The 285866-nt window shown below is 37.1% G+C and overlaps 20 protein-coding genes and 3 long non-coding RNA genes across 25 annotated transcripts; 9 read left to right on the forward strand and 14 right to left on the reverse strand.

Moving 5' to 3' along the window:
- Window positions 1-1080: 1080 nt before the first annotated feature.
- nr4a1 (nuclear receptor subfamily 4, group A, member 1) lies at window positions 1081-7505 on the forward strand. The gene is made up of 7 exons (XM_014985638.2): window positions 1081-1163; window positions 2051-2831; window positions 3475-3604; window positions 4510-4673; window positions 4763-4965; window positions 5079-5257; window positions 6491-7505. Exons 2-7 carry the CDS (start codon window positions 2061-2063, stop codon window positions 6745-6747), a joined length of 1704 nt encoding a protein of 567 aa, XP_014841124.2. The 5' UTR covers window positions 1081-1163; window positions 2051-2060; the 3' UTR covers window positions 6748-7505.
- A 4134-nt stretch (window positions 7506-11639) lies between these two features.
- Window positions 11640-15659, reverse strand: gtsf1 (gametocyte specific factor 1). Its single transcript, XM_014985620.2, has 7 exons — window positions 15552-15659; window positions 15053-15166; window positions 14860-14966; window positions 13959-14085; window positions 13782-13865; window positions 12351-12408; window positions 11640-12264 (listed from the first exon to the last, which is right to left on the reverse strand). Exons 2-7 carry the CDS (start codon window positions 15132-15134, stop codon window positions 12183-12185), a joined length of 540 nt encoding a protein of 179 aa, XP_014841106.1. The 5' UTR covers window positions 15135-15166; window positions 15552-15659; the 3' UTR covers window positions 11640-12182.
- A 1031-nt stretch (window positions 15660-16690) lies between these two features.
- Window positions 16691-24833, forward strand: letmd1 (LETM1 domain containing 1). Its single transcript, XM_014985590.2, has 9 exons — window positions 16691-16842; window positions 17147-17301; window positions 19521-19636; window positions 20792-20874; window positions 21008-21194; window positions 22083-22184; window positions 22261-22413; window positions 22489-22585; window positions 23274-24833. Exons 1-9 carry the CDS (start codon window positions 16727-16729, stop codon window positions 23348-23350), a joined length of 1086 nt encoding a protein of 361 aa, XP_014841076.2. The 5' UTR covers window positions 16691-16726; the 3' UTR covers window positions 23351-24833.
- A 1-nt stretch (window position 24834) lies between these two features.
- On the reverse strand, window positions 24835-33621 carry cd63 (CD63 molecule). Its single transcript, XM_014985612.2, has 8 exons — window positions 33464-33621; window positions 32675-32770; window positions 28670-28858; window positions 27775-27849; window positions 27592-27690; window positions 27270-27413; window positions 26206-26289; window positions 24835-25264 (listed from the first exon to the last, which is right to left on the reverse strand). Exons 2-8 carry the CDS (start codon window positions 32738-32740, stop codon window positions 25199-25201), a joined length of 723 nt encoding a protein of 240 aa, XP_014841098.1. The 5' UTR covers window positions 32741-32770; window positions 33464-33621; the 3' UTR covers window positions 24835-25198.
- A 4829-nt stretch (window positions 33622-38450) lies between these two features.
- Window positions 38451-47695, forward strand: nemp1 (nuclear envelope integral membrane protein 1). Its single transcript, XM_014985552.2, has 9 exons — window positions 38451-38604; window positions 39679-39800; window positions 39985-40201; window positions 42601-42673; window positions 42759-42852; window positions 42952-43066; window positions 43428-43653; window positions 45190-45366; window positions 47088-47695. Exons 1-9 carry the CDS (start codon window positions 38496-38498, stop codon window positions 47257-47259), a joined length of 1305 nt encoding a protein of 434 aa, XP_014841038.2. The 5' UTR covers window positions 38451-38495; the 3' UTR covers window positions 47260-47695.
- A 4512-nt stretch (window positions 47696-52207) lies between these two features.
- Window positions 52208-53055, forward strand: LOC148158405 (uncharacterized). The gene is made up of 3 exons (XR_015763791.1): window positions 52208-52345; window positions 52399-52485; window positions 52921-53055. It is a non-coding gene; the product is annotated as an uncharacterized LOC148158405 (long non-coding RNA).
- Window positions 53056-53421: 366 nt separating this feature from the next.
- ormdl2 (ORMDL sphingolipid biosynthesis regulator 2) lies at window positions 53422-61617 on the reverse strand. The gene is made up of 4 exons (XM_014985561.2): window positions 61516-61617; window positions 60315-60488; window positions 58057-58208; window positions 53422-54166 (listed from the first exon to the last, which is right to left on the reverse strand). Exons 2-4 carry the CDS (start codon window positions 60486-60488, stop codon window positions 54031-54033), a joined length of 462 nt encoding a protein of 153 aa, XP_014841047.1. The 5' UTR covers window positions 61516-61617; the 3' UTR covers window positions 53422-54030.
- LOC148158406 (uncharacterized) lies at window positions 61541-63355 on the forward strand. The gene is made up of 2 exons (XR_015763792.1): window positions 61541-61684; window positions 62324-63355. It is a non-coding gene; the product is annotated as an uncharacterized LOC148158406 (long non-coding RNA).
- A 6466-nt stretch (window positions 63356-69821) lies between these two features.
- LOC148158407 (uncharacterized) lies at window positions 69822-72246 on the reverse strand. Its single transcript, XM_088007574.1, has 4 exons — window positions 72058-72246; window positions 71815-71916; window positions 71530-71700; window positions 69822-71436 (listed from the first exon to the last, which is right to left on the reverse strand). The coding sequence occupies exons 1-4, from the start codon at window positions 72202-72204 to the stop codon at window positions 71263-71265; spliced, it is 594 nt and encodes a 197-aa protein (XP_087863700.1). The 5' UTR covers window positions 72205-72246; the 3' UTR covers window positions 69822-71262.
- Window positions 72247-75265: 3019 nt separating this feature from the next.
- On the forward strand, window positions 75266-93307 carry pan2 (poly(A) specific ribonuclease subunit PAN2). 2 transcript variants are annotated; one of them, XM_014985490.2, is made up of 26 exons: window positions 75266-75370; window positions 77598-77903; window positions 77983-78152; window positions 78463-78583; window positions 78671-78748; window positions 79453-79723; window positions 80073-80418; window positions 82130-82226; window positions 83503-83622; window positions 83693-83812; window positions 83957-84085; window positions 84998-85197; window positions 85281-85429; window positions 86903-87009; window positions 87093-87191; window positions 87284-87372; window positions 88618-88762; window positions 88840-88977; window positions 89597-89656; window positions 89739-89829; window positions 89907-90064; window positions 90368-90511; window positions 91755-91934; window positions 92022-92115; window positions 92808-92999; window positions 93050-93307. In XM_014985490.2, exons 2-26 carry the CDS (start codon window positions 77616-77618, stop codon window positions 93106-93108), a joined length of 3645 nt encoding a protein of 1214 aa, XP_014840976.2. In that variant the 5' UTR covers window positions 75266-75370; window positions 77598-77615; the 3' UTR covers window positions 93109-93307. The 2 variants fall into 2 exon arrangements, with proteins under 2 accessions (XP_014840976.2, XP_014840967.1); XM_014985481.2 differs by having other exon boundaries at window positions 93069-93307.
- A 1198-nt stretch (window positions 93308-94505) lies between these two features.
- On the reverse strand, window positions 94506-117067 carry spats2 (spermatogenesis associated serine rich 2). The gene is made up of 13 exons (XM_014985503.2): window positions 116938-117067; window positions 113480-113718; window positions 112650-112729; window positions 110701-110809; window positions 110203-110252; window positions 108618-108843; window positions 104955-105137; window positions 103955-104090; window positions 101780-101838; window positions 99880-99989; window positions 99645-99747; window positions 98794-98945; window positions 94506-97250 (listed from the first exon to the last, which is right to left on the reverse strand). Exons 2-13 carry the CDS (start codon window positions 113511-113513, stop codon window positions 96999-97001), a joined length of 1494 nt encoding a protein of 497 aa, XP_014840989.2. The 5' UTR covers window positions 113514-113718; window positions 116938-117067; the 3' UTR covers window positions 94506-96998.
- Window positions 117068-118681: 1614 nt separating this feature from the next.
- On the forward strand, window positions 118682-122985 carry pym1 (PYM homolog 1, exon junction complex associated factor). The gene is made up of 3 exons (XM_014985540.2): window positions 118682-118960; window positions 120081-120174; window positions 121408-122985. Exons 1-3 carry the CDS (start codon window positions 118930-118932, stop codon window positions 121922-121924), a joined length of 642 nt encoding a protein of 213 aa, XP_014841026.2. The 5' UTR covers window positions 118682-118929; the 3' UTR covers window positions 121925-122985.
- Window positions 122986-127564: 4579 nt separating this feature from the next.
- On the forward strand, window positions 127565-134730 carry LOC106916901 (matrix metalloproteinase-19-like). Its single transcript, XM_014985513.2, has 9 exons — window positions 127565-127681; window positions 129689-129777; window positions 129862-129992; window positions 130071-130283; window positions 130927-131172; window positions 131855-131956; window positions 132648-132812; window positions 132897-133024; window positions 134112-134730. The coding sequence occupies exons 1-9, from the start codon at window positions 127565-127567 to the stop codon at window positions 134349-134351; spliced, it is 1431 nt and encodes a 476-aa protein (XP_014840999.2). The 3' UTR covers window positions 134352-134730.
- A 3605-nt stretch (window positions 134731-138335) lies between these two features.
- On the reverse strand, window positions 138336-144353 carry LOC106916915 (transmembrane protein 198-like). The gene is made up of 5 exons (XM_014985529.2): window positions 144050-144353; window positions 142097-142392; window positions 140342-140917; window positions 138696-138823; window positions 138336-138564 (listed from the first exon to the last, which is right to left on the reverse strand). Exons 2-5 carry the CDS (start codon window positions 142251-142253, stop codon window positions 138415-138417), a joined length of 1011 nt encoding a protein of 336 aa, XP_014841015.2. The 5' UTR covers window positions 142254-142392; window positions 144050-144353; the 3' UTR covers window positions 138336-138414.
- A 7075-nt stretch (window positions 144354-151428) lies between these two features.
- Window positions 151429-153935, reverse strand: LOC106916907 (thyrotropin-releasing hormone receptor-like). The gene is made up of 2 exons (XM_014985520.2): window positions 153133-153935; window positions 151429-151888 (listed from the first exon to the last, which is right to left on the reverse strand). Exons 1-2 carry the CDS (start codon window positions 153907-153909, stop codon window positions 151499-151501), a joined length of 1167 nt encoding a protein of 388 aa, XP_014841006.2. The 5' UTR covers window positions 153910-153935; the 3' UTR covers window positions 151429-151498.
- Window positions 153936-163707: 9772 nt separating this feature from the next.
- LOC106916844 (thrombin-like enzyme bothrombin) lies at window positions 163708-165305 on the reverse strand. The gene is made up of 6 exons (XM_088007521.1): window positions 165241-165305; window positions 164843-165026; window positions 164574-164762; window positions 164209-164258; window positions 163936-164081; window positions 163708-163854 (listed from the first exon to the last, which is right to left on the reverse strand). Exons 1-6 carry the CDS (start codon window positions 165275-165277, stop codon window positions 163708-163710), a joined length of 753 nt encoding a protein of 250 aa, XP_087863647.1. The 5' UTR covers window positions 165278-165305.
- A 5462-nt stretch (window positions 165306-170767) lies between these two features.
- On the reverse strand, window positions 170768-174779 carry ocstamp (osteoclast stimulatory transmembrane protein). Its single transcript, XM_014985418.2, has 3 exons — window positions 174634-174779; window positions 172805-173801; window positions 170768-172203 (listed from the first exon to the last, which is right to left on the reverse strand). The coding sequence occupies exons 1-3, from the start codon at window positions 174777-174779 to the stop codon at window positions 171859-171861; spliced, it is 1488 nt and encodes a 495-aa protein (XP_014840904.2). The 3' UTR covers window positions 170768-171858.
- A 1540-nt stretch (window positions 174780-176319) lies between these two features.
- On the reverse strand, window positions 176320-190077 carry slc13a3 (solute carrier family 13 member 3). Its single transcript, XM_014985402.2, has 13 exons — window positions 189545-190077; window positions 188625-188890; window positions 187662-187840; window positions 186954-187023; window positions 185074-185253; window positions 184872-184997; window positions 184678-184770; window positions 184489-184593; window positions 184274-184371; window positions 182055-182167; window positions 180810-180971; window positions 178283-178420; window positions 176320-178212 (listed from the first exon to the last, which is right to left on the reverse strand). Exons 1-13 carry the CDS (start codon window positions 189650-189652, stop codon window positions 178030-178032), a joined length of 1821 nt encoding a protein of 606 aa, XP_014840888.2. The 5' UTR covers window positions 189653-190077; the 3' UTR covers window positions 176320-178029.
- On the forward strand, window positions 188789-190294 carry LOC106916876 (uncharacterized). Its single transcript, XR_001418076.2, has 2 exons — window positions 188789-188918; window positions 190075-190294. It is a non-coding gene; the product is annotated as an uncharacterized LOC106916876 (long non-coding RNA).
- Window positions 190295-193696: 3402 nt separating this feature from the next.
- Window positions 193697-201312, reverse strand: LOC148158408 (uncharacterized). Of its 2 annotated transcripts, none has more exons than XM_088007165.1 (5): window positions 201179-201312; window positions 200981-201100; window positions 200681-200876; window positions 197455-197615; window positions 193697-194051 (listed from the first exon to the last, which is right to left on the reverse strand). In XM_088007165.1, the coding sequence occupies exons 1-5, from the start codon at window positions 201203-201205 to the stop codon at window positions 194001-194003; spliced, it is 555 nt and encodes a 184-aa protein (XP_087863291.1). In that variant the 5' UTR covers window positions 201206-201312; the 3' UTR covers window positions 193697-194000. The 2 variants fall into 2 exon arrangements, with proteins under 2 accessions (XP_087863291.1, XP_087863292.1); XM_088007166.1 differs by having other exon boundaries at window positions 201197-201270.
- Window positions 201313-212030: 10718 nt separating this feature from the next.
- tcf15 (transcription factor 15) lies at window positions 212031-214476 on the reverse strand. The gene is made up of 2 exons (XM_014985460.2): window positions 213801-214476; window positions 212031-212392 (listed from the first exon to the last, which is right to left on the reverse strand). Exons 1-2 carry the CDS (start codon window positions 214278-214280, stop codon window positions 212330-212332), a joined length of 543 nt encoding a protein of 180 aa, XP_014840946.1. The 5' UTR covers window positions 214281-214476; the 3' UTR covers window positions 212031-212329.
- A 10680-nt stretch (window positions 214477-225156) lies between these two features.
- Window positions 225157-229362, reverse strand: srxn1 (sulfiredoxin 1 homolog (S. cerevisiae)). Its single transcript, XM_014985384.2, has 2 exons — window positions 229030-229362; window positions 225157-227792 (listed from the first exon to the last, which is right to left on the reverse strand). Exons 1-2 carry the CDS (start codon window positions 229267-229269, stop codon window positions 227583-227585), a joined length of 450 nt encoding a protein of 149 aa, XP_014840870.2. The 5' UTR covers window positions 229270-229362; the 3' UTR covers window positions 225157-227582.
- A 15092-nt stretch (window positions 229363-244454) lies between these two features.
- Window positions 244455-250316, reverse strand: scrt2 (scratch family zinc finger 2). The gene is made up of 2 exons (XM_014985372.2): window positions 249574-250316; window positions 244455-245254 (listed from the first exon to the last, which is right to left on the reverse strand). Exons 1-2 carry the CDS (start codon window positions 249731-249733, stop codon window positions 244455-244457), a joined length of 960 nt encoding a protein of 319 aa, XP_014840858.1. The 5' UTR covers window positions 249734-250316.
- Window positions 250317-285866: the final 35550 nt, after the last annotated feature.

Raw genomic sequence — 285866 nt, forward strand, 5'->3', positions numbered from 1 at the left:
ATAAGTGCCAAAAGTGGAAACATTTTGTAACTAGAACATGGACTGCAATCTTACCAAGTAATTTTACTCTAGAGCAAATATCTACACTTGAATTAAGACAAAACTCAGCAAGATATACTAGCTTGTTTTAAGTCAATAATTCTTTAAAATTTATGAAAAAGTACAAGTTCCACCAGCAGATAATTTTACTTATAAAACAGGAAAAAAGCCATGTGAAAAAGGAAATAATCTGACAGTGGAGCTAGGACTTTTTCATCAATATTAAGAAATTATTTACTCAAAACAAGCTCTTATGTCTTACTGAAAAGATGCTAGTAAATTAGAAATTACTCCTCAAGACATCTTTCCCATGTTACAAGTGAAATAATGTGCCAGTACTTTTTCATCAATGCTAAATAATTATTTACTTCTATTACATCTTGCTGCAAAGTTACTAAATTAGTTTTGTCTTACTTCTAGTGTGCTAAGATATTTGCACAATAACTACACTTGGTAAAATTTCATGTTTTTGCAGTGTGTAATCTCATTTGGCGAACTATTCCATCGCAGCAACAAAAGAAAAAAAAAGTAAAAGCAGCGATACATTTCTAACCACAGAGAAATAGGAAATATTTTGGATTTAATCACATGCGCATCCTTTTTTCAAAGTATTTCTTCCTGAAAACCCTCTAAGAACAGCCTAAAAATACCGAGTATTTCCTGTTTCTGAAAGATGCAATCATTTCTCTCTCTTCTGTTTCCTATTCAGGAGTACCACAACATAAAACAATGAAAGAAAAAGTAAAGTTTAGCTCGGTGTGTTGCGGCTGCCAGGATCTACCTGCTGCGGGAAACGCTTTAATTCAGATTTAGTGGGCTGTATCTGTGTCTGGGTCTCACTCTGGAGGACAATGCTGCGGTTCTTCGCTGAATGCGCGTCAACGGAATCCCGTAGTGCGTCATCAGACAGTTATTCTGTGGAGCGGGCTCTCGTGATTGGCTGCGGGTTGGAAACCTCCCCGCCCACCGCGCACACTCGCGTGGAAACCTCTCAGTGGCGTCATGGAGACATTGAACTAAAGTATAAAGCGCAGCGCGGAGCGGGGCGCAGGGACTGCCGCTCAGCTGGGAAACGCTGGAGATGACACATGGTCGCTTGTAGACGGTTTTGAACCCTCAGACAGGTAAGAAAAGGCTTCAAATTTGTAATAATAATAATAATAATAATAATAATAAAAACATTGACACGTAGGGAATGAGTTTTTCTTTCTGTTTTGTTTCGGCGGGTTCTGTCGACTCAGGACGGAAAGCAGCGTGTTTTAGAGTTTTATTGAGATATATATTGCTTCGTTTGCGTTAATTATCCATAGAATAAAGTTTGTGTTGAACAAACTTGGCGTGTTCATGTGTTGGCTCAGTCTTTAAACGCAATCTCTCTGCACTTTGCAGCGGTTTCTAAATTTACTACGAAGTAATAAGTGACACTGTGAGCAGCTCTAAACTTTGTGATTTATTGATGCCAACAAACTCAGAGGGTCACAAAGCAGACAATGTGTTTAGTTTAATAAATTACCTGTATTAACACAAAAGAAGGAAGGTTATTGAATGAGTTTAAAGTTATATTTGGCATAAAATTCCCCTCTGATTATTGTATTAACTTGTGTGTAAACTCTGAGGACTTGGAAAAAAAAATTGCGCAAATTTGAAAAATGTTTCTTACTTTATCAAAAGAAGTTTCTCTTGTAAATGAGATCTTGGATCATTATTATTGATTAGGTTTTTCTGTTTTACATATCTGAAATGCTGCCAAACCTTAAACTGCTGCTGCGCAAGTTACTCAGTAAGTTGTTGCTAAGTAACCAAAGAGTGAGTTGATGCTAGCCACCTAGCTTAGCTGGCTGTGAGAGGGCTTTCCTCTGCCTACATTCCCCAGAATGCTGTGCGGAGGTATTATCTATTGATATTGGTCACCTGTCTATCTGACATATATTATTATTGATCTATTTCCCAGCCCTAAGTTTAAGGGCTGAATATTTTTTACTTCATTAACAGTTTTTGAAATGTTTTACAGTTTTTCAGCCATGACTTGCATACATCCCCAGCACGGATCTCAACTCTATGAGAACAGCATGAGCAGCTTGGAGTCTCAGGGTGCAGACATCACCTCTTGGCTGGACATGAGCAGCCCGCAGCACCTTTCCGCCTCTTCCCTGCCGAGTACCGCTCCGGTGCTGCATGCGCCTGCCGAGGACTACGAAGCTTATTCCTGCCAGTTCACTACAGCCCCAGCAGTCACGTCTCCCTCGCACCAGGAGGGACAGTACAACATGGAGGATCTACAAATCTACGGCTGCTACCCAGGGCCGCTTATGCTGAACTATCCAGGGGAGGCCATGTCCCCCAGTGGGTCGGATTATTACGGCAGCCCTGCCACAGCTTCGTCCCCTTCGACGCCCGGATTTCAGAGCCAGCCGGCCTCCAACTGGGATTCAGTTTTTGGGACATATTCGGCCAGTCCAGAATGTTGGATGGCCAAGGACATCTCAGGACCAAACGCATCCACTTTATTTCCATTCGGCTCCGTGCCCGTGGAGGACGTGCCTCATTTTGGGACGTCGCTTCTGCAAGACCAGGAACTTTATGCTTTGGCTCACCCTCTTCAATCTGGACTGACCTTCCCGACTGCGGTGAGGGAGCCGGGGTTCGGCCTTCATGGCACCGAGCAGCTGGACGCCAGTTTATCGCCCAAACTGAAGCGTGGAAATGAGGGCGACTGCGCTGTGTGTGGAGACCATGCTTCCTGTCAGCACTACGGCGTGCGCACCTGTGAGGGATGTAAAGGCTTTTTCAAGGTAAACGGCTGATAAATATAGAAACTGCTCTTATAAAGAAAAACATTTCTGTGCCACTGTGAAGTTGGTGACGTTCACACCAGGGTTGTGATAGTTCTGGGTTATTGTTGTGACCTTTTGTATGTTTATCTCAGTTTTTAGAGTGGCTTTGCAAGCTTTATGCTACTTTGAGTTTTTATGAATTAGTTTCAGGTTTTTCATACCTTGGTTAATTTTTAGTTGCAGGATTCAAAATTTCAAAATGTTCTGATTATGTGTGCATGAATCGGTAATGATTATTCAGCAGAAGAGATCATTTTCAAACAAAATTTATTCAACTGTTGTTGAGCAATTTTGTCGCCATTTTGCGGACTAGCATCAGTTCCGCCGAGTGGATTATGGAGCACCGTAATTTACCAACAACAGCTGATTTAAACTACTTGTGAGGAATGAAAAACAATTTCACAACAGCTCAAAAGGCTAAAAAATAGATTAATAAACACAAAAATTAAGGATATTTTATATATGTCTTCAGTATGTTTTAGTCAGTTCTATAGTTCATTTAGTTGTAGTTTTTCCTCATTACCATATCTATTTATTTCAGTTTTTGTTATTTTGTTGGTTTTAGTTAACTATAATAAGTCTTCTGTGTCTTGTTTTGCAGCGAACAGTGCAGAAAAACTCCAGATACGTTTGCAATGCCAACAAAGACTGTCCTGTGGACAAGAGGAGGCGCAATCGGTGCCAGTTCTGCCGCTTCCAGAAGTGCCTGGCTGTGGGGATGGTGAAGGAAGGTGAGTCAACCCGGGCATGACTGCAGATAAATTATTTACTATTTCTCTGAAGAGGAAACTGCTGCCAGATGTTGCATATAAAGATTTCCTCTTTGAATTATCGTGAAAGCGTCCGAGTTCTCCTAACTCTACCATGAGTTTCTTCCTGTTCTTTAAAAACATCGGTGCTCACTCTGAAGGCTTAACTTAATTATTCTGCTACTAATTACCAAGTTAAACCTGCAACTTCACTGACAAAACTAACTTACAAATAGTAAATAGTACCTTAATATTGATAAGAAAGGACTAGTTCCACTGGCACTTAATTTCTTGTTATAAGTGAAATATTCCTGATTCCTGACTTAAAACAAGCTGTTAAACTTCTACGGCTATATTTACACTAGAAATTAGACCAAAAGACTTGGTAAGATTTTGTGCTTTTGCAGTGTTAATAGTATTTTACTTACCAATCTGCAGTGGCTCCTTATTATGTCCAAATTAATTGGTTATAAGTTGAAACCCTGTTGCAGCCTGATTTAATTCTGACTCATTCTCTGCTGAAATAAATCACTCTTTGCTGCGTTAAAGCAAAAACTTCATGTAATTAAGACATTTGTTTAGTGCATTTGCATCATGCATTTAAATATTTAAATATATTTTGCTTATTTTAACTCCTCAAATTAGATTTCAGGGATATTTTGCCACTTTTGACAATACTATCACCACATGTCACATAAAAAAACCTTGCACAAATCTTAGGAAGTGTTCTTCAACCTTTATTTTAAAGCATGTTAACTTTTAGTGCATCTTCAAGTGCCATAATTTCAAGTAGTTACCCTAAAGCATAACAAAAACTTTATTTTGCATGCTGTCAGCTTTGTAACTGTAGAAACAAATTGAACTTGAATGTTTTTTCTTCCTTACAGTTGTGAGAACAGACAGCCTGAAAGGCCGCAGAGGTCGTCTACCTTCAAAGCCTAAAGTGGTTCAGGACATGCCTGCACCAGTATCCCCAGTAAGCATGATTGCTTCCCTCGTTCGGGCCCAAACGGAGTCAAACCCCAGCATCGGCGCTCTAGATTACTCTAAGGTGAATAAATACAGCCTTTCCACATTTTTGAGTTGCAGTTTGACTGAAGCCTGTGACCTAACATCTGTTTTTTTGTATTTCTCTTGTAGTATGTTGAGCAGAAATTCAGCACGGACCAGAAGGAAGACGTCAGTAACGTCAAGCACTTTTACGACCTCCTCACAGCGTCTTTCGAGGCCATCAGGAAATGGGCGAAGGACATCCCTGGTTTCTCCAGCTTCTGTCTTGAGGATCAGGAACTTCTGCTGGAATGTGCTTTCATTGAACTCTTCATTCTGCGTCTTGCTCATCGGTAACTACAACTTCCGATCATTCGTGTTTGGAACATTTAGACATTAAGTTTACTTTAAGACATTAAAAGAAAAACTCTAAGCTAAACTTTGGTGTTTTTTTATCGTTTTGAAGGTCAAACCCTGAAACGGGTGAACTCATCTTCTGCGACGGCACCGTACTTCACAAAACGCAGTGTGTTCGAAGCTTCGGGGAGTGGATCGACTCCATCCTGGAGTTTTCTCAAAGTCTTCACTGCATGAAGTTAGACGAGGAGTCCTTCACCTGCCTCACAGCCTTGGTCATAATCACTGGTAAGATTAACATCCAGATCTCCATTTCAGTTTAAATACCACTGCGCCTTGACAGCCGAGGCAAGAATACACACAGCAAATCTCCTTTAGGTTTTATTGTATTCATGCAACATAAGACTGGAAGAACAGGTGTGTAGGGAAGAGTAACACAAGCTCGTTTATGACAAAATGTCATATGTCACAGCCTGTCAGAGTGAAGGGTGACATGTAGACTCAATGAGCTGTGCAACACAGTGTCTTGCAAAAGTTCACACACTCACTGAACTTTTTGTGCACTTTATCAGGTTACAGTCACCAATTTTTGTGGGATTTTATGTTGTGAAGCGGAAGAAACATTGCGCAATATTTTCTACATTTTTACATCCATCAAATCATCAACGTTTACCAATCTCACCTCATAAATACAGTTTTGGAGTTTGTCGGAGAACATAAGAGGACAAATATTTTCACATATACCAAGACACACAGCAGACAAGTAAAGGAAGGTGTGGAGATGTTTAAAGTAGGGTTTGGTTATAAAACAGTATCTCTGAAACATTGTAGAATATGGCCAACTGCAAGCCTTCCAGTTCAAGGTTTCTATATACACCAACAGTTTGGCGAAGAATTGCATCAATCAGAGAAGCAGCCAACAGGCCGACGGTGGTTTTTAAAAATAAGCCATAGCAAGTCACATTAAACACGTGGAAGAAACTGTTCTGGTCTTACAAGTTAACTGTGTGGGATGGAAAATTTACGCAGCACTTCATCATGACCACGTCAGTCCATCCCACGGTGAAATGTGGTGGTTGTGGTTGACAATGAAATCTAGACATTATGAATAGATGGAGCTTAATATACGACAACTCTGAAAAAAACCTGTTAGAGGCTGCCAAAGACTTAAAGGTTTACCTTCAAACAGGACACTAGCCCTAAACATACTGGTTTGTTCGGGGAATGCACAATCAAAGGACCAAAAACTCGAGTCCGTCTACAAACTTAGGTCTTGGTTTGGTTGAAGTGAACTCTGACGAGGTTCGGATGCGGATGCCAAGCATCAGAACACAAATGTTGCACACTCTCCACCTAAACTCCTATTTAAATAAACTGAAGTTGGTGGCTGTAGCATGACAAAATGTGAAAAAGTTCAAGGGTTTTAGATATTCTGCTAAATATAAATTGTGCTGTTATGTTGTGTTTGTAAACGTGTGAAAGACAAATCTCAGCATGTTTATTCTCTGTTTCTAATTGCAGACCGTTATGGTCTGAAGGAGCCCAAACGTGTGGAGGATTTTCAGAACCAGCTCATCAGCTGCCTTAAAAACCACATGTCTGGCTGCGGCTCCGAGTCCTTGCCGCCCAATTACTTATCCCGACTTCTTGGGAAGCTGCCTGACCTCAGGACTTTGAGCACGCAAGGCCGTCAGCGTATCTTCTACCTGAAACTGTCAGACCTCGTTCCCCAACCTCCGATTGTGGAAAAGATCTTCATGGACACGCTATTGTTTTAAAATGTTTGGGGGAAAAAAAAGACATCTTCATCTTGTTCACACTCTTCAGGTGAAATGGCAAGAAACGAAGAGGTGTTACAGTTTGGTGCTACTTCTTAGTGCTTGTACACGCAGGACCTGGATCCAGTACAATATGGGTATGTTGGTTTTAGAAAGCTGTAGATTGAAGGTGGAAGTAGAAAGGTCCATTCAGACTGTTTACACCCATGAATGGAGTCTCTTCTGAATGAGACAACAGCAGCAAACATGTCCAGTCATCTATAATGTGAGCACAAACATTCTCTATGCAGCAGAAGGTCTGAAACTTGGAAATAGTTACTAAACTTCTGTTTAAACATTCAAATTATTTTACAAAACCTACTTGTGATCCAGACAGACTTCATAATTCTCAACATTTGAAAAAGAAGTCTCTTAAAGCTCGATTACACTTTATATTTAATGCCACCACAATGTTTTGGTGATGTTTTTTGTAGCTAAAATTTACAAAACTATTCATGTATCATGAATCAGCATTGAGCAGCTAATATACTGTGTATTTTTTTAAAAATACAGTCTTACACACTGATTTCCTTTGTGTTTTTGAATCTGTATTAAACACGCAGCTGTTTTGACATAAATAATGTCCCAGTGTACAGAGAGATTTTGTTGTGGGCTTGTTTTTTTTGTTTTTTTTTTACATGTAACTGTGAAACTTCATTGCTAAAATTGAAATAAATGCAAAATATAATATCTTACATTAAATGGTCATCTTCACCACATTTCATGAGGTTTGAAGACGTGATTGTGCTCACAGCTTGTAAACCTGGTCAAGTACAGACTCCTCTTTTAGCTCCCAGAGGGCGACCTCAGTGTACCCCCACCCAGTTATGTACTGGTCTCCTTTTAGAAAGCAATGGACCTCAATGTCTTGTCTCAAATAACCCAGACTGCTCCATCGTTACGTTACACAATTATTTTATAAGAAAACGTGTGGCACCACAAAAATGCACACCTCTCAGTGGTTGTAGTAGCAAGGTCCTTGAAGGAAACGATGACTCTTTAAAACAGTCAACCGGGAAGAATTAGATCATCGGTGATTAGCGGTAATGAGCCAGTTTGGAGCAAAGATGGAAAATAAAGCAGGACATGGAGTACAGCTTAAAAAAGGGAAAAGGCATTTTGCAAAATCAGCTTTTTTATTATTATTTTTTTTTTAATCTTTTTATAATGTTAGTCCATCATTGAAAACATACCTGGGTTTTTTTTATGCCTAACTGAGGAATCCTTGAACAGGTATTCACGTAAATACGTCTCACATTATTGATAACTCTATTTGAAGGTGTGTTATTTACCAGAAGTGTTAGTCAGTAAATAATGACAGCTTTCATGCAAAGTTAACACTTTTAATGAGCGTTTTAATAGAACTTTACTTTAAATGTGCCATTATTTACCAAATGACACTTAATAACAGTCAAACATTCATGAAGACTCAATGTTCATGACAGTTGTAACGGCAGTGCCATGTCAGTCTTATGCACCCCACTTCAAATAAAGTGTTACCAAACAGACAAGTGCGGATCGTGTGGAGTAAAAAATAAAGTTTCCATTATCGTTTTACAAAATACACAAATTTTGAAAAACTGCTGCATCCTACCCAAAATAACTAACCAGTTTTTCAGAACTGATGTATTTCCATTAAGCATATTTATTTTTGTGATCAATTTTATGATCAGTGGAAAAACGGCTACAGTCTAGCTGTTATGTTCTATGCTTCGCTTCATACCGAAGGTCTTGATCCTCAGCTACTGAAAAACGATTGCTTTCTGGAGGCATGAACCCTGTTAAGGTTTGAATTTGACCAAATTGTGAACTTTTGGCCGTATGTAATATGACAATTCACCTCTATAAAGCTGACCGGACAGTGGGTGCACAACAAACAACCCCCACTACTGAGCCAAACAAGATGGCTGTTAATGTTAATTCAATATTTGGAAGCATGACTGATTGGCTTAGCTCACTTCCTCCGCTGCCATTGCTAAAACTACAGGCAGAAAATCATCGTTCACAGCTCTTTCTTCTGTTTGCTGATTGGTCCAGTTGAAATTCTACTAGAGAAATCCACTTCAATGGGAGGAAGCCGTTTAGGCCAGGTGTCTGAAACCAGTTCTACCCATTCCGATCTACAGTGACAACAGCTGCATTTAATTTTGCAAAGTAAAGTTTGCTTAATGGAAACACGACAATTTTGGAAAAGGAAATTTACATTTTTGCAATACCGTGAGGTGGTTTATTGGCTCTATCAAAATGAGTGTATTTCAATGGAAACATTTTTCGCATCACACAATTGATGTGATGAACAACTGGATGTTACAACTGGCGAAAAAGACAACAGGAAGTGGTAGGCGGATGATGTTTTTAATGATTTATTGCAAGAACAAACTTATTCACGTGACTTTTAATTGTATTTCTTATTGAATGGAAATGCGGCAATTGCATTGCAAATTTATTCATTTATTTATTTTTACATTAGCCGAATACCAACAAAGTCTCACACGCATGTATGTATGATGTTCTGTAATGCACTAATCTCAAGGTTTTTCCAGGTTAAAGTCTCCCAAATCCAGTCTGGTGCAGTAATGTAATATAAAATTTGGATGCTTTCATAACCTTGTAGCCATGTAGAGCTTATGCAACAAGAGAAACTGGATAGTCAGCATCACTGTGATTACACAGCCTCCCTGTGATGGTACACTGATAAAGATAGCGCGGACAGCAGCTCCCTCGTGATCGAGCCAGCACCATGCCTCTGCTGTAACTCTGTAAAGCGAGAGCAATGTGAACGTGCCTCGTTAGGAACGCAGACAATAATAGAAGATCTTAAGCTTTGGGCAGACTCACAGGGCAGGAAGTTCCCAAGAACATTACTGTTCCTCGCACATTGTGCTGGACTCTCAGATTAAAAGAACTGAGTGAGTGTCAATTCACAAAGTGAGATCGTTGGACATATATGCCTTTCAAAAACATGCCTGGAAGGCTCTTATAAAGGCCAAGTGGCAGGTTTCATAGCCAAGTCGATCCAGCAGTGCGACTTGAGCATGGTTGACCGCGCCATTTGATCCGGAGGTAAGGCCGGTGGCTCAGTCAAATCACATGTCAAAATGACCCCAATTCCTTAACAGTAGACACGAATGTGTAAGCACACACTGTGACTGATTCAAATGTGTGTCATTGTCTGTTGTGCGCTGCACAGTGGTGCAGTTAGCAGTGTTGTTGCCTTGCAAAATCAAGGTTCTGGGTTTGGTTCACTCTCTGCATGGAGTCTCCTAATGCATGTTCTCTCCAGGTACTCCAGCTTCGCCCCACGGTCCAAAAACATGACTTAGAGCTAACAAAAATGTTTTGTTTTTTTTCCCCATATTTGTTACAACTGTCGCCTTGTTGTGACAGTAAAGATGGATAATGTGGAACAAACTTCCAGAAAACTGCAAAACAGCTGAAACACTGAGCTCATTTAAATCAAGGCTACAACCCGCTTGTTTAGAGTTGCTTTCAACACATAATCACAGGAACATTGATCAGTTGCATTTTTGTACTGAGTTCTCAAATTGGTGACTGTATGATGTTTTTACTTTAATTTTGAGTTATGATGTTCATGAGGGAACATCATAACATGATAAAGTAAAAAAAAGTCGACTTTACTTCATAATCCTCCCTTTAACTTTCTCTCATGACTGCAAGTGTTAATTTGGGATTTCTTGGTAACATCTGTCTTTTAGCAGGCTGTTAATCTGAGGCAGAATATAAAAGGCTTTTAGATTTCAGATTGCTTGGAGAATAAATATGGATTTCACTTTAGATTTCCAACCAAAGGGAGATGGCTTTTTAAATCAATATTGCTTCATTACTCCTCAGTGATTTCAGAGAACACTGCATCAGGATTGAGACAGGAAATACAGTACAAAAAGGGAAAAAAACACCTGAAATGAGTCCTATATACTGATCTCTTAGGCAGCGGCGTGCTCAGCACTTCTATTATTAAGTACAACTAAAACAGCCATAAAATGAAATCTATAATGCCACTTAAATATGACTGGAAGGAGCTGGCTGGCAGCCCACACACTTCTCTTCCTCAGGTCATTCATGGTCAGCTGTCCTCACTGAGGAAAGCGTTGCGGCTACAGGCGCCATCTAGTGGCCAATGTTTGGCTCTGCTTCCAAATTTGGATTTTCTGTAAAGTGAAATATTTTTGATAATCCTGCTATTTTTTTTATTTTGTAGATCAGGTTCCATATTCATGTTTATTTTACCCATCCTTTTATAATTCAAATCAAATGTTACTGTGATTAATACAGCCGTTCACTTTGTGTGACAAATGTTGGTTACCAATTTAAACCAAAATGTATCCTCATGAAAAACTACACAATGTACCCATTATATATAGGGAAAGGTCATGCTTTTAAACTTATAAACAAAAACACAGTTTTCAAACTACAGTCTCTCTGTGATTTCTAAAGTTTGTCATTTCAGGGCAATTTAATTGTTTTAAATAAATTTTTCCCCTTGATGTAACAGTACCATCTTTATGCTGAAGCAAGGCTAGAATTTATATTAAAAAAAGAAAACTGGTTTCTGCCTATAGTTACCTTAATTTTTAGTTTAAGCAACTGAAGCAGACTCAAGTGTCAGATCATGCTTACTATAGTCACTTGCATGCAAAACCACTTAACACCAAGAAAGATCAAACTTCACATTGGAAGTTATAGAAAGTCAACAATTGAGTGCATCATCTTTCATTTAATGGAGAAAAATGTTTCCTATAGTAAATATTGTGTTAATAGCATTAAAATTATGTTGAACTTTTAAATAGACATGACATGTATGTTTGCATCAATAAAGACACTTTAGCGCCGACTTCAAATGCTCAGAAATTTATTCAATTATCAGTGGAGAAAAAAGACTTAACTACTGAGCCTATGCTGCAATCCTAAAGTAAACCTCAGTCTACATCTCAAACTAGCCCCATCTTAACCCATAATGGGGGGTAAACTGCTGCTTAAATTACCATATTCAAGTAACAATCCTTAACTACTGTGCTCCAGATAAGATTATGGGAACTTCTATTAAAAGATTTTACATGTGGTGCAACTTTTTTAGTGCTACAAAAAAAGTTAGCACATTTAAAGATAACTAAACCACACAATTATTTAACAAAGGAAACTTTTACTCCAAAAATCTAACACAGCAAAGTCACAACATTAAAAACAATAAGACTTATGAAAAAAAGGATTGCTCAATTACAGGTTACATTTGTAAAAACATCCTCTACACTAAATGAGATCCACACAACTACAAGCCATGAGAGGTTTCAGATAGTTTATCAACATTCAAACTGATCTAAACATGCAAAAAAAAAAAAAAGAAAAAAAAACTCCATGCATAGGAACAGCGTAAGAGCTCACAACTCATAATTGGGCCATGGCAGCGTACTGGGAGCTCTAAAATTAGGGCCAAGATTGTTACTGGGTCTGGCAGCCAGTCTGCAGAAAGAATAAAAAAAAGAAAAGACAAGTCAATATGAAGGAATATATGCACAGAAAATGCTGAGGTAAAGACCACCACTTACATTTGGTTCAACTTGGAGCTTACACCCCACACAAATGGAGTTTGAACATTATCTGCCTCTGCAAGAGACAATTTGCTACCATTATACATCAGAGCAATAGTTTATCCAGAGAATTATAAAATGCATGGCAATATGGGAGAAGCTTCAACTAATCCAGTGTTTCCCCAACACTGGTCCTCAAGACACACCAACCTGCATGTTTTAGATGTTCCCCTGCTTCAGCACACATGATTTCAATTAATGGTTGATTAACAGGGTTTTGCTGAATTGCAATCATCTGAAAGGGGTGTGTTGAAGCAGGGGAACATCTAAAACATGCAGGTCAGTGTGCCTCGAGGACCAGGGTTGGGAACACTGATCTAATCAACCCTTTTCTCAAACTGTGGTCCACAGGCGCCCCTTAGAGGTATGCAAATAAACAGAAGTTTATTTACTGTGAAATGAGCTAAAAATGTGTTGCATACAATTAGCTTGCCAAAGTTTTGTATTTACAAAAAAAAAAGCAAGTTGCTTAAGAACAGGTCACTCAAAAGAAAAGCTTTGAGTGACCTCAGCTTCATTAAAAAAATATTGCTGCCATTTTTTTTTATTTAATTAAAAAATATTTAACTGGCAAATACACAATACATACAATTGATAGAAATAGGTGAGTACTTTAATGTGGAGAAGAGGATTTCTGTTTTTGCCAAAGCAACTCAAGTTCATCATGCTTCTAAGTTACAAATGGCCTCAAAAAGTTACTAATGCACACAATACATAAACCACTTTTTTATTTCTAAGTGCTTGGCATAATTGGAAAGCTTAGAATCAACCCTTTCAGAATCTGTAAATAACCCAAAATGGCCTGAGCAATAGTTCATGGTTTTGTTGTGGCCAGTCACATTAACAAAACAATACCCATCCATGATCATACATGCTTATAGCTACTGGGGCCGTGAGAGGTGCTGGTGCCCATCTCCAGCAGTCAACGGGGAGGGTACACCCTGAACAGACTGCCAGTCCATCACAGGGTAACAGACGAACAGGACAAACAATCATGCACACCCAAGGAGGATTTAGAGAAATAAATTAACCCGACAACCATGTTTTGGACTGTGGGAGGAACCCAGAGTACCCAGAGAGAATGCACGCAAGCACAGGGAGAACATGCAAAGTCCTTGCAGAAAGACCATCTTGCTTCAAGGCAACATTACCAACTGCACCACTGGGCAGCCCAAAACGGCACCACCTCCTCTTTAGGATGGATAAAGACAATAAGTGAGTTAAGAGTGTAATATTTTAATTCTAGGTTTTATATTAAGTTAGGTTGTGAGTTATTAAATGGGGTAAGTAGTCCTCAGTCTGAAAAAAGTGTGATAAACACTGATCTAAATACATTTCCTCCAGACACATTTAGTGTGATCTCTTCTAAACCTTTATATTTTACTATACCCTTATCCCAGTCCTCAGTCATGTTTGGGTTGACCCAAGTGTTGACTGGAACATCCCAGCCAACATGTCCATTTCTGCTTCCAGCTGTTAAACAAAAGACACATGTACATTACACCATATAAAAGAAAACAAACCGTAACAGCTCTGTTAGGTGGATATTAAATAAAATAATCTCACCATCTTCAGTGTCCACAGATATTCTGTCCTCGCAGGTCTCTGTGTGGTAAGCAAGCTCGTGCTTGGGAACCAGGTGGCGAGCATTAAATGGGCAGGTTTTCAGTTCACTGGCCAGTTTTGGATGATTCTGTGGCAAGAGATTTCTTTAATTTACTAATCAATTGCTGCAGGAGAGTCATTTGATTTACCCACTTCTATAATCCAAGAAGGAATTTCTTTAAGACACTGGATTAACACTATGTAATCCAACAGTGTGATATTTGTATGTTATGTACCTTGATGCTAGGAAAACTACAAAAAGCGATGTTTTGCATTTTTCCTGCAACTGTATTCACAGAGTCCCCAATAATACATTCTATGAAATGACAAACTATCCATCCATTTTCTTACATCCATCTCCAGCTAACGTTCCGGGTGAGGGGCGGGGTACACCCTGGACAGGTCACCAGTCTGTCGCAGGGCAACATAGAGACACAGGACAAACAAACCGGAGAGAACCCATGCATGCACAAAGAGAACATGCAAACTCCATGCAGAAAGACCCCGGCCAGGAATCAAACCCAGTCCATCACTGGTAAAGCTGTTGCTGCAAGGCAACAGCTCTACCAACTGCACAGTGCATGGCTGCCACTGTGCAGCCATGACAAACTAATCACTTTTTTTTTTTTAAAAAGGCCATAAATGGAATCAAGGAGCAACTTTTATGAGGGTACCAATAGATCAAGGAGGATCAAATGCAATCTGGTATAGTGGGTGTAAATTCACTGAATTCAATTCAAATATATTCATCTGGTAAATCTAAAATATACTAATATTTTATCTCTGGTAGAAAACTATTTTAAACCCACAAAACACCATGAGTGCAGATTTTTACCACCCCTTTACCAACTCAGGAACTCACCTTCCTGCACTTAATCAGGTGATATGGGAAGCGGCAGGAGCGGATTTTGTGGTTTTTGTCAAAAGGACACTGTAGAAGTTTGTCTGGATCACAGTTTGCCCTGCTATCTAAAGTGGAGTGAATGGAAAATGGATTCAGATGGAAAACTGGCAGATTTTGCAGGTTACAAATAGTACAAAATCTTAAACTTTACCATAATCTTCAACCTCTTCTTCCCTCTCCTCAGAGGGCACTTTGCATGGACTAGTACTGGTTCCGAATTTAATGGAGGCCATGTGGAAGACAAATTTCCTTTGGACGGGCCAACCTGGGAGGAAATAAAATGCATATGAGCATGAAATGTAAAGAGCCGACGTAGATTTCAACTAAAACATTCGGCCAATTGCGATGCAAGTTTCACGGAGATGCACAAGGCGACGAATACCAAATGTTTCACTTAATTTCTTTCACGCTAGCCAGTCACAAATTCATTTCTAATACGTAGACAGATTTAGCAACACTCATGACAAAAAAAAATAAAGAAAAAGAAAACGTTGGCTAGTACCCAAATATGCTAACTTTAAGCTAGCTTCAACACTAACGTCCCTAGCTTATTCTTTATTCTTATTTTACAAATAAGCGAAGTTAAACCACGTTTATGTCGTTTATATCAAGTTATATTTATCCAAATAAGTAAAAGGTTGTAACTTAACCACACAAATGGAACCCTTCAGACCGCTGAGGAAGATAATCTTCGACTTCTCAAACGAAAATCAACTGGCAGAGCGTGTCCTCCTCCGGCTTTATAGTGTCTGCTACTCACGTGACTATCAGCCTGGCACGTGCAGCAAATGTGAGTTTAAGTTAAAATTCACCCACTAACTCCAATTTTTAATTTCTGAAATATATACAAACGCCGGTACAACTTTAAACAACCAATTATGTTTAAAGACCGGTTAGTTTGCAATATTTCAAAAAATGCTGCGTTTCATTTAGCTCGGAAATCGGAACTTTAGACCGTTTTAACGTCAACAGTACGTTAAAACGTTTCAGCGTCAAAGGGACGTTAAAGCGGGCTAACATTTGGGAAATTTAAATGTTGTAACTCATCATCTAATCTTCAAAGAATAATTGTAGATGGTGATGCTGTGGGCAGAAAGAATCCTTGGTAGCAGTTAGTCTTCCAACGAATCTGGAGAGTCCTCTGACTGAAGACTTGCTGTATGACAATCTTATGACTAACATGACATGCTAGCAGCTTATTTTCTATGGAGCAGAGACTACATTCAACAGAAACATGTTGTTGCACAACTAATTCTCTCTTTTGCTATTGCCACACCTTTTTTTTTTTTTTATCTGTCTGGACATAAGGTTAGAAAGCCAGGCACAGGAACAATAATTAATGGGACCAATTAAATTGCTTAACCTTCATACTTTTATTTCAACAATGAATTGAAAATTAAGGTATTGTAGTTTCAGCCATATTTAAATAGGATCCTAGTTTTCATCTGCTAAATCAGGAGTCTGAAAACTGAAGCTGCAAGCGGCTATCTGGCTCACTTCATATAATAAACAATGAAATATTACCATATCATTTCTGATTCATTCTTTAGTTCTGTGTGCCTTTAAGAAAAACGCTGGCCCCACCATTCAACCCTGGTCTAGAACCGCCACTGTACCATTCATTATTTATTATTTTTATTTTGAGTAAGCTTTCATATGATCTAACAACTAAACATGTATTGTTAATAAAGCCCAAAATTCCACCTAACATTCAGTGAAAACGTAAAATAATGTGCGTTTCGTTTTCTGTGTATTACGGTAAATGACCAACTGTCAGCTTTCCCGTATATTAGCGTAGTCGCGGTAACTGCTCTGCCTGTCAAACATGGCGCTCTCCTGCTCGATTCTGTGCAGCCGGTTGTCTTTGACCCGACTAAGTGGTCTTACCACAAACAGGATAACACATGGCTTTTACCTTCAAGACGTATCCTGCCAGTCCAGGTCTGTCTTCCCAGGGTGAACCTTTCCCTTTTTTCACTTGATTTAACCGGAATGTATCATGGTTTGCTAAGCTAGCTACACACCTGCTAAATAATCAAACGTTAAGTACATTTAAATCTCAATGCAGACAGTTGATAACCTGCTGACTATTTAAAAATGTTTATCGGAGATGTTTACAGAAGGTGTCACTTGTACATGTTCCGTGTCATTATGTAGTGCTCTTGTGCTTCTAACTCTTCATTGTGATAAGATAGGACTTTTATGCATTTTATATAACATTTTGTGTTTTTTTTTTACGCCACAGGTTACCTTTGTGCAAACATTTTACTTCTTCTAAAGTCAGACGAGGTATTGGACGATATGTTTCCTCCAGAATCCAGTGGGCAAATGCCAAATATGAAGACTTTCTTAAAAGACGATTTCCTCGATTTTTCCTGCTTTATCACACCTTTAAGGAAGGTAAGAGCAAAATCTACTCATCTGCAACACTACTGATGGGTTTATGCTGTTTACTGTCAGTGTTTAGTTCTGAAGGTTATCAGCCTTGTGTATCTGTCTTTATAGCTACTGTGGCACATCCAGTTTTCTGAATAAATATAGGTAGAATAAACTGTAGCCCCTACATAAAATCTAGTGCAACCACTTCCCTTTACAAAGGTTTGTTCATTAATAACCAAATGGCATCACAAAAACTACCAACACACCAGACAGATCGTGATAAAGGTGTGTAAAAGCAGGGTTATATTATCAAACAATGTGCTTTGAACATCTGACATCAGTCCATCCATTCAAAAATACAAACTGTAGCACAATTACAAACCTACCAATGTATGGCTGTCCACCTAAACTGAAGACAGGAGAGGAACTTTTCAATATGTCCTAAGTCCAACACACCTGAATTAAATGGCTGAATTATCTCGTAATGGCCTAATTATGTGATTCAGGTGTTCAACATTTGCTGAAATAACATTCTCATAACAGTATTTATGCATTTTCCATTTAAGATGATTAAAAAAAATTGTCTGCAAATATGTTGTACCTGGAACTCCTCAAACGAGCTAGTTTTAACTTCACCTGGTACAAATTAAGTAAAAAAGTCACTTTAATCCAAATTAATTAGTACTAAGATAACAGTTACTTGCAGCCCTATTGTAAACAAAAACATATGCAGCTCTGGAAAAGGTTAAATGACCACTTAAAATGATCAGTTTCTCAAATATTACCTTTTGTAGGTATATGTTTGAGTAAAATTAATATTGTTTTTTATTCTATGAACTACTGAGAACTGAAATTCCAAGCAAAAATGTTTTATTTATTTGCAGGAAATGAGAAGGATGCAGTGCTGTCAGACCTCAAATAATGCAAAGAAAACAAGTTCATATTAATTTAGAGTTCAGAGATCAATAGTTGGTGGAGTAACCATGAAATGGGATCTTCATTTTTTCAGAGCTGTGTATGGAGTCTCATTCAAAGTTCATCCTGCAGGGGAAACTGTTCAGAAGAGACCAGAGTTTTACCAGAGCTTTACTTTTCCTCATGTTGGCCTACATACAGAAAACTGACGCAGCATATTACCCTGAACACACCATCCCCAATGTAAACCATTGTGGCAGCATCATTATGTGGGTTTGCGTTTCTCTCTGGTGCAGGGACTCTGCGCAGAGTAAATAGGAAGAAGGGCGATGCTAAATGAAAGCCTTTCCAGGAAGGAAACATATTAAAGTTTGCAAATGACTTGAAGCTAGTGTGGAAACTAATCTTCCAGGATGATGATGACCCAAAACTTGCAGCTAGAGCTTAAGTTTAGATGAGTGGGTCTGGATCCTCAGGACCCCTAGGTGTTTCACTGCTGCCACCAAACACGGAGAAGCAGCATTCAGCTTCTAGGCACCACAAATCTGGAACAAACTTCCAGAAAACTGCAAAGGAGCTGAAACACTGACTTCCTTTACATCAAAACTAAAACACCCACTTGTTCAGAGTTGCTTTAGAACCATAATCACTGGAGCACTGACCAACATATTTGATGGTGTCACTCAGCAAAATGTAATGTTTTTCACTTGTTTCACAATGGGTGACTGTAATGTGTTTATGATGTAAAGCACTTTGAACTGCCTTGTTGCTAAAATGTGCTACGCAAATAAACTCTGCTTGAAGGTATTGTTGTGAAAGGAAATCAGTCATTTGAATCGGGTATGTTGGAGCAAAGATGCATCTAAGATAGAAGGAAGAGTGAAGCAGGATTGAGAACCACTGGGGCAGATCAAAGCAATTTATGTGTTAAAATGGCTCAGTTAAAGTCCAGATGTAAATCCAATGGAGAATTTCTGAAAGATTTCTCAATTTTCATGTGAAAAACGTTTGTAACGTTGAATTACGGCTATTAGCTGATGCCCTCCAGCACCCTGAACAAGACTAAGATGGGTTCATTCCTCACCACAGCTGTCTTTCCTGACTCTGCTTTTAAAAGAAATAGTGATCTAGAAATAGTGTTTGGCTATTTGTGTTATCTAGTTACATTGGAAATCTGACCCCTAAACGAGAGTAAAGCCAAAATCTGTGCGTATAATGAAGGAAAATCGGCTAGCTACAGTGTGTAATATGATACACAGTGACGCTTTCCTCTTGCTCTCCTTGAATTCCTCTCTTTATGAATGTTTCCTTGAATCTTCTTCCAGGATTCAAGATGCTGTTCCAGGATGCCAGAGAAGTGAAGAGGATAAAAACCAAAATGCTGACGAAGGGAGTAAAATTCCACGATTTACACTACAGGGAGATGGAAAAACTCAGACAGGTCAGTGTCTTAAAGAAGTGATATTTTCTCCGGTACTTATTTAGATGTAGGGTTTCTTTCCTCACAACAATAGTAAAAAAAAATAAAATAAAAAATGTTAGTGTGAAGGCTGGATGAGGAGCTTGGAAGGGGGTCGAAATGTCAAATTACATTAAATAATAAAAAAAAGAATTTACTTTTTAATTTAGAAAGATCTCAGCAACAGTATTGATAACTGCAGAGAGACCAACAATGACCCTTTTTGCTACAGGACTTTGTAACCTTATAACCAGTTTGTTTTGTCTTACTATACTAAAAATAAGTGTTGCATACCAGGCTCATTTTCTGAGTACCAATGTCTCCCCCTGGTGGCAGCAGCCTTTCATTGCCTATGATGCACTGAGAAAATGCCTTGGATCAATACTGCATCTAGACATTGTGAATCTGATTTCAGTCAATCTAGGTCCAAAGAACAAATATTAATTACTTTCCTTAATGTAGCTGATGTGTATTTGTTTCAGAATGCTAAAACTGGTGCTTTCATAAACAAGAAAATATTGAAAACAGATGAAGAATGTATTTTTATGTCATTGTTCAATAAAAAGATTGTCCTCAACAAGAATTACAGAAAAACAATTGGATGTCCTATCAAGACTAAGCATAGAGTCTCTGTGAGATTCCCATCATATAATCTTAGAACTCAATCTTACAGATTATACATTTATGCTGTTTTACAAAAGCTACACAGAGTAGCTAAAATTTATAATCTCACTGCAAATACGCTCACCAAGTAGTTTTAATCGAGTTTCTAGTGCAAATATCTTAGTTTTGTAACGTTTAATCAAGATATCCGTTTGTTTTAAGTTAATTCTTTAATATTGATGAAAAAGTACAAGTTCCGTTGGAGGATTATTTCACTAATAAAAATACTTTTTCCCATGTTGTATATGAAATAATCTTTACTTTTCCATAAATATTAAGAAATGTTTGACTTAAAACAAGCTGAAAAGTTACTTGCAAGTTAGTTTTGTCTCCTTCCAAGTGTGCCAAGATATTTGCACTAGAAACTAGACCAAAAATACTTGTGATTTTGTGTTTTTGCTGAGCTTGAGTTTTTCTCATTTCATTGATTTCTCTGTGATGTTGTTGCATACTAATGTAATCTATGCTTCTCAGTTTCGCAGAGACCTAATAAAGGCCGTCCCACTTGTGATTATTACCATTCCTCCATTTGCAAACTACCTGATTTTTTTCCTAATGTGAGTTTCCTGTTTGCATGTTTTTTTTATTTATTGTATTTTATATTCGGCACAACATTTTAAAAAGATGAATGTTTGTGCCTGATTATTACCACTGTAGTCGGTAACACCAATGTCTCCGTGTGGCTTCAAGGTACTTTTTCCCTCGTCAGCTGCTGATTCCTCACTTCTGGACTCCCCGGCAGCAGCTGGAGTTTCGGAAAGTGTATCATTCCCACAGGACTCAGCACCACCAACCGGTTCTCAAAGAGCTGGAGGACGTAAGCCAACAGGTCAAAAACGGTCACCTGCAAGGTCTTCTGAAGAACCTCTGCACTAAGGTAAGGAAATGGATCAGAAATTAGGGCTGCAGCTAATGATTAGTTTAGTTCCTGATTATGCTGACGATTAATCGAATTTTAATAAGTTGGCACTTCCTGCTGATTTTACATTGAAGCCTTCTTTAAATAATAGAAATGAATTAAAACAAATTATTCAGTTACTTTTTAAATAAGAAAATAAAAATTTTATTGTCTAAAATGCAATAATATAATTCCTTTAGTGAACGCTTGATCATTTGTAGTAAAGGATGCATCTGCAACTAAAGTAATATTTCTAACATCAACATGTGAAAAGCTCAGGCCTTTCTGCTTGACTTAGCATCAATAAACTTTAAGGTTAATTTATTTTTATTATTATTCACCAATCAATAACAGGACAACAAAAGATGCTTAATAGGAGATTTAATGCTTTGGGGTTGTTTTTAATCAAGAAAATTTGAACAGGATTATGTTAAAACTATGAGATTTTTTTAATCTTAAATCCAAAATGTACATATATTTTTGGCTTGCTTACTGCTCTCAATTTGTTGTTCTTTCATCAAATGTCCTTTTTTGAGTTATTACACTGTAGTTAATGATTAATCATTTGCTAAATTAGTTGAGTATTATTAAAATAATCTAAAAAAAAATCACATCTGTTATCATAGGTGGCAATAAATGTGGTTGGTTTGAATATACAGAATATTAAATTATTTCAAGAAAAGATTTAAAGTTATTATTTGAGAAAATAGCATTTCGTTTCTGTTTTATTTCGCTGCGACTCTTTAAACCGATCCGCAGCCATGTTTCGACGTGCTAATGTCTGCGTTGGGCCCATCTTGCTTGAAAACGAGATCAAACTTGTTAAAGTGTGCTGTGATTTCAGGATTACTTTCTGTTTGCATCCAGGTGCAACGCGGCGGAAACCCGAATGTCTCTGAAATCCTGGCTGTCAGAAGTCTGTTCTCCAGAGCTCCTCTGGCCATGAACACAATGAGCAACGAACAGATGGTGAGCAAAACCTTCCTCTCATTCACCTTCTCTCTGCTGCATCTGTTTGAGCTCATCCGTGTTTGTGGCTGATCAGAGACACATCAGCCCCCTCCTCTTCCTCACGCCCCGTCTCCCGGGCTTCCTGATTGGTCGACGGCTGAACAGCCATGCCGTGGAGCTGCTCCAGCTGGACCGAGCCCTGAGCCGAATGGGCCCTCACCAGCTCAGTGACTGGGAACTCAAACAGGTTCGTCACTCGGTGAGTTTTATTTCCCCAAGCTGAAGCGGTTTCTCGGGCTGATCTAAGTCTTTCCTGTTGCAGGCTTGTTATGTGAGAGGGATGAACGCTGACAGTCTTGATACCAGTCAGTCTCGGGAGTGGTTGTCCCAGTGGCTTCAGGTGTCGTCTGCTTTAAAAGGTACGTGGATTTAAGAAGCTGGGTTTCGTACTTCACTGAACATACAGCTCTGGAAAAATTTACGCAACCATTTAAAATGATCATTTTACTCTTTACTTTTATGTGTTTGAGTAAAATGAGCATTAGTCTTTTATTCTATGAACTACTGACAACGTGTCCAAGCAAAGATTTAGTATTTATTTACAGAAAATGATAAATAGTCAAAATAACAAAAAAGATGCAGCGCTTTCAGACCTCAAATAAAATAAGTTCACATTCGTTTGAAAACAACAATCCTAATGTTTTAACTCAGGAAGAGTTCAGGAATCAATATTTGGAAAAACATAAAATACTTTCAGCTAAATAAGTTTCTCATTTTCTATTGGATTATATATTTGTAGATTGTAAACAAGATCATATCTGATTAAATGGGTTGACCGATGTAAAATGATGTGTACTTTTATTTTTTGCCTCATAAATCTTCTACCTTCTGCAGCCAGTAGGAGTAGACGCCATCGCTCTGATGCTCCTCTAACAGAAACTCAATAAAAACACAAGTCAGAAATTAATTTTGTTATTGAGGGACAACAAAGTCTTTTATAGACTACTACTTCACATCTTTTTTAAGATTATTTCCTCATTTTAAATTTAAAGGAATGTGTCTTTACCCTAACATTATACATTTGTGTCTTCTTTTTAAAATTTGCAGAGTCAGAGCTGTCACTTCTGCTGCACTGCATGGTGCTCATGTCTGCAAACTACCCCAGCGCTGCGAGCCGTCACTGACAGGAAGCCTGCTCCTGTGATTATAGTCACTTTTGTGTTGCAATGCACACAAGAGTGTCAGCATCTTCTTACTGCGAAGGAAAAAAAACAAAATGTAGAACATTTTCTGGCTAGATTGGGTTCAAAAGAAAAAAACAACGCCAGACACTGATGCTAATTTCCTCAATGACAATTTAATATGGAAACATGACGTCAAAGAGTGTTTATCAGAGACAACAGGTGTTTCTGTTTGCAGTTCTGAACCTTGGTGGGGAAGTTCAATTTCCTCTGGAGCGCTTATCTGCTGTGCCATGCAAAAGTATTCACACCCTTTCATTTTTCTACATTTCTTCACTATAAATCCACAGTTTCATGTGACAGACCAACATAAAATGGGACAGACTGTCTTTCTTTCTTAAAAATAAAATCTTTCAAGATCAAACGAAACTGGGACTTTAACTAGGTCGTTTTGTTGGGTCATTATCCGACTGGAAGGTGAGTCCAGACCCCAGTCTAATTCTGACCCAGCTGAGTAAAACGATCTCCACAGCATGTTGCTGCCACCATGTTTCATCCTGTCCTTGGTATGTTCGTAATATTTTGCATGTTAGGGCTCTTGCTTGAGCTGGATTTTATTTAGGGGAATCAGAGTGAAGCGGCTAAAAAGATGTATGCCACACTTTTCAGATTGTTAAAAGAACATTTTACGCCCACTTCATAATTATGAACAGCTTTTTGCTGGTATTTCATTCAGTACAAAAAAGGCTCAAGGGGTGTGAATACTTTTTCAAAGGATTGTTTAAAAACTCGGGGTAAAACGTTCATTGTTCCTGTTTTTCAGGTCATTACTGCTTTAACACATGCTTAGCTTCTGCTTTTGTCCGAGTTTGCACCTACACTCGGACAAAATGCATGTTGGGGAAACAAAGACAATTTTACTTGAGAAAAAGAAATAAAGTTAAATGAAAAAATCAGATGTAAATCAGTAGTAATAAATGTAAGGAGAGCTGTATTCAGAATTTGTAGACATGTTGTCATCAAACATGCTGTATTTTCTCTTGCCGTTACCTCATTTTATGCTTTATTTTTATTTTCCAACTTTCTGGTCACAATAAAGTTGTTCAAAAGACTAAAATTAGCTTTAAATTTTAGACAAAATACAGAAATTGGGGAATGAAGCCCAGGTGTAGACTGTCAAGTTGTGATTGCACTTTACTGTTTACTTTTTGTACCCATCATTTTGTTTATGTGGAGATTTAAATTCATGTATTTTAGCACAAAGTTTCATCCAACCTGTTCAAACACCGAGGACTGAAAGTACAAAGGAGTACAACATAACTGGAGCTGTAAAGTTCATCATTATACTTCCTGTGCCTTTTGTAAGTTTTGGCACTCAGCATCTGAAACATGAATCTTTCTGTAAATGTTATTTACTCAACTTCTGAGTTTTTGTGCCAATATTGCATTATACTTTTTTTTTTTTGCAATAAAAATCTCAATGCCACTTTTATTTCTTAATTGTCTTTATTGAAAATCCATGTAATTTCAGGAGACTTTATTACAAATGAAACCATAACATAAAAATTTAACTCAAATACTTTCCAAAGAGTCAGGCTTTAAAAACCTCCAGTCTTTCTCTTAACTCCAAGACAATCATCAGCTTTCCTCTGAATGCTTTTCTTTCTCTATGTATTTACAGTACAAAAGCAGGAATAATGATCCAACATGAAACTAAAAAACCCAATTTTGCTATAAAGGAGAAACTTAAAATCCTGTAAATAAAATGGGAACTTTAACTTGAATATTAACTTTTGAAATGAAGTTCCTAATAAGCAGGGCCCGACCGGCCAGCACTTGTTTGTATGCCAATCACATGACTTCATAGCCGCCGCGGATGCCTCTCATCAACAAGCAAGCAAACACGATGCCCAGAAGCTGAAAGAAAGAAATGAATGAATTAACATCAAGATGAAACCCCACATTATGCTACATTTAAAATATAACATTTAAATCATACGTAGTTATGTCTGAGGGTAAAATAAAAAGTATACTTCCAAATAAAAATACAAGAATACTTATTAGATTAAATTGGCCCTTTTGAAAATAATTTTCCCCTTCAAATTATCAAACTCATCAAAGCTAAGAACTAGGAAAGCACAATATTGGATTTTTGGTCAATATCCAATATGCCTATATACTAAAACTAATTTGGCCGATAACCGATACCGATATTTTTTTCCTATACCTACTCATTGAAACTATATTGATTTCTCTACTGTGGAATTAAAATACTACATTATCTTTGTCAATTTAGCCAAACGCAAAGAGGAGACTAGAAATGATGCAACACTTTCAACTTGCAGTATGTTTAATGTCAGATTTATTCATGACATCTGGTCTCTCTAAGACAATGACGATACTCAAAGAGTGCAAACCTGAAGTGCTATGCTGCAGGTATCGGTGCCACTGGTTTGTCCTATGAAACGACGCCTTTTCATAGGACAAGGTTATTTTGACCAATATTTGGCGGATATTAAATCTTACAGCTAATATCGGCCGATACCGAGACCATGCAGATAATATCATGCTTCCCTAGGAAGAACTCCCATCCTTTTCTATGTATGAGGACACAAACGGTAAGTTTGTTTCTGCTCTATGTTTTGTCTTCAATAAAATTCAGATAAAGATTTGGGATGTATGTTATCATGCATAAAGGGGAATAATCTTGTAATTTCTTTGTTTCTTAATTACCGCCTCAGTTAGGAGTACGTTTCTCTCTTTTACATCATGAACTTAAGGAAAAAAAAATATTGGTCAAAGAAATATCGATAGGTGAATCCTCTGATGATGTGCTTTGGTTTACAGCCGGTATGTACCTGGAGGACAGCAACAATGATAGCTGCAATTATCAACCACTGAGCGTATTTCTTTAGCATCTTCACCATGACGTCACGGCAACCCTAAAATACAAAACAAAAAGTGAGCAGACATTAATTTGCTAGCACGTGATCTGAAAGAGGGACTGAAATCTTTGGCTCCTGATCAAATTGCAAAAGTTCCTAACATAGTTTATCCATAGTGGACTGCTTTCTAACTCAGTTCAATTCACAGTTATTTGTAGGGAATGCTTGAAGCAGCATGTTCCCTTGCACAACTGGGGAAGGATTAACATTGTGGTGGCTTTCGTAATCAGGTTTGTATCACCTTGCTTCTGATTTATAGAGGGATTAACAGCAGACGTCGTGCTGCGTCAGTACCCACCGCACTGCGCATGTCGCCTCCAGAGAATTAGGCAATTATTTACAACACATAGCCGATTATTTTTCACTAGAAAATAATTTACATGTTAAAAAGGAATAAAGCACAAGATGGAGACAACTGATCTTTTGCTCTTCCAATTTTCTTTATCTGATTGATTGTATTGTTTCTAACGAATGTTGATTGTGTCTTGTTTCCACTAATGAGGAAAATAATAAAAAATAAAGTAAAAGAAAACTGTGCATAGGTTCCTTTCCATTTTATAATTATTTGCTAGCAACTGTAATGACAGTTTTGATACCTACCAAGATGGCTGTCAACAGCAAAGTTCCGGGAAGTGTGACGTCACACGAGAACTATGTATGCATAAAGGTTGGTTGTTTTAACAAACTGTAAAGGCACAGACAGCCATCAGGCGTCACATACGCCTCTCTAAATCCATGCATCACGACCAAGTCTTAAGTCTACATTTATTTGTCTCACAGAAACAATTTTATCTAAGTGGAATTATGCTTCTCCCTAATATTTACATTCCATCTACATGGAATGTAGTCTGTGTTTAGTTTCGGCTAACTTAATATCTCGAGCTTCTCAGACCTTATCCGGTCATGATGGCTGGAGACATTCTGTTACCTACTGTTCCTGAAACTCCAACAGCTAAAACACAATAAATATATTTTACCTGTTGGTACACTATGGTGCTATTTGTCATGGTTCCGTTTCCGCAGCCTAGTTTGACCTCTATGCAGCACGAGTCAGGCACCGTTTTTCCATCGTCACCGTAATTCTTCCAGTCGGTGGAGTTCTGATCGCCACAGCACTTCAACTGCAAATGAGCCAACACAAAACCTTGATAACAGAAGAGCCAGCTGCAGCCTGGGCCAACAGACGGCGCATAGAGTAACAATGTCACACGGTGAAGGACAAACAGGATGCAGAACTGTTATGCAAAGGTGAGGCTGAGCAATGTAAACAGTGACGAGGACAGGCGATGCTGAACTTACAGTCGTCTGGAGTTTATCCACAGTTTCTTTGAGTTCTTGTGAGCCCGACTTGTAGTTCGTGATCATTTCAGAGAGATTTTTCTCTATCATGGTTTTAACCTACACGGAAGACGCAAAAGAAAATTAAAACACCCCTCCTGTAGGGAGTTACACAACATAACAAAGAGTGAAGTGTACTCAAACCTTGTCTCTGTATACGTATCCAAGAACTACTGCAGCAATCTCAGCAATGACGACCAACGAGAGGAAGAAGGAAAACTGCAGAACAATTAAGAAAAGTGAGGGAGGTAAATATTTACTTCAAAAATATTGGTTTTGCTGTCCAGATATGTATTAGTTTATTTTTATTTTACACATTAATGGCTGATGGAGGAGAGATTGATTTGGTCCAAGGAATAATTAAAAATACATTTTCAATACAAACCTTCATTCTCCTCGCTTTACACAGCAAAACTTCAGTAATCGTGATAGAGCTGAACTTTGTCTAAGTTTGATCAAGTCCTTTCTTATCGCCTGTTCTTTGTTGTATTCTTGGCAAATCCCAGCAATTTAATTACCATTAATAAATACTCCCTATCTTCACTTCTGGAAAAATAAACACACTATTAAACCTTGTGAAAACTCTTTACAGAAGAGTTAAAGCTGTTACAGCTGCAATGGATGGTTTGATATAATTTTAAACCCCATGAATTTGTGGTACATAAATTTGTGATGGCAGACAAGCTTATACATTTTGAACTATAATAAACATTAGACATCAATGAAAGATGCATTGCAAACAGTCTTCCTGGTTATTACAGGATTAATCCCATGGGAAGTTATGCTTCAGAAGCACTGATGGATCAACAAGAACAACAACTAAACTAAAAAAATAAATAATGGTGGAAAATAATTATAATATAGTTTTAAAGAAGTAAAAAAATAGGAAAAAAATACACAAACCCAATATACTGGCTGTTGATGCCATTTGTGTCATTATTATAGCCATGTTTAATTGATTTTAAATAAATCTGCGTATACGCTGCTCTGCTATAGCTTTACTCATGACTGTAAAGGATGCTGTGGATCAGTGCATTACCGTGGCAACCATGCAGTGGTTCTCCTTCCAGGCTCCACAGCAGCCGAAGAATGCGATGAAGAAAGTCAGAAGGCCCACCACGATGAGCAGAATGGGGCCTGCAGAGGCGCTGGCGTCCAAGATCTGAAAGCTTTTGTGCACAGAAACCTGCACGACGATTCCCACGACAATCAGTGCAAGTCCACATAACTGTAAGAAGAACAGGAGACCAGTTTAGTTCTCATGTCAGCTACATTTTGTTGAAAGTTAAACTATCTGCTTGTTGTTTAAATATACACAGCAAATAAAGTAATTAATGAGTTTTTCACTGTGATAAAACTCAGGTCTAATCTTTAATGTACCCATCTAGAAATATTTTGATTATAGCTTTAAAAGAACTAAAGTTATTCCTGATTCTAAAGAAATTATGTGAGGTTTGATTACCTTGCACGTCTGTTTCATACACAGTTATTTTGGACAAACCTATTTCCATTTCTTACCCGTGAACAAATCGTTTTGTATTCATGTTATGAAACAATGCATATTAGTTTAATTTGCTTTAGTTAAATAATTTGATGTGTAAAGAAGGAAAAAGAGATAAAATCATAAAGCTTAGATCTGTGTGTATTTCTGATTGTTTAATTTTTGAATATGTACAAAAAAACAGTATGAACTATAATGTTAAAACTTAGGAAGTATAAACCTATCAAAATTTCCACTCCTTTCCACAAGCAATAAATGTATGAGTTATACATTTATTGCTTTTATAACCCATATGTTTAACAAGTAAACTCGTATTTTATAGTTAACCCATCACTACGGTATCTTTTTAATTTTAATTACAGCGGATGATCAACAAGCAAATCACCAAAGCGGTTACCGGAAAACATTAAAAAAATGCTTAAGACTAAGGAGCAAATTTATAAGTTATGGAGGGAATCTCAGTATACAAATTCAGAAAAAAACTTTTGAGCATCAGTCAAACTGTGAAATAATTAGAATATTGAACTTAGACAATGTCCAAACTGAAAACTGCTCAGATTAACAAGTAATTATTCTTGGATACAATATATAATGTGCGCTAGTGTTTTATAAATATCCCACCTTAGGGATTAGAAATTCTCTTTTATTATCTAAAGCTTTTACACTGCTGCTAGTTATGTTCCTGATTTTCATTTTGGCCGTTCAATTCCTATGAAATATGACAGATTCTCCTGATCAAACCAAAATGTCTAAGAAAACTGTGACAAAATAACCTTGAGTCATGTGTTTTCAAAGCAGGTGGGAACTGACCCAGGGTCAGAGGAAGTGGATTTTTTTAGAACCCCAAACAGTCGCGTACGAAAATGCCAAAACTATGGAAGTAAGATCTGCTAAATGTGAACAAAAACCCCCCAGAATTTTCTCAATCTAGATGACTGACCATTGCACCTAAACAACTAAACTGATGGGAAGTTACGACATACTTCAGTTCCTGAAAGTGGAAAATGATCATATGAGACTTTGTCAATCTTCTGGGTGGGGTAATGGTAGCAGTCCGGACCTTTTACAAACAGTGTGTGTGTGTGCGTGTGCGTGTGTGTGTGTGTGCATCTGTGGGACCAATCAGGGGTCAGAGTTAGGACTAAGGTGTGAATTGAGTTTTGGTTAGGGTTAGGTATGTGATGGATAGGGTTAGGAAAAGGGTAACGGTAAGGCTTAGGCTGTAGAAATGAATGGAAGTCAATGGAAAGTCCCCACAAAGATAGCAACACAAACATGTGTGTGTGCGTGTGTGTGTTTGTGTGTGTGTGTGTGTGCGTGTGTGTGTGTGTGTGTGTGTTTTTGTGTGTGCGTGTGTGTGTGTGTGTGTGTGTTTGTGTAATCTATTTGGCTATGATCAGCTCACACCAAGCAGCTCTTAAGCAAACAACGGGGAAGTACATTCAGTGAACTGTGAATGTGTTCATTAGAGAAGCACGGTTTAAAAAAAAAAAGAAAAAGGCTTCTCTAGAAAGACCTGGTAAGGTTCTGTTATCTCAGTTGAGTTAAAAATAATCCGCTTTTGCAAACTGATACATGGCTGTGAGGACGTTAAAACAGAAAAAAACACCCCCAAAACAGCAAAAGCTTCTTTTATTCTGTTAGAAGATTTTATAAAAATGTCAGAAAAACAAACTTTACATAATCCATAAAGATTTAAGCTTATTACTAGTTTTATACCTTTCAACATTACTGTAGATATTTATTTTAAAAATTTCCAGAAAAGTGATGCAAATTTTAAAATTGACTCCTTTGTCACAGAACATCAATGAGAACGTTTGGATGAAAAGTTTGAGGACAGAAAACTCGCAGAATGAAGCAGGGGGAATGTGTAAAAAAGATATTTCTAATTATTCTACATAACTTTTAAAAAAACATTTCTTGTGTTCTAATTCTCATCTTTGACTTTTATGGTTAAAGTCATGATGTATTCCAAGGTTACAAACTTGTTGTGTTTCTATTGTTTTTCTGTAAATATAAAGGGAAGAATATCCACATTATCATCAACTAATAACTTCTGATTTTCATTTTTACTTCTGCAAATATATTCTTTTAACACTTAGAGCCTGCTCAAACGTGACTGGTTGGATTTTGAATATCATATATTTGTTAATAATGCCGCTTTTGGCAATTACTGTGGTCTGCTTGTTAAACAAGACCAGCAATTTCTCACCTTGATATTTAACATATAAAGCAGTAAGAGATTTTTGCTGCCAAAAAAAAAAAAAAATCTTCACAATCGTAGAAAATTGTTGTTTTATAAACTTCATCAGCTGATTTAACAGAGGTTTGGTTCAATTTTAGCACAAACAGACCACTTTTAATCACTGCACCAATAGTTACATACATTGAGTCTTACATAAACTCTTCAGCTTGTGAACATCTCCAACCAGTTCACACCATCCATTGGTTTCCCTGTAACCCGTGCTAAGCACTGGCTTAAAATGAAAACCTTTTCTTGTTGACAACAGCAGTGTAAATATTTGAGCCCGGCTCAATTGGGTGGCTGATAGCTGATACTGGGGAACAAAACAGGAGTGAAGACAGCAGGTGAATTGAGCCAATAATGTTGAACATATCCTGGAATATATTATGTAATAAAAAACAGAGCTTAGGCCATAATAATTCAACTATATTTGCTATTTTCTGTCTAAAACCAAAATATATAAATCTGATGTACATGGCATAAAATGGTAAAATAAAGGCACTGATCCTGAAGATGAATGGTTAGTCAAACCTAAATTTAATGCTCACTGCACAAAAACTAACAGACACAAAATACATTAGTTACTAAGTGACATCCAGGGAATTTTCTATGACGTAGTAAGATGGAAAATCAGGCATAGCCAGAGTGTTTATTTACACCTGCATGAAACTTCTAACTCTTAAAGTCAAAAGGACTGCTAAAGTTAAATCCATAGCCACATTGCTTAGTCATTTTGACTTCCTCATGTGCAAGTTGAAGTTGCTGTGAGGTTGCAACCCAGAACAGGGTTTGCACAATACAGCGCTAAGTATAGAACAGGGTCCATAAATAAATAAAAACTGAATACATGCTGATTGGAAACAATCACACGACTCTAATAATCCGGACTGCAAACAGGCAATAAGCCGGAAAAGTTTAATCTCATCCAGGATTTCATAGATGTCAAAAGTAAACAAGTCCTGCATATGGATGCCGGAAGAAGAAAAAGTAGGTTGTGTGACCAATGTGAGTGTTCATCAGCTGATTTGACAGCGGTTTGGTTCAATTTTAAGTCACAGGCCTGTTCAAGAAGAGACACAAAACTGATACTGACACTCTTTCTCCTGCTTAACTTCTGGCTGCACAGGAAAAGGTTTTACTGAGGTTTGAAGTTAGGTTTAAATCTTTGATCATGTGAAACTGCGGTATTTTCATGCTGTGAAGCCTGTTAGTGAAGTTCTTAGTCGATTTCCACACCCAGCCTGCTAACGTTTTAACAATAATAGTGTCAGGAGAAGGGGAATTTGGTTGGAACTTACCAACGAAATGAAGTTGAAAAAGAAAAGTACATATTTGACAAATTTCATTCCACCTTCCACAGCCATGGCAGATGATGAGCAGGATCCTGGTTTTAACTGAAAGGAAGCCAAATTAGAGATAAAATAAGAGATATATTAAGGATTATATAGGATGTAATTAGAAAAGTGAAAGATCTGAGTCATTTTTAGGCGGAAGCGTTGGAGTACCGAAAAGTAAAACACCCCTTGGTTGAGCTACTGACACATCACGACGTCTCAAAAATCAGAGGAAAGAGTTTATAAAAAGTTCCTCTGGCTTATTTAAGCTTTTCTTTTTATATTAGTTGTCTCAGAAAGTACAGAGCAGCCGTAAAAATCCTGAACGGCGGGACCAGAAAAGTGTGCAATGTAAAGAAATTATGACAAAAACGCAAAACAACGTGATAAATTTTACTTTATTAAATTAAAATGCTTTAAAGTTTGCTTTTTAAAGTCGCTTGTAACAGTGTACCTCCGTAACGACCCGTTAATTACCACCGAGAACAAAACCAGCTTTGTCATCATCGGACCAAATTACAGCAAACAAATCACTCAGATTTAGTGTGAATTAATTAAGCTTACATAAACACGCGTAGTTATCCCTTTTACTTTAAGCTTTAATCAAAAAAAGTCACAAAACTCGTTTATTACTGCACACTTTGAAACCGTTAAACGGTCACTACAAAAAAAATCAAAACGAGAAGAAAAACCCAAAAGGAAGATGCCGAAGCAAAGGTATAATATAATATTTCGTGATATATTTTTACTTACCGTTGAGAGAAAATTGATTTGAGTCCTTTTAGGGGTAAAAAGTGGCAGTGTGTCGAAGCTTCGGACCAAGTTTTTGAGTTCGCACTCTCTGCTGCGTCCTCCGCTTTTCACTCACTCTCAACAAAAACACAACCTCTCCTACTTATGCTGCCTTCAGGGACCGTCCGTTAATTACAGTACTCTAACTCTGAACCTGGTTGTAGCGAGAAGGTTAATGGGTGGAGAAAGAAATTTGGTTAAGTTATAGATTGTTTTGAGAAAAAATACGACACATTTTTAATAATTGAAAGTATAAGTTAGAACGATGTATTTTTAGAGGGTGGTGTTTATGTGTTATGGTAGAACAGATGAGAAAAGTTAACATTTCTAAAGTGTCATTGTATTTAGTGATTTCTACGTTATGTAAATATTAACATTTTGCGTTATTATTGATTAATCTAATTTACAATAATAAAATAGTATAATTATGTCTCATAACTGATTTATTTATCTCATACAAGTTAGCTCTTACTATTTTATTGTGATGAGATAATATCTTAATATAGCTCATATTTAAGAGTTTAATGTTACTTTTCTTGTGTTTTAGCATTAGATACCAGACGTTTCTATGTAAATAATGCAAATATGTAAGCAGCTCAAATGTTTAGTTATTTTTGTCAGTGTTACTTTGAGTTTCATCAAAATAAAAAAAAGAATAGAAGTAGTATTCTGCTACACAATAGATAGCCCCTCTTGAAAAATCTCTGCCCTTAAGTTATAATTATTATAGAAATTGTTAATTGCAATAAAAGTCTGTTAATAGCATCTAAGCACAGTGTAGTTAACTGAAATCCGTTTTACGTAATATGCAACTAGTCTCCCACGTAACATGAGTACTGGTGGACCTCTGAATGTTGTGAATGTTTCAAATATCAACATACTTAAAATTATATTTAATACTCATTCCTCTATCTCCTACACATCTAAGAATGCTCTGATCACGTTGCATACTACGTGCAACAATAGCAAAATCATAAAACTTCTTAAACATTTTCTATTTGTCCTACTAAGTGCAGATAAGTCAGTTGAATCACTTATCCTCCTTGTGAAATAAACCAGATGAACTGAAATTATCGTTACTGCCCAGTCTTGCATCAATAAACTGCAACTTGAAGTTGCTTCTAAGGCTTTGAGAAACACCTTTGACAAACGTGACAAAAGTCAAATTTGAAAATGAATGTCAGAAAATAATTTTGATGGTGTGAACACTTCTTTTTAAATGTTTCTGTTCTTTAAAATAACTGTGGAAAGCTGTTTGCTGTCTGAATTACAACACTTTAACAGCTATGGGAGCTTATCACCAGCTGGCACCAAATGCACATTTACTTTGCAATAAAGTATTAAAAAAACAAACAGTTGAGTCAATGACATGCCTGAGCAGCTAATGCTGGATTATGAATAAAAGTGTTAGGGCCTACAATGAAAAACATAGATATTTTTAATTTATGATCATAAAATGTTTGCAGTAGATAAAAAGTTATAACAGTGACATACTTAGATGATGATAAATTCCACTTTTACTCAGAAGTATCTGTCGTCTACTGTGCAGTAAGCAGTATAAAGCTGCCATGAATAAAGAGTTAGTGTGAGAGTCGACTCTGTTTGCAGTCTCTGGAGCTCAGATGTTGGGTGGAGTTCAGGAGGACAACACTCCATCAAACAATCCTGCAAGCAATACCATTGGCGGGTGTTGATTCTGACATTGCTGCATGTCTCTGTAGCGCACAGAGAAGATATAGATGGAACTGCCGAGCTTTTCTGGGCTTGTCTGGGTATGTGGAAAGAAGGTTCAGCTAATCACATGTGCAGTAAGTGGAAAAACAGCTTCAGAACTGTTGCACAACTACAGCAATGATACCACAACTTAACTGCAGAATCATGTGGTTCCTCTACTATTTAAGCAAATCGCTAGTTTAATCAAGATGCTCTAAAATTACCATACTGCTCTCACAGTTTCTATTTTAATTGTTGTTAAATGTTTTAATGTAAAAACATAATCAGGCATAGGCTGGTGCAGGATTTGATCATTTCTGACTGAAACATTTATTGCTGTTAACTCGGAAACAGGCAATGTGGCAGATTGGGTATTCTGTGTATGCACAGTGACACAGCAAGTTTGGAAAACTTGTTGCATATTTTAAAACAGAAAAAAAAGGCTAAACGTTGCTTAACACAGTTGCTGTAAAATGTTATATTGCAGAAAATCTGACTTAAAAAGCCAAACAGAAAACTGTATTACTAAGAATAAAAAGTTTTTAGATTATTTAAGCAGGTTTTGTGCTGCGAAGTGAACCGTCATTGTTGTTTCTCCATCTGTCCACCAGAGGAAGCTAAGTGTTAGATAGATAGATAGATAGATAGATAGATAGATAGATAGATAGACAGACAGACAGACAGACAGACAGACAGACAGACAGACAGACAGACAGACAGACAGACAGACAGACAGATAGACAGATAGATAGATAGATAGATAGATAGATAGATAGATAGATAGATAGATAGATAGATAGATAGATAGATAGATAGATAGATAGATAGATAGATAGATAGATAGATAGATATGTGTAGGTTAAATTTAGACAGATAGCTTCATGATTAATTGAAGTAGGCTAAATTATTGGTACAAACTTTCCTTAAATATTTTTCTAAAACTGTAAATAAACTGAACCTGTTTGTTTTGCTAGATGTCATAAGGTAATTTCTACTTGGATTGTGGGTTACATAAATAACCTGAATTGTAAAGTGGTTTAACAGACTAAAAAAGGTTCTTAATTATCAAGAGAACCAAACCATTTTTAACATTTATGTCTTTAAAAAAAAGATAAAAACAAACTTTCTCTAATGAGAAGGCAGACTTTTGGCACAGGATAAATAAACATGTTACAAAGTTGATTACAAAGTCTGTATAGTGTAGATTAGAAGACCTTTCCCTGGATATTTGGACATAATGTGACTTTTCACACAGTAGGACTTTATCAGCAGATTATGGATTCCTGCAGTACAATCTGTTTACTTGACCAAAGTGAATTGAAGGAATAAATCTTGGGATAACAATGTAAAGTTTGGGGCTTTGGTTTGGTGTATTTTAAATTTTGAGTGGATTGTTGTTCTGTGGTTGATATTGTCTTTGATATTAATCAAAAATAAAACTCCTATTCTTTGTATTTTATCTCAGTTAAAGGTTAACGGTACAAATCAGGCTTCTGACATATCTCCTTTATAATTGCATTGCTTAAAAAAATGCAAGAAAAGAAATAAAAAACTCAAATGTGTACAGAGTAATGACATTTAGCTACTTCTGTGACTCAGATGCAACATTTAATGCTTTGGAAATTCCTCATTCAGCTTAATCATCAGTTTGACAACCCAGATTGACGTATTTGCAGCCTGTCCGTGCAGTCATGTGTGAATGTGGGTTGTCATGACGTCTTCTCCTCATCTCCAACAGAACCAGCTTATTATAAAAAGATGGGATTTTTTCATCACCCACTGTCCAATGTCACCAATTTAATCCAATAACAAGTCCTGGATTATGCTTAATTTATTTATAGTTAAGCGTACCTAATGTTACAAATTTACATTAGGTAAAAAATGGTCACCTCCGTCACATCAAACTTTAAACATGCCTAATATGTGTAAAGTGACATATTTTTTTTTACATATCAATCAATCAATCAATTATTTGTAACATTTCTCATACTTTGTGAACTCTGAATCAATTATAATATTGAGATTGTCGAGTTGCTCTAAAGGGTTTGTCGCCAGTCTTTGATGTTTGTTTGTGAGTTTCTGATATCTTTTCTGAATTCTGAATCTATTTCAGTAATTTGATTAAAAATGTGAAACATATTTTTACATAGATTTATTACACCATAGATTTCATACATTTATCTCTCTTAATCGTAATGGTCATGGAATCTTGTTACTGAAAACCCAAAATTCAGCTTCACAGAAAATCTTTAAAACTGTTCAGTATTTGGTCATGGCTTCTTTTGCATGGTTTGCTGAAGGAGATCAGCCTGTGGCACCGAGGACGAAACGGGAAGGTTACTTTGAAAGTGGCCTTCAGCTCATCTGCATTGGTGGATTTGCTTGTGCAACTTTTTCTACCACATAAACAGTCAACTTCTTAAGCAATGTCTTTTTTTCTCCTTTTTGAGGGTGTGTCAATGACTGTCTATTGGACTTCCCCATTAAATAGGCCAAAACACATAAGATTTCTGAATTAAGAATACTATTTTTGCTGGTTTTGAGAAGTTTTTCTTTTTTAGAAATTACATTTTGGGTTTCATTTCATTCATTTTACCTAATGGGTCGCGTTAGATAAAAATGGGGAAAAAATAATCCTGTATCTTGTAAAATATGCAACGTACTTAATTACAAGGCTCAGCTGCTTCCGTATTTCTATTACTGTTTCTGTGACAGCTCTTAAGTTCAAAGCAAGAAACTAATTACTTCCAGGTAATATTCAACAAATATTCATAAACCTTTTCCTTTTTGGACACATTGTTTTGTTTTTGTTCACTATATTTTATTTGTGTTTGAAATAAAATCAGTGAATCAATCAACCACTCACATGACTTAGAATTCTCCAGTAAGGAGATATAGTTCTGGCTTCTTATGTATTATGGCTTAACAAGGTATTTTCATTAAACAAATAAAAACTAAGATATTCAAAGAGAGAAAAAAAAGTTTGACTCATTCACCTTAATTTGATTTTGTTTACAACGGAATTTGAGACAATTCTACAGTTTAAACTTGACAATGAATGTTTAAATATCTGTTTTAGTGGTACATATTCTCCTAACAAACTCGCAAAGAAAGGAAAATGGCAGATTAGAAATACCCGAAACTGAAATATCAAACCCTGGCGATGACGTCATCTTGTCGTGTTTTGTGATTGGCTGTCGCGCCAGTAACTCATCGAACGGTTGCTAGGCGGAGGAGGCAGGAAGAGACGTTGGAGGAGGCGGGAGTTAGCAAAGTCATCATGGCGGGATGCATGAAAATTATAAATGGCTACATCTCAGCAAGTTCGAAGTTAATGGTTTTTACAGTGCTTTTTATGTGTCTACATCAAACGTCACACCAATATACAGGTAAAAAGCTGTGTTATAAAGCAGGTAGAATGACCTTTGTTGGTATTTAACATATATTTTACAAGCTACGGCTAGTAAACATTAGCTAGTGTTTGTCTCCATTTACATTTGAACTTTGAGCGAGTCAGTGTAACATTAATGGGTTTTTGAAAGACTAGCAATTGTTTTTAACAATTATTTAGCTTCATCAGACAGCAATAGGAGTTAATACAATTGTTATTTTCCTTCGTGTCTTGTTCCTTCGTGGAAGCTTGTGGCTACCATCCATTGTTCTGTTTGGAAATTTGCATCCTGTCATTTTTGTAGGCGTTAGCTTGACATCCCAGAACACACCTAGGTTGTTTTCATTCAGGCCCTCACTAATCCGAGTTTGTTTTGCTTGTAGAAAACGTAATGAATTATAGGATAGGTCATAATATATTGCTTCAGTGAAGCATAGTCAGTATTTGTACTGAGAAAAGCTGAGAAATTGTTTTACAAAGTTAGCTGAAAACACATTTTTAGGTATTTGTGGCAGTTTTATAGAGCTGAATGCTAGGTTTTTGCTTTATCATTTGAGTTATTGTCTCAAAATAAGTTAGTATTTATTTTTTATTTATATGTATATCATAATGTAAGCATTAAATTAAACAAAACATAAGGCTGCAGAGCATATAGCGAATATGTCATCATCAGTGTGTGCAATATTTATATTTCAAAGACTGTTTAAAGTTTAATAATTGTTGACTAAGTGTTAACTTGAATTATTCCTGATAATGTAATGTTAAGCAAGTTGTACAGAGTCTCATGGCAGCTCATCTTCATACTGGACCAAAATGACCTTGCCCAAAACTGCTAAAGGTCAACAAAGTGGCAAAAACACATATGAGAAAGGGTGAAAAGACAAAAACAGCCGTATTACAACCAATATCATTATTACAATATTTACCAATATTATCGCCATCACAAAACTTTCTACACAGACAGGCTACAGGAAAACATAAAAGGAGAAAAGTCTTATTTGCTCTAAATTTCAAGTTTTTTTTATTATTATTTTGTGATACACTCACACATGTATCTGCTTGTTCATTCTAGGTGGCACCCGTCCTATAGTTGATCTTCAAGATGGCGAGCAGTACCTTATGTTGGGGCCCAACCGGTTCTGCTACAAAAACACAGTTGTTCCAACCTGGAGGCAAACGTGGACAAGAATTTATGCAAGTTCCACAAATTACACTGACTTAAGTTAAAGACCTATTGTTCTATAAAAAGTTTTAAAAATCCAAAATTTAACATCCTGAAACTTGGAAGTTGCTCTGTTAGCTTAAAATTGACTGTAGGAAAATGCTCTGTGCATGATTGTGATTGTTAAACTGTACATTAAATGCCTCCTTCTCACAGGTGAAAGTGTGGAGTTCAAAGGTCTTTAAGGTGCAAACTGTGGAAGGTGAAGAAGAGCTGCAGGAGCTGGAGCGCTTCAATGTCTGGAGCTGGTTTCTATTTTTTCTACGTGAACAGCACAATGAAACTGTCATTAACATCAACCTGTTCTGCAAAAAGACATGCTTCAAGGTGGATCCTACAGCAGGAGCTCAGTACACTGTCAAACCAATCCGCAGTAAGTAGGAAACCAGTCTAGATCACGTTCTGACTGGTTAGTGACAGATGTAGCACCTTCACAATAAGGGGTAGAATTAAAAAGAAGTGCACATTACAAAATTATTGAAAATGAAACAGTTTGCTAAAGATTACAGGAAGAAATGTCATTTTTAATATACTGCTCAGATGTTTACCTTCTCCTTTAGAAAATAAACTTAGTTATGCAAAGGAAACAAATAATTGTGAACAGCTCACTGATTCAGCGTATAAAAACAATGCAGATTGAAAGAGGATCTAATCCAGTGGTTCTTAACCTTTTTTGAGGTACCGAACCCCCAAGTTTCATATGCGCATTCACCGAACCCGCCCCCCCCACTAATATAATGTAATTATATTAGTTGTAATGCCTCCCCCACGCCACTAGAGGCAGTACCAACCCCGAAAAGATGTGACTAAGGAGCAGATTTAGAAGTACACCGAAAGCTACAGAATTTGGTAAAAACTGAGCTTTACTGAAGTAATTAAAGACACAAGTTCAAATCCATGCTGAGAGTGGAGCTCCTTCCCACAGCACTGAGCAATGTAACGTGATCCTCTGCAGCAAGTGATGGCAAAACGGGGCGTCATCACGACTTTACACAGTGTGTCTTTACCTCCGCGGCAGAGGCTCCACCGAACCCCTGAGTCCGACTCATCGAACCCCTGGGGTTCGATCGAACCCAGGTTAAGAACCACTGATCTAATCGGTGTAATGGCGAAAAGATTCTTTTGACTCTCATTTTGAACTGATTTGATGGAAATAAATTCATAAGAAAAAGATGGAGCAAGCTTCAGATCTCCCACATCTACCGTGATAAAGATGAACACAAATGATCTTTACCTGGAGTTGACTAGGTTTTGGTTGTATCCCCGTCAAAGTTTCCTCAGCGTTCTTAAATAAAAAATAATGGAGTTTGATTCAAAAATAAGCAAAGAGAGTTCAATGATAAGCAATTGTGATCAACTTAAAACGTATGGCTGGTAAGTATTAATACTAGAGGATTAAAATTGTTAAGCTTCTTTGCTAGTTGTTTTCCTCTAGTTTCCCGAATCCAGACTTCCGCATGTACACAGTGGAAACCACACAGATAACAACCAGTCGCCATTCAGCTTCAGATATATCTAGGGTTTTATTCAGACAATTAAATGCACAGAAAAACAGATCAGCATCACACCCAAACCATCAAGAAGTCCAAACCATAAAACAGACATTAATTACCCGAGAAAAGTAGAAAATGAACAAAAAGCAAAGGTGCCTTTGGGAACTGCTCGTGCGGCTGCACAACGAAGCAATCTGGCTTGCTGCTGTGAAGTGGAGACTTTTATAAGAGGTGTATTCCTAATTTTAATATATGCATTGAAGGCGTGTCCTCTCTTCTAAACCTCTAAGCAGTTTCAAAGTACTTTGATAGGATGGGAGACTTATTCAAAATCAAAGATAAAGAGAAAGAAAGAGCAAAGGTCACTCTCAAAACAGGATGTTCTCATGCCAGTTACATCTGGAGTCTTCTCCTAGTTCCTCCCTTTCTATACATTTGAACAAAGACCCTAGTTGCCAAAAAGATATTTATTTTTCACCTAGACCTTGCTCGTTTTCCATAATATCCCAAATACTAGTTTTGTTTTCTCAAGATTTTAGTGTTTTTCTTACCTCAGAAAACACCAAAGAATTTGGCCTAGTACATAAACAGACAGAAGTTATCTCTCCCATGCAGTTTTTCCCCATTACTTTTGTTTTTGTGAGCTACCTAGCACAGTACATCTGTTTCCTCTGATAGAAGACATTTTATAGTGAAGGTCCTTTTTCAAAACCCTGTTAGTGATTTTATCCCAGTTAAGAAAATCAGTCGTTTTTTTAAATTGAATCATTATCCAAATCTACCTAAATTAAAATCTACTCAAAATATTCATGCTCTATCTAATATTTCACATGCACCAAGGTTAACTGTTGCTAAAATTAATACAATTAAACTTATGTCCCCAACTACATATAGTTAAGTTTAAAAACTAGCATATTTTAAATTTATTTTCCTAACACAAGCCTCGTAGTTCAAAAACTTGTTTTTTCTTTATTTTTCTTCTTTGGTTAAGAAAGAAGTGCAGGAGTGAGCCATTCAAAGCTCTTCCTTTGTAATCTTTTCAGAATAAAACACATTTTTTCACGTTATTATCGACATGTTACAGATTTGGGACTAAGGGACAAGAGTGTAAAGAAAATGGATGGATGGACGGACGGACTGACGTAGGAGTTACAGAGACAATAAATGTTATGTTAAGAGCACAAAAGAGCAAAGTCTCTTTGGAAAGGAAAAGTCAAAGTCTAAGCAGCTTGTTTCAAGCCTCACAGATAATTACCAGCTAACTTTCCTTTCCTTTCAGAGTTTGACATCTATCTGTTCTTGGTCTTCCTCTCCGGGGCGCTGCTGTTTGTTTTTGCAGAATCCTTGAGCAGGTATTTATCTGTCCGAAAACCAGTCCTGCATTTTTAACTGGATTTATTACAGTTCTTTTTTGTGTGTTTTGATTCTTTCCTGAAGGAGTCAGATCTTCTTCTACTCTGCTGGAATGAGCACAGGCATGATTGCCTCTCTGATCATCCTCTTTTTCATTCTGTCACGCTTTTTGCCAAAGGTAAGCTATTTAATCGCCTTTAAGTGTTTTTTTTTTTTTTCTTCATAATTAAAGTCTCACTGATCCAGTGGTTGATTGTCCCCCTGCTGTTTTCCACAGAAAAGCCCCTTTTACATGCTTATTGTGGGCGGGTGGTCTTTCTCTCTGTATGCCATCCAGCTGGTCTGCAGGAACCTCGGGGTAATTCTGCGAGAGCACTGGCATGCTGCATTAGGTACACACTCGCTAACAACACAGACTTCAGGCAGAAAATAACAGAGGAAGAGTTACAGAGCCTTGAAAAAATATTCATTAGTCCTTGAACTTTTTCACTTTTGATGAGTAAAGCTAAATATTGGGGGAATTCTGGTTGAAAACTAGTTTAAAACAGCAAACAAAAACAAGATTTACAATAATAGTAATAAAAATATACTGTACAAGATTATGACATACAGAGACTGTGTGGTTATTAGAATAGATATGTTGTACTCATTATTTCAGGGATGTGCAAATGAGTTGGGTGACTTTTTTCTTTTTTTTTAAGTATTGAATTTTATAAAACATAACACCGCATAAATCCTTTTTTTTTCTGTCAGGTTACGTAACAGTTGTAGGATTCATCAGTTTTGCTGTGTGCTACCGCTACGGCCCCCTGGTGGATGAGAAGAGCATCAACATCCTGTCGTGGACGCTGCAACTGTTTGGACTGCTTCTAATTTATCTGGGAATTCAGATCCAGCAAGTTGCCTTTGCTATCATCCTGGCGTCTTTGCTCTCCAAAAATCTGGAGTACCCAGTCATTCTGGCATTGACGGTGTGGAGGTATGCAATGCTCAAATGCTGTCAGAAGAGGGCGCAAGAGTACAGCAAGAGCTGAGAATCCTGTAGCAGCTTAATGTAGGGAAACTGAAACCAAAGTTGTATTTAAAAAGTGATAGTCGTCCAGCTTAGACAGGGAAAACAGGCAAAAGGGGGATCAGACTAACCTTGTCATACTGGATATCAAATGTTTGCAGTGTTTCTAAAAATTTTCAGCAATATTTAAGGGAGCATCTCTTTAATGATTGTTGCCCAAATGGAAGTTAAGCCTTTCTCATTTTTGTTCAATTAATTGATATATTGCTTATTGGGGCAGGCTTCGTTTTGAATAAAAAAAAAATACTTTTTTCATCAAAACTTTAGTTCTCATTGAAAAAAATGAACCCCATAGCATAATACTGCCACCTCCACCTTTTAGAATCATAGTTAAAAGTTTGTGCTTGGTTTCATCAGACCGTAACATGTTGTTTTAGTAAGGTCACGGTTTCCATATTTTATTTACATAAGCCTGACTTTCTTTCACTGCCACTGACTCATAAGTTTGTGCCATAAGATCAGTTTGATTGTTGTAACCTTTCTGCAAACTGTGGCTTCAGCTATAGGATGCAAATGGGTAAATGTTAGGAAAACCCTCACAGCTCATCTGAATTTCATCTGCAGATAATCAGCGTTTCCAGAGAATTTATTACAGTTTTGTTTATTCAGCCTTGAAATGCTAGGAAATTATCATTTTTCCAAGGCTGGATACGTATGGAAAGATGTTTCAGACTTCATCTTATTGCATTATTTGAAAGATAAAAATATGATTTTTTTTTTTGGATTTCTTTTTTGTTTCGTTTTTGATGACCTGTAATTTTAATTTGTCAGATTATAACTTTAGTTTTTGTCCACCTAATTATTTGTGTTCTTCTATTTAAAACACATTCATACAAAAATAAAATGTTTTTCTCAGTTTGTCTGTGGATTCTAAAAACAAAATTCTTGATTTGGCTTTTATTTCTATGCAAACTCCTTTTTTTATGATGTAAAATTAAAAAGTTACTAGTCACAAACTGTTATTCAGAGGCTCAATACCTAAACTTGGATGATCTGGCCCACATTTTATTGAAGATTAAACATTTTAACCATGTATGGTCTTACAGATCAAAAAAAAAAAAAGGGATAGATTTAGTGCATTTTCTCATGACATCATAATAATTTATATCCAAATATTACTTAAAATACAGCTATATTTAAGTCATATTTTCATATTACATAATTATGTAATAAAATGAAAATATATTAAAATATTTTATTTTCATTTTATGTAATATAAAATATATTTATTATTATTATATAAAATATTTACATTTACAAATATGACAAAAATTTAGAAGTTTAAAACAATCTTAGGTATTTAGCTTTGCCCCCTCTGTGATGTTGGTTTTTCAGTTAACTGTGAACAAACTTCATATTCTCAGGTTCTTTATTCTGCATTTTAATTGGATGATGCTGATGTATTTTTATTTCTTATTTCCATCACATCGTTTTGGTTTGCAGGAAAGTCAGAGGTTATATTTACTGGAAGCCCCAGCCGCGCCGCCTGCTCACCGAGGAGGAGTATCAGAAAGAAGCAGAAGAAGAAACCCGCCGCGCGCTGGAGGAGCTGCGAAAATACTGCAACAGCCCAGACTTCAGTCCCTGGAAGGCCGTGTCCAGGCTTCAGTCCCCAAAAAGGTTTGGATTTATAAGCTTATCTGTGCAAAACCTTTTTGAAGAAAGATTGTTGCATTTTACTTCAGGATAAAAGCGGTGAGGCCAGCAGTGATTAAAAATATTAGAACAGGTTACAAAAAAACCCAGATGAAAATATGCGTCTGCTGCTTTGTTTCTCACTGACTCACAGGTCGGACATTTTGGATACATTACAGACTGAACAATGAGCTCATCCCTTGAACTTCCTGAGTTTACACAGAGTTGATTTATTTACCTAATGAGGTCACTGTTGAGATAAAAGATGATTCAGTGTATTTGTAAAGCTTCATTATTCATAATCAGAGGTCAAAATAGGAACAATGAATATTAACTCTGCTTGGTCGGCCCCACATTACCTCACAGCTCCATTTCTGATTAAGTTTGTTAATTCCTGGCTTCTGCATATTTTCCTCTTAAATTGTTTCCAGTTTTCTAACACTGTAGACATGCAAGTATAGAACAATTATTTTATAATAGATATTTCTTTCTCCTGATCCACAAATCATGAAACTTCCCAATGCCAAAGCTGGATTTTGACTGATTAGTGAGAAAAAGGTCTGTTTGACATCATCTCTGATTTGCAGGAGGGTGCTTGTGTAAATATTAAAATTGTAGAAAATAATGTCCTACATGTTGCACTTTTTCTTTAAAACACATTTTTAGTTTGTAAATAGTTTTCTTGTAAATTTGTGAAGCAATTAATTCAACTTATTTCTAAAGCACGAATAAATGTCACCCCAAAATATAGTAGAGAAAAATAAAGCTCTCGAAAAAAACTAAGAGCCCACAGCACTGAACCCGACTGAAAACCTTCTGGTTTTTCCCTCCAAATCTTGATTTCTGAACTCTTCCTGAGTGAAAACGTGTTGTTGTTTCTATATTAATATGAACTTGTTTTCTTTGCATTTGAGGTCTGAAAACTCTGCATCTTTTTTGTTATTTTGGCAAATAAAAACAAAATTTTTGCTTGGAATTTCAGACATGTCAAGGTTTCCCCCAGAAAACCTTCTAGGCCTGGTGTTTGGAGCGCTCAAGCTGTCATTTATCCAGCAGCTCGTCGTGTTTTTGAGTTAAAAATGTCTAAAACTGACAGGAAATTTGAAAATATCACTTGATATTTATGCGTTATAGTCTTAAAAAAATGCAAATATTTTTTAAAAACTGAAATAAATAAGCAATGCTAAGTCTGGTGGGGGCACAAGTAAAGCCTGGTGGCCCGCCAGGCTTATGATACACTATGGGAAACCCTGTATGTTGTCAGTAGTTTATAGACTAAACGAGCAATGTTCCTTTTTCTCAAATATTTACCTATAAAAAGTAAAATCTGAGAAACTGATCATTTTAAGTGGTGTCTTAATTTTTTCCAGAGCTGTATAATCAAACCAAATATGATCCATTCATATAGAAATCCTAATTTCATCCTAGTTATAAAGCAATTCAGTCAAATTCAGGTAAAAATCACCAGTTGGGGATCATTTAGTCAGCAGTAACTCGTTATTCTGAGCAAGCATGTGGTGACGGTGGAGAGGAACAACTCTCTTTTAACAGGAAGAAACCTGGAGCAGAACCAGCATCAGTGTGAGCGGCATCATCTAGGAGAGAAATAGGGAAGCAGTGAGTCGGCTCGATCTAATGGGATGGACCACAGGGTTACACAGACTCGGTTTCGGCTGTTAAATTAACATCGTCTCCATCATCAACAGGTTTGCCGATTTTATCGAAGGATCCCCGCACTTGAAATCAAACGAGGTGTCCGTCCACGCGCAGGAATACGGTTTTGGAGGAAGCTTTTTTGAGGACGAGTTCTTCGACACCGATGATGATGATGAGGAGGACAGAGAAGAAGAACTGAAGCCTATGATAAAGGCTGAATGAGAGAGTAGAAGAAGAAGAAGAAGATTGAAACTGCACCCTGGCTGACGGGCAGGTTGGGGAACGCCTCGCCGGGGTTGTCCAGGTTTTCATGCTTGATGGAGGAAATCTCTGGACTGGACTCCAGCCGGAGCAATCACAGACAGAAAAGAAAAGTTGACCACTTCAGGCGCATGATCGCATTCTTCAGATGCTAAATGGGTAAATTTACATCGAGAGGTTTTGAGTTACATCAGGTTTTACTTTGACTAGACGTGTGTTTCAAGCCATTAGGCTGTGAATGGAGAGAATCCGCTTCACACTGAGACGCCTACTTTTGTAATTATTATTTTATTATTTCAGAAGAAAAACTGGTCATGTGTTTTCTTCATGTTGATTTTAATGGAAATATCTGTGGAACTGTTCTAAAATATTTTGAATAAAAAAATTATATATTTTTGTTTGGACACCTAGTGATGCTTTTGAAACTTAAATGTATATATTTTTTATGATTGATCCTGTCCTAAAATATGACAGCTTTACTATATTAGTGTCCCTTTTTGGTTATATTCCAGATACTGTGGTCAAGACATGGTTTATTTATTAAATGTGTTGTTCTAGATCCGTCTGAATTCACACATCTGTTCCCCAACACAATCTTACACAATCCAGTAATTATTACTATGGAATGCTTGAAATAAATATTTACTGTAAAAGCTTCAATTCAAAAATAATTTCCTGATCACAAAGGGAAAATAAATGTTGCTGTAATTCATATTAATTCAAGATTCTTCAAAAGAGTTGGTGATGGCTGTTGGCAAGAAAAACCTCCTGTAGCAGTCCATATCGCAGCGAATTTGAAGAAGCTTCTAACCAAAGACATTTTTTCAAATGAAACCTTTTCATTTTTTTTGTTGCAGCTTGTTCCATGTTGTATTAAATAATTAAATTATTTGTTATTTATTATTTCAATTAATTGGGGTTGTTCCATGTTGTATTAAATTAAATAAATTATTTTTTATTTATTATTTTAATTAATTGGGGTTGTTCCATGTTGTATTTAATTAATTTTTTTATTATTTTAATTAATTGGGGTTGTTCCATGTTGCATTAAAAGTGTCATTATTTACTGAATGACACGTCATGACAAGTCACCAAAACTTTTTAATTAATTTGAATAAACTCAATTTGACTACATTGTTTGGTAACTAATTTTTTTTTAATTATAATTTTTTTCTAAAATTCTAATTAAAAATTCTACACCCAAATACCCTATTATGAGAATGAAAATTTATCAAAAATCACATTTACATAATTATTGACAGACCTTATGCTTCATACTAAAGTATCATTCCAGGCTGTTTGTAGAAAACTCCACCATCCCTACAGTGAGGCATGGTGGTGGTGGCATCATGCTGTGGGGGGATGTGCAGCAGCAGAAACTGGCAGATTAGTCAGGATGGAGGGAAAGATGAATGTGGTGATGAACAGAGACATCCTACATGAAAACCTTGACCTCAGACTGGGGCGACCCAAAGATCTAATCATCATTAATCAGTTATTGAAATAATTAAGTTAGTAATCGGTTAATCATTAAGTGTAGTATAAATACAAAAGGAAATTTTCTGAGAGAACACAGTCAAAGGTGTAATTAAGCCTAAACTGTACAAAAAACCCCACTCATTTTGGATTAGAGATAAAAATAATCTCTTTAAATGTGTTCTACACCAGACTCCTCTATTCAGCCAACTTTAAAAAAATCTATTAATCATCTTTTGCTATAGAATTAATCGAATCAATAATCAACAGATTAGGCCTAAACTTTATTGATGTTACGCAGAAAGTGTTGAACTTTTCACACGTTAATGTATTTTTTTATCTGCAGGTCATTCTGTGCTATAAATAATCAAGTATTCACTAAAGGAATGCTGTGCTATTAAATTTTAGGCAATAAAATGTTTTTCTTATTTAAAAAAGAATCTAATTATTTAATTCTATGTTTTAAATGCATTTCTAATATATATTTTAAAAGTCTCAAGTGGTTGAATGAGAAATCCACACAAATGACATTTTTTATATCTGATTAAATGTCAGAATAATTGACAACTAAAATAATTAGTGCAATTCTAGAATACTTGTATAAATGCAATTTTTTGGTTTGCTATTTTTAATACATTTGCAAAACACTCAAAAACTATTTTCCACATTTTCATAATGAGCTATTTGTGTGTAAAATTTCGAGGAGAGAGATTAATTTAATATAATTTGGGATAAGACTGTAACATAGCAAAAGGTGGAAAAAGTGAAGCGTTGTGAATATTTTTCGGATGCGTCGTAAATCCGTTGAATTTCCTCTTTACAAAAACAGCTTCATGCTCAGAAGTTTACATACACTACTCACTGGTACAAAATGTTTATTTTTTAATAATTTAAACAGTTAATCCAGGGAAGAATGATTATACAACTTGAATATATTTTTAACTTATTTTGCTGCCCTAATTTAAATTTATTGAGAATTATTGCCTAATTATCTTAAATCAACTCTGGTTCAAATATATTCAACATCACATGTAAGTGAAAGTAACAATAAGCTTTTGGCAGAGTTTCGGCCTGATATTTCACCACTTGTCAAAATTGGCAGAGTGTTTTAAATTTGCAGCATATTTCTGACTTTAAAGGATATTTCACAATTTTTCAGCAGTGAAGGTTTTCTAAAATCTTCCTACTACCCTTCTTTCCAAAACTACTTTTTATGTGTATTTGGGATCACGGTCCTGTTTACATTATGAATTTTATCCAAGCTTCAACTGAATTTATTCTGGAAAGATTTATTGGATAGACCAGATAAAGTTTGCTCTGTTACATCCTTAAAAAGTCTTAAATTCATTTATTTAAAACTAAGGCCTTAAGATGTATTAAATCCATTAAAGACAATGTAAGTTGGCCTTAAATATGCTAATCTCAGGTCTTAAATTTTTGTTGTGACAGGACTATTTAAATGCCACATTTTCTACGAAGGTTTTTTTTTCTCTGACTTTTCTATAAAGCAAAAGTTTACCTGACATCTTCACTCAACGCGTTCTGTGACTCAAGGCGGCTAAAGCTACCGGCAACAAGCTGCTAATGTTAGCTAGCTGGAGAGCCATAAACCATGTGAAAACCACAAAGCTGCTGCAAGAGCAAAAAAAAAAAAAAAAAACCAGAAACTTCACAGTTTTGGTCCCCTGTATTTATTTTTTTACATCTCTTGTGATTTTAGGTCTTAAATTCATAATGTCTTAAAAAGTTTTAAATTTCAACATAAACCCTGAAATACCACAAAGGAAAATTAAATGATGATGTAACTCATTATGTAAGGTTATGTATATACTTATGGCTGTGTGGGCATGAAGGATCTCCTGTAGCAGTCACTCTTACAGCGGCCCCGAAGAAGCCTCTGACTGAAGACACTCTTTCCAAAGCAGTCTCACAATGAGGATGCCTGAGGCTGCCCATAATTTTCTCAGCAGGAAGGTGGTGGTTGCATCATGCTGAGGGTCTGTGTCTTGAATGTTCTGTTTAATCACAAACTACCTGAAACATTTTTGGCTCTAGTGGTTTCTATTGAACAGTCATTTTCTGCGCAGAAAGCGCCCAGTTATTCAGTTTCACCTCATTTCAGTGGCTACTTGACAATAAAACAAACATATTGTTAAAAAATGTGTTTTGCAATGGAGAAAGGAGCATATTATTGAATTTAAAGTCCAAAATTTAATGTTAGACTCTCCTTTAAAACCAAGGAAATCATCCCATTTAAACCAACTCTCTCAAGATTTTTCAAATATCTGGTGCAGCTTTATGTCTGTATGTTTTATTTCAATTAGAAAAAAAATCCACAAATTTAATCTTTAGCATCCAACTCTTGATTTTATTCTCATTGATCCATAAATATATGGTGCATAGTCATTACAGCCTGAATAAAATGAACACTTTCAAAATGCATCAAAGCCCCAAATAAATGAAATGTCTGTAAAGTCCATGTAAACCTCTGACTGGAAATGTATCTAATTGTTTCAGTTATTGATGCCTGGGTTAGGTTGAGTGTTGATTTCTAAGTATAACAGTAAAACTCATGTTTTTACCACACTTTTTAAAAAGTTGTGCTTGGTAATCTGCATATCGAGATCAAAGATAACACAGGAGAAATTTTTGACCTTTTTCATATCTGTTCATAACCTAAAACATATTTGTCTTTCCAAGTAAATTCAAAACTTTAAACAAACAACTCGCTGTGCACTGAAACTTTTTAAATCTGTTGCTCAGAAACTGTCAGTATGACTGATGTTAAATTCAAAGCAGAAGCTGAGCCAGGAATAAATTAAAAAAAAGGAAAACAGCTTTTCAGAGCAGATAACGTTATCTTTCATCAAGCACAATCTACGTTTGAAAAAGAAAACCCAACGTTTATCCTTTCTCTTTTACTCTCCCACTCTAGTTTCAGTGACATCTTGGGGACACTGTGACATTTAAAGGCAGCAGCAGCGAGAATCCCACTGCAGGTTTCTTTACGACCTGCGTGTGTCCACGCAGCGATCAACACCGTTGGAAATGCTTGCAAACAATTACTCATCCGGTTTAAAACAGCTGATACAGCGAGCAATATTTGCATGTATTTCCCAGGCTCAGCTCAACCCAGGCAACATTCACACTGCGCTGTGTTCCCTTTGAACTACTTCCCCGAAACATGCATTACAAACAGGGAAACCCTTTCTCCAATGCACACAGGACTCTATTGAATGCGGAAGGGGGGGAACCCCTTGGATATATGAGCATATGGAGAAAACTGTGTCGGCCTCCTCATGTAAAGCGTCTGGACTTCCCCACAGCTTGAAAATTGGGACCAATGGGATGCTTACAAAGTCTTAACTTAAGTATCTAAAATTAAGGCCTTGAAATGTCTTAAATTTATTGGAAAAACAGCAAGTTAGCCTTAAAACATTAATGACAGGTCTTAAATTTTGTTGTGGCAGAACTAATTAATGTTATATATTCTATGTTTTTTTCTTATGGGACTTTTGCACTGACATCTCCACTCACTGATGATGAAAGAAGATGTCACACATGGCATAAGGCCATGCGAGAAGACATACAGCCTTCTCGCATGGCCTTATGCCTTCTCATAAGGCATATGGCCTGCTCACATGTCCATATGCCATGTGAAAAACCATAAAACTACTGCCAAGTGCCACACATTGACCCCAGAAATTTTAGGTTTGGTTCCCCCTGGCCCCATCTTTTTTTTTTTTTTACATTGCTTGTGATAAAGGTCTTAAATTTTATTCGTAATGGTCCTAAAGAAATCTTAAATTTGAGATTTAATGTCATTTGAGACCATGAAGATGATTCTCTTAAATTTATCAATATAAAATTAAGGCCTTAAAATGTCTTAAATTCATTGAAAAACAATAAGTTGGCCTTAAAAACATCAATCAGAGGTCTTAAATTTTGCTTGTGGTAGGACTAATTACTGTAATATATTCTGTTTTTTCTTACAAGACTTTTGCTCTGAAATCTTCACTCACTGCGTTCTGTGACTCAAAGCTGTTAAGGCTAACAGTAACAAGATGCTAATGGAAGACGGCTCTATGACATGTGAAAAGCACAAAGCTACTGCCAAGTGCCACAAAATGATCCCAGAAATGTTAGTTTTAGTCCCCTTCATACATCTCTTGTGATATAGGTCTTAAATTTTATTCACATGGTCCTAAAAAATCTTAAATTTGAGTAGGTGAAACCTCCATAAACCCTGAAAATAATATATTTATCCCAAAAGAAGATTAAATGATTTAATGTCATCTAACAGCATGAAGAGGACTCTGTTAAATTTATTAATATAAAATAAAGACCTTAAAATGTCTTAAATTGATTGAAAAACAATAAGTTGGCCTTAAATATGTTAATCGCCGGTCTTAAATTTGTTGTGGCATTACTATTTAATCTCATTCCATGTAGTTTTCATTTTCCTTGCAGGATTTTACTGCTACACAAACTGAGATGTGCACAGACATCTTCACTGCATTACGATGATTTAAAGTGGTAACAACCATAAGTAGCTAATAACTAGCTGCTAATCAGCTAGCTAGCTTTTTTACATCCATTATGGGTAAGTAGAAATTTATTTATCTGCAGTTGACTGGACGACATTCGTTCTTGCCATTGGCTCACTTCTGTTGCCAAACGGTTCGATTTATTTATTTGCAGTTTTCTTTTGTACATTTCTGTTCTCCTACAGGTCTTAAAATCCATTCATAATAGTCTTAAAAAGTCTCAAATTTGAGTTTGTGAAACTTGTAGAAACCCTGGACCAAGTGGATTCTACAAAATCCTGTCCTGTGTTTAGAGCTGGCAGGTTTCTAAGATGATACCCACTTTACTTTTTTCTGTATATCACAGTAAAATATTTATTGAAGGCATGTAAATGCATGCTGGATTGAGTAGAAAAAACTGGTTTATAATTATGGCAAATAAACTCAGCTTTACACAGTTGCAGCCAGTGCAAAAAGAAAAAGAAAAATGGTGAACAAACATCACAAAATAAAACCAGCGCATTTTTAACCTTCAAAAACACGAGCAACGGATCTAGTTTTAGTATGAGAAACATTTTGATGAAACAGTGCATTCAGTTTCTCCAGGCGTTCAGGGTACTCCTCAGTTTTTATCTTCATCTCCTCAAACTGTTACTCAGAAAACAGTTCAGCAGGAGCAGAACAACTATAAGTCCAGTTTTTGTGGATAAAGTCCTGGTTTTAGGGTGCGTCAGTATTTGTTGATGCCAAATATCCGTACTCCGTGAAGCTGCGGCAGCTTTGGGATTAGGACGGTCATCAGGGAGCATGTGTTGATTAAAAAATGCGTTGCATCGTATTTCGTGTAGAAACTGGCAAGAATGTGCCTGCAAAGGGAAACACGGGTCAGAATTAACTCGAATGCAACGAAATATACAAAAATATTCATACCCCTTGAACTTTTCCACATTTTGTCACTGTACTAAAACTCATTCAGTTTATTTTAGTGAGTTTTTGTAGCGCATTGTTGTGAATTAGAAGGAAAATTATGGATCATAAGTAAATAAGTAGGTAAAATGTATTTATACAGCATCTATCACAGACAAAATGACAAAATGCTTAAAAAAGACAAACAATCAAGAATATAAAAACTGACATAAAAGGTTAATAAAAAGCCTGTTTGTATAACAATGTCTTTAGGTGCTTCTTTATAAAATGATGTTAGTAAAGGATGAAGTTTGTGGTTCGAACCTAAAGGAAACAGAGAGGTGAATACGTTTGCATGTCAGGAAGCTGGGATTAGAATAAAAATCTAAAAAATAAAAAAAAAATCCTGATCTCAATCAGTCTTATTTAAAATCAGCAGCTTAATTTAATTTCCAAAAAGAAGTCCAGTTATTCTTTCATGATAAATTTTGCTGGACGATAAATTGTCTCAGTTATTACGATAAATTACTATATTTTTGTTTTGAGATCAATTTGCAAGAAGACATTCTCAAAGACCAAGAGGCTTTTAATTTCTAAGAAACATTTGGAAGATAATTTAAATATCCAAAACAAACAAAACAACAGAAACAACAAATCAAATAAATTATGAAGTCTGTAAACGCAATTGACCTTAAAAAAAAAAGGATAGTTGAGTCCAAAACACCAGACTGGAGAGTTTTGTCATTCAGTTTTGATAGAAATAGAGAAAAGAAAAAAGCAATAAATCATTCAAATGAAAATTTAGCATTTGTTTTAATTAACTTTGTCACATTGATTTATTGCGACAGACATCTGTATCATCATTGCTTTAAGAAATAAAACCGTTATTGTCTCCCCTGATACTCAGAGACCTACACAGTTTTACATGCATGCTTTGAAGAGCCTGCTGAATGTTCTGCTGATGCTACAGCGACAGTCAAAGTCTTGATGACATCCTGTTTGCGCCCAGCGGCTGGCTGGCTGTGACGTAGAGTCGGCTGATTTGCATCGAGCAGGTAACTCAGCACACGTGTGGGGGAGAATGTCAAAGCCAGGTGTGAACACAAACCGACAGCTGCCCACATGTGATGGCTGACCCAAACTGGGAACATTACACCAACACCTGATGCGTTACAAGGTGCATTCCCCTGTGTGTCTGGTGACTTCATGAATCCACTTTAAATTACACTTTTTTTCTTGTACATTCGATGCAACCAAGTGTGTTTGATCGGTCATCTGCTGCCTGTTCCTCACAAAATGCACAGAATTTAAGGTTAAAAACAGCAGGTTGCTTTTTTAGAAAAACATAAAAGAGGAGGATATACAAATGAATTAATAAGAGGAAAAGAAGAAAAAGGAAAAGGAAATGCATTTTTATATTTTTGTCACGGATTACGGAAGCGTTTCACTGCCAGAGATTTGATATAAATTCAGGTGCCGTTTCTCATTCAAATGAGAAAACTTTCTCAATTAAACAACAAACTTTAATTGAGAAAGTTTTACGTCTCGTTAAACGCGATTAAAATACTTGTTATAACTACATTTATCTCAGTATGAGTAAAATATGTTCTCTTTTAAATAAGAGAACAGTAAAACAGTTACACCTCTCGCGGTTTTGCCGCAATAAGCCAGAGTTTCCCTCACTGTAAGCCTGGCGGGCCACCAGACTTAACTTTGTTTATTTATTAGTTGTTTTTTTTAATGATTGCCTTTTTTAAAGACTTTATAGTTTGTGTTTAGGTGTTATTCTTCCAGTCTTCCAAAAATGCATAACTATCAAATTATATTTTAAAATGTCCTGTCAACTTTAAACATTGTTTAACTCAAAAACACGGCGGGTGGCTGGATGACTGCCGTAGCGCCCTGAGCACCCGGCTTAGCAGGTTTTCTTGGGGAAACCCTGTAAGCAATTAACTAAACACATGATCAATTAAAATAAGCTCTATAATTCCCATTTTGATCATTAATATTTTTTTTACAGATAATCAATTTTACTTGTGGTTTTGGTTTGTGGTTTTTATTTCCATTTTTTGCTTGTTGTGTTTTATTTTGGAGATTTAAAATTCCTTCCAGTTCCAGTTTATTGGTCTTTGAGAGCTTCCATTATTATGCCATTATCAATATATTACTTGAAAATTGTTTCAAAACCACATTATTGTTTATTGCAAAAATTTCTGGGTCAATTCATCGCCCAGTAAAATTTGTTCCTGACAGGCCAAGTGGACTAACTTAAAGTCATAATCTGTAATCGTATTTCTATAGCTACATGAAGTGCATCACAATCCCAACTAACTGCACACTCAAACTAATTCCTCTACAGAAGCTGCAATCAATACTAAAGGCCGTTACTATAAGTTGTGCTTTCTTTTCATGAGCTCTCCTGGCTTTGTTATGATGTTGTGACGATGCTGTTGGTTCCCTTTAAAACTGATCCGAAAATGGCAGCATCCATTACTACTTCCGTAAACTGTGCGCCGCTGTGTGACGTTCTTCCCCTGTGCATGTGGGTCACTTTGGGGTTGTAAACCGTTCACACAGAAGTCTGACTGCGGTCGAGTTTAATTAGTATGAACCACTAAAATATACAGATTTCAGCAAATCAAGACCTGCTGTGTGACTGAAAACATGCAGCATACTGGCTGTGGAACGAGACTTGCTCACCCTGGTTTAGATTACCGATGCATGATAACTATCAGCCTATATCAATTATTGTAATGATCGTCAACTAATTTATTCATCGATTAATCATTAACCGGTGTATAGAGACTCAAAAAAGGTAATTTGCTGAAAGAACGACAAACTCCGAGCAGATAATAAAAAAAACTGTGAAAATAAAAATCTAATAAAAGTCTAATTATTAAATCGATGAATCCGAAACACAGATCATGTTGATGTTAGAAGTACTTCTTGAAAGACTTGAATCTGTAAAGTATTACGCAAAGGCTGTGGATTAATGAAACGATTAATCAGATTAATCGTGATTAATGAATTATTGAAATAATCGCCAACTGATTTAGTAATCAATTAAGCATTAACTGGAGTATTTGCTGAAAAAAACAATATACTTAAATGAATAAATGAGGCAAAAGTTTCTAAAAATATAAACATTTTGCATTTAAGATTTAAAAAAATGTGTCTGTAAATATGTTCTACCCAAAACTGGAATAGTTTTAAGTTCACTTGGTAAAAAAAAATCAGTAATTTCAAAAATTAATCAACAAATTAGCACTAAACTGTATTGAGGTAACATGTTGATGTTTGAGGAGTTTTTTTTAGCTGTTGCTACAAATTTTCAGATATTCTGTTATTGCATTTTAGGCAATAAAATGTTTATTTTCCCATTTAAAAAAGGAACTGAATATTAAAATATTTTATTTTAATATTGTACAAAAAGGGTTAGGTAGTTAAATGAAAACTCTGCCAAATCTGCCAATTTTGTACCTGATTAAACACCAGAATAATCGATTACTAAAGTTATTGCTGGCTGCAGCCCTAATTTTAATGTTGGTAAAATCCTCTCTCTGCTGTTTTTTTCTGTTACTCATCTACTGTCCAAGCTTCTTTAGGGCCCTGCTTTCCCCTTCTGGTTTTCCCCCAAAATTGTTCCCAGAATTTCAGAATTTTCCCAAGTTTAATTTAATCTCAACATCCCCATCAGTTAGCACACTGGCAGCCCTTTGTTGGGATACGTCCATTCAAGGAAACAATTAATAAAATAACCGACGGATTTGATTGGGTCGTCAAAATGAAAGTGAAATTGTGTCTGGCACAAAAAACAAATTTTTGCATTTTACCGGTAAGAGATACTCACAGAACAATTGGTGAGATGGTGAGAAACTTGCGTGAAGAAGTGAATTGGACGCCGTAGTCCATCTGTTCCCAGTGCGTGAGCAGACGTGCTTTGCCCTGGTCTGGAGTTTCGAAGGGAGTGCCCTTCACTGTGTGCAGGAACAGGTACATCGCCTGGAGAAAGGAGCACAGGAGCCGTCTGTCACCCATCACAAACACATTTATTTCGAAACAGAAGCTCAGTTTGACTCCAAAGGGGGAAGAAAACTGTATTCGTTTAATTAAACGTTGAAAAGCTGAGGAATTTCAATGTTATTAGCCTGAGAGTTTCTGTACATTTGGAGAGCCTAACTCAATCAGGAGCCAAAACTTTAAACATGCTGCAAATGCAATCGACTGTCCACCATCTCTACATGTGAATAACTCAATGCAATCTGCTGTTTCCTTTGAGAAAAACTTTAGCTGCACTTAATTTAAAGGGGTTTGCATAAGACTGACATGACATAACAGTCAGAAACATGAAGGAGTCTTTATGAATGTTTACAACTGTTGTCATGAAGTGTCACTCACTATTAATGCAGAGTTGCACTAAAAGTTGCATTAAAAGTCCATTATTTGGTCAATAATTACCATTTTAATGCAAAGTTTTATTAAAATTAGCATTAAAAGTCCATTAAAAGAGTCAACTCTGCATTAATAGTGTCATTATTTACCGAATGACACGTCATGACAAGTCACCAAAACTTTTTAATTAATTTGAATAATAGTCTCAATTTGACTACATTGTTTGGTAACTAGCACCAAACTGAAATATATGTAACTGATTTGAAATTATAGTGATTACAATATAAAGTATGATTTTTAAAAAAAAACTTTTTTTAAACTTTTTTTTTCATAACACCATAAATATGTTTCCTGAAAAAAATTCCCATTTGATATAAGATGTGATTTATATCACTAAGCTGCACACAGTAACTGCATTTAATTACTTTTTTAAAAACTTACTGATATTTATTTATTGATGCCTTCGGAGAAAAAAGTAAAAATAACTTTTCCAATAATGCTGTCAGTTTTTGTTTGTTATTAACACTGATTGAAATTTAGCGAGACGACAATGCCGGAATTTTTTATAATAAAAAAATGTGTATGATACATTTCCTACTGGAAATCTGTCTGATTAAACTGATTTTTAAATAAAATACCTCAAGACAACATTTTGCTGGACCATAAATTGTCCCAGAAATTATTGTAATAAACAATAATATTGTCTTGAGACCTTTTTCAACTAGTAAAATAATAATAATAATTAAAAAATTAATGCAAGTACACTCAAAGTACTTGCTGTGCTTAAACCAACATACTTTAATATTCATTAAATGTGCATAAACTGTCCTTGAGCATCTACAAGCAACTTCTAAAAGCCAGAAAATTTACAGAAAACTTTACAAAAGACTCAAATAAAACATTTCTCGTGTTAATTCTTTCATTTAAATTTAAAGTTATTACAGGGAAGTTGCTCCATAGACCGTTTTTGGGGAAAAAACATGAAGGGCCAAATTCCAAAAAAACTTTTCAGCAGTTGTTACTCGAATCATGTGACAATATTTATTTGTATTCGTGTTTGTAGCAGCGAGGGGGGTTGCTGGTTCACCGCCACGTGCTGGCATGTGGTCTGAATGAGTGTGAAATAACAGAAGCGAGAGGGAAACACCTGAAATAAAGGCTGGCTGGAAAAACAAAAGGCAACCGAGAAAATATAAACGTAAACAAATCCGTCAAGATCTACGGTAAATATAAGCTATGCCTAGAAAAATTATTCAGTTTCATTTTTTGTCATGCAACAAAATAGAAGCTAACTGGAAGAAACTGTTGCATAAATATCAACATCTGGACAAATAAAAAATAGAAAGAAAAAAAAACCAAACCTAGTAGCAAGAGTTCACTTGTATTTACACAAAATATGCCATCAAAACTTGCAGGTAAAACTGTAAAATTAGCTGATTCTTCAAAGTATTGACTGACACAAACTAAATACAAATGCACACCACACTTTTCAGATTTTATTTGTAAAGGATTTTGAAAACCCAGAAGCTTTCTTCTACAAACCCCCCAAAAAACACATTGAAGTTTGTGGTTGTAACACGACAAAATGTAAAAAGTTCAGCATAGCAATAGCATGTTGTGAAAGAAGCTGAAGTAAGGAAGGGAACAATGATTTTCACACAATAATCTATCAACAGATCAAATAATTTCTATCCTGTGTTCAGGTGTCAGACTGACCAGGTTGTGGATGACGTTGGTGAGCGTCCAGACGAGCGGCACCGAGAAGAAAGGAATGCTGAGCAGAACAATGTGCAGAACCACCGTCAGTAACAGATAGGTGAGCCATATTCCCCTGCTGTTCATCACCCGCGTGTTGGGGTTCACCTCACTGTGAGCTACGCCAACATTCATCTACAATGGAAACAAAATAAAATTTAAAAAACATGTCGTAGTGCTTTAGATTTGTCTCTCTGCAGTCAGTCTAGTCATCAAGCGAAGTGGAATTGGCCATAGGATATGTTTTTTATAACTTTTTCAAATTCTTTAAGGTATCAAGCTTAAAAAAAATAAAATTAATGTTCTGTTCTGTAACTAAGAGATTTCTTAGTTACCAAAAGAAATCTCTTAGTTACAGTACAGAACATTAATTTTATAATAAACAATTAGGATTTTGCAACAACCTAGCAAATATGCAGAAAACTTGTTCATTTCAGTTCAGATTGGGTTACTTTTATTTACATTTTTGTTTATTCTTACAAAAGCCATTTGCACGTTGCAAATCATTCAGTCCTATGCAATCTAATTGAGTCCATTTATTGTCTTCCCCTCATCAGAATAGGCCTGAAACGTTTAAATGTGATGAATCCATTATTTAAATATTTGTCATGTGTAATAAAACACAAATGTGACGGGTTTCTTTTTGACGTGAACTGATAAAATAAAATGTTATCAATGGAATCTGTGTTAAACATTCTGAAAAGCCAATAAATGTATGTAAAATATTAGTTTTAGGGTGTGTGTTTTTTTTACAGCGGGTACGACCCCGCCCGGTTAAATTGTTCTCGGTGCTAAAAACACGCGCCTCCAAATAACCAAAGCTAACATACTTAGCCGCAGTTTTCATCCGCTAACCACTAACCAGGCAGGTACAAACCACTGTAAATGAATCCGTACTTTCAATTATTATAATTTCTTAACTATTCAAACCGTAGCTGTACTTTTTAAACTTTGAACCGTTATGACATAAACGGATACAACATTCGTCAGCTAACATCCACAGGTTTTTCCAGCTGTTTCATCAAACTTATGTTAAGCGTAAACAGCTGCGGCCTACTTTATATTCACTCTGAGTAAGGTTACGCTATGAGTTATTCTAATAATCCGGGCTGCATTTGGAAGGTTAAAACGTTACTTTAGACCGAAGCTAAGCTAACTTTACCTTCCTGTGTTGTCGTAGGTCACCAGGAAACTTCTATTTTTTTTTTTTCTTCTTCTTCTTCTTCATTAACCCCGCCCTCGTCTGGTCGGGACTGGATCCTCTGGCTGCAGCGGTGAGAAGTGCTGCACTGTCCAGCCTGCACAGTTCCTGAAAGGCGTCCGATCAGCAGGTGAAGAATGTAGAAATACATCGTTACAACTGATGTAACTAATCCAGGACATATTTCCGAGTGGGAGCAAAAAATACTTTTACTTCATCGTAAATTCCCAAAGACACACAAGGCGTTTGTGCGTGGTGCTGCTTTCAGGGACCTCAAAATCTGAACACATTTTGTGTTCGTATTCTAACTCTAAATATATAAAATACATAATAATTGTATAAGTAAGCTAGTTTATTACGGTCTCCCATTGCATTTAACAGTAAAACATACTTCTAAGCTCTTTAAGGCGATTAAATCAAAATACAACAGTGCAATGTCACAAATAACCGTTTTCATTATATTGTGAAATTTATGTCCTTAAGATATTTGTCACATTAAAATTACATATACATTGGATTTTATTTGGATTTAATGCAGGGTCCCGAAGTCCAGTTCTCAAAAGAATAAAAAGAAGTAGAAATGTATTTTATTGTCCCTCAGCAGGAAAGTTCAATTGACAAGCAAGCCAGAGCATTTACACAAAAATAAAAATATAAAAAAATAGAAGAAGCCTGTCATAATAAGTAATAAATTTATTAATCTCAGAATAAATTAAAATGAGCTTGATAATTTCCATTTGATTAATTGTTTTTTTGTTTCTCTTTCTAGCAAATACGGGATGGAAACTACCCCTTTCTTTAAATTGCAGTTGTATTTACATAGACTTTAGTATCCATTTTATTTGTTCTTTTGGTTGTCCTGATTATTTATTTTTGGATATTTAAAATGTCTTCCAGTTCCAGTGTTAAATGTTTGTGAGAAATTGAAGTTTATAGATCTTTGAGACGGTGTACTTGCATTATTATGCCAATACTCTTAAAACAACATTATTATTGTTTATTGAAATAACTTCTGGAACTAAATTTGTTATCAGACCTAAATGGAAGTAATGATATTTTACTGCACAGTAATTTCAAGAAAAAGTGTGCAGTTATTAAAAATAACACATCACAATTCAAAGAAACGTACAACTATGATAATTTAAAATGATGCACAACATGTGCATGTTTATTTGTGCATAAAAAACAACAACATACTATTTACGAGAAGTGGAAAAAGCTCTACAAACAACCAGGATGTTATTTGAAATCAGAAAAACTGTACGAATGTAAACACTTGTTGAGTTGAGTAATCAAAGGACGGTTGCAAGAGATAGCAGACGTGAAAAAAAATTGTTTTGCATTTCCTAAAAAAAGTGCTGATGTGACAATAAAACAAAACCTTTTTCAGTCAGAATTTAAGCAGCAGTCCTACCCCTAACTGCAGCAAAGCTCCTTAATATAAAACTCTGTACAAATAATCAGAAAGAAATGAAAATGTGAAGACTGTAATTGTTGTATTTCTGCATCCTGAAAACTGTAGATCTGTTTTTCACTAACAGGAACACAATAAAGCATGAACTCAGCCTTCAGTAAACAATAAAGTTTCATGCAATGCCAGAATAATGCTGAGAAGACTATTTCACCTGGTGATATCATACAACAGCTGATTTCCCCTTCGATTTTATGAAAGCAGAAATAGAACAACATAGGAAACATAGAAAACAACAATGTGGGCTTCATTCCACAAAATGAAACAAAGACAACAAAGAAGGCAATAACAAAGGAACAGCGTTTCTTTCTCGGCAAAGGAAGAATCTACTTGAAACAAAGAAGAAAACATACAATTACTGACACAATGAGGAAATAATTTCTCGTAACATGTAAAACAAATGATGTAATGTAGGAACTAACTGCAATGATCAGTTGTTTACAGCGCTGCTGACTCCTGCATTTTTACAATTATTTAATTTGATGCAGCTTATTAATACAGAAACCATTGTCTGAATGCAATTTAAAAGAAAAACTCAGCCAGTTCATTTCCGATTTCCAATCCACTCCAACCTTATAATTTATTGACACACAGTTCAACGTAATCCTAAATATAAATGTAGTTTCTATCTCCAGTCATTGATTTTGCAGCTATTCCTCCTGCATATGGGGATTGTGGAAAGGAATGAATCCACTTAAAAAGGAAGGAAAAAAATACAAACTTTTACGAGCAGTAATGAAATTGTTTCCCAGTAGAGCATAATAATAAAACATATAAGTTAATAAGGAAGTGTCATGAGTGATCAAATAATGTAATGTGGGAACTAATTGTTGTGATCTCTTGCTTACATCTGCAGGAACTCCAGAAACACAGGCTTGCTGACTCTTGCATTTTTATATTTATTCAATTTAACAAAAGCTGTTATTGATATAACCCCTAACTCTGTGAGCTGCCATCTGCCGTTACAGACCGGGGTTTTATTAAATAAACTGATGCATCTTATTTTCCTTTCAAATAGCACTTTATGAACTTTAATGCATTGGATGAACACATTTTTTATTTTTTATAAAAGCTGCGCAGGAGCTTTGCAGTAAGAACGTCAATGTTCTCCCTGTTGTCTCTGAGTACCCCAGCTTCCTCCCACGGTCTCTCCAAATTACTCTGAGGTGTGTGTGTTTGTGTGTGTGTGGCTGTTTGTTTCTTTGCAGACATATACATACAATGCACAGATGTAAGTTTTGAATATCCATGTATAGAAATAGTATTTTCATGCAAGTTGGAAACCCCAGCAACTTGTAAATGTACATATACATTTTAATTCAACCTGATTGGATTTAGAAACTAAGACTACACTGCAAAAACACTGAATCTTCCAGTCAGAAAAAAACATGCTGACAACATTAAAAAGTTATTTTAAAACTGAATATGTCATATATAAGAATAATTTTTGTTTTTTCAGGGAGACACAGGATTTGTTCATTCAAATTTGGTTTCTTGAAATCAATGATCTTTGCAGTTCTTATGTCACATTTATTCACTGGAAAAACACAGAATCTTACCAAATGTTTTATCTTTTCTTTTAGTGCAGATATCTTGCTACAATTGAAATAAGACATAAATAATTTAGAAATAACTTTTCAGCAAGATATAGGAGCTTGTTTTAAGTCAGTAATTCCTTGATATTGATTAAATAAATACTGGTTCTGTTAGCAGATTATTTAATTTATAACAAGACATTTTTCCATGTTATACGTGAACTAATCTGTCAGTGGAACTAGCACTTTTTTAATCAATATTAAGGAATTATTGACTAAAAACAAGCAAGCTCCTAAATCTTGCTGAAAAGTTACTGGTCAGTTACATCTTATTTCAAGCGTACTATGATATCTGCACTAGAAAGTAGACCAAAAATACTTGGCAATATTTTGTGTTTTTGCAGTGTATTTGCAGATTTCTCATCTGGAGAAACGTCTGGATTACACTCAGGACGTTTCTCTATGTCTGTGAAACTTCATTGTGCAAAATAAGCTCTGGTTTGATCCATTTCAGTTCTTCACATTTCAAATATTCATCCATTCATTCTTGTTCTATTCAAACATGATCAGCAGTTTGCAGCATGAGGACTAGCATAACCTCTGTTGCACCTTTTGATGAAAACAGCCTTGATGACCGTATTTTATCTTTGACAGAACCCGACTTCCTTCTTTTCTCTCAGCACAAATAAAACTGTCCTCATCTGACCAGAAAACATGTTTCTGTGTGATGAGCTCATGCAAACCAAGCTTCTGTTTCTTTGAACCCAGCTGCAATTCTGTGCAGAATTAAAATAAGACTTCCTCCTGGCATGATGCAGTGTACTTTTTGGAGACAGACAGTGTTTAGTAACTGTAGTTTGCTGTTGTCATTACAGTAGGATAAACATTTGTCACATTCTGCAAAACAATGTCACATTTTTGGCCTTGGTCTGTCCTCACTGGGAACTCCCCAGCCTCCATATTTAAGAAACTTTATTGTAACTTAAAACTGCTAAAAGATACTTAGAAATGTATGTAAATCAGAAACTTTGCACCAAGGATCAATGTCAAAATAATTGATTTGGTGATAAAAGCAGTTGCTTTTGAGATTTGTGAGTGGCTTTTTTTCTGCATTAGAGTTCTTCCAGGCAGGAAAATCTTAAAAAGTTAACCTATTTCAGCAAATACATCCAGAAAGGGAAACATATCTCACATATGCATAGAGAAATATATTTCAACCACGTGTTTCTGTTTATTTCGAGGTTGTTTAGGCCTCCAAAGCTGTTTTACTGCAGCTTTTTTTTATTTCTGGACTAGACAAGTGATGCAAACCCAATAAAAAAACTAAATTAATTCAGAAATATTACTCAGAAATATACGTAGTCGTTACCATCCTCCTCCAGAATAGGAAGCACTAGTGGGTCTTTGCAAAAGAACCTGGCTGGTCACAAAGTGCAGATTAATAAAAAATTGAGTGGAAGGAACAAGTGTTGTAAAAGATAAATATACACAAAAAGGTGTCGACATCCTTAAAATGGCTTAAATTTATATTTAAAAATGTAAGTTGAGCTTAAGTACGTTTAACTTAAGTCTTAAATTTTGTTAATATCATGTATTCTATGTAGTTTTTTTTCTCCCCTGACTTTTCTGTCAGGAAAATGTTTGAGTTGCACCCAGACGCTAACTATCTGCTAATACACAAACCCTGGCTAGCTTAGTTTGTACAATTAAAATACAAATCAAAGTTATCAAGAAAACACCACCAGTTATAATTTATAAAAATGAAACTCTAGCACTGGTTGAAAGAGAAGCAGTTTTGTAACCATTTATGTCTTCCTATGCTTATTTCTGTCTGTTAATTAGTTTTTTCTTGTGTAAATGTTCTTTTGTTGATGTTTTTAATTCTTTTATTAGAACTATGTGTACTGTGTTCTCTCCTGTGAATTTTATAGTGAGGTGTTTTGTTTTTTGTCCTTGCTTGTCTTAGAACAAAGGATGACATTTAGCTATTGTGCTAATTTGTGCATATTTACACTGCCATGAGTTGTGGTAATATTGATAAATGTGAACTGTCCTAATCAGATCAATTAAATTGAAATACCTGCAATGTTGCTCAGTGGTCCAAAATCTTCTTGTTTGAATATTAACGTCCCAGACTCTGGAGAAACACACCGTCCATGTTGATGAGGTCAAGATTGAAGTTTCCACAGTGACCATGAAGTTCATGCTTCATTCTGCTGACAAGCTTTATGGAGACGCTGACTTCATTTATCAGCAGGACTTGGCACCTGCCCACTCCACCAAAGGTGCCAATACCTGTTTTTTATCAGCGCTTGAACGTGGTGACGTCAACCCAATGGAAACACTGGAGTATGGTCAAGAGGAAGAGGAGAGGCGGATGAGAAAAACGCTGCTATTAAAGCAATTTCGGCTTCATTAATTCCTCAAGTTGATCACTTCCACATTCATAAATGTTAACCTTTTCTCTTCACTGTCTTTCCATGAAGGTGACCTATTATGCTTCCTTGAACAGTTTTACAAAACATATTCATCAAATTTTTGCAAAATCATCCTTAGATGATGAGACTTCACTCTGCTCAGTTCTGCCTATTGTGAGCTCCTTTCAGAATCTGCTGTTTTATGGCGTCTTGTCACTTTAAATCCAAATAATACACTGCTGGCCACGTCCTCTCCCCACCCCCAACACTAGGTGAAAATGGCTGCAAACAGATGCTCAACTATACAACCGTACATCTTTGAAAAGCATAAGTGCAGCCTCCTGCACAACCAACAAGAATGCAGCAAGTGGTCTCTAGATGGTAAGTCAACAACAAAATGTTTGTCTTTTCCAGCAGCCATTGTACAGCACATACAGCAGTAAAACCAGTTGACCAAATGTGCTGCAGCTCCACTTGGGTTGCTTGCAGCTCCACTTGGGTTACTAGGTAACAGGCATCGCCTGCTGATTGGTGACGTTACACTGTGGAGGCTTTTGAAACGGCCCATTTTTATGACACAAAAAAAACATTACCTTATTGCCAAAAACGTCAGGGTGGGTGTTTTTTTTTAAGTGCTTGGACCATTATACAGTGCAAAAAGCGGTAAAATCAGTTGACCAAATGTGCTGCAGATCTTTGGGTTGCTAGGTAGCAAGGATGGGCTTCATTCAGGTTTCTAGGTAACCACACTGTGTTTGTCCTGGCTTAATAAGAAGGTTTTTGAAACGGCTCAATGTTTTTTGACAATAAACATTGGTTTATTGTCAAAAAACAGCTGGACGTGTGTTTTTTTTTTTTTTTAACGCGTTTGGGCTTTTTTAGAAACACTAGAAACCCAAATGGAAGCACAAAATACATTGGACATATGGCACAATGTGGATTTTGCACCATATGTCCCCTTTAAATCAGACAAACTTTCTCCATAAGCTTCTTGCAGCAGTTTACTGAACTTTTGGTCCAATCGTCTTCATCGATTTGCAAAACCTGCATTTCAGTTGGTTCAACTTGTACAGTTTATATGCAAAGTGTATTTTATGGCACGGATTTTATTGTTATTAAAAAAACAAACATTTATTTTCGAAGGCAGCATGAGTGAGGGAAGATATAACTTTAATTTGGTAACATCATATTCAAATTTCCAGTTTGTCACTGTTTAAATTGGCGTAGACAAAAATGACATTATAACTCCTGACTCTCTAATTATATCACCCGTCCACAAGATGCACATAAAATTAGTTTATTACAGACACCTGCACTTTATGCCTGTTAAATAAGCTTTTGTGACACTAATGTTTGCTCAGTCAGTGCAGGAATTAAATATTGAAATAAAACGTTGCTGCTTCCAGTACATCGGGCTTTTTCTTGTCAGTGACGATGACTGCCGGCGTTTCTCTGTGACGTCGTAAAAAGGATTTGTTTTCCTGCCCTGATTAGACTGGCAGACACACAAAATAATGTCCAAAGGACTCAGATCAGAACTAAAAGGACAATTTTAGACTTGTAATTTCTGATTCAAAGATAATCAGTTTAAAATGCCCCACTTTGTTTGGAAGGAGGCTGCTTGTTTCTGCCAAAAGTGATAAAACCAGTCGGATTTTCTTAGCAATGTCATTTCCACACTGGAACTCGTTGATTTGTGCAGCTATTTTCCATTAAATTAAATAAATCATGGTTCAGAAATAACTCTTTGTATTTACAGAGGTTACGTCTGTCTGATATTAAAATGTGTCTGATGATCTGAATCAGAGGAGCAATACTTTTTTACAGTTCTGCATTTGCATAAATGTCCCCAAGCAAACGACACCACATCCTGTTTTCACCTCCGTCCACCAGGTTTACTTCAGTTTGATACTTTGACCGCTCTAATTGACTAACCTGGTGGAGTTCAATTAAATTTGTTTGGGGTTTTTTGGTTTGGTTGAGGTTGAATCCATCCCAGAAGCCTAATTTTAACCTCCTTTAACTTTTCCAAATAAACAGGATGTGTGTTTATGTGTGTTTGACAGTGAAACCCAAACCGTCGTCTTCAGATAACAGGAAGTTGGAAGATGATGAAGAACAACCTCAGAGCTGCAAAGCCTCAAGTCAATGGAAAATACTGAAACACCAATGAAGTTCAACAAACAGAGATAAATAAACTTTATGGTCTGTCCCAAAGATTATAGGAAGGTTAACAGGTCTCCATGTTGGAAACACAAACATTCAGATAACAAAAAACAAAAACAATACAGTTAATAAGAAAACAAGACAATCCCATCAGTGCAACTTTCAGGAAATAAATTAAAAAGACACTACTTATGGAAATATGCAGCTTAGTAATATATAATATATATTCAGCTCTGGTAAAAACTAAGAGCCCACAGCACTGAACCCGACTGAAAACCTCCTGTTATTCCACCAAATACTGATCTCTGAGTTAAAACATCAGTTTTGTTGTTTCTAAATGAACATGAACTTGTTTTCTTTGCTTTATTTGAGGTGTGAAAGCTCTGCATCTTTTTCGTTATTTTGTCCATTTCTCATTTTTGGAAAATAAATACTAAATGTTTGCTTGTAACTTCGGAGACATATTGTCAGTAGTTCATAGAATAAAAGAACAATGTTAATTTTACTCAAACATAAATTTATAAAAAGTAAAATTAGAGAAACTGATCATTTTAAATTGTCTCTTAATTATTTTCCAGAGCTGTACACAAGTATACATAAACAAATAATACACTTATTTCTTTATTCATTATTTATTTCTTTATTTTGTATTCCACATCACTGCCATGAACTAACTCTGTTATGCAACATAACTCATTTTGATAAAATGAACAGATTTCTGCTGCCTGAATGGGTGGATTTATGACTTAAATATATTATTTTATTCCTCTATTTTTATCAATTTGTTCTTCGTTTTATTTTTATTTCATTCACTGTCATAAATATGAATAGTTTATGTAACAACGAAAATAAATCATGAATGAAAAGGAGCAGAGAGAAATATAAACTTATAAAAAAATTAGCTGCTTAGCTCAGAAAACTATTGCAGACATAAAATAAACAACAATGCCATATTGTTTCATTAACTTTTTCACATTTCTTTTAAATGAAGACAATTAGATTGTTTTATCTCAATGCCGTGTGGATTTAAAGAGATTATTCGGACCCTTCTGCAGTACCTCCTTGGCCCTCTTATGGATCGCGCCCCCCATGTTGAAGACCTCTGGGTTTGATCTGATTCATATGAAAAACAAGTGGACAAATGTGGATTCTGTACCGGAAAACTGTGTTAAGAAGCGTTTAATGGCAGCATATTCGAAACAAATCCAGGTTAAATTCAACCTTGTGCCATAACATCTTGTTTTTGATTATCACTGAAGTGAAAGTCAATAGTAAACAGAATATAGCATAAATAGGAGTTGTGAAATTTCTCCCTTCGTCTTGTTATTCTGGCTCAATCAAGTCATTTTCTTCCAGTGAGTCAAAGGAGAAAATACGAGTTTGTTGTCTGAAACAGCAAACGTAGGAGTTTTTTTTTTTTTTTTCAACATCCTAAGTTTCTGTGGGTTGGAATATGAGGGTGGCATGAATTAATGAGTCTCCCAGGGAAGATACTTCCTTGTTGAGGCGTTTTGTGGTTCTACAATGAGCTCACACTTCCTCTTCCCCTTTGAACGTGACACCTTCCTTTTCTCTGGCTTTGAACTACAAATGTTTTAATATTGCATAATGTCTCTCTGAGTCGGAGGAAGTATGCAGGAAGTTCTGGATCTCCAAAGAGTAGGAGGAATGTTTTAGGAAAGCACAGCTTCCTTCTTGTGCTGGCATGTTGTTTAGACTCATTCATTAAATATTTTTATTAAAAAAAAAGGGAGTTCCACAGTCCAGGTAAATTCAAACATTTCCTTTGTGAGTTAATATTTTTCTTCAGAAAGGATACATCATGCAAAAAAACCACAGAGATTTTTGTTTTTCATTATAAAATTTTTTATTCGTCATAAAAACGCACCAAATGGACACCAAAACAAGCCAAATTGGATTTTATAGATAACAAATAAATAAAATAAATATAATGTGAATAAATACATCAGACAACAATTCCATAGGAAATACAATCTTCCATGCAATCATGCAGGAACAGAAGTGAAAACACTGTTCTAGTCTGATTACCAGGGACAGAAAACCGCGTTGATCTGTGTGATCATACAATCAGCAGCTGCAAACACTGACATGCTCAGGCTTAGGAGCATCTGTGAGCGGATCCCTCTGAGTGCTGAGCCGGATCACCCGCAGCAAACACCCTGGCGGTCAGGATGGAGAAGGAGAACAGCCTCTCCAAGGTGTACTGGCACACAAGCGCCTCTTTCCAGCGCCCCTCAACAGGCTGATGCTCGGCTTTCTTCCCGTGGTGCTCCTTTTGGAAACACAAAGCAATCAGAATATAAATACGTGTTGTGTTGGGGGGTGTTTTTCCCACGCAGCATCACAGGTTGTAGATGAAGCTTACCTTCTCAAGCTTCCCTCCCAGCGACCTCACGCATTTCCCCATGTCTCTGTGCAGCTTCTTCAGCGCTGGATTCACGGTGCTGGTGAACTCAGAGCAGCTTTCAAATGCAGAAATCCTCTCCACTGCAGAGGCGTAGCTGGCCAGGACTCCGAGGATCTTCTCAACGCATGCCTGAAGAGGAACAGCGCAAAAATGCGTCCTATATTACAATCTAATGTAATAAAATTCCCATCACTGCTGTTTTTTTCCCCCTTTTAAATACTTAATTATTAATGTTTAAATTACCGTAGAGTGTTGCTTGAGGCTCGCAGGGTCGCACATGTCATTCGACTCAAGCCAGGCGATGGAGTTGGAGTAACGTGCAAAATCAGTTGAGCCGTTTCGTGCCTGCAGAAGAGACACGCAATTAATAAATAGTGCAACTATTAGGAATAAATGCAAAAATCAAAGGGAAAATGTTCAAAAACATTAAAGACAACGTTTTTCTTAACTTAAAGTTAAAGAACACTTATTTAAAGTAGTACTGACCTTTGTTGAAGCGATTCTGGCATATTGATTAAGATCCTGGGAGCTCATCCGGACTTCTGCGCAGGCGTCGTGATGCCGGGCAGGAGCTGCTGATGTTGAGATTAGAAACACGAAAAGACCAGCGAGCGAGGCGAGACAGGAAGACATGCTGAAGTTATCTCTCTAGTTGTTCCCCTTGTAGAAGGTGAATTGTTTGTTTTGGTGTCTGATGAATGTGTTTGAATTTCATGCCTTTTATCTGAGTGTGTGGCCACACACCTCTGGAGGTGTGGCCACAGCTGGATTTTCCTCACTTCAGGTGAGGTACGTAACTTGAACAAGGACGCTGAGCGGCTGTGTTAGTAATAAAACTGGTTCATTTACAAATAAAGATTAAATAAAAATCCCCCGACTTTTTAAAACTGAAGATGTGTCAGAGTCAATAAAACCACTGAATTACAACAGAAGAAGAAGATTACTTTTTAACAATTTCAAAAACAAGCAGCAAATATCAATGTCATTAAAATTAAAATACATGAAACAAAAACCTCAAACTTACCTTGTAATATATATCTATCTATCTATCTATCTATCTATCTATCTATCTATCTATCTATCTATCTATCTATCTATCTATCTATCTATCTATCTATCTATCTATCTATCTATCTATCTATCTATCTATCTATCTATCTATCTATCTATCTATCTATCTATCTATCTATCTATCTATCTATCTATCTATCTATCTATCTATCTATCTATCTATCTATCTATCGTCTGTCTGTAGTGCTACTTCAACATATTTTTACTCAAGTAAAACTAAAAAGTAACTAAAAGTATTTGGTAAAAACGTTTTTGAGTAACTGATAAAAACATCAATTAATCACTAAACGGGCCAAAATATAAAGAATTTTGGTATTTTAAAGATCAAAATGAAAATAATTCATGTAAATAACGTAACTACAAAATAACACGATCAGACAAAAGAAACATTTCTTTTCAACTAAAAATGAGTGAAACTTTAACAGAAACTGTAAGTCTGTGTTTGCTGAATCTTTGGTGAAGTTACTCACAGTGGGTCGAGTATCCAGAAACTTTACTCAAGTAAAAGTGAAAAAGTAAATTTTTCCAATAAAATTACTGAAGTAAATGTAACTATCTCACTAATGAGCTTCATCAGTAAGAGTAATTATCTCATCCTGTCTGGATGGAGGAAGTGAGAATAATCTTTAGTTACCTTTTTGGATCATAATCCCACAGACAAACTTTCCAGCTCTGCCCTCTTCTCTACCAGAGAAAACGTGCTGTTTTATTTCTGCTGAGAAAGTGGATGATGAGGAAAGGAATCAAAAGACATCACACTTCCTTCATTTTTCCCATGTGTGTGATGATAATGACTGGTGATGATGAGGTCTGACTAATTAAGTGGACAAGTTGAGCAACTGGCGATGACTAAAAGTGTTGTTCTGCATGGGGGAAGACCTCTTATGTCATCTGTTTGTTTGTTTGAAATCCTATAGCAGGTAAAGAGGTTTCAGTGGTTTCAAACTTCTTTCAGGTCAGATTACCAAAGAATTATATAATAAAGTTAAAAGCACTTGGAATATACTGTTTTCCTGGGAAAATTTTTAAATTCTTGTCCATTTTGTAAAGGGACGAAAATCTAGACCTTTAATTCACTCTGTAGTCTGTATTTAAACCACAAGCAACAAAAATATTTTTCAATAACAAAATATTTTTAGATCAAAATTATTTGATACAATTTTTTCATATCAAATATAATATTACTAATAAAAAGTAACTCCTTTCTGCAGAGGTTTTACTCTGATTTGCCTCATTTTAGATTTAATTATTTATAACACAATATTTACTCTTGTACTTTTTATTTGCTTGTGTAATAAAACTAAACCAATAAGCAAATAAACAGGTGTCTAAACTTAGCTATAGATAACATGTGTAGCAATCAGTGGAGCATTGTTTGATTAATAATAGTCCTGACCTCCAGGGAGGGTTAAAAGTAGAGCCGCTGGTAGAGCGTTGCCATGGAGACGGAAATGTGGGCTAATAATAATCAAAATAAATCTAATAATAAAACTGACATAATTCATCTGACTAATATTTCAGGATTTAATAACACAGAGCATGGAAGAGAAATATAAATATGTAAATTAGTATAACATCAGTTCATAATTTCCAACAAGTTGCTGTTTGAATCTTCCAGACAAAACATTTTTGGCATTGTGACGTCATTATTCACCCCTGTCCTGACATAGAACCGTAAATTACGTCATGAACCACCATCGATTTTGTGAGATTAAATTTCCTCATCATATTACTTTTCCACAAAGATGTTTTAAGGTCACTATATTACCAACACCTGTCTGGCACCTGGGGGTTTTATTCGCTTTGAGTAAACAAACCCTTCTGATATGACCATAATGATTGCTCAGAAATGACCTGTGTACGTCTTGTAAAAAAAAATTAAAAAAATACACAGATGTGTGTTTTCTTTTGTGGCAGTGATAATTTTAGCTCTTACACACAGCCTACTCAGAGCTAAAATTGTAAAGGGGAAAAAATTAAATTAAAAAAGTTACTTTTAATGAGCACTGTGATGATCAATCCAGAGTTAAAAGTATAAAGGAGATTAATCGGTCACCACTCTTCAGTCTTCAAACTCTATTAAATATTTTCAAACCAAACTAAAAGAGGAGTTTTTATACAATAGATATTAACTAAATGTTAATCAGAGTTTGAAGTCATTTATATTGTAATTTCTACTTGTCTTAGGGAGCTTTCGGTTAATTTTCTGGAATTAGTTTTCATCATTTTATTGATTGATGTATTTTTCTTTACACTTTTTAAAATTATGTTGTAAGGAAATAAAATAGAAATAAGTATTGATTTGATCATTTAATATTAACAAATGTATTAATTTTATTATTTATTTTAAAAATGTTTGTTTGTTTCTTTCTTTTTCCTCTCCAATTTTTTTCTTTCTCTCTATTATTATTATTATTATTATTATTATTATTATTATTATTATTATTATTATTATTATTATTATAATTATTATAATTATTATTATTATTATTATTATTATTATTGGTAGTAGTGTAGTATTTCCTCCTTTCCTCCCTAACGTCCCCTTCCAGTCCAGTAGGTGGCGGTAATCCCGTTAATATCTCCCTGCCGTTCTGGAACAGGATGCACCTGGAAGTTCTGCTGCTCTTGAACGCACCACGGTTTGCTCCGGAAACGTTTCCGTATTAGTGTTGTTGTTGTGAGCAGTTAGCATGGGCAGCTACATGTCAAAAAGTTTCAATAAAAGGTTCGTAAAGGCTTTATATTTGCATTTTATGGATTTTATTTTAAAGATTCTTCGTAAGCATATTAATAGTAAAGTTGTTTAGGTGTAAATAATCTTACTATGTGCAGCTGGGTTCAAGCCGATGCTAATTTTAGCCTAGCTAGCCATCCGCTAATTTTGCAGTTTTATTAATTAAACGACTTTTCCTCAGGCTTATTATTACTGATAACACTACAGTTGTGGCTTGTGAGACTTTTATTATTTTAACATAAATGCAAAGAAAAATTTCAGTGGTTTTCCAGAACGTTTGAAGCACATCACATAATGTCTACTGTCAAAAGCTATATTTTACGACACGGTATAATTGGGGCATGCCATAGCAGTCACTGCCTCCATGCATTGCATGGCAGGCACCTATTGTTCTACACCTAATAGAATGTCTCTTTATTTATTATTCTTCAGTCACCGTTAATGCGCCTCGTACCGCTGCGTGCCCACCCACAAATGTGGTATCAAAACGTGCAGCTCGATGCCGGCATTATTGTTATTATTTTTTTATTGGGGATCGGAGTTATGACAGCGACGTAAAAAGCGAAAAACGAGCGAAATTTCCAACTGCCGAAACGCAGAGTGTAACTGACACCAACTACCGCTCCCTCAGAGTGAGAAACGGAGTGGATTTTTGACCCCAAAGTAATTTTGAAATTGCTCTCATGGCTGCAAAAATTGTTCTATTGATATGAAAGTCGGTCATGACATTGATACGCATGCCTGCTCCCGTAAAATGTTTTCGAAATTTCTCTAGGGCTGACGGTTTTCTGTCAAGAACATGGTGGAACACTCAGTTATTACAGAGGAGGGCTGAGCTGGCAGTTAGAACTACTTGCTGTTTTGGGCATTACTGTTACACATTGGATTAGTGTGGCCATTTAAAATGAAGCTTACTGAAAGTTTCAAAATAAAAGCCTTGACATTTTTTACATCAGGTAATTGCTCTTTTGGCCTTTCTGTGACTGGTTTAAACAAACCACTGTTACACATTGAATTAGTGTGGTTATTAAAATGAAGCTTACTGAAAGTTTCAAAATAAAAGCCTGCATATTCCTCTCACGTCAGTGCACCGCCATGGGCGGTGCAATAATATTTAGCTTTTTTATTGTTTTTTTTCTCAGGATAGTTCATTAACATTAGCACAAACATTAGCATTTCACTGCCCCCACTAGTGCATTAGCATTAGCCTTTTCCCTAAAGTTAGCTATTAGCTAATTTTCTTACTTATTAGTGATGTTTAGTATACTGAATGGAGTAAGTCAATGACAGACAACATGCTAGTGATGCCCCACATCCTACTGATAGTCTTCACTCTAATATTAGCATTTTGACTCATTTTTGCTCATGCATTAATTTTAACATACTGAATGGTACAGGTACAGCTTAGTAAACATGCTTCTGCCTCTCCACAGGTTATTGACTACAATTTAGCTAAGCATAGCATTGATGATTATTTTTAGAATCAGAATGCTGGTTTCCAACCAACGGGCACACTTTGGCAGGCCCCAGTTAAATTTCTTCAGGAATTTTCTAGTTTTCCTTTTATCCTTTCATTTACTTTCTGTTGTGTTTAGATTGATACATAATGTCTATTTGCTGTGGGCGGTTAAAGCCAAAGTCAAACAACATATACTCATAGCAGTAAGACAAAATGTTCAAAAATATACTTATATATTGCATTTAATATATAAAAACATTTGTCTGTAAATGTGTTCTGTCCAGAACTCCTGAAGTGGCGGTTTTAGCTTCACCCAGTTCAAATTATGTAAAAAAAAAAAAAACAAACAAAAAAACTCCTATTAAGCACCTTTTACTATGCAATTGTTAATTAGAAAAAAATAATCAGCACCGATGTTAAGGAGAGCAGAAATGACTGCACTTTTCACATGTTGATGTTAGAGTTATTTAGCTGCAGATGCATCTTTTGCTACAAATGATCAACTTTTCACTTCAGGAATGCTATGTTGTTGCATTTTAGGCAATAAAATGTTTATTATTTAAAAAGAGATTGATTAATTTGTTTATTTGCATCTTTTAGTGTATTTTTAATATTGAAGAAAAAAAATCTGCGGAATGTGCCAATTGATTATTCTTATGGTTAATTGATTAATCGGAGATTAAAATAATTGTTAGTTGATTGATTTGTGAGTTGACAAATGTGCCACGTATTTAAATCAAGCTTTGATTCTCCTTGCAGGCTGCCGTAGCTCCTCCCATGATGAACTTTGAGGGTCTGGACCCTGGGATGGGTGAGTACCCAGCAGGCCTTCATGGGACTCTGGAGGCGGGGCTGGAGCCCACCCTGGACCCGCACCTCAACCCGAGCTTGCTGCAGGGCGTGGAGCTGGACCCGGAGGGGCTGGCTGTGACGGTCCCCGAGTCGGTGCACCTGATGGAGGGCGTGTTCTCTGAGCTCCACAGCGTGGTCTCAGAAGTTGGCATCCCAGTCACCGCAACCCATTTTGATCTCCAAGAGGAGATGCTCTGGATGGGAAACCACAGAGTGAGATCCTGAAGTACCTACTGCTTAATTTTATTACCTTTATTATGTTTAATCGTCTTCCCTAATGTCCTCTCCATAGGGCCATGTCACGTCGTACTTTGGGCCGACAATGGGCCGCCATTCTTCTTTCCAAGTCCACGCCACAGATGACATCCGACACATTCAGAGCTTGGAGACGGGGGTGTTGTTCCTCTCTAAGAACAACCTCAAATGCTACACTAGAGGAGGCCTTGTTATGTTCGATTACCCGTAAGTGATGCAATAAATGTTTATTATGCTGACAGTAATAGACTTACTACAAACAGCTTGAGCTTTTCCTGCTTTTTCCATTCACCAACCACACACTTCACTGCTTTTTATTGGGATTTTATTTGATAGATTGTTTATTATGATTGTTTATTTCTTTATTTAAGGAACAATGTGATGCAAAGTAAAACTATGAAATTCAATTCAAATATTGCATCCAAGTAATTAGGATTGCAGCTGAATTTGCCACCATGTGGTGATGTAACACAACATGTTGCAGTGAAGTTTTTAAATGAGCCGACATGTTTTTCAGGATGGAGGAAGGAGCTGATATGCACAGTCTCCTGATGACGGATAACAACACGCTGCTCATGGGGGGATTACAGAACTACGTTGTGGAAGTTGATCTGAACACAGTTCAAGAAGCTCAAAAGGTTGAAGCCTTTTATGGGACTCATAATTGACTATGAGAGAAGTTTGAACTCATTTAATTGACTTTTTACTGTTTGTGTGTTTATTAGTTTACAGTTGAGATACCTGGAGTCGCAATCATGCGTCAAACGAGTCGTTTCTTCTTCTGTGGCCACACATCCGGCAAGGTGAGAAGTCCTCCAGGATGCCTGTTTTAAAACGGGCATCCTGTTTAATCATTATTCTGATGATTAAACAATTAATCAGATAAGTAAATTGACACATTCAGAAAATTTTTCATTTAAGTCTTTTTATTCAGTATTAAAAATACATTAAAATATGCAAATAAACAAAACATTCAATTCATTTTTGAGTAAGAAAATAAATGTTTCATCGCCTAAAATGCAATAACAGCATTACTCTAGTGAAAGACCCCTGATAAAATCTAAAATAGCTAAAAATATACTTCCAACATTAACATGTGGAAGTATTGTATTTGACTTAACATCAGTACAGTGCATGGCTGATCTGTTGATTATTTTTTGGATTAACTGATAAATAATTTGATATCAAAAGTTGCTGAATGGGAAATTTGTTGCAGAATTTGAACCAGGCAAAGCTAAAATGGTGTCACTTAAGGAATTATGGGTAAAATATATACACAAACAAAAGGGTTTTTTTTTGTTTTGAATGTAAAATATATGTATATACATATATGTTTTACAGTTTTGGCTTAATTTCTGTTCTAAGTGTGTTGTTCTGTACATGCCAGATGATGATTAATCGATTACTGAATTAGTTGACTATTATTTAAATAATTTGATCGTTTCAGCCCTAAAAAAGATGGTTTGGCCCATTTTTGTTTCTCACATTTGCAAACCTCTTGCAACAGGTCACCCTTCGCGACCTTCGCACCTTTAAAACGGAGAATGAGTTTGACGCGTTTTCCGGCAGCCTGTCGGACTTCGACGTTCACGGGAACCTCCTGGCTGCGTGCGGTTTCTCCAGCCGAGGCCTGAACGGGTTGGCGTGCGACCGTTTCTTGATGGTCTACGACCTCCGCATGATGCGAGCCGTTACTCCGCTGCAGGTCCACGTGGATCCCCTCTTCCTGCGCTTCATCCCCACCTACACGTCCCGCCTGGTCATCATCTCACAGACAGGTACTTCACCCACAAACTGAAGCTGCTGTTGAACTCCTCCATCTATTTTCCAGGGTTTGTAATAGTCCTTGAAATCCTTGAAAATGCTTGAATTCCAATTAGGTGTTTTCAATGTTTGGAATTTGCTTGATTTCTGCAGAAAGTCCTGAAAAGTCCTTGATATTCAAACTACACAATTTTATAATTTTAGGCTTGATTAAAAGAATAAAATTAGAAAACTCACCTTAAAAATTCTTGAGAAGTTCTTGAATTTTACTGTGGCAGAAGTGTACAAATGCAGAGTTTCTTTTTAAACATCCATTCAACTTTTTGAGTGTTCAATCTGTCCACTTCCTGTTTCTTTCTCCAGGTCAGTGCCAGTTCTGTGAGCCCACTGGTCTTGCCAACGTGGCGGACATTTTCCACGTCAACACTGTCGGTCAGCTGCTCATGAGCTTCGACGTTTCATCGAGCAAACAAGCCTTGGCCTTTGGGGACTCGGGTGGGTGTGTGCACCTGTGGTCTGACGTCCCAGAGGTCTCCTTCAATGACTACTCCCGGGAAACAGACTTTCCTCTGCCCTGTCTGGTGGACACGTTGCCTCAGCTGGACTGGAATCACGACCTGCTGCCCCTTTCTCTCATCCCTATGCCACTAACCAGCACCGAACCGCTGCTGTCAGACTGGCCCACTCCTCTGTCTACACCAAGTCCCAGGTGAGATCTGATCACAGGCAACAGCTGCTGTCGCATTTCCACTAAGATCTGAGATTTAAGGTTTGCAAATGAAATCCACTGAAATGTGTGTCTCACTGCAAAAATATAAAATCTTACCAAGTATGTTTGTTCTAGTTTCTAGAGCAAATATCTTAGTACGCTTGAAATAAAACTTAAAAGTAACTTTTCAGCCATATTAATAAAAAGTACTAATTCCAGTGGCAGATTATTTCGCCTGTGAGATGGGAAAAGTGTCACATTTTCTTTACCAGTATGAATAGTACATGTGTGTTGAGATCATGATATTCTGCTGCGTCAGACTGAGATATATTTAAGACTCAACTCTCCATACTGGAATGAAATATTAAACTGATTAGCAATAACCAAATTACTTTGAGCATCCAGTTTTAGCTTCAGTTTCAAGCATTTATCATCCCGATGTGAGTGGCTCATCAGAGCGTTTGCATAATTTTGCATTGGTGGCATTGCTGCTGTGATTGAATAGCATTTGTGGTTGCAGATGCACAGCATACATGGCCTGTTGCAGCTGTGGCAACTTGCTTTTTTAAATTGTCCAATAAATTTTGTGGCATCATTTCTCAGCTGTTGATCATAATAGTGTTGCAAATATTCTGAGTCATTGTTAATCTAAAGCTGTGAATTTTTTATTATTTATATTAGGAATGTCTTACGATTAGAATGCACAAAAGATTTCTAAGTGATTTTGTTTATTATTTACTGTAAAAGTTTTGGCTCCTTTTGACCTTTTTCACATTTTGTTACATTACACCCACAAAATTCAATGTACTTTGGGTTTTATGTGATAAACAAACACAGAATAATATCTAACTGTGGAAAATCATACATAGTTTTAAAATTTCTTTTTACAAATCATAAAATCACTCCATAGTATTCATCTCCTCTGAGTCATTTCTCAGCTGGAGATCTTTTACAGTACGTCTCTAACAACTGGAGACTGACATTTTTACCAATTCTTCTTTGCAAAAAATGTTTTCTCAGATAGATATTCATGTCACAATAACTTTGTCCCTGATTCCTTTTGTTGAACAAACAAGGGCATAGAGGAGGGCACCTAAAAAAGACCCTGGTTCGTGAAAAAACACAGTTAAAAGGTTAAAAATGCTGATCAAAGGAAGAAGATGCTTCCTGAAAAATATGGTGCGACTAAAACGTAACGTTTCCCATCATGTTTTAGGAAGGAGTTCAGACTTTGGTGTGATTAAAACTCAACATTCACCACTTCTTTCTCAAGATGTGCAACAGGAACCAGTGAACCTGGGGCAATGTGCCACAGAAACCAAAGGGAAGTGGGAAAGAACTAGCAGAAATCAGAAGTAGATCGTGGTTTTTTATTGTTTATTGGTCAGCTGAATATTGACGAAAATGTAACAATCGGTCTCAGTTTTACATGTTTGTGAAATCATACAAAGGAACCAAAACAAAAACTGGATCCTGGCTTTGTAATATTACGTAAATGTGGAACTGATGCTTGAGTTTTATTGTTATGCTGCAAGTGACATTGTTTACGGTTTTGTCTATTTTACATACTCAACAAAAAGGAGGAACAACACAGATTTGGGGAAAAAATGGCTGAGATTTAGCAACGTTGTGCATAAAGCAGACGTCAGAGTGGTGGTTTTAGTCATGGTGTTGCGTGATAAAACATCTTAAAACATGTTTCTCTCCACAGGCGAGCTCCTCTGGTCGACCCAGAAATCCTGCGCACCATGAAAACCGTCGGTTTCATCGGTTATGCACCAAATCCACGTACACGCCCTCGAAACCAGGCAGGAAAAAACTACTTTAAATTCTCCTCTTGAGCTCAAAATAATCCCCGTTTTGTTAGGTTTTTATGTGATGGAATCAAATACTAACAACTCTAAGAAATCCCTATTAAATAAGTAAAAAAAATAAAATGTATACTGCACTTTTTAAAATTAATCGGCACATTTAGAAACTTCTAATTAGTAATCCACGACCTGAATTTAGTATAAAAACAAATATTTTTGCCAGGACTAAAGATTATTAGACGTGCCAACAAGTGTAAATAAATAACTCAGGACTGCAGGTAATGATTATTTTAGTAATTAATTATTCTACCGTTAATTAATTAGTTGATAAGTACAGACTGAAAACGTATTTATTTTCCCTGGCCTTCACCCCCATTTAAAATAAAGGACAAATAATAGTACTTAATTGATTTTAATTTTGGGGAAATTGCTGCAACTGAAATTAAGTATGTTTTGTTTTTTGTTTGTATTAGTTTCTGTATTTATAGTCTTATGGTGTTTTACTGCCACTTTTATTATCGTATTGTTTTTTTTTAATAAAACTTAATTTTATTTCTTATCTTATCGTTTATCTATAATGTTGCATTTATTGTGAAGCACTTTGGTCAGCTGAGGTTGCTGTATTTATGTAAGTAATCAATATGTATATGGTATTTTTACATAGCACTTTTAAGAATAAATGTACATAAATAAACTTTGACTTGACTAATCGGACAAAGAATTGGCACATTTTGCAGATTTTACATTTAACCACTTAAATCCTGTTTAGTACCATGTTAGAAATACATAAAAGATACAAATTAGCAAAATTAATTTCCTTTTAAAAGACATTTTATTGCCTAAAATGCAATAAAATATGAACGCTTGATAATTTGTGGCAAAAGATGAATCTGCAGCTAAAAAATACATTTAACATCAACATGTGAAAAACTAATTTCTTCCTGCTTGACTTGAAATCAGTACAGTGTAAGGTTGATCTGTTGATTATTTTTAGATTAACCAATTAATAATTAGATGCAAAATGGTCTGAAAGGAGATTTTTCTTTTAAACTGCAACTAGAGGAGTTTTGAGTCAAAGACATTTATAGACAAAGAAAGTTTTTTATCTTAAATGCAACAGCTTTGATTTAATTACCACTCTGACTGCTGTTCTTTTATTACATTGTTTACTCCAGTTAACAATCTAAATTAGTTGACAGTTACTTCAATAATTGAAGATGATACATACACATTTGGCTGTTGTTTTAATTTTTTTGTAACATATTGATTTCAGGTCCCTTATAAGATTAAAGACGTGGAGCTCGATTACGATAACTACAACCAGGTTCCAGAGTCGCCCATCGGACGTGACGAAGAGCCGCACCTCTGCATGGTGCCCAAGAAGTACAGGAAGGTGGGAGGAGCTGAACGCCGCTCTGCTCGTTTGGAGAAAACTTCTTCTAAACGTCTTTGTTCTGCTCCAGGTCACCATTAAATACTCCAAACTTGGACTGGAGGACTTTGACTTCAAACATTACAACAGAACTTTGTTTGCGGGTCTCGAGCCTCACATCCCCAACGCCTACTGTAACTGTATGATTCAGGTAAAAGCCGCCAGCGTTCCGGTCCAGGTTTTGTGTAGAGTCGTGTTTTTAACTCTGGTTGTTTTGGTGTTGTATTTCCTGGTCCAGGTTCTGGGTAGAGTCGTGTTTTTAACGCTGCTGCTGCTGTTTGTTTTGGTGTTTTAGGTGTTGTACTTCCTGGAGCCGATCAGGTGTCTGGTGCAGAACCATTTGTGTCAGAAGGAGTTCTGTTTGGCCTGTGAGCTGGGTTTCCTCTTCCACATGCTGGATTTGTCCCGAGGAGATCCGTGCCAGGTTCGTTTTTATTCAAGCCCCAACATTTAGGAAATGTCAGGCAGGAAAAGTATTTACAGTTCTGAATGAGTAAGAAAATAGAAAATTAGATTTCAGTTTGTTCCTCCTTCCATCATATTTTCTTTCTTTTCCTTCCTTGTTTTCTTCTCTCACTTTTGTATTTTCTTTATCTGCTCAGCTTGTTTTGTTTCCCACCTTCCTTCATTCCTCCCTTATCATCTTTCCTTCTTCCCTTCCTTTTTATTTCCTTCTCATCCTTCTTTCATTCTATCCATCTACCCTTCCTTCCTTGTTTTGCTTCCTTCCTGTTTTGTTTCCTTATTGTCAGTCCGTCCATCTTGTCTTCCTTCATTTGCTTTTTTGCTTCCTTATCATCCTTTGTTCCTTAGTTATTTCCCCTTCTGTCCATCCACCAATTCATCCTTCCTTCCTTTTATTTTTGTTTCCTTGTTATTCTTCCTCCCTCATTTTCTTTCCCCTCCAATGCATCCATCCTTCCTTGTTTTGTTTCCCACCTTTTTTGTTTCCTCATCATCTTGCCTTTTCTTTTTACTTTTCATCCATTTATTCATCTTTCCTTTGTCTGTTTCTTTATCATCCTTCCTTTTTTGTTTTCTTATTATACTTCCTTCCTCACTTCCTTTACCCTTCCATCCATCCTTCCTTTGTTCCCTTCCTTTTTTGTTTCCTTATGGTCTTTCCTCTAGTTTTTGCTGAAGGTTCAGTATTTAATCTCTGACCACTGTAGGCTCTAAAGTCATTGTTCTATTTTATATTAAATGGACTAAAAAGTTTAACTTCAGTCTGGACAACTTGTAAAATGTGTTGAAACTCGTCGATCTTTCCAACAGCGACATTTTAATCTCACCCTGCAGTCGCAGGTCTCCTAACCCTGCCGCTCCTCGTTTTTAGGCCAGTAACTTCCTCCGAGCGTTTCGTACCATCCCCGAAGCCTCGGCTCTCGGTCTCATCCTCGCCGACTCCGATGAGCAAACTGGGAAAGCCAAACTGGGACGCCTGATCCAGAGCTGGAATCGCTTCATCCTCACCCAGCTTCACCAGGAGACTCAGGAGCAGGAAGGCCCGCAGGCCTACAGGGGCGCCAGCAGCAGGTCAGAGGTCAACTTCTACCTCAACAGTGGTCCTGCTCTGGTCCAAACAGGAAAAACTAAATGTTTGTTTGAACTGGTGTCAGCTCTCTGGGCTCCTCTGCTGAGTCGGCAATCGGGAAGCTGTTTGGCTGTGAGGTGGAGAACAGCAGCCTGTGCCGCTGTGGGAAGGAAACGGTGCGATCCTCGCTCACCTTGCTCTTCACCATGCATTACCCAGAGCAGAACTCCCATGGTGAGTTCCCCACATCCATCATTATCAGCTAGGGATGCAAGTTTTTGATTAACCAGTTGATTGCCCTTATCGGTCATCTAATCATTAATTGATGAGCGGCCATTTTCTCTTGTATGAAGAGGGGTGACTGTCTTTCCATAACCTATAGGGCTAAATTTCTCATAATACACTGAATTAGACAAAAATAAAATTTAACTTTATTTTGTGTCAGCTCTATTAAATACTCGCTGAATAAACGGAAAATTCTGTTTTTCTCACATTATTAAGTTTAGACATTTTTATAAAACATAACAAAACAGCAACCTCTTCAGTTGCTGGATAGAAAAATAAAAGATGAAAAGAACAAAATATGTGAAACACCATGAACACAGAGATATTAATAAAGAAATACAGTCTGTGGCCCTAACTCTGCATTTACTCATGACTAAAGTTGGGTAGTAACTAGTTACATTTATTAATGTTTAGGATCACTTCTACAGCGTTGTACTTTTTACTTTCATGAAGTATCGCTACTAATACTTGAGTAAAATTTCTGGATTCGCTACACACTGAGTAACTTTACTTTGTTCCAACTGCAGTTTTTGTTGAAGCTTTACTATATTGATTTTTTTTTTTACCTCATTGTGTTATTTTGCAATTGTACATTATTTTAATCTTGATTTTTAAAATACCAAAATTCTCAAATAAATTTATATTTTAGTTCGTCTGATGATGTCATTTTTAATTATTAAATGATTGTTTTGATCACTTAGTACTTGAATGGCCTTTTTACCCAATACTTTTTTACTTGAGTGATTTCTTGGACGGCCACTTTTTACTTTATTGAAGCAGTGCTACTCTCACTTGACTATTTTTGGCCACTCTACTCACCTCTGCTTAAGGAAGCCCTCGAAATCAGCAATAAGCAAATTATAAAACCATTTATAATTTGCTTAAGGAAGCCCTCGAAATCAGCAATAAGCAAATTATAAAACCATTTATAATTTTTCTTCGTTACATCATCCGCATATCTTTCATCTAGACTTCGTGGCACTAGCATATCAGTCATTTTTGTTTGAGATGACTCCGTCATGCAGTTCGGCTGAATGAGAGCCATTACGTTGATAATTTAAGGAGCTTGTGTGTTTATGTTTCAAAACAGAATAACATAAAGTGCATTTCGCGCATCGAACTCCGTTTGGACCGTTTTATTCATAGACATGATTACGGTTTTATTTTCCTGCTGCCAGCGCCATTTTTCGTCCTGCCTCCGTTTAAAATGACCAGCGGCGCCCTCTGCTGGATGGCGGCGGAACTACAACACTTACAGAAGGTCCAAGTGGTCGTTATTAGTTCATAGATTGGAACTAATTCCAATGTAATAAACTATAAATCGACAATTAAACTTAAGTTGATTAATTTATTTGCATCCCTAGTGTCAAATTCTTTTCTTATGTATCGGTAAGGAGTATTAATTTCATTGTGATTTTGTAGATAAAACAGTAAAGGAGTATGACTTTGCTGAGATTCTGAAGAGAAGCATCTGTTTGGAGCAAAACACTCAAGCATGGTGTGAGAACTGTGAGAAGTACCAGCCTACAGTGAGTTAAATCTCAGTACATTAAATGAACTTACATCTATAGTCGACGCTGTGGCGTTACAATGTTTTTGTTCTCCACTGCAGGTTCAAACACGCAACATAAGGTGTCTGCCGGATGTCCTGGTCATAAACTGTGAAGTAAACAGTGCTAAAGAGGCCGAGTTCTGGAAAGTTCAGGCAGAGGTGAACAAATCTTAGTTTGTTTTCCTTTGTGATTCATCAGGGAGTTTTATTTACACCTAGATAATGGGGATTTTCTTTGTTTATCTTTACAGTGTGCTTACAATAAGGCCATGCAGAAAGAGGCCACGGAGCCTGCAAAGCGTACTGAGCCGCCACCCATGCCTACAGAGTGGTGCTTAGAGTATGAGCATTTTGATTGCTCATTTTGTTTTTCTTTTACAAAAGTATGCAATAACTTACTGGAGAGAATGTTCAGCTGTTTGACTTTTTAACAGCAAACAAAACAATAAATAAAATCATCAGCAAGTCTAATTGTAAGCTTAACTGAGCTGTTGGAGCAGGAAACAAGATCCCAATTTAATTTAATTTCCCTTTGGGATCAATAAAGTATTTTTGAATTTGAATCGAATTTCAATAAGAGAGCTGTTGGCTGAAACAATGTAAGTTATAATAAAGATACGTGAAGTGTGTTGAAAAAAATGTTTTAAAATGAAAACATCAACTTATCAGTTTGGCTTTAAAAACCTGAAAAACACAACAAAAGAAATGGACTGAAACAGAAGTCGATATTTGAGCCAAACTGCAAGAAATCAGCTGAAAGATACAATTCAGATCAAAAATACTAGAACTAGAACCACCATTAACACCAAAACCAGGGGTTTGTAATCCTAAGAGCCGCATTTACCGTTAGTTCAGCTAAATAAGATTGTCTAGAGCCACAGATGTTACATTACCTTTATAAAACATCAACTTCAAATTTTTAATAAATATCTACTTCAAGAAATTTGTTGTCGTTTTTACAGAACCGCAATTTATTTCTATTTTTAGGTTTTGAAATACAGAAAAACATAAAACTTTTACAGAAAAGAAGATAGGATGTTTAAATTTATGGAAAATGAAAATGTTAGTTTGGCTGTGTTAAACATAGTGTAATAAAAAAATAAACAAAGATACAATAACTTTAAAACAAAAAGAAAAGCAAACAAAAGGAGCAGTTGTAAAGTATATTCACTCGTTCAAAAGAGTAAATAACGTAATGCCAACAAAAATAGATCTATAACAATATCTCTCTATTTTTATTGTCATTTGTCATAAAAAAATACATTTATTACATGAAAATAAAGTTGCTGAAACCAACATTTGTTATAAAGTCGTTATTTAAAACATTACCATTTATATTTTGGGCAAAATAGTAAAACAGCCAACTGAACACACTCCCATTGTGATCATTTCATATTTTTGTTAAAGGTTAAAGGTCATTTTCAGCCATTTTTCATCATAAAGAGGAAGAAATTTGAAGAATTTTACATATTTATAAATGTAATTTATAAACTATAGTTACTGCCTGGCTGCTGGCCGGCAGACTCAACTCTGTTTGGATCAGTGAGTGTGATTTAACTCAGTCTGGATTCCTGTGTTTGCGCAGCGGGCAGGAGATCTGCAGCACGGAGGGTTTCACCTTTGACACCCGGGCCGAGGATCTGCGGCACGCCTGGATCCCCGCCACGCTCAAGATGTCCATCAGCAAAAGCCAAGGGCTGGAGATCGTCAGCTGGTCTGAAGGAGACGAAGTGAGGGTAGAAACTGTTACTGTCACGGCGTTCAGGTTTCTGTGGCGGCTCAAACTCTTTATGACGTCTGTGGGTAGATCAGCGCCGCTGAGGAGGCGGATGGGGTTTCCCTGTACGACCTTGTGGTCACCGTGCCGCACATCCAGGACGCTCGCACCGGCGGAAACCTGGTCGCTCACATCAAAGTGGGCGAGACGTACCATCAAAGGAAAGAGGTGAGATAAACATAAAAAAAACGAACTACAAAGGTAAACACATATTTTAACAGAATATAACCAAAAACATATATGGAGGTTTATTTGATTGTTATGTGATAACTAATAACTAGTTTAGTAATCAGTTATTCTGACAATTAATCAATGAGTCAAATAAGAAAATTAGCAAAGTCTGTCGATTCTTCATTTAACCACTTAAGCTTTTTAAGACCACTCTGAATTAAGTTTAAGACCTGCATCACAAGAAATAAAGTACGTTCAAGATTAGACATGTCAAGACAGAATTTAAGACATTTTAAGGCCAACTTACATATTTTCTAATGAATTTAAGACATTTAAGGCCAACTTACATATTTTCTAATGAATTTAAGACATTTTAAGGCCAACTTACCTAATTTCTAATGAATTTAAGACATTTTAAGGCCTTAATTTTAGATACATGAATTTAAGACTTTGTAAGGATGTTTAAATTTATTTTTTAAATATTGCAAATTGCATAAAATAAAATGTTAGATAAACAGAATCATGGAGACCAAACAAAAGGAAGAAAATTAGAAAATTAAAACTTCTCAGTTGAAAAAAGAAAACTTTCTGGTTTTAAATGATGTTTGTGTTTCAGGGAGTCACACACCAGCAGTGGTACCTCTTCAATGATTTTCTAATCGAACCCATTGATAAGGTAGGATCTTTACCACTTGTTTAGTTTGTTTTGCATCATGTTTGCTGTCAGACTAAATGTTCTGCTTTGCTGTCGGCTGAAGACTGAAGCTGCTCAGTTTGACGTCAGCTGGAAAGTTCCAGCCATCCTCTACTACGCCAAGAGGAACTACCACTCCAGATACGACCTCCGCAGTGAGTCGACCGTCTGATCTGGAGGATCTATGTTTGACTTTAAAGGAGTTCAGATCCGATCACCGTTTGGTTTTCAGTCAAAAACCCAATCGACGCCAGCGTTCTGCTGACGGAGGCGTCGCTGGCCCGGAAACAGAGGAAGAGTCACGCCACCTTCATCCCCCTCATGGTCAGCGAGATGCCGCAGGCGGGCGACCTGGTGGGGCTGGACGCCGAGTTCGTTACGCTGAACCAGGTGGGATGGATGGATGGATGAGAGACGGATGGATGGACTTCATTTCTTTTTTTCTTAATGTTTCACGTTTTATCTAAACAGTTGCCACAGACCATTGAATTTATTAATATTTACAAAAAACAAGACAAAACTTGAAGCTTTCTGTTCAAATCCTGGGTCTGTTATGTGTCTGATTCTGTCTGTTTCTCCCAGTAACTTTTTAAATCCTTACGGCATAACAGTAAATATTATCCTCTAATATTTTCCTCTTTAGAGAAAAATTCTAGAATATTCCATCATAAAATGAACTGAATGACTTTCCAGGAAGAGGCAGAGCTGCGGAGTGACGGCACCAAGTCCACCATCAAACCCAGTCAGATGTCAGTAGCCAGGATCACCTGTGTGAGGGGCCAGGGGCCCAACGAGGGGGTCCCCTTCATCGACGACTACATCTCCACTCAGGAGCAGGTGAACAGCACCCTGGGTCCTTCATCTGCATTTATATGTTTCCCGTTAGTGCGGCAGACAACTGAATATTTCAGCTAAATATTTTACAGGAACCTAACTTGGTACAAATGTTCCCAGTTCCTCGCTTTTTGGAAAAAAGAAAATATTAGCCAATGAAAAATTCAAGATGACCGCCATTGTCTTCGAGGAAAATTTATTCTAAATGTGCCAATATTTATCACTGTGTTGTCAAAACATACAGAACTGACTCCATAGAAATTATGTTTACTTTTTATTTTTCAAGATGGCCACCACAGATATCATGGAAAATACCTTTTTAGATTATTATGTTTGGTGTTAAATAATAGCCTGCATATTTCAAAACATAGAAATCGTACATATTTTCTTTATCTTGTGCTTCTTTTTTGGTGACATTTTTCAAAATGGCCCCCATGGTTGTGATGGAGAATATATGTTAGCACTAAAATTGACGGTGGCTATTTATTGCACAACTAACCAAAAGAATTAGGTTCACCAACCACTAATCAGCTAATCAAGAATCTTAGCTTTGCTAATGCTAAACTTATAAACACAAAAACATTAGTGAAACCTAAAGCCAAACCGCTAAACACAAAAATATTAGCAGAACCTAATGCTAATCCACTGAACACATAACATTAGCAAAAGCTAATGCTACACTGCTAAACACATAAAAACATTAAAAGATGCTAATGCTAAACCACTAAACATTTAAAAAAAACATTAGCAAAATCTGATACTACACTGCTAAACACATAAAAATTAGCAGAAGCTAACACTAACCATTAAGACGACTCTCACACATCTTAATCTACTTCCAGTTGATGACTAGTGTAAAACTTGCAATCAGCAATGTCCTCAGTTTTGGCGGCCATCTTGAAAAATGACCGTCATCCTGAAATTCAAGTGGCTAATGGGAAATATGAAAAACATAAATTTATGGCCCGAGGAATGAACATTTAAATTTTTATGCTTGTATCCGCACTTTAAATATTTTTTGGTGTGGTCCATCACTGGAACAAAATATTAATGTTTCTTGTTAATTACATGCATCAAAACTGAAAATTCCCATATTATTTGGTCTGTAAATGCATCAACAAACTGCTGAATCCAAACTACTTCCTGCATTAAGGAAACTGCAGCACATTTAGGTTTTTTTTCTATGCTTATTTCATTCAATGTTGAACATGGAGAAGCTAGTTTTAAGGTGTAGTTTGTTTTTTAGGTGGTCGACTATTTGACGCAGTACTCCGGCATCAAACCAGGAGATCTGGATGCTAAAATTTCCTCCAAACATTTGACCACACTAAAGTCCACATACCTAAAGCTTCGCTTCCTCATCGACACCGGCGTTCGCTTCGTCGGCCACGGTTTGCAGAAAGACTTCCGGGTCATTAATCTCCTGGTAGGTTGATGGATTTAGTTATTTCCAGTCAGATTCAGTAATGTAATGTTAAAACCTTTTCTTGTGTAAACTCTGAATGTCTTTAAGGTCCCCAAGGATCAAGTCATCGACACCGTCTACCTTTTCCATTTGCCCCGGAAGAGAATGATTTCTTTACGATTCCTCGCTTGGTATTATTTAGGTGAGATGATCCAGCATTTATAAACGCCACAGAGCCGATGTGACAGACAAATTTTAGCATCCATATATAATCTGATACCAAATTATCCGGCTGCCATGTTGAAAACTCTGCCTGAAGAAAATGGTTTCATGTTGGAGGAAAACATAAAGATCTGCATGTTTCATGGTTTTATATTTAATTCTGTGGTTATTTTAATATACTAACAACATTATTGAATGTTTGGATATTTATTTTGATTTACTCAGGTTGACCAGAATTAAAATTCAGTTTAAAGTCAAAGTCGGAGGGAAAAAAGTCAAAATTCTGAGATTAAAGTCAGAAACATGAAATTAAATTCTAAATTCTTAGATTGAAGTCAAAATCTGAAAAAAAGGAAACTCTGAGACTAAAGTAAAAATTCCAATATAAAAGTCAGAATTTCAAGATAAAAGTCAGAATTCTGAGAAGAAAAACTGAATTATTTTCTTTAGTGTCTCTAATCCTCTTCTGCAGATATTTACCAAACACTTGGTAGGATTTCAGTTTTTCCTGTGAATTGCACCTGCTCCTTCATCTCAGCCACCTCCTCATCTCCCGCTCCTGCATTTCTGGAATATCCAAACTGGAAATGAATACTGGGAAAAATCTGGAATGCTGAAGTGGGAATTGTGAAAACCGGTCATTCCAGATTGTTGTCTGTGTTGTGCCGCTAGATCTCAACATCCAGGGGGAAACCCACGACAGCATAGAGGATGCACGCACCGCCCTGCAGCTCTACAGGAAGTACCTGGAGCTCAGCCGCGGAGGAGGGAGCGACGAAGTAAGGAAGGTCCTGAAGGGACTCTACGAAAAAGGCCGCCAGCTGGACTGGAAAGTCCCAGATTCGGATACTGGAGACGGTCAAGGTAGGACAAAACGGCACCAGAGAGGAGCAGTTTGAGAAAATTCTCTGAAGTGTTTGCTACCTTCAACAGGCGCTGCTGTGTTTCCCTCAGTGATGGGGCTGTGATCTGACCTCTGACCTTACAGCCACACTGGATCCGCTGTCACCAATCCACTCGTTTTATACTCATTTCTTTTTGCATTATGTCGAGCAATATTGAATGTTTGTACAGTTCATTTCAACTGGAGAAGCTTCATTATTGAATCAGTGACCAAACAGTTTCACTCGTTTTGTTTTGTATTTCAAAATAAAAGTTTTAAGTTAAATAAATTTAATTCCTAGTAGTTTTTTATTTTTTACCATGTTTTTTGTCTAGAAATAAGATGAAACTTACACTTTCAGCAAGATATAGGAGCTTGTTTTGAGGCAATAATTCCTTAATATAGATTTTCAAAGGTACTAGCAGACCATTTCACCTATATAGCAAGGTGAACTTTTATCCTATGAGCTTTTTAAAATTATTTTCTAATACTATACTTTCAATGACATTTACAGCTTTAACAAATATGTAAATAAAACAAAAAAGTATATATACAATCAAAGTTATATACTGCAACTTTAAAGACCAAATTGTCAAAGAAAAAGAGGCAAAATAAACTCTGAATAAAGATCTGTTTAAGCCTATAGAGGTGATTTCAGGCGTTATTACAATTAAAAAGTAATTTTTCCCAACCAACTTCAGTTACTCAGTGGAGACGCCTGACATTTTGGTTGGGAAATCCTGATTATGCAGGAAGTTGCTGCTCCAGCTTCACATCTAGTTCTGTACAATACCGCCATCTGCTGGCTGGATGTGGCATTGCACATCTTTCAGAACTTGAGCTTCTCTACTTTCTTTAGCGCAAACAAACTTATTTCGGAAACATTTTAATATTTGTAGGCATTTTAAAAAATAAGGTATTAAAGCTAATTTAATATTCTGATGGCCCAGTTTTACGACGGAAAAAGAAAATGACGAGATGTGATATTACGAGAATAAACTCGTACAAGAATGAAGTCGAAATAATGACTGGTAATATAACGTTATTCTCGTATTATTTCGACCTCCTGTAATATGAATATTCTCATAAAACGACTTTAATGAATAAAGTCATTATTTGTGGGGGTTTATTCTTTTTTTTTTTGCATCAGTCTAGTGAGATTTAAATTTACTCGTAGTAAAGTTTTGTGTACTTAAAAAAAAATAAAAAATCAATTGTAAGGTTACAAAAAAATGACCTTTAAAAACAAGAACTGACTGATTTGAACTATGTAATTTTTTTTACCATGTAAATAAAGATGCAGAATAAATTACATACAGTACTATTCCCCCTCTTATCCAATTTAATGTTTCCAAGAAAACTACAACTAAGGTTTTTACCTCATAATAAATTAAATCCTCATTTGAGGGGTTTTTAAAACTTACAAAGATCACCCTTGCTTGTTTTGATTTGCCGTTTTGTCAAATACAAAAACTCCAGGATACACGTTTGGTATTGCAAACAGTTTTATTTGTAGTAAATGAAAAGTGTGCCATTCAGTGAGAGGGAGAGAGACGGGGGCTGGACTGTCGGGACGATCGATGTCTTTGGTCCGTACTGTGAAGAGGAAATGTTGGAGGGACAGGAAGGGACAAGAAAAGGCACTTGAGTTTACAGTTGGAAGAATGAACAAACCGGATGTTTTTGACTTCAAATATGCCTAGTATGAATATCACATACAAAATGCCCGGTGTGAGCAAAGAATCATATAGCTACATATATGTATGTACAGGAAAGAATCAGAACTAAAGCAGGGTAGGAGGAAGAAGTAAAAAAATAAAATAAAATGAGCTGAATCAATCCGCTTTAGATTTTATTATTATTTTTTGTCATATCTGTAGTAAAAACCCCAAACGTTTCTGGAGCCTGGAATGTAAAACGCAACATGTGGATGAGAGAGAGAACCCAGCGATTCTCACAGGGCATCAGAGGATTTGTGTTCGATGTGTCCTGGAGTTTGATTCAGTACACAGTGCTGCCCGTTCTCAGGCAAAGAGCTGATGAGGAGCGGGTGAGGAAGGTTGTAGCACTTGGTACAACTTCAGTTAATATGCATCTTTTGTGATAAAAAAAAAAAAAACCTGGATGAGTTTTTTTAAACTCCATGCAAAAAAACAAAGTATCTCCCTACTTTTGCGGTAATTTTCATGATTTTTAAGCCTGCTCAGAGTTACCGTTAACAGCGAGTTTTAAGCTTCAAGTCGAAACAATTTCTGCACAAACGGCAACATCTGAGTGTCTGTGGATCACATCCAGAACCCTCCGGTCTACATTATCATACACTAACTGGCTGCTCACAATACCATCATATATGCTCTAAAATAATATGAGAAAGCCAACAATCATTCTCCCAAAAAAAACAAACAAAAAACTACTTTCAGTCAAGCCTAATCACCATTTATTCATCCCCATCGCTATTTTCTCCACAATAATCACTAATTTAACTCGTAAAGTAAATCTTATTTTTACCTTAAACTTCAAAAAACTAAAAAGTAAAAAGAAAAATTAGGGAAGAAAAGAAGCTTAAAGATGAATTTTTCCCTTCCCTCTTGAAGGAAGACGACATGATAACGACATGAAGCAATAAAGTAACACGACTGGTTTCCCACTACGGCTCTGCAGCTCGCTCTATGTACATAACTACATCGACGCAGGCGGCGAGGAATCACCAGGGGGCCGGCCGTCTCTTAATGAGAAAACGGGTCGCGACAGAGGATCGGCTATGAGGTATTCACCAGTGTTTTGTTCTCAAACTGGACACAAAGAGGGAAATTTAACCCCAAAAAGCAGCTTGAAGCAACTCCTTGGCAGCCGCGGAAAGATGAAATCAACACCCACCCGATGGGTTCCATCATCCTATGAGAACTTTACTTCTGCACTCGGACAATAAACAAATAAACAAAAACACGGCGCCTGAAATCCAGGTTTTGATGGAGACATCTGTGTTTGCAGAAAGGCAAATGTGAAGTCTGTGACTAAAGGCAAGCAGGACATTATTATGCCACTCGTGTGCATAAAAAGAGAAACAGAATAAAGCAAGGAACTGGGCGTGCAGGAGAACATCCAGCTGAATAAATGCTCTGGATTATGAAACAACATGTACACCAAAGCCTCCTTCATTAATAGTTCACAAAAAAAAAAGCTAATGAGCCCTCTTAGTCAGAAAATAATGGATCCCGCTTCGTTCGAAATCAACAGGAATAGTCTCGACTCCCTGCAGAAATGGAGAACAAACAAAGCGATCCAGCAGAGAGAAAAGGAGCGAGAACCTCTTTTTTACTATTATCATTTGTTTTTTTTAATAAAAGTTAAACTACTCCTTTTGTGTCCAAACATTAAGTTTCCCCTACAGTTTGTAGCAGCCGAACGTTAAGCTCTGATTTACAGTTTGATATGTCTCGTTTCCACCCAGCGAAGACAGACGACAGTCTGTAGTGTTGATTGCATGTCGGAAAGCCCCGTCGAAGCTACAACTACTTTTCCACAACACTTTTTTTTGCCCCTCCAAACAGCGAAGGCATTGAAATGGTTCCTGGAGACGAAAAAACAAAAACAAACAAAAAAAAACTTCAAATCAGAGAGCTGACGGCGCAAAAGGAGAAAAAGTACTAAGAGTTCAACTTCAATAGTGCACGGATTGTTGCAGGTAAATCGCGCGAGTCTCGGTGATGAAACGACAGAGAGCCACAGCAGCAGAGGCTAAAGATAGAAAGTGTCACGAAAACCGAGAAACGAAACGAGGAGAGAGAGACAGTCAGAGCTTTTCACGTTCAAAGAATGAACAGAGTGATGCAGAGCGGCGGCACTACAGCTCAACTGACTGAAATATGTAAACTTGTATGCTATTCTTCATTGAAGGGCGTTGGGGTGGAGGGGTAATGGAGCGCTCTGGGGGCAGGGGGCTAGTGGATGGGTTTGATTGAGTGAGACGGTTTCCGGTGTCAAGGGCAGTGCGTTCGAGGGAGCCGCTGGGGCAGCCCGTTGTGGGCGGGCCGGTCCGGGTTGTGGGGGGGGTGCGAGGGGCCCCTGGAGCTGTGGGGCTGCTGTGAGGACGGGCCGGAGGAGCCGGCGTCGCCCTGGTAACGGTGGCTCCCGCGCCCGGCGTTCCTGTCGTGGTGGGAGCTGCCGTTGAACCGCTGGCCGCCCGAGTGGTAGCCGGGTCCCTGGAAGGTTCGCCTGTTTCCCTGGAAAATCTGAGGACGAAATTAAAACAGAATAGTGAGTAAACCGAGTTTTTAAAACTCTTTTAAAGTTTGTGCCTGTAACATGACAAAATGTGAAAGTTGAAGGTGAACTATTATGCTACCTTGAACAGGTTAGGATCGGTCTCTGATTGATAAGAAGCATTTTTATTACTTTTTTTTTTACAGAATCATTCTTTGTTTGTAGGGCCTCCTGCCACTTTAAATTCAAATTAGCTGCTGCTGGCCACGCCCCCAACTCAACGTTTACACTTGCATAAAAAAAAAAAAAAGGCTGCAAACAGATGTGCAATTATACAATTATACATCTTTGTAAAGCATTAGTAGAGGCTCATGCACAGCCAACCAGAATCCAGGAAGTTGTTTCTGAATGTTAAGTCAACAACAAAACACTTGTCTTTTCCAGCAGCCATTGTACAGCACATACAGTGGCAAAACCAGCTGACCAAACATGCTGGAGTTCTGTTTGGTTTGCTAAGTAACAACACAGTGGCCACTGAATGTGGCTTTCCGGGATGTTTGTGAAGCAATACCAGACACCAAAAAAAAAAAAAACATGAAGATGAGTGTTTTTTTTCCCCTCTTTCAAGTTCTTAAGTTGTTTTTAGAAGCAGTTGAGACCCAAATGGAGGCATAAAAACCTCCAAAATGTTTAATGTTTTGTTGGGAATTTTTGTGATGGAACAACGAAGTGGGAATTCACTGAAAATAGACATAAATTAATCATTTTATTTATTTGTAGGGCTCTCAACATTAACGCAACCAATTAATCTAAATTGTTTACCACGATATTACTTAACGCAGATTAATCGCACTACCAAGTTTCACCTAAACTTCTTTTGTATGAAGAGGGTTACTTGGTTCAAAGCAGCGCGTTACACGGTCTTGTACTGCGGTCAACAGTTCAGAGTCACAAATGTGAGTGAAAAGATGAACAGGGAGAGTCGAAGTGGTGTGCCAAGCGGCAAATTTCACTTTTTAAAAATGTTTTTAAAAACATCCTGAGTTTGGATAAAAGCTTTATTTTACCAAATCAAAAGTTTGGCAGGAGATGTTGCAGCGATAACTTATCCTCCTCCTGAAGCAAAACCAGCTTATAGTTCACATTTTAAACAAAATAACTTACTTTAAAATTATCCTGAATATAAAAACCTGGAAAACTGAGATGTTTGGTTTTAGACAATAAAATAATTTCTTAAACATTTTGAAATTATGCATATTTACGTTTCAAGGTTACAAAAGAAGAGTGAATAATCGGATCACATGTTTTAATCGACTGCACCATTTAATTGTTACAAATAAAAACAGTTGAATTTATATCAACTCTGTTGACTCTTTCACTGCAGTTACGGTCAAATTTTCAAATCTTTACACATTTCTAATTGGATTTAGGTCTGGACTTTGACTAGGCCACAGATTTAAGAAGTACTTTCTGTCCATTTAACAACTATGTACCACTTTTTTGCTCTAGAATTGAGACATTTTAGAAGTAAAAGTGCGATAAAGATGATTTATGAGTTTATTTCTTTCTCACCTGTTTGACTGGAGGCGGGCGGTTTTCAGCGGGGGCGGTTTGGGTCTGGGTCTGGGTGGGAGGAGGGGTCTCCGTTTGGACCGGGCTGGCGACAGAGGAGGACGTGGAGCTACAGCGGGACCGGTCCGAGTAGCCCGTACGTGGATGGTACACTAGAAGAAAGGCAGAGAGTCAGAAACGGTAAAACATGATTCCTGCCTCGTTAACAAAACTGACTTTTGGAGATTTAAAGCAGCTTAATTTAACCGCAGACAGTTATTCTCTGAGAATTAAAGGTTTCAAGAGCCAGTAAAGTCTTTGTAGGTTAAAAATAAATGAGCGTTTTGACACCATAAAGCCCAGTGTTTGTCAGCCGACAGAATCTCAGAGGATTTTAGCCGACGTGTGTGAAGAAGCAGCAAGACGCCAAGAAATCATTTTTAAGATTCTACTTTAAAATTTCCCCAGTTGCTATAAACACGTTTTCTCTGTTGTTCTCCGTCAATAACGCATTGAAGTTCAGCATAATGAGCAACCTGGTCAGACAGGTGTGAGCATCTACTGCGACTGATTTCTGAGCAGTAAACTGACAGGAAACCAGGGGAAGAAAGAGGGGAAAACATGCAGCAAATGGAGAGATTACAACGTTTTCACCCAAAAATAAAATAAATCCGATTTATGCCACGTCCATATGTGGTTCTAATTCTCATAAATATCTGATCGTTTTCAAAACGCCTGCTGTCTCAACTATTGCATTTGTGGATAACCTAAGAGTTAAAAGAGTCTCCATGAGGATAAGAGGGATAAAACTGGACTTTATTCATATTAAAATATAAATGAAAGAGAAAAATAAAGGAACTAAAGTGCTGTACCTGATCCAAACCCAGAGATGCTCGTCTTCAGTGGCTCAAGGTCAAATGTAAATCTTAAAGCTTTCCCAAGGTCCTCGTCGTATTTACGTTCACTCACAAAATGCTGAAAAAAATACAAAAATAATAAAACTCTCCACTTACTTCAAGCCAAAATGTTAAAGTCTTTCATTCATATGGTTTAATCCCATTAAATAAAAGTTAATATAAATAAAGCAGAGTGAAAATGTGGCAGCACCTTGATGTCGGCGCGCAGCTCAGTCAGCTGCTCCTCAGACATGGAACCGGACCGGTCCGTCAGCCGCTTCAGCTCCTCCGCTCTCTTCTGCCGAGCGTCCAGAATCATCACTGCAACACAAAAAACAGAAACTCAGAGAGAGAGAAATAAACAGTTTAACTAGATATCAGGAAAACGGTTTCACAGATTAAACCAGTAACATGTTTGACAGAAACAACTACAGGCTGCAAATATTTGCATCTAAGCAAAGTTCAAAGAGGTGCCCAGTATTAGAAATATTGGAGTAAAGTCTGCAGAAAACAAGAAAATATCAAAGTATAAATTCTACTGAACCTCCTCAGAGTCCTGTGAGGTTTCTAACATAAAGCAATAAGGAAGAAACTGCAAAAACACAAAACCTTACCAAGCATTTTTGGTCCAGTTTCTACTAGAAATATTCTAGTTTTGTCTTAAAGTATACTAAATTACAAATAACTTTTCAGCAGAAAATATGAGCTTGTTTTAAGTCCTTCATGTTGATAAATAGTGCTAACTTCACTGCCAAATTAATTCACTTAGCATGGAAACATGTCCTGTTAAAGGTGAAATAATCTTCCAGTGGAACTAGCACCTCCTTTTATTAAAATAAAGGAATTACTGACTTATTTCAAGCTCCTATATTTTGCTGAAAAGTTGCTTGTAAAATAGTTTTGTCTTCAAACTGATGCATTTTCAGATCCAGGAGGAAGTTTGAGAACTGGGAGCTGCAGGTTTCCTACAGTCTCCACGCCCCTGTGAATTAAATCAACCCTGACTGGCATTCACGGTTTTTCCCTCTGTGGCCCCCTAGTGGCATGTTCTGATCACTGCAGAACAGCAGCAGCAGTTATGGATCATGATTGGTTAAAAGTTGCTCAAATCTCAACATGTCTTCAAGCACAGCAACTTAAAACAAATTTCCTCTTCTTTTTAATGTTACAGCCACTAGTTGGTGTTAGTGAAGAGACAGGGCATGTTTTAATCACTCTTGGCAGAGGGATTTATACAAAAACAGACAGCAGAGATAGCCATAGATTATTTCCATAACTCATTTTTAGATTCTCCACTTTTTTTCTAGATAATTCCTAATTTTCTATAAATACAAAAATGCAGGATGAATGTAGGGCAAGGAGACAAAAAGGACGGACGAATGACTGAGCAGAAATATGCATGCAGGAATAAATGTGTGCATAAAAAGGCAGCTGCCTGAAAGGAATAAAGCATTTATTTTTCTCCTGATTTGGGAAAAATATCCGTTATTCCAGAAAGCTTGTAGGATATCATTAATTTTAGCAGAATAGAGTTTAGAGATGTTTTTAAAGAATGAACTTCACCTTTCCTGCTGCTTTCTGTAACCAGGTAGTGAGGCACTGATTAAAAATAATTTCCCATCAGAATAAACATTTTTATAACAACACAAACACAGCGCAACATTAAGGGGTAAATTTTCAAGAAACCGTTTTGGTTCCGTTGAGGAGGAACTCAAGTTTCCACTCAATTCACTGCACACCTTGCACAAAGGCAGCATTGAGTCTCCCTCGACACCTGACACTATTCAGGCCTCAAACACACAACACTCCACACTGAGAGGACGGAGGAAGAGAGAATGGCCTACTTATACAAATATGAAGTCCTGCTCTGTCATGTTACACACAAACACACAGCAGGAGCTGCAGGTAGATCAGCACCCTCAGGGCGCCGCTGCACTTTTCAGGAAACTGGGACTTGCTGTTCCACAACAATCTCCGTTTCTCCTTCTGGGAATGAATTGGGTCAGATTCTTCGGGGCTTTCAGTCAGGTGATCATAAGATGCACCAGCAGCTCTGGTCATCAGTGACGAGCCGAGCGCAGCGTAAAAACACTTGAAAACGCAGCACTTACTGGCCTCGGCTTTCACTTTGTCCATCTCTCCCAGAAGAGTCACTTCTCTGTCCATTAAGCTGGAAAGAAAACAAGACGACAACGAGTAACTCACTGGAGGACACACAACTTTTCTCAATTATTAAAGCACAACAGTTTGGAGCAGAAATGCTGCCACTATTTAAAAACTGTCTAAATATTATTAAGGGGGAGAAAAAATTATTGCACCTTTAAAATGTAGATCACTTAGGTTTGATTTATAAAACATTAAGGCCTGTCACAATTATATTTTTCTGGATGATAAATTGTCCCAGATGTTAGTGCAATAAATGATAATATTGTTGTTTTGGGACCATAACAGTTATGGCATAATAATGCAAGAAAACCATCTCAAAGATGTCTAAACTTTTTATTTCTAATGAATATTTAGCACTTGAACTGGACGACATTTTAAATACCCGAAATAAATAAAACAAAATACACAAAACTACAAATGAAGCTGAAGTCTCTAAAACTCTCCTTCAAAAAAGGAGCCGGTTGAGATTAAAGCAGAAAATCATTTTCTATCTTTCACTAGAAAGAGAGAAACAAGGAAAAACAGCAATAATACAAATGGAAAATAATTGAGATTGTTTTAATTTATGATGCAAATAATTGATTTATTGTGACACTAGGCATTATTAAACATTAATAAATAAATTACTCACTATTGTTGCAAATAGAAATAATTTTGATGAACCTAAAACGAGAAGTTTGGCCTGATTTAACTTTAGATTAAATCGATTACTAAAGTCTTTTGTTGCAGTCCTACTCTGCAATTATTAATGTTTTTAACCGAACAAGTGAAATAAATTCACTTTTCAACAATATTACAGTTTTTTATTTTTAGCTGTATAAAAAGGTCTAAACTAGTCACAGAAATCACCAAAGTGGGAAAACAAACTAAACGCATTTTACTGCATTGGAAACGTTTGAAACGCTGCAGGGCGACGCTTCATAGTTACAAGTCATGTTTAGACTCTCGAGACGCAGGAATGTTTTCCCATCTGAAATCTGTGATCAGTTTGCTCTTCATCTGACCATCCTGCTGTTTGTTGTGCCGACATCATGACAGGTAACAACTCAGGCAGGAAAACCACAGAACAAACAAAAAGGAGAGATTTGTTTTTGTGAACCAAGTTTTTCTGCCACCGTCCCGTCTCAGATATCCAGTACAACTTAACAGAAGACGTTGTGTTGACTTCTTGTAATAAAAGTGAAACTTTGTGGTGAATTTGAGTACAGTTCTTTTTTTTTTCCCTTTACACTCAAACTATAATTAGGCCTGTTATGATAAACTGCATCAGAAATTATTGCAATAAACGATAATATTGTTGTTTTGAGATCATTTTTAAGAGATCTACTGATAATAATGATAGAAATTTACCCTCTCAAATACAAATGAACTTTAATTTTTGTAAGGACTCAACACTGGAACTGAAAGATATTTTAAATATTCAAAATAAAAAGACAGAAAAGTGTAAAAGGAAGTAAAAACCACTTGAAGCCAGTAGAGCTGAAACGATTAATCGATTATTGAAATAACTCATCTAATTTAGTAAATCATTAACTGCACTGCTCAAAAATGACCTATGCAGAAACATCTAACAGTAATTAAGTCAAAACTTTTCTAAAACATGTATATTATTTTCCTCATTTTAAAGAAGGATTGATTTTTTAATTGGTTAAATAAAAAATCCACAGAATGTGAATTTTTGACAGAATGATTGGTACAATAATCAATTAATAATCGTTAGTTGCAGCCCAACTTACAACCAAAACCATCAAAATAAATTATGAAGGTTCTATAAAGAAAATTGCTCTTTAAAAAAAAAGTCAGAATGAAATTTACTGCGCTCCTCTTAACTATCCCAATTCAATCCTCCCTCCTCTGATCTGAGGAAATAAATTTGTTTTCAGCTAAAAATTGACATATTTAGTCATTGAGCACCAGCAGAATAAATCCAAATGATTAAACTTTGCAGGAGCTCAGTCCTGATGCATGTTTCAGACGGCTGTGACTGCGACGCAGGTTCAGAACCAGCTGGGCTTTTTTCTCAATCATTTCCACCTCAGAAGCCATTAAAACCCTCAGAAATGTGATTTTCTCTTTCAGCAGAATCAGAAATGTGACGGTTTCACAGCAAGCCGACGTACCAGCTCTGGAGTTCAGCGAAAGTCTGTTTCATCCTCTTGATGGAGGAGTCCATCTCCTCCTTCACCACCATCCTGTAGCGCGTCAGGGAGACGGTGCATCTCTGCAGGTCTTTCACTGAGCGGTCGATGTTGGGAGCTGAGGAGGAGAGACGCATTATTTTTAAAGATCTGAGGAACCTCTCATGTTCAGGTTAACATCAACTGGAGGGCTGTTTTAATTTAGATTCAAGTTAAAAATGCACCGATTCACGTTTTTCACTTTTGTTACCGATATCTGAGGTTCAGTATCAGTCGAAACCGATCCAATGCAGAAAAACAGCGTTGAATCGACTTAAAAGTTCTCTTTTTGTAAATAAGCAGAACAGAATAAAAACAACATTTATTGTCCTTCAGTATAACGGCCAATATTAAATAAAAAATAAATTAATTCAACCCGACTAAAACAACAGGTTGACCATCTTAGTCAAAAGTAAAAATAAACAAAAGAAACTGTTGAAATGGTTCAGAAAGTGCAATTATGAACTCAAAGCATGGCGTCGCTCAGAGCAAAGCCCAGCTGGGGTTTCCCCTCGGAGTATTGTAAGCCTGGCGGGCCACCAGGCTTTACTTGTGTCCCCAACCAGGCTTAGCCTTGGTAATTTATTTATTAGGTTGTTTTAATGATTGCCTGTTTTTTTTTTTTTTAAAGACTTTATAATTCGGGTTTAGATGGTAATCTTCCAAAAATGCGTAACTATCAAATGATATTTTCAAACTTCCAGTCAACTTTAAACATTTTTTAAATCAAAAACACGGCAAGTATCTGGATGACTGGCGTAGCGCCCTGAGCACTGGGCCTAGAAATGTTTCTGGGGGAAACCCTGATAGAGCTAGACTGAATAGATCTGCCCTTATGGATGGGGCACGTCCTCGTGATACCCAATCTAGAAGTTTTTTTCAACATTTCGACCGATACAGATATCAATATCGGATCGGTGCATCTCTATTTTAAGTTACTCACCCATCTTTTTCCCTCCTGACGATCCCTGCTCATCAAAGGCGGCTGGTAGAGAGGATGAGGAGGGATGAAGGTTTGAGGCCGTCCTGTGCCGGGGCTTGTTGCCTCTGAAAACCTGGTGGTGATTCCTTCCTCCCTGCTGGGAAGCAGGACTTGGAGCGCTGACGATACTTTCTGCCTCGACACCTGTGAGGAGACACACCGATCGTTAAATCCTTTAGATGTTTGTTGTAGTTTCTGCTGCGTTTTATGTCTTTCAAAAACTGTTTTTTCTGCAGAAATGTGGGTGAAGTCTGTTGCTGCGTTGTGTGGGTGAGCGGCCAGCTTCAGATACAAAAGTTCAACACGTCTTCAGAGTGAGAAAATCCTGCCGTGATACAAACTGAGCTTTTAGTTAACAGATAAAAAAATAAATGTAAAAGCACAGCAAGTGTCTTAGTTATAAAGTGTGATTCAACCACAATTTAGGAAATTAATCCTTAGCATCAATATTTTGCTTTAATGATGCTTAAAAAAATAACCCAAGTGTCAAAATTAATATGTATAAACTATTTGTTTCAAGTACAATAAGTAGAAAGTACTTGGGAGCCATAATGTTGCAAAATAAAATGATAACATTTATTGTGAGTTAGTATCTTTTCAGCTGCACAGAATTAAATAGAAACATGCAATATTTGAATGAAGCAAAAAACAGAAGATTTAAAAACAGTTTCTGTTTATAGCCTAGTTTTACTGGGTGATTTGAATTCAAAAAATGGCTGCTAAAAGCAAAATACTGTGTGACGACTTTAAATATTGTACATTTTAATTTAAGGAAATAAACATTCAAAAACTCAAAATAATAAGAAAAAAAAATGCAGCTAGAAAAAGTTTTCCTAAATATAAGAAAAACATCTTCAACTTCAACATGATAGGTTAATTCAAATAAAGGTTTTTGTTTTCATATTGTGAAATAAGTTTCGGTTCATTGTTAGAACTGGGCAACATAGTTTAAAAATAAAATCTGTAAATTTATCCAAAATTTAAATTCCGATTTTAACTGATTCCCCCCTCTTTTTTTAAAATCAAGGAAAAATGCAAGAAAGAAAAGAAACAAAAATGACAGAGAATGTGTTAAATAAAAAAGGTTTTTATTACAGTCATTCCTTCTGCCAGTTGAAATGAATAGAAGCTGTAAAACAAAAAGACATTGTGGTTCTCTGAACCATGGAAACAAGGAGTGGATTACTGATGGGGAAAAAAATCCCAATTTCCAAATATTAAATCTTCAAAAACAGAAAATGTAATAAATACAGTACAGACCAAAAGTCTGGACACATTCAATGAGTTTCCTTCATCTTCATGACTATTGACATTGTAGATTCACACTGAAGGCATCAAAACTATGAATTAACACATGTGGAAATATGTGCTAAACAAAAAAGTGTAAAACAACTGAAAATACACCTTAGATTCTCGTTTCTTCAAAGTAGCCACCTTTTGCTGTGGTTACTGCTTTGCACACACTCTGCATTCTCTTGATGAGTTTCAAGAGGTCGTCACCTGAAATGGTTTTCACTTCACAGCTGTGCCCTGTCAGGTTAATAAGTTGGATTTCTTGCCTTATAAATGTTGTTGGTACCATCAGTTGTGTTGTGCAGAGGTCAAGTGGACACACAGCTGATAGTCCTACTGAATAGAGTGTTAGAATTTGCATTATGGCAAGACAAAAGCAGCCAAGTAAAGAAAAGCGAGTGGCCATCATTACTTTAAGAAATGAAGGTCAATCAGTCCAAAAAATTGGGAAAACTTTGAAAGTGTCCCCAAGTGCAGTCGCAAAAACAATCAAACGCTACAAAGAAACTGGCTGACATGAGCACTGCCCCAGGAAAGGAAGACCAGGAGTCGCCTCTGCTGCGGAGGATAAGTTCATCTGAGTGACCAGCCTCAGAAATCACAGGTTAACAGCAGCTCAGATCAGAGACCAGGTCAATGCCACACAGAGCAGCAGACACATCTCTGCAACAACTGTTAAGAGGAGACTGTGTGAATCAGGCCTTCATGGTAGAATAGCTGCTAGGACACCACTGCTAAGGAAAAGGCAACAAGCAGAAGAGACTTGTTTGGGCTAAAGAACACAAGGAATGGACATTTGACCAGTGGAAATCTGTGCTTTGGTCTGATGAGTCCAAATTTGAGATCTTTGGTTCCAACCACCGGGTCTGTGTGCGATGCAGAAAAGGTGAATGGATGGACTTTACATGCCTGGTTCCCACCGTGAAGTAGGGCTGTAGTGATACAATAATCTCACGATACGATACACAATATTCTGCTCACAATATGATATATAGTGCGATATTCAGCAAACGATACAATTCAATACACTTTTACGATTTTCTGAAAGATTTTAGAGGGACAGAATGATTTTGGTGACATTTTGTGACTGTCATAGAGTTGGATTGAATTAATTTAACTGAAAACTGATTAAAAGCACCAACTACACAATACCTGACTCTGGTTGGACATGGACACAGACTTAAAGTCAACAGCTGGACAAAATGAATCAAAGTAGTGGTGAGAAAACATGTTTCTTTTAATTGAACCAGTACAAACTGTAGCTTACATGCATTTGTAAAGTAAATAAAGTGCACCAAGTTCCCTGCTCTGAATAGTTTGATACCTTCTAACCTTGACATTTAACATCTGAAGGAATCACTCTAAGCCTGATGACCTAATCACTCTCCCAGCGAAGCAAGCAGTGAGTGAACAAGGTGACAGTTGGATGCTACGATACTTGGGGATGAATATCGATTTTTTTTCTAGGAAAGAAAATATCGATATATATTGCAAAATCGATATTACACAGCCCTACCGTGAAGCATGGAGGAGGAGGTGTGATGGTGTGGGGGTGCTTTACTGGTGACACTGTTGGGGATTTATTCAAAATTGAAGGCATACCAGCATGGCTACCACAGCATCTTGCAGCGGCATGCTATTCCACCCGGTTTGCGTTTCGTTGGACCATCATTTATTTTTCAACAGGTCAATGACCCCAAACACACCTCGAGGCTGTGTAAGGGCTATTTGACCAAGAAGGAGAGTGATGGGGTGCTGCGCCAGATGACCTGGCCTCCACAGTCACCGGACCTGAACCCAATCGAGATGGTTTGGGGTGAGCTGGACCGCAGAGTGAAGGCAAAAGGGCCAACAAGTGCTAGGCATCTCTGGGAACTCCTTCAAGACTGTTGGGAGTCCATTTCAGGTGACTGAAGCTCATCAAGAGAATGCAGTGTGTGCGAAGCAGTAATCAAAGCAAAAGGTGGCTACTTTGAAGAACCTAGAATATAAGGCATATTTTCATTTGTTTCACACATTTTTCTTAAGTATATAATTCCGCATGTGTTCATAGTTTTGATGCCTTCAGTGTGAATATACAATGTCAATAGTCATGAAAATGAAGAAAACTCTTTGAATGAAAAGATGTGTCCAAACTTTTGGCCTGTACTGTATATAAAATAAATAAATCACCTCATCACCCAGCTCTAGTCATGGTTTTTAGCTGAAAGATCAGCAGCTTCAAGTGGTTTTAGTTCAATAAAGTTCACATTTTCCCTTCACATCAGCCAATCCTTTGATTTTCTTTTTCCATCAGATCTTAGAGGAAAACAACACGCCGTTCGTTCTTACCCGGCGTTTCGGGGGTAGCGGGTTCAGAGTCCAGTTCGGCTGCATCCAGGGAGGCAGAGTCCAGCTGCTCGCTCAGCGAATCCAGAGACTCTCCGTCCATCACCGACCCGTTGGCGTGGAAGCCGTTCATCTCGTCGTCCTTGCTCTCGTCGGGCGACGCCGCCTCCGGCTGAGGCGTCTCTGTGGAAACCTCAGGCTGAGGCTTGGGCTTCTTTTTCTTCTTGGGCTGGAAACGAAAATATTCACGTTCAATCCAACTCTAAATGTTGGGTTTTTGGAGTTTTTCCCTACAGTAACATTCAAGCACTTTTCAAGGTAAATTTTAAAACTTTTCCAGCACCACATTGGTGATAAAAACAATACAATTGAGCTCAAGAAGACGGTTTCGATTCACCATTATACGATATTGTGATAGTATTCTACAGCAGGGTCAAAATAAATTAAAATTTTATCTCTCACACAAAATATGTTTGGTAATTCCAACTGACCCAGACCAAGAGAAGTTTAGTCTGATTAACTTCAGACGTCAGCTGTGTTTCCATTACAAACGTGAGAAAAACTTTGTCAATATTCTGCTAATGTCGTTAAAACATTTTCACAATTGCTGTGTTATTATTAAATGAGAAACGCAATTTAAAAATAATTGCACGTGAATAAGTTTATCGCGTCACCATCATGCACTTCCTGTCGTCTTCTTTGTCATTTCCACCAGTAGTAACGTCCAGTTGTTGATCACATGACTCTAGTGCTAAAAAGTGTTTCCACTGCAGGTTTGTGAAATACACAGATTTCTATAAAAAACCAAATCATCTTAACGCAACGACTTATCAAAAAAGTGAGTTTTTGAAATTGCCGTGTTCAATTAAGCAAATTTATTTTCATAATTCCAATTTGTGTAGTAATATGGCCAACAGAAACGCAACTAATGAGAAAAAGCATGTGTTTTTTATTAGGTGTATGAAAATATCTGGTTTTCAAACTTAGGCTTTTAATCAAACGTTAGATTCAGGGTTTCTGCAGGTTTTACCACCTCAAATTTAAGACTTTTAAACATCATTATGGCTGAAAATTAAGATTTACATTTCCACAGAAATGTACGAACTGGCAATAAATTTCCACTTACCCATGATGGACACAAAAAAAGCTAAATAGGGTACGTTAGCAGTTATTTACCGTCTCAAAAATGCAATAAAGATGTTTGAATGCAACTTAAACTTCTGCCAGACAGAAAAATCCCGCAAGACAAAAAGAAAAATACAAAGAGTAAATAGTTCTGTCAAAACAAAATAAGACCAACTTACTTAAAATATGAATTTAAGACAGATGAAGGCCTTAAAATTCAAGCGGGAACTCCCTGTAGGTTGCATTTTATCAAAACTCTGCAGTTTGAATATCAGACACTTTCAAAAAATTCATATGAAGCTTGTGATCAAATCACAGCATAAAGTAGAGACATGGATATCTGCAGTTAAGTGCATTTTACAAGTAAGTAGGAATGTAACTCTGGAAATGTAAACCAGCATCTGTGAGGTGGATGAACATGCTGACTCAGAGGAATTTTAATTGCATGCTTTATTATGCTCACCTTCTTTTTGCTGGTCACATTCCACTCTTTCAGGATTTCGGCTGCACTCCCTACGGAGAGAACAAACAAAAAAAAAAGCAGAACATCAAGGTCACAACTAGTTCATTCAGTTGCACGTCAGAGCATCAAAGTCTTGTAATGCCGCCTGAAAATACAAAACGTCCTGAGAATTTTATTGTATGCCGGTGAGGAACAAAGCAGTGTGACGTTCAGGACAACCCTGTTTCTAAATTTAACCCTGCGAAACTGAAGGCATGCAAATGACGCTCAACAGCTGAATTCAAAGCATGATACGCCTGATGAAAGCAGAGAAATGGGCTGCTTCAGCTCACAGGCATTAGGGCAACATGTCAGCACAAGCTGGCAACAGAAAAGAAAAAAAAAGGAAGGAGAAAACATGCAGGCGGGTTTGCTTGATGTGTGAAAACAAAGTAAAGGCACTTATGTGATGATCCTTTACTGGGGTGAACTCTGAGATCAGCAGCAACATCCTCATACCTTCCAGGAACGCCTGCACCGCCTTGTCGACGCAGTTCTCAAAGTGCTGCAGCACCAGCACAATCTCATTGTTGCTTTTGTTGGGGACAACTGCCCTCACCGCACTGATCTGTGAAGAAAAAAAACACACCTTCAGTCCCGCTGCTCAGATTTTACAGCAAAATGAATAAATATTTCATCCACTCAGTTCGCCCAGTTAGCAACTTGCACTGCATGCTTGCAGTGAAGGACAAATTTTAAATATTGGACGCTTTTGTCGTCATTTGCATCGACTATATTTGTCCAACTTCCTGAAACGCTTCACATTGAGGAAATAGAGACGCTTACTAGCAGAGCAAACTAAAGGTTTTCCTCCTTTCCATGAAAGAAGCCCAACACCACTGAATCCATTAACTGCAAACTTTCATATCTCAAGCTGAATATCCAGGATATCTGGATGTTGGATAACTCAGAAACATTCCCAGATGAGGGGTGCGGCAGCTCTTATTTAAAAAGAACATACTGCTTTTTTTTTTGGCAACATTTATAGCTGACAAACTGTAGCAGCTCTGCTGCTTGGAAAAAAGTACGGAGCGAAACTAAATGCAAACATGACTCGACATGTGCAGATCTGAGAACTTTCAAGTCTGTTTAACCACAAATACAGGTGCATCTCGACACATTAGAAGTAAATTTATAAGAGTAACTTAATTTAAGAAGTGAAACTTATTTAAAAAACTCGTTTCACACAGAGATATTTTAAAGAAAAAGCTTCCAAGTTTAATTATTATGAGTAACAGCTGAAAAACAAAAATCCAGTTCCTTCAAATATGAATTGTATATAAACCCCAAATAAAATATAGAAGTTAAAAAAGCACATTAATGGAAAGTTTAGTGGAAGGAAAAAGTAACCCTATATTTCTATGAAAATTATCAAACAAAAATAAAATAGCCTGTTGAAGTAAATGTCCATGTATTGAGCGATAAATGCAGTCAATACTTAATTGATGCATCTTTTTTTACATCTATAAATTTTGACACAGGCTCAGACACAAGTGGTCTTAAAAGAAATTGCCCAATTCAAGAAATCAGTTGGAATCATGAGCTGATAACCAATCCCTATCCAAACAAATATACCACCATAAATTAAAACATAAAAAAAACATTGCTTTTATATTTACTCTGGTGTAATTATCTTAAAGGGTTTAAAGTAGTTGATAAAACAGTTTCCATATCTGATAAAATAAAACTTGACATGCAAAACTCATGTCAAGTTGCATGGCGACTAAAATAGTTCACCAAATCAGTCCCATTCTGCGATTCCAATGACAGATTTTGATAAAATGCGTCATGCAGCTTTAGACAGAACTTTACAGATTCAATAAAATGTTGAGTTCAGGCGATTTTGCTGATCAGTTAAGTACATTTATAAATAAATGAATAATATTTTTATAGAGTACAACACTTTAGTTTCTGTTTATTCTGATTTATTGCATTTTGCTTTGTTGATTTATTTACCAGAAAATGACGTTGGATGGACTTCGCTTCGTAATCCTAATTTCTCAAGGCAGCATGAGGCGACCATACTTTTTCCTTCCACTCAACTTTCTAATATTACGATACAACACAATTATTTTATAAAACCTCCCATAGTTTACTCTCCTAGTACACAGACTTCTATAATTGTGGAGAACATACTTTTTGTATTTAAAAACCTTTTGGTCAAAATTATGCAATACTGTTTTGTTTTTTTTATGCGTTTTGTACCGATGTATTTTCTTGGGTACTCTGTTTGTAATTTTCTTGATTCCTGTGAAGTGTCTGAGTGTTCAGACATAAATAAAATTATCATCATTTAAATTGTCTCATAAATCAGCTGTAAGCCCCAGTTTTATGGCCAGAAGTAAACACTTAAGGTTTCACATATTGAATAGATTTACCAAATTAACTTATTGAGATCTGCGTCTTACCTTGTCCTTCATCCTCTCCGTCATTCCTCCCTGGGACATGACCATTTTTGAGCGAGTATCAAACACCACACCAGATGTATCTATAAAGAAGAAAAGAAAAACAAGGCAATCAGTCCAGGCCTTGACCCACATTTGCAAACCACCGAAGAACATAATTTGCAAAACAAAAGAAGCCCCAGATATCTTTGTAGAGATCTCCTGAAAAAATATGTTACACATGAATCCTAATCACATCACAGCTGTGGATTATTTGGAAAATTGGTTTCTTTTTACGTGCACACATACGTGCATACAATTTCCGTAAAATAAGGATGCAAACCTCTTTGAACTGCGGAGGTGGAAGGACTTTTTTTTGAGGCATTTAAGCACAAACACTTGAGCTAGCAGCACAAGCAGCAAGCACTTCAGCGCTTTTGTGCGTGAATGGTTTGGAATCAGACTCCGATTCAAATGACTCAAAGAAATGCATAAATGGAGCTGGAGAAGACCAACCGCGAGGTCTGCAGAATCAGTTTATAAAACCCACAAAACGGTGAGTCGAAGAAAAGAAAACCTATGAAGATGTGAGCAGAGAATTAAGACCGACGAGCAAAGTCCAAAGCTAATCTACGACCATTAAAAGATGGAAACTGCTGAGTTGCAGTCAAGCCGTCTTTCTCGTGCGATGAAAACACGTCGATGTCGGTGTAAACACTCAAAGCTCAGATTCTCTGAAAGGAGAGCGGCTGCATCATTTGACCCCAAGGAAATTCACAAACACAACTGAACTGCTGAGCTCGAAAGTTAAAGTTTCACCAGAAAGACATTTACAAGACAAACGCCGTACGTACCCTTCAGACTGTTTTTCTTCGCCATCATCGTCATGCAGAAGAATCAGAGTAAAAGCAAGATTTAACCCTTTTTGTATAATATTTATCCTAGTGTTCAGACTGAGGGTAGCTCTTGATATAAGGAGATCCCAAATAAGGTTTCCAACTGGCAGGCAAAGTGGAAGAACAAGGTTCACATCCAGAACGTCTCCACTTGGGCAAAGACAGATTTTCCCTTCCAGCAGTCGACTTGATCCAACCTGTTGGAAAGGAAAAAAATTCAAGAAAACACAGTTAATCTGATAAATACGTAAATATAAATGCAGCAGAAATAACCACTTCTGTAGGATCTGCAAACTAAATGCAAAATAAAAAAATAAATAGAAATCCATTTCCTCTGGCAATGACGCATAAATGAAAACCAGATTTCAATGAATTATTGTCTGTCTTGAGAAAGTCTGTCCTTAATAACGTCCTTGGCAGAACCGCTGCATTTCATTTCCAGAGAAGAGTCAGTAGAATCAAATCTCTGAAGGATTTTTTCCCCCTGTTCACTGCAGGATTCATGATAACAAAGACGACCCGTCGGGTCAGAACCCTCACCTTTAAAGTCCCAGACGTTTGATCCGTTTAACACATCTGGGAAATTAACAGATGATCAGAAAATGTAATAAACCAGCTCCAGGAGTTCAGGAATGTCTAATCAAGAGGACTGCTATCTTAAAAAAAAAAGAAAAATGCTTTTTGACCTTTGGACCGTTTTACAACTCTGTTTCACTGTATGTGAAACAGCTGGTTAGATTAGGAGAGACCAGAAACTCAAAGTGTTACTTAATTTTGATGGGATTAAAAAAAAAAAAAAAACAGAAAAGGAAGAAGATTATTTTCCACTTTTTAACTTAACGTCCATCTTGGCCTTTCTGATGCTCTAAACCAGACATCTGGAAATCTGGAACCAGTTTGCAGGCCAGCCGTTTCCCCTCTTTAAGTTTCTATTTCTCTTGAAAGGGAAACTTTTGAAGGAGCGGAGCAAACCAACACCTTCTTCACGAGGAGCTGGCATGTCACGGTCCCGGTTCCACCGCACCTTCAGACGTCAGACCCACGTAAGCACAAACAACAAATGACACAGCAGCCGCCGCTCATGCCAGCACTAGGATGCATCCTGTTTATCAAGAGGGATGGTGTTTGAATATTCAAGCAAACCAGGTGCACTCGTGTTTAAAAAAAAAAAAAAAGAAGAAGAAAGAAAACATTCGGATTAAACAAAAACAAATTAAAAGGCTTTAAGAGTGAGTGACATGCAGATTTGAAGAGGAAATAAAAACTGTTTAAAAACCAATGAGATCGTTTGCATGAAGACGTTGTTTATTAAATGTTGCAGCAACATAATCTGTTGCAGTTTGACCCGGTTCTGGATACAATGTTGACGTTTTTAAATATTTTTTTTATGAGTAACTGGCAGGGATCGTCTGCCTGGAGGAAACTGTAAAACTACACAAATGAAACTTAACTACACCCTCACATAAATCAGACTTCAGAGTTTGTTGGCCGATTTATTCAACGATAAAACGCTAATTACGTTTCTCCACCAACAAATCTATAGATTATGAAAATGCGAGTTTGAACCAACATAATGATGCATAAATCCTTAAATCCCTGATATTATAAAATAAAAACATATACACACACACATATATATATATATAAACATTGCAAATTCATATGAAATTCTCACATAGAAAAATAAAAATAATTTACATTTAAGATCATATATTGGTTGCTATATATTTTTTTCCCATTTTTATTTTAAAAAATAAAATAAAATAAACCTATATTGGCTGACTTTTTTCGCCCTCATTTTAAACAAGCACCTCTCACCTTTATGATAGGAGGAACTTTATCTTTATTGGCAACTCTAATTTGTAATTTTCTAGGACTTTGGCAATAGAAAATCCCGGTTTCAGTGGACTTCTATATAAAATATGGAAGAGCACTACTACGCTTCTACGATGAGTAATGAAAAAATACCAAAACAATATTTTACTCAAGTCCCAAATTTTTTTGTTTTACAATAATTAAGCAAGTGATGTTACATATTTAAATATTTTAAATTCTGGTTATGAGTGTCCAGCTTAAATGGACACTCATAAGCTTTCAAAATTGTTGAAAAATATACATTTTAAAAAATATTAATATTTAGATTGAATAAACTCAAAAAGCATAAAAAACTACGAGAAAAGCTGTAAGTAAGAACTGGAATATTTTTCCCTTAATATGATTTGGGAAAATGAAATGATTTTTATAAGTTGCATTAAATCTATAAACACCTAAAAACAGAATGCACGTTTTAATTACTGACCAGATAACTGTTAAAGGTTTGCATTTTGGAGTGTAAATGGGAATAGTTATTTAAATTTCCTACATTTTCTATAATATTCCGAACTACTACACGTTTTCCTTTTAATCTGTTACAGTTTTTAGAAAGAAAAATCTGGTTAATATTAGAATCAGCTGTTCAGATCTTAGAAAAATCAAAACGAGATTGCAACGCTTGATCAGTGCATCTCAAAAACATAAAAGGAAATCACTTCTTCAGTCAAGTCAGAGATTACACAACATGAACCAGAACTACCCTACATTGCGGAGAGTCATTAACTATTCAAATTAATTTATCTGATGGGTCCAGTCCAGGTAGATAATCAATCAAGTCAATAAAAAAGAGGAAGTGTAAAGCCTGTAGAGAACAATTCATCTCATTCTGCAGCTCTAAACATTCAATGCAATGTTTTTATTGAAATCCTTCCTCCGTAATCACGTCCGTATGTTTTTCTAGCTTGTCTGCCGTGAAACGAACCCAGACGACGTCGCTTTTCTAACACAGAAATCATCTTTTGTGGAAGCAGCTTCGCGACAAAGACTGACCATCTCCTAACCACACAGCCCTCTCTGCTGGGAGGTGTGAAATCACCCACTTTTCACCCACTATACACCCCACAGCCTCAATAATTCTCCCCAACACTGAAGTTTTTGTTTTATTTTTACCTGAATTGGACCGGATTTAACTTGGACCACTACAGGGAGCCTTTATTCCAGAGCCCCCTCATCACTAAAGTCCGTAGGTTACCGTTAGCCTGCAAATATTACCTAACGTTTTATGACTAGCTCGGTGAAACTCAATATCACCAACTGGTAATTTATCCCATTGTAAGCTTTCCAGGACAAAAAACCACTGACTGCAACTCGCAGCACTCGATAGAAATAATTTCTTTCACCTTTAAACAGAGCATTAGCTAACATTAGCTCGCAGCTAGCAGTCTGTGCTGAAAGGCTAACGGTGAGATAATCAATTCTGCCATTACAAAAAAAAGAGAGACAGAGAGAGAGACGCAGCTGCTAAGCTAAGTATTTGTCTGCTTTACTTAAATTAAAAAGAAAAAGCAAACTATGTTAAGAGCTCAAAGATACCAAACACCTACCTGGTGTTGGCAGCGAAGTGGACGGTAGCTTCTGGAAAGAGCTTACTGCAGTTTCCACAGCAGCCAGCCGTCTGTAAAGCCAAGCAGTCTGCTGCTGTTGCCAATATTTTCCTCCAGCTAGGCTTCGCGGTTGCCAGGTTGGAGGCAGACAACCCCCTTTTAATACTCTGAGGAGTGGCGGACGTGTGTATTGTATTCAAAGATTGTATGTAAAAGTAGCACTACCTGGACATATTTTTACTCAAATAAAAGTAAAAAATAGCCGTCCAAGAAATGACTCAAGTAAGAGTAAAAAAAAGTATTTGGTAAAAGTACTGAGTAAATGGTCAAAACATCAATATGTTTAAATGTTTAAAAATTACATTGGACCTAAAATATCTATGTGGAAATGTTGATATTTTAAAGACCAAAATGAAAAGAATAAATATAAATAACAAAATCAGGTAAAAATAAACGTTATCCCTAATCAATTTCTTTCAATATAAAGCTTATGAAACGGACAAAAACTGCAGGTGTGTGTCTGTTTCTGTTTGTCCTACATTCAGTGACATTATTTACAGTGGATGAAAATCTGGAAATTTTACTCAAGTAAGAGTACCTATATTTCGTAATAAAATTACTCTAGTAGAAATACTCCTAAAAGTACATTTTCCCCAAAATATTACTCAAGTATTTGAACTGAGTAAATATAACAAGTCAACTCTAAGTCATTAAGTTTGTCTATATTGCGCCTTTCAAAGAAACATTTTTAAAAATGTAATTTTAAAATTGCACATTTACAAAGCAAGCAGGTCCAATTCATATACGGAAATATAAAATAAAATTGATCCAATTATATAAAATCCAAATGATCCCAATAGGGGAATTAAATGTTTCAACAAATCCTTTAAAAGTCTTCAAATACTTTTGGTATTTGAAGACTTTTAACAGTCAGTCTTGCAATGAATATGAAGAGGCCTCTGACTGAATACTGCTGTATGACAGTTTCATGACGTTCATTACAAACCAGCAGCTCAAGTTCTGGTCTGCAGAGATATTTTACAATAACATGTCCTAGATCTCTGTGTAAAGAAGAAGTTGTTTTAGTTTCCTTCTTCCTCTGTTCTTTGGTCCTGCTCTGCATCAATGAAGCTTCCTTTTCAACTGCTCTGGAATTTGGTGTTGCAGTTCAGGTATTATTTGAGCTTTTAATATGCTAATTAGCTGCTCCCAGTCAGTAGAAACAATATGCTGTTACCACGGTTACGCATCATAACAGCAATCCGAAAGTAGAAAAGTAGGAGCAATAATCCTTTCAGCTGTACTGCATCCAAAACTGGAGGGAACAGCATGTTTTGTCTAAACACACAAATCAGAGAACCAAAGTCTACAAAAAGAAGGACATAACTTGCTGCAACATTCAAATTTGAAATGCAGCCACATTTATTTTTCAAAGAGAAAAAATGATAGTGATTAATAAATTATATTAAAATAAAGTGAAAATAAAAAATCACAATGATTTGAAAGCAAGAAAGAATGATTTTCTTAGTACTTGTTACTATGAAAACGTTCATTGATAACATTTTTGGTTGGTAAATTTTGCAACAACACAAAAGCCCAATAATTATACCAATATGTAAATAATTTACTTTAATAATTACAAGTTCTCTCATAAATTGTCATATTTTTTTCACAGTTTTTTTCTTTAACAACGGATTTGAGAATCCAAATCTGGCAACCGTACCGTCCACGTCGTCATTTCCGAAGCCGAAGAATAGGGTTCGCTTGGTTCGTGACCTTGCACCGCCCGCCTGAGCTTTTAGTACATGTCTGCTGCAGTTGCCATGACCGCTCTCACATCGACTGAAATAACAACTGTTAGGCAAATGTTAAAACAGCGGTAGTAGAGCTGCTGCAGCGCGGGATCGAGCCGAGTGAAGGGAAGTTCTGGGGGATAAAATAAAAGGTTCTGGAAGCCCCACTGAGGAAAGCGGAGAAGCGTATTACATCAAAATGGCAACCCCCTATGTGACAGATGAATCTGGTAAGACTGTTGCATGTGGTAGACATTTGTCCAACTGAAGTCAGTTTCATTGAGCATACCCACAGTCTCTCCTTATCTTTTGTTTTCTATCTGCAGTGCTTAGAGGTTTCGATTTAAATCAATGCATTTAACTCGCATATTAGGTTTCAATGTTAGCTTAGCCTGCTAGCTAACACGCTATCTCCAGAGCTAGTTAGCTTGTTGCTATCGCTCTGTGTAATTTACACATGTAAACATTACAGTGAATAGTAAACCTCCTCTTACCAGGAGCACATATACCCACTCACAGTGAAACTTTATGTAATTATGAGTTTATAACGTACATGGAAGCCTATTTTGCAGCCTGCTAGCATAAGTTAGCATCCGGTGTACTACCCTCAGCTATCGTAATGGATATGTCAATTGAAACGATATTTTCTGACTTTATTAGATTTTATTTATGTTCAATTCCATTTACCCCTTATTGACTAATGAACCTAGTTAAATTTATACCTGTTTCATTATGAATACAGTCAAGTGGGTGTATGAATAGCTTGTTGGTTAATAGTGTGGCTCTAATACTATTAGAATTACTTTGATTCCACCTAGTGGTCAGAGTGTGAACTGCAAGTGGTTTATGGAAACAGTTTTGGCTTAATTGCTGCTCTGAGAATGTTGTTTTTTCTCCAAATGTAAATTTTTAAAGACTGTATACTCTATTCAACGATAACTTGATTTTTAAATTAGTAGAGGATCATTCCAATAATTGATTTATCACGATTAATCCGGTTTAAGCCCTAATCTGGAAGGAATCAGAAGAGATCTTTCCAAAAAGTGTCTTTACTCACTTGATTTCATAAGTGGTTTCGATAGGCTTTTCCCTTAATAAATACAATATTGATTCATAGGATAAATTAATAAAAGATCAAATGTTTTTTTTTAAATTTTGGATAAAATGATGGAAAGGGTTCAAAAGCTTTCAAACAAGAGAAAATGTTCTAAGTATGTATTTTATTTTACATTTACTTGGGATATTGAGTAGAGTTTGATCTGAACAAACTAATAAAAATAATGAGATAATACTTTACAGCACCACTAGAGGGCCAACCAAAGCCTCCTTTAAATCCTTTTTTTTCCTCAGGGAAATACATAGCTGCAACTCAGCGACCTGATGGGACATGGAGGAAGCCGAGACGGGTGAAGGATGGTTATGTCCCCCAGGAGGAGGTCCCCGTGTAAGTGCAAGTCCTCCCTCTCTCTGCTTTACACGCACACAGTAATTATAAGCTGGCTTTCTTACACATGAGCCGATGCCAGACAGCGTCTCAGCTCCAGAATTACTCAGTTTGTTATGAATGAGGAATGAGGCAGGATGCGGCTCAGAGACCTGCTATAAATAACAAGCTTTTCCTTGAAGTTTTGTGTAAGTTTGGCCTCATGAAAGGAATTGACTGTTTTATCTTTTCACGATTCCATGTTTTCCCTTTCTTTAGCCCCATTTACAAACCGCCTCTCTTATCCAACCTTTTAGAGAAGATATTTTTATACAGTTACTAGACATCATATCTAATGACTGATCTGATCTTGTTAATGATTTTCTAAATAGTTTAGATCAGGGCTGCAACTAAAAGATAAAAAAAATGGCACATTTTCATTTAACCACTTTAGCCTTTTTTTAAGTACAATATTAGAAATGCATTAAAAGAGGCAAATAAAAATGTATTCAATAAAATTAACATTTTATTGCCTAAAATTCAATAACAGCTTCCCTTTAGTTTACTCTTGATCATTTGTAGCAAAGGATGAATCTGCAGCTAAAGCTAACTTCTAACATAAACGTGAAAATCTCAGCTCTTTCTGCTTGACTTGATATGAATACAATGTATGATTAATCTGGTCATTATTTATTGGATTAACTTATTAGTAATTGAACAGCAAAAGGTGCTTACATCATTTGAACCACATGAAGCTAAAGCTATGCTAGTTGAGTTCTGGATAAAACATATATACATACAAGTTATTTTCATCTTAAATGCAAAGTGTGTATTTTTTTAACAGTTTTGGCTGTTTATTTCAGAAAATTGCCTTTTTTTAAAATCTGTATACTTAAGTTAGTGATTTATCGATGACTAATTAGTTGACTTTACAGAGTTTCCCCCAGAAAACTTGCTAAACCCTGTGGTAGGTGCACTAGAGTTTTTGAGTTAAAAATGTTTGATGTTGACAAGAAATTTGAAAATACCAATGTTATTGGAAGAAATTAAAACAGACAAACATTTCAAAAAAATCTAAAATAAACAAACAACACTTAGCCTGGTGGGGATGCAAGTAAAGCCTGGTGGCCCGCCTGGCTTATAATCAATTCATCATGATCAGTCCGATTAGTCATTTCAACCCTAGTTTGGATCAACTTAGTTCTTCATACTGAGAGATGATCAAAACACATAAATTGTTTTTTATTTTCTCAGGTATGAAAACAAATACGTCAAGTTTTTCAAGAGCAAACCCGACCTGCCTCCTGGCATGAGCCCATCAGAAGCGGCTCCGCCAAAACAGCAGCAGCAAAAGATACCCGGCTGTGCGGACAGCGAGACGGCCGGTCTGTCAAAGTCGGCGAAACGCAACATGAAACGCAAGGAAAAACGAAAACAGCAGCAGCTCCAGGATCAGGACGGTGAGGCGGAGGTGGATGCGGTGAGCAGCGCCGTGGAGAACGTGTCCATCTCAGAGAGAGGCGAATCTGCCGCCAAGACCCAGGGAACCACGTCAGTTTCGGCACCAGATGAGTCTTCAGCAGCTGCAGCAGCAGGAGCCGAAAAGGCCAAGAAGATCAAGAACCTGAAAAAGAAGCTGCGGCAGGTGGAGGAGCTGCAGCAGAAGGTGGACTCAGGGGAAATAAAGCAGCCGACGAAGGATCAGCTGGAAAAGCTGGGCAGGGCCGAGACCTTACGGGAAGAGCTGGAGCAGCTAGAGCGCGACTCCTGAACGGGAAAAAAACGGGAGAGTTGGACTCATCATGCGAATAGCAAACCGGAAGGGACCTTTGCAACTTCCAGAAACAGTTTCCCTATTTGACATCCATCGTGGATGATGGCAGGAAGCGCAGCTCTGAGGACAGCATGTCTGTGTGGCAGACACCATCACACCTGTTTTCTTTAGTTTTAGTTTGTGACCTGTCTGCAAGTACACTTTCTGTCTTTTAAATTGATCATTATGACTTGTTTTGTGCTTCTATGTTGTTTCCATTTTTGTATTTTTAATCCCGTCTGGAACCACAGGAAATAAAAGCAAAGCTTTGTGAAAGAGGGTTTAGTTTGTGTCCCCCTTTCTGCTTTAAACAATTGCCACACTACAAAAACAAAAACTTTTACTGAAAAGTTTTGGTTTAGTTTCTTAAAACACTTGAAATAAGACAGAACAAATTTAAAAGTAAATTTTCAGCAAGTTATAGGAGTTTGTTTTAGGTTAATAATTCTTTAATATTGATTTTTAAAAAGTACTATTTCCTCTGACAGGTTATTTAATTTATTATTTCCATGTAATAAGTGGGATAGTACTTTTTAACAATATTAATGAAATATTGACTTAAAACAAGCTCCTATATGCTGAAAAGTTACTTGTAATTTAGTTTTCTTATTTCACACATTAGAAACTAGATGAAAGTACTAGGTAGGATTTTGTGTTTTTGCAGTGTTTGATGTTGAAATGGTTTATCATTGTCACTGATGCCACATCTCCACAGTCAGTACAGTAAATAAATCATGTATTTGTCTTCTTGTTTCAGTAAGTTTTACTCTTTACTCTAAGTAACTTGGATGTTACTGTGGCCAGCAGGACAGAGACCCTGGAAAACTGTATGTGTATGTTGAGAGGAAGGTGTGGCTGTATTTTTCTTTTTGCTAATAAATCCCATAATTAAGCGAAGAAAAGTGAACCTATCCTACCGAGGAGTATTACATGTGTAGCTAAAGACTTATAGATTTTATTTTTCTCTTTTGGAGCTCAATTGTTGGTCAAAACTTATTAAAAACATTCAACAGAATAAAGCTTTGGTTCTTTTTTTTTTCTTAACATGGGCACTGCAGATCAATGATCCAACAAGCAATCTCCAAATATTTTGTGTAAATTTAAGTTTTTAAAAGATGAGGAGAGTAATCTGGGTTACTTTGCAAAAACAAATATTTTCAGATGGCATTTTTTGCCACCAAAGCCTGGAAACATTTACTTTGTTATCAAGGAAGATTTTTGAACGGCATTAATTTCAGTAATGTTCAAAAACTGAGACAGATTTTTATATTTTCAGATTTTTTTTTTTTAAACTTTGATGGTTGTAATTAAAGCAAATTAATAATCTTTAATTAGCAACTTAATTAACAGACTAAATCCCTAATTCAGTTTATTCACAAAATTAAAATATATGGACTAATAGGTGGATTTTGTTAGTTTGACTGTGAAGTCAATGACACAACTATTATCTACCATCGTCATGTACGGGAAGGGTGAATGCTCCAAGTCAAGAATTAAACTAACTTTGAGTGACTGATCTCGATTTTATAGAAAATCTAGGGAGATAAGTTATCAGTTCGTGAGTTAATTCAAAGTTGATCAATTTTACTGATCGGCTAACGCTTAATCTATGAGGGCAATTTTCTTAAAAAAACCGAATTTCCTCTTGAATCAAGACTGTCAACCGTTTTTCCATAACATAAAGTACTGAGTTTTTCATAATTTAACAAAAGAAGTAAGCCAAAAATATTTCTCAACAGTTTCTTGAGTAAAGATTTTTTACGGTGACAACTTAAGGAGCTTGTCGATTGTTTATATTTCAAAACAGAACTGTAAACGCGGATCTTGCACTCCCCGCCGGACTCTGTTCGGACCGTTTATCCGCCGCCATATTTGTTTCTTTTTCAACGGCTCCGCTTACGGATGACCAGCGGCGCCCTCTGCTGGACGGCGGTCAAAATAAAATACTAACTGAAGGTCTGAGCTGACTTTATTAGTTAATTGTTTGGAACTAATTTTAATCTAATAAACTACTAATAAGTCGATTAATTGTTTGCCTCATACTGTTCTCAGATATTGTTGTTGCAGTTTATTTACAAAACGTATTGCAAAAACATGATTTTCTGAATTATTTTTTTTTTCATGAAATCCAGTTATAGTTCATAAATTATTGTTCCACCTTCCTTTCCTGGCACCGATGCTGCAACAACTAAGTTGAACCAGTTAATTCTTCGTCACCAGACTGAATGGGTTTCATGCTAGAATGTAGCACTTCCCTTCAGCACAAGCTTCTTCCTAAAAATGAAATTTCTGCTTTGGTTTGATATTTTTCAAACAAACCCTTGATATGTATGTCATTATCCAGACAATAAAAGTTATTCCTAGAAGACTGTGAGCTTTTCATTGCATTGTTGAATTGCTCTCCAAACACTGGATACGGATGGACTTCCCTTTTTTTTATTTTTTGCTCTTGTCAGGTCAGCCAGTCGTTGCCCTCATTTTGCTCAAAAGATTCAATAAAACATGACTTTTTTTAGCTCACATTCTCCATCAAAATTTAGACTAAACAGACATTCTAATTCAGCCTTTGGTTGTCTATTTTAATCAACTTAAACAGCTTGCTTTGTCTACATTTAGACTCCAAAGGAAACCTATGGGAGGAGAGATTCTCAAATCCAACTTTTGACTTTTTAGAATAGAGATATCATTTATTTTCTCTCAGTGGGGGAATTGCTTGCTGATTCACACAAAGGTAAAATATGAAAAAGGAAAAAAAATCACTGTATTGTGAGGTCAAAGTTACAGCATAAGGAACAATTCTGTACAGTTACTGAAAAAAGTTTCAAAGAAATTTGCAACTGAGTAGAATAATGTTTTTATTTTTTCTATTTTTCTAATCAACATGATCATTTTAAAAATTTACAAAATATGCCTGATTTTACAAAATCCTATTTACAAAACAATGTGCAAATGATTGTGCAAAGAACAACAAAGATGTAAAATGAGAATTACAAATTGTTTTTTTTCTGTCAGCTCAGCAAAATAACCAACAAAAACAACAACAATAATAATAATTATAATTAATTTAAATAAAATTCTTGTGTGTTTTTTAAACATTTTTATCTGCTCAACTACAATCTAAACAGGCAAGATTTGATTGAAACCAACAAAATTGTCAGAATTTTGGTAGTCAAAATGTTTTACATTTTTTATGGTGTAATTAGTTTTCTTTCTGCCCAGCCACTAATTAATACACATTTTTATTAACCATGGCTGGGCAGGATGGCACCCAAGTCTGATTTTGAGTAAAGTGTTACTCAAAACATTTTACTCAAAAAAGTGAAACAAAAGAAAATTCTTTCATATCCTCCAGGTCAGCAGGGGAGACCTAACAGCAAATGCAGGACAGTCTGCATTTGCAAATGCAAATGCAGACTGTCCTGCATTTGCGCTGTCCTGAAGTTTGGTAAATTATTCCAATGTCTTATTTATCCTGATTAAAAAAAGGGGAACCCAATAACGCCAAAGGTTACTCAATCTTGTGGTATCCTATTGTATGCAGTTATAATTCAATTTAAAAATTAAAAATTAAAGAAGCGGCCCAATCTTTCCCTTCATGATATTGCTTCTTATGCGGTCGCTGAGCGTTGGAACAGAAATGTACACGGTGCATTGAGTAAAAAACGATGCATTCATATGTGTGCCACTGGGGTTGTTGTGGTTTGTGTTGTAAAGCGTCGAGTGGTCAACAAGAATAGAAAGGCATTATATGAATGCAGCCATTTCTTTCTCTCTGAATGTAGTTAACTTAAAGGGACAGCTCCACTAAGAGCAGTCAGTATCTTACCTGCAGTAGGTAACCTTCTTAGCATCTTGACTTTGATACAATGAAAGTTAAGTTCATTACTAGAATATAAGCTGCAGACAATCAAACATCAGGAGAAACTGAAGGATGATCGTTCTTAGTGGACATCTGCTTGTATCTGGTGACAGATGAAGCTTCAGTTATATTTTCGGTAACTGTGTTACATATTGCTCATTTTGATCCACATTATATTTCTGTTGTGTTTGAAATAAACAGATAAAAAGAAATAAACTTTTAAATAGTATTTATTAAACCTCTTTAATCAATTTGAAACAATGTGATTATTAATAACAATAAGACATAAACTGAACCTCATTTCTGTAAAATTAACAAATATATCAACATTTGCTGTTGGCAATCAATCGTGCAACGTCTCTTCGGAGTTTTTTCGTAGTTTTCTAAGTACACTGAAAAACACAATCTTACCAAGTATTTCTTGTTCAGTTTCTAGTGCAAATTTTATAGTACTGTGTAATATTACAGTACTAACTTTTCAACAAGATATAGGAACTTCTTTTAAGTCAGTAATAAATTAATATTGTTGCAGATTATGTCACTTATAATAACACATTTCCCCCATTTTATAAGTGAAATAATCTAAAAGTAAAAGTAGTACTTTATTAATCTTTATTCAAGGATTATTTACTTGAAACAAGCGTGTTTATTTTACTGAAAAGTTACTTTTAACATAGTTTCATCTCATGTCGAGTGTACTAAGATATTTGCACTAGAAACGAAGCATAAATACTTTGTAAGACTTTGTTTTTTTGTAGTGTATATCAAATAACTTTCAGTAGTCATGTGTAACTTGGTTTAATCTAAAGGAAGAGAAAAAAAATCCAGTTCAGAAGCTTAAGGGAACAGAAAAAAAATCTTTTTCCTGTCTCAGAATGACTAAATTATACGTTGCCATTAATATTAGCCATGCTTTTTAAACATGGTTGGGGATTAGAGATGTGACTTTTTCTCTCCTCTCAGTTTTTATGAGCCATTGTCTCTCAGTGAGACTGAAAACGAGACGTTCTCTGTCACTGATTTGTTGCAATGGTTACTTGGAGGCGTCGCTGGTTTTCCTTGAATGTGATCCTACATTAAGAAGGAAAATAACAAGTGGTTCCTCTTGTCCCTCTAGGGAACATGTGGTCACTTGTTTTTTCACAAACTGGAAACAATGAAGCAACAAAAAAATAGAATCAGATTCTGCTGGAGAAGCTGCAAGACATGCAAATATGAAACAATTCCTCGTTCACACAAGTTCGGGATGACTCAAGCTACCTCAGCTTATCAGTAACATGTTTCTTGTTTTATAATTTAATGTTCATCTGTTCACAGTCAGCACCTTTCATTACTGGCAGGAAGCTAGCCCCCTTTTCTCAACAGCCCTAATCCCAAAATTTGCTCCCTTTGAAGCGAACACGTCTGAGTTATTTTTGCACACTTCAAGGGGCTCTAAATGATGGTGTGCAAAGAGTTGATCATGCAGTTTGTGCCTGAAATTAGCATGTTTTTTTTCTATACTCCACTCTTCACATTCCTTGTCAAGGTTTTATTGTGTGGTTAGGAGGCATGTCTGGAGCAAATACTCGCTATAAAAACAAGTGCCCAAACTAACCAGCTTCAGCCCAGATGTAAAAGGGCTAATTTACAGAGGATGACTGTGGCTACAGCTGCAAAGACAGAGCATTAATACATGCATTAAGTCAAAAAAGAAACCAACATACTTTATTCTAGCCAGGTTTTCCTTTTCATCTGTGATGGCAAAGGAGCCAAAGCGGAAAATGTTCTGCAGACTGGAGCTAATGGTGCTTCTTGTTTTGCTGACAACAGCTTCATCTATTGCTCTGAGCAGCAAGGACCTCACCGAAGCAGTGGTAAGGAAAAACTAAACCGCGGTGCTGCTGCAGTTTTACTGCAGATAGAGGGAATATAACAGCTCAATGAAAACTCAGTTTAGTATTCAATTATTTAAATGTTTATTAGATTTTTTTATTGTCATCATTAAATGGATAAATACAATTTTTAAAGTTTGTAGAGCATATTCTGTGTATAACGCAGTATTCCTGCCCCTTTAGTTGTAAACATTTTATAATTTTAATGACATAAATTCAACGTGAATTTGACTTTTTTCCATAATGCTTTTGTTTTAAGCTCCAAATGGAAACAGATCAAAAGTAAAGTTGTGAAAAGTTTAAAATGTAGTTTATACAGTAATATCCTGAGTTTTGAACATCTCATAGAGGGTTTTTCAATCTGTCACTTACTGGCAGGCAAAGGAAATTCAATGCACTTCAGTTTATTTATATAGCACTAATTCATAATAAATCTCAAGGCGATTCCCATCAGTTTCCTGATAATCATTATCTCAGCAATACCCCCAGGTTTGCTACTGGGTAATTTGATTTTGATAAATTTATACTGATAACTAAAATATCTGCCTTACATTCAACTTCTAGAGTTTCTAGATGTAGTGAAATTCTCTGCTATGAAAATATTCACCAATCAGATCTCTGATGTACGATGGAGTTTGATTATTAAGAGCTTTATATGTGAGAAGGAGAACCTTAAATTATAATCTGGATTTAACAAACAGCTGAAATTTTAAACTTGATTTTGTGGACTTCCTGATAGTAAAGAATATTCCAGCCTTGAAGTGCAAATGCATGAACCAGTTTTCCAGCGTCACTCCTGGACAAAATATTTCTAATTCAGGCAATATCCCAGAGATTAAAATAGGAAATAATAGAAACTTGTTTAATATGGGACTTCAATATTCTGGTCAAAAATAACACAAAGGTTCTTTACTTTATTCTTGGGGGCCAATGCAAAACTACCCAGATCAAGAGATTGACTAATCAGTTTCTGTTTTGATTTTTATGTCTTTATGTCTGTTGTCTACCAAACAAACGCATCAATATTTTTTGATTGATATAGCTGAGTATCCTCAGCATAACAGTGAACATTTATCCCAGGTTTTCTGATTACTTTACCAATTTGTAATATGGCAAAACTAACTTACAATATTTTTTCAGCAACATAGAAACTTGTCTTAAATGAGTAATTCCTTAATATTGATTTAAAGAATACCATTTTAAATATTTAAAAATACTAGTTGCACTGGCAGATTATTTTGCTCATAACATTGAGGAAAATGTTTTGTTTCAAGTGTGCTAAGACATTAGAACTAGAAACTAGACCAAAAATACTTGACAAGGTTTTGTGTTTTTGCAGTGTTTTAACATGACTTCATCAAATGGGTTTAATTGGACTTAAATGAAATTACAAATTTGCCCTCAAAGATGTGAAACAGGAAATTAATATTCATATTAAAATGAAATACTAATATTTAATTTCAAGTTAACACATAAAAATGTGTTTGTTGTGTTGTGTAATTCTAATTCTAGTAAAGATAACATACGAAATAATTTAGTTTTGTGTGAAAAAAATTGAATTGAGTGAATTAACACACCAATACCTCTCTTGGCCATAAGGGGGCAGTAATGCAACAATATAACCGCACTAAAAGAAAAACCAGTTTAAACCGGTTTAGTCATGTAAATTAAACTGAACGTTGCCGTTCATGAATCTTATCTATTTGACTAAGCTTTTTGTGATTTTGTAAACAAAAATGAGCAGGAATTTCAGTCTCTACCTCTGAAAAGCCGGTAGAAACTCCATATACCAGATTTACAGCTGTAATTTCTGAAAAAAAGTGGTTGTTACTCGTCAGTCTTCCCGATTTGGAAAACATAATTTACCTTCACTGGAATCACATCAAATACAATGAAGATTATGATCGTAACGTGGCAGTAACCCTTCCCTGGAGGGTTCAATAAATTGATTTTGTGTCCAACTGTTAAGCTGATTGCTTTTTCTTTTAGGCATATTTGAGGAAGTATGGCTACCTGCACATCCCACTGGACAACACACATCTCAACCCTCCACCTGAAAAAATAGAGGAGGCCCTGAGGTGACGCTAAATGAGGTTCACACCTTCATTTATTATTGGCTGTTCATTGGAATCAATGAGAGTTAAGTTTAATGTCCATGTCAGAATCTTTCAGAAAGTATCCAACCTTCAAGTATCTGGAAACCTGGATTCATCCACGCTGGAAATGATGAGGCAGCCCCGCTGCGGTCTGGAAGACTCTTTCACAAACAATTCTCTCAAATATCGAATCATGGGTGGGTATCTTTCCTCTGTGAAACACATTCACTGACCGGTGAAGTGTGTAAACGTTAACTACAGTTATTATTGAACAGGCTACTGGCGGAAGAAGATGCTGACATATCGCATTTACAATTACACCCCCGACCTGGGTGCCTCAAAGACCCGGCAGGCCATCCAGACTGCATTCAAGTACTGGAGCGACGTGTCGTCTTTAAAGTTCAGGGAGCTGCATCAAGGAAGGGCAGATATAAAAATCTCCTTTCACACAAAAGACAAGTCGTGCCCCGTGCCCTTTGATGGACGAGGTGGGAGGAAAATCAGATCACCTCACAAGTTTGTAGACATTTCTGCTTTAAAGGTGACCTATTATGCTTCCTTGAACAGGTTAGGATGGGTCTATGGGCTGCACAAAACATGTTCTTTACATTTTTTTGTACAGAATCATTCTTAGATAATGAGGTTTTACTCTGCTCAGTTCAGACTATTTTGAGTTCCTTTCAGAATGAGTTGTTGTATGGCGCCTTCCACTTTAAATCAAAATAAGTTGCTGCTGGCCATGCCCCCTAATTCAAATGGCAATTATACAACGGCACATCGTTGAAAAGCATTAGTAGAGCCTCCTGCACAATGGTAAGTCAACAACGAAACACTTGTGTTTTCCAGCAGCCATTGTAGAGCACATAAAGCGGTAAAACCAGTTGACCAAACTCTCAGCTAGATAACAGTGCAGTGCCCATCAAAAGTGACTTAAGATTCGGGAGGTTTTTGAAAGGCTCCTTTTCCAGACACAAAGGACAAAAAGTTTTTGCCAAAAAACGGCTGGGTGTTTTATAGAGACATTTGAGATGCAAATGGAAGTACAATTATCTGCAAAATGTTTTGCATAATAGGTCCCCTTTAAGGTGAGATTTTAAAAAGAGTCAGATGACGTTCTTTCTTCGCCCACAGGTCATGTTTTAGCGCACGCTGATGCTCCTGAGTCAGGCATCGTGCACTTTGACGAAGATGAACTGTGGACAGAGGGGAAGAGCTCCGGCTCCAACCTGAGGATTGTGGCGGCTCATGAGATCGGTCACGCTCTCGGCCTGGGCCACTCGCAGTACTACAGCGCGCTTATGGGACCCATTTATGTCGGATACCGCGCTGACTTCAAGCTGCATCCGGATGATATAAAGGGGATCCAAGCTTTGTACGGTAATGCTTGAATCTGGTGAAAGAGAAATTAATTCTCTTTATTATATGGTCTATTCAGACTTTTCACACTTGTGATCCTTGTTTTTTCCTGCTCAGAAAAAAAAAACACTCTGCACTCCTAAATACAGTTGATTATTTCCCATAAGACCATGCAGACAGAGATCAGGTTCACACAGCAAACAAATGTGGCCAAAATCCACTTTTTTGCCCAAATGTTGGACCTATATCCAACTTTTTCACTTCAGTCTAAGTTTATACCAAAAAACTGAGAAACTTTGAGATTGATCTCAGAAATATTCTAGAAAAGCATGTTAGACTTTTGGAAACTTTTGTTCTAGCCAATTTTTAACTTTTCAAACTCAGAATATCTGACTACAAATCCAAATAGATTTCTCTACTGAAATTCCAGTTAAAGTTTCCCAAAAGGCTGTCGCTATTAGTTATGCTTTCTTTTTATTAGTTTCCTTCGTGTTATCTTAAAACCTGCTCAATTCATAGAAATCATACATGATACTCACTTCTTGTTTTTAAGATAATTGTTTTTTTAATTTTTTTTTTTATTCAAAACATCAACAGTAAAGCTGAACTAATATATTTAGATTTAAAGTTTATTTAAATCTAAAATATGACTTTCCTCTTTAAACAGCAGTTCACATAACATGCATTTGTTTCTGTTTTTCAGGAAAACCAGAGAACAGTCCTCCATCTGTGATTCCTCACCAGCCGGTGCCACGAGGCGCCGCCCCAGATCCATGCAAAGCCAAACTGGATGCAGTTATGCTAGGTACAGACACTCTGGTGCATAATTTCCTCTCTAGTTTAATTAACGTCTTTGCTATCATTTCATTAAAAAAATTATGGTTTTCTGAGTTTGGAAAGCTGAAAATTTACAAGAAAACGCCAAAAAAAATTCTGGAATTAATCACAGAAATTTTCTAGAAAAAAACAAGGAAATTTCTGAATTTGAAAAGTTTAAAATTTGCACAAAAAAACATTAGAAATTCTGGAATTAATCTCCAAAATTTTCTACAAAAAGCGTGGACATTTATCAGTTTGGAAAACTTAACATTTGCAAGAAAAAGCTAAAAAAAAATTCTGAGATTAACTCAGAAATTTTCTTGGGAAAATATTAAAATTTCAGAATTTGAAAAGTCAGAAATTTGCAAGAAAGAAACAGAAATTCTGAGATTAATCTCAATAATTTTCTGTAAGAAAATTTCTGAGTTTGGAAAGTCAAAAATTTGTGAAAAATAAACTTGGAGATCTCCCAGATTAGTCCCAGAAGATTCCAGTTTTTTCTCACAAATTTTTGACTTTTCAAACTCAGAAATTTCAGAATTGTTCTAGAAAATTTCTGAGATTAATCTCAGTTCTTTGGGGTACATTTACTCTTCCTTTTTCTTTTTGTATCTACAATGGCCGTAACACTTTGTTCCTTCAAGAGAAAGCTAATTTTCCTCCTGTTTTCTCCTCAGCTCCTCCGAGTAAGACATATGTGTTCAGTGGACAGTATGTGTGGACGGTGTCCAGCTCTGGCTTCAACACTCCCACTGTGATTTCTGCTCTGTGGAAGGAGCTGCCAGGAAGCATCGATGCAGCTGTTTATTCTCAGCGGACTGGAAAATCTTACTTCCTGAAAGGTAGATCCAGTTATTTTTGCTGGCCAAGTTTTATTCGTAATAAAGAAACTCTCAGTGATTTTTACATGTTTTTCTGCCTTCCAGGAGACAAAGTGTGGAGATATACTGGCTCAAAACTTGACAGAGGCTTCCCTAGACGTTTGACCAACATTCCCGGAAATATCGACTCAGCTCTTTACTTCCCCAAGAACAAGAAGCTGATCTTTTTGAAAGTAAGAAACAGAAGTAGGGCTGCAACTAACTGATTATTCTATTGACTATTCTGATGATTACTTGAATAAAATCATTGGTACATTCTCCACATTTTTCATTTAGCCACTGACGCCTTTTTAAAACAATATTAGAAATACATTAGAAGATGTAAATAAGTAAATAATTAAATTCTAGAAAAAACAAGGACATTTCTGAATTTGAAAAGTTTAAAATTTGCAAGAAAAATCTCAGAAATTGAGATTTCTGATAAAAAATGATAAAATAGTCATTTTATCACCTAAAATACAGCAACACCATTTGTTTAGTGAATGCTTCATTATTTGGAGCAAAGGATGGATCTGCAGCTAACAAAAACGTTTTACAATCAACAAGAGAAAAGTTCAACCATTTCTGCTCGACTCCACACAAAAATAGAGCTGATCTGTTGATTAATTTTTAGATTTACCTATTTATCACTGGATAGGAAAAGGTGCTTAATAGGAGAATACTTATATTTTCACAGAATTTGAATCAGGTGAATCTAAAATTAAGCCATTTGAGGAGTTCTGGGCAAAACATTTAACTTTTCTTATATGTATATGTATATATATATCAGTTTACTCACCAAAAAAGGTTGGTCTTTTAGCAAATGGCCTTTTTTGTGTCTGTATGCTCCAGTTTGATTGATTACTAAATTAGTTGATTATTCCAATCACAATTTATCCAGTTAATCGCTTCAGTCCTATTCTATATAACAATGGTGTTAAATCCATTTTCATTTCAGGCCACATAAAGATCAAGCTGCTAAAATTTCTCTGCGCTCAGTTAGTACTTCTTAAAATTCTAACAATTTTTTATTTTATTTAATTTATTTATGTATTTATGTATGTTGCGGTGTTCTTTCTGGAAATTGACTCTTTTCGAGTCTGTAGATTTCAGTTAGCCAATCAATACTAAATTAATTGACAATTATTAAAATAATCCATTCATCACAATTAATTTCTGTTTCAGCCTCAGACAGAAATAGCTTACTCTCTCTTTTTTCTTTCTTTTTTTATTTTTTGGCGACTCCTCTTGTGTCAAATATTATGTTTTTCTCCATTTCAGGGCTCTGGATACTGGCCGTGGGATGAATTTGGCCCCACTGACCTCCGTTCGTACCCCAGACCGATCGGGAATCTCTTCAATGGGGTACCCAGCAACACGGACGCTGCCGTGACGTGGACAGACGGCTACGTGTACATGTTCAAAGGCAGCCAGCACTGGCGTGTGAACCAGAAGAATCAAGTAGTGGAGAAGAAGTATCCTCAGGACACGGCATCTAACTGGATGCAATGCGACGACTGAGCCACTAGAGGCCGCCAGGCGTTCAACACAGGCACAATGTTTCATGTTAGCAGAGAGGAAGGATTTTCTCGGAGATTCAAGAAATATACTGTTACTATAAACAGTTCACAGACAAATAGAGGACACTGTATTACTGCAATAAAAGTTAGAATAACACATGACAGATATTTATGGTCATATTTTTTAAATATTTTTTCTCATTTATTTAGTCTGAATTGTAGTCAGTGAATGTTACCCTGAAACAGCATCTCCCTAGTGTATTTTACTGTCTTCTTGTTTTTATATTTATTCTGTGATTTATGTAGATTGTATGAAATAGATTGTGTTACCAAATAAATATTACCTGCCTTGTAAAATTGATTAAAATAAACTGAAAATATACTGTTGAAATGTTCATAAACTGTATGAAGAGACAACATTATTTTCCTCGACTGTCGGAGATCAGAAAAGTCTTAACATTTCCTGTTTTAGGTCATTTAGGATTATTAAAATTACATCTATTTGCTAAATACCAGATTAAGAGGGCAGCAGAGTTTTTAAAATTGTTTTCTTTAAGGTCAGATATTAGATAGAAAGCCCAAATGATGATGTCACAGCTTTGGAAGGTTCTGATAGGTTGGTTTGAAATGTCTGAGTTAAATGAAGGCTCATTTGAGGAGGTGAACACCTCAAACATGTCGCCTCCTTGTGTATCATAGAAAAATCTAAAGAAACCAGACAAGAAGAAGTTTGTCTCATCTGTGAGGAATAATTTATACATGTAAGTAAACACAGTAGATGAATTGATTGTCATTATCAACATTAAAGAAAGTCCTGTGCCAACATGAGCTGAAAGGCAACTCGGCAAACAAGAAGCCATATGGACTCAGAATTTTATCACAATATTGGGATAACAATAAAATTATGATTAAAAAAATGTTTTTTATTCCTTATTTTTTAAGTTTCTGTAGGCAGTGACTACATAGCACAGCATTCATAGTGCCACAAAAATATTGTTCTTGAAAAACATTCCCATTTGAAATGGTCTTCTTCAGTTACTTAATTTTAAAAAAAATTTATCTCCTTTAGCTGCACACAGTATCTGCATTTAATCATATTTTTGAATTTACTGATATTTACTCATGCTCTCTTGGAACAGTGGAAAAAATAGCAAATATGTATTTATATATATTTTTAATTTACCACCAATAACTGAAATTCATCATGCCAACAATAAATCAAAATTCTCATCATGATAAGAAATATTTCACAATAAATGATAAACAACCTGTTAAATGCTTTTGACATTGCTACTATCTGGTGGAAAACCGATGAAATTTTCAACTGTGAAGCACGGCGTGGCAGCATCATGATGAGGAATTGGTCAGAAGTTAAAACTTGCGCTTAAATGGGTTTTCAAAAAGCACAAAGTCTCCAAGAAAACAAATAGATTAATTACAAAGTAGCACAAGGACATCAAAGTGAATATTTTGGAGCAGCATCACAAAAACCTGATTTTCAATCCCTGGGAAAATTTGTTAGAGCTAGCAAAGCTATTCATACAGTTTAAAATACAAGTTAACTAATCATTAAAGAAATGTAAATAACCTTCGGAATCTGAAGCAAACAGCTACTTAAAAAAATTATATTTCATTATTTTTGAAACAGAATAAGAAGGATTCAAGCATCTGCTTTTAACTTTAGATTACTGAGCTGTCTGCCTCACTCTCACCTGTGTCAGTGGGTCAGGTAAGGTGAATCCACCTGCGTGGCGGATGATGCAGAACCTTCACCGGATTTGGATTAGTTGTTAGAAAGTTTACCTCTCAAGCAAACAATCCGTGGATGGATTAGCATGTTGAACTAATGAAGGTGGATTGGATCAGTGGAGAGATCCTTCACCTCACCTGATGACATCAGGAGAATTTAAAAATTACAAATATTTGAGTTTAAGGTTGATTAAAGTGAAAAAGGCAACATAACATTTGTCAAGTACAACAATCTTCGTTGCAAGAACAACCTAAAAATATTTTAAAATGTAGACTGGTCAAGACAGATTTTCTTAGATTTATTAAAGATCTTTTAGTGCATTTAAGAAAGTGACTTGGCAATTTATTCAGTTTACACTAAAGAGACACAAATTTTTTTTCTTAATTCTGTCACTATGACAAATACTGTAGTTTGTGCAAATACAAATCGCTCAGTTTTTCTTGTTGAGAAAACAGCAACTGGATCTAAAACAAGTCTTTCTCTTTCCTGGATTGATGGATAGCCTTTTATATCTAGTGTGCATTCATATAAAATAAAATACCAGTGTAATTTTTAAAAATTATTTTAATAAATTAAAATAAGATACAAAAAAAGCTCTGATGCTTTGGTCCAACTCAACATTGTAATAGTTTATGGTCCACAGTTAAACAATTTTATTCACATTTACTTTGAGCAAACCACCTTTTTTCTTATTTAGCGAGGTAGGAATCAAGGTTTTTTTTGTCCTACAGACAGATCCAGGTAATTTGAACATCTACAGATGTCATGTTTTAATTGGTTTTCACATTAAAATAAATTAAATCAATGCCATGCATATGCCTGTAAACTGAGTAGAATCACACTACAGTCCATCAATATCATGATCGACATATCCCTTTATTTTACATATGCAGTATTTACTTTGCATATTTTGTCCCAACAGGATCTAACCCTGTCAGCACAGGCATAACTTGGTTAAAAATTTATATTTTGTTCTCTCAGTACAACTACACCCTTCAACTTGCTACTGCTAACGATGTTTTCCTGCTCAGCAGTTTCCAAAGTGCTAAGCTAATGTTAGCATGTTTACTCTCTATTGTGATATGACTTGTTGATAACTCAGTGTGGTTCCAGCCAGTGGAAAGCCAACACTACAGAAGTTTCTGCTTCAAAACCGTAGCTTCTAGTTGTGTGCAGGGAAGCTGCAGCAGCCAATTTCTTCTTTTTTTTCTGTGTTAGGAAAATACCCAACAAAATAATATGCAGAGCCTATAAAACAGTATAAAAACTGACACAGTTTGCAGGTCATGCACATAAAAATTGGCTGCCATGTTTAAAAAATCTGAAGCACAAACCGTGACCGCAAAGCTTGTTGGCTAACATCACGGATGCAGCTGACATGAAATCACAGCCAGTACAAGAGCAGCAGCTGTTGGGAGTTGAGTTTGGCCAATATTGTTCTAATATGCCTTGATCATCCATATCACTGCCCAAGTAAGATATGGTTTGGATCTGGATGCATCAAGTGGCATGGACTGTTCCAAACATGAAGAAAAAATTTTAACCGAGACCTATTATGCAAAATTCACATTTTGCATGTTTTTTGTTGTTGTTTTTTTTTACTTCCATTTGAGCCCGAGTGATTAAAAAATGTTTTTTGGTAATAAGTTAATACATTTATGTTTTTAGGTATCTGGAAAATGAGCAATTTAAAAAAAAAACCTCCTAAACCTAAACACATGCCACAATCAATGGGCACTGTGCCGTTACCAAGCTGAGCTCCAGCATGTTTGGTCAGCTGCCTTTACTACTGTACAATGGCTGTAGGAAAAATCAAGTGTTTTTTTGTTGGCTTACCATCCAGAAAACAGTTGCCACATTCTTATTAATTGTGCAGCAGGCTCTACTAATGCTTTTCAAAGAAGGAACTCAAATAGGTAGAACCCACTTGACTAAAATCTCAAAATCTAAGAATGATTTTGTGCAATAAAAAAAATGGAAAGAACACATTTTTTATAATCCGTAGGCCAATCCTAACCTGGTTGGAAGCAGGTTCACCTTTAAAAACGAAAAGTTTTTTTATATTTACATTTAACAGCACACTTTTTTAAGGTGAAAACAAATATTGTGAGAATAAAACTTCTCAACAAATGTTGGAATTCCAAGGCTGAGGAATAATAAATGTAATTTAACAATCAGGAAATATGATAATTGTCTAATAAAGCTTGTGAAGAAAATCCAAACCAGAAACTGAAATATTTGAACAAATTTAGTGAAAGCAAACAGTTCAAAGTTACTTTCCCAGAGATTTGCTCTTTCGGATAGCTGTGTTCGTTCAGACTGTGAAGATGGGGGAGGCGGAGGTCAGAGGCACCATGGAGCCCGTCTCGAAGTTGAAGTCGATCAGAGTGTGAGTGATGGTGCTGACGCTGCTGGCGGAGGAGCCGGTGCCCAGCTGACGCTCTTGGAGTTTGTGGAGATAACTCTGCAAGGCAGGCAGCAGAGAGGAGCGCATTGTTACACGAACCAGCTACTGACAAAAACTCAACAACAATCTGGTTTTCTCTCATGAAATCAGGATATTTTGCATTTTATGTTTTTATTTGAGCCTCTTACTGGTGCGAGGACATCTCCAGCGTATCGCTTCAGAGGCGGAGGCCTGCGCTGACGGTATGGCTGGGGTCTTCTCCTTCCTTCTCTACATTTCTGCTTCGTTTCATTTTTCTTCTGTTTTTTAATGGCACCTGGAAAAGAGAATTAAAATAAATCATTTATTTACTCATGCTGTTTGAACTTTTTCACATTTTATGTTCCAATCAAAAACTTTATGTGAGCTGTATAATTTTAAAAAATCCTTAATGGAAGCAATTATTTTAAAAAAGATCACATTATTCAGTAAAATGTTTTTTGAGAAGGTTTTTCTGCCGTAACAAAGTAAATGTAATCAATGGCCAGATATTACTACTGGCAAAAACGACAAAGAAGACGACAACAGGATGTAGCAGGAGGACGATGGTTTGTTTTTAGGGAAAATATTTAATAAGTAATAAAATTAGAGGGGTCAGTTATCACTGCTATTGTCTTGGAAGAGTAAATTTCTAGATTCAAAAGCCAAGAGCTTCTTACATGCAACATAGTGGATGTTATTAATGGGACTAAAAACCAGTTTAGAGTTACAGCTTAGCCATAATAAATGGAACATTGACCAACATATTAGATGTGTTGATTTCCCTGATGGCACTTGACAAAATGTATTAATATCTGTTACTGGTTTTAAAAATGTTTTTAAGACGTGAAGCACTTTGAAATGCTGTGTTGATGACATGTGCTTTGCAAATAAACCTGACTGATTGATTGACTGATAGGTTAAATGGCTTTTCTAAATTGTCCTCCTGCAAAAGAACAATTTAGAACCTGCAACTCGCACAAATAATATGCAGGTACAGACGACAGATGGATATTTTCCTCTCACTCTATAAGTTTGCACTACTTTGTATTGAGTTATCTAATAAAATCCCTTTAATACAAATTCACTGTAAAACATTTGAGCTGCATTTAGTTGGGTCTACTATCTTCTACCTAAATGTGTGAGTTTGTAAGTTGTGTTAACTTCCAAGAGTTGAATAAACTAGAGTTTTTAAGTTAGCACTTAAAAAAAACTGAAAGAAGAAAAAGACAGGAGTGGGAGCCATTTCCCAGAATGCTAAGCTGCATGTTTTTGTATCATGAGAAGTGCGTTACATTGATCTGACTCTTGTGTTTTATTAAGGAAAATGCTTATTTTAATGTCCTGTTCACACTAAATGTTCAATAAAATTCATTATGAGATCAGAAATTTTGTCAATGCAATTTGAAACAAGAATTTAAATTATTCAAAAGTAAAATAAGTAGTTATTTTAACTTGATATTATGAGTGGAAGTAATAGAGAAATGTGGCTCTTTAGCTAGGTGAGGGCAGATTTATTTTTTGCATGTTGTGTGAAATTATTTGGTTTAAATTTCAGCATTAAGTTACTACTCAATTCAAGATTTATTAACTAAAAAAACAATATTTGGACAACTTGTCTCTTGTTGTTAAATCAACTTCATGAACTTTAATTTCTGAGTTAAAACCAAAACAAATTTCTTGTCGACTTAAACTGCATTTTCAAGTTAAACCACCTTCAAATGTTTACAGTGTTTAAGTTTGTTGTAATTTAGAAACAAAATGTAAAAAAGTTTAAAAGATCCACTTTTGGGACCGCAGACTGAACAAAACTCACCTTCAAAGTGTGAAACTCCTCTTGCAGTAAACCACCACTGCACCAACACGCCTACGGTGCTCAAAACAGGACAGATCCCAGTGATCGCCCAGTTAAACCAGCAGAAGGGTCGCGGAGCCGCTTCACAAAACACGTCATACACTTGATGCGGCAGCACAAACGCGCCCACCATGTAGTCCGCGCACAGCATCACGGTCGTAGCTCCAAACACAGACGTGTAGAAGATGCTGAACAGCCTCTGCCACTGCAGCATGAACACAGCAGAAGCGATGCTGGCGGCCAGTACGGCACAAAGAGGCACCCACACTGGAGCAAGGCTGTGAAACTGTCCCACAATCACCAGCATGGATAGGGACAGGAGGCTTCCAAGTTGCAGGCCACAGAGGAGGAGTCCCAGCGTGGACACCAGCGCGGTAAACAGTCCACACAGCACGCCGACTCCCAGCCCAATGCCCGCCTTGGCGTCCTCTCTCAGCTGACCCGTAAAGTCCGGTTCCTTATGGTAGAACAGGAGCACGGCAGATGAGGCAAACATGAAACCGGAGAAGAACATGACCATCTTGAAGCAGCGATAGCCTGCGAAAAGAAATAATAGCAATCTTAGACTCTCCAAAGCTAGTTTCCCATTAGCCTCCCTGCCCTGTTCCACTCGATTCAAATCTCACTTCACAGACAGTCTGGGGTTTCTCCCGTTTACTTCGATTCCTCCGGTAGATTTTCTACTGGGCCAATCAGCAAACGGGAGAAGTCGTGAATGCTGACGTCAATTTTCTGCGCTGTAGAACTGTAGTCTCCCTGTAGTTTTAGCAAAGGCAGCAGAGGAAACGAATGAAGCCGTTCAGTCCGTGATGGCCACGAAATATTGAATCATAATTAACATTGCAACCAATGAAGCGCAGTCAGATTACTAAATGATTCATAAGAAGTTTTCTTAATTTATTTGTAAAAAATATTGAAAAATTGCGTGTTTTTCATGTCACTTTACAGTTTAGCACAACTCTGTTACCATTGAAAATAAATGATAAAAACATTAAAATTTATGGTTGTAACCTGAAATGTTACAAAGGTTTGAATACTTTCACTTATGATCAATTTCCAGATCTCTCCATAGAGCAACTATTTTAGTTTTTTATGTTTATGATAAGAAGCACATTCATTTCTTTGCAGAGTTAAGTATTTTAGGGAAGTTGGGGCATTTATGGAAAGAAACTTTACGGTTATTTCAGTAATGTTTGGACTAGCTGGTCTGATAAAATGTAAAATGTATTGCCATATGTTGCATATATGTAAACACAAATCATCTGGTGTATAAAACAAGCTGAATTGCCTCAGTTTAATGTTTAACGGGCCACTCTACCAGACTTTGGAGCGTGTATGTTTGCGTAATGTCAGGGTTCATGGTTGCCTGATTTATCGCGACATTTTCTCCCAGTGAAAGCAGAACGGGAAATGTTTGCTTCACGTTGCAATGCATGCACATTAAACACAAAATCCCCGTTAAAAACCGAATGAACTTTAACACCATGACATCAGTGGGATTTCATTCAGGGCAACAGGTGGCGTCTCATGAACGCTGTGCGTATAAAATTTAGATTCCCATCTGCCTCCTCCAGCTTTGGACTTATCCACTCTAAACCCCTGGCAACCTGCAGACGTTTACCTCAGGGGATTTAAGCCATCAGGTGAGCTAATGAAACATTTAAAACAGCTTTGTGTAAGCTAATACTAGCATCTAATGTCAGCGTGGATACGCACCAAAAAAGCAGTAGATGAGGCCGAATGAAAGGCAGACGGAGCAGACGACAGACGGGATGACTTCGTATTGCACATTATTGTTAAGAACACAAATATCCAGCTCAGTGATTCCAGCTCCAGGCTCCTCTGTAATGTAGAGTGAAGACACTGCCATCATGGAGGATTACTGCTTTTGTGCTGCCCAGCTGCTTTGGACATGAATCTGCTTTGTTCATTGAAGGAGGGAAGCTGGAAGTCCAAGCCAAGAGGAAGTTCCTGGATCCAGAGCATGCATTAAACCGTTTCCTGATGTGCACCTGCAAAAAGAAAAGGACATGATTTCAGGGTTTGATAGAGACTGAAACAGAGACAAGTCCTGAAATTCCCCTTTTCCCATGGTAAAAAAAACCCCAATATGTTTAAATGATTTAAACATATTTAAATCATTTCACAACAGGTCCCCAGCCTGTTACCTAGTAACCCTAGTGGAGCTCCAGCATGTTTGGTCAACTAGTTTTACCGCTTTTTGCGCTGTACAATGGCTGCTGGAAAAGACAAGTGTTTTTTTTTTTTTTTGTTGACTTATTATTTAGAAACCACTTACTGGGTTCTAGTTGGTCGTGCAGGAGGCTCTACTAATGCTTTTCAGAGAGGTACGGTTGTATAATTCCACATCTTTTTGCAGGTATTTTCACATGCGAATGTAAACGGTGAGTTGGGGGGGCGTGGCCAGAAGCAGCTTATTTGGATTTAAAGTGACAGCAGCTCATTTTGAAAGGAGCTCAACATAGGCAGAGCTGACCAGATTAAAATCTGATGATCTAAGAATGATTTTGTGCAAAAAATGTAACAAACATGTTTTGTATAACCCCTTTAGACCTGTCCCAACCTGTTCAAGGAAGCATAAGAGGTCATTTTTACACTGCTGATGAGGAAGTGCCTTTTCCCATGCCCAAATTTTCTATTCGGGAAGCAGAGAGGGAAACCTAGCATCCCTTCCAAGTTTTATGTTTTGTTTAAGAACAGGATGCAGCTGAGGAAATGACCTGCTGGCTCCATGCCTCTGTTTTTCACATGCATTGTTCTAAGCATGTGGTTTGGTCCTCAGTTTGCCAAACAATAAGAAGGAAACAAACATTTAGACACCAATAAAAGCAGCAGGATGAACATTTTCCCAAAATGAACAATAATGTCAATCAAAAAACACTTAGGAAATACTTGAAGAATCCTGGAGTAAAATTACACTCATATTCAGTTTGTAAGAATAAAATTATCTTCTGAAGATAACCTTCAACCAGGTATTAAACATACCTTCATTAAGCCCTCATTTCTGCTGTTAAAAATAGATTTTTATTGGTCTGATGTAATATTCTAATTTAAAATGTGTTTTATTAGCGGTTAGCAGAAAATCATCATGATTAAGAGACATGAAGGTGTTAAAACATTCACCTTGTCTAATTAATTGGTATAATTTGGAAGTAACAAAATGACTTTTCCAAAATATTCAAATTTATTTTAATAGTTTTGTAGTTCTACAGCATTTATTTGCTGATGTGTAACAAAATATAATTAAAGATGAACATTTATAAAGTAAGTGTCATCATTTCAAGCTTATTTATAAACTTTCTGAACATTTTAAGCATGTTCACCTGCAGCTGACTGTATGATTGCAGGATGCATTAGCCTCATAAGCTGTTGAGGCAGATCCTACGGTCAGCCAATGGACTTAGAGGGGCTTTAGCAGGCGAGTCTTTCTCAGGTTACTGTAAAGCACCAGAAGACTTTCAGACGTGGACATTTCTCTGGTAAAACTAAAATATGAAAGAATAGCAACAAAAACACCTGATGTTCTATTAATTTTACTTTAAAAAAAATACTACTGCAGTGTCAGATAATCCACTGAATTACCACAAACGACATGAAAACGTGACAAATGATAAGATAAGAAAGTGTGAAAACCTTTTCATGGCCTACCTGCAGCGGCTCACATCCTCGGGTTTTTAATGTGCGCGTTAAAGGAGAGACGTTAGCATCCTGGTCTGCTTGTCAAATTCCTGTAAACGGGGAGCGTTCAGGCAGGAGTTTGTCCAGAATTACTGACTGTGTTGTTTCCCACTGAGCGCGTCCAACCGGTAAGTCCGTCATCTGTGCTTGTGAACAGCTGACGCCTGGGAGGGCGGCCATCTGCCCCCAGCGTTAGACCGACGCAGCTGCCAAGTCCAAGGCCAAGTCAGGGAGTTCGACCTCCCTGCCCATAATCCTCCAGGAACACTGACCTGCATGTCTGCCAGCTTTAAGTTACCTAGCATATCTTTTTAATAGGTTCAGCTTCGAACCTAGATGTATCCTTGTACACCTGACAATTAAAGTAACAGTGTCCAAACTTTTCACCACAAGCAAAACTGCAACATTTTACTAAGTAAAATATCTAAGTACACTTGAAATGCAACAAAACTAACTTACAAGTACTTGTAAATTACGTTACTTGTATTTTAAGTCAATATTAACTTAAAATAGGAGCTTGTTTTAAGTTAGTATTTCCTTAAAATTTATTTTTAAAAAGTATTGGTTCCACTGGTAGATTATTTCACTTCTAATAAGACTTTTTCCCCTATGTTATAAGTGACATAATTTACCAGTGGAACCAGAACTTTTTAATTAATATTAAGAAACTATTGGCTTAAAACAAGATCCAATAACTTCCTGAAAATGTAAGTTAGTTTTGGCGCATTTCAAGTGTAAAAAGAAATACTTCACACAAAATAAAGACAAGACTATGTGTTTTTGCAAGATGGAAGTAATTGAGGGCCACAAAATGTATATATTCTTTTTTTGTGGTGAAGGGCTGCAGAAAATCACTTGAGTGGACGTAAATGCCCCACGGGCCACACTTTGGACACCCTTAAATTAAAGAATCTGGATTAATCCTTTCAAAACTATAAAGAAAGAAATAAGAAAAACATTACAGGTGTTTCTTGCTGCACCAGATACACTTCCATCAAATCCAGTACAATTCAAACCAGGAAATGTAAAATTGTAAAAATGCCAGTTGGTCGTTTTCCAGTCTGGATTTTTTTATCTGAACAAACCATAACGACATCTGGATGGACTTTTACGACACATGTTCATCACAGCAGGAGTTGCACACCAAGCATATGTAGAGACATTAATGCAGTTTGCTCAAAGTGCCATTCACACTCAACACCATGTCCACCAGCTAACCTCAGTTAGATAAAAAGCTAAAATTAAAACTGTCAGACTTGATTTTACAGCTGCTAAAAACAGACATTTTTGCGCTGCAGCTGCAAGCAGTAAAACAAGCTAAAGATATAATGTAGTTTAAAATACCACAGTGACAATTATAGCTGCTGCTGTTGGCACTCAGAGACAACCTTAGAAGTCCCAAAAAAAAGTGAGGAGTTTTGGATTTAAAAAAGATCCTTTGCCATAATTCAGAGAAGTGAGTTACATTTTTCATAGTGTGAAAGCAGCCTACAATAAAATATATTTATAAATTAGACATGGAAAAAACAATATAAAGCAACAATTAAAATATGCATTTGTGTAGAAAAGCGGTGAGTTTGAAGGCCACAAATGTTTTCGAAGCGGCTCTGAATATCTGAGCTTTTTAGATTTGTGTCTCTTTGTTGCCCCCTGCCGGTCACTTTACTCCTCCGTTCCTCATATAAAATTAATGCTAAATCCACCAAAATCCTGTATAAGCTGCCATTAAGTATATATTTTTATCTACTCATCTATCGTATCGACACGTAGCCCTTTCATGCATGAATTATGATCTTTTATGTCAGGATTTATTTTTCTTAAAGGCATAAAAAACTGGTGGGAAAACATATTTTTAGGATTTTTTTAAGGTGATCAGTTGTAATTTTCTCCAAATACAAAATTATTATTTGGAAAATACATCCGTAGTGTTACTTGATGTCACAATCATTTTTTTTAACCTGCAAGAGTAAAAGGAGGGACTGGATATTCTTGAGTTGCTTTTCGATTTAACAAAACATTTCTTGCACTTGCAGTGGATGGCCAGTAGTTGGCAGTGTATTGTATGATGCACTAGTGTCCACTTCAGCGGTCTGTGTCCATGAGCAGCACAAGAAAATTGCTTTTAGATAGCTGTCCTCTGCAGTGACTGCGATGCATGGAAGGGTTAAATGGTTCTAATGGCCTAGTCAAAGCCCAGTCCTTAATCTAATTGAAAACCAGTAGCAAGTTATGTTCACAAACTAAACTTGAGTTATTTTGGAAAGAAAGGCCAAAAATATCATTCTGTAGAGCCGCGAAGCTCTGAGGAACAAAACTTTGAAAGTGTAACAAAGGGGTTTCTGACCCAGAAGGAGAAAAACATGAACTTCTGCATGTCTTTGTGTTCGTCTATCGCACAAAATCTCAGTAAGATGCATTAAAAATAACATATTATTGATGTGATCTAAGCCACTCCTGCCTCCTGTGGCTGTATATGAGCAGACCCAGAGCAGAGCATTTAAAGAAAAATCTGCAGATTTTTCTGAAAAAGAAAAGTGGACATTAATAATGACAGACGCTGATATACTGAATATTTAGATCAGATGAGCGGCACTAAGGTTGGCTCAGGTTTTGAGCTGCCTGCTTGAATTAGGCTCCACTTGTGAGAAACGTACCAAAGAAAGAACAAGCCTTTTATGCTTCCATCAATCAAATATGCTTTTCCATCTTCTGAATTTGCAGATGAAAGGAAAGCATGCTTTTAACATTTGAGTAGTTGAATAAAAACCAACAAAAGTGCTTTGTGGAAGAGAAGGTGGAGAGCTTGTTTCATTTCATCTTAGCCATGCAAAAGCTACTTTTGATTTGGCCGCATACTCCTGCTGGTGGACGAGTCAAATTTGTAATTTTTCAGTCGAACAGCAACAAAATGAGCGTTTTTAACATGCTACATACTGCAATATAAATCTAAATAAATGATCGTTCTAGTTTGCTAAAAGCTCTGTTGCTTCCTGAAATATTAAAAGATAAAGTTAATCAATTCACAGAAAGTCACATGTGATTGCTGAGCGGGGACTATTGATCAGAACAGACTCTCTCATTTCTAAATGAAATGAACCGTCTGTCACCAGATTGTCTCCAACGCCTGTAATAGTGAAGTCATATTGATTCTGTACCTCCTGAAAATAAAGAGAAAGTTAAAGTATTTTCTGTTAGATCCTTCAAAGTAAAATCTGTTTTATATTTAAAATAAAAACAACACACCAGTTTTTAAGAACCAGTCAGTTATGTTCCATAAAATCAGCAGAAACACACATAGTTTGTGTGCAAACAAGGAGATTAACCTTAAAAACCCATCCAAGATTATCAATGAGAACTGGGCGTAAGAACTGACAAAATGTCTGTTTTTATACATCAGAGGTTTACTGAGTTCAAAGTACAAAACTGCTGCAGCCACTAATCCATACAGAAATGTTTGCCGTTAGTGTGAAGGAACACCAGGCGTCTACTCAGATTGGTTTCCTGTAGTTATATATTTGCAGTGGATCTTTAAAGTCCATTCAACCCTATAAAACCTGGAGGTTTTGTGATGTAAAAATGTACCCGATGTGATTCAGCTGTAAAACCAGCAACTCTCCCACATGGACTCTCATCACATTAACTTCAAATATTTGCAGCCTTCAGGGAAAAGCAGAATGTTCCTGCAAAGTACTGACTGTGACAAAACTCTCAGAATCTCATATGTTCACGCTTTAGCAGGAAGTGAATTATTGGAAGTCAAAATTGGAAATCAAAGAAGAAAGTGCTAATTTTCATTTAGAAAAAGCACATGCTAGCAGCAGGCACGACGGAGAAATGTTTTCAAGCCCCCTCATCATGGAAGCCACAGGAAGAAGTTCAAATGATGCAGCTTTTAAGTTGAGGAGTATCGATCTGAAAGTACAGGAGGGACATGGAGCCGCTGCAAATAAAACTCGGAGTGAATGAGTCCGTGGTTCAGCGTTGGAGACGGAGGGCTGCGTCCTTATCCCTCCGCTGCGTCATTGTGAAAAACCGAGAGCGGCGGAGATATCAGCGGCTTATACCCCGGTGCGGCTTATATATGTACGTTTCCAGTTTTTTTTTTTTTAAAACAACTTTGTAGATGCGGCTTATATTGAGGTGCGCTATATAGTCCGGAAAATATGACATTTCCAAAATAATACCATCCAGCTTCCATAAAATCTCTTTGAATTTGGTGGCCGAATCAATGATGGTCTGATTAAACTAAACCTAAACTTTGGGTCTTTAATTTTAAATGAACGTTTGGCACAAATCGACGCAATGAAACACGGTGGTGGCGGCATCATGTTCATTTCCACTGGATTAAATTATAAACGGGCCAAAAGCCAGTGACATTTGACCCCAACCCTAGAAAGCTCCAGATGATCATGAAATTTAAGTTTTCAGCAGCAGAAAAGGAGCCATTTTTACAAGTCTAATTTTTTTTTTACAAGATTATAAAATGAAAGCTAACAAATATTTGTGTACACTAAATACACAAAAATATGACAGTCTAACAAGCAACAAAACAAAGCGAGTTCTTAAATATTTTACAGGAATAATGTGTCTGATTTCTTAGAAACTTATGTTGTAATAAGATCTGATCTGCATTTTGTCCTTTTACTGAAGGAGCTTCCAGATCTGAACCTGGTCGGTTTGTACCCCACAGGATAAATGGATAAAAAACAAAGACGACCCTCTTTACTGCTGTGCAACAATCAACTCTAGTTGCTCTTTGAATATTTGTGTTAATGACGAGAGCTCTTGACAGATGCTGTGAATAAATTATTCATTCTGGCGTAGGAACGACTCATTGTGTCGTCTGCTTTCAAAAGAGATCCAGTTATGCAATATTTTCTGCTGACATCCTGTCTTCTTCTAATGCTAATTATTTCAGCCTCACAGTTTCTAAATATAACTGTCAGCAAATATATGTTACTTGTAAAATTAGATTTTAGAACAATAAGGAGTTTTAAAAGAGATGCATTGGATTAAAGGGGGAATATCATGCAAAATTCACTTTTTTTAGTCTTTTAATATGTTTTTGTGTACTTTGAATGTCTAGGAGTTTATTTTTTTATTTATTCTCTCCCTGTATGTCTTTATATTTTCAGTTTTTTGCCTATGATGTCTTCTTTTCTATGACCTCACTGCATTTACTCTGGAACAGCTGAACAAAATCACGACTTCCAGTTAATCAGTTTTGTGACTTTTTTTTCCTCTTACAGCAATTTTGTAGTCCAAGTTTAGTCATGTCATTGCAAGTAGACAAGTGAAAATGTTATTTCATAAAATGCAACAACATATGGTATGCTTGACCGTTTGTAGAATAAGACACGTCTGCAGCAAAAACAAATACCTCTAACATCAAATTGTGAAAAGCTCAAGCCTTTCTGCTTGACTTACTGTATTATCAATAAAGTGTGTAGGGCTGATCTGTTGATCAATTTTCAATTAATCACTTAGTAGTTGAGAGCAAAAGGTGTTTAATACGAGATTTTTTACAGGTGGAGTTAAAGCTGCCATTTGAGGAGTTTTAGATGTTTTAATAATTCAATCATTTTAACCTTAAATACAAAATGTATGTATTTTTTGTACATGTTTGCTTATTTACTTACCTAAGAGTGTTCTTTCATTTCAACAATCGACCAATTTTTTAAAGTCTGCATACTCCAATTAACAATTGATATATTACTGAATTAGTTGACAATTATTTAATCACAATTAATCGGATTAATCGTTCAGGCCTACGGAGGATTTAACTAAAGAATCATCAAGATTTGATGTTGGCTGAATTTGGACACGGATGCAGACGCTTTCTGAGGCATTGCACATCTTAAGTAAGAATTGAGAAGCAAATGCAGAATTTACAAAAATGCGAGAAGGCAAACAGGATGATCAACAAACCATGAAACAAGGAGAAACATGAACCAACAGGAGAATCCAGTAAGGGAGTTAAATTGATTGCTAGACATGGGATGAATGCTAATTAGAAAACAGGGTGCAGCTGTGGGGAGAGAGCAGAAGGCAGGCTGAGGGAGAGAGAGAGAGAAATGGCACAGAGGAGCAAAACTGGGGAACAGGCAGAACTTAAAACTAAGAGATGAAGAATAACTAGATAAACAAACATGATATAACCTAGAGAAACAATAACTAACCAACTGATTTAAAATAAGGCAAAAAAACCCCCAAAAAACAAATATTGATTTAAATCGAATATGGCCAAACAAGCCAAATGATCAAAAATATAGAAAATGCATTTTTTTAAATGTCATTAATCAAGACAATCTGGGAGCTAAAAGCCAACAGAGAAAATATATATATTGGAGAAACTAAACCACATAACCAATGATAAACATTGAAAAACTAATACACGTAACTTAAAAACTTTGAAACAGGCTACATGTTCGATCTGCTAATTAATAAGCCTGTCTGGTGCCAAAATCCAATTCCCCTCAGACTCAGGCTCTTGTTGTGGCCTCATTTATCAAAATAAGCCAGTTGGAGCACTCTCACATCCGTTTTGCTGTGTATTCATTTTGTAGAGCTGAAGCCGTGGGTGTTATTAATCATAATGTTGTTAATAAAGAGTTGCTATAATCTTAAGTTCTTAAAGTATTCCTAAACTCACTTACAGAGGATTATAATTTGGTGATAGTAAATGGGACTTGATGTGAAATAAAAAAGGTGACATTTCTTTTAAAAAACATTGAATAAGGCTGTCAGAAAATGTAACTTTATAACTGTTGGGTTGAATATAATGATACTTTAGCTGTTAATTAGCAAGAAAACTACCAGCAGCAACACGACTCTGCAAATTTAGCAAGTCAGGGGCTTTTTTTTAATGATTTATTCTCCAAAGAAGGGATCAGAATGATTCAAATGGAAGTTTATGTCAACAATTAAAACTCTAGGATGAAAGTGGCTGAGTCATATTTCCTAAAACCCCTCATTAAGCTCAGACTTAAATATTTAGTTCAGAAGTTTAAAAATATGTAAACTATATACTTAGAGTCCCAACTAAATATTTAATTTGAAGGCGAAATATTTAATTTGCAAACTAAATATTTAGCTTGTGCATTAAATATTTAGTCTGGAACTCTGCTCTGATATTTATAAATTTATGCATAACATGGTGAAAACTTTAAAAAATTTAAATTCTTTCTCTAAGACAGGCCAGATAAACATAAATATTGCTGTTAATTTTTACTGTGTGACTTTACAAACACCGAAGCTTGTCGTGTTTCATATTTACAGTACAAACGGGAATATTAAAATAAATACACTGCTGAGAAATGCAAAATATACAAATCCACACATAAGCACTACAGAATTCATCAAGAATATCCACACATCTTTTTACCCATAGAAATAACTGGAAACCTTTTGAACAACGTTTCATGCACTGAGCGCGCTGGCATCATCCTCCGTTACGTTGAACCTGCTGGACGTTTGACCGCTGAGCTCCTCCTGCTCTGTGACCGGTTCGTTGCTCCCACCGGACGAGCTCTTCATCACGCTGTAGTAAATCGGCACGTTGTACTCGGCCTCCCCGCCATGGCAGCTGCACCTGCACAGCTTTTTAAACGCGACGCGAAACTTCTGAGACATGAGGTTGTAGACGATGGGGTTGATGGCGCTGTTGGTGTAGATGCACATCCGGCAGAAGAGGAGGAACCAGGTGTCGTGGTACGGAGGGTCGATGAAGGAGTTGACCACCACCAGCGTCCTGTAAGGCATCCACAGCAACGCGAAGAGGATCACCACAACGGCCAGCATCTTCGTTATCTGTTGAGGGAAAATTACGGAAATCATTTATTTACGCAGCTGTCATTACTTTATAAAATGTTGGGGAAGATCCAGCTTTCCTATAAGGTGATTGAAGAAATCCTAAAGCTTGGTTGTTAGAAAAGAAACAGACTTTATTAACCCCTCAAAGGGAAAATTCAGGTGACTGGAAAAAATAAAGAGGCCTCTGCACTGAACCCCATTGAAAACCTCCTGGTTATTCCACCAAATACTGATTTCTGAACTCTTCCTGAGTAAAAACATTAGTTTTGTTGTTTCTGAATGAGTATGAACTTGTATTCTTTGCATTATTTGAGGTCTGAAAGCCCTGCATCTTTTTTGTCATTTGACTATTTGACATTTTCTGCAAATAAATATTAAATTTTGCTTAGATTTTCAGAGACATGTTGTCAGTAGCTCATAGAATAAAGCGCCACCACAGGCGAGGAGGGAAAATGGTTTCTCAAAGGGTTTGGTTCCCATGACAGTGCAGTGTGAAAGTGAACTGAAGCAGCTGAAAATGTAACAAAAGTTTCAATTTTGGTCTCCAATCAAGTCAAGTCTACCAGACCATCAGGTGTGAAAACACCCTGGAGGTGTTTATCTTAAAGGTGACCTAATATGCTTCGGTAAACAGGTTAGGGTGGTCTATGGGTTAGGATACTGAGATTTTAGTTCTCCCATTGAGCTGTTTTAGAGCATCTTGTCACTTTACATCTAAATAAACTGCTGATGTCTACGCCCCCAAATGTATGCTTACATTCACACATGAAAATGCCTGCAAACAGATGCGTATAGTTATACTACAGTACATCTTTGAAAAGCAATAGTAGAGCCTTCTGCACCACAAACAAAAATGCAGCAAATGATTTCTGAATGGTAAGTCAACAACAGAACACTCATCTTTTCCAGCAGCCATTGTAAAGCACATACAGTTGTAAAACCAGCTGACCAAAGGTGCTGGAGCTCTGCTTGGGTTGCTAGGTGATGGGCTGGGCTTCGCTGGGGTTGCTAGGTAGCAGCGCAGTGTCCATCGATTATAACTTGATTATTGGGAGGTTTCTGAAACAGCTAATTTTCCAGACACAAAAAATAACTTTATTGCCTAAAAATTACTGGGTGTTTTTGTTTTAAGTGCTTGGGCTTTTTTAGATGCAGCTGAGACCCAACATGCAACATGTGCATTTTTTTAACTGGTTACAAAATTTTATCTAAAACAAAACGTCATAAAACAATTGCAGCACCTGCTTCCTTGCAGTAATGGCTCCCTTGTTGGGCTTGTTGGTGCTGTGGGAGTGGCCCTGATGAACCGACCCTCCTCCTGCTCGGTCACTCAGATGTGAAGGCAGAGGACTCATGAACAAAATCCTTGCGATGAGCCCGTACAGCACAGTGGCTACAATCAGGGGGACCACATAAAAAAGAGTGAAGTCCAGGAAGTAGATGGGCATGTAGAAGCTCCTGGAGACGCGGTAGGCGCACGTAACAACCACCCCGTTGGTGTAAACGGTTTCCTTAGTGTCTGCCAAGAAGAACCACATGGTGCAGTAGAGGGAAGTGAAGATCCAGATCCCAGCTATGATCCTTTTGGCTCTGGAGACTGTGCATATGAACTGGGCCTTTATGGAGTGACAGATTGCGATGTAGCGTTCAATGGTGAATGCCGTGATGGAGCAGGACGACACGTTGATGCCCAGATACTGAAGGTACGTTATGCACAGGCACCCTGTGTAGCCGTAAATCCAGAAAGCCACCACATCGGAGATGTTGGGCAGGCCTGCAGCCAGCAGCACAATAAGATCAGCGACGGCCAGGCTGACCAGGTAGCAGTTCGTTGGCGTCACCATGTGTTTGGTGCGCAGGACGACGAGCACGACCATGACGTTCCCCGCGATCCCGACGCCACAAATGAGCGTCGTCAACAGTATGGTTATGACTTGTTCCTCGACAGAGTTCAGAGGCATCGCAGTCAGATTCACAAGCCGAGCGACGTCCTGGAAAACGGTGGTGTTGTTCTCCATCTTTGTTTTTCAGTCCAGCAGGGGTGATTCAAAGGCGAGGAGCCTCAACACAGAAAACCAAGTGGAAGGGTTAAATAGAGATACACTAGAATCATGATATAAACATGTTGTCTACTATCAATAGAGGAAAAAACAGCAATTACCACTCTTAACATTTCTTCAGTTGTCTTGGAAATATTTACAAGCTGACATGTTCAAATACATTATTTTTAGTGAAGGTCAAATTTAGCTCTGTGTGTAACAATGCCAAAATAAAGTAACCAGGCCCAAATACCTTATTTTTACATCATATGTATAAAATCAGAGTAAATAACAGTTTCTTATAGGGCTGCAATTATTTTAGTGCTTTTATACAATTAAATTGATTGTTGTATAAAATTTATCTTTTTATCATATACAATGATCGGTTTTATTGCATAAAATATGATCACTTTCTTGTATAAACTGATTGTATTTTGGTAAAACTGATCATTTTACTGTGTAAAATCAATTTGATAATTTTCATGCAGTAAAATTTATTGTATACGTTTGTATTTATACGGTAAATTTCTGGCAACCACAGCTGCTGGTATTTCACCCTAAATTATAAACGCTTTTTCTACAACTTCAGTATTTTAGTTTATGTTACCAAACTAAAATACAACGTCTAGTCAGAAAAGTATTTTTTCTGTTTCCTCCCAATCATCCTCGTTTCTGGTGTAAGTAGACGTGTTAAAGTGTGATGCTGAATGAATGAATGAATGAATGAATGTAAGTGTGAAGTGCTTTAAAATTGTGTTTGTCGCTGCGGTGATGGAGACGCCACTGCTTGTTGACAGCAGATCCTCCCCAAAGCCTGATGTGTCTCTATTGCATTAAAACTGAGCAGAAACAGGAGGCGAGTGAAGCAGAACATTGAATGGGACCACGATGTGTTTTACAAAACGATGAGGAGATCTATGCAAAGTCACTGGCATTAATCATCCACTGGATCCTGAATCTGATTGGATTAAACTGCAATGAGTTGGATTTTAGCTAAACACAGTAAATATCTGGATGTAAATTGGATTTATCTGAAATAAGAAATGATTCCTGCCATCAGACTGTAGAATCCCCAACTCTGAGTGTCTTTAAATCTAAATTTTATCTGGACTCGTATATAGATTAACTAATTTCTTATGCATGCTTGTTATTATTTTTACTTTATTAATTTATCTTATATTTACTCATATCTAATTACTTACAAAACCACATTTATTTACTTTTTTCAACCAATTTCTCCTGGGGATCAATAACGTCTAGTATATTCTGTTCTATTTATTTGCAGAGTGCTTTCAGATGACATTTATGGTGAAATGTCACTCAGATCTGCATTGAGGTGAAGCTTAATTGCTTTTTCTGTAGCTTACATTTCTTAATCTAAACTCAAATCACCACTAAAGGGTGTTAATTATACCAAATACATACAAAATTCAGGCAAAAAGAAACAATAAAACACAAAACCTGTATTAAATCCAGAGGAATTATATAATTACCTAAAACTAGCATTAAAAATATATCATTTTAAATATAAAGATAAATACATGATCAACCTAATCACAGTAGTTAGTAACATCCAGCTCACCATGAGTTGGACGAAGCAGCGGTCGCTCAGAGACGGTGGCAGCGTTCAGGTCCGCTCTGTCCTCCTCCACTGATGCTTCTACTCGTCCTCATCTCTCTCCCTCCTCTTTTCATTTCTCCCTCCCTCTCTCATCCACTCACCATTACATCCTCACTGGTTCAGTCCTTGTTCTAAAAATCAATTGTGCCTCAACTATCAAAGGTGCCATGTTAGTGCTGGCAGAACAGGGGAGGCAGCTACAAGTTTTACCACTGCAGACATTGGCTTATAAATTTAAACAGAACTAATTAAAGCTAATTTTATCAGGCTTGTTGCTGTTGTGTCCCTTGCAGACATAAATTAGCTGACACTCCATAGTCTGAAGAGGCTAACTTAAAGTTGACCATAAACAGGTTAATATGGGCTGTTAAAAAATAAAGCATTTATTACATTTTTTACTCAAAATCATTCTTAGACAATGAGATTTTAGTCTGTTCTGAGTTCCTTCTAGAATGAGCTGTTTTAGGATTTCTGGCTTTAAATTCAAATAAGCTGCTGCTGGCCACGCCCCCACAACTCAACGTTTACACTCGCACGTGAAAATGGCTGCAGAAACAATACGCAATTATACAAACGTACATCTTTGAAAATAATTAGTAGAGCCTCCTGCACAACCAACAAGAATGCAGCAAGTGGTGTCTGGAGGGTAAGTCAACTACAAAACACTTGTCTTTTCCAGCAGCCATTGCACCTGGTATACAGTGGTAAAACCAGCTGCTGGAGTTCAGCTTGGGTTGCTAGGTAATGGGCAAAGCTTTGCTTATTTGTGACATTATACACTTGAATTAATACATAACTAACTTACAAGTAACTTTTCAGAAAGATATGTACATGTTTTAAGTCAAAATTCCTTAACAGTGATTTTAGTTCCATTGGCAGATTATGTCACATATAGCAAGACATTTTTCAAATGGTTATAAGTGCAATAATCTACCAGTGGAACTAGTACTTTTTCATTAATATGAAGGTTTTATTGACTTAAAGCTCATATTTCTTACTGAATTGTTTCTTGTGAGCTAGTTTTGTTTTATTTAAAGTTCACTAAGATATTTGGACTAGAAAATACACCAAAAATACTTGGTAAGATTTGTTTTGTATTTCTAGTTACTTAGCAATGAGTATCATGTTCTTTTTCTCTTTTCCTCTCATTTATTAGTTTCCCTGGTGTTTATTTGGGTCTCTCCATTTTCTAGCAGCAGTTTTATCTCTCAGACTCAACAACAGTTGGATTTTGTTGTTTAAATTTGGAGTTTTTCTTCTTCATGCAGCCTCTTTTTGTGCATTTATAGACCTTTATTAAAGGTGTTTACCTGTCCGCCTTCTTCCACTATCCGTAAATGAGGACTCTACTTGTGTCCTCATTCATAATATTTTAACATAGAAAAAAAATTGTTGCACATCTGCAACTTGGGAGGGTTTTTTTTGAGGCTACATGACATCCACTGGTTTATAGAGAACCACTGGTTACAAGTGGAAAACATCTGGTTGCTAATCTTCCAGGAAGTGGAATTTAACACCAAGACACATTATTTTTTTGTTCACAAAAATTGCAAAAACCCAAGAGATGCATCTCATAATCTGCAGCCCTCAGAAACATGTATGAACATTAGAGTTCATGACAGGATGATAAGAAAAGACTAACACGTATAACGTGCTTGGAAGGGTGGAGAAGCAAAAACCTCTCTAAAACAAATATGGCAACACATTTTAGGTCCATAAAGATTCATAAAGCTGAATTAAAATGAACTGCAGAACTTTTGCAACAATATTCTTTGTAGAGATGCTACACAGTCAACATCCAGTCTCAAACATCAGCCTACTTGAGAAACCTATTTGTTATTTTCAGAGCTGAAAACACGCTAAAAAGAAGTCATGATGATGTTTACATCCTTAAGCAGCCTGAAAGAGTGATTCATCCAGAGTGTCTAATGCTTCAAAGTGACTGTTTTCAGAATCCAGCCTGAAAGAAAAAGGTCTTAAACCCTGTTTCTGTGCACAGGACCATCATTTTGAATACTAATGGAAGTTTCTCCATTTCTAAATAAAAGATGTTCAGTCTTCAGGCTGCCTGGAACAGCTTTGGAGAAGAAAACATCAAAACATAATTATTACTATGACTGCTGTACATCACGTTTGGTATTCAGATGAAGACATGCTTGAGTTGTAGTTTCTTTAGGTTTTCATAACTCTATTTTTGCTGGTTGTTATTCAGTACATGCCAAATATACCAAAATTAATTTGGAAAATTATTACAGATACTCAAATATTATTATACTACAACAAAATCAGGTCATTTAGATTAATTAATACATATTTTTATAGTTTATTTTTTTATATTGTGGAGTTGACTCTAACCAATAGAAATCTGAAAAGGACGATTATTTTTGCACAGGCGATTGCATGTTAAGAGAATCACGAAGTGGACACAGTGTCAGGAGCAAAAATAGATTATAAAGACGTTTTCTATTAATATTCTGGGACGCGTCTTAAAATAAAACCCTCCAGCCTCATGGGAAGCCTTTGATATGCAAAGAACTTCTTCAGAAATTTTAAAATGTATTATCTATTTTTGAATAGCCTAGTGAATTATTTGTTACACGCATGAAACCGGTTGATTTAATCCATTTCATCTATCTGGGCCAATAAAAAAATCCAGACATTACGAGATCTAATCTGTTAATGTTCATTTCCTGAAATGAGATTTTGTCCTGAAGTACCACAGCGCCACCTAGTGAGTCTGAAAGGTCGAAACCACAATGAAGCCATAGTGACGTCACACATATATAACTCGTCACGCCTAATCAGTCAATCAAATCAATCAAATTTTATTTGCATAGCACATTTCAGCAGCAAGGCATTTCAAAGTGCTTTACATAATTAAAATAAAAACAGCATGTGAGAAAGAGAAAGAGATTTAAAAAACATAATTAAAACGTAAACAGTGAGAAAGAGAAATAAAAAGCTGTAGAACTTTAGTTGAGACGCCGTCAACTGGGACTCCAACCCTTTTGACTTTAGTCAAAACGCCAATCACGTTCCTCCAGCGCAGTGTTTCTCAAATTTTTCAGGCCAAGGACCACTTAACCCATTTAATAAACACTCACGGACCACCTAACCTGAAATTGCCCCGCGATAACACATCGTAATACAACCTGAAATGAAAATATTACTCTCTTAACTCACTTATTGTTGTTTTCTTTGTTCGTCCCAATGAGAAAAGTGGTGCTGTTTGGTAAATGTGACTGGCCACAACAAAGCCAGGAACAGGTCTACTTGGGCCAGGAACATGAATCAACATTTTAAATCAACACATCACTGCTTCAGACATTAAGCAACAAATCTACAGTATTTTATTTTTATCAATGGAAATTCAAGAAAGTCGACCTTTAATTTGAAACGTTTAATCCCGTCTTTGAAAAAGTTACATTTACAGGTTTTTATCTGGAAAAACAACTGAAGATAATTCAAAATTTGCATTTTTATTTTATTTAGATGATAAAACCGATGTAATAAGTTGTTTCTGAATTTCCAGATTAAATTTTACATTTATATGGATAACTTACTGAAGCCGGTATTTTATTTTATCAGCTGCTCCTGCAGTAACGAAGCAGCGTTAATCTACAGGAACATAATCTGAATGAACATTCACTATCAGTCAGATTAAAACACCTGATGATGAATTTAGCAATGATTCTGTAGATGAACCAAAACTACCAGAAAATCTCAATTCAGTTCATTTATATTGAGACTTTTCCCAACAGAAGGCTTTGTTTGTTCAGATCTGTTTTAAATATTTCATATTTATTGACTTTAAAGTCACAGAGTTAAATCTTTTCCATTAATGTGTGACAAACCAACTGGAAGAAGCTCAAGACAATACAGTGGAAGGAAAACTGATCAGTTTGTTTTATACATGATCTGGAAAGTGTGGTGTGCTCTGTTATGCCTGTTGGAGCAGCAGCTGAGAGGAAGCTCTGTCCCAGGATGACCTTTGACCTAGAGAAGGTGGTGGGAGACAGAAGGCCTAAAGGCTTCTATATTTTTCACCTAAATTGCTAAAGTTGTCTCTCACAGTTGTGTGATGAAAATTGTGGAACTATTTTGGCAGAGCTCTGTGCAAAGTGTTGTGTGATTGATCAGGATTTGTTGCCATGTTTCATGAAGAAATGCACCCAGACAGCAGAAATGATCATTCTCTGAGGAATTCTGTACGGTTTTTTGTGATTCTTCACGAAAGATCATGAAATATTCAAAAACTCCTGGATGGAAAATGGAAACCATCGTTCATGGAGGAGGCTGTCTGCAGAAAGGTGGCGCTCTTGCACCCTGAAGCAGGTAGATTGGCTCCAGGTGGTCAGAGCCGTTTTATGGAAGACTTCACTGTGGCGGATTTAAAGGGCCAGTATCAAGAAAAATCTACTTTTCTGATTTTTCCATCATGTTATTCACTACAGTCTTGCTGTAGTTTTCATATTTGAGAAATCCTTTTAATCTCCATGGTAACCAGGGGTTGCCTAAACGCCCGTCTCCAAGGCGCAGCTCCTCCTCTCAACTCCTACAGACTAGCTAGCAGAATTAGCAAACATCTGCTGAGCTCACAATAGGAGCTACTTCTCAGACCAAAGCTGGTAAAAACATTAAAGGGTTAATAGAGGAGCCATGTAGGGATGACTTCCTGGAGGAAAAGATTCAGAAAGAGCAAGAGCTTCTTAAAGAGACAGAGGCCCAATTTCAAGCTGTTAATCCAGAAGTCAAATTTATTTTAGGTTATATTTGATATATTTAGTATTTTTATAGCAACTGAAGGTAACATAGTTGCAGGTTTGTGCTATAAAATGGCTATATGTGCCTGGAAAACACAACACTGGCCCTATAAGACAGCATCACTGCTCAACCGGTCTGAGAACAGTTGTGATGCATCAAAGCCCTTTCATTAAAGGCAACAGATCTGGAGAAGGAAACAGGTTTAAATGAATAAGTGGCTATAAAACCTGCAACAGCAGAAATGTTATTTAAAATGAGATAAACTACAAATACCAGCAGGAATTCAAACCCTTGCTGGTTTTATTGTATGGAGTGACCAGCAAGGGTTTGAATTCCTGGTGGTATTTGTAGTTTATCTCATTTTAAATAACATTTCTGATGTTGCAGGTTTTATAGCCACTTATTGAATATAGTTGTCTTTAACACTCAGATATATGCATGTTTTGTAGATTTTTTTAAAAATCATCCTACTGAGTCAGAGTACTCTATTTATAATAACTGTCTGCATTGTATTTTATGTTATAATCTATATTTTTCTTAATTCTATTTTTATATATCTTATATTTTTGTCTTTGTATCACATGTTACTGTGATATTTCTATTCTATTCCATTGTTTTCTATTCTGTTCGCTTTTGTCCTTCCATGTTCATTTCCAGATGAAAAGCCTTGATAAAGTTCCTCTGTACGCAAATGACAAAGTGCTGTTGTTCATATCGGTGTCCGTCCTAAAATCTGCTGCAGGACTGCAGACATTCACAGGAAGCTATAAAAAAAATAAAAAAAATAAAAAATAAAAAATTCCTGACACAAAGGATCATAATTCATGCATGAAAGGGCTGATAATTTGCAACTCAACATGTTTTAAGGAAGACATGTTAAGCTGCAAAAACAAAAACTACAATAATCTGTAACTTAATCTGAAGAAGTTCTTCAGACTTTAACGATCTTTGGTTTTCCAGTTCCTCTGAGTTTTTGGTTCATTTTTCACTTTTGCACAACAACATGTAGCTAACCTGCAAAAGTGATTCAGAACTAATTCAGAATGAATGGGTCGTTCCTCTAAAGCAGCTCTTCATGTCAGTGAACGCATCATCAAAATGAAAAGTCCTGATGCAACGATAGTAACATCAGGGAAAGCTGAGAGAAACGGATCAGACACACAAATGTTTTAAAAAAAAATCAATAAATGCAAAATAATGACAGATTTTGACAACTACATTTATGCTTTCCATGAAAATATTAGTTAGCAACTGAACTAAATATTAAATTTACTAACTAATTATTTAGCTCAAGCTAAATGTTTAGCTTCCTCTGTGTTAGGATCTGTGTTTTCTGTGTAGTTTTTTAGGTTTTTCTGTTAGTCCAGTTTCCCCTGTGAATCTGTCTTCCCTGTTGATTGCTCCCGGCTGTATCCAGTTCCCTGATTACCTTCCCTGTGTATTTAACCCCACCTGTTGTCTTTGTCTGTGTCGGATCCTCGTCGTGTAACACCCTCGTCTCACGTCTGTGTTCTGTTCCTGTGCTACCAGTGATTTTCTGTTGTTCCTCCTGGTTTTTGTTATTAAATCGTCTTATCATCATGACTACCTGGGTTCCCCGGCGTCTCCCTCACCATTCACAACCACACATCATGACACTCTGATCTTCTCCAAAGACAGAAAAGGTTTGAATGTTTGTCCATTTAATGTTTCTAAAGATTATCATTAGAAAATATGTTCAAAACTTAGAATTTACCAGAATACGTCCAACATATCCAGGCAGATATTATTGTTTTATATGAACGGTTTGATGCAGATTTTAGTTTTTGTTTCTTTAATGACGAGTTTAACAGCTTTTAAAAATAAAAATATGTTTAATATTTTATTGAAAATCAATTATTTTCTTTATTAATAACCAGAAATAAATACAAGAGTAACAATCTGATCAGACAACAGACATTTATTTTCTAGTTTTGTGACAGTGAATATTATTATGGAGACAAACAGCCGCTTTATTTATTCAAAAACAAGATATTCTCACAGTTTAATTTACAAAATAACTTTAATCCCAAATAATCCAGAGATGGATGAAATATGCCTCATCTTCATCCAAGATTAATATTTTATGGTACAATTATGAATCTGAAACTTTCAGTAAATGTTTAAGTATGAAGAATAAAATCACTACTCTAGAAAAGGTTTATATCATTCAATAACAGCATAATAAAATATTCCTGGTTACATAGAAATAAGTTCAAATTGTTTATTAGTGCTATTATTTGGATGGTAATTATTGAATTAATAATGCTATCATATTTGATGATGCAAACTTTCTTTTCTGTCTAATTTGATGTAATATTATCAGTGAAAAACATTCTAATAAAATATTTAATGACATATTTTAGTACTAACATCTTTTTACTTTTTCCAGATGTTACTGTAAAATTTATAGAAAACTTCTGCCATATTTAATAAGTTTTTGAAAACCAAATTGTAATTTATGATAAGTTTTAAATAAACATGTAATTTAGATTTTAATTTCAACAGTGAAATAAAATGGATATTTTTGCACTTCCTCCTTTATTTTGCAGAAGATTTTTATGTAAAATGTTTTAAGATATTTTTTATAGCTTTATGTAAGCCTATAAAAGGCGTTAAAATTTAAAATTAAAATCAACAATGACACTTTGATTAACTGCAATACAGGAACATTTTCTATGATAATTTTGTATGTTAAATTTGTGGCAACCAGAAGTTGCCATTAATTAGCTTTACCTGTTTTTACATATTTTCTTAAAACGTCTTTCATTCCAAATTTTGACTTTAAAACTTTTTTTAATTATTGAACTTTTTATGTACTTTGTATCTTTACTATTTTTTAGTATTTTTAAGTTATTTGGATTTTATTATGTGTTCATTGTATTATGTGAATTCTGTTTCATTATTTTTGTTTACAGCTCTTTGGTCTTGTTGGTGTTTAAATTTCTCTAGAACTAAATCAGGAATAGTAATTTCAGAGTTTAGATGCTGCATGTTTATTTCTGATGTAAAATAAAGACAAAAAATGAATAAATTACTTCTGGTGTTCAACTTTATGTGATCTAAAACTCATGACTCATCTAAAACTAGACTAATTTCAGGGAAAATATCAACTGGACAAAATGAACCAAGAATGTAAAGACAATCAACCAGGAAATTTTTCTTTTTCATGCATTTATTGATTTATTTTCCATTTCTGAGACAAAGAAAAGCTCCATTATTGGTTCTCACAGGGAGGTCAAGGTCAGGTGAGAAAAACAAAACTATAAATTTATCCTAATTCTACAAACCTGGAACAAACGGATGAAGATAGAATTATAAAATTATATCAGAGGAAATTTGATGAGAATTTTATTTCATGATAGTTTGTTTTATTAAGGCCCAGTTGTTTGGCGTATCCAATCTATGTATTCACACACATCCATAATGAAAGCTGATATGTAACATGCATAATTTTTGTCACTTCCAGCAATCACACCATAAATCTTCCCTTGGAAGATCACTCCTCCACCAGAGTCGCCCTGTGGGAAAATAAATATTTATATTGTAAAACTGAGAAACCTTCTATTCAATGTTCAGAGAAATTAAAGAAACCAACTTACAGGAGAAGAATCCTTGCCCGCCTCTTGAACACAGAATCTACGATTGTGCCCATAATAATTCTGGACACAAGGTGTACAGTCATCAACTGTCATGTCGACACACTGAAGATGTGGTGGAATAGGAGCATTGGTCACTGTAGAGAAATATGAGAATCATTAACATGTCCTTCTCTCCACCTTCTCTGTAGGACAGAAACAAAGATTTTATTCTCATAACTTCAACATTTCTCTCACCTCTCTCATAAATGAGGGTGGATTTCATTTTTCCAGAAATGGGGCCGGTTGTCATCGCTCCCTCTCCTGCCAGCTCAACAGAATCACCTCTAAAACACAATAAGAATAAAATGTAAAAATACAAGATATAGAAAATTAATTATGAAGAACAAAGAAAGAACAGAAAATAAATCCACGAAGGACTTCATTCTCCTCCAGTCCTCAGTGTCCTGTGTCCATTACATGTGTCTCTGGTCCAACACACCTGAGCTGAACGGGTTCTGGTTCTGCTGGTGGCATGAACTGGTTCTGGTTCTGCTAGTGGCCTGATTACCTGACTCAGGTGTTCTGAAGCAGAAGCAGCAGGACTGGAGGAGTGGAGACAGAAAACCTGAAGTCATGTTTTTGATCAGAGATAGACTTACTTTTTAGGACGATTATTGCATCTTGGTGGCACAGCAGGTGGAATATTTGTTACTGGTCTCTGAAGCCTCAGCAACATGATGTCATGCTGCCGGCCGTTGTTGTCAATATAAACCACTGGGGTGTGTGTGATTATGTGATTCTCCTGCTGAAGACCCCGTGGATGAACTCTGAGCATTGCTTTCATAATCCTGCGGAACAGATTAGATTTTAATGAACACACAGAAAACCTGATCATGTGCAGATAAAAACTGTCTTGTTTCTTTCTCACCGTCCTTGCTCCCACTCCCAGCAATGAGCTGCAGTCAGGATCCACTGACGGTGGATCAGAGATCCTCCACACACAAACTCATCATTAGCAGTGATTCTTACATGATAAAGACGCTCGTTGTTGTTACAGTCATGACCTCCAATGATTCTCTTCTGCAGAGAAACATCTGAGTTCACTGAAACACCTGAAGAAGAAAAAGAAGGATTTTACTCAGAAACCAGGTACAAACATGGCGGCTGGAACAGAAAAAGGATAAACAGTTAAAGATTAAAAAGCATCACAGTTTTGGTCTGAAACAGAGTCAGAGGGAAGTTTGAGAGTCACAGAGAGCAGCAGCCTCCCTGGAACCAGTGGAAGTGTGTCCAGTGTCTCCAGTGTCTCCAGTGTGTCCAACTCACCCAGCCCCAGCAGCAGCAGAACCTTCAGCAGAGCCATTGCTGGTCCAGATTCCTGTGGATGTCTGCAGTCCTGCAGCAGCTTTTAAACTCTGTTCACAACTTCCTGCTGGACAGAAAGCCACCAATCACAGGACGGACACCGATCTGTCCAATCACAGGACGGACACCGATCTGTCCAACCACAGGACATGAGTCTCTTCCAGGCTGGCTGGACCGCCCCTTACATCTGATCCACGGCTCTCCAGTTTTCTGTACGTCAGACAGTTTTTATTTCTGGCTGCTCAGTCAGTTTCAGTCCAAATGTTTTCATGACAAAGCAAAGAGCAAAGTGAGCTGAAGATTTGTAGGATTCCTTTAAATTTGGTCGATTAAAAGGATAAAACTAGGAGTTACCAGCATGTGAAAACATTCATTAAACTCAACTTGACAACCTGAGACAGATTATCCTTCACTGAAGCATCTACTGCCAGGTTTCCAGCAAACAGCTTGTTGGTGAACACATTGCTAAAACTCACTAAGGTCACCAAACTCTGGGACAGTTATAGCTTCTGCTTCAACTTAGGTTGTGAAATCAAGTTTAAAACTGTCCTCAGTGTCAATACTTTGTGTGATTAATAATATTAAAGTGGTTCCTTTGTTAGCGTCCTGTCACAGTAGGAGCTTAGATAGTTAAACTGTACAAAGTCATTATACGCTGCAACTACTTTTATATTAACCCTTTCATGCATGAATTATAATGCTTTGTGTCAGGATTTTTTCCATTGTTTGTTATTTTCTTAAGGCATAAAAAGGTAGGACAAAAAATGTTTTAAATTTTTTTAGGTGATCAATTGTAATTTTCTCCAAATACAAAGCTATTTGAAGAATACATCAGTAGTATTGTTCTTTAGGGGTTATTTGATGTCAGTATTTGTTTTACCTGGCAGAGTGGAAGGAGGGTCCGGCTAGGTTGGCTGCTGTTTGGTCTGTCGGCCATATTGGGATTTAACAAAAATAATTTCTTGCATTTGCAGCTGATGGTCAGTAGTTGATCGTGTATTTTATTATGCATTAGTGTCCACTTCAGTGGTTTGTGTGCATTTATAACATAAAAACCCACAATAAGCTCAAGAAAATGGCTTTTAGACAGCTGTCCCCTGTAGTGACCGCTATGCATGAAAGGGTTAACATGATGTTGAACATGTAGTTCATGACCTGTAGTCGGCTGCTGCTGCTGTATAAATGTGACTTAGACATAGGATATATACAAACCCTTCATTTGTTTTGCTGTCTGCAGCCTTGCTGTAGGATTCATTACAATATGCCACATGAAATCATTTAAACATATTGTGATTTTTTTAAATGCTTGAGTTTAACACATTCAGCCTGACAGGAATTCACAAGTTCCTGCACAATTGAGGCTTCAGATATATTTTAATACCAATTTTTAATACTGATATATATAGGGGTATCCATTAAACAGGATAATATTCTATGGATAGCCTGACCAGAGCATTTGGTTAGTCTTAGTGGAAATTTCTCTCAGGTTCAGGTTAGAGGAGCAGGTAAAGGTTAAGAGTCAGGTAAGTTTTACAATTATGTGGAAGCAGTTAATGAAATGAAGATGAATCAATGCAAATTCCCAATAAGCTACAGTAAGTAAAACTTGTGTGTGCAATAAAAAATTTTATTAGAGTGCAAACTGACCATTTGCATATAAACTGTTCACTTCAGTTATTTCAGTTATGCTGAGCCAGAGCCTGCAGACACATCAGCTTCTTTTTCAATGTTATTACTATCTGTCTCATGTGCCGTTTTTATTCCAAACTACTGGCTTGAGATACACATACATCTACTTAAGCAATAGCTTTGTGTCTGACTGTGTAGTAAAATATTTCACTAACTGATCCCACTAAGGCAGCTGGGTTTGCGTGTTTGCATTCATAGAACGTTGATGGTACATTTGGTTAAATTTGCCTTAATGTTAACAGAAGACATAAGGATGTTGGCTCTTACACAGAAAATAATTCAACATGAGGAAAGATTGAATAATAAAACATTTTTACTCCAAGAATACAGCACAGAAATAAGTAAAAATAGTGAAAAGGTGGAGAGTAACTTGTATTTCTTGGAGAAGTTAAAGAACATATTACATTCTTCATTCTCTGAATTGGATGTTTTTTCTCCCCGCAGCATTTCTAATGAAATTCTGAATCAACAAAAAGATTTTAGTTAAAACTTTTCAGTGGATAAGATCAGTAAATGTTTTGCACCTCATGTCCCCTGAATAATAAACATATCCAGCAATAACCAATCAGGAGTTTATTATTGTCCAAACTCTCTGATTCAACCATTTGTCATGTTGAGCAGAAGAAGCTGAAATTTAGAAAGACAATTTAGAAACTATATACAAACATTAAAAAAAGGAAAATATCTTAACACTCAAAATAAAACCATCACATCGTTACTACATAAAATAAATGGATTTATGTTTTAAGAAACAAATTATGTGTGTTTTCCAAAACTGAAGCTAGGAGGATTATGAAGAACCTCACAATCAAAATGTGAATAACCATTTAATTTGTGTAATATCATTTAACTCTCTTTTTCTGTTTCTCTGTCTTCACAAAGCGGTTAACTTTGTGCAGCTTATCTTTTCATGCAAACTGTGACGGTCTGACCAATCAAGGACAAGGACAAAGGCATATATAAAAAATATCTTCTATTTATTTTTTCCAAAAAAAATTCTTAACAAAAGGTTTCAACAAATCTAAAAATATATAACAAAATGGGCCCAAAAGAAATCAACTAAGGCAAACATAACTCAAGTTAACAAAGCAAAAACTGACCTCACACAATGAACACACAGGGGAATTTATACAAACAGGCTAGCCTACACAAACGAGGAGGGGAGGGCTGGGAGACATAGTCATTTATGTATAAACATGAATGACTAATTTATACTAAAACATTTTGACTTTAACACAACTATAAAACCAAAATAACCTAATACCAAAAAGATTTTAGCAATTATGCCATTAGTGGAGAGAGTCAGATTCTTTGACATCAAGTCTCCTGCTTCCAGCAGCCTGATGGACTTTCGACCAACCACCTTCTGCCAGCCAGTCCTTAAGCTCAGCAAAACAAAATAGTTTATGATCTTAAAAAAACATAAGGCGTTTACTAAATGTGTGCACCCAAATTATTAAACAACCTAATGCAATAACCACCACCAAAGAAAAAGTGAAACTCTAAATATATTATATGAAAACATTTAAATAAATACTAACACTGAGGAAAAGGTGGAGGAACCTCCACACAAACGTATTTTAAAACTCGCGTGACAGAGCTTTTTGAAATAACCTTTATTCTCCCACAGTGGGGAAACTTTGGGTATACCAGCAGCAAAATGACTGACAAAATATATTTAATACAACAAATAAACCCAGTTTAGAAAACAATCATCCTGGATTTGGTTACATTTTCATTCAGACCAACTGCAGACGTGTCTTATGGACAGACTCTTCCCACTGGTCCTGATGAGATAAAACCCATCAAAGTGAACCTTCCTCCAGTTTGCAACCAGATCTAAAGGAGATTCTGTTTCTGTCTTCTTCCAGCTCTAAACCATCTAGAAAACAGAAGCAGTCAGGAGGATGTTGGTGTTCTTTCTGACCCCTAACCCTGAAACAATCCTTAGACACCTGCAGATGGATAGTGGCGATTGTTTGTCAAAAGAAAAAGCCTATAAAAATGTAATCCATGAACCACTGCTGCACTGAGGCAAGCAAATAAGAAAGATGAAACGTTCCACTGTTTCCTACTGGAAAAAAAAAAGACACAGGGTAAAAGTGTGGATTTTAATCTTTCTAATGATGTCAAACACATGAAAATAAAAAATAAATTGTTCTTTACTAACAAGTTGTCATGGTTTTAGGTAAATGTTTTATCCACATGCAGAACACACAGGAGTCAGGTGAAAAATTATTAGAAAGTTTATTGAAAAAATCTAATGAATCTGAATGTGCGTCTCTGTCTGGGGAATCTGGGAATCTGGGGGGAAACGGGAACAGATTGGAGATGAAATGGTTGTAGAATGAGGAAATGAATGAACAGGAGGAATGAAGGTCGTACTGGTGATGATGATGAAAGTTCAGCGAGAGAGATGAAGGAAACTTGAGACGGGCCTGGTAATCCTTGGAGAGTCAGAGGGAAGCTGTGGAGCTGTTGGAGGTTCTCTGCGTCTGGAATGAGGTAGAGGAGCAGAACGACAGCCAGGGAGAATAATCTGAGTCTGGGGACCATGGGGAACGATTGTCAGACTTGAGGAGTAAAAACCAGGAAAGAGTCAGAGTAACCTTTAAAGGAGATCTGAACAGGTTAGTCAAATTGATCACAAAGGGAAAAAAAGTGCCACAAAAGCCAGAGGGATGGTGTACCATTAAGGAACAACACTCGGAGGACTGGCAGCAGCTCCTCTGACCCTCAGCCTGATGAACCCTGACCCTTAACCTGACGCAGCCTGACGCAGCGCAGGTCAGCTTGGAGCTCGGCTGGTCCAACATCCAAGGCGGCTCCTGGACTCCCTCTGGTGGAGGCTGAGAGGAAATGCAGAGACCACACAGAACCCAACCCAGGCCTCCTGGCAAAACTGCTGCGTGCATTAATAACATTTTAGGGCTATTTGGAAGCATAATAACAGAAAAATAGACTTGAGCTGCTTTGGCAGAAACAAAAATCCTCTTCTGCGCGATTAAATATAAAATATACACCCATTTATTGTTTTTAATTAATTTCATTTAATCGCTTTTAATTCAGTAAAAGTAACAATAGCTGACGTGTGAGCAGATGATAATGAGCAAGCAAAGTCATAAAAAAACAGAACAGTTTTCACCAACTGAGACTCTTTCACGGCTTAGAGTCGTTCAAAAGAATCAAATCGCTGGTGAACGACATCAGAACTCATCAGGTCTGCCCAGATATGATGCTGACGAGGCAGTGAGCAGAGCTGTTAGTACGCTGACTAACTGCATCTTAAAATCTAAAATAAAATAATTATTTATGTTGGACTGGAAGAAAACAAAGCTTATAATTCACGCTTTTAGAATCTAAATGACTCAAAACGCCCTGTTCATGCTTCTGTCATGGTCACCTTCACAACTGCAACTGGAAGTCGAGAGACATCAGGCTCAAATCGTGGCCCTGCTGCGGTGTTGGGGGGTAAATGCAGCTGCTGCTGGAGATGTTTCCTGTATGACATGGTGCTTGTAAATCTAGCAAATGCAGCAAATACGGCTTTACGCCTGAATAAAACCACAAGTGGGCTCAGACTGGAGGACATCGCATGGAGACACGCTTGCAGAAACAAAGGTGTTGGTTCAGTGTCTCACAAACAGGATGTTCGATCATCGGTTCACGTTCTGCAGAAGCACGTCACGGGGTGAGGTGACAAACAGCCATGAGGCCTTCAGAGCCACATGTCAGCACAACAAGTTATGATCATTAAAAGTCAACAAACTGGCTCATCCTCTCCACTGATACTGAGACATTTTTAGTTTTGTCTGACAGACGAATTTATTGTTTATTCTGTCAAATAAATTTTTATTTTGTTTTAGAATATAACTCCAATACATCCAAAGACATAAAACCACTGCCTCATATTTCCCTGCATTTATACCCCAATGTGACAAATTAAAAAAAAAAAAGTAAAGTACATCAGCCTCTCTAGCTGCAGCAGTTCATTTTATTTTTTCGCTGCCAGTCAAACTGCAATTTAAAGTAAAAGTTGGATTTTTTTTAATGATTTAGGTGTGCTTTAGCTAAAACATTATGCTAGTTCAGAGATAAGTATTGATTTTATACATTCAATATTGAGTTGCTCCATGATCACTCAACCTAAATATTTAGCTCCAAACTAAATATTTAGTTTGTAAACTAAATCAGGGTGTTTATTTTTTCACCCTCCAATTCCTGGAAAAGCTTTGATGGTAAGAAGCAAATTAATGTTCAGCAAGTCCAGTAGTGAAACTGAAACTCCAGTGGATCCTGTTTACAAGTTTTGGTTTTTGAGTTCAGGGTGTTTGGTCAATAATTTTTTTTTTACTTTAGCCATATTTCTAAAATGCAATGAAGTATTTGATATAGCTTGCTAACTCAATATTTAGCTCCAAACAAAAACGTTTAGCTCTGAGCTAGCTAAATATTTAGTTAGCTTTGAGCTATAGCTTAAAGCTAAATATTTTGTTTGCCAAATTTAATTACTTAATTGATTGACTAAATATTTACCTTCCTACTTAAATGTTTTGTTTGAAACTGTGATGTTCATAAATGAATGAATAACAGTGAAAATATGAATAACTTATAAAGAAACAAAATAATTTTTAACCCACAGTGGTCATTAAAACTGAATTTTTGTGGTAAATTTTGAGAAGCTAAAAAGAGTTGTGTTGAGCTACTTAAATTGTTCCAAGAAGATGGTAGTTTGCATATTTTTCTATTAAGCCTAATTTGTACTTGGGGTTAGATAATGTTACTTTCATCCATATTACAAGTAAAACAAAAAGTAAAATAGACATAAAAGACACAATATTTTTGTCTAAAACATAAATCTATCATAATTAGGACATTTCACTTAGAAATTCAAACATTAATAGCTTTAGCCGTCCCTTTCTTCCTCATCTTCTGTTTTTCCTCTAATTTCTTTGTCAAATAGGCTCTTCTTCTGTCTTCCTGCTCTCTGAAAAACGACGCGCAGATGTTCCTGCGAAGCCGCCTGGCGTAAACTTCGAGAAACACCATGAGGTAGCTCATGAGCCAGAAACATCCCAGCAGGAGAGTGACGCCCAGCTTCGGAGCTGACGTTGTCACGTCACAGAGAGCCGGTTCGGGGTTGAAGGTCCACTTGTAGTCCTTGTGGAAGTTGATCAGCTCCTGGGTGACACATGACTGAGGGATAATGCAGAGGGCAGGAGGGAACCAGTTAACCTGCAGTAAAAAGAAGAGCATTAAATAAAAATGCATGGACATTACATTTTTTGCACAAAATCGTTCTTCAGTAATGAGATTTTAGTCTGGTGAATTCTGCTTTTTGAGCTCCATCCAACTCAATGTTTACACTCACATGTGAAAATGGCTGCAAACAGATGTGCAATTATATAACCGTACATATTTGAAAAGCAAAAGTAGAGCCTTGTGTACAACCAAGAATAATCCAGCAGTTGGTTCTGACTGGTAAGTCAACAACAAAACATCTGTCTTTTCCAGCAGCCATTGTACAGTGAATACAGCAGTAAATCCAGCTGACCAACTGTCCTGAAACTCAGCTTGGGTTGCCGGGTAATGGGCTGGGGTTGCTAGGTAACGGCACAGTGGAGGTTTTTGAAACAACACTTTTTCCAAACACTAAAAAACTTCTTGTCGAAAAACAGATGGGTAGTTTTTTTTAAGTGCTTTGGCTGTTTTTAGAAGTAGTTGAGACCGAAAATGGAAGTACATTAAAAAAGAAAAGAAGAAAAAATGTGAATTTAGCCAAATCAGGATATTATGAACTGGGGAAATATGTAGAGCTGAAAAGGAGAAACTTTACCTTATAGCTGACAGCTATAGCAGCAGTCGTCGGTGGGAAATCCATCACCCACGGCACGATCACCTGGACTATGTGATACACAACGTGATCTAAAACTACGATTAGAGTTATTGAAATAAAGTATAACGTCACAATGACCAGAGATATGAAGGAAGAGGTACATTCCTGACTTGTTATTTTACAGACTGCGACCCTGATTTTATCTTTAGGCTGCTGTTCATCCCCCTCAGAAGACGCAGCGATGAAGCTGTTATCAAACTGAACAGAAGTCAGGTAGGATTTTAAGTATCGTGCTGATTCAATAATCAGTAACGCAACAAAAACAGCTGCGAGGATCCGGTTTGACAGCAGCTTGTAGTCTCTCAGCAGGTTCTTCGCATGTGAGAAGTTGACCTCTATCTGACCAATCACTTTAGAAAACGTGCTTCTGACTTCTGACACGTCAACATGCGTGAAATGGTCCAACTTCCTTAAATTGGTGACGATGCTCAAGTCCTCCCTCCGCACTCTGATGGCTTCCTCCACCAGGTCTCGCTTCGCTTCGTTGAAGGGTTCAGACGAGTTCAGCAGGGTCCTGGTGAAGCCCTCAGCCGTGCACTTCAGGATCCGCGCGACCGCCCCGACGTTGACCGTGATGTTAGGGATGACATTCAGCACCAGGATCATGATGGAGGCCGAGATGAGGAGTTTGCGTCCCTGTTTGGTGCACACAGTGGGAAGGGTCATGGTGAGAACGCAGCGGAGGGGGTGGAACAGGAAGGAGACCAGCAGCATGGTCACGCTGTAGAAGCAGGCGGTCTGGACCGAAGCAACATGGTCGTACTTTAGGGTCTGTGACAGCCAGTGGTGCAGCAGTCCACCGGTAAAGACGGCGAAGGTGGAGCAGATAGACAGCAGAGAAAGGATTTCGCTGCCTGACGGAGCGGGCTTGGAGTAAACATCCCACATGTAGAACAGCAGAGACTTCAGAGCCTGTATGTGACATCCTGATTTGTTCCTGTGAAGAAGAAAGAAAACCTGTTTTAAACTGGCGGTCAGATTTGATATGAGGGGCTCCAACTTCCAACAGACCCCCAAGAATAACTAATATTCACTTTATGTCAACTTTTCTGCATTATACATTTATTATAATCTCTACGACAGTCACAACAGTGGTTTCTTGCCATTTTTACAATAAATATCGCCAGAGGAAGTACAAAGTTTTTGAAATCATATCCCCACTTTAAAAAAGCTCTGAATTTGGATCTTCTCCTTTATTTTTTTAGTCACAGTAAATAAATAGCCTAAACTAATAGATAAGACATAAACCAGTTACAAAGATGTGCTGTAAACTTTTTTGTTTTAATTTTTTACTGAGTCAAATGACCTGTTGCAACACATAAAGGAGCTCTGGTTTAAAGCAAAACTATAAATATCTCTATTGAAGAGAATAATAGTAATGTAGCTCAAATATAGTGCCATGAAAATGGCATACAGGCAAATTTTTAAAGTAATTATTGCCAGTAATGGTAAAAATAAAAGTACACCACAGGACACCAAGAAATACTTTTAACTAATTTGATTTTTACTCAATATTATTTTAGCTCTTTTTGAGAATTACCCAAGGAAGTAAAAATAATAATAAAAAAAATCAAACAAACATATTTATCACTCACTGAAACAAGAAAACAGGTCATACAACTTAAAATCCAAAAATAAATACATTAGGTTTATTACACTGTCATGATAAATAAATTAACTCTACTTAATTCAACTATATGTAATAAATTAATTAAATCTAATTAATTTTGAGCTCAGTTTTCTTTTTCCAGTGCACAGACATTTCTTACCTGAGCGGTAAAGCAGTGCGCTCCATGATCGACCTTTCAAACAGAACAGGACAAAGCCGCTTTGGGAAGCGTTGCTGAACCTCGAAGGTTAGAAAAGGGGAACTGAGCAGAACAGTCAGCGTCATGTTGGTGTTTGTGGGTCGCATGAGTTCTCACGAGGAAACAAACAAGCATTTTCTGTGAATTAAAGACCAGCGGTGACAAACACGGGTTGTGACCCAAGTTTCATGATGATTTAAACGTGATGACACCAAAAACTGACCAGAGGTTTGTTTATTTTTAACTTCTTAAAGGTCCAATTAAAGCAAACTGATGCACAAACCAGAAATGAGGTTGGGACAAATGCAAAAGCATAATGGCACTGTAAAACATTTGAGACCATTTAGTTGCGTCTGCTGTCTTATACTCTTTAAGTCAAATAAATTTAGCCAGTTTTACACTTTGAACCTAAATGTTTGAGTCTGTGAAGGATAAACTTACAGTAGCAATTTGTGTTAGCACATAAAAAAACTGAAAGAAGAAAAAAACAGGAGTGGGAAGTATTTCCCAGAATGCTTAGCGGCTTGTTTTTCTATCCTGAGATGGAAAGAAAATGTTTTACAGTGTATTTCTAGTCTTCACTTTATCATATATCCCTAAATGGAAGATAAAGAGTTACCTTTTTCAAAACCTACTTTACAAGAAATAAATATTATGATTTACAACAGCAGGTGATAATAAATTTATTTATTTCACGGCTTAATGTTTAGCTTTATGTTCAGAATGCTGCTATAAGTTTCTAAATATCCAGATTTTTTTCCGTTTCATCATTGATTGATGAAAATGTTTAGTCATCTTGCATCATCAAGTCAAGAGTCTGATAGGTGGAGTAAAGAGCAGAATGTAATTTGTCAAACATTTGTTCAGTTGGATGCTATTCTAGGTTACCTCCTACTACAATGTTCAACTGAAGACATTATGAAAATTAAACTTTTATTTTTTTATGCAAAATAAATGTTTTAAATTGTTTTTAAAGTATTGCCCAAGTACTAATAAACAACCTCCTCAGCGGGGGTGCTGTTTATGCTGTTTATGCTTTTTTGCAGTAAAACAGGATATTATTCCCCAAAAATCAGAAACTGACTGGATTCAAATTATTATCTTCCTTAAGAAGTGATAATTTAGTGAGAAACAGTCTCCTTGTCTCATAAATTCTTTTTTCTTGTTGAAAACCACAGAAAGCAATAGCAAAATTAAACAGGTGCAGACAGAAAAGCTACACCCACGATGCACAAACATACCTTGCGAAAAACTTAATCTAGAAAAAATATTGTTCTTCTATCTAACCTTTTTAAACAGATGTTTCTGTTTGAGCTGAATCCAGTCTGCTTTTGTGGATTCTGGTTGAGTATTTTCTAGTTTTGCATGTAAACATTAAAAGTTTCTGCTGGTGACGCAGCACTAAATAAATGACCTCTGCAGCCTTGCAGAAGTTAACCATTGCTCTAAGGCCTTGTGACTTCAGAGTGACAAAATAATCCTTTATAACACCAAGCAAACACGGGTTTTACTGCTGTTTGGACAAAATGTGCAAAAATGTGTGAAAACCTTCATTCACTCGGTTTGTCATTGTATTAAAACTTTTTTTGACAGAACATGCAGGTAAATCATAAAATGAACAGATTCAATAATTAACTTTCATCAATATAGTTGGGGGATTTTTTAATTACTGGATGTGTGTGCAGAAGGATTCACCAACATGATTGCTTTCTGAATTTCAGTGATACATGTATTATAAAAGTTATTCACAGTTGTTTCTCTCCTTTTTGACTGGCCTTGTAGTAATAAATACAAACGGCACCCTCTATGAAACAGAATTTAAATGTACAGCATTGGGAAATGTACTGGGTCCTCTCTCAAAATTATTCCCTCAGGTGTTGCAACCATTATAACCAACTAGAAGTGATTTGGACTTGTAGCTTTTGGTGCTATTACCTGGTTCTGATGCCACATTTTCTGTGATTTTTCTAATTTTGTTATTTATTTGTTGTCTATTGTGTCTATGATCAAATGTGTACATGAAGAAGAATGGCTTTATGTACAAATAAAGTGGCAGGACCTCCGAACACCAGTTAACATGGCAAGCTAATTATGACGATGTTTGACCCGATCATCTCCTTCTGATAATTTTAAGGTTGTGTAGATTACTGGGATGGCTCTAAAGATAATGTTATGAGATATTTCCACCATGTTTGGAGTGTTAAAGGGGATCTATTATTCAAAATTCACATTTAGCAGGTTTTTATATTTCAATTTGCATTTCTACTGCTTCTAAAAACAGCTAAACTAGAAAGTTTTTTGGCAATAAGTTAATGTTTTTCTGGTGCCTGGAAAATGAGCTGTTTCAAAAACTTCCCAATTTTCAAGTCACAATCAGTGGCCACTCCACAGTTGCCTAGCAACTCCAGCCAAGCCCAGCCTGTCACCTAGCAACCTGAGCAATACTTCAGGACTTTGATCAGCTGGTTTCACCTCTGTCTGAACTGTACAATGGCTGCTGGAAAAAACAACTGTTTTGTTGTTGACTAACCATCCAGACACTGTATGTCAATAAAACAAAACAGTTTGCTCCACTGGCAGATTATTTGCCAGTTTTATTAATACTAAGGAATAACTGACTTTAAACAAGCTCCTGTATCTTGCTAAAATTGTAAGTTTGTTTTGTCTTATTTCAAGTGTACTAAGATATTTGCACTAGAAAGTAGACCAAAAATACTTGGTAAGATTTTGTGTTTTTGCTTTTTGGAAGTTAGACTCAGTCATTTAACTCCAGTAAATGCAACGTTTAAGGCTTCAGGAAGCCAAGATACTGGCCTTCCTGTTCCAACTTGACTTGGTAACAACGTATGAAGGTCTATTAAACATATGTTATCTGACAGGTCTGCACAGATCCTGACCTAAACCCACTAAAACACTTTCAGGAGGAATTGGAGAAGAAACTGAGAGGCAGGGCTTCTTGTCCAACATCAGTGTCTGACCTCACAAATGGGTTTCTGTAAAAGAAAAGTCCAAAACCAGAAGAGCTGAAACTGTTTTGACTGAAGAAAGGGTGCCGACATCAGATTAAACTCAATGGATTAAGAATTACATGTCACACAAATTCTTACATCTGACGACATCTGGTACTTCTGGCCCAGTTAGTGTATGATAATTCAACATTTTTTACAGCATATTCACAAATATTAAAGCCAAAGTGAACATTAAAGATAAGAAGCAATAATTACAACACGCTTCCTAAAGGCAGAAGAGCCAGGAGCAGCAGAAAAAGAGCTCTGTGGTGTTTTAGCACATTTGAAAACAGACGCGTCCATGTGTAGTTTTAGTTCTTAAATCTATATACAGTCTGCATTTACATCCTCAGAGCGTGGCGTTGGTTGACCTCATGGACGGGAAGTGAACACGTGGAGAGGCAGCAGTAGTGTTGGCGGTGTGAGCCCATTGTGGGTAGGAGCTCAAGTTAAACATGGCGACGCCCCATGTGTTCATAGCCAGAGACACGGAGAGGATCCCCAGGATGTTCATGACAAAGCCGGTTTTCACCTGAAACAGAGGGGAAACATGAGGACCGCTGCTGGTTTTTAAAGTGAACGAGTCGGTCTGAGTTCGTTACCATGTCTTTGACCATGAGATGTCCGGATGCAAAGGCGATGGAGTTGGGTGGAGTGGAAACAGGAAGCATGAAGGCGTACGAACATCCCACAGTGGCAGGAATCATGAAGTACAGAGGATTCACAGAGACACGAATGGCCTGCAGAGACAGTCCTGCTCTTCAACATTTCATTTAGAAAGGATTTAAAGGTATTAAACACTCAGACATGTTTAACTTGTTCTTCTTACTGGAAAACGCTTTAATCAGAATCAGCTTTATGAGCCAGGTTTGTTCAGACAAAACAAGGAATCTAACTTCCTACAGTAAGTGTTTTGCCAAAATACGATTTAGGCAAAAAAAGACTTTTGGCAAAAAATGACTTCTTATTAATATTATAGAAAGGTGATAATATATTATTTTATATATTACTGTTGGAGAAAAATACTCAAATATGCTGATTTTAAAATGCAAAGCTGCCATATTGGATTTTGACGAAACTTCAAATTTCAAGTTTCAACGTCTGAGTAAAATTGAACCTAGTTTATTTATTTGTTTCATTTCATTGAAGAGACTCTGGATTTTTATTTTATTTGTTTGTTTATATAACTCAACACAATAGCCTGAAAAAACCTGTGTCCAGTTCACGTTTTAAAAATGTCAGTCAAAATGGTGGCATTTCAAAAACTGTGTACTTTCTTATTTAATCTTTATTATAAACAGGTTAAATAACCACTGCTTCCCTATTTGTTCACAGCATTTTGTATTTACACTGCAAAAACATAAATTCTTACCAAGTATTTCTAGTCTAGTTTCTAGTGCAAATATCTTAGTACATTTGCAATAAAACAAAACTAATGCACAAGAAAGTTTTCAGCAAAATATAGCAGCTTGTTTTGATTCAATACTTCCTTAATAATGATAAAAATTTACTATTTCAATTGGTAGATTATTTCATTTGTAACAAGACATTTTCCTTTGTTATAAGTAGAATAATCTATCAGTGAATCTAGTACTTATTTGTCAATATTAAGGAATTATTTACAATAAAGCAAGCTGGTATATTTTGCTGAAAAGTTACTTGTAAGTTAGTTTTGTCTTATTTCAATTGTATGTTTGTACTAGAACCAAAAATACCTGGTAAGATTTTGTGTTTTTTGCAGTGTACTCAGTTAGAACTGGAATGTACGGAGCCCCTAAGGGGACATGGAGGAAAAAAAAAAAGGAAAGAAATCCCGACTTATTATCGCGAGATCCCGAGAAACTAAGTCGAGATCTCGAGATCCCGACTTATTATCGCGAGATCCCGACTTATTATCTCGAGATCCCGACTTATTATCTCGAGATCCCGAGAAACTAAGTCAAGATCTCGAGATCCCGACTTATTATCTCGAGATCCCGAGAAACTAAGTCAAGATCTCGAGATCCCGACTTATTATCTCGAGATCCCGACTTATTATCTCGAGATCTCGAGATCCCGACTTATTTTCTCGGGATCTCGAGATAATAAGTCGGGATCTCGAGATAATAAGTCGGGATCTCGAGATAATAACTCGGGATCTCGCGATAATAACTCGGGATCTCGCGATAATAAGTCGGGATTTCGCGATAATAAGTCGGGATTTCGCGATAATAAGTCGGGATCTCGAGATCTCGACTTAGTTTCTCGGGATCTCGCGATAATAAGTCGGGATTTCTTTCCTTTTTTTTTTTCTCCATGTCCCCTTAGGGGCTCCGTAGTAATGCGTTAAATGTTGTTTGTCAGGATTAATCTCTTATGTGTTTGACTAATTAAGTCTTTCAATTAGACGAATAAACAGCTTGAGTTCATATTTTATTTTGATTTAAATTCAAACAAACCGTCAATTTAAACACAAATTCTTCAAACTATGCATCCTGCAGATAAAACTTAAGGATTTCTTTGTGCAAAGGCAATAAACCCTTTCGGTAATCATTACCATAATAGCAGCAGTTAATGTCCAACAGGTTAGAAACAAGAGAACATCCACTGCCAGAGTTTAACAAGTCGCTGAGGCTCTTAATAAGAACAAGAACTGAACCAAAACTCGGTCACTGTCCACAGCTTTAACATCCAGTTTTTATCTTTTACTGCCATATTTATCTGCACGTTTACATTGAAGTGAAGCATAAAACAGATTTAACCCTTTATGTTCTAAATTTAACATGTCCGCCTGGATATTTTTGCTTATTTTAATTTATTTTCATAATTTACCGTCTATTAAAAGCGTTTCATCGAATTAATTTCACCCCCTGCTACGGCGGGAGTGAAATTACCGTAATAACCCAACATTGGCTGGAAAGCGCAACGCCTCCCCTTTCAGAAACTGTTGGAATCTTTCAGTTAGCGCACCGTGTGGCGGAATTACGGTACTGCAAGTTTGGCTGGATCGCTGGCGCTCCATTAAGAACTTAAAGGTTTAATTGTATAATTTAGCATCTGTAGAGACTTTTTCCACCAGTGAAATCATATATATTCACGTGTGCTCATAAGAAACAAGTTTTATTTTATAATTCTAGTTGTTAGACTCACCAGTTCAGCAATGACAGGCAGAAATATGATAATAGTTGCTGTGTTGCTGGCAAACTCAGTGAAACAAGCCAGGAAAGCAGTGATTAACATGACAGCTACAGCTGGGGGAACTTCAGCCAAGGGCTGGAGGTGACCTCCGATCCAGGACGCAAGGCCAGACTCCTGCCGCAAGGCAAAATATCTGGGTTAAGGGTCAAAGGTCAAATAAAAACATAATAAACTACATTTCAGAAAAGAACAAATAAAAGAAAAACCAGCAGAGAAAGTAAGGAGCATGGCAGAGTTGTAAAATAAAAAAGGAAAAGTACTCAAGTAGGTTTTTCAGGTATTTGTACTGTACTTGTAGTTCTGAAAACTTTTTACTTTTACTCCCTACATTTTCAGAGAAATATCTGCACTTTATACTCCTTACATTTTCACATATAGCTCGTTACTTCCATGATGAAAAAACTAATAATAGCAGAAAAAAATCCACCGTTCGCACAAAGAGTGAGTTCTCGTGTCGGTAATTACACTGGTCAACAGCCAAAATAATTGTCTGGGGTTTTTCACCTGTTTTAGGGTCAGTTTTACGAGCTGAATCCGAAAATCACGTTGGTTTTGTTCAATCAGGTCAACTTTCTGAACTACGATGCAACATGAGCATCAAATGGATGGAGAATTTTGCACAATGAAGACGTAATGTTCATTTTACATGTACTCACCCTTATAAGTGTTACAAATATCTATTTATCTAGTTACAAAAAATAATCATAGTATTTTTTGTAACTGTGAACTTCTAAATATGAAGAAAGTCCTTAATAATACAGAATCTTATGCTATTAGATTCTGTATTGCTATTATTTTTAAATTTAGCAAAACAAAACAATTTTGCGAATCCATACTCAACTAAAACGTGAAATATTATTCTGGTTTTAAAGTAAAATATGAGAAAATATATAAACATTTGGTTTAAATTGTATATTTACGTAGGATATCTAGTTTTAATTATCAAAGAAAAAGATGTTCCCGTTTTTCGACATGAGTTTTATGAGGTAATTCGTTGCACTGATCCTCCAATTACTATTCTAGTTTTTATTTTCTCAGACTTTATTGACTCATTTTTCCAGGAATTGCTTTTAAGCTGCAGCAAACTATTGGCTGTTTCATGTTAGGAGAGAACATAAAGGCTAGACAAATAAGCTCTGACTGCAATCAGTTTATGACTTAAAGTACGAAGCTCATTTGGGGAAAGAAACTCGTTACCTCACAAGCTTTGGCCATTGCAAAGCCGCCTCCAAGCAAGAGGATAATGTTCCAGGGAACAGAGTCCTGGGCCTTTTTCCACGAAAGGAGAGGGACGTATTGAGTGTTTACAGCTGAAAAAAATGTAGAAGAAAAAGAATGAGACTTTATTTTTATGAACTCTGCAAAAGTTTGCATGGTAGAAATCTTAACAGTTCTGTAGATTAATAGATTTAATTCTCTTCCTTTCAAATATTTGACCCAATTCAGACCAAAGAGCCGCATGCTTTGCTTTTGAGTGTCCAGGGGTTTATTTGACCAGCTGAACATAACAAACACAATCTCGTGCACATGTGCCTCAGACACCAAACATCCACAAAGCAGTGCATTCTCAGAAACACGTTTCCATCTTTTTAGAGGAGATAATGAATAACATTCTGGATACTTTCCAGGACCACAACCATAAATAATATTCACCAAAGCTGCGACTTAAAAAGAAGCCTTCAACAGCAGCTCTCATACATCATGGTGGCTCGTTTGTTCCCATGAAAGAGAGGCGAGTCTCAAAAATGTGAACACTGTGTAAAACAAAAAGCCCAGGGCCAAATCTGGCCCACCATAGCTTCTTCTGTGGGCCGTTAGACTTCAGAGGGGAGCATAAACAAAATAATACCTGTTTGCCTAAAGATTATCGATCAAGTCAAAGCAGTTTTTATCTATAAATGGTCAAATTACATCAATCAGTCCCTCCAGCTTTTTGCAAATCCACAAATTAACATCAAATCTACATATCCCTGCAAGTTTTTGCGCTAATGGATAATTGTGAGTTTATTGCAAATTTTCTGCAATTGTGAAAAATATTGTATTATTGATTACTCACCCCTACCTGCAGGTGGCAGTATGTCTTACTGCTACTACATTTCTGTCTCCATTTTAATTGATGCATCATTGTGGTGGTTCACCACCATAACATGTTTTCTCTATTTGCAGAAAAAGATTTTACTGTGGTCAACTTGAGCCTCAAAACCAGATTCATGTAAATGATTTTGTTTCTTGTCTTTCTTTAAAAGAAAGGCATAATGCGTTTCTTTTTAAGGTTTTGTAGCCTGTTTCATGCTGTGATGCAGATTCTATTTTAGTGATTTGTTGGTCTGAGATTCTTTTTCACAAAGAAAAATATTTTCCTTTGGAAAGCTTTATTCCTTTAAAGGTGTTGTATTATGCTTCCTTGAACATGCTAGAATAGGTTTATGAGCTGCACAAAGCGTGTTCATTAATTTTTTATGCACAAAATAATTCTTAGATAATTAGATTTTAGTTTGGTCAGTTCTGCCTTTGTTGAGCTCCTTCCAGCATGAGCTGCTGTCACTTTAAATCCAAATAAACTCAATGTTTACACTCATACTTGCAAATGGTTGCAAACAAATGCACAATTATACAGCCACACATCTTTGAAGAGCATTAGGAGAGCCTCCAGCACAACCAACAAGAAAGCAGCAAGTGGCTTGTGAATGGTTAGTCAACAACAAAACACTTGTCTTTTCCAGCAGCCATTGTACAGTGCATAGAGCAGTAAAACCAGCTGACCAAACATGCTGGAGCTCAGTTGGGGTTGCTAGGTAATGGAACTCTATCCTTCAATTGTAACTGAACAATCAAGAGGTTTTTGGAACTGCTCGTTTCCTAGACACCAAAAATCATGACATATCATCACGTATTGCCGAAAAAAAAACTGCTAGGTGAATTTTGAAGCACTTGTGCTGTTTTTAAAGTTGAGATTCAACACAAAAACATGCAAAATGTGATTTTTACATAAAACTTTAATAAAATAAATCTTTTAGCATTCACTCAAGTTATCTTTGTCTGTTATTAAATTTTGTTTGATGATCTAAAACATTTATGTGTGACATAAATCAACAACAAAACAGAAATGTGTAAGCGGGACAGTATTTTCTTCACAGCATTGTATGTTTCTCCTCAGTGGAAAATGCAAATTATATTGTACACATGAACTGAAAACACAAAGTACAACTACAGCGCTTTAAAAGCTTACTCTAATCACAGAGACAGAGAACGTACAGTCTCCCTGCCAGACGGGAACTTTACTAAGACTCTCTAATCTACATTATTAACATTCCTCAACCTGCTCTGTGTATTTTGCAACAGCTTCTGTAGGGAAGAGCGCTTGAATCTGACCCAAATATCCAGTCATAAATATTAACTTTTGACATGTGACCAACCTTTTGGGTCAAACCACCAACTCAGAGAGGGTTTTTGTGATGGGAAGAAGAACAAAATGGACACGATGATGACACCAGTGACAGCGTCTGAGACATACCTGCAGAAAACGCAAGAAACAAAAATAAAAAAGACTAAAAGCAATTAGTAGGCTTTTCTAAACAATGATACCTTTTCTAAAATTTTAAAGATGATGGGAAAGGTATCCATTTCTTACCCTTTTTTGAAAAACACAGACCAGCCAGTAACAAATTTGGGATCTCTTGTGAACAGAAGAACAGCGAATAAAATAAAAAAGAAAGAGATGGCCCCTTCTGCAAAGCTGGAATAAAAAGTGAGTAAACGGTACAGTAACAGAAATAGTACATATTTGTATGAAATTAAAAGAAAACTCAAGAGTCCTCACTTCATGGGTCCCAGTTTTCTGTAATCTTCTTTAATTAACGCTTTGGCTCTGGCTTCTGCCTGGGCTCTGTGGTCGTGTTTTGTGAAACATAACCTGGATTTTAAAAAAATAAGTGTGACATTAGACTGTTATGTTTCACTACAGCAAAATCACACAATATTCCAACCAAACATCACAATATAATTTTATATTACCTTGTATTCAGTCCGCCGTAGAGAAAAGAGATCCAAATCCACCCCAAAAACAGAAAGAGAAGCATAAGGGGGAAAGCAAAGGCAAACCAAGAGCCAAAGTTGATAAGATCGCAGTCTGGGAAGTAGCTGTAAAGAACAATAGGCTCACTGGTAAAAGGAGTCATTTCTAATAAGAAAATCTGTTTTTTTAACATGAATTTACCTTTTGAGCTGTCCAATCAGGATGAGGTTTGGTGCTGTGCCTGTCAGCGTTGCTGTACCTCCAATACTGGCAGCATAGGGAATACAGATCAAGAATCCTTTCCACACTTTCAGCTGATACTCTGACTCTGACTGGATCTCCTCAGCCGTCCTCATGTCTGCAGGCTCCACAGCTTCCATCCTTATTGAAGTTTAAAGACACGAATGAAACATTACACTACTATTGACATGTAAGTTCCTTTATAAAATGAAGATATCAAAACAAATGTATCTCTTTTTTTTAAACGTAAAATGTAAGTTAGCTCGGAAACAAGCTAACCTTCTCCAAGCTAACCGTCATCAGACGGTTAGCTTGGAGAAGGTTAGCTTGTCGCTAAACGTCGCCAGACGGTTAGCTTGGAGACGGTTAGTTAGTTAGCTAACTGTTTCTTGTTATTTTCTGTTTAGCTAAGCTAACCATTACTCTCAGTTCTTATTCTACACCAAGTTAAGACGAGCTAATTCTATTTTTTGCTAACCTTATGAAAGCTATGTATTTTGACCATTGATGTTTAGCTAAGACCATTATTGTTACCTGTTCTCATGTTTAAGCTAAGTTAAGTTAAGCTAAGCTAAGCTAAGTGTCGTCTTGTTATGACTTTATTTCTAGATAAACTAATTGCATTTTTCTTCTACCTTTCAACACCCAGTTCAAGAAAAAAACTTGAACTGCCAAATGGAACAGTGGAAAAATAAAATAGACTAAAATACCTGTTTAGTGTTCTCAAACCAGATAAACTCAGATTATCTGGGTTTATCTGAGCCCAGATAATCTCTGGTTTTTAATCGAAACCAAATCAAAGTTTGGTTTCGATTAAAAACCAAACTTCGATTGGTTTTTAATGGAAGTTAAGAAAATATACGATAAGCAAACAGTTTTTTGTCCATTTATTTTTAAAGCAGTTATTTTGAAAGCTAAGGTAAAATAACTGAGTTTCCACCCATATATCTATTATCTGAATCCACTTGTCAGTTGTGGGGTGGCTGGTTCCTATCTTAAGACTGTGTTTCATAAAATAGTCTAACCTTTATCTACAAAATAGTCAATGTTTAGACTATTTTAAGAAAAGTTTCACTATCTATCTTGCTTATCTCAATTTCATGCCAAGTTAAGACAAGATAAACTGATCTGAGTTTTATGATAAGCTAAATTGTATTAAGAAATTTGAGTTAGGAAAACTGTTTATCCGTTTTCATTATCATTTCAATTCTGTTTATTTTATTTTTATTCCCTAAATTAAGACAAGTTAAGCTAAGTGACTTTCTAATTTTTGTTTTCGAACTTGGTTCAGAATAACTAACAAAGGTTGATTATTTTTCCACTGTTCCATTTGGCAGAATAAAAATAATCTACATGTTTTCCACTTTTTCAGTCCAGGTTCCATGATGAGAACAGCTAATCTAAACCATTGTTTCAAAAAAAAATTGCTTTCTCTCAATTTTTATCCAAATCTAAGCTTGTTTGGGTTATTGCTAAGCTAGAATAGGCTAAAATAAGCTAAGCCAAACTAAGCTAAGCTAAGTGTTTCCCGGCTGCAGCTTATTGATGTATTCTATTTTTCTCAGAAGTAAACGAGTTTTGATATGGAAGCATCTCTAGTAATCCGCCTGGTTTCAAATTGAAAAAGAAAAGGGATTGCTTCAGTCTAAAAACTCCATCTTTAGGGACTTTAACTTAAGCTGCAGGTGATATTTTGCAACATAAATTCTGACTTATGTGATGAAATGTGAAACACCAAACGAGCTACAACTAGGATGTGTTAAAGATTCCATGAATTCCATCTAAGTTCAGGAATTCCTCTAAGAAATCACTACCAAAATGATCTCTCTCTGCTCTTTTACCCATCCATTGACAGCACATGTTTTTCAGAAGGCTCTGATGGCAGCGAATGGAGCTTCAGTGAAGTTTGACCTGCAAGAAATTAAATTGAGACAAAGTTTTGGTTACATAGAATCCAAAAGATATAAATATAAGTTAAATTATTTGCTGTTTTAGAAGGCTGCACTTTAAATTAATTTAACATGACAGCCACATGGGATAAGAACAATAATCGATTGCTATTTGATGATTCACTAACCCTACTTCCCAGGACTCTGTGTATTTTAAACTGCACAAAGTTCGTACATTAGATTCCATATTATAGAGTTAAACAGGACAATGTACATTATATCTGCATTTTTTATGTTATAGTAAATGAGTAATTCTTGAATTAAATACTTCGTAATGATTTGTCCATCAACTCTCTGCTTGATATTTTCCACCAGCTTCTCTGGGAAATATTTACCCCCTCAACAAATAAATGTGCAACTATATTTCCAAACTAGTCACTGATTATGTCAGTCAGTGTGTAGTGTTAGAATTCAGGGCTTATTCTGAGATTTTCCAAGAGATAATGTGATGGGACTGCATCATAGGAAAGTCTGAAATGATCAATAAAGCAGAAAAAATTTAATCTCTGACGTAATCAAAACAGATCTTCTGTTTAGGTTGTTTTGATGGAAGCCTTCTTGATTTCCTGTTAAAACCACGGTGCCAACATTACACTGGACCATTTATTGCAGCACTGTCACGATCCTCTGGGGATTTGCACTTTTGCTTCAGGGTCTCCAGGTCCCCAAACAGGCTCTCCAGGATGGCGTTTGCAATGGGAAGCATCATGGCTGTTGTGGCGGTGTTGCTGAGCCACATGGAGAGGAAGGATGACGTCATCATCATTCCCAAGATGAGCCTGAGGAGATACAATGAATCCACTTTAATCCTTGAAAGGATCTTTGTTACAGCTTTAAACGTGACTTATTATGCTTCCTTGAACAGATTAGGATAGGTTTATGAACTACACCAAACATGTTCATTACATTTTTTTCCACAAAATCATTTTTAGATATTGAGAGTTTAGTCTGCTAAATGGTCTCCTTTCAGAATGAGCTGCTTTTGGGCTACTGTCACTTTCAATCCAAATGAGCTGATGCTGGCCATGCCTCCTCCAATTTAAACACATGAAAATAGCTGCAAACAGTTGCACAATTATACAACCTTTCATCTTTGATAAACAGAAGTGGAGCCTCCTGCACGACGAACAAGAATACCATAAGTGATTTTTGAATAGTAAATCAACAAAAGAAATATGTGTCTTTTCCAGCAGCCATTGTACAGCAGTAAAACCCTTTAAGCTGACCAAATGTGTTGAGCTTTGGTGGAGTTTCTAGGGAATGGCAGAGTGCCTGTTGATTTGTGACATTACATTCAGAAGGTTTTGGAAGTGGCTCATTTTATTCCCAAAAAACAACTGAGTGTTTTTAAGCACTTGGACTGTTTTTAGAAGCAGTAGAAACCCAAATCGATTTACAAAAATGTACCAAAATGTGAATTTATAGAGTCGATCGCCTTTAAATCTAATTCTTCTCCACCTTGAATTTAATTTGGTTTGGGTAGAAGTAGATCAGGATGATTGTGTATGATTAGTTTCACAAACATCAGAATAACGAATTCTCAATCAAAACTTTCGCTCTCACCAAGCAGGTTTCACTCCGACAATACTAAGGACCTTCAGGGCTATCCTACGGTGCAGGCCCCACTCCTCAATCGACGACGCCATCACAAGACCGCTGAGGAAGAGGAAGTTGGTCTCGATGAAGTACTGGGGGCAGACTGTTTTGGACGGGAGAATCCCCAGCGTCGGGAAGAGGCAGACTGGAAGCATCGCTGTGACCGCCAGAGGCAAGGCCTCTGTGCACCAAAACGTAGCCATCAGTATCACAACGTAAAGGCATTTTCCCTCCTGAAAGAGGAGCAACACACACCTTAAGGTCAAAACAACACACAGTCAAATAATCCATGCTTTTCTACCATTTTGTATGTTTTTGAGTCTAAAAGAGAAGAAGCAGGATAAATTATGAAAAACTCTGGACACCAAAATGTGTTTTATTGAGTTTCAAGCTGTGGATAATTTTTTTTTAAATAAGTAAATAACTAGTTTAATGGTAACAAATGTATAATGCACTAAAAGTATGTTCAAAAACACTGAAAACATAGAAAAACATTGAGTTAATTTGTTACACGTAATCAAATTAAGTTGGTCAAACTTAATTTATTTATGTTTGTTTAACATGACAACTTAATAAACATAATATATTTAATTAAATAAACTTAATTTCATCACTTGTAACAAACTAAGTTTATTTTCAGTTTGATCAGCTGATTTCTTGGATCCAAACATTTCAATCTGAGACAGACTATTTTCATTTTTATGTAATTTAATGTTCTTCTGCATAAAAAATTATGTTAACCAAAATATTTCATTAACAAAAACAACATAAGAATGAGTCAATTTTCAGTTTTAATCAGATGAAATCTGTAGCTTAGTGCTCAACAAATGACTCCGTGTTTTCTAGCTAACTGAATAAAATCAGACACAAACGTGATCAGTACTTACCTTTTCTGGCAGAGTAAAAAGTAAAGGCAGGAACACGAGTGGCGTGAGGAAGAGAAGCAGCTGCTTGTGGACGCACCACAGCTTCTTGGACACCACAGATATTTTCATTCCCTCACTGGGTTTCCTGCTCTGTTTAGGGAAATAAAGTGGCTGGGAAAAGCATGAGAGGGATCACTATGAAGCCCTCGGCTGGACGCAGGAGAAGATTAACCACACGCTCTGCTACAGGTTAACTCCTCCTGTGGTGGTGTTTCATAGGACAGTCCATTTTCCGTCAGGTTTCCAAATGACCGGCTTCTCCCACAAATCTGCAAGTTCATGCACTAAAAAGCTTCAGCAGGAAATGCCTGAGAAATCTAAATGTTGTTAATGATCTAGTAAATAAAGACTGTAATACAGGGTAGTGAGAATGCGCTATCGAATAGGATTATGCAACTTTTATGGAGAAAATGTGAAGATCTAGCTGTTAGAAAACAAATAAGAAAAGGAAAGAAAGTTATAGCTTATCATGTTTTCTTTGTTTCATCTAGATGATTCAGATTTTGAAGCCACTGGACGTCACAGCTGAGCAGCAGCAACTCAGACCTGATAATGAAATTTGATTTAAACTACTTAGTGTTTTCCAGGCTCATAGCTCCATTTTCTCACACAATCATGTAATTTTGTTAACTTCAGTTGTTAAGAAAATGTTTTTATATATATGAAATATGACTTAAAATAAATTGTACTGTGTAGTTTAATTCTTTGAAATTCGTCTCTATCTCTTTAAGAAGCTCCTGCTCTTTCTGAAACTGAAGTCCTCACAACATGGCTCCTTTGTTAACCCTTTAACATTTTTACCCCCACTGCACTGAGAAGTGGCTCATATAATGAGCTCTGCATGTGAACAGTTCCACCAGGTGTTTGCTAATTGATGCTGGCTGAAGGAGCAGAGTGGGGGATGGCTGCTCTGAGAGGGGGAAACGTGGAAACTTTAAAACTGCTGTTTCGGTGGGTTTCCCTCCTCGTCTGTTGGTATTTGGTTCTTCATAAGTGAAGTTCAGCTTTGTGTAAATTTGCTCAACTGTTTCCATAACAAATCAATCTCATATATGCTGCTTTGCATAAACAGCAGGTTTCTGCACAGACCGAGTTGAGATCTTAAATGAATCATGACCCAAGTTTCCAGTGTGGGTAGTGCCTTCTTCAGTTATTTGCCATTAAATTTGAGGTGTTTTGTTTACCAGTAAGAGGATGTATATACATATTATGACATCTTTGCGAGAAAGAAATCACAGGAAACTGATTCATTCAAATCTTTGTTTGTTATTGTACCTTGTTTGCAATGGAAACCAAACTCAAATTCCCTTTTTAAACCAAAAACAATGATGAAAAAAATTAGATTTTGTTTCTTTATTTGAATGCTCTCCAGTAGCAGTCCAGTGCAACAAAACTGAAGAGACCTCTGACTAAAGACTGACGCTATTTGATAGTCTTATATCTGTCATACAAGCTATCCGCTCAATTTCCAGGCAGCAGAGACAAGATTTCCTGGTTGACACCGTAAGTTGTAGTTAAACATTGCTAATCCACCTCATTTGCTTTTGCTGCTGCTCTTTAAACATCTGTCTACTCTTTAGTCCTGCCCTGCATCCATAAATGACCTCTCTTGACCTCTTTTAAAATTTGGCGTCAAAGTTCATGTTTCATTTGAGCTTTTGAGATGGTAACTAATTAGCTGGAGGAGTAAAAAAAATAAGAGCAAAGATCCTTCCAGCTGCACAGCATCCAAAACAAGAGGGGATAATTATGTAAATCTGCAACACCTCAACCAATAAAAACATAAACAAAAAACAAATCAAAAATAATGTGACAGAGCTGCTTTCTGATCTTACACCATTTTTATTGTGGTTGTTATTATTAGATGTAAACAAACCTCTTCAGAAAAAAAACAAGTTAACATATCTTTACCATACAATATTTTACAGTGGTTCAAATTTAAATGTAAGATTTAAAGAGATCGGCAAGTTTTAATGATAAAGATGCAAACCTTCATTGTATAATCGTTTTAATATAGTTGCAAAAAATATTATGAGGGCTTTTTTTTCTTTTTGCTTGTGTTTGTTCAGAAATACAATTTAGTTAAGATAATGTTTATAACAGAAACAAATCCTACTTAAGGTCCCATATATACTTTGTCCACCCCTGGAACTAAAACGTAGTCAAAGTTAATCGTTATGTTGAAGAAATGCACGGATTAGCCATCAGGTGGCGCTCTTATCACATTTTCCACTGTGTGGTCTTGAAGCTGTGTTTACAGCGGTGACCTTAAAAGCAGGAGAGCTTTTCCCCTCTGACTCTGTGGCAGGTTTCTTTTACTCATGCAAGCAGCAGCAGTGACTGTTTCACCTGAGCAGCACATTTTCCTCTAAACCAGTGGGCTTTTCTAAAGAAATTCTGAGATTTTTTACTACGAGGGTCTCTGATTTGTCTTTAGAAAGGTGCAGGGTTTTCTTTCTTTCAAAATATGTCAGGTTTAATGGCATTTTTAAATTATATTGATGTCTTTAAACTAAATAAGTCTCAGTTTCAAATATTAAAGCAGTGACAAGATTCTGGGTGTTTAAGAAAAATAAGATTAATTTTGCTTATCATACAAAAGCCTATTTTCTTTCAGGTTTAATGAAGTGAAAACACACAAACGAGCTGCTAGTACTATGCAACTACTTTTATACTAAAGAATAAGAAATTAAACTTTGATCAAACATCTTTTTGGCCACTGTTGAGCTTAAAGGAAAACAGCCTGTCATGTTAAACAGCTGCTTATAATGCAAAATTCACATTTTGCACATTTTTATGCTTCCATTTGTGTCTCTTTGAATAATAAAATAATCTTTTTATTCATTAAGCTTCTTGATCTGGGACCTGAGTCCGAATTTTGTACCACTAACAACAAGGGCGTAGGTTCGGTCTAAGTTTTGGTGGGGACCTTGCAAACACAATTGCAGATAAGAAGAAATCAATAATAAAATAAAAAAGAAAAAATATTACATAATTAACAGACCTATTCTACCTCACATTCAGTGCTGACCTTACTAAACACCGGACTTTACAACAAATGCGTTGCGTGATAGATATCTAACTTATGGGTCCACTCACTGTACTTACAGCCGACGTAGCGAAATAACTTCTAATGTCTGTCCTTTTCTTTTTTGGTGGCGACATGGTCTCAGAGACTCAGAAGGAGACGCGTGTGCCCAGCTAGCCGCCGCCTTTTGCAGCTAATCAAAGAACGTCCGACGATTCAACTGACTCCCCCTCCCCCCACCCCCCCCGACAGCACCGTTCCGACACGGTCCGCGCACCGCCTGTTGCTGCTAATCAAAGATCGTAGATCCACGTTCTTTGAGCCAATATGGCAAAAATTGGTCGGGACTTTTTCATATCCCGTGAATATTGGTCGGGACATGTCCCTGCCGTCCCTACCCAAACCTACGCCCATGACTAACAAGCAAAATGCGAGCTGGTATGACAACTGAAAAATCCTTGAATTCTTGAATGCGCTTTGAAAAATGAGTCGTTAAAAAAAATCGACGGGCACTGCGCTGTTACCTAGCAACCCCAGCCTAGCCTATCCCGTCACCTAGCAACCCGAGCCTAGCCTTCCTAGTCACCTAGCAAGCTGAGACCCTGCACTTTTGGTAAGCTGCTGGTCTAGTATCGGTTCTTCTAAAATGGAAAAGTTTTGTGTGCTGCACTATTTGACTTGTGCTTTATCGTACGACATTCTTCTTTTCTTGTTGTGTTTACCGCTAGCCTCCTGGAAGCTTCATGCTAACGTCCCATACTCCATGTTTAGCCATAGGCAGCGCTATTTTTTATGTATGCATATATAAATTTTAGCGCCCCTTACAGGTCTGGGGGAGTAAAAACAGCACTTTGGGTTAACTGTTTTTTGTGTGGATGAAAATATTTCTGGACCAGTCATTGATTATTTCAATGGCTGTCTTGAATTTCCAAGTCTGCAGAGTAATATGGGAGACAGTTTGACTCTTTAACAGCCATACTTCTTCCAAATTTAAGATTTCAGAGGCATGAAGACTCTGGTATTTCAAAGATTTGTGGACTAAAACATTAAATGCATGTAAAAGGTGAAAAATCAGAAACAAAATGTTGAATATATGATGGAAATTTTATTTACATTTTACACATATTTAATAAAATTATTAATGTATGTATAAAAAATGGTTTCTGTTCTGATACTTCTCATTCTGTTGAGCCAGTTCCTGTTGACCTTCTTTTATAACCATAAAAAAACAATCTAATAGTGGAGTGGTTGCACACAGTGACACACTTTTTCAAGAAAGGAACATAAAGAACAAACACAACCCAATTAGTATTTAAAAAAGAAGCAAACAAATAGGAGAAATGCATCTTTACAAATATTTTCTTTGCCGTTTCCATGGGAATTCTTCTGTTAGCCGCGCAATATGTTCTCCTGACGTCTCGAAGACACGACCCGAATTGTCTGAAATAGTGAGAAAAAGAAAGTGCAAATCTCATCAGTTTGGTTATGCAAACTGAGAACAAGGCCACCCCCCATACCCCCAAACACATAGCATTAAAAACCCTGCAGGAGAGCAGCCGCAGCAAGAGGAAATGGTGCCTCTCAGAAGGAGCGCAACCGCCTACACGACTTAACACAACTGCAGGTGCCGTCTCTCTCTTACATTAGGGTTAAGGTGTTAGGAAAACAATTTTATATGAACTCTACATTACCTGTATATTACAAAATATGCAGTTATAACTCATTTTGCACTTCTCTTGCTGTATTTTAATGCATTTCCCCTGTAGTCAACACATTTTCTCAAGTTTTAGGATGTATTTGACACTAAAACACACATTTTGGAAAAGTAGGAGTTAAACAAAAATTCAGGTTCTTTAGAAATTATCTTTACATCCCACAAGATTTACAAGTCTCCTGTGGGATGTATTATCTACCGCAAAGGTTTCATCTCTAAACCAAGAGTTTTTTTTCTCCTCCACAGCATTTTTTCCTGAGCCACATTAATCACTGCATCACCTTGCACTCCCATGCACTCCCCTGCTGCATGACTATGGACATTAGCATAAAACTCCCTTCCTGTATCTATGACTACATTTGTGTGTAGGCAACAAGTCAGAACTATGCATACCCTTCATGTGACTCAGAGCTGCTTCATAAATCGGATTGAGACACAAAACACAGTTTCCATCCCCATGACATCAAGCAGGAATGGATGAAGACGCTCTTTATCATTTGTAATGTGTTTAAAAGTGTTAGAGACAATAGTGACAGATGAGGAGCAGTTTCACGTTATGTGGAACTGACTAGTGAGGAAAAGTGAAATGAGTTCTTTTGTTTCCTCACTTCTGGAATCAGAGAACCAGAAAGTTTTTTTTCAAACTTTGTCGCTTAGTTTTACAAAAGATGATATTAATAGCTCTGAGAAAACCAAGAGCCCACTGCACTGAGCCACTGAACCCCATTGAAAACCTCCTGGTTATTCCACCAAATACTGACTCCTGAACTCTTCCTGAGTTAAAACATTATTTTTGCTGTTTCTAAATGAACATGAACTTGTTTTCTTTGCATTATTTAAGGTCTGAAAGTGTAAATGCCCTGAAGAAGGGGATAATTGTAATAAAAGAGCCGGACACAGTGCTTCTGCTCCAGCTTATTATTATCATCTAAGTTAGCTTACAAACATACACAACGATATCAACGTTTAAACAGCAGCATGTTAGCAACGGCGCTAACAATGGAGCTAACAATGGAATCTGTTAACATTATGAGGGTAAAAAAAAACTCACAATCTTTCTGGAAGTTAAAAGATTGTGAGTGGCGTGGCGAGAGCATTACACCTTTTCGATGTGTGAAGATCGTCTTCATGTAAATATGTTAACGGAAACTAAACAAAAATTCTATTTTTGTTGGATCACTGTCATGTAAATAGGGCCTTAGGGTGCGCTCACACTGCAGCCTGAAGTGACTCAATTCCGATTTTTTTTGACGTAATGTGACCTGTATCCGATATTTTCATGGCAGTGTGAACAGCACTGGTCGGATTCTATTTAGAATCTGACCCATATCTGATACGTATCCGATTCAAATGCGACCTAACGTCCAGGTCGCATTCATCCGAACTGAACGTCACTGATTCTCAACAAATCTCACTATTCTGCGTCCTGATAAGCGCAAGCGGGAAGAAAAACAACAACCATGAAGGATTATATGAGGATTAAGTTGTTAATATGCTGCTCCGGCCGGACAACAACTTCAAATGTGTAAGCTAAGCTCCACCGTTGGCCTCCATGTTTACTTCCGCAAACACTGAGCACTTCTTCTTTTTATGGCGGTTGGCAGAACACTTAGAACGCTGACGTTATTGCGCCCTCTACTGCGCATGCGTGACACTTTCAGATCGTTTGCCCGTTTACTCTGCAGAACGCATACAGGTGGCATTCTCTGCCAGTGTGAATGGCCCCGGCAAAAAAATTGGAATTGAGTCACTTTAGGCTGCAGTGTGAACGCACCCTTAGAGACCACTGGTCTGTCACATCACCTACACGTATGAATACTGAGAATAACTGAGGCCCTGAGGTTTGTGGGTTTGGTCTCTAATCATCTGCCACATCCTCTGCAAAAAAAAATAAAATAATCTTCACAAGTTGCTCTTTCAAAAACAAAAACTGTTAAACGTGCAACTCTGTTGCTCTGGTGTAGTGTACGCCCACAGGTTTTAACTTTTAAGGTCAAATGTAGAAGGTATTTTCCTGGCAAGATGGAAATGAAGCAGGATTTTTCAGTGTTTTGCATTAGAAGCTCACTATAATATAAAAATACAGTTTTCTGTTTTTAAAACATGTTTTATTTATTTGCAGCTGCGTTTGCACTACATTAAATTTCTAATGAAATTTCATTTTGAAATTAAAGAGTAAAAATTAATGTTGAAATGATTGGACCTTTTCTCCAACTCTGAAATAAGTTAAAGTCAAAATATATGAAAACTTTATATTTTTAGCAAGTGAAGAGGAGGACTGTCTTGTTTTTTTAGGTTTTGGTTCAATCATCGTAAAACGACATTTTCGTCTCATCTTGTTTCTTTAAAGAAAAAAAATAAATATTGTTCTGGTTCTATAATCACATAAATGCACCAATATTCTGAATATTTAGCTGAGATAAGAGATGCAACTAACAGTTATTTAAGTGATCAGTTATTCTATTGATTATTCTGACGATTAATCTGCTCAAAATAATTGGAATATTCTGTAGATTTTTTTTTCATTTAACTGCTTAGCCCCTTTTATACTATATTAGAAATATTAAAATATGCAAATAAACATTTCTTTTCTGCATAAGAAAATTATTTTATTGCCTAAAATGTAACTTAGCGTTCCTTTAGTGATCGTTTGTAGAAAGGATCCATCTGCAGATAAAAATATTTGTGAAAAGCTCAAACCTTTCTGCTTGACTTGACATCAATAGTTATTGATTCATAATATCAATAATTCGTAATTATTCATAATATATATATTTTTTTCTGTAGAACTTGAACCAAATTCAGCTAAAACTGCCACTTGAGGAGTTCTGGGTATTTACATTCAAACATGTTTTTTTTTTTCTTATTAGCAAAATGTTTACGGTTTTGGTTTAGCTACTGATCTGAGCGCAACTAAACATTCCACCAAATGTTCTTTTTTGAGTCTGCAGTTAACAATTAATCGATAACTAAATTATATTATATACCATTATTTCAATATTCGATTCATCACGATAAATCCGATGAATCTGTTGTAAGCGTTCCGTCTTTTAAACTCTGTATTATGTTTTTTTTCTCCCCAAATCCGAATATATCCCTAAAATAAATGTAAAAATGGATCATATTTACCTGAATACTGATCAAAGACAGAAGAACTTTTACGAAGGCCACTGTCAAGTAGCCAGCTGCGGTCCACATAAATGGAAAGTCTTCAACTGGACAAATCTGGTTGGACCGGGTTAAGTTCAGTACCGTCGGCGTCAGTTCAGTTGGGGTCACACATTCTGTATCTGAAACACAAACATGTCAGGAGCTGCTTCTTTAAATAAAATAAAACATACAAAGCTTCAATGCCTTGCCGAAATTCATAAAGAAAAATATTGAGGTGACAGAAGTGAGGAACATTTTGTTTACGCCTCAGAGCGTTTCCTGCTTTTTGATGTGGCTTGGTGTGTTTTGGTAAAGGTTTCAGGAGAAAATATTCTTACAAAGAAACTGAAAACATTTTTTCACCTCTGAGTTTTTCCTGTATTACTTAACTTAAACTTCTTAGCTGACGCTTATGTTTACTCACAATTTCTTCAGTAACTGGGTGCACAGACTTGAATTAATTGTGGATTTTCTCCAATTCAATTTAAGGTGAAAATTCTACATGTACTATTTGGCCAAGTTTTTTTTTTGTCAGAACACGAAATTGGGTCCAACACTTCAAAAAATAAAAATCTTACAGAGTGTTTTAGATTTAGTTTGTATTGTTAATAACTGTTAATAATTGTTAATAACTGTTAATAACTGTTAATAACTAACTTAAAAGTAACTTTTCAGGAAGATCTTCCTGCTTGTTCTAAGACACCAATTCTGCAATATTTATTTTTTTGGCTGTTTTTTTAAGTACTGAGTACTTAAAAATACTTTAAGTATTAGTGAAATAATCTGCTAGAGGAACTTTTCATCAACATTAAGAGTTGTTGACGTAAACGTAGCCTGTATATGTCGCTGAAAAGTTACTTGTGAGTTAGTTTTGTTTTATTTCAGGTGTACTAAAATATTTGCACTAGAAACTGGACCAAAAATACTTGGTAATTTTGTGTTTTTTGTAGTGAAATCTCCACTTTTTGGCTGTTGGTTTGAGGTGTAAACATTTAATTCAAGTGTGTAGGACAAGGGACAGAGAACGCAAAAAGTGTTTTTTGTCTAGTTTCTGGTGCAAATATCTTAGTTCACTTGAAATAAGACAAAACTAACCTGCAAGTAGCTTTTCAGCAAGATATAGGAGCTTAATTTAAGCCAATAACTCCTTGGTATCGATGACAAAGTGCTAGTTCCACTTTCAGATGATGTTATTAACAAAGTGCTAGAGGAATTGGTACTTTTTAAAATACATAAAACGTTTCTTCAGAAGACATCTGCCCATCATGTGGGCAGATGGAAATTCCAGTCAAGGTTGAAGCTGTCAGCTCTGGAGCAGCAGCTTCCTCTCAGGACTTGTTGGCTTTTAACTTCACGTCACAGCGGACAGAGATACTGCTGTTCCCCCAGTTTCCAGGTCATGACACACTTGACCCTTAGAGGTTGTTCCTGAACATCAGAATATTTTCCCTTTCATGCGAAGAAGGCAATGATTTGGATCTACTTCCAAATGCCTTCTGTTTCAAATAAATTTGCCAAACACACCAAAAAAACAACTTTTAGACATTGTCATAATGGGATGCTTGTGTGTAGAGTTTTGAGGAAAGAGATTAATTTAATCTGTGGAAAATTCAAATTTATTATAATACTTTATTAATCCCCAAAAAGCACTGTGAATACTTTCTGGATTTGCTGTAACATCAATGCAAACTTATGCATCCAATTCTTGTTTTCAAAACGAATTTATGTGAAATGTCCCATGATGATCAGCTCTGTTTCATACCCAAAACAAATGCAAACAGAAAAAGATGAAATGACCAAAAACTACAGAATTCACATTTAGTTTTGTCAAGTAAATTTGATTTTCACACCAACAGACATAACCCTCGATTTAACCAACAGGTAAGTCTACTTGAAGGAGTAATGTTTTGATTTAGCTGTTTTTTGTAGTTTCATACTGTAGTTCATATGTTGACAATTGTTGATGTGCAAAGAAAGCAGGAGATGCCAAACGTGGATCAGTCATAAAGTCCATGTATTTAATGCCAAATCCAGATTATTTTATGGTCTTTATCCTACAGCACCAAATAAACAAATGGTCTAGTTTAGACATATCAAAGCTTGGTCTGGATGCAGATCGACTGATTTCTAGAATATAGAAGAGGAATTTCCCTTTGGAAATATACAGTGACAAGTTGGAAATTTGTTTAGCATTTGTTGGTTTACTATGGAACAGCTCTATTGTTATAAGAAATTTTATTTAACTTAATCATCTCCAGAACACTGCAAAAACACAAATTCTTACCAGGTATTTCTGGTCTTTTTTTCCCAAGTTCAAATATCTCATCACACTTTAAATCAGACAAAACCATGTCTATTCAGCGAGATATACGAGTTTGTTTTAAGTAAATAATTTCTTAATATTGATTAAAAAAAGTTCTGGCTCCACTGGCACTTACATGGGAAAAATGTCTTATTATAAATGAAATAATCAGCAAATGAAACTAGTACTTTAAATCAATATTAAGGAATTATTGACTTAAAACAACCTCCTATATCTTGCTGGAAAGTCACTTGTAAGTTAATTTTCTCTTATTTCAATTGTACAAAGATATTTGAACTAGAAACTATAAAATACTTGGTGAGACTTTATTTTTGCAGTCAAAAATCTCAAATATTGTTTTTTTTTCCTCCACTGTTGATCTCATGATCGTCAATAAAGATCAATAAACTCAAAATATGATTAAATGCATTTACTGTGTGCAGCTTAGCTATATTGATCACAATTTTTTTGGTAACACTTTATTGGAAGGGGGGTGAATAAGACTGACATTATGTGATTTTCCAAAGAAGCGTTTTTCAAAATGTTTTTCTGTTTGCGGGCTTTAACTGCACTAACGTGCAACCAAACAGCTGACTAAATAAGACTACTAAGGGTTGTAAATAGTTTTTTCATGGTTCTTTTTACTGTTATTACAATAAATACCAACAAATATTGTGATCTAATAAATTAGGGAATTATCTCAGGAGGTAACTGACTTTGGTTACAAACCAACAATTACTTTTTCTATTTGGTTTCCATATTGCATGTTTTTACTTGGTACTTATGTAGCTCCATAAACAGGAATATTTGATACAAAGTGAATACAGAATCGTATTTAGTTTAGTTTAAACGGCCTGCATTCCTGAAGGGTCCTGTATGAGGTGTAATAAATTCAAAACCTACCGTTAACCTTTAGATGGACGAAGCCTTCTTTGTTTCTCTGCCCAACATTTGCTCTGATGTCACATTTGTATGTTCCTGAATCTTCAGGCTTCACTTTCGGCAAAAACAGACTGAGGTCCTCTCCAAAATCGACATCCCGAGAGAAGTTGGAGGGCTGTGTTTGACCTTTGCGCCTCCTGATAATAGGAGTATCGCCCTGTTGAAAATAAACAAACAAAAACCATAAAACGCAGGTTTCTCAGACAATGTACAGTGAGAGATCAAATTTGGCAGCATTATTTATAGCAGAGTAAAACTGACCTTGTACCAAGTGAGTGAAAAGAAATTGTTGGTGCTGAAAACTGGACACTTAAGTGTAGCATCTTCATTGCATCTTTTTTCTTCTGAATGTGTCTGGGTTGTGTGATGCACCAACAGCAGCTGAGGCAACAAACAGAAACAGTCAAAACAACACAGCTTTTCTGAAAAGACAATTTTTAACAATTAAATCTGACTCACGCTGATGAAGAGTATCACCTGGGACATATTCTACACTTCATCTGCTTCCCGTGTTTACAGTGAAAGTGGAGCCTTTTTCTCACTTTACTTTAAATTGAGTCATAAGTTTCCTGAGAAACAGGAAACAAGAATAAATCTATGGAGAGTATACGCCACCTGGTGGCACCTGAGAACACTGCAGCCTTTCTGTGATTTTAACTGTTGAGAGGAAATTCATTCAATTTATATTAAAACAAGGCAGAAGATTCAGGATATAAAAAAGATTCATGTTCTCTAAGGGCTTAAACCTTCTTACTTTTTAAAAGAAAAACATTTTAGTCCTCTGAAGACAGAGTGGAAATTTAAAAGCAATATCTACCATTATTGGCATTTCCATAAAGATGCACCAAAAGATTAACTTTAGAAAAATCTAACTGTAATTTGAGAAAATTTACAGACTAGAAAGAAAATCTAAAATAGAAAGGTGCAAAGATTATCTTTTCCCACCCCAGGATTATCTTGCTGAAAATAATAAAGATGCAGAGCTTCCAGACCTCAAATAAAGCAAAGAAAACAAGTTCATATTCATTTAGAAACAACAACACTAATGTTTTAACTCAGGAAGAGTTCAGAGATCAATGTTTAGTGGAATAACCAGGAGGTTTTCAGTGGGGTTCAGTGCAGCGGGCTCTTAGTTTTTTCCAGAGCTGCATGTGAAATCTGAAGCTGGGGCCAATCGCCGGTGGTCAATCAGTCTATCACAGACATATCGTCACGTTCTCCTTCTTGCCAAAAGTGATTTTTTCTTTTTCTGCCAAAATTGCTCTTGGCAAAAAAAGACTTAGGTTATTATTTTCGGAAGGTTACAATTTGCCAAATAACCATGAACTCACTCATGTGTAAGAAAAATTAGAGGGACCAGATAACCTAACAGTCATATTTCTGTACTGTGGAAGGAAGTTGGAGTAAAGATCCAGGCTGGGATTCAAACCAGGACCTTCTTGCTGGATGGTAACAACTGCCCCACCGTGCAGCCAAACAACCCCAACAATGCATGTAAAAGTCTAAAAAAGTAAAATGTATTTTTCTGGTCTCAAATCACTGTACAAAACAGGAAAAAACTCAAACAATTAATAAATTGCTAATAATAGTCAACAACACAACATCTTGCTACTGTTTCAGTCACATTATCTTGTCTTTGAATTAGGAAGTCTGATTTTCTGTGTTACTAGTCAGAAATAAAACCTGAAATCCCCCTGCAGTTTCAATTCCCACTAACAAAGTCAGAGGTTGCTAAGCAGCTTGAGGTTCAGTAGCCAATATGGCTGCCACACAACATACAGCTAAAGATGCAGGTAGAAACGATTAATTTGCACCTTTGGTGGATTTTATGGGATTACACCAGAGGCACATATAGTACTGTACAAAAGCTATTTATTTGTTCTTTTAATGACTGAGCGCATAAACTGGAGAGAAATATGTTTGTTTTAATTGGCCTGTGTTGCTAGTAGTGAGCAACACAATCCTTATAACAGTTTGTGTGTTATAAAACAAAGGTACACACAGTCCTGTACAATCTGTTTCTCAATATGTTGTTTTAATGCATAAAACAGAGAAAAATGTTGCAATTAGCTTGTGTTGCTGCTTCTAGTTAGCAGCTGTCACACACTTTAATGTGGGGAAGCATTTATTAGCACTTCTGACAGCTTGTACCTTATGTAAACAGTGTCATATAGATTATTGCAAAACTCCTGTTTGTTCCTTTAGTGTTTGAATACATAAAGCAGAGAGAAATGTTACAATTAGCTTGTGTTGCTACTCCTTCTTAGCAGTTCAGAAATTAGCAATTCACTCTGGTTTTCTGACCAGATTAGGATTAAAGTGAGCGTAACTTTGTGCTCATAAATCAGGTTTTAAACATTCATTGTAGCTGAAAATCCTAAAGTAATGTCCCCTGAAGTCAACATTAACACTGGGAAAGTCAGAGGTCAAGTATTCCTAAGTTCCTATCCAATATTTGAACGTAGGAAAAATTGCTGGAATAAAGCATTTTTTAGCACATATAACAGCATGTATCTGATGTAATTAGTGTTGCACACAGTACTGCACAACTTCTGTTTGTTCTCATATTCCTTCAGTGTTTCAACGCTTAAAACAAAGAGAAATGTTGCAATTAGCTTGCGTTGCTACTCCTAGTTAGCGGTTCAAAAATTAGCAACAAAATTAGCAACTCTGGTTTTCTGACTTGTCAGTACAGTGCTTGTAGCTGAAAATACTAAAGTAGCACTCCATTTAAATATGCATTATTACAGGGAAAGTCAGAAATGTAGTATTCCAGAGCTCCTATCCAATATGGCTGCCACACATTTAAAGTATTTATTAGCACTTCTGTACCTAAAGTAACTTGTGTTACACACATTACTGTATAACTTCTATTTGTTCTCAAATAAAGTGAAAGACTTTGCTAGCTGTCTAATGTTGCTACGGGTAGTTAGCATCAAAACAATTTGCAAATTCCCCAGTATATTTGGGTTAAAGCTCTTTCCTTTAAACTCTTGGGTTTTCTTCACTTTTCCATTTCTGTTTCATCTTTTATTCAATAAATAAAATCATGGAGTTTCAATTAAAATAGTCTTTGCAAATCTAATGGTTGGATCATTTTTGTTATGGCCTCTGGAACTGAAAGGGCTGTACTTTCTTTCATCACTACACATCAAACGCGAGATCAGAGACAGTAATGTTAAATGTTTTTGGAAATGAAAGAGGACTTAAGAGGGTCAATGAGCTCTTTCTTCTAACAGTAGACCCGCATCAATCATTCACACACACATACACTTAAGTGTCAGGCTCATCCTGTTGTTTTGGCCACAGGGAACTAACCATTGTCTTCCTCTCAGCCATATTATTTGTATGTGTCGCTCCTGTTGACAAAGGAGGGCGATATATGGTTATTAATAGCAGAGTGACTTTATGGAAAAGGGAAGAGAGAGGTCTCTGGATTCCCCCAACTGCATCAAACAATACCTCATTCAACAGCAGCTGGCACTGCAAGAGCAAAAGCACAGAAAGTTTTACTGATTTTACAACTGAATTTTAGTGAAAATTAGTTGTTTTTTTTTCCCTCCTCCCACTGGACACCAGCGACTGCAGCTGCGAGCAGTTTTAGCTCCATGACCCGGAGTAAACCCAGAGCTGGACATAAACTTCAAATGTAAAAGCACGACTCTCAGCATTCCTGGAATATCAGTCAGAGGCAGATGTGCTGATATTCCAGTGCTGCATTTAGCAAAAACACCCATCATGAAACACAGGGGAGTTTTAAAGTTCATCCAAACCGCTTATCACCAGAAATAAAAGGTCAGCGGAAAAGGATTTGCAGGCTAGTGGGACAAATTAAAAGGTGCGTTCTTCTAGGCTTAATATTTGGTGTAAATGTGACAGAGCAAAGGGTTTGCATTCTCCCTCTTGCTGTTGGAGCTAAAGGGTGTTACCGCGGTAAATCCCAGAGGTTGTTAGCACACCCAGCTGCAAGCTAGGGCCTCCATGTTTCTGTCAGCGAGCTTGTTCGTTGCACACTCTGTCGCCCCTGATTGAGGAAATCCTCTGACTGTTTGCTCCGTTTGCTGAAATGAAACATCCCAATGGTTCCGCCGTCCCTCCCATAGGTCCTGTACGCAGAGACTTTCCCATGAAGACCACAGCATGTTTACAAGGGTTTGACAGATATATGGCTTTCTGATGGACCCGAGCAGTGCCACTGAGCTTCAGTGCCAGGGAGGAAGACAGACGACACCGCCAGATAAAATTAGCTTTTTTCACCTAGACTACTGCATCTTTACTAGTAAAACAGTACAACATTACAGTATTGTTTTATATTAAATTTAATATTATCTTTGTTAGCATACATGTCATTTTACATTACCAGCAGAGTTGGTAGTGTAAAACATTAAGTCAGTTACATTGACTTGAGTAAAATAAAAAAAATAAAAAAAGGACCTTTAGGAGTATTTTTACCACTTTGTACTTCTTCACTTTTACTTGAGTCATTTTATCATGAAGTATTTTTGCTCATATTAAGTCTGAAGGAAGAGAGGAAAAACTGTTTTCCCAATCAGTGGGGATTCGAGAAGCCATGTCATCTTTCTGGTGTTGGTCCACAATTTGTACTGAAATCTCAAAGCAGCCGGAAATTTTAGAGTAGCTTGTGTTTCCATCACAGTGGCAGACAGGAAGTTAGCTGGTGATACATAACACTACAGTAAATATTAGCTGTCACTTTATGACCAATTGTTAAGCATTTGTATATTTATGTTTGCGTATAAATCATGATAATAGCTACAGCAGCAAAACTGCATTTTTATCTAGTTTATAATTAAAAAATGCTGTGTATTTGAAATAAGACAAATCTAACTTACAAGTAACTTTTTAGAAAACATAAGAGCTTGTTTTTACTTAATACTGATTTTTAAAAAGTATTAGATTTTTTTTACTTATTTCATGAGCAAGGGCCAGGCACTGTGTCGTTACCTAGCAACCCCAGCCAAGCCCGTCGCCTAGCAACCCAGTTCTATTCCACTGAAAGATTATTTCACTAGGAGACATTTTGCCCATGTTATAAATGAAATAATGTAGTACTTTTTCCATCAATATTCGGGAATTACTGACTTGAAACTAAACTAACTCAAATGTTTTAAGTAAATAATTTGTCAATATTGATTTAAAAAAAAGTAGATTTTTTTTTATTTATAGGACATTTTTTCATGTTATAAGTGAAACAATCTGCCAGTAGAACTAGTACTTTTTAAATCAATATTAAGAAATTATAGACTTAAAACAATGTTTTACGAAAAGTTATTTGTAAGTTAGTTTTATCACATACTAAGATATTTGCACTAGAAACTAGTCAATAATACTTTGTAAGATTTAGTTTTTGCAGTGAACACAGTTGAGTCCAACCTGTGCTGGAGACAATTGTCTTTTATCAGCTTACACAACACATAAAGTCCACTGTTTTTATGATTTACAGGTGGATCATTGTCCAGTTAATTTCAAGATAAAAACAGCTTACTAATTGTTTTTTTCAATTACTTTGTTTCACAGATTGGTGGGTTAGACGCTGAAAACCTCATTTTAACCCAACACTTTGGGGAGAGTTGCGATAAAATGTAGCTAGAGACAGAAAAAAGGAAAAATTTCATGTCTTTTACATCTTATCTGTGCTAAACAACTAAAACACGAATTAAGGATCCACACAGCATGCAGGCGAAGGTAACTCAGGGAGTTTCACCACATGAGCTTTATGAGGCGTTACTATGTCAACATTGTGTTTGCAGCCTGTTTCTCCAGCCCCATGTGCTGTGAACACATAAATCATAATATTTTTCTTTTCACATGCACTTCCATAACAATGACCCTTTACGCATGCAGCAGGGAGGGTTTGCTTCTCCACTCTGAATATGATGTTTTTCCTTCCGTTTGATCTGGATCGTGTTTTGTTATGCTGATTACAGTTCCACCAGCCTCGGATGATTTCTGTTTTTGAGAGAGAGCTGAGCCCACGGAGCTGCATCACGATGCCAGTTCAATTGTTTATTTAAGGAAGCAGAAGAAGAAGAAAAGAAAACCCCTCTGTAATGTGTTGCAGGATTCTCACCTCAGCCTCGTTGGCAGGGCGCTTACTGCTGGGGGTTGATTGGCCGAGCCAGCAGCAGCATTACCAGGATCTGTATTGTTCCCTAATTTCTTCTCTGGGATTTCCTCAGACCAGCTCCCTCCACCCACCCGCTCTATTCTCTCTGCAGCCCTCAATCATCCTCCCTCTGTCTGAAGGCCCTGCCAAACTTTCTGGCACATGAAAACAATTGTTCTTGCATGTCTGAGCAGACGCAACCGGCTTCTCGGACGGGTTTTCTCCCCCACAGAAGCTCAGCTGACGGTCCGGCAGACAGACAGACTTCCTCCTCCGCGTGGAAAAGCGTCCGTGGAAGGAGGAAGGGAGGCGTCTGAGCCTCAAAATGACACAACGCCATCAATATCTCAAGCTGAAATGGACTCCGAGAGCAGAAGCTATTAAAATATTACCATGTGCACAGTTTGACTAACAAGACCTCTTTGGCAAGAGTACAAAATGCTGAGGAAAAACACCCATCTGGGAATCAGGACAGCGTTCCCAGATGATGCTGAAAAAAACGCTTCACATCCTTCCTGTTTCTGGTTCATCTACTTTTTCTTCTCTTTTTTTCTCTTTTCCCCCCGACTTGAGCAGGACGGCTCTGAGCTGTCTGAGCTGTGATTTGTGATTCATCTGTAAAGGTGTTTGCAAGCAGCCGTTGCTCCACACGATTCATCAAACCGTCCTTCCTAAATGAAATACAACCGCTTCCTGTTCCGTGCATTAGCATGACAAAACAGGCTTTTCAGCATATGTCTCCAGAAACACGAACGCCGTATATATATTGATCTAAATCAAATAAATTCAGGAGTAATGTTGCTTTTAACTTTACAACATGCATATTCTGAAATGTTTTGTAATCATTATGATATCATTTAGAGCACACTGAGTTGCCTTGTTGCTGAATTGTGCTATGCTAATAAACTTGTATGTTTTATGTGTTTTGACTATGTGTAGTTTATGCTTGTTTATAATAATCTGCTAAAGTCAGAATCCAGCTGCCTGCAGCATTCAGCCAGTGCAAAACGCTGCAGGAAATACAGCAAAACAAATGATGCTGTCATATTTCCCAAAGGTCAGAGGGATTTCTTGACTGAAAAATTATCAAATTTTTAATGTAAAATCAAAATATGTACAGAAACGTGACTTTTGTGCACATTTACAACACTATAATATCCACCTAATGTTTTTCCCTGATTGATGCGTTATCCTTGATTCCTGACAGTTTTCCTTACAAGTTGCTGTTATTTGTCCTGTATATGGATTATTCTCTATGAACTATAAGGTAATGTTTTGTTTTTAGTTTGTTTTAACCCTTTTATATCTAAATTTACAATATAGAAGCCATATTCTTATATAATTTTTAATTTTTTATAACTTTTTTTAAGTGAAAATGATCAAAAAAATTCAGCTTAAAGAGAAATTCAAAAATTTCCAGAACATTTCCCTCAGTTGTTGGTTAATTCAGGGATAATGTGGTTAAGTGTAACCTGACATGAGTAGAAAGTTTTCCATTTTAAGTAGAGCAAATTATTTAATACATAATTACAACTCTCTGTGTGGAAATCGGACAACTTTGAGTTTGAAACCTGAATTTGCGAATGATTTGATTAAGTGATGAATCAAATCCATGAGGAATTAAGAAATGATAGCGGACTGGAAATCAGACAGGGAATGAATAACGGGACACGTTAAAAACAGAAAAAGAGAATCAAGATTATGTTGGTGCAAAATTCAGTAACTATGATGTGTTCATATTAGGTTGGAAAAGATCATCTAAGCAGAAACGACTTCATTCATTTTAGCAGGATATCAAAACAGAGTAATCTCAGTAGGGAATATTTCTGACGCTAAGCTGCCCTGACTGCACCCTTTTGTTTTGTTTTCACTATTAGACAGTCACTATTACGCAACTATAAAGCAGCTTTTGGACTCCAGAGTTATACAAACATTGTTCAGAAGTTGAAATAAGAGGCGATGCTTTGGTAAAAAAAAATCCCAGCTTCTGTAAGCTGTTGTGATATAAATAAATGTCCAATATTAGCATCTGATGTGTTGTTTTATTTTGAAGCTCAGAACCGACTGTAACTTTATGTGTACAGATCTCTGTGAAGTTAAAGTACATAATAGGTTCAACTATCACGTAAACAAATGATCAGTGCTGGATGTAATATTAGTCAATATTGTTAGTGTTACGTTTTTTGGTGAAATTTAAAGAAGTAAAAATTACTAATTGCTGTAGTTGAAACTAAATAGATAGTATATTGATGGGTTAACCATCAAGTACGGTTTTAGTTGTTATATGTATGGATTGTACATGTAATAAATATATGATTATATAAGAATAGACCCCTCCCTTGAATATTTAAAACAAAAGTTTTGACATTATGCTGATTTTTTTGTACGTATTTAAAAAATAAACAATTAACTGATTAGTAAAGTTAGCCAACCATTTTAATAAAAAAGTAATCTGTTAAAGTTTTAGTAAGATTTATCTCTGCATTTATAAAATCAATTCTCTAAAAGTTGCCACACATAAGCCAGAAAAAGTTGATGTTTTCCTCCTGCTGCTTTATGCAGCTGCTTTAAAAACCCAAATATTCTGGTTTTCAGTACAAACTGCCAGGTCACAAAGGCTTTCAGATAGATTTCAAATCTGCAGAAATCTTTCCAGCAACAACAACAAATCTGTTTTGGAGGCTTAAGAAGGGACAAGCTTTAGGAAGAGGAGAAACTCAATAAAGTGATGAGGTAAACTTGATTTCCCAGACGGGTCCGCTGGGCCCTCGCTTGTCGGACATGTTAAACAGACCCAAACCGATCATGTCTGCTGTCTCTCTGTCTTTGCTCTGACTCATCTCTTCTGCACATCAATTTCATACCTGCCAACTTGTTGGGGGGGAGAAAATGAAGAGAAAAATCTCTTTCAGATTTCACCGCTGGGTTTGTTCTGCACCAGAGAGCCGTACATCTGGGTCCCAGTGCCGGATGATGTCAGGACTGGCGGTGACCCAAAGCCCACCGCACAGAGAGTTCCTCCGAGAGGCCGGCTGCGCGCTGTTTCCCCCCTTCCTCTGCCTACGTGACATCTTCCTGCCTGGGGGAGCCTCGGGGAGCCATTTAGGGAGGCCTCGGCTTCCGAACAAGGAGGACGAGTTTGACTCATCCCGACGGGGACGGGTTGGACACGGAGACGGAAGGAAGCCTGCACCTTTACCTGCCTGACAATTACCTTTCCAGTCGGCCTCGGGAGCCACCGGGGAGCCTGCCGCCTCCAAACCTGCAGATTCACGGTAATTGATGCCAGACAGGAACTCTGGCTCGGCTGCAAGAAATAGAGCAGAAAGAAGCCCAAAGAGACCGGGCTGCTTCCGCTACCTTCAAGTGAAAGTTGTTTGTATTGACGTGGATCAGTGGGGAATCTAAGGAAGCCTGTTTAGTCCACTTTTGTCTAGAAAGTCCGGTTCATTTGGAGAGGCGTGAATTACAGGTGTGCAATACTGGAGGTTTTGGTATCGATCTGATACTAAGTAAATACAAGGCCTGTATCACCGATACTTTTTATTTAAGTTTGATATAAATTTATGACCTTTTGGTCATAAGCAGCAACAGTCTCACAGCTATAAGAGAGAAATATGTCACACTAAAACAAAAATACGCCATTATTTAATGCCACGAGTGATTAAAAAAAATCTTTAAAGTGGAGATGCACCAATCAGAGAGGATTAGGAATCAGCCTCTTTGTGACCTGTTTTCCTTTTAATTATTTTTGTTTTACCCAAATTAGAACACAATTTGGATAAAGCTTATAACTGTCTCAGATGTACTTTAATTATTCTAATAATAATTTATCTGCATGTGCATGCTTGTTATTTATTTACATTCAGTCATATTGAATTACCTACAACAATCTTAGGCCTTTATAAACTTGACCTCTTATAGTTATATTTAATATTTAACACATTAGATGGAGTAACTTGTCAACTAGCAATCAATTTCTCCCCAGGGATCAATAAAGTATATTCTGTTCTATTCTAACATGATCTGTGTGCATTTTTCCTAAATAAACAAAATGCAAAAAAATTAAAGAGCAAAACAAAATCTCTTTTTGAGGTAGAGTTGAGAAACTACAACACAAAAGTAAAATAACATTTCAAGACTGAATCTGAATCTAAAGTATTGATATTTCAACCCAATACTGATACCAACTTGGTATCAATATTTATCAATATTATGGATCAATCTGCTCACCACTGGTGTAAATGTGGACCTTAAAAAAGTGAACATCATGTGAAAAGCTAGGTCTCCCTTCGGTTAAAGTGAATTCTGGCGCAGCCCAAATGCACATGTGAACACCAAGCGAACCAGAGAAGCTCCAAAAGCAGGAAGTGGACTCCAGCGCAGGGCATTCTGGGAAAATACAACCAAAACAAACAAGCTAGCGCCAGCGGTTTTTTACCCACAAGAGAATTCGTAAAGACACTAAAATCTCCATTTTTGTTTACATTTTGTGAAGGAGGAAGTTGCTCAGTGTCTTCCTCTGAGGTTTTCCTGTCATTTCCTTCAGTGGTTCTTGGTGCAGCGCCACCACGTGAGGAGGGGAACAGGTTCTTCAAAGGATTTGGTTTATTTGACACAGCGCAGTGAGAAAGCAAACCGCAGCAGCTGAAAATATACCCAACTTTGTAATTTTGGTCCCAAATTGAACCGAGTCTTCCTGACTATCAGGTGTGAAAACATTCTGACAACGTGAACTAAACCACTAACAAGAAAAGATGAAAAAGGGACAAGTCTAACTACGTCATTTGCCATCATTACATTTCACTTCACTTCAGAGCTGCGACCTTTCACCTCTCACCCCGTCTCGTCTTGTCCAGTGGGCCCACGGCGGTGATTTATCCCTCTGACACACCAACAGCTGTGTTGGGGCTCCGAGCAGAGTGTGGGCTACTATTTGCCGTGACTAATCGGAAACAGACTTCAAAAAAACACTGAATGGTGAGATTTGAAGGGGGGAGTGACACTGGAGACCCTGAACATTTTGCTGTAAGCTCCGGCAGTTTCCCAACAACATGCTGGCTGAAACCATGGAGACGTGAAGGTTTGGGAGATGCAGGAAACATTTCATATTCATCCAACTGAGAGTCTTAAAATGTTTGTTTTGCACTAACCTTAGGTTGTGACACATCCATTGTCACCAAATGAGATCGTAAAAATGCCTTTTATTTTGATAAAATATATTTTATTTAAAACATCTTCCAAATAATAAAAAAAAGACAAGACCATTGAGTTTCAAACAAATGCGCTGCATGTTTGAACGTCTTACAGTCTCGGATGTCTCAGTCAAGTATAAATAGTCTCTTCTTTGGTGCCACCTTTTGATCCAGCATGTGTGTACAGGTACGTGAGAGCGAGCGCTCTTTGTTGCGCCAGCTTCAGCTCTTTCCCTGAGAAAGTCTTGAGGGTTTTCAGGTTGCAAACGATCCACCGACGGCGTCCGGTCAGCGCCTCACTCGCAGCGGACCGAGTCCTCGCATTTTCAAACAGTCTTTCCCATCTTTAATCTGATAAAGAAAGAAGGAAAAATGCTTTAGTGATTAAAAAGAAAACAAGCGATACAGAATTAATCTCTCCTTCTCCCCAAACACTTTTTTTTTTTTTACAACTTTGCAATTGGAGGTGTTGTCTGTCACACCATATGAAAATTAAAAACATGCAGCCATCTGTCTGAGGAATGTCTCAGCTAGCTTGAAGCATGTGTGGCGTATTAAAAGGTGTCCAGGATTCAATTCATTTCAGTTCAATTCAAATCAGTTTATTCATCCCTGAGGGGCGATTCGAGGCGCAAAGAGTAGCAACACACTCACAGCTACAGGAGAAATATGTCACACTAAAACAAAAAGAATGCGTTGCTTAATGTCATCAACGAGTAATAGAAAAAATGTTCAAGTGGAGATGCACCAATAAATCAGAGAGGAAAAGAACTAGATGGTTTTATTTTGTAGATCAGGAGGTAAATCATAAATTATTTGGTTTTTCCGACCTGTTATATCCAAGAATCCCCTTATTATTTGGTCAACCATCAGAATGTAGTTTAACACACTTTTTTTAATTAAATGAATTCAGAAAAAGGTTAGGGACATATGCTTTGATGGATAAATGGGAATAATTTGCAATTTATTTATTTGCTGCTTGATTCCAAACAAAAGACCTTCAGTACATTCTTAACCACAAGAAAGAAAGAAAGAAAGAAAGAAAGAAAGAAAGAAAGAAAGAAAGAAAGAAAGAAAGAAAGAAAGAAAGAAAGAAAGAAAGAAAGAAAGAAAGAAAGAAAGAAAGGCTTGGTGTGTGCCAGAAAAAGCCAGATCCGTGCAACAACATTAATAAATCCATAAAACGTTTTACTGTGCAGCTCTGAACTGGCTGAACATCAACAAAACTTTATGTAAGAAGAGAAACATGCAGAACAGAAAAGAATAGCGTTTAATGTCAATGTATGGCGGCTGTGCAACAAAGAAAACGTCATTTAAAAAAATAATAATAAAAAAGGACAATTGCGAGCATTTACAAATCCCACAGTGAAGGGAAATAAGTTGTCTGTGTGTTCTGCATTCAGTGGATTCTGTAGTTTAAAACAAATGTATGTGGAAGAAGAGGAAAAAAAACCTGTTCTTAATTTTAATATGAGTTTATATATACCGTCAAAAACAATCCGTACGAATTTTGGACATTTTTCGAACTCTAGGAGTTTTTGTTTGTTTTGTTTTGGTATTTACCGTTTTGTTTAGGGTTATTTTGTATTATTGTGTGTTTTTACTTTGCAGTAACAGTTTAAAGTGCAAAAAGATTTAAATTACCGCTGATTGTACAAAGAGCGTTCAAATACGCAAGTGTCCTCCACGTGGATGCGTCATGTTCTCATGCTGTGTTTATGTAGAATAAATGTAAAGGTAGCTGCATAAATATATTTACCCCTTTCCTCTGGTTGCTCAAGCAGAAGGTGCAGATGGTGCGCGGCTGCTTCCCTGCGCCCTCGCCCTGCGCATGGACCGCTCCGAGGCACGGCTGCCCCTCCGCGCCGGCGTCCCCGATCAGAAGCACGTTGGCCAGGTGGGAGATGTAGCTGGACGCCAGTCGGAGCGTTTCGATCTTGGACAGCTTCCTGTCCACCGGCTCGGTGGGAATGAGAGTCCGGAGGGCCGTGAACGCCGTGTTGACGCTCTGGGTCCGGCCCCTCTCCCTGGCGTTGGCCGCGCTCCGCTGCTTCATCACCACCGCGGAGTCGCCCTCCAGCTTGCGGGGGATCCGCCTCCGTTTCTCCGTGGAGCCGCAGTAGCTCTGCTCCGAGCTGCCGTCGCTCTCGCTGCGGTTCTCGTCGTCCTCGGAGTTGGTGACCGTGAAGTCCGAGTAGATCAAGTGCGTCGCCACGGGCCGCAGCATGGCGAAAGTCATGATTAAAAGTTACCAGTGCCTCCTTAATCCGCTTCAGAGTCGCTCCGGAAGACAAACCAGGCCGGCGGGCTGCGTCTACATTTCCATGTGGGACTGAGATCCTCAGACCAAAGCTTGTGAGAAAGCTGCCCAAGCCTTCATGAGGCAGCTGGAGCTGGCCTGCTTCAGGGTGGATGGAGCCGCAGGTCAGCTGGGCTCTTATAGCTGGATGGGAGGAGCTGCCTGCTCACTCCAGTCCCATGCAAAATGTTTAGTTTTTATGATTTAATATGAATTATCAAGTTATTAGTATAAGAAAATAGCAGGTTGTTTTACATAAGTCAGCAGCATTTTCAGACCAATGATGTTTTAGATTAGGAAGAGTGAAAAATAATATTTGGTGGAATAAACCTTGAGTTTTAGTCATGCGTCCAGGAATCCTTTCCATCAGTCCTTCACATGTACGGAAGAGGATTAGGGTCACTGAAAAACAAAACAAGTAACTCTGACTTTAATCCCAAAATGTTGACTTTAATCCAGTAATTCTGATTCCCCCCCCCCCACAATTCTGACTTTAATCTCACAATTCATATCCCCCCCCCCTCATAATATTGACTTTTTCTACAGAATTCTCACTTTGATTCTGGAATTCTGACTAATCTTAGAATCTTAGAATTCCAATTTTTTTTTTCTCAGAATTTGATTTTTTTCTTCATAATTCTGACTTTTTCCCTCAGAACTCTGACTTTAATTCTGCCTTTTCCTCAGAGTTCCGACTTAAATCTCAGAATTTTGACTTTTGGTCTCAGATGATTAAAGAAAATTTTGAGATTAGAATCAGATTATTGTTATTTTTTAGTGGCCCTAATATTTTCTGTACTGGTGGGTTGAGGGAATCATCTAAGCAGTATTTGCTCGTCTTGGAACATAAAGGTTGTCATATAAAGTCGATTATTTCAGTAAAGTATAAGTGGTCTTAATTTTTTCTACAGCTGTAAAATAATTCATGAGAAAATCTTGAAAACAGCAGATAAATATGAGGAAAATATTCTCCTTTGTCAAAGATGGAGCTGTTTATTAATAGATATAAGTATTTAATTTTGAATTTAGGATTATTTATAAATTATTCCAGCAGCTTTTAAGAGTTTAAAAACAAGAGTTTTTGTCACATTTAGTCACAGATAGGCATAAAGTAGTGCATAATTAAGAAATGGAATCAAAATGGTAAAAGGTTTGAAACATTTTTGCAAAAATAATCTGAAAGTGTTCAATTATATCCAGCCCCCTTTTACTCTAATAACCCTAAATAAAACCAAGTGCTACTACTTCCCTTTATATTAATGAATACAGTGTGTGTGGGTATTCTTAGCATAAATACAGAAAAGGAAAGAGGAACTGCAAACCTACATTGAAACCCGAGATGTTCAAGGTGTGGCTTGGGGGCAGTTTGTGGTCCTTGGAATGACTTTGTGTGGCCACTGACAGCAAATCAAGAGCGGCACAACTTTGGCGCTCTGGCATTCGGAACTGAAGCAGATGAACACTTTTTGTAATTATTTTTAAGATGAAATGTTTTATTGCAAATTTATATTTTCTTAAATGGAAAATGTTAAATACAAAACAAATAATTTTTCTTTCGTTAGCCTTTTTTTTTTGCTTTTATTTTTATTTCATAGTCAGTCATGCCACAAACATCAAGTGACTTTTTACACAAACACATTTGGACACAACCACAGATGGTCAATAAGTCAATCATTTCTTCAAACTGAATGGATGAAAAAGTAAAAACTATGAGTTAAATAATCTGCCAGTGGAGGAAGACATTTTAACTTATAATATGGGACAAATATTTTGCTCCACTGGCAGATTATTTCACTTATAGCTTGTATAATATTAAGTAATTATTTACCTTAAAAAGCTCATATATCTTGCTGAAAAGTTACTTGTCTTATTTGAAGTGTACTAGAAACTAGACCAAAAATACTTTGTAAGATTTTGTAGTTTCTGCTGTGTATTTATTCTGATTAATCACATAAAATCCTAATAAAATTATAAACTAATTGTGGTTGCAAAGTGGCAAAATGTGAAACATAGGTCTGTAAATACTTTTGCAAACCACTGCAGCTTCATTGAAGCATCACTTCTGTTACTGTGTGCAATAGCTGAGGCTTTAAGTGTTGCACCAATTATTCTTAGCCAGGACTTTAAGAAGTTTGGAGTATTTTTAGAGGCATTTAGGGACCAATTATAATCAGTGTATTTTTCTGTCCTGATACGTTTATTGCTCTGCCACATGCCGAGATCTGCTTTTATTAGCTGGTAAAACAAAAAGTGTAAGACGTTCCTTCATGCAAATACTCTCTTCGGGGACAGACATTACATTTGTGCATTTATTGTAAAAAGCTAGCGTGCTTGTTAGAGCGGTGGCTCCTGCTGGGACGCCCTCCTGCTTTAAGACAGCAGGAGAAAGTTAAGTGTGAGTAAATAAACAATGAACAGATGATTCTGGAATGACAGGGATTTATTTGCTCGCTGCCCCGGGTTCAAAACAACAAAGCGGTGGCAAATGGATGATTTAGTCCCTCCAAGCCACGTAAACTCAAGCTGGCAGCCAAGTCAGACACTTCGACGTGCCTCAGCTGAATCAACAGTGAGAGATCAGACGGCCCGACTGCCGGCTGAAGGAGCACACAGATCTGTCAGGGCAGGTTTTCCCAAACCGGTCCATGGTCCCGCAAACAACAGTTACTTCTGGTACAGAAATTATGAATTTAGCATTTCCTTTCTCACTTTTATCTACTATTTAATAATTACTACATTCGTTTAGCATAAATGCTGCCTCATACCTCCTGATTTTAGTTGTACTCAAGTAAGAGTAGAAATACTTCAACATGTTTTTACTCAAGTAAAAAAGTATTTGGTAAAAAAAAATCTACTCAAGTACCGATCAATTTATCAATCATTTAATGTTTAAAAATTACATAATCAGATGGATAAAATATAAAGCTCAGTGGAAACTTTTGTATTTTAAGGACCAATAATTTATGTAAGTAAAAAATAACAAAATCAGGGGAAATAATTGTTTTCCAAATCAGTTTCTTTCAATAAAAAACTTATGAAACTTTAACAAAAACTGCAGGTGTGTGTCTGAGTCTGGTGATTTTCTGGTTAAAACATGTTTGTTTTTCACTCAGTGGGTAGAAAACACAGAAATTTTACTCAAGTAAGAGTAAAAATACTTCAAAATAAAATTACTCAAGTAAATGTAATTGAGTATATGTAACCAGTTACTGTCCACCTCTGGTTCTAAGATCAAATATTTTACCAGGCCATTCTGACTGTTGAATATATTACCACATAAACATTTTTAAATTAATCCCATCAAATTCTAATTAATCCCCACAGTTAAGGTTTTTTATAGCAGTGTCCTCCTTCGGTGTTTTTCCTGTCAGAAACTTTTCCGTTTCCAGCTTCAGGAGTAAAAAATCGTTATAAATTTAACTGGCAGCCAATCAGAAACACCACTATAGGGTTCTATTAAAATTGAAATTATCTACTTTCCTATTATTGATAAGGCTTATGGGATCTGTGATAGTTTTTTTCTTGTCTTCAGTTAGAATATCTAGTGACTAAGCCCACCAAATATCAACAAATCCTCCAAACTATTAGCCAGCAAATGATGCTGCGAGCCTCGTCTCTTTGGCTAATTGCACATATCATGAACTCTTGCTGCGGCTTTAATGGATTGCAGGCTGTGGGTGCATGCAGCGTCCAAATGGAGCCATGAAATGCTGCTGGGTCCTTCTGGACTGCGGAGATCTGTTAATCCTGATGAGGCGAAAGCATGTTGGTTTAGCCACCTGCTGGGGTCCGGGTCGCTGGATTTCTGAGCTCTGGGAGAAAACAGCAGCTCTGTTTAAGACACAGCAAACTGTTTAAGCACATTTTCCTTCCCAGGCTGCAGGTGCATTGATTCAGAGATAAAATAATACCATAAATATTGGTTCTTTGATTACTTTGTATTACAATGTTATTTTATCTTGGATAAAAAGTCTTCACAGCTTCTGTAGACAGCGTTCCTGAATTCAGATGTTTGAACTATAACCTGTAGTTGTCAATTTTCATATTTTTCAATGAACAATCTTATCTCCCTATTCATTTAAATGACATACATGCTGATAAATCAAATGAAATGAATCAAACAAATGATCTAGTGAAGGTCTTGGGCTGCACTGCGATCTTCTCACAGTAAAACTCCCAAAACTAGACGCATGTGAGGCTCCAGAAGGCTACGTAAGTGTCCTTTAGTTTGACAAATTCCTTCTTTAAAAATCCTCAGATAGTTTTATCTTTCTTTTAGCATGACATTTACAATGAACCCAATCATGTTTATGTGATTAAACAAAAAATACAAAATCTTTCCAAGTAATTTTGATCTAGTTTCTGGTGTAAATGTGTTGTGTTACTTCAAATAAGGCAAAACTAACTTAGAAGTAACTTTTCAGCAAGATATAGGAGCTTATTTTAAGTCAATAACTCCTTAATATTGATGAAATGGTTCTACTTCCACTGGCAAATTATTTCACTTATAACATGGGAAAAATGTTTTGTTATAAGGCAGTGGAACTAATACTTTTTAAAAATCGGTATTAAGGAATTGATAACTTAAAACAAGCTTCTATATCTTGCTGACAAGTCACTTGTAAGTTTATTTTGTCTTATTTCAACTGTACTGATTTATTTGCACTAGAAACTAGAAACAAATGGCCTTTTTCTGAGTCTGTACACTCCAGTTAACGCTTAATTAATTACTAAATTAGTTCAAGATGAATCGTTTCAGCCCTAGCATATTTGCGCACAGAACATTCAGTGAATCTTCTGAGTTCTGCACACATTTTTAAACACTCAGCTGTCATTATGAACACAGCATGTTGGTGAGAAACTCCAGAATCTGTGATTCTAAGGATCTTACGTTCCTGCATGTTTTAGATATTTTTCTAAACATCTGATTTAAACCGGTGGGACATTAGCAGGCTTCTTCTGACTGTGAGCTGTGTATGAGCAGAGAAACATCTGAAACATGCAGGACAGCGGGCTGCGAACCCAGAGGTCAAGGTCCTCAGATATACTTGTCTCAGTGAGTCTTTTCAACCCGTGTTTCCATGTTACTTCTGAGAAGGTTGTGAGATTTTAAAATCCGCCCATTTAGTGTCATTACAAGTTTCTTAATTAACGTTCAGCGTGCTTGATGGTTCAAAACAATCAACTTGTCAGAAGATGGTGATTTGTTTTCTTCCTGGGTGAGAACACAGAAGACGTGTTTTGTGCTTTGTTAACACATTTAGATCAATACAATCATTTGGTCTGGTTTCTCGTGCAAAACTAACTTACATGTAACTTTTCAGCATGATACAGGGGTTTGTTTTAAGTCAGTTATTCCTTAATGTTAATAATAAAGTATTAGTTCCAGTGGCAAATTATTTCACCAATAACAAGACATTTCTCTTGTATTATAAGTGAAATAATTTGCCAGTTGAATTAGTATTTTTCTAATTAATATTAAGGAATTGAACTAAAACAAGCGACTAAATCTTCCTGAAAAGTTACTTGCGAATTAGTTTTGTTTTATTGGAAGTGAACTAAGACATTTGCATGAGAAACTAGACCAAAAATATATAGTAAGATTTTGTGTTTTTGCAGTGTAATTTTTTAAAAAGACAAATGAATTATTTGCATCTTTTAACATATTCATAAAATTATACTAAAAGGCTCATTCAAAATCTGCAGGATGTGCAGAATCTTTTATTTGATTAATCGATTAATCGTCAGAATAACTAAAATAATCATTACGTGTAGCCATACATTTTTTTCTATGCCAAGGAAACGTTCCTTGGCAGGTCAAATCTCCGTGTAAATGTTTAAGCCGGCTGAATCACGGCCCTACGTTTGAAGACTGTGTGCCAAATAAAACCTATTGCTATTTCATCCCAAGTATACTTTTACACAGCTACACAGAGAGAAAGGTTGGGCTGCAGTGTCTCTGTGCGGTGAGGTCAGAGGATCAGTGGAAACGGCATTGCAAATCTGGCACAAATTACACGCCTGCTGCCACCGGCAGGCTGAGGGAATTCCGGATAGGAAGCTGTGAGAAATCCTCAGCCACTCAAACACCTACAGTTAAAACTCTCTCAGGAGGATTTGGCTGGAACGCTCTCCAGAGTGGAACAAATGTGCGAGCTGGCGAACCGGAGATCATTTTTCAGCTTGCATTTTTAATGTTGACAAACGCCATGAGAGGGCAACAATAAACTCGGGAGACGGGTTCCTGTCCAAACTGAGTTCACTTTTAGTTTCTTGAACGCAGTCCAGCTACTGAAAACCTTCTGAGATTTAAACGGACACAAATTTTGAGTTTTATTTATGTGTGGCTCCCTTCATGCTTTTTGGCCGCATAAAGAGACTAAAGCGACATAAATCTTTTAATAGAGAAGTAAAAGTTTAAAAACACGCCAGCATTTAAGAAGCAGTGTTCAGCTTCTAAGCACCACAAATCTGGAACAAACTTCAAGAAAACTGCAAAACAGCTGAAACACTGAAGGCTAATAACCCCACCTGCTTAGAGCTGCTTTAGAACCAAAATCAATGGAACACTGACCAACTTATTGGATTTGTATCGATGATTTTGATGAAGGCACTCGACAAAAAGCAAGTAAATTTGTTGCTGGTTTCACAATTGGTAAATGTAAAGGTAAGCAGCTATGGAGAAAATACTCACACTGTAAAGTAAAGATTGTACTTAAGTAAAAGTACAAATAAACTTGCACAAATGTACTCCAGTAAAAGCAGAGGTACCACATGTTTACTTGAGGTAAAGAAATTACTTGCTGAATTAATTTCCTGAAGGTCAAATGGTCACAATCACAAATTCTGCTGGATGATAAATTGTCCCTGAAGTTATCGCGATAAACAATAATATTGACCATTTTAAAGTGATATAAAGGTAATAATGACATCAGAACACATTCTCAAAGATCAATAATCTTTACATTCGAATTAACATTTAACACTGGAACTGGAAGACATTTTAAATATACAAAATAAATAATCAAAACACCAGAAACAACAAACAAATCGAACTATTAGTCTCTATAAACAAAGTTGTCCTTCAAAGAACCAACCTGAAGACTTTTGTCATCCAGTTTTTGGTAGAAAGAGAAAGAAAAGAGAAAAACTATAAATTAGGTAAACAGAAAATATTCAGCTCATTTTAATTTATCATGCGATTGATTTATTGCCTGTTGCAACAGGCAGAGGTCTAGAATCTCATTAAGTGTGCCTATTTATTTATATTTTCTCTCATACATCAATAGTGTCATTTTAATGAACTATGCTGCAGATAATGCATGTTTTATTGTGTTAACTTTCTGTAAAACAGTTTGTTCACCAATGCTTGGAGGCAATTCCTGATTTATAACAATCAGAAAACATCTGCTTCAATTGGTGTTTTCACTTGTCTTTTCCATTTTGGGAAAGACGCCAGGAAAACAGGTGAAGAATTACCAAAATTGTAATTTTCTTTCCCCACGTAACAAATCCAATCTTTCAGTTTCAGACTTATCTTTAGGCTTTTACATATCTAGCGCCATTAAATGTTGACAGCAGATGCTTTTGTTACAAATTTTTGAATTAAAACATATCCTGCTGGGTAGAAAGACGATGCAAAGAAAAACTAATAAATTATATCTAATTAGTAATCTGACAAGAGACATGTTTGGAAAACTTGTTCAGACTTTAGAAATCACCAAATACAGAAAAGAGGAGAGAGGCACAAAAGAAATACTAACATTAGTAGAAGCGGTGAAAAAGAAGAAGAAAAACTGTATATTTGTGACAGTTAATCTACAAGTGAGCTGGTGCCCATCTCCAGAAGTCAATGAGCAAGAGGGAAGGTCACAAAGGCCACCAGGGTCACAAGGGTCACAGGGCCTGGACAGGTCACCATTTCATCCACATAGCAACAGAGACACACAGGGTAGACAAACATGCACACACGCACACACACAAACATCTAAGAGCAATTTATAAAGACCAATTAACCCAACATTCATGTTTTTGAACTGAACTGGGAAGAAACCAGAGTACCTGGAGAGATTCCATGCATACATCGGTAAAAACAGGTTTAATCTTTAAAATTAGCTATGCAACAACAAAACAAGACGCCCAGAACTTGACTTCACTTTGCTTTACTGACTAAGACTGCACAAAAAGTTTCATCATGACATTAAAATGAGCTGCTAAAGCAACTTTCCATCCAACAGACTGCTAAATTGCAAAGTTTCTGACTTTAAACACATGTTGCAGTGGGTCATTGATCAGGTTAGCTTCAGGTTGAGCAACAGAGTTCTAGGTAAGGTTCATCTGTGGATTTATTATCCTTTAAAGTCAAAAACTGGGATTCAGGATGACCTTCTGGATGTCTTATTATGAAATTGCCATCTGCTGCTAGACGTGGAGTTTATTTGCTTGCCTTAAATGGAAGTTTTGTCATTTGTCCAGAGTAGATTATTTTAAAGGTGACCTATTATGCTTCCTTGGACAGCTTAGGGTAGGTCTATGGTTGTTCATTACATTTTTTTGCACAAAATAATTCTTACATAATGAGATTTTAGTCTCAGAATGAGCTGTCACTTTAAATCCAAATAAACTGCTGCTGGCCACGCACCCCAACTCCACATTTACACTCACGCATCAAAATGGCTGTAAACAGATTTGCAATTATACAACCGTACATCTTTGAAAAGCATTAGTATAGCCTCCTGCACGACCAACAAGAATGCAGCAAATGGTTTCTGGATGTTAAGTCAACAACAAAAAAACACTCGTCATTTCCAGCAGCCATTGTACAGCGCAGCTGACCTACAGTGATTGAACTCTACTTGGGTTGCTAGGTGATGGGTTAGACTCACCTGGGGTTGCTAGGTAACAGAGCAGTGCCCACTGAATGTAATTTAACAATTGAGAAGTTTTGGTTTTTCTTTTTTTAAGTTCTTCGGCTGTTGTTAGCAGAACTTGAGACTCAAATGGAAGTTTAAAAACGTGTAAAATGTGAATTTTGCATAAAAGGTTCCTTTTAAAACCTGACTGTCACAACTAGAAATTGAGTAATAGGACTTATCCTGGCTCTACCAGAAGAATTAAAAAAATGTCTTAAATCCATCTGAAGCTATAGCCTTGCAAAATCATTCATACCATTTAAACTTTGCTGCATGTTAAAACGTCATAACTATACAATTCAGTGTATTTTGGGGGAATTTAATATAAAATTTGAAGTAGAGGAAAAATGATGATGATTTCCAAAGCATTTAAAAATAACCAACATGTTTTCAACGCCTTATTGAGGATTGTTTGTTGCTCTTTTTCTGGAAGTTATGACTTCAAAATGTTTCACTAGATGCACATTTTATGTTGTCCCTGCTTAAAACATTTCAATACTGTGAGACCTTGAAGGAGGAACACTGCAGGTCCTGTCAGCGTTATCTGAAGTTATGAAACTGTCTCTGAAAGACGTAAACAACATTTCTTCACATAGAAAAATAAATGTTTAATTCCCAATAATTATAGGTGGGGTGATGGATAGTAAATGCTCAGATAGTTTAAAGAGACACATGAGAAAATTACAGAGTAAGAGTTACAGAATCAGTAAAAGTAAAGGAACCCAGTTGGATTAATCCATCCCGGACTGATTGGGTTAAAATTCTGATTATTTTTGCCTCTTTCACCTGCAGGAGAGACTAGAATCCAGCTTATGGAGCAGGACAGTTTTTCAAATTGGTCACCATTTGGTTCTGGACCCAGAGTATGTGAGTGCCAGAAGAAAACCCTCCCGGGAGAGTCAACCTTGAGGCCGGGTTGAACAGATGTTGTGCAGTGATTTCCCTCCTCCACTGAGCTAGGAAACGGGACGTTCAGAACCACGGGTCAAGGAACGCTGTCCGGTTCACTGACAGGTGACACAACAAAACCCAAGGCAAAGAGCAAAGCAGCTTAGTTTATCTAGGGGTGATTTAATGTGCAAGGACCTGCTGGACCTCAAAGGCTATCTTCTGTTTAAAGTCCTTTTTCTGTTCACGTTCCAATCTTTTTCTCATATTTAGAACGCCAAGATATGCAAGAAAGCCTTAAATTGAACCTTTTCATTTAAAGATTAAATAAATTATTAGAGATTTGATCAAGTTAAATGTTTTTACAGGGGCAGTATTGTGTATTTTCCAGGCACACAGAGCCAATTTGTGACACAATAAAGTAACTACCTTAGCTTCAGTTCTTATAAAAATGCTGCATATATTAAATATAACTTAAAAGAAAATTGACTTCACAATTTGATGCCTTGAAATTGGGCCTCTGTCTCTTTAAGAAGCTCCTACTCTTTCCGCCATCCAACAGCGCTCCTCCAGTATGATGTTTACAACCATTTTTAAGAGCCCTGAACTGAGAAGTAGTTCCTATGAAGAGCTCAGCAGATGCACATTTCCTCCAGGTGTTTGCTAATTGCTGCTGCCACTAGTCTGAAGGAGCAGAGTGGGCGACAGGTGGTCTGTGAAGAATGCACAAAGAGGTAGAGCTTTGTGAAAGAAAACATTTCGGCGTAGCTGAAAGGCTGCCAAGGGAGAGTAAAAGATTTCTGAAACATGCATGAAAGAAGCCACACATGCACAGGGAGAAGATGGAAACTCCATGAAGAAAAGCTCTAGACTGGGATTTGAACCAAAGACCGTTTTGCTGCAAGGCAACCATGTCCAAGTCTGATAATAATTCTGTAGCTTCAACAATTATGATCCAATTTATGAGACATAATAATCTTTACACCAGATTTATGAGCAAAGGATCTCTCCACATCTGTATGTTATTATTTTTATATGTTCATGAGAAACTGAACTTTTTCCAGTAAACTTACAGTAAAGGTAAAAAAAAAAATCCATTAAAAGCAAAACCATAAAATACAGGTAAGCAATTTACAAATAATATAGTTAATCAACACTTTTACAAATAAACAAACAAATACAGACAACTGAGCAAAACAAAGGAAAAAAAAGAGACACGGCCTGATCCAGTTCGTCCCCCTTGGCCCTCTGATTGGTTGAAATCCTCAAAGAGAAAGCATGTAAAACCACCCATGGAAAGCGGTCCCAGCAGCAACAGGTGCAATGCGTTTTTTCAGACCGGTATTGCGTGTCAAACCCCCTTTGAGGATATGGTTACTTCCAGACAGTGAGTGAGCTACAGGAAATCTTCTCACACGCGACGATTCAGAGTCCTTTAGGGCCCGTCGGTTAAAGCTGGCCCCGGGTCGCCCTTCATTTCCTCGATGGCCACAAAGGGAGATCGTCAAATGGCTCCGAGCTCACATTGTGAGAGCACTAACGTCGGAAAAGCCTCGTCTATATTTTACCTATATTATTCGGCAAAACTTCAGTTCCTTCCGCCGAGGCAGAGGCAGGCAGGGGAGCAGCTGTCCAATTTGATTTAGTGAGCCGCTCTCCAAGACTCAGAATAAAAACATACACAAGGGACTTTTTGTATTTATGAAATTATTGCTTCTATGCACTGCAATACACAAATTATTTAAAATGTACATGCATTAGTTAAGATTTTACACGATATTTTGTTGGTAGGATTTTTGATCCTTCTAAGAGACAATGGAAACAGAAGTCTGATGACAAGCAGAATGGGATAATTTTGCAAGACTCAACAACATCTTGCATTGTGTCATCAGGATATTCTCTGAACATCTGACTCCTCCAACAAAACATCTGGTCTCTAATCTCCTGAGGTGTCTACAACGTCAGAGTTAAAGCCGACTGCGCGTAAAGAAACAGGGAGAACATCTGAAAACTTCAACTGTCTAACAAACAAAAAAATCATTTTTTAAGATATATTAGAATATTGGTATTTTTATGGAATGTGTGGCTAATTAAAATGATAATTTACTCTTTTCATTCCAGACCAGAATTTAAAATATATATATAGAAATTAGCAGAGTCATGCTGTGTTTAGAATAAAAAAAAAAAAGAGTTCAACATAAGAAAATACTTGTAATTTTTTTTCTCTTTGTAAATCTATACTTTATTTAAGTCAAATGAAAGTAAATAAAAGATAAATAATATATTTTCTTCTTTATTTAAATAAATCCACAACTACATCAGCTTAAGCTGCCACAACAGAAAAACAATGAACCACATGATGAATCATGGATTCAGTTTCTTATGCAAAATTTAAGAAGGAAGTATCTGATTAATAAAACTAAACATTTAAACATGCAGCGATTTGACATGAAGAATGTGTGTACATCCAGAGCTTTGTTTCCCCCTGCTGGTAAATCCTGTGCATTGCAATCACCTGCTGCAGCTGGCAGTCACGGTATGATCCTCCTGAGCAAACAGCAGTGACGTGACAAAGTCTGGAGTCATAAGCATTTCACATATTATAATGATTGAAAACATCTAAATCAGAGGTTTCAAATTAATTTTGAAATCTCTATTTCTTAAACAGCCAGTTGTGTCAGGATATATAGGCTAAACCCATTAACTGTTAAAATATTAATAAATAGTTTGCATTAAACAACTTCTTCTTGAGTATTTTTTCACACTGATTAGTCCCTCCTGGATTTCATAATTGTTTTTGTGATTTAAAAAAAATTAAAGTCAGACATTTCTGTGGAGCCAATTTAGAAATATCTGCAAGGAATTTAGCATTTTTCTTTTTTGCTTATCTGAAGGTAAATTTGTCTTTTTGTTACACACCATATCAATCATGGACTATAATTTGTACATAAAGTAAGGCTGAGGGAGAAGTGTGGTATGAGGAAAACATACTGCCACCTTCTGGTGGGAGTTAGCATCACATTAACACAATGTTTTTGACTTTAGCGGAAAATTTGCAATAAACTCACAATTTTATATTAACGCGAAAAATTGCAGGCATCTGTTGAATTTACGCAATTGCAGAGTCACAAAAAAACTGGAGGGACTCATTGATGTAATTTGGCAGTATACATGTAAAAAAAGTGATTTGATTGATAAAATAATATTTAATCACACAACTGTTATCTTGAAGTTTCTATTTATGTGTCCCTCTGGAATCTAGAGGGCCACATAAAAAGCTGCGGCGGACCAGATTTGGCCCACGAGCCTTGAGTTTTACACATGTAACTTAGATGAAATGAGTGGCTCACTACTAGAAATCTGCAGAACTTCATAATTCAATTGAGGACTGGAGTTGGACACTTCTGATATAGCGAGTCAAAACAAGAAAAAGTCCAAAAAATTATCGCAGATCGGGCGTTGAAGCCCCCAAGTAAGTCCTGAGGTCTGAGATGTTTGATCTGATGAGTTTGGCTGGGATGGTTGGCATGTGAAGCCTCTGATAGGCAGCAAACCTGTGACAGCCTCCGAAGGAGTAGTAGTAATTTCCTCCCTCGCTGCCTTTGATCCAGAGAACATCAATAGGAGGAACAACGCTGATGTCTGGCGTCTCCTGGAAGGAAAGGCGAAACGTCAATTAGGGCACACAATAGCACCAAAACACGACACATGCAAGTATTACAAAAACATGTTTTAAAGTGAAATAACCTTCATTATTTCATCACAATTAAACTATAAAAAAAATATTATTAACTCAACAGTTTTATGTACAGTAGAATAATGATTCAAGGGAAATTTTGTACAGTCTTTACTGTACAATATTATTGCCGTGTTTAGATTATTGTATTGCGTCTGGGGTAACACATATAAAAGTTCTTTACAAAAGTATGCACGGTGCGAGAAAGAGCAGTAAAAATGACACACAATGTTCGTATCATTTCAGATCACAACTTATAAAATTTATGGGTTTGGTACACATTAAAACTGCACAGCTGATGTTTAATGTTAAAAATGATATGCTTATATTGATAATTAAAATTTATTTAAGAATAGAGAGGGAAAAAACATAAAAAACTAAATCACTTGACTTCTTGTAAAGTTTCTCTATTTTTTGAATATGTACAAAAAATATATAGCATGAAGCATAATGTCAAAACTTTTGTTTTGGATATTCAAGGGTGTGTGAAAGTATAAACATGTCATAATTCCCACTCCTTAATCACCTAGATTAGCTTACATTTACTACATTTATAATCCATAATCCAAAGCCTGTGTTTAATAGTTGTTTGATATAGTACCTATTTAATTTTAACTTCAGTGAAAGAACAATCATTATTTATATTTCAGCAAAAACGGCAACAAAAATGGACTAAAAACATTATATATTATATGCAGCAATATTGTTTATATGACAATTTTAATAGTTTCATGTTTTGACATTGTCCAAGTTCAATATTCAAATAATACCAAAATTTGACTCCACTTACTAATACACAAACGTTTTTCCTGTACTTGAAACTGTGATTCCCTGCTAACTTGTACATTTACTTAGACTTAAACTATTTTTTTTTATGTTTTCTGGTAATGGTTTATTTTTGGCTTTGTAAGAATTCATGTGTCACCTTATATTAACACATTATTATAATGAATTGAATAATATTATAAAGTTAAATGTATAAAATGTATGATAAAGACTGGCTATACCACCAGATAATCACTGTTTAAACACCTCAGACGGTTGCGAAGAAAGACATTTAACAGTGTTAGCTTTTGATTTAAATTCAAGACAATATTTTCCAGTTATAGCACAAAAACGACTGCTTATGAATTCATTAGAATAATTAGGTTACCTTAATGGTATCCATCAGACTCTGGACTTTCTGCTCGTCCAGCTCCGAGGGAAACGGTCTGATGATCACCTTCATAGGAACGTTGTGAACCTCCTGGATGGTGTCCGAATGAACCGACCTGTTGTCGCCACTGTTTTTAACATCTATCGTGCCACATTCAGTAGGTATTTTAGACATTTTTCTATTGAACAGAAAAATCTGTTTTAGCTGTGTTTTATCCGCCCGAAAAACCCGAAACATTGGCTCAAACTTCCTGGCATAAACACTACCAGCTGCTGTAAGCTACTTCCTGAACTTTTTCGTCCGTTACCAACGGAGGAATTTGATTGGTCGCTGTCAGCGTCGATCAATAAAAACGCCCCGCCCTATTTGTAACTGGTCAGCAAAGGATGGAGTAAGTGAAGTCAACTGTTTTCTTTTTTCTTTGTGAATATTGTATTTTTTTTTAGCTCATATTATTAGCTTCTTAAGATTTTTGGTAGTAAATGCCTATTAACAAAATAACACTAAAATAAAATTACTTTCTACTGAAATTTAAACAAGTTATTGTCGTCTTTACATTTTGCTTTAATGGCGGACTAGCTAAAAATGTTAGCTAGTCAGCCTTACAAAGTGAGGCTGTTTCATACTTCTACGAGGTGCATGCCCCCGTGCTTTTAAATGTTAACAGCGTTTTTTCTCTCAAGTTTATTTATATTTAAAGAGTCAGTGTGAATTAATAAAGAAAAAAGTTAATGTAAATTTACCAGGGTTAGGCAATTTATTCATGTCGGACTTAAGGCATTTATCATGTAAATAAAACAATAACTAAATTTTTTTTAAATAATAAAAAAAAGTGAACAAATATAATTTAAATATAATTTTAGAGATTTTGGATAATTCTGTATTTTTTAAATTAAAGACTTCATTGATAGATTGGCAATGTATTTATATGTTATTTACTACTTTAAATGTTTGTAACAAACAATGTTACATGGGAGTGAAAATATCTATCAGGGGTCAGGAAAATTTACAATCTTAGAGTGACTTTTGTACTCCTATTTCCTGAGTTCAATTTGTCTCCAACTACAAAACTCATAGAAGATTTACGTTTGAAACGTATCATTTTTTCTTTGGTGAAACTTAAGCAACAAATTTCATGTCTAATTTTAGGACAAAAGAAAAATATCAAACTTATAAAAATGTGTAGAGAATGAAGCTGTTTGAGTTTTTTCTATAATAATGAATCACAAAGAAGTACTGAAATTAACTTAATGAATAAATAACAGATTATTTGCAGCAGCCATCTGACTTGAACCAGCTGTTTTATGGAAAACAGAAGAACTGATAAAATTAGTCTGATTAAATTTCTCAAAAATAATTTTAATATATTTTTTGTTACAGTTGTTATGTGCCACTGTGTATGGCCCAAAGAGCTGCATGAGGCTCTGGAGCCACAGACCATTGACTTTCCAGGTAAGAAGACATTAAGAATCATACCAAACGTAGATTAAATAATAATGATCATATTTTCGTTTTAGTCTTACTAATGCATAATGTTGTATTCAAATAGCTGTTTGTGGTCGTGCATTTATGGGATTGTCTGTCAACTCTCCAACCTGCTCTTGTAGAGTTGGATAGATAAAGAAGTGATGATAGTGCTGATAAAATTAACAAACTGGTAAAACATTATTACATTTTTTTTTTTAACTATCCAATTATTAAGGTTGTCTAATTACATAAAAATGTTATTAGCGTGTTTATGTAGGACTAAACCAATGCAAAACACCTGCTCAGATGAAATGCTTGTCATTAAAATTCATTCCAGCAGTTAGTCAGCCGGTTACAAAGTAAAACATAACCTTTGATGACAGTACTTTTAATGAGGTCCTTGTTTGTTTTGTCGGCGGCTGTGTGATGTAGGCCTACTCCTTAAAAGCAATCACACTTTTCTGTGGTTTTCTATTTTTGCAGGAATTTTAACAAACCAGCTGCGTTGCTGTGGTTACAAAAAGGACATTGGGACTCGTAGCTTTACACAGGTAAGTGGAAATCATTAAAGATCTGCTGCATCCAAGCAGAAACGGTAGTATTATTGTTTCCCCAACACAAAGCCACAACAACTTTTAATGAGACAATTAAAAATGATTCTTTGGACAGGAGAGGAAGGTAGTTATTCTGAAATATTAGAAATTCTTTGAACTAGAGTGACAGCGCTTTTCATGCTGATTAATTGGTCACACAGGGATCAGTTACAGCATGAAGGATGTTTATATAGAGTTTGTAATAATTTACCGTGATTTCAGTGTTGTATAAACTTTAATAAAACAGAGGAAATGTCTTCTGTAATGCAGGTGCTAGTAAATGTGCTAAATGTTTTGGCATCAATATCAACGCAAAGTTTAAAATTCACCGTCAAATTTATTTTTATAGCACATTTAAAAACAACGGTTGACCAAAATGCTTAACAACTACACCAACAATATAGTAAATAAAATGAAACTGTTAAAATAAAGCCATAGCATGTTTTGCTTAAATTTTGTTGGACACAAATCAAAGGTGCTGGTCAGATGAGACCCAAATGTAGCTTTCATTTGAAAGCAAAATGCTGTTTGAGGGAAGGTGAAGACTGTGCATTATTCTGAACACACCATTCCCATGGTGATACAAGGTGGTGGCAGCATCATGCTGTGAGGAGGCTTTTCTTTAGCAGAACCGTGGATGCTAAAGAACAACATGAGGTGAAATGCAATCCTGTTAGACGCTGCAAATAACTTCAGACTGGAGCAAGATTGCAAAATTATCTAAATGACTAAACGAGGTTAGAGAAACATAAGTTTTTGGATTTTTATTTGTAAAAAAAGGGAAGAAAGTCATGTATCTATGTGATATTTGAAATTTGCACTTTTTCCACCTTTTTCTCTGTACAACATAGTCAAATTTCTGCTTTGCTGCCATTCAGATTCCATATTAAACACTGAAGATAAACCAGCATCACATGATGAGAGGGAACCCTGTCACTTAAGGCGTATAGACATGCAAATTAGCTCCGGTGTTTTGGTGTTTTTGGAGTCCTGCTACACTCCACACGACCCTCTGCTGTCACAGCAGTGCTGCATTGTACTTGCTAACATATCTCAATTACTCAGATTGAGTTAGTCACACAGGTACAACAGCAGGTCATGGAAGAACAGTTCCCACATAATAATTTGCTGTTAATATTAGATTTCGCTCCCTGTGGGATTGTCACACATAGAGCAGCTGGAGAAAATTACCTGCCAGCTTTTAGCCGGAGAAGCAGGCTATATTTATTCCTGCCTTTTTTCTTTCCTCGTTCTTTCTTTTTCTACACGCTGACATGCCTTTTAAAGTGATAATTATTCTAATGCTGATTTCCAGCCTTCAAAGTACAGCTTTGTGACAGACGAGGCCTGTGAAATCACAACACGATTTAGCAACAGTGGATGTTTCTCCGTGACTGATTCGTGCAGCGATGTTAAAGGCTTTGCTGACTGAATCTGCAAAATTATTTTTCTGCTTCCTCCTTGCAGTAAGGCGTTTCAGAATGAGATTTCTGTTTAATGATCTTTCTGTGCCTTGAAATAAATTTGCTCCCTGTATTCAAATCCAGAGGGAAAACAAGTGGTGCTTGAGAGTGAGGTTATTTAGGTGTGGACTGAGCTGCTGTCTTTCTTTTCATTTACACTTAGCTCAGTTCATTAACCTTACAGTACCACCAGAAGCACAAGAACATTATTTCAGCACTTAATGCTTAAATATAAGCACAGAAAGCCTCAGAAGAAGCGTTAAATTTACATTATACAAATCATTAGGGTGCCATCAGCCAGTGATTTCCTTTAGCTACTAATCACCTCATTCTTTTTTGATTGATTTCATTGTAACTTGTAACAGCCAATAAAGAAAAAGGCCTTATAACTCTTAGATATTTAGTTAACCACAGATCTAGTCACAGGTCTTCACTCTTAATAGTTTCTTTTTCAGGGTGTAATGATGCAACTTCAATGATTTTTAAAAACAAGAATTGGTGGCACGGTCTTGAATTCATTGTGGATTTTCTCTAACCAGTCATGATCAAAATTATACACGTAGACCAAAATATCTACATACAACTGCATGATATTTATCTAAATATAAGCTTCTGATGTAATTAAAGCCTCATGTTGACCCAGTTTCTTACCAGAAATAATATAACTTGATTCATTTCTGGCATGCTGTACAATTTCAATACAGTGTACTCTCAGAGAGGTTAGGGACAACAACCGTATACAAAAAGCTAAAATCAACAAATACCTGAGGCCCCTCTAAAAACGCTTGCTTATTTTATTTTAACAATTCAAACACCAAATATACCTTAATGCATTAATGCGCACAGTGGAAATCTATATATCTATAGTCTTCCTTCCTAGGAAAATGAACGGTGCTCAAAGTCAAGTAGTATTGTGCTTAGGTTTTTCAGCTTCACAATTTTCTTTTAAATATTTTAGATGCGCTCCACAAGAAAACCCACAAAAACCGGGGATCCACTTTACAGTCGAGGTTGGAGCTATGCCAGAAGCTTTAGACATACAGAATCAGTTCTGATGTGTGTTTGGACTGTTTGGACCAATTCTCCAACAACCGTGTCCAAGTTTTATCAGTTAATTTAAGAGTGAAGTTGAATAATTAAGCAGTAGTTCTCTTTTTTCATCATTCCGCCCACCTTGAGCAAAGTACCAGGACTATTGGGAGTGAAGCAGTCCCTCAGCATGATCCTACCACTACCATGCTTGGCTGTTGTTACAGTGTTGTCAGGTTTGAAAACCTTGAGCTGCTGCAAATGTTAGTCTAACTTGAAGGTGTCTGTTTGGGAACCACAACTCTCTCTCTGTGCTTGTTGATGTTAAACTTGCCTCACTTCTTTCCTTTCATCAATGTTCTGCCGAAAAACTAGATTTGTACTCTGTAACCTATAGATTTAAACATATTGGGATGATAAATGTTAGAACGAATAAAATGAATCACTTAAAACTCAAATTAACACAATATACATGCCTGAATGTAAACTTCTGACTGGAACTGTCTATTGTGTAACAAAGAAATTAAACGAACAATGACAAATATTTGCCGCTCATTTCTTAAAATGTCTGTAAACTATTGTTATTGAACCAGAAAACAATCATGCGTTTTAATCTCCTTTCGGTCTGTTAAACAACTTATCACAGCAGCTCTGCAAATCCTAAAGTCTTCTGGCTGTGAATCTTTTCCTGTCCTTGTTTCTGCATGCACTGTACATAAAGGAAAGAAAGGAGCTATTTAAGGAGTGCCCTCTTTGACTTTTGCCTGAGTGCTGATGACAAGTTGGATATCGTAGATGCATAAAAATGAGATTTTGACATGACTTCAAAAAGAGAAGCATACGGATGAGGTGGACCCTCTGCCAACAGAGAGGCGAGGAAACAGATGGGTTTTTACACAAACAGCACAAACATCAAGAACACTGAGTTAAAGAGCTTGGCAGTCTCACTTGATGAAACAGTGAGGAATGGAGGAGCTTTTAATGAGCATCTCTCCTGTGATGCAGAATGTGAAAAGACAAACTGTTCGCTCTTAAAGGGGAAGTTACAGTTGGTTGGTCCTGACTGGCTGTGCAGGATGATTTTTCGAACGGCTTGTTGGGTGGTCAATATCAATGCCAACTGGTTTACAGTTTGCATCTGGACAGAAACTATTTATTTTATGTCAATAAAATAAGAAATGTGCAGATTGTGGTACATTTTTTTAATTCTACGCAGCTCTTTTGTACCTTTCTATGTAGGGATGAAATGATTTAAGAATTAATTAATCATTAGTTGGAGTAGACACACTCTAAAAATGGCCATTTTGCTAAAAAGAACACATTAAGCCCAGTAATTAAACAAAAATCGTACCAGTTTGTATTTAAAATTAAAATAGGCATTTTTGGGGGGTAAACCTGTTCAACCCAGAACTCCTCAAATTCAGTTCAAATTAGGTAAAAAAAAAAAAATCATATTAAGCACATTTTGCTATCTAATTATTAATCGGTTAATTCAGAAAATAGTCAACAGATCAGCCTTACACTGTCATTGATGTTAAGTAATTAGAAATGGCTTTTCACATGTTGGTGTGTGTTTTTTAGCTGCAGATGCATCTTTAGTTACAAAAAAAATCAAGTGTTCATTAAAGGAATGCTATGTTTAACCAAGAAACAGTTTTTCTTATTTAAAATAGTAGTTGGACTCTATTTGTTTTTCTAATATGCTTTAAAAAATACATAAGTGGTTAAATGAAAAATCTGCAGAATGTACCAATTTTATATCAAATTAATTGATTAATTGTCAGAATAATTGATAGACTATTCCTTACTAAAATAATTGTGAGATTCAGCCGTACTTCTGTACCTATTATTTAAGCATCATTAACAATCCCTTCATTGTTAGTGATGTTATTTAGATGCAACCATCAAATAATTTGTGTTGATTTGTTTTTGTAACCTTTTCTTGTTCAACACGTTGCATTTTTGACCAGTGCTAACATGTAAAGGATGCTAACATTTAAAACGGTGTGTGAAAACCTCCCAACACTCTTCCCGCAGCTGAATCCACAATGTTGTGCTGGTAATGCATTTGTTTATTTGTAATTTTTTGGAAATCAGCCAACAGAGGGCGCCAGGTGCAAGGGAAGGGTCAAAATGAGGGTGAGTTAAAGATGAGTTAATCTAATTACCATAAAAAAACAGAAAATGCTGGTTGCTGTTCAGCTGTAATAAACTCACTTGTAACTGCTGCTGCATTTTTTATTTATTTAATTCGGTCACATTATTGTTGTGGTACAATCATCTTCAGTTTTTTTATTAGTTGATTAACAAATCTTCAATAAGCAAAAAAACAAATCAGCAGTTCAAACCTGAAGGAATGAAAATGTTGTCACTTTTTATAAAGTAACTCAGAATGATTCATAGATTCATTATTTAAATTATTTTTCTGCTGAATGTTTGAGCTTTTCTGTTCAAAATCCACCTAAAATTTGTTCTTAATGAAAAATAATATACTTTTTAAAATATCCCAAAAAGTGACAGAAATTCAATTTCCATTATAATAGTATTGTTTACAAACATATTATTATTTTTACTTTTTAGATATTCAGTGAGTGACTCAACACAATGCACTGCACTTCCTTAAATAACTTTTTCACCTTTTGCCATTATAACCTGACTTTGACCCTGCCAGCATACCTAGGTGGGCCCCATATGGGGGAAAGGTGGGCAGACATATGGGTCCCATAGGGTTTGTCCAGGGGTTCCACGGTGGCCCCACATGGGTTTGCCCATGTGAGGCGACAGCCTACATGGGCCCTACGTGGGCCCTAAATGGGCAAACCCATGTGAGTCCACCACCTTGTAGGGCCCATGTGAGGCGACAGCCTACATGGGCCCTACGTGGGCCCTAAATGGGCAAACCCATGTGAGTCCACCACCTTGTAGGGCCCATGTGAGGCGACAGCCTACATGGGCCCTACGTGGGCCCTAAATGGGCAAACCCATGTGAGTCCACCACCTTGTAGGGCCCATGTGGGCTGTGGCCCTACATGGGAAAACCCATGTGGGGCCACCATGGAACCTGCGGACAAACCCATTTGGAACCCATCTGGTCTGCCCACCTTTCCCCCATATGGGGCCCACCTGGGCATGCTGGACTGACCTGTAATATAAATAGGATCAAACTATCATGTATGTAATTAATAAAAAAAAATATATTATTAGATTGTTAGATCAAGTACATTATTTGATTCTACGTAAAAGGATGTAGAATTTTCTCGTAGCTTCAGGAGTTGTATAAATAAATATTTAAATACTTTTTTAACAATAGGAAGAAAGATAGTTCATCTGTGCTGTATTTTTGTAGCTTCAGATGAAGCAGCAGTGATTAATGTAATTGTTTTATGACCATTTTTTGGAAAAAGGAAATGCCAGAAAAATGTGAAAACTGAAAAATTTATATATTTTAAAAAAATATATAAATGTAATACCTATTTTAATATCACAATGTATGAATAAAATGCACCAAAGATTAAATTTTCTAACTTAACTTAAGGCCAGTTCAGTTTATTTAGCAACAATTCACAACAAATCTCATCTTGGAGAATTTGGAGACAGATTTGTCTAATTTACATTTACAAATATAAAATCCCACAACTCCAATACATTCCAATCATGTATAGATTTATATTTATCCAATTTGGGTAGAGCTTTGATGCAGTGCAATCACATTTAGTTGATCATGGCAGTGGTTAAACTTTTTTTTTTCTGAGCAAGCCCAGTTGATTGAATTGAGTCGTTAACTTTACAGCAATCCCTCATCCTGAACAAGTACGTGGTGAAATGCTCAGTATCCGCTTTAAGGAAAAATAGTTTATAATCAGAACTTGCTGTATAAGTAATTGCTAAATCAATTATTATGGTGCAACTACATTGCGCTCCTTTAATTACCTCAGTAATCTCAGCTGCACTGAGGAGGGTTAAACAGTCGCATTAACGCTGAGGATTTGTGCAGTAACCTTGTGGTTACCCTACACCGCCTCCATCCGACAGAAAGCACTTATATTTTCTCTCTGACAGTCACTCAGATGGCGATGATGTTCTCAAGTCAATATCTCTGAAGTTTGAGTGTAGCATCCTCAATTTTGCAGGGCTGTTTTTAATAATTTACCTGATGTGCCCTGAGTGTTAGAGGCGGTGGGAGGCGCCGGCTGCTGCGTCGCTCTCTAGACTGTTGCAGAGATATGTATGCAGGGCCACAGCCTCCCTACCGGCCTCTCTCTGCTGATTGTTGTTACACACAGCACTCTCATGGGTGATGTAATTGGATTCCATGGGTCCCTATTTTACAGTTCATTGCCATGTAATGAAATCAGTTATTTACTTTCATCATAAAATCTGATAGGGGGCAACATCTGTTGGGGTAAAGTTTGACTGAGTACTGCGTATGAATGCTGATGTGCAAAGGAGCTGCAGCACTCTGTGCAGTCAGACCAGCACTTTGTTGCTCATCTTTTACTCAGCATGTAAAAACAGAAGCAACAATTTATTGTTTAAATGTGAGCAACGCAGCGAGCAACAGTAAGCACAATCATGGAGGAGAATGCTGTGCAGCACATTGTCCCCGCTCCGCTCTGCTGTCTCATTATGCCGCTGCTCTGCTGCTGGAGGACACTGAAGGACACAAGCGATTGAATTCAAGTGTTGTATATTCCCTGGAAACCAATCAAGAAAAGCCCCCAGAATAATAATCCCTGTCCACTGTCGTGATTCATTTTTATTTTGTTCCATATTTTTCTCCGGCTTTTGAGTCACTCAGGAAGGGTAGTTCCAGCATAAAATCAATGTTCCATTAAAATTTAATGGCCAGGAAGGGCTTAATAGTGGCGGAACAGATGCCTCTGCTTTTGAGAACGCCGGCATCTCAAGAACTCTCACTCAAAGCGATATTGGTGTTGTCAGCCACTCTGATGGTTCTCCTTTTCACCCGCTTTCAGAACTAAAGATATTGGCATTTTTTCCCCTCAGAGTGGGGAAATTAAAATTTAGGAAATTGACAGTAAAGCTCATCCAATCCCTCAAATATTGGCAGAAGAGGTGGCAGCTGATGGCACGTTATTGTCTAAGTATAATTACTCACTCTGTTAATGTTGACTAAAAACTACTTCAATTAGATACCAGACTCACTATCTTCTGAGTATGAACATCTGCAGATTGCAGTGCCTTGCAAAAGTATTCACACCCGCAGAAGTATTCAAAACCACAAAGTTCAATTTATCTACTGGAAATGTCTGTGACATACCAGCGCAAACTAGTAGATAAAGTAGGAAAATTATTGTTTCTTTCTCATTTATTAAAAATCAGAGTGTGTTGTGGACATACGTTTTGTAGAACCATTTTTATTACAGCTCTGGAAAAACTTAAGAGACCACTAAAAATGATCAGTTTCTCTGATTTTACTTTTTATAGGTTTATGTTTGAGTAAAATGACCATTGTTCTTTTATTCTATGAACTACTGACAACATGTCTCCGAATTTCCAAGCAAACATTTTTATATTTATTTGCAGAAAATGAGAAATGGTCAAAATAACAAAAAAGATGCAGCGCTTTAAGACTGTATCTTTTATTTAGAAACAACGATACTGATGTTTTAACTCAGGAAGAGTTCAGAAATCAATATCTGGTGGAATAACCAGGGGGTTTCCAATGGGCTTCAGTGCAGTGAGCTCTTCTTTTTTTTTTTTCCAGAACTGTATGTCTCTACCAGCTTTTCACATCTTGAGGTTGAAATTTTTCTCTCCAAAATATCCTTTGTTCAGTAGGCCTGTCACAATAACAATAACACATTTTGCTGGACAACAAATTGTCCCAAAAATAACTGCAATGAACAGTAATGTTGTTTTGACACCATTTTCAAGTAATAATTTGATATTGGCATAATAAGGCAAGTTCGTCCTCTCAAACACCAATAAACAAAAAACTGGAACTAGGAGATACTTAAATGTCAAAAATGAAACAAACTACCAGAAACAATTTTAAAAATGGGAATAAAAACCACATACAATAGAAACCATAAATAAAATGAATTATGTCTCTGTGAACAAAATTACCCTTCAAAAAAAGTTAATCATCAGAACGGAAATTATCGAGCTCATTTTAATTTATGATGCGATGAATTGATTAACTGTTTATTGAGAAAGGCTTAATTGGAGAGCAAATGCACATACATGTCTTGCCATAGACTCTCAAATTACTTTTGGTCTAGACTTTGACTGGTCCATTCTGACTCACACAAGAATATGCTTTGATTAAAACAAAACAAATAGTTCCGTTATTACTCTGTCCATGTGAAGATTAAACTCCACCAGAGTCTTAAATGGTTATATGTAACAAATTAACTCAACTTTTAAAAGTTTTTTTCAAGTGCAGCCTCTTTTTTTGAGTGTATAACCATCTTCTGTCTGCTGGTTGTTTATTAATGTTCCCTATAAAAACCTCTGAGAAAAGAAAACACCAGTCGTATTTATACTGAGATTAAATTACACACAGATGGATTTTCTTTATTAGACTTTTGGTTGCACTGGATTTTATTTACGGGTATCAATGTAAAGGGGGCTGAATAGCTACGCACACCAGTATTAAACAAATATAGTCTAATTAGAATAATTTTTAGATGTTGAATTTATCACACTAAATTCTTATTCTGTTCAATTTTGTATATGATTTCTTTTAACTTTAAATTTGCCTGCAAAAATTCACCTGTAAATGTGGTGACCTTCTGGTGACCAAAGCAAAAGCAGTCCGTCCCAGATTAAGTCAAGTGGCTTAATCCAGGACTAATTATTAAGAAATGCGCCTTTGGTCCAGCCCATCACACTGGTGTCACATGATCAAAGGAGCGTAATTTGATTGGCTAAAAGCCAATTGCCAAGCCAAAATGTTTGAAGGGGAATTTTTGGAGTCAAATTTAAATTGGAAATAAATGCATATCCATAATTGCATTCAGTAATGTCTAAATAAATAGTCTGACTCTAATGAGACTATATTCCTTCCAAACACCACCCTTCTCAAAATTCTATATAAAAGGAGAAAAAAATGCCTAATTTAGCATCCACTTCGCAATTATTCTCCATGTCATGTTTGTCTATTACATAAAGTCGCAGTAAAAAGTTTAAACTTTCTGGTTGCAAGGTAGCAAAATGCTTTTGCAAGGCACGATATGGGAGTTTTTGTTTGTTTTGAAATGTACAAAAATACAGAAAATCTAATTTATTAGTAAGAAATTAGGGCATCTGAAAATAAATACAAATGGACTTGCTGGTTCCTTGTGCTATTGTTTTTATTAATGTTATCATTGCTATTGTTGTCATCATTATTAATTGTAGCAGAACAAGATAAATGAAAACACCCCTCAGCAATCATGGCTTAAGTTTCTTCATACTGGAACGGAGAGAAAGAGAGAGAGATAAGGAGGAGAGTGAGAGAGAGAGAATGAGTAAGAAGGTGGAAAATCTTAATCAGTTTTTTTTTCTTTGAGGACCATATGGATGGTTTCAAGCAGCCAACCATATGTTGAAGGCTTTTGTCATGGAAATCATACTTTTTGGCACTTTTTCATTGCGCAGCCAAGCCGGGCACATAAATAGAAAGAAAAGAAGAAAGGAAATAAAAAAAAATCATACCCAACATGATCAGATCTTTGAGAAAACACAGAGTTGAAAGTTGTTGTTCTAACTTATAACAGATAGCTTCTTAATCAAGACGCTCCCTGATTCACATGGCCAACCAGACTGCAATTGGTACCTGCATTTGTCTTTTCTTTTTAAATAGAAAAAAAAGACATGGATAGAAAAAGAGCATTTAAATGTCTACATGCATTGTGATATTATTGCTGTGATATATTTACAAATATATTTACAAAATCAAAGAGGAACAATGTTTCCCTACATCTAAATGCAATATTTTTGCTTGTTGTGCCCCTTTTTTCTGGAAATAGTTTTTTAATACTGCCAGGTTTAGATGCAAGCCTGCATTTACTTAATATGCTCAGTGCATGTATTTGTCACTTTAATACACATCCCCCATGTTTTGGAGGTGCTTTATTGTCCTCTTGCATGTTAATATAGAAAAACGTAAAACAATCTTTTGGAAGCAATTATTTTTTTTGCATTTGTGTAATATTACAGCGATGTTCCAGATTGTGTGTCCTACACGTTGATCATTAGACAGGTGGTTTGGATGCTCTCATGCAGTGATTCAGCTGTAGCACTACACAGGATGATGGTGAAACAGAGAGAAGAGGATGAACAAATAGAACAGAAGCTCCTCTTTGCTCTCTTTTCTCCTCCTCAGCTTTGCTTTTTTTTATTTTTTTCCAGAGCGAGCTCAGCATTACTGCGATAGTGCCATCCATTTGGAATATGCAAATAGCTGACAGTGCATTTGCCTGCTGGTGCTTGACCTTCCCCTTGGAGGTCGCTCACCGACTCAATTACGCTCCCTATCTGCAGTCTGTCTACAAACACCTGTTATCCTCCCACTCTCCGCCACCCTCCGCCAATCCCACTTCAGCACATCTAATGCTTGACGCGTCTGTTCAGAGGCAGTTGGGACAGGGTGAGGACGGCTGCTGCGTAGGGGAGGGAAGCGGGGGAAAAAAACCAAAAAAAAAAAACCCATAGAGCTGCGGTTTAGAAGTGCAATGCTGCGTGTCATTTTATTACAGCAATTTGAAAAACGTTCTTTTCCCTGGAAGTTAATGCCAAGATCGTTTAAAGAGAATACATAAGATTCCTTCAAACCGTTACACACTTTGGTGTATTTAAATACTTTATTATTATTATTACTATTATTATTATTACTGTCTTGCTGTGTTTTTAAAGTAGAATAAAAATTATTAAGTGAACAAATAGCAACCTCGTGTCAGTTTTGGAGTCATGACCTGCTAATCTTGCCGTCATTATTGCTGTTGCGCCTTTGCGGCTTTAGCACACCCAAGACCTTTTTGTTTTCTGATTTTCAGTGTAGACCACTTCTGAGGACTTATTGCCTGAGATTGAAAGACAAAAAAAAAAAGAAAGAGGCCAAAAATCTCCGTCTGTGAGGAGGTGGAGGGCTTTTGGGAAACAAAATCAATAATTTTTTGTCATTGTTTTCTTTTTATTGCCCTAAGTTGAACAAAAACAGAACAGCTGTGATTGTTTTTCCATGTCAATTGCTTTTTCAGTCATGTTATTGCCACAAAACATAAAACTAATTTTGCATTCATTCATTGGAAGTCCTCTAGCACTGGTACTGTACATTGTTCCTCTTTAAAACTAAGTCCCATGGACTCTCTACAGTTTTCATGCATATAAACATTTTCTTTGAAGATCAGCAGCATCTTACAAGGTCAATGGATGTTCGTTTTTTTAAATTGCAAACAATAAATAAATACATGATAAATAAGTATTCAATAAATAAGCAAAAAATAGAATGAATAAATAAATAAATAAATAAATAGATAAACAGGAGGATAAATAAAGTATTTACATGATAAATAGATGGTATGCATCTACTAAACCATGGGCGTAGCTTTGAGCGACATATAAAAACAGACAAACACAAAAATTTGTCACTTTGTAACTGAGGGTGTGCGAGTCCGTACGTTCACTCTGAGGTAATACTGGTGGAGGGGGGGAGCACCTCAAATATGGGGTCGAGATTACTCATTAAGACTGGACGAGGCACCATGGAGGCAGCGGCGTTTACGCTAGCCAGCATGGTGGAGGAAGAACAACAAGAGTTTTAATTGCTATAGATGAGTGAACCGCTCATGGCACTTATTAGATCATTTGGTCTGGCTCTCTGTGAGTGTGTGTTGTTTTTTTTTTTTTGTTTTTTTTTTTGTCCAAGTCTGTGCATCAGGGTGAGACTATGAATCGGATCGGATGGTGGAAGTAATAATACCTGCTCAACAGGCCAACATTTTAAAATCGCTGTTCCTGCAGAATTGATCTGAATGACATATGGTCGTCTTATAGCTTATTTAAGATGAGCTCTGTTTCATGTACCCACAGTTACAAAGAAGCTTTTGATCAACAAGAGATAAAAAGCACAAAAAAATAAATTTAGAAAAATTAAATAGAAAAATAACATCCGTTGAATTGAAACGTTGGTGTGGAAAAAAGGAGGGTTTGTCTTTTTTTTTTTAACCTTTTAAAATGATCTCCCTTTTTTTGCAAATACTGTCATAGTTCACATTTTTGTAAAAAGTTTATGTTGGCAGTTGCAAAAGAATTCAATTCTTAGCAAATAAAAAGCAGCATAAAAATACAAGAGGTCATTTTGTCTCTAAAAAACAAAAGAACACTGTTAGTCCTTTTTTATGTTTTTTTTGTTTGTTTTTTGTTACTATTTCCTATAAAATATCAGGAATCTAAATATTATTACTATTGATATCAATATTATTATAGTCATTGATAAAAATTCACATGCCAGGCCTCATATATAATTGTGTTGTAAGTGTGGGTGTGCATTCATGTGTGTGTGTGTGTGTGTGTGTGTGTGTGTGTGTGCGTGTGTGTGTGTGTGTGTGTTCATGTGTTCTCACGTTGGTGTGAGGACACGTTGCTGAGTTGTGTACAACTACCATCTACAGTCTCTATTTGGGGGAAAAGGTTGATTGATTGTATGTTTCTGTGGACGATTAGCTACTGTGCAGGGAAAAAAAATCCAGCATCTTTTGAAATTGTCTTTGCCATAATCGGTTATCAGAGTTTCTTCACGTAATCTCAGTGAAAATATTGCTTTCTAAAAAAAGGGAAGAAAAAAGGCATGGAGGGCAGAGTGATCAGGGTTATTGGTTGTGAACCTTCGACAGGGGTTCAGAAATTTTGCTTGTCTCGTGTGTTAGTTCTCTGATCCAGAGTCGTCTTCGTCCGCAGAGCCCTTGAAGCAAGCTGACTCATAGTGCTTGTTCAGGTAGGACTTGAGAGCGAAGGTCTTATTGCAGCGCTTGCATCTGTAGTGCTTGAAGGCAGAGTGTGTTTGCATGTGGGCGCGGAGGTTTGAACGGTCAGCAAAGGCTTTCCCACAGTGGGCGCAGGCGAAGGGCTTCTCCCCCGTGTGAGAGCGCATGTGGCCCTGCAGCAGCCAGGGCCGGCTGAAGGCCTTGCTGCACACGTCGCACTTGTGCTTGAGGTCGTGGGTGAGGATGTGCATTGCCAACGCCGGCATGGACACGTACACTTTGCTGCAGGTGGGACACTTGCGCGCCATCTTGCTGTCCAGGCTGCGGTGCGTCTGCTTGTGTCTGCTGAGGTTGGAGGAGGTGGCGTAGGTCTTCCCGCACTCGTTGCAGGTGTGGCGAGGCACGCCGGCGCCCCGCTCCTGCACCCCGCCGTTCGCGCTGCTGCTTCTCGAGCTGGACCCGCGAGCCTCGCCCTCTCCCTTTCGCCGGGAGCGCCCATCGGAGATGAAGAAGGCATCCATGGTGTAACCCTCGGCCAGAGCCTCCGATTCACCAGTGTAGAAGCCGCTGGCCGTCATGCCGGACTGTGGGCTGTCGGGGTGCTTCAGGTCCGGGTCGCAGTACTCCCCTCCGCTGCTCACCTGGGTGTACAGGGGGTCCGACACCGGCGATGCCAGCTTATGCTCCATCTTCTTCTCCCCCTGGTATACAGATGGTGTGATGTAATCCTGGATGTATCCTGTGTAAGAGACAAACAAACGCAGTTGGCCAGAGGTTGTGATGGATGAGGACACGGTGACACATCTGTGATTACATTATTTCAATCTGGGATGGCAGCCCTTTCTCAAAGCAGTGAAAGGATGAGTGGCAGCACCGAGTCTCTTACTAAACTCCAGTTATTCTCAGCAAGAGAGAAAAGTGACACATTTAGGCTGGTTACCATCATTCAGCTGCACCACGGGAGTTATTGTTTGTAAACCACTAAAATATTTTGTCAAGGGGAAGGGATAGGTGAATTTTATCGCAACATTTTATGTTATTATTGTGATAACAATAAAAATTATGATAAAAAACAACACATTTTTAACACATGTATGGCTGTACCTGCATGGCTCAGCATTCATAGCACCACAAACACAAATACTGCTCTTAAAAAACATTCCCGTTTGAAACAGGCTTCTTCAGGACTCCACTTACTAAATCGCATACTCTAACGGCATTTAATTGTATTTTCAAATTTACTGATATTTATTGATGCTTTCATTGAACAAGCAGTGGAGAAACTTATTGATAATACTGTCTTGTTTGGTTTTGTTTATTAATTGAAATTTATCAAGAAAACGATAAATCTGTATTCTCAGTGTAAGAAAATTTTCACATTAAATAATAAATGCACCAATTGCAGTTTTCTGACCGATCACCAATCTTTAAGAAGCCTGTGCTGCCGATTCTGAGTTTGGCAGATATAGATTTTTTTGTCTGAAATGTCATTAAATATAGCAAGAAAGTTGCTAAGTTGGGTGAATATGGTTAACTGCACACATGCAGACATGGCCTGGTGGGCCGGTCCGCCAGTCCCTCTCTGACTCAGACGGTGGATGATTTTTGATCTCTGCAGTGGTAGAAAAGATCAGTTTCTGGAAATTAAAGAAATGTGGGCTGATTTATTGGTGCTCCTCTGATTTGTCTTATCTTTCTTTGCTTTAAATGTCTTTAAATGTGAGATTCAAGAATGAAGCATAGAATAACTCAGCACCACCCCTGCCTCACTTGTTGCTTCTCACTGCCATCCATCTTGTCCTTGACACTCATCCTTTCTCAATGAAGCTGTTTTAAAACTAAAGTTGGAAAACTATGAGCTATGGCTAAACTGTGATATTTTTCTGAATTATATTGTTAGATTCTCATAATGACTCAGTGAAGTTTAGCATGTAGGATATAAACTGGGCCAATGAACTAAAGATCTTAGAGTTAACGTAGCACATCACAGAAGATTTTAGTTCTCTGTTTACATACAAACCGTTTTCCCTTGATTTTCAGAATTTATCATAGTTTACATTTTCATTAATACATTTTTAGCTGCAACCAGTTCATCACAAAAATAATCTCTATTAGAAAAACCAGGTCCAATTCATTATTATAATATGATATTACCCACTTATGATTCGAAGAACTAGAACTGCTATTGCTGCAAGTCGGTGATATTCACAGCAGTTCTTCCTCTGAATCAAGCATGTGGCGACAGTGGGGACATGATTGCATCACATTATAGTATGCAGGATATAGTTTAAACTAACCTGCTTATGTCATGTTTTAGTTCTGCAGTAAGCAGGGTTTAAGATGATGCAGGTAGCCACAGCACACTGATGTGCACACATGTTCACTATAGGATGCATTTTAGTCGGCATAATTCTCGTCCTTCGTTTTTACCTCCGGAGAAACTCGAAGACAGAGCAGCTAAAAGGCTTGCTGGCAGCTAAATGAACCAAAACAGAGGTTGATAGATGCTGAAACGGTGTGCAGCTCAATAAAAAACTAAATGCATTCTGTCTTCTGGGTTGGTATTTTTCAAGCGCAAACTCAAAATGTGGTGAATTTCTTTTCCTGAGACAAATAGTGCATAACTGCATAAAAAAGGCATTCCTAAGCGCTGCGTGCAGCAAGCAGTGGAAATTAGGTATTGACTGCTTTTTAATGAAATTCAAAGTTTTGAACTGATCAATAACCTATCATCTGTAAAATAGTGCAGCTGTTGGTGGAGTCCAATGCTGGAGAAGATAGAAATAATAGCGTGGAACAGATCAAGTGTCTTAGAGACACAATAATAGTTTATTGAATGCAGTTTGCTGGAGGACTGATAATGTGAGACATGGCATCACGCACCATGTTTCCAAAGAGGGTCACCTGTCTGCAGCAGCGAGCTTGCTGAAGTGCTTTCAAGAAACAAGCCATTAAGAAATCAGTTTAAGTGCTCTCTTACTACTGCTTCTCCATTCCCAAGGGTTTCGGTTCGCACACCCCCTTTGTCAAAGACGTGACCGTGACACCCGGGGACAAGGAAACTACAGGCCTGTGCACGCGGCATTATGCTGCACTGCATGGCTTCACGAGTTTAAACCGCACAGATGGTGTTTGTCTGAGACGGCGTCACTTTCTTTCTGAAAACCAAACAAATGGATCTGTTTGTCAGCTTCATTCCTACAGCTGCTGCTAAATGCATAAATGCTGCTGTTGCAGAAGTGATGAGCAGCCAAATCCACCTGTTTTACAGCCACATTAGCAGCAGGCACAGAGAGTGTTTGCTCTGCATTATAGCGAGGTATATTTTTTTTATTATTCTTGCCAACAAAAAGCTGTGTGTGCTATCACTGTACGCAGAGGTGTTTACCGTGTTTCAATTACTCAAGGTCAGACACGAAGCTCACCATTTAGGACTCGTGCTGTATCAGCCTTTACAGCTCATAGACTCATTTCTGTAATGCAAAGCAAGCATGTAATTAATGGACCCTCTCAGCCACCCCTCTTTGTTGTTCGACAGACACTCAAGTCAAATGTCTCCACAATGGGGGGAAAGAAAATCTCCCGGAGCAGCAGAAGTGCTGACGTTAGGCTTTTCAGCTGCGCTGAGAAATCTTTTATTTTATCTCCTTTATTTTGGACTCAGCGGAAAATGATAATTCTTTCTTTCAGATGAAAAGCTTTTTGTCCAGATGTTATGGTGACTTATTGTTCTTTTCTTCTGTTAATAAAAGTGCTTATTTTTCATGCCGTTGAACAATAGAGAGAAGAACAATAGAGTGACTAAAACTGTACAAATGGATTGTTAAGTGCAGGAAGAATAATTTAAATTCAGCACATGCAAAGACACGTCTCTGTGAGGATAAATAGTTATTTTATCACTGCATATCTTGAGTTTTAAATGTTGGTTTATTGCTTATTTTGAATATTTGCTGGGTTTTTTCTTTTTGGAAAACAATAAGAATAATTGTAATCTGGCTGCTTAAAATTTCACCTTGTCAGTGAAATGGCTGAATAACAGGTGGGCATCATCAACAGGGTCTAGCTGTGCTCTGTGACTCCTCTCCTTCTGCTAAAACGACTTGGGGAATCACAACAAAGGCTCTCATGTGGCCCACCAAAACGTGGCCACAAAATGGAAGCGACGATCCCAAAGCAGGCTGTGAAAGTGAAGGTCGCCCCTCGCCTCTGACCGGAAGCCCGGCCAGTCCGAGCGTTGACCACAGCGCAGTTATGCGCCTCGCCTCCGTGTTTACTGTACAACCTCCCGTCACGTGATCTGCCTCATTGCTGCCCCGAGCATTTTTCTATCCTTATTCTGCCTCATTTCGGCGCTCCTTCAGCTCCCCGCCTCCCTCCCAGCTCCGCTGTACAGTGTGTTGATGTCTCTTGTGGCGGCAATAGGCCTGCTCGGCTGAAACTCTAACCCCTGCTAGTTTTCAAATGCCCGGAAGGAAGAGAAAGATGTAGCGGAGCGATGGGGGTGGGGAGACTGTGTGCTTGCTCCATTTGGATGGGAAGAGGGGGGCAAGGGAGGATCGGACCATGATGGGACTCAAGGACAATAACAGCTAAGGACAAATGTATCATCTGATACTCATCTCTCATATTCATGAATTTTTTACTCCACATAATGAGCAGAAATTGCCAACCTTGCATGTGTTTGTCCACCACAGGACTCTAGCAGTTCTACAAATACGTATCCCAGCTCTCCTGATTAGACACATGTTTGCTTCCCTATTTACATAAACTAATCCGTGGCTGTGACCTGAATTGTGTCTGTCCTTCGCCGGAGTCAAAAAACAAAAGTCTGGGAGCATGGCGATGGGGGTGGGGTGCCTCGGAAGCGGATTATTTTGGATGTTGGTGCGGAAAATCAGCTGGATGCATGTAACGTGTCACATTAATTTACACAGTTTTGATCATTTTAGCTGACTCAAACAAAAAATCTCGCCCAGCTAAAGAAAAACCAGGCATGCTGAAATCAGCGGCGGAGCTTGTTTACAGGACATCTTTAACTAGAGGCATGTTGCAACTCACCATTCTCGCTGAGGCGAACCCCGAGACTGGTCACCGAGTCTGTGATGGAGCGGGCAAAAGTGAACGAGTCGTCCAGGTGGTGATGATGGTTGGAGTTGGCCACATTGGACGAAGAAAAATCATCAAGCTTGATCTTCTTCACCAAAAAAGAGCGGGGCATGTTTCAGTGGATGAAAACACGGGGCTGAGAGAAACGCATGAGAGAAAATAAAAGACCCTCTGAGGACGCAAACAAGCGGAGCTGGCTTGACGGTAAATCCTTGTGGTTGATGTGGTCAGAAACATAAGACAAGAAAGGAAAAAAAAATGGAAACCGGTGGAGAACGAGGCTGATGGCAGTGCTGGGTTGATACTCTTTGGTTCCCCCAGCGTCCCCCGGAAAAAATAAAAAAATAAAAAATAAAAGCGATCCTGTTCAGCACTGGATAGCTCCTGTGATGCAGCAGGCTTAAGAGACCAGTGAGGAAGAGAAGAGATGGAGACAGACAGAGAGAGAGGAGGGAGAGAGTGCAACAGAGAGAGAGAGAGAGACTGTCAGACTAGCTGAGATCAGCAATCACGCCAGCCTTTATATGGGGCACAGGCAGAGGAAGATCAGGTGGTGCTGCGAAATGGAGCTGCTTAGCTTTAATCCATCAAATGTCCCCAGGGACACACATCAAATTACTACTGAACCGTCTGTGCATTCGCACACAGACAGAGGAGAAAGAACACAGCCAGACCCCCCCCAGCCCCCTGCTGCTCCCCCTGCTCCTCTCTTCCCCTCCTCCTTTCACCCCGCTTATGCTCCATGCTCAGAGGAGGAGTAAAAGAGATGGGCAGACAATGGAGATGTGGATGAGAGCACACTCGGTGTCCTGTCCCCCATTGTCTTCAGATGAAGTGGCACAGTTTATGTTTGTCTTGCACCGGCTCTGCCTCCCTCAAGTCATCTCTGTTTCCTCAAATAGCCTCAGATCTTTCCTTCCTGTGGTCGCACCGCACTGAACTCACAAACCAACAGCAGGCACTGAGTTTCTGTTTAAGAGCCCCGCTCCTTTCTCTTTTAAAGTTGAACTGGATTCCTGCACCGTTGAGGAGTCTGAGAGCTGCTCAGCTCAGCGCTGCCTTCTCCCTCCCCATTACTGCTGCACAGATGTGTGTCCTGCCATGCGTGGCAGTGAATTATCTGATTAATTAATTACATCTTTTTTGATTAGGGTGAAATCCAGAATTAGATCTGTGCTTTCTAAATTGGCCACATATCTCTTGGCATGTATTTGTGTAAATGAATTTGCTGGTATAGAGTTTATTTGTGTCTTTCAGTGTATAGGCAGTACACGTAGAGCGTTATTTTTAATAAAGTAGAAGTGATGCACCTGTTTGATTCACTGTGAATCAACAGGAAACACTTGTGTCTCCTCACTTCTTTCTACTCCTTTGGTTAAAAATACCTTAAACTGGTATACAAAAGTCATGCTAGATTTTTTCAATGTCCGTCATTTTGACTGACGTCATAATAACATTAATATTAACATTTAATTGCATTTTATTTTCATTCTGTTGAGTCAATATTTTAATAGCTGGACAGAAAATCCACCTTAAGTCATCATCAAGCTGAATATGTTTATTTTTTTCTTTGCAGTGACAGTTTTCAAAGTGATCAGAAGTTGGCAAGACTCTCTGAGTGTTACCTGATGCCAAATAATCCTGCATCAGTGGTTCAGCTATGCTAGACGCTGACCATGTCAAAGATGCTAATATTTGGTTACCGCAACCCATGCTGTTATAAAATAAAACCACTAACTATTAAACAAGAGTTGGTGAAAAAACTTAGAAGTTTGCATCTGTTATATATTTTTCTATTGTTTTATTAAACTGAGAATTATGGTAAAAACTTTGGAGTTGGTGAAAAATTTTAAAATAGGTGACATTAAGCAAGATTATTTATATTACGGGTGTAGCAAGTAGGAATGAGATTTTAATATCCATGGTGTCCGGAGAGCCTTAAAAAGTCTTAAATTTATGTATTTAAAATTAAGGTCTCAAAAATGTATTAAATTCAGGAAAAACAATAAGTTGCCCTTATATATGTTAACCACAAGTCTTAAATTTTGTCTTGGCGGGACAAATCTCACATATTCTGTGTAGTTTATTTTTCTTGCTAGATTTTTCTTCAGGCTAAAGTTTGAATCATTGGACATTTTCAATGCGGTTGAGGCTAGCGCTAACTAGCTGCTAACATACCCTTGGTAGCCAGCAGTAGCTTTTTTGCATTCATCATTGATAAGTGCAAATTTGTCACCAGTTTGGCTGACCGACATTTGTACATTTCTGTGAACATCTAGGTCTTAATTTCATTCATAATGGAAATTTGACTTGGTGAAACCTGGAGACTCCTTGATATTACTTTCATGAAAACTTCAAGACGAATTCTTGCTACAAAAAGGCCTTTATTCTACATTTTTATTGATTGTGCTGCAAATTCAACAAACCAATGATTTTAGTGCTTCAACTATGCATGTGCTGCATGCAGTACAACATTGACCATTTCCCAGTTGCGATTGACAGGATGCAGTATGATTGTGCTGTAGCCCATTGGTTGTCATTTATTGTTCCTACTAGGGACCCAAATGCACCTTTTGAATTACATTACTGAAATAAATGTACTTTTACTAGGATGTACCTGGTAGAAATGCAGAAATTTAAAACAAAACGGGAAGGTTTACAATAAAAATAGTATTATATACTCCAACCTCAAGAGATTTATTGATTTAATTTATTTACGTTTTGGTAAAGTGCTTGAATCTGGTTGAAGGCCTCATAGATTTCCTCTGACACAAGGGCATGCCCTTCCACCTGGGTCGCTCTAAATCACCCACACCACCTAGAGTGACCCTGCAGCTCGGACGCAGCTGGAGCAGAGAGGGGGCCAGCGATGTTAAATCACCGCAGTGAGCATTTATCGCAGTTATGTGATTGTACATTACGGAACAAGTTGATGTTGTCACCAAGCCTGGCATGCAGTGCAGAGACAAGGACAAGATGGGTGAAGGAAAGGGTTGAAAACAATTAGCTGAAGTGCAGTTTGGTTTTGGTTTTTATTTGAATCATCTTGGAGGGAAAAGCTTTACTCATTGTAATTTTTGCAATATTTTTAGACTTGTAGTACATGACAGTTCAATTAATTTCCACTACTTTGGTAATGTAGTAGGGGTGTGACAGTACACAGAAATCATAGTGTGATATTTTGTGTTCATTCACTCCAGTCTGTTTAGTCCACTTTAATCAAACTCTATCTTTGTTCACATTTTGTGAAGAAGGAATTTGAGGTCATACCTTGTTCAGAGGTTTTTGTTTCCTTCAGTATTTCTTGGTGCAGCGCCACCCACAGGCAAGGAGGGGAACAGATTTATCAAAAAGTTTGGTTTGTTTGACACAGTGCAGTGTGAAAGTGAACCTCACCAGCTGAAAATGTAACAAATGTTGCAACTGAGTCTGCAGGACTATCAGGTGTGAAAATACTCCTAAAGTGGTAATCTGCCATGTTTTCAGTTTGCTTCAATCAAGAGAAACTAATGAAGAGAGACAATTAGGGGGTCAGCTATATATGTTTTTATCTAACAACAATGCAAATTTCAATCATACTTTTAAAATGACGCAAAACAAAAGAAAATGTGAATTAAGCGTTTCCACCCACTAGTTTGGGGCAAATCAACTAGGCTACACAGAGCGTCATTTTGCCAGAGATTGACGCTACACATGGCTGCAACAAACAGGAAGTAAAGCATGTAGTAGGAAACTAGTTTGGGTGATGTTACTTGCTATCTGGAGATGCAGAGAAAGAAATGCACTTCTAACAGTTGATCAGTCGTGTGAAGTAAATGTTTACAAAGTTAGAACTTATTTGGCAGATGTGTTATGATCTCCCCCATTGGCGCATTAATTATTTTGTCGAAAGAGCTACAAACAACCTCAAATTATTTTTTTTGCCAATTTTTTTTGCCATTTTCATCAACCTCGGATGCGATGTAAAATATGCATGAAAAACATTGATTGATGGTTTATGTCTGGGTAAGTTTGGAGTTCCTCCTTCACATTCTGAATAAGATGTTGAACTGAGCTTTGTAAGATATTCACAGCTTGAAATAGTTTCATATTACACCCTGCAACATCAAATGCATTTTCCTTACATGTTGATGCGTTTAAATTCAGTTAAGGAAATAGATGTTGTAATGTAATGTAAAAGCACAAACCAGCAGACTTAAACAGTTATGCTGAACATTTTATAATTGGTTTCTGCACCTTGTTTATCCCATTATGGGTTTAGAGGAGGCTGGTGTTTGTCACTGCTGTCAACAGGGTGAAACAGCCACCAGTCTATGCCTTCATAAACATGTTTTGAAGCAATTATTTCATTGCATATGATCATTTATTCCTAAATAATTATATCAGCAACTCATCGATATGTTAGATAGTTCCAATATCCTCACATTGAGATGTGGTGACTGGGCACATAACCCTGCCCTCCTTCAGGCCAGAGTAAAGATTTTTACTCTGCTGTGCTGGAACAGGATGTAAAAATCTGTAGTGTGGTCAGAAGAGGGGAAGCTGTGAATATCAGCCTCATTAATATCCTGTATCACCCTCCAGGGTTATGGAAATGTGACCTGGCTGGCCAAATGAATGAAATCAGGCTGGTTGATTTGCTGCTTCACACAAGAGACACTGCTTACATTTCCCTCATCTACAAGTCAGTTTGCCATTTCTATTTATTGACACCTGAAGTCTGTTCAATATTTAAACTTTCAGCAAATTAAATGACAAGTCTTACGTATAGAATAATTTAAAAATTGGACTCATATGCATAAAACCTGACACTTTAGCGCTGCATGCTTATATAAAGGCTTTCTGGGCTAAGGGAAGAGAAACTAAAAGTCCATTAAGTGTATTCATCTATAATTCACCTTACTCTTGCTTACAGGGTCATTTGACTGAGGCTTTTTTAGGCTGGTACAATACAAGTCAATGCACTGTCTAAAATGGCAAGGCCTGCTAATCATTACAAAGTTTAAATTTAGAAAAGACTTGTTTTTTGAAGCAGGAACTAAAATAAAATTTACTCTTTTTATTTTACATAGACACAACATTGTGCAACATTTCATTAACCTTTTAAAAGGAGATAAACTTTTAAAAGCTAAAAATGCTAATTTCCACGTGCAGTCGCTGGACAGGTTGACGGTAATCCTGTAAGACTGAAAAAAGCCAGTAGTAATTAATTACATACATCTCCAATAATTTATTGGTCAGATCTCACTAAAATCAAGCCAAAAAAACAAACAAAACTGCAATGCAATGCTACATTAGATTTTTATGATAACTTTACATATAAATCTACCACAATAAACATATACATCTTTGAAAAAAACAAAGAGCCCACTGCACTGAACCTGACTGAAAACCTTCTGGTTATTTCAACAAATCTTGATTTCTCAGAATCAGAATCAGAAGAAATTTATTGTCATTGTCAGAAAGACAATGAAATTTCAGTTCCAGTACAACCAGCCATTACACAACGTGGGGGGTAATTTCTGAAATCTTCCTGAGTTAAAACATTAGTATTGTTGTTTCTAAATGAATATTAACTTGTTTTCTTTTCTTTATTGAGGTCTGAAAGCACTGCATCGTTTTCATTATTTTGACCATTTCTCATTTCTTGCAAATAAACACAAACGTTTTGCTTTAATTCTGGAGACATGTTATTAGTAGTTTATAGAGTAGAAGAACAATGTTCGTTTTACTCAAACATATACCTGTAAAAGGTTGGATCAGAGAAACTGATCATTTTAAATGGTGTCTCAATTTTTTCCAGTGCTGTGTGCTTGTGTAGAGAACTATTAATATGCAAAAAAATTCAGCTCATTTTATCACACTAGAAATTTCAGACCTTCAAGCATATTTTAAGAAAGATGAAATATAAAATAATTATTTTTTAATCTATTATGGCAGAAAAAAATGACACCAGAACCGATTTGTTCCCATGTAAAAAATTTAATTATTCCCTAAACCTGATAACTTGGTTGTGCCCTCTATGAGGGCAGTGACTGAAAATTGGTAATAAGTCATTTATATTCCTGCTGAGGAATTTCAACCCACTCTTCCTTGCAGAATTGTTGTAATTAGTATTTTCTGCATGGGAAGACAGATTTCAATCAGATGTAAATCTGGACTTTGATTAGGCCCCCATCATTATTTTTGGGTCTTACCAGATTTTCTCTGCATGTATCATTGTGTTTGTGTAGGGTTGCCATATAAGTTCATTCTTTTATGTTTACACCTTTATTTTTGTTGCATAGTCTCTTGTATTTCAAGCTTGAGTTTTTATTTTATCGTTTTATTGTCGAGCTTTTTTTCCTGCTTGGTTTCTGGAGTTTTGAGTCTTATTTTAGGTTTTTCTGTGTTTATTATTCTGCTCCATCAGTCTCTCATCAGCTTCATTCAGCCCACCAGTGCTTAACCTGATAGTCTCCCTGCTTGCCTCAGCTGCTCCACATTTCCTCCTGATTAGTTTATTTTGTTCCTTCATCACTTTCCACCTCTGGCTCTGTAGTTAAAATCCTAATTTTTCATTGTTCTGTCGGATTCAACATCTTTATGCCAAGAACTGTCCCCTTGCTCTCGGTTTCAAGACTTTTTTAATGCCAAAACGTGTAAGTTTACGTTTGTTTCGTAAAACTTTAAGAGGCCGTAACCTATTGACATGTGACTGTGGAGTGAAGTTCTTTAGATGTTCTCCTGGGTTGTTTTGTGACCTCCTGGATTTTGGTAAGCTGTCCCCTCCTGTTGAGGTTCATCGCCGTTCCATGTTTTCTCCATTTGTGTATAACGGCTCTCGCTGTGATCCGCTGGAGTCCCAGAGCCTCTGAAACATTTAAGTGTGACATAAAAAAGCAAAAACAGAAGAACTGTGTAGGGGAGGCAAATCGTTTTTCACAGCACTGCATGAGACATGCCTCAGTGAAGAACGTCATGAATCCAGTTATAAAACATTGTTCTGTTGATTTATAGCCTAATATGAAGTATGAAAGGACATTAACTTCCTTCCAAGTCATTCTGGATCTAATGCTGTTTGTCAGACAGTTCAGTGTATCACTCATGCCCTATTTGGCTTGTGTCTGCCTGTTGTCCTGTATGAATCTCGGAGCGTGTGTGCATTTGTTGTCCACAGGCAACTGTTCAGTAAATAGGGCAATTAAGTGTGAAAAGCAGAAAGGAGCGAGCATGTTCCTGTCTCTTTGGTGGGGGAGATAATTTATGCTAATAACATCTCTACAGCTCAAGCTGCCCAAAAATGATAGCAGACCCTTTTGGCTTCAGAAGAATCTTTTCATCCTCTTGGAGGAAAAAAAAAGTGGTTTCTCAACACCTTGCAAATAAGACAGCTGTGTGGCAGTGAATGAATCTCTATCCCTGCCTTTCATCTCCAGATGATAATCTTTTCTCCTTCACTGTCTTGTATGGTGCATGTTTCTTCTTCTTTTAGCCTGTGGTACTCTTGAAGCCTTGCCCCCCCTCTGCACTCTCTCACAGCCTCACACCCCGCACACATATCATTATGCTTCTCTTAGGAGCCGTCATAGGAAGCCGCACCACGTGCGAATGCATTACTGTAAATAGTATTCTATGCATGAGTGATGCTTCTTAATAACACTTAAACCCGAGTTCAGTATGCTGCTCATATGACATAAATTCCTCTATCATACTGAGGGACACCAAGGCACTGGGTGGCTGTGGAGAGCAGGGCCCATGCTGGCAGTTCAATAAATAATCCTAGTGAAAGTGAGAGCAATAAACCATATGAAATCTCTACCAGCTGCCCACAGACATGCTCAGAATGGAGCTACAAACAGAAAATGTTGATGCTTTTTCTTCTTGTGTGCCTCAAAAAGAAGCAGAAATGTGTCACAGACCTAATATTTTCCTGCAAAGGGATAAGACATTTTAGAAAATTGGAGGTTTCTGCCTCTAACATTCAGTAGCTGTAGTTGCTGTGAGTTTCAGTGTTTACATGGGTGGTTTTTCTAGGAATAAGGAAAGTGGTGGATTACAGGGTGCACTGAGTGTCAGTGTGTTCCTTCATCTGAATGATGCAGGGTCTCCTTATTGGAGGTCTGTCTGAAGACTCCTGTTAACTTTAAAGTTACCTTCTGTTTGCCTAAACCTCTTTCTACCAGGATGTTAAATATTGATGTTCTGTTAAATGTCGAAAGGTCTGCATAAGGTAGAGGGTCATTGTGGCAAATCTGTGACAGATCAGGCCAAGTGTTTGTCTGGTGTGTGACTGTAAGGGTGTTCTCACACCTCATACTCCAGTAGATTTGTTTTGATTGGGATTCGATTGCAACAATTTTCACATTTTAAGCTGCTGCGGTTCTCTTTCACACCGCAACGTGTCAAACAAACCAAACCCTTGAAAAACCTGTTCCCCTCCTCGCCTGTGGTGGCGCTGCATCAAACACTACACAAACACCTAGATGTACAAAGCTGCGTTTGGGGAAACTAACACAACACATAATTCTGAACAATTATTAAAATGGCAAATATATTTAGGAAAACTCAAAAAGTATTGTTTGCAGATGCTCTCCATCCAATCTGACTGAACTTTATCTGCTCTGCAAAATAAAATGGGGAAAAATGTGCAAAGCTGGTGGAGACTAATATTGACCAAGAGAGGCACAAAACAAAGAGAGCAACACATTTTTATGTATATTTTTATTTTCAATTAAAAAATTGCAAGACATCATTTTCCTTAAACTTTGAGGTTTGTGGTTGTAACGTCACAAAATGTGAAAATTTTAAGGGTGTAAATACTTTAACAAGATACACTAGATGGAGGAGTTTCTGCTTTACTATAAGGTAAATTTAGTGAAATTCACAATGCAAAATAAGAAGAAAGATCATTCATGGGGAATGTAAAAGAGATACTAGCAGCTGGGAAGTAATAAACTTAATTTGAATTGGGGTCCCCCAAATGAAATTCTGCTTGGAGCCCAGTACAATTTTGGGCTTTGAGTCTGTTATAAGTTCATTCTAATGTTGCAATTATTTCTCAATATTTTTGCTCAAGTCGGTTCCTTTTGAAACAGATTAACCCGTAATGAAAGTATAACTATAAAAATTATCACATCTTGGTCTGATTTATCGAGGAATAATTGTTCAGATAATCTTAGTCTGAATTAATTGTGTTAATTAATCACCGCCGTGTCCTCGCCCTGCCTCCGTCAAATAAAGCCACTGTAGGTCTTTTCGCATTATGTTCTATCATGAAGGTCAGAGCGCTCGGTAATAGACTGTCGTTTCCAATTTGTACTTTCACACAAAGGAAGAGCAAATGCATTAGTGAGATCATATCAGCCAGTTTAAAATTGGACAACAAAATGATCAGATTTGCATGTGGTAGACCAGCCAAGTAGAGAGATGTGTGTGTTGTATTCAGCAGGTCTGGAAAACAATTACAAACCAGTTACTAATTTTCTTTTTTGAAGATTTTCTGTTTGCAGCCGAAGGGACCAGCAATGATGTTCCAGTTTCTGACCGTGCAGTATAAAAAAAAGAAAGAAAAAAAACACGAAATGAAAGAAATCTGCAACCAAACAAATTTCCCACAAGGCAATACTCAGGCAGGCATTTTACTGCTATGTGTTTTTCCCCACTAGTGTGTGTCAGGGAAAGAGGTGAGATCAATTTCCACAGGATTAGGCAGCCCAGGGAAAATGATTGCTTTTTCTAATACTTAGTAACAATTTTTCAATTTCCTGTGGTCTTTGTTACTCTCAACATTTTTGCAAATGAGCAAAACAGAGGCAAGCGTTGTTGCTGCTCTACGAACTTCACCTTGGGACCAAGCATCATTTGCATATATATTGAGAGCATACGTTTTTGCTTTATAATAGTAACCATTCTGGGTGGGGGTGGGGAACCGGGGGCGGCTGGCAGGCATTCTGTCACCTGTTATGAGGCCCTTGTCCGTGAATGTCCCTGGGAGACGAAAAGCAGGCGATAATTGCAGTGCTGGGACTAAAACTGGTGTTTCTCTCTACACTTTCACATTGTTTTTAAAACTGAGGAGGTGACGAAAAAGAGAGATAGCCAGAGGGATAGTTTTCTTTACCTAAACTCCCAGAGTAAAATGCAAAATTCAGAGAAAATGAAGGGTTTTTTTCTCCTACAGACGCAGTGCTGATTTGGTGGTGATTACAGTTGGAGCTTGACACTAATAAATCCACGCGTTCCGCTCTTTGCACTTTCAGAGGGGCTAACTACATTCAGGCAGAATCTGAGAAGATGCGCTGCAGATGGTCACATGACAAATGGCTTTTCTGCCCCTTTATGAAGATTTGAATCATAATTGAGCGCCTCTACAGTGATGTGTGCACTTGCTATGAGTCACTGAGTCTTTCTGCTAGAGGACAAATCAGCTCTGTTACTCCTGCCTCAATCTTTAGATGTCATATTAAAGATTTTTAAAGCAGGCATTTAGTTGAAAATGTAAAAACTCATCAGGAGAGAAGTAATTTATTTCTCTGTTACAAGTTTCTGTGCTATTTTCCAGCTTTGGTGGATACGTGTTAAGTTGTGTAAAGAGTAATGTGAGCATTCCCGTTTGCACGCTGAGGCATGTTCGCCACGCATCATTGCTTTTGTGTGTGTTGCGTCTTTCAAAGGGCATGCTTTTGTGCAGGCACAGATGATGCAGCTGGCAGAAACATGGCTATTGCTGGAAGCACGTCCACGTTGGCACACTTACAGGAAGCCTGGGCTCCTGGGTCACACATTATGTAGGCTGCATAAAGGCTGCCTGTCCGTCTGCTGTCTGGCTCCTCCATAACGGCTATAGTGCATATAGAGGCGGAGAAGCAATATATTTTTTAAATCCAGAATGGGACCAGCTAGTTGATTAAAACATGTTGGAGTTTGGTAACCAGTTTGAGTTTTATAATAACAGTGCTGCCTGTACTTTCAAAATTATTCTTTTAACCTGTTGGTCTCAGGTTGTCATTCACAATGACAGGGGTGTCAAACTCCAGTCCTCAAGGGCCGCTGTCCTGCAGTGTTTAGATGTGCCACAGGTAAAAAACAGTGGAATGAAATGGCTTAATTACCTCCTCCCTGTGTAGATCGGTTCTCCTGAGCCTTGCTAATGACCTAATTATTCTTTTCAGGTGTGGTGCAGCAGAGGCACATCTAAAAGTTGCAGGACAGAGGCCCTTGAGGACTGGAGTTTGACACCCCTGTCACTAGAGGACCCAAATTTGGGTCCTCTAGTGACAGACAGGTTAAAAAGAACAGTTTTTCTTTTTAAAATTGTTTCTTTTTAATTGTTAATGATAAATAAGCCATTTAAGAAGTTTTGTAGGCTTTAATTAAGCTTTTACACCATTAATATGTAAAAGCTTATCTAATGATGATTGAATTCATTGTTGTAACAAGTATCAGCTACTTTAAAGTTTTCTTGTTAAGCTTCCTTGAACAGGTTACTGTTGGGCTATACATGACATGCTCATAGCATTTTTTGCATAAAGTCATTTTTAGATGATGCGATTTTAATTTAACTTGAACTTCTTTTTATCTGAGCTGTTTTAAGGTCTCTTGTCACTTTAAATCTAATGGTGCTTTTACACCAAACCCGTTACACACGTCAAGTTCGATGCATGTGCACTTTTGGTGCGTTCACAACAAATGCGTTTTCAGCGTCAGGCGCATCTGGTTTACGTGGATGAGCTCAAATCTTCAAACACTCCAGACGAGGTTCAATTCATGCCCCCACTAGATGCTCGAAACGCACCGCAACGGCCCTCGATGCGCCTCCACATACCTTGAATGCAAACTGCCAGATGCTCAAAATGCGCTTGGTGTGAACACACTATAAATAAGCTATTCCTGGCAACTCCTCCCAACTCAACATTTCCACTTGGAAATGTTGTAAACAATGGCTGTAAACAGATGTGCAATTATACAATCGTACGTCTTTGAAAAGCAGAAGTGGGGCCTCCTGCACAACCAACAAAAATATATGTTTTTATATTATAAAATTATATAACAGTTTGGCTTGCCAGAAAAAACATGCCAATATTTTCTTTAGAAACAAGCTTATTAATTTTTAAGAAAGGCATTCTAAGAAATAATAGAAATTGTATTTTGGTTAAATCATAACATTTGGTTGACCAGCTAAATTGAATGAGATAGGAAAGAGATTATAGAGATATAGGACAAATTAAGAGCTGTTGAAGATCCTTAGCAAACACATTAAGCAAACCAATCTTGCTTACACACTATTCACATTGGCTGGCTGCTTTTTCTTTAAATTTTAAGTCCAATTCAAAAGTTGAATAATTTCAAGCAGGTTTGAAAATATGGCCCCATTTATGTTGTAATTGCTTGATAAATTAACCAGTACAGACACCTGTCAAAACAGCAGACAATCTCTGTAAATCCACCTCCCAACAGGCTCATCTTGATGGACTAAGTTGGTAATGACAACTCTCCAAGTCTGTCCCCTCAGGCTGAAGGATGAGAGCACGGTGGACTCCACTCCTCCCAATCCATCCCTATTACGATAATGCATCAAATAGACATTTTAATTTGAAGTTCGTTTTCTCCTCAAGGCTCTGTAAATGTCTGCAAGCGTACATTCCAAACTAGACAACCTTTCAATGCGATCCTTTTGTCTCTGGGTCCTAATGAAATGTTCATTTTTCATTTGCAGCAATTTGATTTTGCACAGCAGTATAAATTCATACCTTTGGGTGACTCTTTGGAAATTGGGTGCTTTCAGGAACAAAATAAAAAGCAAAACAGGGCTCCTCCTCCATGTTGACGCCAGACAAAACTGCTGATGACTCACTGATTTCCACAAACAAAACAAACCGCCAGGAGTCTTGCATAGCGGTGTGCCTCTTAGCGAACCTCATCACTCAGCAGTTATATTGTTGTGCACCCGGTGACCTTCTTTTTCGATGGAGCTAGTGTGGCGATAACGTGCGTGAAATGAGCGCCACGGCCTGCCAGCGGTGCCTGAATCCTTGCAGGGCCTGACACCTGCCTGCGCTCAGCTGTTCCAGCCACGCTTGACCGCATGTGGCTAATAAACAGACCCGTTCTTATCACTGGAACTCCATTAACGGGGGTCGCAGTCACCTGAATCCCTCGCTGGGGCGACATCAAATTACAAGGCAAATGTAATGGGTTTTGCTATATTGCCACACACTGAGATAGTGAATTACACCAAAGGCCTGATGTTATTACATGTCCCCAGGATGCTGGCTCTGTGTTTTATGATGACTACAGTGAAAACCAGGTCAGCGCTCAAATTGTAACGCTCTTTGCCTCCATTGCTCCAGTTATATCTATCGTGTCCAATGAAAGAAGGGACAACAGCATGCAGCAGGACATCTGCTTTACATGTCCACCACTATTAGTTCTGGACAAGTGTTGGAAGGAGGTACGGGTCAGTATGAGATTCTCACAGTATCAGAGCCTGAAATTCATTCTTTTAAAGAGCAGTTTCAAATAAAACCAACTTTTTTTTTAGCTTTACGTCATATTATGATGTTATTCCTTCCTCACAAACATACCTGAAGTGTTGCCTTGATTCTTTTATGCATGTTAAATTTCTTTTGAGTCACATTTGGTAAACAGCATTTGTATAACAGCTGAAGTTAACATAGTTACTGAATTGTGCTAAAAATGGCATTATCTGTCTGGAAAATACATAACACTGCCCCTTTAAATGGAGGTGAATTCCCCAATACTGGCTTCATGAGGGGGAGATTTTTACATTTGAGGGGCGTTTACTCAAATGTGGGTCTTATATTGACGAACACTTTGGTCTAATTTTTTGTGTCTGCCTACCTTCCTGGTTGTCATTCTCACCCCTCTGTCTTATCTGTTTTGGTTTCCTCTGCTTCAGTTCTTCTACTTAAACCATTGCTAGGTCATGCTAACATCGACACTCTTCGGTGTGGAAATTGTGACTGCAGGAAAAAGACTCAAAGTTAGTGATTCTCGGTACAAATGAGCTTCTGTAGGTCAGAGGAAGATGTATTTTCTGCATGCAGTTTGCTACTGAGCAAGAGAGAAGAAGACTTTCAGCAAATAACAGGAAGGCAAAATATAACGCAGTGTTTTTGTTTCTTTCAATCCTTCAACCTCTGTCTGTTATGGAACATGTTGGATGCAGAAATGCCTGCAGCCTTTTGAAAATTATTAAGGGAACTGTACTGTCTTGAAAATTAAGCTGGTCTTCAAGTATAGTGACTTGAGTTTAAGATAAATGGTAAAATTGGTATGAGTGTACTTATGCCACAAATGCTGGCAGAGATTAAAACAACTTAAGACAGAAAATGTTTGCTTGTTTAACTGACTTGGCTCGTATTTTCAACTGGTAGTCCATGCCAGAATCTTGTACACTGGATTTTTGTGAGTTGAAAACCAAAAAGTTTGGGAACTATTGCTGTCCTTTAAGTTAGTAATGCTGACTGGGCTGTTTGCAGTAATTGGTAAAATGTAGGCCTGAGACTTTAACATGTTAATTACATAAATTTTAACTTATTGAACATTTTTAACAAAATCAATCGCATATTTCTTTTTTACATGCAACAGTCCAAAGCCTTTGTATTGTGAGTTCCTGCAACACTTGAGAGCTTATTGTGAACAATAGCATTTTGCATAATCTGAAGGCTGCAGATTATAATCAATGAACATCTTTGTTATTGAGCTCATTTGTCTATTTATCCAGTTATTTAGCAGCAAAAAGGGTTTTTGAATTTAAAATATTGTTTATTTTGTCAACATATAGTTTTTGATTAAAATGCCATTAATTGCGATCAATTAATTACAATCCCTGAATTAACTAACTAAAAAAATTTAATAGAGTTCCACTTCTAGTAAAATATGGCAAAAATATTTTGAAATGTCAACAATAGCTCAGATATTTCAGATTAACTGCACAACATCAAAGATCTTCAGCGTTTCTTTCTTGAATTTTTTTTCTTTTACTGGTAGGTTAACTTTTCTGTTCTTTGGGATTAACCTAACTATTCACCAGTTGAATTGGAAAATTTTTGTATCCAAAATTGTATGTTGCATTCTATTTTAAAAAGTACCTTATCAGACACATTTAACTTGGAGTAAAACCAGGCGGTTTCTTTTTTTTTTTCTGTAACTGCAGTAAAAGTGTCATGTGATCATTCAGGCCGAAGCCCTTGACTGTCCTTAATCAGCATCGTAGAGTAAAGTCCTCCACGGCCACGTCTGAGTCTTTAATGGACCTTCAGCATGTCTCCGTCTGTGCCCGTCTCCACCGCTGCTCTGCTGATGTTTTGTGCCACTACATAATTTATTGCCCTCTTTGCAGGCCTCTTCGTGCACATCGCCTTCTCGTGGTGCAGGTGAGAGTTCAGCTGTTTGCTTTAACACATCACTGAGAAGGGTCTCAGACCCTGCTCCATAGCCGCAGACCCCACATGTGACAAATGCAATTAGAGGAAAATATGCAATTACCACAATCCCCACTCCCTCATGCGGCTAGACAAGGACAATTTGTCAATGAGGCCCCCGGTGGCATCTTTCGAGTCTGGATAGGGACCTGCAGGTACTATTGTCCCTTCCTCCTTCTCATGAGCTGGCCTGTGGTGTTGGATGGCCAGAAGCCCCTGGGAGGCCTGGCAGAGGAAGATGTATGGCCATAGAAAAGATGTAAGGTTCAATAATCAGGACCAGACCTCTTGTCATTGACTGTTTCGGTTACATTGCTTTTCCTGGTTTTTACTGGAGACCGCACAAATGGAGCCTTTTATATCAGCTGCCTGCAGCAAAGTATCAAACTCTGCTAAATTATTACTTTGATCACGGTTAACCAGCTGATCCCTGTCTGTGCTTAATTTTTATTTTGTGTCATATCTAATTAAGTCTAATTTATTAAGGTAAAAACGTAATCCTTTGCTAGCAAGCCAACAGTGGTTGGCTTTTATCTGGTAGGTAATCAAAACATGGAAACAAAACTAAAATAAAAGCTTATCAGCTGGCGGAGGATGGGAGGGACTGGGGGAGAAAACAACAATGCTAGGTGCAGCTACCAGTGATCAATCCTTGTTTCCTCCAACAGTTACCATCAGTGGTCTTAACGTTACCAAGGAGTCCAAAGATGTAAGTGTCACGCTAACTTCTTCAGAGTACATCTGTAACTTAAACGGGACTTTTTATGCAAAATTTAAATTTTGCATACCTTTGTAAAACCATTTGGGTCTCAACTCCTTCTAAAAACAGCCCAAATGCTTGGAAAAAGAAAACGAAAAACACTCACAGTCGGTTAAAGTTAAAGTTTTCTGTTGTCTGGAAAGTGAGCCCTTTCAAAAACCTTTGGAATGTAAAGTCACCTAGCAACCCCAGTGAAGTCCAACCTATCACCTACCAACCAAAGGAGAGCTCCAGCATGTTTGGTCAGCTGGTTTTACAATGGCTGCTGGAAAAAACAAGTGTTTTGTTGTTGACTTTCCATCCAGAAACCACTTGCTGCATTTTTGGTGGTTGTGTAGGAGGCGCTACTAATCCTTTTCAAAGATGTACAGTTGTATAATTTGTGCGTCTGTTTGAAGCCGTTTTCAAGAACTGGAGGTAAAGAGGGAGGAGAGGCGGGTGGGTGAGCAGTCAGTGAGCTTCTGTCCTATTGGTCAGTATCAAGATTTAAGGTCTAAGTTTGGATGTAATATTTGCCACATTAAATACTTTGTCAAGTCATCTATTATTTTTATATTTGTTTTGACAGAATCAGAACTCTGAAGGAATGAAGAAGTTTCTTAAAACAAATTTATTGCAGAATCAGTTATTTTGAAAAGCGATAAAGAGAGAGAAAGGAAGGAGAAAGAAAAGATGGAGACAAGAGAGGAGAAGGAGGCACCAAAAGGAATAATATTCCCCAAAACGCAACCCTAATAGTTGTGGAAAAATGCAACAAATTCTATCAATGCAAATGGCTTAGATGCCAGCTCAGGAAAGACAGAGATCATGTGACCAATTCAAATATCAAGTAACTTATTTCAACAACGTCATTACTAAGGAACTGCATGAACCAACAAACGCAGCTTTGATAACCAACAAGGAAGGCGATTAAACAGAACGGTAATAAATATCTTTTAAACAATTGTCAATTAAATTAAGAGTGTGACAAGATTTCTAGTTGAAGTATCCTAAATAGTTTTCCATGCTTACAAATATGTTCAACCTTTAAGCACTAGATATTAAAGCTACAGGATGTAACGTTGACATTTTCTGAATTCTTAAAAATGTAGAAAACATATTTTTTATAAGATTGTTTATTTTTTCCCCACCATCGTTTCTCCAATCAGGTTAACTCTAGTTAAAAAACCGTCTGATTCCGCTCATCGTTCGGTTTCTCTGTTCATGTCCGGTTCTTTTTCCCTCTAACATACATAATAAAAAGCAGAAAATGTGTTCTCCACTTTGAGCTGAACAATGACGGGAATGATTTATTCATTGTCAAAGGAGTTTTAGATAAATCCTTTGCCATTTGTATCAGCTCAATCTCCAGCCCTGTTTCACACGTTTCTGTCCTGTTTTCCTGCTTCAGCAAAGTTTCACGTCAGGGTGGTGGCAATAATAACAAGCGTCTCTCATCTTGGCTTCTGTCGCCTCGTGATATGCGGCCAGGCTGCTGCATTATACAGAGGGGTTGTACAACTACATTTTAATCCACTCGTGTTTCTGGCCTGATAAAAGGATTCTCTCCATCTCTTTCTGTTTAATTCACACCATCATCAATCAAATGTGTCCCTACCCCCCTCCTTACATCCTCTTGGGTTTTGGGGTAGTGGGGGGGTCTGCAGCAGATAGGTTGGGGGTCCCCCGAGGGGGTTAGGGACATGACGGACCGGTCACAGATGCCACAGAAATTAAAATGCAAGAGTCTGTGCAAGGTGTTACATTTCTCAGACATGCTCATTTGCAGGAATATCTGAGCAACATAAGGAGGCTTATCTGTGATTTCACAAACGACTCTCACAAGATTATGTGAATATGATTAAAAGGACTGCTGCTGCTGCTCCTGCGTGCAGTCTCCATAGTTGGGCTACAAGTGTGGAAGAGATGCACTGTTTTTGTCCTCAACCATTGTCTACACATGACAGTCGCCACAGGCTACTTAGTAATGAACATGTGCCTGTAGCATGTGAGCTGCACGGAGCTTATGAATAAAGTAAATATGCACATCTCTGAACAACAGGTCAGCTTCTGAAGCACAGACAGAGGAGAAAATGATCAGCCGCAGAGTACGATCCTGAAACTACAAAGGAATTATGTATAAACAACCGCTGAGCCTGCGACTGAAGTGTCACACGATGATGTCTGATGTCCCTGCAAACCCCTTTTGTCTAAATAAGGCTCCCATTCTCTGTTCCTCATTGTCTTTCATAAATAGCCATAAAGCTCTGATGGTGGCTCTCTTTATCTGACACTTGAATGTACACTCGTCTGACAGGTAAAAACTGACTGTAACAAAAATAGCGTGTTTGTGAAAAGCCGGCACTGAACTGTTTCTTGACATACTTTGCAGAAGATTAGCATTTTTAGCAGATTTGTCAGTCCAGCATGATTACCGCCAAGCATTCACATTCTTTCATCACACAAGAGAGCAAAGTCGAACAGCTTCACTTCTGTAAAGTTGTGCTGAGTATAAATATTTCTCTTGCACCTAAGCAGAACTGGAGATCAAAATGTGTCATATTAAAAAAAAAAAAAAAAGACCGACTTGTACATGCCTTGTGGTGATTGTAGAGGTGTAATATATTTTATTTCATTATCATACGGGATGAAAACCTTTGACAAGTAGGCAGAGTCACTCCTGTATCCTTTATGATGCTACACATCTAGGCATTGTAAATCAGTAATGATGTTTTAAACTGCAAAATCTGATAAAGAAACACGTTCCAGCCTCAATCCAGGGATTTAAACCCATTATATCCAGCTCTGCAGGGTGTCCGTGCATCCTTAAAAAGTCTTAAATTCATGTATCTAAAATGAAGGCATTAAAATATCTTAAATTCATTTGGGAGGGGAAATAGGTTGGCCTTAAGTATTATAATCCACAGGTTTACAATTTAATTTCTTCAATATAGTTTTTTTTTTTTTTTTTTTTTTGCAGAACTTTCCTGTTGTGTGACATGTTTGAGTCTTGCACAGACATCTTTACAGTTTGAGTCATGCACAGACATCTTTACAGTTTGAGTCATGCACAGACATCTTTACAGTTTGAGTCATGCACAGAGATCTTTACAGTTTGAGTCATGCACAGACATCTTTACAGTTTGAGTCATGCACAGACATCTTTACAGTTTGAGTCATGCACAGACATCTTTACAGTTTGAGTCATGCACAGACATCTTTACAGTTTGAGTCATGCACAGAGATCTTTATTGCTAGCTGCTGATACACTGTAAAGCTAGCTAGTTTTTTCACCAGTTGGCTATTCAATACTCTCCTTTGCCTTTGGCTCTGTTACCAACTTGTACAATTAATTTATATCTTTTACGTTTCTGTCATGATAGAAGTCTTAAATTTCATTCATTGAGGTCTTAAAAAGTCTTAAATTTGAGTTGGTGAAACCTTGTCTAGAAAGTGACATTTTTACCCATTTTTCATTTTAAAATAGCTCCAGTTTAGTCATTTTTGTTGGATGGTATTTTTCTAAATCCATTTTCAAGACTTACCAAAAATCTTCTGGGATAAACTGTGTATATTTACAAATGCATATTTTTAAGTAAAAGTGTTCTCCGGTGCATCTGCATTAAACCAGTTACCCGTTACTTTGTCCAACTGTAAACATCCAAATGGATAGAAAGTTACCAACACAAGAATTTCATAATAGCATTTATTTTTTACAAAGCCTGTTACCCTTGGTGATTACACTTGGATTCACTCAGATCTGCTTCGTTGAAAGCCGTGGATGCTGAGTTAGTGTTGTGCAATGTTGCTTCATGTTCCTGTGGGGCAAAACTCACCAACCAGAACGTCCCATTAAAAGACGAATCTGTGAGTTTTACGGCTTTTCACTGACTGACTGCTGATTTCACAGCTCTGCAAAGTTCTCCAAAACAAAATATACCACATTTATACAAGTCTATTCCAGACAGCAGCATATGAGCATCTCATTGATTAGCAGTGTAGTGCTAACTGTTTTCACCATAACACTAAGCTGCTCTGTAGCTAACTAACCAACCACATTTGATCAAATTCCAGTAAATAATTGCCATATTGCCTCATGTTTCAATACATTTTGAAAGAGAAGGCATTATTGATATAAGCTAGGAGGTCTGCTAGCTGAAGGAGCTGCAGCTACACTGGTGGGCCATTTGTTTCATACAGGAGGCATTCAACCATAATATTGAGCTCAGCATTACGCCGGGTTGGAAGCGCTTCGAGTCCAGTTTACCATCACTTTAGTTACACTGGTGTGCTGCAAGAAAATAGATCTAATATGTTAAAAGGAAAAAAAGCATTTTGTGGGGCTTTGTGAATCAAAATGTTATCAGTTACCCAAAGCAATATTAGAGAAACAGTTTTCTTTGTTTTGCTAGCAGCCATGATCTGTTTGTCTGAATTTTATGTTTTATCCGTTTTGTGTCAAGTTTGTTTAAATTTCAAGTTCTACAGAGGAATCCATATTTTCCAAACACAACGGAGAGGGATAGCTGAGCTGGTTTTCATTTTTCTGTTGTGATTCAATTCATCCAGTTCATTCAACAACCCGAACCAGAAGTAACAGCAACACCTACCTGCGTCAGAGTGACCTCAAACACTTTCTATAATGATTCATTAATAGGAGGAAACATAATCCTAAATACTTAATTCTCTATGTGCAGCTGATGAAGTGCGTTTTTCTTTCTGTTTGTCTGAATGAGGCCATAAAACTCTTTACCTTATAATCAGGTTATTCTTGGTTTGAATAAGTCTATTAAAGGTTTCCTTATTTTTTTATTTTATTTTATTTTTTGGTAATTCGCTGTTAAATGGTGAAGAATTTGAAACGGTTTCTGTGTGATGTGAAACTTTCTGAGTCCTGAGGATCCTCTGCTGCTTCCTGTTTTCCTGTAAATGAAAATCATTCATTTATTAATAGATTACACCAGGTTACAAAACATATTATTTGGAAGTTGTTGTTTTTCCAACTGAATTAGGACTATTTTGTACCGCTGAATCCAAAAAATGACACCCATTATTCCTCAAGCAGGTCAGGTTTTTATTCTAATTTGATTTAGAGAAATCCCATCTTCTGACTAAACTGATTACATTTTTGTGACATTATCAGTTCATTTCCGTTAATATTTCTCACCCAAAAAAGGTTTTAGGAGAAAAAAAACTGTTTTCTAACAGAGTGTATTAGTTAAATGATACAAACCTGGATTTCTGTAAATTGAGTAATAAACACTGATAAGAGTAAGTGCATATAAGTTGAACATTACGTCTTCATCGTGCAAAATTCAGGGTTTGAACTTTGACCGCCTCGTATGCTCTGCAGCTGGGATCTCTCTTTTCAGAGTCCAACAGTAATCAGCCATCATGACTGCATCCCTGCATCCTTAGTTCAGAAAGTTGACCTGATTAAGCAAAACCAATGAGATTTTTTGGATTCAGCACATCAAAATTACCCTAAGACAGTTGAAAAACCCCAGACAATGTTTTGGCTGTTGACCAGCGTTACTGGATTCTCTGGTTCCAGTAATATACTCCAATCACTTCCTTATTCTTCCTTTAAATTCTCCAAACATTGTTTTGAATGGAAAGGAGCAGAGTTATCTCAAATACTGCCTACTCTTCATCTTCCATCCTGTTGAATTCACCTGTAAGAAACGGCTACACCTGCACAGTGTGACACTTTTGAAGGGACAAACGATACAAGCATGCATGCGGCGGTTATTTAGATGACAGGCTGTTTCTTTCCGCCGTGTGGCTCTGAAACAGGACAGCAGGTGGCAGGTGCTGCTGGAGGAGGAGAAAGTGAAAGCTTTGTCTTCTTCCGCCACAATCGTTTCAAACAGTTCAATTTGGCTAAAGGATTAAGTGTCCAACATTAATCGTGGGCTAATCTTGTAGATTTAGGCAAGTGCTTCCCGAAAGTCAATAAAGCGGTAATTTAATCAGCCAGTGTCACATCATGTTTGTGGAGCAAAATGGACCCTCAGTGCTCTGAAAGCTGAATTTAGTCTAACATCAAAATTATCTGTTTTACACATTAAAGGAAGCAAATTTGTAAAGCGATATCTGTTTTTTCTGTTCTGACATCTTCCATTATGAAATCAGAGCTGTAGCCATGTTACATAAAGACTGTAATATTTATAAATGCCACTGATGCATAAATTATCCTGTCTGTAAGTTCACCGAAACATAAATTTAAGACCTGTTCCCCGCGTTGGGTGAGTTTTATTAATCAGAATTAACGACGTCAGGCATTGATCTTACATCATCTTATCGCCTCTGAAGCCGTCTAGAAACAGCTTCCTGCCGTGACTCTAACTGCAGCCCCACTTTATAGTTGTAGTTAAGAGTTTGTGGGACAAAAGTGTAAATTTTTCATCGCGAGTGAATAATTCAACACCTGTGTATTCCTCTGTGGTTCTCTACCAGCTCTGATCCAGTCACTTAAAGACATCTTTTGTGGATGGAGAGCCCGTCAGCCTAAATGACACTTGGCCAAATAGCACTTAAGTACATGCTCAATATTTTAGCAGGGCCGTGCAAGGAAGCCGTGGAGTGGCTAAGCTGTTCCTGTAAAGCAGAACAGGTGGATTGTTATTGCTGTGGAGGCGCAAGCACAAAGCAATTATTAGTGATTGAGGAGCTTCTTTGCTCTTTTCTAATGATTCACTAGGAAGTGGGAGTCAATAGACCTGTGATACCCTTATACAAGGAGGCGATTATTATTGTTATATAATTACACTGTGTTAGTCAAAGACTGCAAGTCTTTGCATTTTAAAAACCGAGGCTGTTCGCTTTATTTTCTATATAAAGATCAGAGTATTTTTGTGTATTATCTTTTATTCATTTGTGCTGAATGCATGCTGCAGCTTTGCAACATGGTGTTCTGGTGATGTTGCTTGCCCTAATTAAAATAAATGAGATGGGAGTATAACACAAAAACATGTTTAATAGCAAAAACAAACAAACCGCTGTGCCCAAAAGTGATCATATAACCCAACGCTGCGGCTCTAATGATGAGAAAAGTGAAAGAAAAGTTCCAGCGTTGGGTTCTGGATTAAAGTTTTGTTGGGTTTGCTTAATAAACAGCCACCTTAATCCAGTTGATACGTCTGGCTTCCTTTATTTATTTATAATCTTGTATATGAGGATGTGAGTACTTTCATTATGCAGTTTATCCTTTGTAACTAATTGTAATCTAATAAAGTTGCACCAACTTGCTGATTTGTGCTGATTGGTGCAAAAGACCTGTTTCCAGGCTACTCTGCAGATATTGATTCTTAAGAGTAACTCACAAACAGATTTGTAAAGTTAAATAAAAAAAATCATATAAAAAGCAAATTGCAGCAGGTTCTGCAACTGAAATTCTACTGGAAAGAGATTATTCCCTTTCATTTATCAAAGAAAAGTGAGCCAGACCTGGTGTGTTTGTGAACCAAACGGAGTGCCAGTTTAAGTTTCGACACATATACAGATTTTTTATTTGATCAAATGATCAAGAAAGAGTTTTTGGATCATTGGTCAATTGGTGTATCAGAAGAAAGTGTCACAAATACGGTTCATTTACAGAAAGGTAAACGGACCCTGAACGCCATTTTAAGATTACAAATTTAGGCCTGTCGCAGTAAATCAGATAATCACAAGATAAATTAAGACTATCTTAATAATTTCCATTTGCATAATTGCTTTGTTTTGTTCATGTCTCTCTGTCTAGATTAGAAAATGCTCCAGTTTGGTGCTTTGGTCTCAACTAGCCCTTTATTTAAAGGACAATTTTGTTTTTGCTGAAACTTCATAATTCATTTCATTTGTTTCAGTTATTTTGTGTTTTTATTGTGGATATTTAAAAATGTTGTCTAGTTCCCATGTTAAATGTCTGTTAAAAATGGAAGGGTGAACTTGCATTGCTATTGCCATTACTGTTATATTACTTGAAAATGGTCTCAAAACAACAATATTATTGTTTATCGCGGTAATGTCTGGAAATATTTATCCAGTAAAATGTGTAATTTTGACACAATTATGTAACCAGGCTTACCTGAACACACAAAAAAAACACTATTTGCAATTTAAAAACTCCAGAAAACAGATTTTAACACCAGTTCTGCTGTTTATATGTTGGGACGCAATGCATACAGATAAAAAGTATGTATTAATATGGAACACTTTTTACCGCAGAGTAATGAAAATGATGAGTTGGACCGGTTCAATGTCAGTCTCCGGACTGTTGATGGAATAAAAATTAAAACCTCCCAACATCCTTCGTCCTTTGAGTCAAAAATGAAAAAGTTCTTTCTAGAAAGCACGGTTTAGGCCTACGCTTTCAGTAATTTAATTTACTACTACCACCACCCTAAAATAGCACCAACACGGCCATTGAAGAGGCTCTGATTAACACTCTGTCTGAGAGAAAATGAACTTATATACACTCCATTATAAACCCGGCAGAGCTCAAGCACCCAGACTTTTATGAAGCTCCGACCAGATGTCATCCAGCCACAGCCCCAATTAATCTCTGGGCCTTGTAACACGCCCTAAGAAACAAAAAAAAACCTGATTGGGTGCGGAGGGCAGAAACAGTGCAGAGAAAGCGAGGGTGAGAGATGCTATCCGGGGAGCAGCCGGCCCTGGCGAGTCTGCAGAGGGTGAGATAAGCGGGGGGGGCGGCCGCGGCGGAGCCTGGGTCTCAGAGTGGAAGCTGAGGTTATTCATTGCTCCGCCGTGAAAGCTTGAGAAGATTACCCAGAGCCTGGCTGGCAGTGATACAAGGGGGACAGGCAAAGGGGGCCCCCTCTCACCCCTTTGTTCCCCATCCATCTGCTTGAATCTCACAATGGCTCATCAGGACCAAGTAGGGTGGAGGGGTTGGAGCGGAGCGGGAGGAAGTGAGTTTGGGGTGGGGCTGAAGGGTGGTGGTGGTGTTTGGGGGGTGTCCTGCAAGGCACCGGGAGGTAAATGTGAGGGAGAAGGAATGGGTCCTGGAGCTCGGTGGTTGTTGAGATTGAATGAATGGTGCTGCAGCTGACAAGCTCTGACAGACTACATTGGGGAAGGCCGGGCAGGCGGGTGTTCGCATTGTTATTTTCTGGGAGGTAATGGCCTGGCAGCTCCTCTTCACTTTGAATAATCAGTACTTTGGTTAGACTCAGACACCACTTCAAACCATGATAAATACAGCACTCAAACCCCCTTGTCACCGAGAGGATGGCATTTGTCTCTAAATGCCTTGACCACCATATTTATCTTGTTGAGGAATGATCAGATGATGAAGGGTGCTTTCTTCCATTACACAGGTAATTATAGGTGTTTTTTTTTACGCAGGAATACAACACCAGCAGCAACTTACCTCTAAAGAAGGGAGCTTTACAGTTCGCTGCACTGCTGCTGGTGAATAATGGCTGTAAGCGGGGAATGGATCCAGGTTATACTCCTTATGTTCTGCCAAGGAAATATGTGTGCATGTACAGTGAACATCCTTTAACATACTTATTTATTCTGCAGGAAAACACTTCTTGAGATCCGGCACAGTAATTGATGATTCACTGCATGCATTTGAGAGTGCAGTACAGCTGCAGGCCTCTCTCAAGGAAAAGGAGGGCAGTTTTTTTTTCACATGCAGCAGACTCTAATAATGGCAGTTCATCATGATGCAAGATTCACAGAGTGGCTGACATCCACTCACAGTTTTTCACCTGCGTAATAACAGAACATGTGCAGCCTGGCAGTGTTTCTGCCATAAATCTCCCCGCTAAATGCTGCAGACTGGGATCCGGTGGATAATGTTTGACAGATTCAATCAGAGAGGGATTTATCTTCTTATGCATCAAATCTAACCTGGTTAGATTCTCTCTCTGTGTGTTGTCTCTGTAACCTCTCATGGAAAACCGACGCTCAGGTCCTGCCGTCTTCTGATTGTTCTTGGTGTAACTAGTTCATGTGTGACTGCGTGAATGGCTAGAGGCTATTACACTGCTGAATATGAATAGCAGGCCAATTACTCTGGCCCAGATGGAGCTGCGTGCTCCTCGGAGAGCGCCCTATCCTTGGCTTGCACCCATGCACGTAGATCTCTCCGGAACCGTCACCGTCTTGATTGCAGAGGGGACACCAAGAAGGGTAATGAGGAGATGAATTTGAAGCTGATGTCATATTTTTTGACAGTTGAGGCTTTCTCACTTAGCTTGACGTTTTATTTCTGACAATGTTTTGATTAACTGCTTTGCTGTGACAAATAGCACCCAGAAAAATTGTCATTCTAATTAGGGCTGCAACTAAAACTAAAAACCCACCTGTTTAGAGCAGTTGATGTGCATTTCATAATTGATGACTGCATGATTTTATAATGCAAAGCACTTCAAACTACTTTGTTGCTGAAAATGTGCTACACAAATAAACTCGACTTGACTTAACGGTTATTTTAGTAATCAACGATTAATTGATTAATCAAATAAAAACTACCATATTCCACAGATTTTTCACTTAAGCCATTTTAAATAATATTAGAAGTACATTAAAATATCCAAACTAATAAAGAAAGTAAAAATTTTGTTGCTTAAAATGCAATGGCATTCCTTTACTCAACACTTGATTATTTGTAGGATGCACCTGCAGCTAAATAAATACTTCTAACATCAACATGTGAAAACCTCAGGCCTTTCTGATTGACTTATCAGTGCAGTGTAGCACTAATTTACTGGATTAACCCATTAATAACTTGACAGCAAAAGGAAATTTGCTTTCAATTTAAACCAGATGAATCTAAAATGGCCGCTTAATGAGCTTTGGGTAAAACATATTTCCATACAAAGAAGGTTTTTCATCTTTAAATGCAAAATGTATATATTCTATGGACAATTTTTGCTTAAATTAATCTCCAACCTAAATTAGTTGGAGATTATTTTAGTAATCGATTAATCACAACTAATGCCCTAATTGTAATGCATGGACTCCTCAGAGGAGAAAACCACACAGTTTATGTATTTCAGCTGACCAAAACTGAGCTGAATGGAGGTTGTAGCTAATTTTTTTTTCCCCTCCCAAAGGAGCTTTTACTGGGACGTTCCCAAAAGAATCTCAAACCAAGCCAGTGTTGCTGGCGCTCACACACACGTGCGCACGCATACACACACAGTGGACATATGGCCAATCTCCCATCATCTGCTGTGCTATTTACGGCTCAGTAGTCTGTCATTTGTATTGCCTCTCAGAAACCAGTATGACACCTGTTTGAATTCTCAATAAAAGGCTTTTTTCATGTCTTGAAGGAGGCTGCTGTCGCTTAATCTTCCTCTCTACATCAGTGATGATTGGCACGGTGCCTGTCTCCTGAGATTGACAGTAATGTGTCTGTTTTTGCCGACGACAGTTTGCGCTCACAGTCATTGTCAAGTCCCCTATCAAAAGTCAAAGAATTAGAAAGCTGTTGAAGCAGCCATGTGCATCTGGACGTGAATTAAAACAGCACTCTATTTCCTCTTTGTGAACAAAAAAAAAGAACAACAACTGAGATATCTTCTTTTATTGCTTTAAAGGGACTTTCAAGGAAGTGGAGGAATATGTTTTGCTGCTGATTCCTTTAATTGCAGCCTTTAATTTTGAAGAAAGTTTCACTACGGTCAGGAAAAACGTGCTTAAAACATCCAGTACGGATTTCATTTCAGTCAGATTTTATTTAGGTACAGTATGGTTATAAATTAGAATATTGTCAAAAGCTTTATGCTTTTATTTTTATTTTAGTTATTACACAGATTATTTGCGCCATTATATATTTATTTCAATAAGTTTAAGTTGAAATATTACATAAGATTAAAGAAATGTTTTTTCATATAGAAATGTGTTATGGTCTAATACTACTACTCAGCCGTGGGGAACGCTGCTGATTTGTCAGATGTCCAACAGTCACTGACACCAAAAATCAGGAGGGTAACAACTAAAGGCTTTTGCTGATTCTAAGCATATCAGTGGAAAGCTAAGTGGAAGGAAAAAGTGTGATGGAGAGGAGAAGGATCAAAATCTTTTTTTTAAATGAAAGAAATCTTTGCATTTCATTTGGAAATCAAGGTCTCAGACATTGAGAGAGTGGGACGGAATCCAAGCAGCTGTCCAATCAGGGTTGACATAGCAGCCATGCTACCAACTGATGTTGGTCCAAAGTCAGTGCATTTGTGTAAAAGTAATGTTTAGAGCACTTCATGCCTCAGCGCTGCTAACAAGCTTAGTGGAGGTGCTGATTTCCTTTTCCTGCAAGTCTTGACTCCTGCACACACTGCCAGATTGACCAGCTAACTGTGCTGACCTTAAACCGGTCAAGAGGAAGATGACAAACATCAGAGCCAACAATTCACATGACCTCAAGGCAGCTATTAAATAAAACTGGACTTCCTTATAATCATTAGAATACAATGTAGGCCATTGCTGTTACTGTGGGTAGATTGTGGAGGGTTGCAGTCTTAACAAAAATCTTATATGCAAGACACAATATGTTTACAGTGTCTGCGCATCCAAAAAGTCTTATTCGTTTACCTAAAATTAAGGCCTTAAAATGTCTGAATTTAAAACAAAATGTTAATCGCAGGTCTTAAATATTGTTGTGGCAGGAATATTGAATGTATAGATTAGATTTTCTTGTGGGATTTTTCTGCCAGGCATAAGTTTCATCTTCAATGCGTTCAGAAACTCAAAGCGGTTGAGGCTAGCTAGCAAGGATAGCTCGAAAAGCTAGCTGGCTGTCGGTACCCTTGGTAGGTAGGTAGGGTACCGCTAGGTAGCTTTTTTGGGCCTGTCGTGGGTCAGCAAATTCATTGAGTGGATGATGTTTTGTCTTCTGTTGTCAACTTCCATGATGCTACGTCCACTCTGTACAGAAAGAGTTTGCCACTATGGCAGAGAGAGTGTTGAGAACCATTTGCAGTACGAGAAGTACAAGTCTGCAAGTTTCTTTAGTACATTTATGTTGTGATACAGGTCTTAAAGTTTATTTGTTCTTGTCTTAAACAGTTTTAAATTTGAGTTGGTGAAACCTACATAAACCCTGAAGTACAGTATGTAATTTTTAAAATGGTTCAAAGAAAAACTATTTTATGGATTTCTTTACACAGCGTTTTATATCAAAGAGTCACTTTTTTCACATTTGATTTGCTGTAACCTATAATGATCAAATTGAGCTGAAATAAACCCTTGAAATCTATTTATACAGATGAACCTGTACATCCAGTGGTCTTTCTCTGACCGGGCTTATCATCAAATTATATCTGTCTTCTATTTATTTTGCTGTGATAACCTGCCTGTGGCTTTGTTCACGGTGTTGCCTCTACATGTGATAAGCAGGTATGCATAATAGATGGATGGACAGATGGAAGATCAAGGGGGTTAACACATGCAGTGATGGATTTCTAACTAAACAAAGGCTTACACTGAAATCAGATTTAGTCTAAATAGAGACCAAGGCAGTTTTAGAAATGGGGGGGAAATGAGAGTTTGATAATTAAATGAGATTTGGACCAATAGTTTGAATCAAAGCCCACACCAGCAGTGTCAATCCTGTTGATTTTCACTGTACTCAGCAAATCCAGCAAAGGCTTAACAACAGGTTTTAATTAGTGGATAATCAATAACAGGATGCAGAAGTAATTACATCATGTCGTCTTAAATAACAGCTGGACACACATCAGGGCAACAGTCACATTCCTGGACGTGTTGTAGTTGTCTATAAACTTCACATTAAAAGAGCAATGATTTTTAAAATACTTTTTCTGTAGGTTTGATCAAACTGTTCAGGTTAGAAACTTGCTTGCAGTCAGAGCTGTTGGGTGGAACATTTTTCTCTGTGACAGAAGCTGACTCTGAAGAGACGAATCATCCCTAACCTCTCACTCATGCGACTGATCAATAATAGAAAAACCCAGTGTCACCACGTGTTGAAATGATCCATTTCTTCATTAATGTGACAGTTGGCCTTCATCCTCAGATCAGAGGTTGTTTCCAGAGTGAAACAGATGTCTGCTTAGAGGTCTGTGGACCGTAGAGCGAAATATTTTCCCTCTTTACTGAAAGCTGGAGGCAGTTATATGGACAATCCATCTAAAAGTTGGGAGAATAAAACACAGAAACATACTGAGCTACACAATAAACTAGAGATGCGACTCTTTCAGTGTCTAGCGATTCGATTCAGTTCGGATTTTTAGGTTTATGATTCTATTCACAAACAATTTTTCGTTCTGAAGCCAATTTTCTATTCAAACAGTCTAGAGATCAGGGAGAAACCGCTGCATAGCAAAGAACAAGAGGGGAATAAGGTGATTGACAGCGCTAAGACCCTCCTCCTGTCTGTGATTGGTTGTTTCTAGTTAGCACTGGGAGTTAGAGGAACTTGATTCTTTTCACAGATTATCTGTCTCTTATTATACTGTCACATTGTTACATCCTGCAGCTTTAAAGCAACTTCGGCTTCCCTAAAGTGTTACTCACCACCACATCAATGTTTTTTTACTGATAAACTTTATTTAATATGTTATTTTGCCTTTTATTCTTATGTTCCTGTGTGATTTTTGACATTTTTGTGTGAATTTATTGAGCTCCACATTATTTTAGCTAAAATCGTGTCAGTGCTGTCAGTTGTGGTTTCAGAGGGGCGTTAAGTCACACTTTAACATCTTAACACCTTCACACCTTAACACTGCACTGATGCAGTAATTCAGTGCTGCAAACCAAGCCTAGAGTCCATATACTGTACAGGAATGCACTTCATAGGAGGCTGACATGTTCTGTTGGTGTTATGTAATGTGTTAATTTTCTGGGGAACACAATTTTGTGTTTTAATTAGCTGTAAGCAATATTTATCAAAATAAAAACAAACAAAAGCTTAAAAAATGACTTGTGTCATAAATTTATATAATATGTGATTCTTGACACAATATTGGCCTTCCCTCCTATTGAGAAACTTTAAGCACCAGTCAAAAATAAAACATTTAGTGTATGCTAACAGTGTTTTAAAAGTGGTGCAACATAAAACAGAAAATTATAATAGCGGTTCAAGTGAACACTGGTTTATTAACTGATGCAGACTTCTTGTGTAAACGTTTGTAAAATAGTGTTTACTTGAACCACGATGACACTTCGGAGATTAGAGTTGTTTCAAGATAGCAGAAGTGTGGTTTTTATCTCAGCCGCGCTCTATCTGTTAGCTGGAAAACTAATCTGTTTCATCAATATGAGGATGCTCAAACAGCTATCTGCTGCTGGTAAGACATTTAAAGGTCACACACAACCTCTGAGCAGAAACCGGCCTGAAAAAAATCCCTGAATTGTCCCTTTAAATGGGGTGGTATAAAGGAAGTCCTGCCTCACTTATCTCAATCAGCCGATCTGGATATCAGCAGGGTCTGTTTAAGGCTGAGAAATATTAGCTATCTTGCGCAGATTGTAATGCAAATCTGCACAAGAGGATAGTCTGTGCACCTTTTTCAATGTTCACATGGTTTAGGAGGATAAATATTTCAGTCTGCAGGTTGTAAAGCTTTATGATTTAGATCCAGAGTGTACATTAATAAACCAAGGCTCTCTGAGCAGAAACTGGGCCAGTAAACTGCTCTGCATTTAGACATCGGATGAGACCAGCCTGAGAGATGAGCAACAAGATGGCTGTTTTACAGAGAGGTTACAAGCAAACAGGCGTTATGGCAGCAGGTTATGACTGGATTACAAAACAAGACCAAGGAAAACAAAACATTCCCGAGGAGAGCAGGTGGTTTTACTGAGAGGGTTTACACTGCAGTCAGTTCAGTTCAGTTGGTTTACATGCAGAGATGGGTAGCAAGTAGTTACATCTACTACGTTACATTTACTTGTGTAACTTTTTTGAAAACAAAATTACTTTTAGAGTTAGTTTTACTACACTGTACCTTTTGTTTTTACTTGAGTAACATTTTTATAAGTTATCGCTACTCTTAATTGAGTGAAATTTCTGAATATCCTACTGTGAGTAACTTCAATGAATGAAGAAAAAACAAAAAAACTCATGAGATACAGAGTCATACATACAGTTTGTTTATTATGATGTTATTTATCGACCTGATAATCTACTTGGCATTAGAAACACTTCACCCTTTTCTAACAGACAGTATTACCGACTGTAAGTATTAGTTTCATAGTTGTTTTTTATGATTTGGAAAAGTATTTAATTCCCTGAATCTGTATTTGTATAATATGTTTTTTTTTGTTTGTTTGTTTTTTAAATTTAATCTTTAAAATAACAGAATTTGGATATAATTCCCATGTTACTCAGCAGGTTGTTGCTAGGTAACCGAAGTCTGTTGGAACTTTAAACTACGGTGGCCGACAGGTGCAAATGCGCACCAAAAGAGAAAACACCCCCGAATTAGAAAACACCCCCGAATTCGAAAACACCCCCGAATTAGAAAACACCCCCGAATTAGAAAACACCCCCGAATTAGAAAACACCCCCGAATTAGAAAACACCCCCGAATGAAATGCAGCAAACAAAAAAGAAAACACCCCCGAATTAGAAAACACCCCCGAATTAGAAAACACCCCCGAATTAGAAAACACCCCCGAATTAGAAAACACCCCCGAAGCAGCAATGGCGACAAAATAATTTTTGCTGTATTACACTTAAAATTACACAAATTTATTTTTTACAATGTTTTTAGGCGAGAATGTAGATGTGTAGATCTGAAATATCTGCTCGGTTCATTAATAAATCACCTACTTCCAATATTGCTCCGACGTTTTCGGAGATGTCTTCTCCCGCTGCATTAACAGCCAGCTTCACTCGCAAGCTGTCAGCTGGCCGGGCGCTCCATGTAGATATTAATAAAGTATTTAATTTATTCCTGAGCAAATGGGTTTGACTGATTAAAGTTAAGCCTTCAAACATAGTTTATTTAACTGTAATGTCTTACTACCTGAGATCTGGAGAGTATTTGAAAATGAATAATATCCCTTGTATACATTAAACATTTTAGAATCAGACAGATTTTCTTTTTACTATGGAACAACTTTTATTACAAAAGGTGAAGAATAATACAGAAATAAAGAGTAAAAAACAACTGAGTCCGTTTTTTTTCCTTCGTTGCTCTGTGCTTCACGTTGTCACGGTTGCTAAGCAACATAACGCCGAGATGGAGGCTAGGCAGCTAGCCGGAGGCTACAGCTTCTCTCTTCTGGTCGTCCATATTCGTGGCCTTCGAAGGACCCGTCTTCTGTAGATCGGGCCGTTTCTCACATAGACATAATAAAAGGACAGACGCCTAATGAACCGCTCTCGTCTTATCAATACATACTTATATAAGTATACAAACATAAATAAATAATCATTAATACTGAATAATATACATTAGGCTATGCATGATTATGCACGCACACACACACACACACACACACACACACACACACACACATATATATATATATATATATATATATATATATATATATATATATATATATATATATATATATATATATATATATATATATATAATGTTTTCCAGCCTACGAGTTCTGGTTTAAGAGTGATTCAGCAGCTGAGATTGGGTCCAAAATCCGATACGAGATTCATCCGTGCTGTGCAGTGAATCTGTCTCTCCCTTCTTCCTCACGTCGTAGGAAACCTTCAAAACAAAAACGGGACATTTTCGAGTTATCTTACGTTGACTGAGTTAAATAATTAAATAATAGCCATTGTCATCTGTGTAAACTTTGCTGGTGAATGTTATGATTTTTATAATATTGTTTCATTTCTATAGTAGGCTCTTGTATCAGATAATCTAAATGTTGGAGAATGACTGAAACATTTTAAGATTTACGGAATCTCGGTTAGCTGTCAGAGCGGGGGCTGAACACCAAGCACTATAGCTAGCATTAGCTGGTATTTCGCCAGTGGACATAAATACAGTATAGTAATATTCTAATCACAAAAATACACAGTAATATGTCCATCTTACTTGCGAAAAGTCTGTCGAGCCCTCACGTCAGTAGTCCGTCGATCCGATCAACAATATTCCGCAGTGCTGAAGGCATCTTCTGCTGTTTTGGTTGAGCAAAGCAAAGTGTATTTGCGCCGGAGCAGCCAATCGTGGGGGGGAGGGTGTACTCTTTTATTATGTCTATGCTTCGAAGGATCAGTTTCTCAGGGCCCTTGAAAGGATGCAGAGCCTGAATTCGGACACAGCTATTTTTTGTTATAGACTCCCCATAGTGGTCTGGAGCACTTCCGTTTTCAACACTTTTTGTTTGCTGCATTTAATTCGGGGGGTGTTTTCTAATTCGGGGGTGTTTTCTAATTCGGGGGTGTTTTCTAATTCGGGGGTGTTTTCGAATTCGGGGGTGTTTTCTAATTCGGGGGTGTTTTCTAATTCGGGGGTGTTTTCGAATTCGGGGGTGTTTTCTAATTCGGGGGTGTTTTCTAATTCGGGGGTGTTTTCGAATTCGGGGGTGTTTTCTAATTCGGGGGTGTTTTCGAATTCGGGGGTGTTTTCTAATTCGGGGGTGTTTTCTAATTCGGGGGTGTTTTCGAATTCGGGGGTGTTTTCTAATTCGGGGGTGTTTTCGAATTCGGGGGTGTTTTCTAATTCGGGGGTGTTTTCTAATTCGGGGGTGTTTTCGATTTCGGGGGTGTTTTCTAATTCGGGGGTGTTTTCTAATTCGGGGGTGTTTTCTCTTTTGGTGCGCATTTGCACCTGTCGGCCACCGTATTAAACAGCTTCTTACCCAGCAGGTTGTTGCTAGGTAACCATTTAGTGAGAGAGTTGGTCGACTCCACCAACCTTGTTTAGCTCCAGTTGAAATATTTCCTCTGCCTACATCCCCCAGAATGCTGTGCGGTTCTAGATCGGAGTTCAGTGAAATTATTGAACATTCTATTGGAAGTATTTTGAATTGCAATATTTATTGCTATTGATTTATTGCAGAGTACTGACTGAGGGTGAGGTGAAAGATAAACTGAGCAAAGAGAATGAAAGTGGAAAGGAAACTTGGACCTAAAACATTGAGTCACATTAAACAAACATGAAATAAACATTGTATTTATTTAAACTAAATATGCAGGAGACGGTGAAAAAGTTTAGGGACACGCATGCCAAGCAGTCTCCTCTCAATCCCTGCCTACAGCGATTTCAACTCATCTGACCCATGTCTAGAGCAAAGCGCCAGGTGTCTGACTTCAAAGTGCACACACGTTAAACGTGAAGCATCGGACGCGTTTTAATGCTCGAAATACGTTTGGTTTGAACGCACCATAAGTGTGCAAAGCTGGTGGAGACTTTAAGTGACTTGTTGGGGCTCAATGGAAATACACAGCTCTCGTTTAAGATCTTTTATTTGTAATGGATGTTAAATACTTTGTATGATTTTCCTTCCTTGTCAATATATGCACTACTCTGCTTTGGTGCATCACACAAAAACCTCTAAAGACACGCTGAAGTTGGTTCAGGCAGGATAAGGCTTCCTGAACTGAACCTGGAAGATGACGTTGTCTCCATCGATGATGTAGCGTCACAACCTGCTATGAATGGCAGAGGATGCATTTCTCAGGTTTAGTGTCACCCTCAGGCTGCAGACTGCTGAGTCAGTCGCAAGTGACAAGGTCTTCTCGCCCCGCTTTCACCCTGACAGCTGAATTATTTATTAAAGCAGAGGAAAGCACAGGGGACCCTGCTAATTTCTCAATGGGATTGTTGGCTGTCCTCGCAGTACGCCACGCAACGAAAAGACAAACCCACAAGACCGGTTTGAAATAATCTGTGAGCATGTTACCCAGTATATTTATGATATGGATCTCAGCTGCCATCCACGCAAATAAAAGTGCTCTCAGTGACTCATTGACTTGTGGCAGAGCAGATGGATCTTGTCTTTTTGAACAGATATAGGCGCTAGCTGGTTTCAAGGACACTGAATGGCGATGTGTGGGAGTCTGAATCAGACCCTTGCAGATTTATTGAGTGCACTCACGCCGTCGGATTCATCCCGCAGCCGCAGCTCGAGCTGTTTTAAAGGTTGGGGACTTTGCCAGTTGTCATCATTGGAGAGAG

This window comes from Poecilia mexicana, unplaced genomic scaffold, assembly GCF_051168715.1.
Source record: "Poecilia mexicana isolate PSO_F unplaced genomic scaffold, ASM5116871v1 scaffold_7, whole genome shotgun sequence".
NCBI lineage: Eukaryota > Metazoa > Chordata > Actinopteri > Cyprinodontiformes > Poeciliidae > Poecilia > Poecilia mexicana.

Coding starts and splice junctions, on each gene's coding strand:
- slc13a3 (XM_014985402.2), bottom strand. CDS start 189,652: ATGAAAATATCTGTGGTGTCCAAGAAGCTGTGGTGCGTCCACAAGCAG. Junction 188,891..189,544: donor TTTTTACTCTGCCAGAAAAG/GTAAGTACTGAT, acceptor CTCCTCTTTCAG/GAGGGAAAATGCCTTTACGT. Junction 178,213..178,282: donor ATCTCATGGTCAAAGACATG/GTAACGAACTCA, acceptor CCTCTGTTTCAG/GTGAAAACCGGCTTTGTCAT.
- pym1 (XM_014985540.2), top strand. CDS start 118,930: ATGGCAACCCCCTATGTGACAGATGAATCTG. Junction 118,961..120,080: donor CTATGTGACAGATGAATCTG/GTAAGACTGTTG, acceptor TTTTTTCCTCAG/GGAAATACATAGCTGCAACT. Junction 120,175..121,407: donor CCCCAGGAGGAGGTCCCCGT/GTAAGTGCAAGT, acceptor TTATTTTCTCAG/GTATGAAAACAAATACGTCA.
- LOC106916907 (XM_014985520.2), bottom strand. CDS start 153,909: ATGGAGAACAACACCACCGTTTTCCAGGACGTCGCTCGGCTTGTGAAT. Junction 151,889..153,132: donor CCATTACTGCAAGGAAGCAG/GTGCTGCAATTG, acceptor TTCCCTCAACAG/ATAACGAAGATGCTGGCCGT.
- nemp1 (XM_014985552.2), top strand. CDS start 38,496: ATGGCGGGATGCATGAAAATTATAAATGGCTACATCTCAGCAAGTTCG. Junction 38,605..39,678: donor AACGTCACACCAATATACAG/GTAAAAAGCTGT, acceptor TGTTCATTCTAG/GTGGCACCCGTCCTATAGTT. Junction 42,853..42,951: donor TGTCACGCTTTTTGCCAAAG/GTAAGCTATTTA, acceptor TGTTTTCCACAG/AAAAGCCCCTTTTACATGCT.
- pan2 (XM_014985490.2), top strand. CDS start 77,616: ATGATGAACTTTGAGGGTCTGGACCCTGGGATGGGTGAGTACCCAGCA. Junction 85,430..86,902: donor CCCAGAGCAGAACTCCCATG/GTGAGTTCCCCA, acceptor GTGATTTTGTAG/ATAAAACAGTAAAGGAGTAT. Junction 92,116..92,807: donor CCTCGCTTGGTATTATTTAG/GTGAGATGATCC, acceptor TTGTGCCGCTAG/ATCTCAACATCCAGGGGGAA.
- tcf15 (XM_014985460.2), bottom strand. CDS start 214,280: ATGACTTTCGCCATGCTGCGGCCCGTGGCGACGCACTTGATCTACTCG. Junction 212,393..213,800: donor TGAGCAACCAGAGGAAAGGG/GTAAATATATTT, acceptor TTTCTTTATCAG/ATTAAAGATGGGAAAGACTG.
- nr4a1 (XM_014985638.2), top strand. CDS start 2,061: ATGACTTGCATACATCCCCAGCACGGATCTCAACTCTATGAGAACAGC. Junction 4,674..4,762: donor GCGCTCTAGATTACTCTAAG/GTGAATAAATAC, acceptor TTTCTCTTGTAG/TATGTTGAGCAGAAATTCAG. Junction 4,966..5,078: donor ATTCTGCGTCTTGCTCATCG/GTAACTACAACT, acceptor ATCGTTTTGAAG/GTCAAACCCTGAAACGGGTG.
- spats2 (XM_014985503.2), bottom strand. CDS start 113,513: ATGACGATGATGGCGAAGAAAAACAGTCTGAAGG. Junction 112,730..113,479: donor GAAGAAAAACAGTCTGAAGG/GTACGTACGGCG, acceptor TCTTCTTTATAG/ATACATCTGGTGTGGTGTTT. Junction 98,946..99,644: donor CATCTCTGGGTTTGGATCAG/GTACAGCACTTT, acceptor CCTTTCTTCTAG/TGTACCATCCACGTACGGGC.
- cd63 (XM_014985612.2), bottom strand. CDS start 32,740: ATGGCTGTGGAAGGTGGAATGAAATTTGTCAAATATGTACTTTTCTTT. Junction 28,859..32,674: donor TTTTCAACTTCATTTCGTTG/GTAAGTTCCAAC, acceptor TTCTTCTTACAG/TTATGTGGACTTGCACTGAT. Junction 27,850..28,669: donor ACCACTGCATGGTTGCCACG/GTAATGCACTGA, acceptor ATTGTTCTGCAG/TTTTCCTTCTTCCTCTCGTT.
- LOC148158408 (XM_088007165.1), bottom strand. CDS start 201,205: ATGTCCCAGGTGATACTCTTCATCAGC. Junction 200,877..200,980: donor TTTCACTCACTTGGTACAAG/GTCAGTTTTACT, acceptor TATTTTCAACAG/GGCGATACTCCTATTATCAG. Junction 194,052..197,454: donor TGTCTTTGATCAGTATTCAG/GTAAATATGATC, acceptor TCACTATTTCAG/ACAATTCGGGTCGTGTCTTC.
- ocstamp (XM_014985418.2), bottom strand. CDS start 174,779: ATGCGACCCACAAACACCAACATGACGCTGACTGTTCTGCTCAGTTCC. Junction 173,802..174,633: donor CGCACTGCTTTACCGCTCAG/GTAAGAAATGTC, acceptor TCTTCTTCACAG/GAACAAATCAGGATGTCACA. Junction 172,204..172,804: donor CTATAGCTGTCAGCTATAAG/GTAAAGTTTCTC, acceptor TTTTTACTGCAG/GTTAACTGGTTCCCTCCTGC.
- LOC106916901 (XM_014985513.2), top strand. CDS start 127,565: ATGGCAAAGGAGCCAAAGCGGAAAATGTTCTGCAGACTGGAGCTAATG. Junction 130,284..130,926: donor CGTGCCCTTTGATGGACGAG/GTGGGAGGAAAA, acceptor CTTCGCCCACAG/GTCATGTTTTAGCGCACGCT. Junction 131,957..132,647: donor ACTGGATGCAGTTATGCTAG/GTACAGACACTC, acceptor TTTTCTCCTCAG/CTCCTCCGAGTAAGACATAT.
- srxn1 (XM_014985384.2), bottom strand. CDS start 229,269: ATGTTTCGGGTTTTTCGGGCGGATAAAACACAGCTAAAACAGATTTTT. Junction 227,793..229,029: donor GTCTGATGGATACCATTAAG/GTAACCTAATTA, acceptor CTTTCCTTCCAG/GAGACGCCAGACATCAGCGT.
- LOC106916844 (XM_088007521.1), bottom strand. CDS start 165,277: ATGGCTCTGCTGAAGGTTCTGCTGCTGCTGGGGCTGG. Junction 164,763..164,842: donor TGGGAGTGGGAGCAAGGACG/GTGAGAAAGAAA, acceptor TCTGTTCCGCAG/GATTATGAAAGCAATGCTCA. Junction 164,082..164,208: donor AGCGATGACAACCGGCCCCA/TTTCTGGAAAAA, acceptor AATGATTCTCAT/ATTTCTCTACAGTGACCAAT.
- ormdl2 (XM_014985561.2), bottom strand. CDS start 60,488: ATGAATGTTGGCGTAGCTCACAGTGAGGTGAACCCCAACACGCGGGTG. Junction 58,209..60,314: donor CCAACGTCATCCACAACCTG/GTCAGTCTGACA, acceptor TCCTTTCTCCAG/GCGATGTACCTGTTCCTGCA. Junction 54,167..58,056: donor ACCATCTCACCAATTGTTCT/GTGAGTATCTCT, acceptor TTCCCTTTGCAG/GCACATTCTTGCCAGTTTCT.
- letmd1 (XM_014985590.2), top strand. CDS start 16,727: ATGGCGCTCTCCTGCTCGATTCTGTGCAGCCGGTTGTCTTTGACCCGA. Junction 20,875..21,007: donor TACCTGATTTTTTTCCTAAT/GTGAGTTTCCTG, acceptor TGTGGCTTCAAG/GTACTTTTTCCCTCGTCAGC. Junction 22,414..22,488: donor GTGACTGGGAACTCAAACAG/GTTCGTCACTCG, acceptor TTCCTGTTGCAG/GCTTGTTATGTGAGAGGGAT.
- scrt2 (XM_014985372.2), bottom strand. CDS start 249,733: ATGCCCCGCTCTTTTTTGGTGAAGAAGATCAAGCTTGATGATTTTTCT. Junction 245,255..249,573: donor GGTTCGCCTCAGCGAGAATG/GTGAGTTGCAAC, acceptor TCTCTTACACAG/GATACATCCAGGATTACATC.
- gtsf1 (XM_014985620.2), bottom strand. CDS start 15,134: ATGGCCTCCATTAAATTCGGAACCAGTACTAGTCCATGCAAAGTGCCC. Junction 14,086..14,859: donor ACCTGATTAAGTGCAGGAAG/GTGAGTTCCTGA, acceptor CTCTTGCCACAG/AATCATCCAAAACTGGCCAG. Junction 12,265..12,350: donor AGCTCCAAGTTGAACCAAAT/GTAAGTGGTGGT, acceptor TTCTTTCTGCAG/ACTGGCTGCCAGACCCAGTA.
- LOC148158407 (XM_088007574.1), bottom strand. CDS start 72,204: ATGTCTTCCTGTCTCGCCTCGCTCGCTGGTCTTTTCGTGTTTCTAATC. Junction 71,917..72,057: donor CCAGAATCGCTTCAACAAAG/GTCAGTACTACT, acceptor TCTCTTCTGCAG/GCACGAAACGGCTCAACTGA. Junction 71,701..71,814: donor GCCTCAAGCAACACTCTACG/GTAATTTAAACA, acceptor GTTCCTCTTCAG/GCATGCGTTGAGAAGATCCT.
- LOC106916915 (XM_014985529.2), bottom strand. CDS start 142,253: ATGATGGCAGTGTCTTCACTCTACATTACAGAGGAGCCTGGAGCTGGA. Junction 140,918..142,096: donor CCTCATCTACTGCTTTTTTG/GTGCGTATCCAC, acceptor TTCTTTTCGCAG/GCTATCGCTGCTTCAAGATG. Junction 138,824..140,341: donor AGGAGTTTCACACTTTGAAG/GTGAGTTTTGTT, acceptor TCTCTTTTCCAG/GTGCCATTAAAAAACAGAAG.